General features: G+C 43.6%; 1 protein-coding gene across 2 annotated transcripts; it reads left to right on the top strand.

Annotated features, from left to right (window-relative positions):
- The first annotated feature begins 57,809 nt into the window (after positions 1 to 57,809).
- FAT4 (FAT atypical cadherin 4) lies at positions 57,810 to 210,277 on the top strand. 2 transcript variants are annotated; one of them, XM_036240897.1, is made up of 17 exons: positions 57,810 to 62,984; positions 128,247 to 128,378; positions 141,477 to 141,738; positions 143,115 to 143,465; positions 149,540 to 150,462; positions 151,601 to 151,775; positions 167,907 to 168,087; positions 175,065 to 175,309; positions 177,601 to 181,950; positions 187,069 to 187,173; positions 190,577 to 190,884; positions 193,792 to 193,877; positions 195,224 to 195,403; positions 199,298 to 199,422; positions 201,299 to 201,516; positions 205,928 to 206,189; positions 208,331 to 210,277. In XM_036240897.1, exons 1-17 carry the CDS (start codon positions 57,810 to 57,812, stop codon positions 210,184 to 210,186), a joined length of 14,934 nt encoding a protein of 4,977 aa, XP_036096790.1. In that variant the 3' UTR covers positions 210,187 to 210,277. The 2 variants fall into 2 exon arrangements, with proteins under 2 accessions (XP_036096790.1, XP_036096789.1); XM_036240896.1 differs by having other exon boundaries at positions 175,059 to 175,309.
- Positions 210,278 to 288,358: the final 78,081 nt, after the last annotated feature.

Below are 288,358 nucleotides of genomic sequence, written 5' to 3'. Positions count from 1 at the left end.
GAACAGGGTCTACCTCCTTCAGGGGTGAACCCCGGTGTCCCAGGTAGACATGCATCTACGCCGAAGGAAGCCCTGGAAATCAAACACAGTGGATCAAGACAGACACACACAACCCCAACCAAGCTTGTGTTTCTCAAAATGTTGTTGCTTTTACTCTCACTGGGTTCCTAACAGAGCAAGCGTGGGTCTCTGAGTTTGCGTGAAGGCCCCCCTCGATCAAATGAAACTACAAATTAAATGCAACCTTGACTGCAAACCCACGTCTGGGTGGTCTCAGTCTCAGAAACCTTTCCCCTGCTTGCCTTACACTTCAAACTATTTCATTTTCTGTGGTTTAAAAGTGCAGATTTACCAGCATTGATCTTTAATTCTTATAATTATTAGTTACACAAAAACATATTTACATGTTTCTCGATCTTTTAATCCTCATTTCAAAACCAGTCGTCGCATGGAAAGCGATTTTCTTTCCCTCGTTTCTCTGAGAGTGATCAGGTGACTCGCTGAGGATTTTACGAGAGGGTTTCATACCTGAGCATCTGTATTTTCAAATGTGTGGGAGTATTTGAAGTGACATTACTCAACTCTTTCCAGGGAAAGTTTTATAAATATTACAGGATTTTCTTGAGGCATCTACTATGCTAAAGAAAGGATTTGAATTTACGTTGATTTCAGTGACTGTAGGCAATCATTTTTTAAAAGTGTTTAATGAAGTTATTATCTCTTCCTCATGTTTGACAACTGGTTTCTTCCTTGAATGTCCCCTTCCCCTCACCTTTCCCAGTGCGGTGTGGATGACACGTCCCGGAGTGCACAGGGAGCCACCTCTGTGCCATCCGAGTTGGCCCGAGTTCCAACACGGTCACAGACGTCGTCTTCACTTATTTCCTGGTCAGTTGTCCTGACGATTGTGTGACGTTTTCTTGTCTTTCCTCAAGCATCACTTAGATTTCCAGGGCTAGTTTTCTACGCGTAGTCACTTCTCTCCTGTCTTTCATTTCTGCTTTGCTTAGAGTCCAGAAACGCTTCGTCAGTCTCTTCTGTGCATTGTTCCTTTGGATTTCTTCTGTTTACCTCTACCTTTGACTCTTTCCAGCGACCGTCTTATTGGGCAGTTAATTTCCGTTGGACGTCATGCGTTTCTCACGCGGCCTGTCCTTGTGACACAGGACCACAGCTTTCTGCGGTGCCGCTGAACCAGACGCACGTGTGCTCTGCATTTCTTCTGTGCCGTGAGCCACCTTCCCTTCAGGGAGGGTGTCCTCTGAGTCAGTGCCTGTTTGCTTCTCTCTTGCTTGCGTGTCACAGTGCCTTCCTACGCACGAGCTGAGATTTTCCTGACCTCCTGCTAGAACTCGACGTGCTCATGTGAATCCCTGTGGTGAGGATGACCCACGGATCTTACTTCCGAGCTCTTCCCTGGCCCTTCCTGCACAGAAGGGAGGTGGTCGGTGCCCACTGTCGGGGGAGGGCAAGGAGGTGGGTTTGCAAGTCCCGGTCCCTGGTAGTTTCCTGGGCGCTGCAGAAGCCCCTCCCTGACTTGAACCAGAGGAGAGAGGGCCCTGGGAAGCCGGTGGCACTACGGTGCCCTCCTGGTGGCATTAGCAAATGCTAGCTTCCTTTGTGACTGTGTGCCCCTTCCGCTGTTCAATAAATAGAGAGGTAAACAGACCGATGCCCACAGGCCTCCAGGCCTGGTTCAGAGAGCAACGGGAAGCCGGCTGGTGGCCAGACGCTGCCCCAGGACGTATCTTACAGCGCGAATGGTGCCACTGAACGCCAGGCGAACAGCAGAGGGGATACTCCCCGGGGGCTTCCTCCAGGGGAGCCGGGCAGTCAGGGTCACAGCTGGGGAGTCCCCTGCCAGACCTCCACGCCAGGGGCCGGCACACAGGTCGTCAGGGGAAGCGGTGATGCCTCTGCCGACAGAGGAATCGAGGGGTGATCTCGGCCTCCAGTTTAGCTGCATCAACACCCACACAGTCAGAAATGTGCTCCCCACTTATTTCCCACTGCAAAGATGTTAACCTTTCGTTCCCAAGATTAGCGGCTGCTTTATTTACAAACAAAAGGAAGAAGCACCCTCAGTGCCCATCCTTCCGTGCAGGGGACACGGGTCTCCGGGTCAGGACCGCGGCCCCCCTCCAGGTGCTGCATGGAAGCCGAGCGCGTGGGCTCCGGGAAAGGAGGGAGGAGCACGAGCCGACTGCTGAGTTTCGAGCCCGCGGCACCTGCTGGGGCAGGTGGGGTGCTAGATTTGGAGGGCGAGCCTAGGAGCTGAGTGGGGGTGGGTGTCGGATCCAGATCTGAGGGTGCAGCCAAGGACCAAGGACGACTCACCAGAGACTGGGGAGCATTCTGGAAGGGCAGGCGCATCCTCCCAGCGGGGAGCTGCCCCCGGAGCTCACGTTCTCTCTGCTCCTGTGTGGGCCCGTGGCGTCTCTGCGGTGACACACAACCGTTGACACGTAGGACATTGTCCTGACTTTCCATCTTTGATGGGATCACCGAAAGAACTTGAAGAGTTTCCGGTTACAGTTTTGTGAAACTTCTTCAGAGAAATGGAGACAATTCCCTCGAACATCGGAATCACCTTTCTGACGAGGTACGTGTGTGCACACGGGTGTGTGTCCAGAATTCGGCCGTGGAAGAGTGTGGGCGGGAGGCATGTCCCAGGCACCCGGGTTTGGTGCTAGAACCACAGCCTCCCAGGCCGGACGCTGGGGCTGGACCCGAGACGGCTCCTGAGCACAGTGGGACCAGGGAACAGCCACGGACGGACGGCAGCGCCTTGTCTATTGCACTCGGTCCCCCAGGCTGTGACCGGCATCCCCCAGGCCTCCTCACACCGGGTTTCGGGGACTGCTTTGGGGTAGTTCTTATTACCCCTGCTTCCCCCGAGGGGAGATGATCTTCGTGGACGAGATGTGACCAGGTGCTGGGCCGTGCAGCGCTGTGATGTCAGACAGGTGCTCCGGGGTCGAAGGCCGTGGTTTCTCCACGACAGGGCAGCGGCAGATCTGAGGTGAGCCGGGAAGTCTGTCCAGAGTGTTTTACATCTCGAGTATCCAGGGATACCCCGAACCACACGGAAACTCTGAGCTAGGATCAGCGTCTCCCTGGGGCTGGGAGAACCATAAACACCTCTCATTTCACACGTCCCCGCAATGCCAGTCGGAACATCTGGAAAATAGCTCCGCAGCTCCGCCAGGCCGGCTTGGCCCAGTCCCTTTAGGCCCGTTTCATGCCAGGTTCACTGGGGAGGGTCTCAGGAAACGGATGGGCCGTGGCGGTGACGTTCAGTTTAGCTGGAGCTGAGCAGGCCACACAGGTGACGGAGGAGACATGGGGGAGGGCAGGTGTCATCGGTGCAGGAGGCTGCACTGCGGCTGCAGCGAAGGTCGCTGGTCAGTGTGCCACACGGAGGCACAGGAGCAAGAGCCTTTGCTTCTCAGGAAGGAGTCCCCTGCCGCACAGACTGGCTGGAGGCAGGACTGCAAGCAAGGAGGAGCCCAGGCCAGACCAGCCCAACGGAAGCGAACACAGACAGGGAGGGCAAAGCCCTCTTGTACCCGCCGGGGAAGGGCGATTCTCAGGAGGGCATCAGTGACCACCAGCATCACCTTCCCTGCTACCCCAGTGCCGTGGTCACCACCGGTGTCACCTCCGACTGCTACCCCTGTGCCGTGGTCACCACCAGCATCACCTCCCACTGCTACCCCTGTGCTGTGGTCACCACCAGCGTCACCTCCGACTGCTACCCCAGAGCTTTTGCTGCAGCTCAGTCTCAAGCCAGCCAAGAAACTCATTGAAACAGAAATGTCAAGAGCCACATTTTCTGTCCAGGTTTCTTTCAATTTAATTAATTCTATGAAATATGTCTTTCTTGGTATATATATATACATATATATATGTATATGTATATATATATATGTATATATATATATATAAAATAATTGCTAATTCACCAATTTAACAGTTTGCTGAACTCTTCCAGAAGAAATGTGTCAGTGAACTAGAATCTCATCAGATTCTTCCCTTTCCTCTCCTTCAACGTGCCGAGTCAACAAATGAACTTTGCTAAATTGTGGCATGAATTAACAGACACACCGACAGGTGTGTAACTTTAGGAGTGCAATGATACAACAACTTTTTGTTTCTTTCTGTTGGCCTGTTTGATTTTTTTCTGGTCTGTGGGTGAAAATTCAAGAATAACCTCTGACATTTCTGATCATTCATAGTCAGTATAATTCCCTTTTCTTAGTTCTGCTTATAAAATATCTATAGATTTAGTATATACATATATATATACACACACAAATTTGCACTCATACTGTCATTATTACTCTTATTAGATAGTTAACACTAAACTTCCCTTTTGTCATTTTCTGTCATTCAAATGTTATAAATTGAAGGCAGCCAAGCATTCAACCACTCAAACACACGTTCACAGCAATGACTTTGCAGTATTCACTTTCCTCCTCCCGCCGACAGCACAAGGGGCAGGTGTCTCTTCTGTCATTTATGTCTAGTGTGTTCAAGAAACAGACAGAGAGGGTCCCGGAGGCACCGTCAGCAATGAAGATTTTGACAGGTTTCATGTATCTGCTTCATTATTGTGTCAAGAGCATTATTCTTGAACAATGGGATCCTGGAGAAAGCATCTTGCCTCGTTAAAGGGAACAGATTCTGAGACAACAGCACACAGGAGGGATCCTAATGTCCGTCCATCCTCGGGAGCAGTTGTCTTCTTCTTACCTTAAACGGACACGTGTGAAGGGACGCATGTAAATATATATTTGGTCATTTTCCTTGAGGCTGATTTCCATATTGGCTCTACTTTTCTCTTCTTCCTGTTCTTATGAAAATTGCACAAGAAGGCAAGTAAAACAAAGGGGATTTTGCCTATTTGTATTTTCATTGTCTTTTTATTCTCCCTGCTTGCATTTCAAGGTAGACGTTCCCATGACTCCTTCTGGGAAGTACTTGCACGTTTCCTTTGGGCTGTGCATGGACCAGTAATCACCAGTTAGGAGGGGGAGGAAAAACGAGGGAAGGCAATTGTCAGTCTCTTCTGCTCCGGGGGAATTTGAGGTAGACAGAGAGGGGTGGGCTGGACAGAACACTCTAGATCTGATTAATAACAAATTGCTCTTCGAGGTTCTGTAGCAGTGATTTTCAGTCGGTGTGCCACAAAATAAATTTTGAAAAGGCAATACCTGTGAGTGCAGTCCGGAACACTGACCTCTTTTTCCTTAGATGGTCAAATAAAAAATAAAAAAAAAATGACAACAGCCATCTGGTGTAAATACCCTGTCTGGAACCATAAATATGTGGGTCACATAACAGAGTTGCATCTTATCAGTTATGTCACATAATAAGGTTGCCTCTGATTGGTTAATTCTTGGTACCAGAAATCTTTATATACAGGTATAGGCACCTGATTGTTTAAAAAGTCACTTTGGAGCTAAAAGGGTAGGTAATTACTGCTACTGTTATTCTTATTCGTCTTATTATTATTATTTTGTAAATAAAATTATACCTAATTTTTTGTCAGATTGGCATGCCACAGAATCTTGGTAATTAGCGCATGTGTGCCATGAGATGAAATAGGTTGAAAATTGCTGTTTTATAGAAATAAAAAATAAGAAGAAGTGAAATAGAGTAGGTTTAGAGGTTCACATGCTCACCTCCAGTTGGTAGGAAATTGCTTTTTCTAAGCGATGCTGAGACTTTATTATAAGGTTGTAGCAGGCTCATTAGGAAAGAAATTTCTGTAATCTCGTTCTGGTTTCTAGCAATTAGCTGTTTGAATGCAGCCTTACTTTGTGCAGCAATTAACTTTGTGGGAAAATCCCCTGCTAAATTATCTTTGGATAATATTCACAAAACTATCAGCAATTGTTTTTCCTATAACTAAGTCTTTGTTATTTCTTTGGCCCCATGTAGTGTTACAAGTTAGTTTTTTCCACGTGAGAAGGCCAATTTCGAACTGTTGTGGAGGTGGAAGTCTGGAAGGGACTGTAAGGATTGTGCGGTGTAGGCACGTCCCCCTCTGGGGTGGCCGTGAAGGGCAAGGTGTTCTGACCACAGACTGTCCTGTGACTCCTCGCAAGTGTCATTTCCTGTGAATGCTGTGTTTCTTAGACCAGGGAAATCAAACATCATTCTTTTTTGTTTTAACTGATTTTTTAGAGAGAGAGGAAGGGATAGAGAGATAGAAACATCAATGAGGGAGAAACACCGACTGGCCGCCTCCTGCACGCCCCCCACTGGGGATCGATCCCACAACCCGGGCATGTGCCCTGACCAGGAATCTAACCGGGACCTCTCAGTCTACGGGACATGCTCAATCCACTGAGCCCCACCAGCTGGATCGAACAACATTCTTTTGACCACTGACAATGTAATTCATATTCACGAGTCCTCAAAAATAATTTCCAGGTTATTAAGATAGAGTGAGCCTGATTCTTTTAAAGAGAGGGCGTGCCTCCTAATTATTGAGATATTCAGGCACAGAGGAGTGTCTTACCTCTCCACACCCATGTCTTTATCAGTCTGCAGCATCTACTCGGACCTACCAAGGAGGACTCCGGGATATCGCACCACTTTTCTTCCTTTTCCTTCTACTTTTTTATTTTTGCCATTCTGCCGGAGGAAGGGCAGGGCTCGAGAAAGCCTTGGTGCGAGGGAACTCCTTCCGCTGGGGGCAGGGAAGCTTGGCGGTCTGCTGCTAGTGGGCTTAGCGAAGGGAGGAGGGTGCACGGTGCTTTTCTACTTTCTCATTCAGCCTTTGATGGACGTTGGAAGCTTTTCTGAATGTACAATGCTCACTTTCCTGAATGCAGGAGAAAATGTCCCTGCGTTCAAAAGGCACGTCCTACAGGCAACCCTTGGCCCTTCAGGTGGCTGCATTGCTCCCCTTCAGGGTGTGTGTGTTTGCACAGACATCGATCAAGTTACGACTGAACCTTTTCGGGGACGTCTGTCACTTTAAGAACTTGATGTTTCGAACAAAGTTTAAGAAATCATTTTTAGTGAAATTTCTGCCAGTGGAAGGACTCGAGATTTACGAAGCACACAGAATGTTCCGATACATCTGGCTCTAAGCACATTTAAAATGATGGAAAAGCTTCGTCTCTTAACATATCAACACAAACATTAATTTTTAGAGGGAAAACAACATTTTTGACTAATGTAATTATACACTAATTATTGTAGGCCATCCATTTTTTTTTAGGATCTGAGAACCACACGGATGATTTTTAGGACTCGTTCTATATATTTACTTCTGAATTATGATTTTAGTATATTGAAATTATCTGTGACGCTCTGGGTGAAAAACATTCATCGTTTTTCAATTTCTTTCAGAAAATGGACTCAGAGAACAAGGTTAAAATCACTGCTGGACTGACGTGAGCCGTCGTTTACCCAGCAGTGTCTCCGCGTCCCTTTGGGCTGCGGATCCCGTTATAGCTCGCGGTTCACCCGCGCGTGCGTGGTGAGTGGCCCGCCCCGCCCAGCGGGCTGATGGTGGCCAACCTGGCCGTCCGCGGCCCGTGCTCAGCAGCACCTCACACTGCTCGGTCCTGGGAGCCTCAGTAACGGGCCGACCCGAGCGCCCCGCTGCCATGCTGCACGGCACCCCGCAGGCTATGAAACGGGCCCTGCCCGGCCCTGTGTCTGCCTGCACTCTGACCGCAAGGACGGCAGCGTCCTTGAGGAGAAGACAGTGAAGAAGTAGACGAACAAGCCTACCACTAACGCGTGCAGCGAGGGGCATGGACAGGAAGAGAGAACCCCTGTAGAGATGACAGGGAAGGGATGCGGATCCGCTTTAGTCGTTTGGTCCGGGACTGCCTCTCTGAAGCAGTGGGTCTGACCTGCAACCCGCCACGTGCACGGGCTCCCGTCCCAGGGTAAGCGGGGAGTCCCTTCCACGCTCAGGGGTTACACTGAGCAAAGGGTCTGACACAGGACGGGCAGTGCCAGGGATGTCCTTTCAAGCCACTGCCCACCTGTTGGGCTGCTCCAACTGTCACCCCCTCAGGGTTCACCTGAGCCTCAGTGAGGCACCCCACCCGAATCCGCGCCCTTGCAGGATCCCTGAGCTTGCACATCAAACTCCATCTTCACATCTGCTCCTGGAGACCTCAGCCTGTGGCAGTTTGTACCAGGAGCGGCCCAAGAATTCGGGCTACAGATACTGCTCCAGCCTCTGCACTGGAAAACTGGGAAGCCAGCAGCTGTGAGTGGGACCCAGGGCAGGACCGGTCCAGTCGGTGCAAGGGTCTGGTGGCTTGTGCCTCAGATATGGAAGACCCCGGTGGTGGGAAGAGATACGTGTAATTGGTGGTATCCCCAGTGAGAGATTTGGAATGGCCATTGTGATTCTGGATCGAGACCAGGACTTCTGGAGCAGAGATGACCTCCTGGATCAGAGACGATCTCCTGACCTGCAGCTCCGACGTACCAGCGGGAGCCGTTAGTGATGGGCTCTCTGGCCACGGGGCACCGACTGACCATGGACCCTGCACTGTTCTCCAGGACTGGGCCCTGTCAGCCCCACCAGAACGTCTTCAGGAGGATCCAGCTGCCTCCCAGTGCCAGATGGAAGAAGCAGGCTGTCCAGCAAGACACCTGGGCCTGCACCCCTCACCGTTGCTGCATGGCCTCCCCTCGGCTCAGGCCTGCAGGTTGAGGTTCTCATGGGCCGGCTGGAAGGGAGGGAGCCCAGCCTGTGCATGGAGAGGGCCACTGCGCATACGCGGCCAGGCCACAGACGGACAGCGTGCACTACGCCTAGTCTTGAAAGACAGCGGCAAAGGACAGTCCCCCAGGAGGCCAAGCTTTGGGTGGTGCGCCTGGTCACGCACTCCGCACAGATAGAAAGCGAGCCCGAGGTTAGAATGTGTACGGCCTGCGTGGATGACTCTTGCCATAGTTCATATAATGTAACCAACTCCAAATGTGACCAAAAGAACATTGGTTGTCTCAGTTCCCAGGCTTATCTACTGTTTCATGTTGAGACAGAACTCCATTGACTATACATACTCCACTGCACATACATAATGTACACACTATATATACTAGTGTGATAATTACACAGTACACATACTGTACCGTACATACATATGTACTGTGTATGTTGAGAGTTACATTTGGGGTAAAAATAAATACATATGTTAAATGAGTTTGCACGATTTAAAAAGAATACTACTCGGCTGTAAAAAAAAGAAAATCTTTACCTTTTGCGACGGCATGGATGCGCCTGGAGAGTATGATGCTAAGTGAAACAAGCCACTCAGAGAAAGACCATATAATTTCACTTCCATGTGGAATCTAATGAACAAAATTAACAAACAAAATAGAAACAGAGACATAGACACAGAGAACAGACTGACAGCTATCAGAGGGGAGGGGGTGGGGGCTGAGTTTAAGCAAAACAAAACTCACAGACCCACGCAACAGTGTGGTGATTCCCAGAGGGAAGGGGGGGTAGGGGAGGTAGAAGCGGGTGTGGGGCGATGAATAGTGATAGAAGGAGACTTGACTTGGGGTGGTGAGCACACAATACAATATACAGATGATTTATTATAAAATTGTACACCTGGAACCTATATAATTTTATTAACCAAAGTCATGCCAATAAACTCAATAATAAAAAGACACTTACCAACATTAATACAGGTTTCACAATGCCTTGATAGCAAGTAATATTCATCACTAGTAAGAGATGATTCTGTGTTAGTTGTCAACGGTGATGCTGTATACAACCTGCTATACAAAATAAATCAGTAGAAAAAATATTTTTAAAGAAAGCAAATGATTAAAGCCCAGTCAGTGTGGCTTAGTGGTTGAGCATTGATCCATGCACCAAGAGGTCACCGGTTTGATTCCCAGTCAGGACACATGCCCAGGTTGTGGGCCCGATCCCCAGTGGGGGGCATGCAGGAGGCATCCTATCAATGTTCTCTCTCACTGATGTTTCTATCTCTCTCTCCCCCTCCTTTCCTCTCTCTCTCTAAAATCAATAAAAAAAAATTTTAAGATTACAAAATTTCCTTTAAAAAAAGTGAATGATTAAAAATGCTGACTTGATTCTCTCTTTGAATTGAGTCAGCTCTTTGAAAGTAACTGATTTGGCTGGTGGGACAATAGAGACAAAATCATACTTTGGTTGTTACTCCAGGATCTGTTAATATTATGTCTTTGTTCTTTTTCATTCATTTGAATAGAGTCTCTCTTTCCATCTTGAATGTTGCTAACAAGTTATTAAAAAATAATGCAAATCTCCAAACCCACTGGCCACAGAGTAAAATGATAAAATCTCTTAGAATAAAAACATAGTAACTCCAAGATGGAAAAAACTTTGAATAATAATGGATTTCAACCCGATTTATAAAGAAAACTTTCACAACCTTTAGCATAGGTACTATGATCACCTTCCTCATTCTACAAATGAAGAAGCTGATGCCTCTCTTAAGAGACTAAATAGGGCCCAGCTGGTGTGGCTCAGTGGTTGAGTGTCCACATGTGCACCAAGAGGTCACTGGTTTGATTCCCTGTCAGGGCACATGCCCAGGTTTTGGGCCAAATCCCCAGTGAGGGGCATGCAGGAGGCGGCCACGGGATCTCTCTCTCCCTCTCCCTTCCCCTCTCTCTAAAGTCAAAAAAGAAAAACATGTCTTTTTAAAAAGAGAATAGGTAGGTGTTTGCTTAAACTTTTAAGTAGCAGAATGGGGACTCGAATTCAGATCTATCTGGTTTCAAAGCCAATGTTGTATTCCCTCTAGACCACAATATTTTTCACATCCTTCCCAATATTGACAATGGGTCACGAAAAATCAGACCAGTACACATTCCCCCCTCCATTGTCCGGCAACTTTTACTCTAAAGATATAACTGGGAAATCTGAGTCTTCCTTTCTTCCTCCCTCCCTCATTCCTTCTTTTCTTTCTCTTTTTTCTTCCTTTCTTCCCTGCTTCCTTATTTTTCTTTCTACCTCCAACCACATTCGAGCATCTGTTTAGTGCTTGGTACTGTGTTATCCCAGATAAATTATTTTTCCGCATAGGTCCCATTAGGAGCTGGAAGTGAAACAAAGCACTATGCGTTAAGCCACAGTTCATCACACACGGTTCCCTCGCGTAAGGTCAGGTTGTCATCTTCGGCCATCCGAATGTCAAGTTAACTGTAACAGCAGAATTGCTTTTATTTGTGTACCTACTGTCCACAAGATTTTCTTGGAGTAATTGTTGGAAAATGTTATTAATCTTTAAGTGATCTCATGAGGGGAAATGAGCGCCGATGATGCGGCTCGGAGTTAGTGTGGAGTAAGACTCATCCGCTGCCCCCCCTGCACCAGGTGGCTGGGACTGTGTCATCGCTGTTGCCCAAGCGAGGAAACAGACCTGCACAAGGTCAGCCCTTTCCCGAGAGTACACAGCCTACAAAACGGTGGACCTGTCTGCACGCGTAGTCCTGGCAGATCCCAGGGCCTCACCCACTCTCCTGTTCCGTCCTCGTGAAGGGAGTTGGAATGGATTTAAGCTTATGTCGTTTTTAGAACAATAAAGTATATTCTCATCAAAGACCTACTTATCTAATTCCAAAAATTGCAATGTTGAAACAGATGGTATAACTCTGTAATAGAATTAATGTCCTCTTATACTTGTAAATTTGTAATTAGGACAAAGACTAAATATATTGTTCATAAATGCATCTTCAGCAGGGCCCATGATATAATGAGATTTTTCCAGTCCTAATGAAATTGGGGCTTTACTGCAGCACATTTGTGAGTTTTTTAATGTGTCCTAGATTGTTTCATATTTCTCTTCAGGGTCTTCATTGTATTTGTTTCAGGAGAGAAGAGAGTTTTTTTCACACTGACCCAAAGAATACTGTGCTTAATTGCCCTGAAGAACCAAGTATCCTGTGTCCCCTAGTCATTGACAGAGAAACTGGTAAGCACACCAAATGGCTGTGTCACTGTGGCTTCACTCTGGTGTAGGGCTGATTCTCCACTGGATGCTGGAAGTTCTTGAGGCGCTAATGGCTCACTTCATAGAAACAATGTCACCTGGAACATTGAGCTACATCAAAGCTAAATTCCTTGACATTTTCATGGGAGTCAAGGGGGTTCTTAGCAATCTTCAGAGCCATCCCTGACTTACTTTTTTGTAACTTTTTCCTAAAGTTGGTAACATTACCATTTCCACATACACAACATCAGATTCTTAAGGATTGAGTGTGCCCACACCCAGGCTTGGCCGGTGGTAGTAAGGAGTCCTGATTCCTTGGGCCACGTAGGACAACAAGACTAGGGTGCACCACCTCTTTTGGCAATTCTGGGGTCCAAAACTATCTTGACTCAGGTTTTTTGGTAGAATATTCTAAGGGGAGAGTATTCTTGATAATAATAGCCTTTTCAGTATGACTCATAAAACTTCTACAATCTATAAGAAGCATGTATTGGTAGCGGTTATTTCACATATATTGCAGTGTCTTAAAATGGATCTTTATCTGCCTCCACTGAGCTTGAGGAATTTGTGAGTATGCGTCTTAACCCAACCTTCAAAGGGAGCACAGTCCTCTGCAGGAACTAGGGTGTCTGTGAAGGGCGTGGTCTACATGGAGCAGCCAGTCTGCATGGCCGGATAGGCCTCTTGTCCTTCCACAACCAGAGAGATTGCTTCTGTCTCACTGTTCACATCACACAGTTATACAGGTTCCTATTTACACCGAGTCAAGAACATCTAGAAAACAGAAAAAGACTCACTGAGGGCATGGCTCCGCATCAAATCATTTCTTGCCATTGTTACTGCCCGAGCACCTTTTCCTGAAATCGTGCATCGCATAGAGAGGGATTCTTGCAGCTCTAATTGGGGGCACAAAACATTCATAATAGCAGACAAGAGTAAATTCAAGTCAGTGACTATGTAATGGGGTATTTTCAGGATGATTGGATACATACAAAACCCTTAGAAACCTATCTGAGGACACCAGCAGTGCTTTGGATCATGCATGCTGTAGCGTTTACAAAAGGACTGTTTTTCCTCGTATAACTCCGGGGCAAATTCTGAAAAAGTAGCTCCTTGATTTCTAGCATCTCCTATTTATAACAAAGAAATGGCTTGCAAATATCGAAGGAGTCTGCTTAGCTAAGCGGAAACATAAACTGACTGTGCTCTTCCAGGGATTTGCAGCTGCAGATCCTTTTGTTTTTTTTGGTCATGTTTAGTTGTTTGTTATTTGGTTCCCTTTGTTTGGCTTGTGGGTTATTTCCTAAGCTGCAGCGTAGGAAGCGTGGTTAGTCCAGAGTATTCGCTGCAACAGTAAGGCATTGTTTTTTCCAAGGCCAGCCTGGCTCTGAAGATAATTCCCAGCAGTGTCTGCAAAGAAACATTGTCCTTTCAAGAGTGCTGTTTTGTGAGTATCTTAAGGTTAAAGAGCCTGAACATATCCTTTAAAAATTAATTTATGAAACTTTCATTTGTGAAAGAAAATGATTTTGTGTCCACATCATCTGTTCTTGTGTTAGATGCAGAAAGCCAAGTTGAGTAAAAAAACAAACAAACAAACAAACAAAAAAACCCAACAGTCAATAATCACCAAAGCATACTTGATTTCAGAATCAGAATTTTCTCAGCCCTCAGTCAAAACTCTAAGACAATATTTGTTACATATTGAAATACTCTCTGGAATTTGGAATATGCCTTCAATATTAAGCCAGGCCACCACTTACAATATTCATATTTGAAAAGATGCTGTAAATCTAACAATATAGACCCTGAGAGATTTGGAAACATTTTTTTTTTTTTTACTTTATATTTTGTTAAACCTCACCCAAGGGTATTTTCCATTGATTTTTAGATAGAGTGGAGGGGGGTGGGGGAGAAGAGAGAGAGAGATAGGGACAGAGACAGAGACAGAAACATCATCCTGAAAGAGACACATAGATTGTTTGCTTCCTGAAGGACCCGACGGGGCCAGGGATAGAACCTGCAGCCCAGGTACATGCCCTGGACCAGGAATCGAGCCAGAGACCCTTCGGTCTGAGGGTCACCGCTCTAACCACTGAGCCAAATTGGCCAGGCCTGGAAATAATTTTATAGAGTTAAAAGTCATATTGATAAGATGGAAATTACATATTTCCGGGCAACAAATATATTTAAGTATAAAAGTAGATTTACTTTCTTTAAGATGTTTTTAAAACTGAAGTCAATGAAATTGGTCTTAAAACTTATCATATATACTTAATTTCTTCTTTATGCTGAAATCTTTTTTTCTCACCCAAGGACATTTTTCCTTTTTTTGTTCAGATAGAGTGGGCGGGGGGGGGGGGAGAGAGAGAGAGAGAGAAACATCGATGTGAAAGGGACACACCAAGTGGCTGCCACCTGCATGACCACCCAGGGCCGGGGACAAACTGCAACCAAGGTACGCGCCCTTAGTGGGAACCGAACCCGGGTCTCTCTGGACCCCAGGTCGATGCTCTAACCGCTGAGCCAAACCGGCCAGGGCAATGCTGAAATCTTTATGGATATTCATATGTCACCAGGAGAAATGTAACATTGTATTTTGGGCTGTGAATTCTGATCCATTGTCTGTTACTTTGTATAAAAACATGTCTCCTGAGAAGAGACTTGTCCCATTGAGACGGTGCATCGCTGTCTTAGCTTCCTGCGGGCCTCGCTCGGTCCTCCTCCGCAGGTAGTGTACGTGAATGTACCTCCCGGCTGCATAGCGTGGGACCCCCACAGACTCTTCATGGGGAAAAGGAGGCACAAGAAAACATTTCTTCCTCTGGCAGCCAAGCAGAGTGAAAAATTCCATAGCTTTTCTATTATAACTCCCGTATCTTAGTAATTTTGTTGCTTTTTTTAAAATTTTTTTTTTTTAAATTTTTTTCCTTTATTGATTTTAGAGAGAGAGGAAGGGAGAGGGAGAGAGAGATACAAACATTGATGAGAGAGAACATCGACTGGCCGCCTCCTGCACGCCCCCCACTGGGGATCGGGCCCACAGCCGGGGCATGTGCCCTGACCGGGAATCGAACCAGAAACCTCCTGGTGCGTGGGTGGATGCTCAACCACTGAACCACACCGGCCGGACTTCCTTTCAATTATTTACAAAATCACTTAATTTTGTCTTTGTTCCTCCCCAAATTATGTGTGTATATTCCATCTGGGTGTCAAGAAACCAAAAATGTGTGCAGTTTCAGAGATGGGATGACATCCATTTCCAACCACTGTGGATTTACTTATGTCTGTTTATAACGAGGTTCCTAAGAAACAATGATCACCTTCACATTCAGTATCAAGGGGCTTGTATAAGGAACCATCCCAAACTTTCCTATTTGGAGTATGGAGCTCAGCTGGGTAGTTATCACTGGAGGTCTCTCACGGACTCTCACCCAAGTGGCAGGTGTGGCTGGAAACATTGGAGGGTTGTACTGCATTCAGCATCCAAGTTGTCTTCTTCACTCAAAAGTCGGGAGCAGATCCGGGAGAGCCAGAAGGGTTGGAGGCTGGCCAGGCGACTCTCTTTCGAAGTGGCCTCTCCAGGTGGCCAGCCTGACCTTCTCCACAGCACGACAGCTTCAGGGTAGTAAGAATTATTACCCGCTGTCAGCTCAGTTCTCCCGAAGGGACTGTTCTGAGAGAGCTCGGCAGAAGATTCAAAAGCTTAAGTGGAGTAAAAATTGGAACTCGAGTTTTGACAACCAGAGTAAATGGTAGAATTGGTTCCTGAAAAACATCTCCCCTCCAGGAAATCAGAGGTTATCAAAGACACTTACATGATAAAGAGTGAGCCTCAATTTTTACACATGTTATGAAGGATGGACAAATTTGGAGACAGGAGACTGTTTCTACATCCTCTTGCTCCTTGAACTGGACTCCTACAGAAGGGAGTGATGAGCTCTACAGTTGAACACTGTGGGCTTGGCCCAGAGAAAGAAGGAACTCGATCACCATGACCCCAGGGGAAGAGCTGCGACACGAGAGGGGCACTGTGAGACTTCACGGTGTCGTGAAACTCCCCTCCCCCTCTCACTGCAGAAGGCGATGAGCTTGACCTTGCCAGCTGCCTGTTTCCTCCCCTGGAGGCAGACCTAGCTCGGTAGTTGATGGCATCGAGGATGTGAGGGGCTTCCTGCAGTGGCTGGAAGGGAGTTTCCGCAGCATAAGTGGTTGCGGTCATCACGGGAGTGATTAATCCGTTATTGGAAAAAGGCTGTGCTCCTAAAGACGTATCTATTTTAAAAAGCTGTGTGTGTCTTAGACACCCATCCAATACCCCAGTGCAGACCCAAGAAAAGAAATTTATGTTTTAAAAGCTGTTCATTCATCTAATACTCAAAGTCCCTTCCCTCCTTCCCTCCTGGAGCCGGTCACTCCGTGAGGAAGGAGATGTCAGCACCCGGTAAAGCGGTCCTCGGGGCCCAAGTACGGTGAGGGCCACCGCTTCCCCTGGGACAGGGGTGGGAGGAGCTTGTTTATGCTCAGTGTGACCAGGGACAGCCTCGGAGGAGGTGCTATTTCACCACGTCTAGTAATTATCTAACAATAGGTAATTGAAATAAAAGCTTTAATGAGAGCCAAAACTACATGTTCAAAGGCTCTACGAAGAGAAACCACTAGCACATTTTAAGAGGCCAGTGAGGTCCATTTAGCTGGAACGTGGAGAGAGGGAACATGATATGAAATTGTATGAAAAAGATGGGTTAGGTCTTTCAGGGTCCTGTATGACAATATGAGAAATATTGTTATATATTTTATTTATTTATTTATTATTTATTTAAAGAAACTAAAAAGCTTTTGGAAAATTTCACTAGGAAACTATGTGGTCCAGTTTGTGTTTTTCAAAAAATAATATTCCAGCCCGGCTGGTGTGGCTCACTGGTTGAGCATCATTGACCCACGCACCAAGAGGTCGCCTGTTCGATTCCCAGTCAGGGCATGTGCCCGGGTTTTGGGCCCGATCCCCAGGGAGGGGGCGTGCAGGAGGCGGCCAGTTGATGTTCTCTCTCATCGATCTTTCTATCTCTCTTTCTCCCTCTCCCTTCCTCTCTAAACATCAATAAGGAAAAAAATTATTAAATAATATTTCATAATTGTTTGGAGAACGAGTCGAACAGGAGTAACAGGGGAAGAATGCCAAGACGTGAAGAGGTGGCCCCGGTTCAGGTGGGGAGTGGAGAGAAGTGTGGGGATGGGAGACACGTTTCTGGGAAGAACTGGCAGGATGTGAGGGTGACAAGAAAGGAAGAAAGGAGCACAATTCCCAGGCACGCTGATTTCGGAGCTGGAGGGAGGCTGTGCCACTTGCTAACACAGCAGGTGAGCCTTCAGCGGAAATGCAGAGACTCAGTTTTAGAATTTTCATTTTGAACCTCTCGTCTGATACCCCGTGAAAATTTCAAGTATATAATGATCTGGACTGCAGAGATCAATTTGGGGATCACTAAACTGCAGGTGGTGTCTGAAACCGCAGGAGGAGCGGAGCTCAGTACAGGAGAGGGTGACCGAGCGGAGGAGAGAGCCTGGCCTGAGCCCTCGGGGGGCCAGATGAGGGAGAGGAGACACCTCAAGGTGAGGGCTGGCCAGCGAGTCGAAGGACAACTAGAAGGAAAGGGTGCGATCGGGTCTGAGAGAGGCCGGTGCTCCGCGAGGGAGGAAGGTGGATCTGCCCGCCTCTCTCGGAGACCACGAAACAGCAGAATAGAAAGAGCTCCACTCCCACTGACTCGGCAACTGGCAAGCAGGGGTGACGTGTTCACGTCACAGAGGGCTCCTGCGGGCGCCCATGTGACTCAGGCTCATTTTCGTGACCCAATTAAAGGCGTGATCAAGTTGCCAACAATAATTAATTAAAACTCTTGAAGTGCATGCTTCTAAGAATATTAAAGGGTGTCCAATTCATAACCCAAAATGAAAGTTTTTCAAATCCCATTTTCTCGTTCCCCTCTCCCACACACCTGAACCTCCCAACACCCTCCAAATCCTCACATCTGCTACTCACTTTCTCCAACCCTCTGTCTCCGTTCTATTTTTGTTTTAATAGAAACATTAAAAATCTCTGTATCTTTGTAGTTTTTTGTTTTTTTTTTCTGGTGGTTGCTTTAGTTCAGTTTATTTTCTCTATTCTTTGTTTTGAGAACAACAATAACAGAACTTCACTTTCTCTTAGTCTCTGTTCTATGCTCACAGGTTCTGCAGTAAAGGGAGGCTCGGGAATTATCCCAACAAACAACCCTACTGTAGTCTTTCCAGCCATGTCTTTGATCGTATCTTTCCATGCTTGCATTTTTTTACTTTTTGTCACCGAAAGGTTGGCAGGAATAAGCCTTCCCTCCAGTGGAATGAAGAACAGAAGGCACAAAAACGAAATTCACGTTCGTGTGTCTGAGCTCGTAAATGTGATTCCTTGTCACGTGACCCTAATGAAGATTTAGAGTCTCTGGCAACCCAGCGAACCAGAGGCATCCAAGTCAAACTTCCTTCAAAGAGTCAACTTGTTTCCAAACTCCAGGAGAAAGGAGAGATGATCGTTGCTCATAACTCATCCCAACTGCGTGCAAATAGTGGCTTCTTGCAAGAACACTTGTAGTTAGTGGCCCGCAGGCCGTGTGCAGGCTTAAGCTACTTAAGAAACAAAATAGCAGCGTGGAAACAGTTTCTTCTCGGCACAGTACAGCCTAAAACTGAGAGGAGTCTATTTAGAGAGCGCCACATTGACTCGAGAGCTAGAAATACGGCATTTGAAATACATTCAAAGCCTAAAAGTACTTTGGGATCCCGTTTTTTGCTTTTAGGTATGTGCCCGAAATTGTTGAAATCCTCAGAGGCGATGAAAAGCCACACTCACTTAGAATATGATCCGCCAAGACTTACCCACAGGATTGCAAACCACTAGCCTCTGGACACCAACTAATCATCAAAAATGGAATGATGTTGAAGGTTATCAACCAAACCAGAATCTGGAGCACCTGACCTCGTGGCCGTGTGGTGCCTGACATTTGCACAGGGCAGCACCGTGGCGGGTGGATGCGAGGGCTGCTCAGAGCTCAGCAGCAAACAGGACTGAGCCCTGTGCTGTCTGAAGGTGCTGTTCGCTGTCACACCACTGGCCTGGAGTGGGAGTGACCAGCTTCACGGGGGCGGGTCAAAATAACTTTACCTTAACGGTTAACCATGCTGCGTAATCACCCTCTCCTGCCAAAAATATCTGTGTACTCTATAAAATCCATAAACTTAATTCACTAACTAAAAATGTCTTTCTTTAGTTCATTTTCCCCTAAACAAACCCAGGTTTCATTTACCGAGAGTGTCTTTGAAGTCATATATAAAAATATGTCAGCTGTAAAATGTATTAAGTATATGGTATGATTCTGTAAATGCAAGATTTTATTCAAAATATATTTTAAATGATGAGAAATGATTTCTTCTCAGAATGAATAGCATACGGTCATTATAAGCTAAGGGGATGGCTCCTACAATACGGTAGCGGTTTTCCTAGAACAGTATAAACTCCATTTTAAAATACGGGGCCTAAGATGTAAATTAGCTACATAATTTATGAAAGACCAGAAACTAAATAAACTGAAATCTACATATTCCAAGTCCCAAAGCTATGCTTTAAAAAAAAAATACTGTGATAACGTGCAAATTGCCATTTATATGTGATGTCAGAATGTACCCTAAGTCCCTGGGGAATTCCTGGGGCTCTTCCTCATGGCCCTTGACCCCTGACAGTTCCTCCTGAACGTGAGGCTCCGGCTGCCCCCTAGTATCTCTCAGTGGCCTTTTCTAACCCTCCGGACTGACTTCATCCCCTTGCTTATACTAATTCTTCCTTCCCCCAGATCTGGATTCTAAACGCTGAATGTATTTGGTCTCTAATCCCGCTCCACACTCTCTTCTCCTTCATTTGGGATTTCATCCGTTGGCATTTGGGATTTCATCATTGGTCTTCTTCGTTTGGACCCCAGGTTCAGCCCAGTCAGCTCCTATGGGGCCTGGATAAGCCACCAAATCTGTGGAGTAAGAAGGCTCATGGCAGCCGCACGCGACCGTTCAGCGGCACTGTGCTGCTGCAGCCACGCAGGAGTTTCTTCTCGATAGCGTCTCTCGTCCTCTTCAAAGGGAGCTCCGTTAGGGCACGGCCCTCGTGTACGCTCAGTTTTTAGGACAGGGCGGACACAGAGTGAGCATTCAATAAGTAGTCGTTGATGCAAATCTTCAGCTGTTTCAGTCTCTACTCTGTGCTCACTGGTGGGAGAGAAGTTGAGTAGCTTGCTGGAGTTCACGGAACCGAGTTCGGGCTGGAGGCCACGTTCCCCAGGTCGTTTGTGGGCCACACCCTCTGCAGACGTGCTTCGGTTTAGGAGACAAAGCACTCAGTGGGGAGTGAGGCCGAGTCCTTTTCTGTGGGGCTTGCACAAGCAGTAGGGAGATACATATGTAACAAACAAAACGGCCCGCAGTGACAGGTTAAACCAGATCCAGGCAATAACAAAGAAGAGTATGCCATTGTACAGGGGCGCAGGGATGCTATGGGATGTGCTATTGTGTGTTTGTTCCTAAATCGCCCAATCAGCCGCGCCTGGAACTCATGGCCGCCAGTTAATCATTTTTCGTTTCTTTTGTAACTGAGTCCAAAATATAAGGATTCCGTGGAAGAGCTTCACTGGACTTTAAGGCAAATGCCAGAAAAGCTTGGTTTAGGTTGACCTCATGGATAAAAATCCAAATTCACATGAATGAAAGTTAAAAGTGTTGATTATGAAACTTTGCCCGAAGTATTTATTCATGTTTGCAAAGGACTGATTTATAAAGCATTTTTAAAATGGGTTGATTTTAGAGAGAGAGGAAGGGAAGGGAGAGCAGGAGAGAGAGGGGACTGATTTGCTGTCCCACTTACGCATTCACTGCTCGATTCTCGTGCGCCCCAGATGGAGACTGAACACCACCTTGGCGGATCAGGATGGCGTCTGACTGAGCTACCCAGCCAGGGCGATAAAACATTTTTGAATAAAATGAGTAGTGAATTGATTTTTTATTTATTTATTTAATCCTCACCCGAGGACATTTTTTGATATTTTGTTCAGATGGAGTGGGGGGGGGGGGAGAGAGAAACATCGTCGTGAAAGCGACACATCGAGTGGCTGCCACCCACACAGCCCCAACCAGGGCCGGGGACAAACTGCAACCGAGGTACATGCCCTTAGCGGGAACCGAACCCAGGTCTCTCCAGACCGCAGGCCGACGCTCTAACCGCTGAGCCAAACCGGCCAGGGCGTGAATTGATTTTAGATCTGCAAAAATCATATGCATGTCAGAACCACGCCCTTGTGGAAAGACAGCTGTGACTCCACATACCATTCGGTTTGCAGTACAAAACAATGACCCACTCAGCCCTGGCCGGTTTGGCTCAGCGGTTAGAGCATCAGCCTGCGGTCCAGAGAGACTCGGGTTCGATTCCCGCTAAGGGCGCGCACCTCGGTTGCAGTTTGTCCCTGGCCCTGGTTGGTCGTGCGGGTGGCAGCCACTCGATGTGTCCCTTTCAAGTTGATGTTTCTCTTTCTCTCCCTTCCACTCTGTATGAACAAAAAAATGAAAAAATGTCCTTGGGTGAGGATAAAAAAAACACACAAAAACAATGACCCACTCAAAGCATGTTTTACAAAATTATGGGTAATTGGCATAAAATCATTGATCCTAAAGTTTAAAAGGACTGCAAAAGATCAACTAGATAGACCTTTTATGTGCAGGTTGAAAGACTGAGTTGGAGATCATTGAAGAGAAAGGGACATAGAATGGAGGCTCCTCATTTTTTTTTTTTTAATTCTCACCAGAAGTTATTTTTCTATTTATCTTCAGATAGAGTGGGAAGGAGAGAGAGGGAGAGAAAAGAAGAGAAAGAGAAACATGGACATGAGAGCGACACATCGACTGGTTGCCTCCCACCCAACCCCGACCAGGGCTGGGGACAAACTACAACCAAGGCACGTGCCCTTGACGGGAATCAAACCCGTGACTCATTGGTCCGAGGGCCAACACTCAACCACTGAGCCAAACCGGCCGGAGCAGAGTCTTCTCATTTTTAATGTGGGATTTTAGAAGGTGGGTAATCCGATTCCCGCCGTATCAGTTGGCAGGACGTTTTAGTGTGAGATACAGTGAAAATTACTGCGGAAGGCTGGGGGAGGTAGATGCGCCCCAAAGCCTTTTGTTTTGTTGTGCCGCGTTTTGCACTGTTTTGTTTCTTGGTTGCATGATTATAAGCGATCGTATTTCCTCTTCAAGGACACAGCGTTCAGGGGGGCCTGCTTGAGAGTCACGTCCTTTCTTCCTCTTTGCTCAAGTTGCGCAAATTCAGTTCAGTGTGTTTGCACGCTAACGCAGCTTACACACTGGCAGAGCTCAGCGCCACACGGAACAAACCTTAGTGCACCCCGCGCGGAGATATAGTCCCGCACTGCTTTTAGGAATCAAACTGATCGTTTAAAAATAGCATTCTAGTTTTTACTAAAAAAGAAAAATTTTAGGAGTTACAATGAAGTCGTTAGACTATAACCTCTTGGGTGTTATGATGTTTCCATGGACATTTCGTTGTGTTACTATGTGAACTTTCTTTAAATAGAAATAATTCAGTATGTAGCACATTCTGTGAAATTAGAATATACAATTGCAAAAATCCCATCCATTGTTTAACATGCTAGAAAGCATCGTTGATACAAGTTTACAGAATCCTCTAAGGTGGCTGCTAAGTGAATAGAAGAATACCCCCTTGTGGCTTTGGCGGGGTGTTTGCCCACGCCGTGGGACAGTTCCTTTCCAGCCACTTTTCCTGAAAACCGGGCTTCATCTCTGTCTCTGAATGGAGACAGCTCTGTGCCGGATGGGGAGGCGGGATTTCAGACGAAATGGCTGAGCAGGCAGCAGCTGCTCCGTCCACTGGCTCCGTCTCCCCGTGTCACATGTCAGGGTCTTGAACAGATAATGTACCTTTGTCCGCACTTGCAGAGCTGGGGTCTGGCCCCTGTGAAGCGGCAGGCGTGGCAGCTTAAGGAACCGGCTCACACACACCAGCACTCCGCTCGGTGCCTGGCCAATGACCTTCAGGAAGGGCAAGGGCAAAGCAGGGCGAAGGAGCCCCTTCTGAAGGTCCGCTCTTGAGTTTATGTGGTTACCCTCTTTGTTACTTCTCATACTAATAACAACAATTCTTTAATATCATGGATGGTAACAAATAAACATCTTTGTTTGCCACCACCCCCCCAATATTTTTAGACAGTCATAATCTCTAAGTGAGTCCAGCCGACTCGTGTTCATTCTCCTTTTCTGTATGGCTCAACGTTTCACACACGGGTCACCGACAAATGGGGTAGCTGGACCATGTGCCTTCTGGCCCTTTAAGAGTGGAATGTTCGCTGCTGATAATTTAGCACACAGACCTTATCCATCTGACCTAAGATTATCTGTAACTATATGACAGGAACTCCTGCTGACTGGCTGCTTGGTTTTAGGAGCATGTGCTACAATTATTTCTTTTGTTTTCAGAAGCTCATGCAAAATTCGATATTCACAGCTGCTAGGCATCAATTTGGTTGAGAAACCATCTCACCACAAAAAAACAAAAGTGACTGATTCCAGATTATTGCCAGCTCACGCATCTGTAGTGCTGGAGAGGATTCAAGCTTACAAAGTAGCCATGACCCAGGTGGGCTATAGGGTTTCACCGAGCCAGGCTCCTGTCTGCCGACCCTGCCCGATAGCATCTGGGAATTCCGAGGAGTGCAGCAAGTAGGGCAGCCACAGTCTTTCCCTCCTCCTGATGACTGTCCCGACGCAGACAACCGGCGAGAAATGACAGGACTGAAACTAATACGTGTTTGCTGGCTGAGAAGCTCAATCAAAACTCCCCTTTACGATCTAAATAAACCGAGACGGCGCATTGCTGCGTGTACAGCAGGGTTTGGGTGATGGGGTCTGCACTGTCCGGAAGCCCTGGGACGGAGCCCGGGTCCCAGGGAGACACCACTAAGAAAGCAATTTCTTCTTCTTTGAATAACGTCTCTTTAAATGCCATCCTTTGAGCAGTCGTTCAAACTTTAAGAGGTACAAGTACATGAGAAAATCATTTCAGCCTCTTAACGAGGTGGGAAGTCATAATGACAAAGGACAGAGAGCGGCGGGCGTGTTTGCAGTCCTCCTCAGTGTCACAGCGAGAATTCTTGTCAACAACGCCAGGAACTGGGTCAGTCGAGATGACTCATCTCCGTCCGACTGCATGTGTGGCGTGTTTTTCCATCGAAAGACTTATTGCTGGAACATAGATGGGACATGCTGACGATGATCAATATAATCTAAAACAGCCCATCCTTAAAACTTGAAACAAGCATAGATGCGCATAAAAGCATTAACCAAACGGTCTCCGCGTACACGTGGTTTTGCTTCTGTGCCCGTAGGAGAGACCAGCTTCCCCACTTTCGGTCATTCTGTTGTTCCCCAGACATGTCCACGCTCTGTCGTGGCCGTTCCCACATGTGAGCATGTCACTCACATGTGCTTCCTGTGCTCTCGCTGTCCCCATTCCAGACGTGTGTGATGACAGTTCTGTGTCAGGGTCCACTTAGACCCGTGTGCGTTCACCCCTGCCTCGCAAGTTTTCTATTTCAGTAAAATGAGCTTTTTCTAATTCCTTTTTTAAATTTATTTTTTTTAAATACAGTGATACCTCAGTTCTCGAACGCCTCGGTTTTCGACCAAATCAGGATTCGAGAAACTTTTGTCTCGGATTCCGAACAAATATTTGGAACTCGAACTTCCGAGTTGAGCCGAATGGCGTTCATTCGGCCCAGCGCGCCTTGCTTGTGTCATCAGTGTGAGTGCAGAGAGAGAGTCACACTTTGTGGAGAGAGTCACGATTTCCTATTGGGTTTCATTGCTTCGGTTCTCGAACAATTCGGTTCTCGACCGTCCTCCTGGAACGAATTATGTTCGAGAACCGAGGTATCACTGTACTTTTTTATTGATTTTTTTAGAGAGAAAGGAAGGGAGAGAGAGAAACATCCATTGGCTGCCTCCTGCACGCCCCCTGCTGGGGATCGAGCCCACAACCTGGGCACGTGCCCTGACTGGGAATCGAACTGGGACCTCAGTCCATGGGACCATGCTCCATCCGCTGAGCCACACCGGCTGGGCTCTCTTTATAGAGTCTCTCTTCAGCTAACAGCATACTACATATGCATGTGGTAAGAATATTCAGAATATGAACTATCCAGACACCTCACTGAATCTAGACTGCCAAACTCGACTTGCTTTAAAGGCAGAGTAACAGTAAGACAAAGACGAACAGAAGAGCACACGGCTGGGCTTGGAAGAACCGGAAGACTGAGTCGCTGTATGTTGTGAGCAACTCAGTTTCCTTAGATGAATTTTACACGACTCCCTCAACACGAGGAAAAGATGCTCTCCTAAGAATTTCCCAAATCTAAGAGATTAGACATTATCAATTTAACAATTATCTGTATGTACAGATCATTATTATGAATCAAAGATGAATAAGATATGAGCCTGCCTTCACCAGGTTCCACACATAGCTCGATAGTAAGATAACACATACAGGTATGGGCATTTTATAAATATATAGATTTACCTTGGTTTGCCTTTTCCCTGCTAGATTTATACTAAATAGCCATTCTCTCTTTTTTCTTTATGAACAATTGACATGATTGTGTTGTATCCTGTTAAAATTTCTTCTTCTTCTTCTTTTTTTTTAACCTGTATAGTTGGGATACTTTTATTTATTTTTAATTTAATTAATTAATTTTTGTTACAGATGTTTCTCCTTTTCCCCCCATTGACACCTTCCTCCTGTCCCTGCCCCCACCCACTGCCCAGCATTGTTGTCTATGCCCATTTTCTATGCTTATATGCATAAGTTTTTGGTTTCTCTCCCCCACCCCAAGTTTGTCAGACTGAGCCCTACTTCTATGTCTCTGGGTCTATTCATCACCTTATTTTGTTCATTTTATTCTACAAATAAGTGATATTATGTGATACTGTCTTTCTCTGACTGGCTTACTGGCTTATTTTGCTCAGCATTATACTCTCCAGATCTTAATTTCCAGAGCCTCTTTGCTCCTAAATATAGCTGTATGCCATAATTGGACCAATAAGATCTAAGATGAAGTCTACCAGATGGATTTTTTAAAAATTATTACTCTTTTTTATGTTAAAAAGTGACTGGTCCAGCTAACAAATATCACCATTTGAAATCCACTCTCAGTCTGGGATACAGACTCGATGTATGGAGATAAAGCAGCCGTCTTGCACCCATGAGCAGGGAGTTATGTGAAGTCTGTCTATCAACAACAGTGACTGCTTGGACAGGCAATCTGCCATGGGCCCTGCATGTTCTTGCTGGGTATTCCAGGAATGCAAAATCCCAACCACTCTTCACCTGAGCCATCACCCAAGCTTGCAATTGCCTTGAGCAACCTTGAGAGATGAGATAGCGTGTCCCTGGACAGAGAGCAGGCTTGTTCTTACTTGCTATACAAGTGGTAAATCCCCGAGCTCAGTGTCCCTCTGCTACCTGCAATCCACTGCAAGCATCCTGGGATTCGGGGGGCAAGGGCGAGCGGGCACAGACATGAGGCCCTGGCTGCTGCTTTGCTGGGAGTGACACAGTCCTTTGTCTCTGACGCAGGGGTTTCGTGTTTTGTGTCAGCCTAGAGGCAACAGTAACAAGCTCATGTTTCTAGCCTGAAGGTCACAGCTCTGGACAATGACACCACTACTCAAGTGTGTGTGTGTATGATTTTATACACATAGTTTTATATACACACATCATATATATATATAATCTCACATTTTGCTTTAAAAGAATTTAAAAACAATTTTTATTTCAAGTAAACTGACTGTACAGAAGACACAATTCACAGTTGCTCTCCTATTTTTAAAAGTGATCCCTCGAGGTTATTCGGACAGTACTTAAAGGTGGGATAGTTGTGAACTGTATATATGGTATATATATATATATATATATATATATATATATCATAGCTACATTTTGGGGAAGCTCTTGTAACGTTGTGTTAGTGGTATACAGTCTCGGGCCATTTGTTTAAATTCTGTGTCCCTTAGTTTCCTCACCTACACGTTTAAAATACCATTGGTACGTAACTCACAGAACTGTTACGGGATCATATGGTGTACCACATGCAACGTTCTAGAACAATCTTGGGCATTTCATCATTTTAACTATCCTATTTTATCTTTGATTTCTATTAGTTGCTTCTAGAGTCCATCCTTTTGCAAAGATATTGCATTGAAAGTAGGTTTATGATCTTTCTATGGAACCATTGAGGAACATAGGTTTTGGGGAAAATAAATGCTGCCTGGGGAGTAACACCTGTATCACCTGTATCTGTATATAAATATGACTCCGTTTTTGAAGGAAAAAAATCTCACATTTTGCTTTAAAAGAATTTAAAAACAATTTTTATTTCAAGTAAGCTGACTGTACAGAAGACACAATTCACAGTTGCTCTTCTATTTTTAAAAGTGATCCCTCGAGGTTATTCGGATAGTACTTAAAGGTGGGATAGTTGTGAACTGTATCTAAAAGACAACAGTGGCCTCTAGTGATGTGAAAACTGAAATAACAGACTGGAAATTTCTAAACCAATAACAGGAAAACGTGTTTCAATACTTGGCTGAAATGTCTGCCCCAGCCAGTGAAGGGTTAACCCAGTCTCTCCCGGGGGGCAGCTTCCCTCAAGAGTGACCCCAGCTTCGTTTTCAAACACAGTTGATTGGCAATAGTTTGAAACTTTCTTGTAAGTGCTGGTGCTGAACTAGGATTCGAAAACTCACCTAACTTTCAATCCATTAATACTTGTCCTGGAGAGAAACCTCTGGCCGATTGCCTGCCCTCCCTCCACTATGACAGCCCTCAGTGTTGGGACAACCTGGCTGGGGACCATCCAGACCAATCTCTCCACTCACCTTTCTCCTGTTGCTCTGGAAAACCTCCTGTTTTGCAGGCCCATGCCCCGTGGAATTCTGACTGCAGCGATTTGTTAACCCCTCTGGGACGTTGGCACTGTCCTCTCAACAGTCATTATCTGGCTGTACCCCAAATTCAGTGCTCCCTTTACTCCATGCCTGCCTCCATAAAGCACGGGTTAAAGGAAACACACCACACACACACACGTGCACACACACATGTGCACACACACGTGCACACACACACACACACACACACAGGAACATGCTGACTTTTCCACTTCAAATATATGGTCACTATTTCAGTAATGTGGTGAGCAATTACGTTTTTCCAATCCACTCACCCTCCTTTTCCCCTTTACAAACATTTCGTACTCACTCCCAGTTCTCACTTCCCCCTAATGATCTGTTTTCCCGTTTGTTGAGCTCCCTGAAGTGACACAGGCTCACCAAGGCAGGCAGGTCTCAGGTGCTCAATTCCACAAGCATCACCTGTACGTCCTATTGCGTGTTCCCCACTGAATGAGCTGGCTTCCTAAACTTCCCGAGGCCTCAGAGGACAATTACCGTCCTCATGTCTCTCCGCCTTCCTACACCTCGCCACCTACACCCCGTCGCCCTGTGGCTCCGTATGCGTCACTGATGTTGCGACTCCCAGCAGCATCTCACGTGTGCTCTGCTCCACTCACCGTTCAAGGGCACTTCTGCATTCCCCTTTATCCTGCACCCTAAATGTTTTCTTCTCTCCTGACTGTCCCCATAATATACCATCACTTCTTCTACCTTTAAAAGAAGAAAATCAACAAGACAAAAACAAATCCCTCCATTTCCTCTGTCCCTCCAACCACCACTTCGACTCTCTCCCTCCTCCAGACAGCATTCTCGGGAAGCAGCGTCTGTTCAGTCCCAGCCCCCCACATCCCGTCCTTTCGTGAAACACCCGGCTCAGGCTGTGACCATTGCCCTTCTCCCGAAACCGCGCCTGTGAAAGCCCAGGGTGACGTCCACGTGGCCCAGCCAGTGGTCACTTTCAGAGCCCATCGTGCTTGACAGGTCAGCAGGATTTGACATGGTCGGTCAGTCCTTTGTCCCTTGAAACACCTGCTTCTCTTGGACACAGCCCACTTGGGAATGTTTGTTTTATTTCTCGGGCTGCGTTTGTTCTCTTCTGCAGGAATAACGTGTCTCCTTAGCCTGTTAATGTGAAAGTTAGGCCACTAGCAGCATGGAGAAGAGGAGCGAGGTGGGGGACAGGTGCTATGGATGGAGTTTGACAGGTTAAATGGTGTGCCATGGAAGGTCGCCAAGAAGGCTGGGACTTAGCCTCAGGCTGTTCTCTTCTGTCTACACGTATCCCTTGGCATCTCATGTCTCTACATACCGATGGCCCCCACTCTGGTTCTTTTGTGTGAACCTGCCCCCTGACCTCCAGACCCACGTGTCACCTGCTCATCACATCTCACTTGGACTGACTTGCCACACCCAGTCCCCGAAAGGTGAGCTCCGGGTCCCTCCCGCCCCCAGGAGCGGCCCCCTGGCAGCCTCCCTGTCCCTTCCCTCCCCAGCCAGCCACTCCTGCACGGCTCAGTCAAATGTAACGTCACGTTCAAGTCCTCTCCTTGCATTTCTTTCATGCGATGAAAGTTCGCCCCGTGGGCCTAGGAGGGGCTATCTGTGCATTTGTCTATGTGCGGGAGCAACGGGGACCGCATTCGGCAAAACCCCCGGTCTCATGGACGTGCAGACTAGGGCAAAGTCAGACAACGAGCACAATTAAAATCAGACTCTGGACTACTTTGTAGTCTCACTACGGGATGGAGAGAAATGAACCAGGGTCGGGGATAGAGATGCTCAGGTGTAGTTTGGAAGTGTAAATAGGGTCCCCTGGATGGCTGCGCCCAGCAGGTAACAACTGAAGAGACGGAAGATGTGAAGCACTGAGCTACATGGATGCTTAGGGAAGAGCATTCCCGTCGGAAGAATACTAAGGGCAAAGCCTGGGAGTCAGAGTGTGTCATACACGTCCCGGGACAGCGAGGAGGCCAGGATGCTGGCAGCAGTGGGAGCCGGAGGGAGAGAGCCCGGGGCGGTGGGAGCCGGAGGGACGGAGCCCGGAGAGGTGGGAGCCGGAGGGACGGAGCCCGGAGCGGTGGGAGCCGGAGAGAGGGAGCCCGGGGCGGTGGGAGCCGGAGGGAGAGAGCCCGGGGCGGTGGGAGCCGGAGGGAGAGAGCCCGGGGCGGTGGGAGCCGGAGGGAGAGAGCCCGGGGCGGTGGGAGCCGGAGGGAGAGAGCCCGGGGCGGTGGGAGCCGGAGGGACGGAGCCCGGGGCGGTGGGAGCCGGAGGGAGGGAGCCCGGGGCGGTGGGAGCAGCAGGTAGCAAGCCGGCAGCAGTGGGGAGAGCAGGTGGGAACAAGCCCACAGTGGTGGGAGAAGGAGGGAGCAAGCCTGCAGCAGTGGGGGGAGCACCGGGGGGGGGCGAGCCTACACAGTTGGGGGAGCACCGGGGGGTGAGCCTGCAGCTGTGGGGGAGCACCGGGGGGCGCGGGTAATACATTAGCTCAGAGCCAGGCCAGGCAGGGGCTGGCGGTCATTGCGAAGACTACTTTGTACAGAGCGAGATGGGCAACCGCGGAAGGATTCTGGGCAGAAGGGCAGAAGGTGGCTTCTCTTCCCACAGAATAATCCACAGGCCCTTTGGGAAGAGCTCGTAGAAGGGCAACAGGACAGTCAGATGAGTCTGAGGGCTGCACCGAGCCTCCGAACTTGATACAGTTCACTTTCGTTCTTCCAATCATTTTTTAGAAGAGATGTTATTTTTCAAGATTCTTGGTGAAGAAATACTCAAAACACGTAATCGAGAGCAAGTCACAGGCCCTGACCAACTGGAGGGGTCACAGTCTCCGTCACCGGAGAGAGCCAAGCCCACGCTGATGATGCGCTGACCAGCACGTGGCTGAAAGGGACAAGTGGCAGGCCTGGCCCCCAACACGAGGCTGGAGCTCCCGCTCTGGAAACCTTCTTAAAGACGTTTTCTTGCAGGGCCTTAAAGGATGGCGTTCACCTCGGTCCACGGCGTAACACTGAACTTCCAAAGTAACTTTTAAATTTCTGGAAGTTTAAATGTCCATATATGTATTTAAAAATCATAACAGAGGCAGGGCATATAACAAATCACTAATTCTTAAAATTCATCAGCCACGTGCTGACCTTGTAGCTCAGGTGGTTAGAGCATCGTCATCGTCGGGAGACGCGAAGGTTGTGTATCCAGGGTCAGGGTGCACAGGAGAGTCCGCCATGAACGCATAAGTGAGTGGATCAACAGAGCGCTGTTTCTTTCTCTCTCTAAAATGTAGCTTAAGCACACTGTAAAAAAATGTGTGTGTGTATATATATATGACAATGCTGGAATACTAAATGGCCTGGGAAACACTTGAAACTATTACTTAAAGTGTATGAACGGATATCTGGGAATGTGCATGCTAAAATCCATCCTTCTTGACTTGCATGCATTTTCCCGGGAAATCGCAAGCAATGACAGCCCTCTGAGCCAGGGGGGTGCCGTTGGTGGCAGTCTGACCAGGTACTTTCCCGTGTGCAGCGTGAGACTGCTTTATTTTCACGCCTGGGCCCTATGAATTACAAGCAGTTCTTTGCATTCTTTCAGAGTTCAAAATCAATCCAAGGATACAACCTTTTCTTATTTCACAATATTCCGCAAGTGTGGGACCGGCACACCCCCGTGCCTGTTTCTGCATGTGGGAGCACGTTCAGAAGCGTCGGTTCCTTCCGACTCCTTCCCTGTGTGGGCAGCACAGTTTCCCACGCCGCTCTCTTCAGATGACTCAGTATGTCTTTCAGCTCTTCAGTCAAGCTCTCCCCGCACCAGCCCCTTCCCAGAGCGCTGCAGGTCTGTGGTGCAGACGTGTCGGGATTCGACCGAGAATCTGAAGATGGCTCGGTGCCTGCTCCGCAGTTTGGACTCACCAAAGACACAGGGCAAAGCCACCAGGCTGCGGACTGCGTACCAGCTGGAGGGGCGCCCTCTGAGCCCCCCAGGTTCCAGAGAGCTCTCTGGCCTTCGGAACTGACGTCCTTTCTGCTTCACCCACACCACCCTGTGTCAGGGCAGTTAGGTGCAGTGCTTGGGAACAGCCTTTTAAAAATCCGCAGTATCATAAATACTCACAATCTCTTCTGCAAATCTAACATGAACTTCTTTGGAGAAAAAACCTATCCTGACTAGACATGAGGTTATTCATAGTCCTCATCCTGTTTCCTGTGACTGCGCATTCAGGTCCCTGTAGAAATATTAATGTGTTTGATTATGGGGTACCACCCAAGACATAATTGGGAATGCTATAATCATATACAATATATGTATTATATTACCTTTACCAAATTAAAAAAAATATGGATTTCAAAATCCATCTAGTCCCAAGGTTTTAAGTAGAGAAGTATGGATCTATAAATTTATACTGAGTTGCATCTATGTACTAGCCTAGAAAGATTGCAATGATATATTGGGTTTTCAAAAGTTTTTAAAAGTATGGCATAAACCCATTAAATATAAATAGAAATATGTGTTTGTGGGCATAGGCTGCGTGTTTAAATATAAACATGAACAGAAAGATGACTAGAAATATGTTATTCTATTGAATATTCTATTGTATATTGTTTGTTACAAATCAGTGTCTCCATATAAAAGCACATAAAGTTTCCTTGAGCAGTTGCTCAGGTGTGTGTGTGGTGGGGGGTAGATTTTGGGGGAGGAGACAGTTACATAATATTATTTGACTACAAATATAATTATTTCTAATTATGTTACTGTTAGCAAAAACATTTAAGAAGCACTTACTATAAGGCAGACACTAAAATAAGCATTTGCATTGATTATTTAATATGCAATACAACTTTTTAGAATAGATGCCGTTATGACTTACATTTAATTTGATGTACTTTTTATTCTCTGAATCTTTTGAAGATGACCAAAAAGCATAGGACCTAAGAAGTGGCAGAAATTTCTATTTGACAGCATAAAATTTTGAAAGTGGTTAATTAATTTAAGCTACTTTATAAAGAGATTTGGTATTTAAAATGCAGTAAATTTCTCTTAGTACATATCTTACAAAATGTCCATAAATCCAAGTAATAAGTAGCAATGTTTAACCACCAGTGTGCAGGGAGAAGGGGAGGGAAGCCCCATATGTTGCATGTGTCGGTGTATGCAGCACAGACAACCGGATCACGGGTGATTTCAAGCTGTCCCCACACCACCCAACGTCCTTGCCCTGAGCTGTGGGTAAACGCCCGGCAGCCGGCTCGGGTTGGCCCCAGTGCCTGTCGGAAAGACCCCTCGGTCACCCCAGAAACAAAAACGTTCATTTTAAAGCAGAAACATAAATGCCACTGCTGAAATGTTTAAGATGTGTTCATTAAACAGGGAAAAAATACAAAGAAACCAAACAACACTACTTTAATTAGTTTATTACATTTTAATATACAAATACAGTTTTTAGACCAGAAGTTATTTTTTTTTATATAAAAACATATCAGTAACTATAATTATTGAATATAATTGCATCTATCTAAAAAGTCAGGGTAATTAACTATGTTCAGGAGTTTGAAAAAGTGGGTTCCCGCCCGGCTGGTTGGCTCAGTGGGTGAGCGTCGACCCCTGCACCAGGAGGTTGCCGGTTCGATTCCCGGTCAGGGCCTGTGCCGGGTTGTGGGCCCGATCCCCAGCGGGGGGCGTGCAGGAGGCAGCCCTTTGGTGTTCTCTCTCATCCATGTTTCTGTCTCTCTCTCCCTCTCCCTTCCTCTCTCTCTAAAATCAATAAAGAAAAAAAATTGAAACACATGAGTTTTAATTATAAAGCAAATGGGCCCCTTTGAGGTAACCACGCTCCGGTCATGGGGTTCAGGGCTGGGCGCAGAGAACCTGTCGTTCAGCAGCTCGCTCGGGCTCTGCTTCCTGAGGCCGCTGCCCTCGAAGCTCTGAAGGTCGAGCGGCCCCCGCAGTGCACATCCGGGGCTCTTACATCAGCAGCTTCAGGTGCGGGGGGCTTGCTTAGCTCTCGGAAGTGGTGCAGGGCAACGTCTCGAGAGAAGGGCCCCCAATTCCTAATCAGGTACACGGGGAACAGACTACCTTGTCCAGACATTACGAGATGGCGATATCCGTACGTGCTCGTTTCTCCTAGATGACCCTGTAGATACAGAAATGTCTATAAGGTGTCATTCTTGGGGCAGTTAATTTTATGTGTCACCTTGACTGGGCCACGGGGAGCCCAGACATTTGGTCACACTTGACTCCGGTGTGTCCGTGAAGTGACTTCGGAATGAGAAGGACATTGGAATCGGAAGCATGAATGGAGCAGAGGGCCCCCTCCCTAATGGACTGTCCTCATCCATGACCTGGAGATCGGAAGGGAGAAAAGGCCGAGGGGGAGAGAACACCTCATGCCTGACCGTCTTAGAGCTGGGCATGGCTTCCTTCCGCCTTCAGACTCGACCTGAAACCTCCGCATCCGGGGTCTGGAGCCGGCAGCCTTTGGGCTTGAACTCCACCCTCCGCCCCCCTGTGTCTCCAGCTTGCCGAGAGCAGTTTTCTGGATGCTTTGGAGATATCCCATAATAACATGTCCATGAATATGACATGTTGGCTATTTCCGATATAGATGATATATCCATAGATATGATATGTTGAATATCATCATATATATGTATATATATACACATGCCTAAATTTTCTAGATTTCATTCTAAAATTCAGCATCACCAACTCCAAGATTGCATTACATGATTTTGAAGACACCACTAATTCTATGATGATATAATCGTGTGATACTAGAGCACTTCACATTCATTTCATTTTAATCGAGCCTCTGAGAAAGAATGTTTTACCGTGCGGGGCGCTGGGCCCAGCTCCGGATCCGTGAATATTTAGACCCTTCTCCCACAGTTGCTGTATGGTTCTAGTTCATCGTTTTCCTTTTCTCTGCTGTAGATCCCCCTGTGTGGGTGGGAATGGGGTGTTTCTTAGGTTTCCCCCGATGTTAATTACTCCGGTAAAAGAGACTTGACATTTCTAGGTAGGATGTGCAGACTGTGTCCGAATACCGTTTACCCGACGTGATAGTGGGTATTCACGAGGTTTCACATCCCCAAGTTTTTACAGAAGTCATTGTCTTTTCTTTTATAACACTCCAGAGAGGTTTCAACATCCCCAAGTTTTTACAGAAGTCATTGTCTTTTCTTTTATAACGCTCCAGAGCTTACAGAGTTGGCCCACAGCAGTGTGAAAGCAAGGCCCGAAGAATTTCTGCTGTATCATCGAGCCATTTTCCTTCCAGGCTTTTCTCTATTGGTCTTGCCCGGAGCCTTATTTTCATGTTTTCTAATAGAGAAATCCTAAACCCTGTATTCCATGTTCCTGCTTTATTATCATTACTTGATAAATGTTGCTTTTTAAAAATTTTGCTGGTTCATTTTGGGATCCTAGAGTAAGTAAGAATTAGAGAACTACAAAGTGTCTTTTCAATAAAGATGTTTGCCGTTGTCTTTAAGAATATTTGAGCTTTAAAATTTTGTATGAGTCGTGGGTCTATAGACAAAGAGAAAGAAATCCTTTTCAGTGCAGTAAAATTTTTATTTAAAAATATATTTATAATAGAAAAAAAAAAAACTAGTGTAACTGGTTTAACTGAATGGATGTAAATGGCATCCATTCTTACATTTTGTAGTCAAAATATCCAGCGAGATTCTTTCTTGGGCACAAAGTTACTTGACAATGCACTAAGAGAGGAAAATAATTTGAGCTCTACCTGTAAAGAAGACATAATCTGGCTTGTTGCTGGAGGCATTGAAAGAAAAAAAAGAAAAAAGACATAGATAACAATGCATACAAGATCCAGAAGAAAAAATGGATATTAAGTGCTGCCTGAGTATTGTAGAGAGTATATATTATCAGGACAGGGAAGGTTCCCACAGCTGCCTTGTCCTAGGTGCCTTAGAAAGTCGACCCCGAGGTTTCGATGAAGTGCTGCCCATGCATTTGGGAGTTGTAAGCCCGGATAAATGAGGATGATGGAAAAAGAAAAAAAAAACAAAAACACAAGGCACAGACAGATGAAATGCTATGCAGTGTGATGTGAAGCCTTGTCATACTGGTCCCTCCTCTAGGACAGTGTCAGACGCAGCGGCTGCTGACAGGTGTGTCCTTGCAGCACAGGTAACATTGCTAGACAGGTTGGGAGGTGGAACTACTCCTCAGAGGGGTCCCAGGAGAAAGGGAATGAAATGAATCTACTTCCCTACTTCCCACTGGTCAAGGTCACCCCGTGGAGAGCCAAGTCGTCGAATTTCTGCGCTCAGCTTCCAGCATCCCGAGCTCTATGGTGTCTTCCACCCACGCGTGGAGAAAGGGTGATTCAGCTCGGACGATGTGCCAACTATGAGAAAAAGGACGTCGTTAGGAAACAAGTCTGAGAACACAACAGGTTTGAAAGGTCAGAGAAAATTGATGGGCTTAAGTTTTGACTTTGGGGGTGGGTAAAATTTGGATAATTAAGGAAAAGAGGGAAGTTCTTGCCAGGGAAACCTCTATACGCAAAGTAGAAGAAAAAGGAATGCACATGAGATATTGTAAGCACACTGAGCAGAGTAGGGAGCATTTTAGATAGAAACACAACCGGACAGAGGGTTTCGTGGAGTCTGAACAGTACTGAGTGCCCAGCAAAAACGGTTGCGTTTGACTCTGGCCACGAGGCATTGCTAAGTCCTGAGCAGGCTAGGCATTCGGTGAATGGGAGATATTCATATATTCCATTTGCCAGTAGCTCCAGGACCTCTTTGGGGGAGTAAGAGAAAGTTTCAGAAGAACAATAAAATGGAGATATTTTAAAAATGAACGTTTATTAGTATTGTGATAGATACTGTGGTATGTAAGAACTTTTATACATTGTCTCATTTGATTCTAAAAAATAAACATGTGAGACAATTTGTTTATTATTCCCTCTTAAAGATGAGGAAAGTAAGGCTCAGAAGAGTTGAGTAACTTGCTTAAGGTCACACAGCTAATAATAATCCCATCCTGCATTCAAACCTAGACCAACTACAAAGTTTATATTTTAACCATCACATCACTGATCTAAATATTTTTTATTGCACATCATTTTTAGTTTAATAAAATCCAAATATGTATGACATAAAGTTTAAATAGTTCTAGGTTACCAGACTATAAAGATGAGTAAGATACGATGCCTGTTCTGGGTGTAATTTTGTAAACTTTGTGCTTTTGCAAATTATCCAAAGAAAAAGAAAATGTTGCAAAGGATTTTTTTGGAAACTTTGTCGCTTTCTGGTTAAAGTCTGCCACCATGTGGCTACGTTGAAAACAACATTTTATTATTTATTTATTTATTATTTTAAATTTTTATATATTTATTTATATTTATTGTTGACAGTATATGAGATGTCTCCCATTCCCCCTCCTTTAATACCCTCTGCCCAGCACCTAACTCCCCCGGCCACAGACCTTCATCACCCAGACAGAAAACAACATTTTAGAAGTTATTTTTCTTAAGCATTTAGATCTATGAGAGAAGACAGCAGGGTAAACAATAACTGTGAGAGTTTCCACCATTGGTAACCTAATCTAACCAACACGGAGAGCCTATTTCTGGTGACGGTTGTATTATGCAAAACATTTTGTATGAATTATTTATTTTTCCTCACTACCGGCCTCTGAGGTGGATACAACGGACATCTCTATGGTCTGCAAGTTCTACCTCTTACCACCCTCTGGACAGATGTCCTCAGATTCTCGACTGGTTTCTAACCTCAATGAGCTGAGTCACTACAGCGTCCCATGACTGCCATGTGGCAGTAGGATTTTAACTCACTTCATCTGAAACTGGATATATCCAGGTCTCAGCTTTTATTCCCCGTGCCTTCAAGTCTCTAGCTATTTTTTAATATATGAACTATATTTGTCAAGTGATCAAAATAGCTCACTTCACTTGGTGCAAATTGGACATAACAACAGTGGTACTAATATTAGTAGAATATAGTATTAACAGTATCAGGACAAATACATGCCATCTTATTAGGAATTAGTACTTAAAGATTTCAAAGTTGTTGTTTTTTCACATTATGCCAAATAAGCCAGAAAACATTTAAAAAATTAAAATAAAGACAACACCTACTATCAATGTGGTATCAATAAGTGCATATAGTATGCGTGTTTCATGAACCTCCTACTGTAATGAGATAAGAAGTTATTATCTGTGTAAAGAAGTATTACTGATATTATGTGATAGCAACCTACAGCAATACATTTGGATTAAGGATTATTATTAATTGTTAAAATCTTTGTTTTGGACCCCAAAACAAATTTCATAAGGTAAGGTGGTCATTTCTTATTCTCAGAATTATTCATACGATGGACCACAATGGCTCCTTTCATAAAATTGTATAATGCATCATGTGAAAGGATCTCTTTCTACAAGAGCTAATCATATATGCTTTACTTTTCATTGTAAAATTATTTCAATTTCATAATTTAGGTAAAGTATCACTCAAGAAAAAGATAATTTACTATTCCTAATGTCTTTTTCCTTCTTCTTTATAATGTTATGCCAGAAAGAAAAGAGAAAACAGCTAACCACCCTCTTTCATTCCCTCCTAAAAATGATAGGTCTGAAATGTCTTAAATAAGAGTTGAATCTTTTTGTTAATCCTGCCCTCCCCACCCCCCTCCCAATTTATTGGCAAGAACTGTGGACTAGATCTCCAGGAAAAATCTGGAAAATTTGAATACATTTTTTTTTTTTCACAAGTCACAACAACAACGACCAAAAAAAAAAAATCACCAATTTGAGACTTACTGCTCTGATTTGGTCTTTCTCCAATTCTTTCAGGCCTAAAATACGTCCTCAACCCGCTAAGGCGCTGGGTGTTTGCCGTGCTCGGGATGGCACTGGAGCGGTACCCACCCTCACTTTTCACATGAAAGGGATCGTTGCAGCTCTGCTCATGTTCAGCACAGTCTATGGTCTGTCCCGTCTGCAGCTGTCACGGGACAGCGATCCGGCAGGTGCCACAGCTGCAGGGGGGAGCTCTCGGGAATTCAGACGGGAGGATGCACCGGTCAGGATATGCCTCCTATCTCCTCGCGCCACATCTTTGTTAAATATTTGCTGTCTGATAGGCTTTGTTGTAAGTACCAGGGATAGGACTTCGGTAAGTCAACGCCCCCACACCCATAAATCTTGTGTTTTACTGGAGCAGACAGATCATCAACAAGTGAACAACTAGTAACATGCCTTTGGGCAGTGACGAGTGCATCCAGAAAGTGACAAAACGCTGCAAGAGTGAGCGCTGTTGGGAGGCGGCGTTGACCGTGGGCATTCGTAAGTGCTTCCGAGTGGGACGCCGCCAGCGAGGCTTAGATGAGGGACAAAGACGAGCCTCGAACGCCTGGGAGGAGAGCTAGAGCTAGAAAGAAGGAGGTTAAAAGGCCAGAGGCAGATGGCAGATGGCGGCGGGCAGGACCGAGGGAGGGTGAGTGTGTGAGAGCGAGTGGACGTGAAGGTGGACGACCAAGCCCGAGCAGTGCGGAGGCGCAGAGCTGCCGGCTACCTCTGTGAGCGGCCACCAGGGCACCTCTCCCTGCCCGCCGGGAGGGCCCAGCGTTCTGGAAGATCCTGGGTCTTCCCTGGGAGGAGGAAATAAACGAACAGAGGAGCTGAATAGACACCTCTCCAAACAGGACCTACAAATGGCCAAGAGACATCTGAAGAAATGCTCAACATCACTAATCATCAGAGAGATGCAAATTAAAACAACAATGAGGTATCACCTCACACCTGTCAGAATGGCCGCCATCAACAAATCATCAAACAACAAGTGTTGGCGAGGGTGTGGAGAAAAGGGGACTCGAGTACACTGCTGGTGGGAATGCAGACTGGTGCAGCCGCTATGGAAAACAATATGGTGTTACCTCAAAAAATGAAATATTTAACTTCCATTTGACCCAATGATCCCGCTTCTAGGAATATACCCTAAGAAGCCTGAAACACCAATCAGAAAGAATATATGTACCCCCATGTTCATAGAAGCACTATTTACAATAGCTAAGATCTGAAAACAGCCCAAGTGTCCATCAGTAGATGAATGGATAAAAATTACACGATGGAGTACTATGCAGCTGTAAGAAAGAAAGATCTCTTATCCTTTGAGACAACATGGAGAGACCTGGAAAGTGTTATCCTAAGTGAAACAATCCAAGCAGAGAAAGACAAGTATCATATGATCTCACTTATTTGTGGAATATAATGAATGTAACAGTCTGAGGAATGGGGTAGTCCCAGAGACGTGGAAGTGGGGTACAGACTGACAATCCCCAAAGAGGGGGTGGTGGGAGAGAGGTAAACCACAGAACTTATATGCGTGTATGCATGAACAATGGACATGGACAACAAAGCTGGGGGCAGGGCGGGGAGGGAGAGGGAGGGGAAATCAGTGGGGGGAAAAGGAGAAACATCTGTAACAAAAATTAATTAATTAATTAATTAATAAAAATAAACAAACAAACAAAAAAGGCTAGAGGCAGGAGCTGATTTGGAGAGGGGAAAAAAAATGAAGGAACAAACAAAAACAAACAGCAGGGTAATTGGATCAAAGGGGGAATTGCACCAGATTGGCTATTCTGCAATTTTGTTTGTTTGTCAGCTTTTTTTTTGTTTCACTGGCCATTCTACAAATGTTTTAAGAAGTTTGATGCAGAAAGATGGACTGTCACTTATTAACGTTGATGTAGATTTGTATATTTCACAGTGCTTCTCCAAGTTCTTCTCCAACATGAATGTACGCAGCGTTGTGTAGAACTGCAGTTCTGATTCCGTAAATCGGACACTCAAGGGGCGGGGCCAGGATGCCGGTTTCCTAGCAAACCCTTTTTGTTGCTGCTGCTCTGGGACCCCCTTCGATGTGCAAGGGTATAGACTTCTGTGGTCCTCATTCCGTCTTCTACCTGCCCCTGCTCGAGGCGAAGACGCGGGTTTCTGCTTCCTAGAACCTCATTCTGTAAGGTGCAGAAGGAAGGATTTTGGCAAAGAATTCCAGGAATTCGGATGAAGACGGTCCATATACTGTGCTGTGGAGGGTACAGAATTGACTACATAAATTCTAATTTTCATTCTATCTGATACTCATGCGCAGAGACATTTGCCAGTTAACATGAAGAACCCCATTGGTCCCTGCCTGTACCAATGAATATTCACCAAATCACTATTTTTTAAATATCCACTTAAATATTGTGAGGTGGTTCTTGCCTCCAAGGACCTCACAATCTGGAGACAAGTAGCCCAATAGGACAGCAGAATTGACCGAAAAATGGGTTTTAGAAGCAGACAAACACATGCGCTTTAAGTGTATGAAGGCTAAACTTGCTGACGCGTTCTCTTGATACTCTCGACAATGAGATGACCGTATTGGCCTCCAAAGACGTCAGGTGCGGATACATGAGGCGATCGAAGTCCAGAGGTCAGTTTGATGTCTGCATAAAGTAAGTACATGAATAGCACTGGGCCACTGGGTACCGGGTAGCTGAGGACATGAAAGAGTTCCTTTAATGTTGTTAAGTGCGGTAATAGCTCACTGGATACGTAAACATAAATAGCCCTTAAGAGTTTGAGATGTGTGTTGAATTCTTAGAATGAAATAACATAATACCTGGCCTTTGTTGTACCTGACAAAACCTCAAACAACAATTATTTTTGAAGAGATAGATGAAATAAGATTAGCAAAATGTTGATATTTTGAAGATGGGTGATGAGCTGATAGGTACTATTATTTTTACTTTCATGCATGTTTTTAAATGTTCATTAAAATTACGATAAATATATTCAAAAAGCTAAAATTGAGCACAATAATTCTGTATTCATTCACTTTAATGAGGGCAATAGAAGAATTGCAATCTCTGTAAGATGAGTTAATGTTCAAAATGAACTATCTCACATTAGCTTAAATTTACTAAAAATGTTATTAAAAATTTGATAATATGTATATGGTTCTCTCTTTTTGCTAACAACAAAACTCTTTATGTTTGAGAAAAAATGTAATTGATGATTTTATTTTTGTTAAATTTTTTTTTTCTTTATTGATTTTAGAGCGATAGAAACATCGATTGGCCGCCTCCTGCATGCCCCCCCTCCCCCAGGGGATCAGACCCACAACCTGGGCATGTGCCCTGACTAGGAATTAACTGGCGACCTCATGGTGCATGGGTGGACACTCAACCACTGAGCCACACTGGCCAGGTGTTGATTTTATTTTTAAAACACTGATCCTGACCCTGGGTCATGTCTCTCGATTGATTGGGCCACATCCTGTGTACCGAAAGGTTGCCGGTGCATTCCCAGTCAGGGCGCATGCCTGGGTTTGCAGGGCTTGACCAGTAGGGGGCGTGCAGGAGGCAGCCAATTGATGTTGCTCTCACATTGATGTTTCTTTCTCTGTCCCTCTCTCTCTCAAAATCAATAATAAAAAAATCTTTACAAAAATAAGGAAATACAGATCCTGAGGCAACTCCCCGAGGCAGTGAGCACATCTACGCTCAGATCTTAGATTCAAATACAACTGCACATTAAGGGAGCCAGAGAGCCATGAGCAGCGGCTAAGTGGGGCTTCAGCAAAGAAGGGGCAGGTGAGTCCCGACGTCTCAATGTGCCAGAGCCTACGGGAGGATTAAGGAGCAGTGTCCAAAGGACAAAGACACAGTTAAACGGGGCTCCCGCTGCTCGATCATAAGTATGCGTGGTTGCAAAATACTAATGGAATGTTTATGTCCCTAATGAAGACAGTCAGCGGTTTGTCAGTCTCACACCAGTCCACACTCCACCCAGCACTTCATCCACGTTATCAGGGAAGTGTCCCTACCTGTTCATGGCTCAGCTGTCTGGTCCAGATAAGCCCATCTCAGTGGTGACCCTGCATTCGCCTGTCTCTCCTGACTTCAGGGTAACACGTTTCCTTGGAAACTCAGTCCAAAACAAAACAAAACGAAAAAATCAGGAGTTTCAGTTTGTTATTTGTTGTTGTTGTTGTTGGCGCAGGAATGATGACTTTCCAGCCCCTTGCACATTGGCACTTAACCAGAACCCTGACCCATGAACACGCTTCCGGTTGCGTCCGTCAGCCTCTTAATGAGACGGCATCTTCTCCACGAGTTCACCGTGCAGAGATGAACGCCCTGGAGGAAAGCTCAGCATCGTGTCGGCTAATTCAGGTTGGTCGCACAAACAAGCAGGGCACGTCCTACCACTGCCACGGATCTTGCTCTCAAAAGGCCGATACCTTTTCACACAGCACCGCAGCCTTTGGGTTTAGGGGACGGCTGTGTCAGCTCTCCGTGGACATATACAGTCTTAACAACTATTTACAGATCCACCTGCTTTTTACAGATGCTCTCTGAATATCTAGTTGACTTGAGTTGCAATCAACCAGTGGGTGAAAGACATATCAAGTCTTATCAGGAAGGTGCAATCTAGGTAGTTAGTGATATATGCTGTAAACTCAAATACGTCTTCTTGATTGAGTCCAGGCCATATGGATGTTACTCAGAACCCTGTGGAAGAAGGGCTCTAGAGACGGCTACAGAGGGACACCAGGTAGCTTCTGCTTCACAGCCAAGGTAAGTACTGCAAGTAGATAGTATTCCAGATGAAAGGGTCTGTCAAAAGCATGTGTGCTACTTGCTTACTGCTGGGGCCGGAGAGACCGTCTTTGTACTGAGCAAAGCGATTCTGAGAATAGAAGGGAGCTGTGTTTTTGGAACTATGCATGTTCTGGTTGTTGGGTCCCTTGTGAAAATATTCCCTTGACTACCAGATTGTGTGCACTCAGTGCTTGGAAATGCTCTCTGGAAAATGGTCCAAAACATGCATTTCAAACAAAGAAATGAAATGATCTGTGTCATCAATGTCATTTTCCTTAGCTTACATTTCCCCAGTTGACCAGCGGCGCACGCCATCTTGGTGTCTTCTATATGGTGCTCTGGGTACTTGACCGTCCTGGCCCAACACTGATCTGGCCACAGAGCAAGTCCCCTACTCACCATCCATCCAATGGGAATCATTTTTCACTCAGTTATTTAAAAGAATGGTCAAATTTAGGGGGGTGGGGGTTATAGCGAATTCATCAAGAAATATACAGCAGGATGCTAAAGTGCATCTTCACTTGGAGCCTACATCTTGAAATTGATCTTATTTCTGCCCTCCATTGTCTAGTCTGAAATAAGGGTGTTCATAAATATTAATACACGGAGAGCTCTAAAGTGACTTGCAAACCCAAGATATTGTCTCCAGCCAGTGGTTCAGTACTTTAAAAAATTACAGCAGAGCCCAGCTAGGTGGCTTAGTGGACTGAACATCGACCCTGCACCAAGAGGTCACTGGTTCAGTTCCTGCTCAGGGCACATGCCTGGGTTGTGGGCTGGATCCCCAGTGTAGGGGCTGCAGGAGACAGCTGATTGGTGTTTCTCTCTCATAGATGTTTCTCTCTCTCTCCCTGTCCCTTCCTCTCTCTCTAAAAAGTCAATTTAATATATTTAAACAATATTACAGCAGAGCTTTTATTCCTCAAGTGTTTTGTTTATAAAATATTATCTTTCTTTATGCAAGGGCACCTAGAAAGATATTTAAAAATTTGAACAATAAAATACAATTTCTACTTTATGAGTTTTGTTCTTATGGATTGTGGTCAGCAGACTCTAGGGTGGCCACCTTCACCCATGGCCCTTGAGAGTCAAGCTTTTTTTTTTTTAAATTTTTTTTTCTTTATTGACTTTTAGAGCGAGAGGAAGGGAGAGAGAGAGGGATACAGAAACATCGATAAGAGAGAACATTCATTAGCCGCCTCCTGCATGCCCCCCACTGGGGATCAGGCCCACAACCTGGGCATGTGCCCGGACCAGGAATCAAACCCGTGACCTCCTGGTGCATGGGTCGATGCCCAACCACTGAGCCACACCAGCCGGGCAGTCACCTTTGTCTAACACTCTCTCCTCAAGCCTGGGTGGGACTTATGAACTGCTTCTAAGCAACAGAATATGGCACAGGTGACGTGATGTACTAGATTTCATGTATATACATTACAAAAGATGGTGACCCATCTTGCTCGGAGACTCTCGCGTGCTGGGTTTGAGGAGCAAGCTGCCATGTTGGGAGCTGTCCTGTAGAAAAGGTTGGTGGCAGGGACTCAGGTGGTTTCTGACTCAGCATGACCAGGACACTGGAGCCTTGTCTGGCAGACGGAAGGGGCCTGAGCTCGGCCAGAACATGGTGAGTTAGGAAGCTTATTTCTCCCCAGTCGAGTCTCAGGTGAGGTACCGCTTGGCCGACACCTTGCCTGTAGCTTTGTGGGACCACAAAGCAGAGGACTCAACTAAGCTGTGCTCAGACTCCTGACCCGGAGGAAATGACCAGGAGCAGATGTGTGCTCTTTTAAGCCTCTAAGTGTGTAGTCTATTGTTTAGCAGCAATAGATAACTAATACACTGATGTGTACAGTATCCTTTTTTTTAAAAATTAATTAATTAATTTATTTTGTTACAGATGTTTCTCCTTTTCCCCCACTGATTCCCCCCTCCTCCCTCCCTGCCCTGCCCCCAGCTTTGTTGTCCATGTCCATTGTTCATGCATACATGCATATAAATTCAGTGGTTTATCTCTCCCCCACCACCCCCTCTTCTGGGGATTGTCAGTCTGTACCCCACTTCCACGTCTCTGGGACTACCCCATTCCTCAGACTGTTACATTCATTATAATCCACAAATAAGTGAGATCATAAGATACTTGTCTTTCTCTGCTCGGATTGTTTCACTTAGGATGACACTTTCCAGGTCCCTCCATGTTGTCTCAAAGGATAAGAGATCTTTCTTTCTTACAGCTGCGTAGTACTCCATTGTGTACATGTACCACTGCTTTTTTATCCATTCGTCTACTGATGGACATTTGGGCTATTTCCAGAGCTTAGCTGTTGTAAATAGTGCTGTTATGAACATGGGGGTACATATATTCTTTCTGATGGGTGTTTCAGGCTCCTTAGGGTGTATTCCTATAGCATCCTTTTAAAAGACTGAACCTAGCTCAGTCATTTCAGTCATTTGCTCTCAATGAGCATCCCTGTTGAATTATGCCACACGAACGGGGAAAATAACTAACATTTATTGAACTCTTCCTTTTATCTTATTGACTCTGTAGCCCTGAAGATACACTTCTCCACCATGATCCATTAAATCAATAAATCAATCAGTCTGAAAACCACAACGTACTTCCAGTCCAGGTAGGAAAGAAAGCACTTAATTCTCAGAGAAATCTGATGGACAGTAATGATTAGCATTTGCTGAGCACAAAGCTGTGTTATTAATAATACGTAACACAGAGAACAAGCAAAATTTTCACAAGTTTGGCAAACTTATTAAAGACATAAACAATTGGCTTGAGTTGGTATGACATTTATATCATCTCGTTCAACCTTTTGATAGCATCAAATGTCTTGAGTTGTGTAATTGTATGATAAATGTAGTCATCAAAAGTGATGAAAAAGAGACAGATTTACCACTTTCAATCAGTAGTCTGCAATAAGGCAATAATCATCATTCTTCCTCCAAGAGGCAAAGAGGAAACACAACTTATCAAAGCAAAGATGTTTATTTTAAATCATAGTGTTATTGTAAAGAAAATACTTTAAAAAAGAAAAAATAACATGTCTCAGACCCACTGGAAATCAGGAAGAGTTTAGACAACTCCTTTAACATGTTTAATATAAACGGATTACTACCAATCTCCTGAATCAAAAGTAACACAACATTTTTTATAAAATAGTGCTTAAATTTAATATATAGATTTTCAAAAGAACCTGGTGATAGGACTATAGAATAGTATTTTGGTTAGTTGCAATAATAGTAATTTTCAGTGACATATTAGCATGACATTAGAATTTCTTCAAACTTTTTTTTTTATTTGGAGCCAATAAAAGTTTTAGCTTTTATGAAATGTTAGTCTATGACTATCTACATAGGCTTTAGTTCAACTTTATATGGCTTCTTGTTTTCTTCGAACTAAATTTTATTGATACATTGTCCTGTCTAAACCTACTCCATTGGAATTTATTCAAATTTATTAGTATTTCTTTTCACACAATCACATTATGGTATTTGACTTTATTTACCCATAGATATTTCAATATGTTATTTTTCTTGTTTTGCTCTAAGGTCTGTGGAAATTTACTATAAATCTTGAAATTCTATGTATGTAACTATGTAGTGCTATTTTTAAATAAATAAAACTGTTTCCCTTCTATAAAGATTGAAATTATATTTTCAGTTTTTCCCCAATATAGGTACAGGGATGAGTATTTAATTTATATCTAGAACTTTTTCATAATTTGAAGTGTACCTCATACTCCGACAGGTGGTCACCGGATTACAGGTAACATGTGATCTGATTTCTCTCATTTGTACGAATGAAGCTCTCAGTCCCGGGACATGGAATGACTTTCCCTTGGCCCTGTAGGGAACAGAAAGTAGAATCAAGAGCAGATTCAATGATTGTCAGATTCTAAAACTGATCTTTATTTAAGAGCAAAAATTAAGAATCTTAACCACAACGATAGCCTATCCGTGATTGCCTATATTATTTTAGATTAACATTGTCTTTAACTATTAAACTTTCACTTTTCATTAATTTATTTCTCCAGGAACATCTCTTTAATACAACCGAATACAAACACTTGCACTAAACGCCGTTCGTTTTTCTAGGCTTGGTTTGCTTGTTTGGTGCTTCTTGTGTCCGGTGAGTTCGCGAGTAGGGTGGAAAGGAAGGGGTTAATATATTCTGCCACTTCAAAATTACTACCCACAACCAAAATCATAGCTTAGTTTCTTCTGAAAACACATGTTTGCCATTTTTAATCACAGACTCCGTGATTAAGAGTGGAATGAAAAAGAAACATGACTGAGGAGCCATTCAAATAAACAAAGAATTAAGATGTTGTGATATGTTTATAAATACAAGAGGCGTCTGGAATATTCCAACACAATAGTACAGATAATACACTCTTTCTTTTAATGAGGGCTTTGAGCACCATCAAATATCAAAATGCTAAGTGCTACTGAGGGCCTCTGTCATGTGTCTTTCGGCTTTTAACATATGCCAAGTCCTGAGTTTCCTCCTTATTCCACTGGGCATTGTGTTCACATTAGATTTCCATCTTCTTTATTAAAGAAAATCTATGTGTGTTCAAACAGTATTCTATTAATCAAATCTTGATGGATTATGATTGTCATATATGACTATTCACTTAGACCACTCTCTATTCAGAAGGAAGATACATTGCCCGGCTGGTGTGGCTCAGTGGTTGGACGTCGAGCCATGCACCAAGAGGCTGCCGGTTCAATTCCCGGTCAGGGCACATGCCCAGGCTGTGAGCTGGATCCCTAGTGGGGGGTACGCAGGAGGCAGCGAATAGATGTTCTCTCTCATGGATGTTTCTGTCTCTCTCTCCTTCTCCTTTCTTCTCTCTCTAGAGTTAATAAAGAAAAATAATTTTAAAAACAACAACAAAAAACAAAAGGAAGATATGTGATGTTAAGTAAGAGGTAAATGTTCTGATACCAACCATAAAATTCTCCTTTATTTGAAAGATATATGCAAATGGAATACATTTTTATCTCCTGTGATTGTATCAGTCAAGGCCCAGTTGCAGGAACTATTAGGCATCAGCTGGATTCAGAGAAGACCAATTCTTTTTTCTCTGACTCATGGCATCATGCTAATTGATACCAGACAATTAACACACAGAAGTAGAGGGAAGAACAGCAAAAAGAAACTAGAATTAAAGTTTTATGAATGCATATTTACTCGCTGGATACAAGAAAGAAATTGCACACTTATAAGATAGGTATTTATAGAGGAAAACAAATAGATTTAGCCATAATAACAGGAACAACCAAAAAATCGTCTGAGAACCCCAATTGATTAAATTGCATCAAACATGAATACTTCTTTGTAAAAAGCAAAACAAATAGCTAGTATATGCAAAATATAATAAAAATGCATGCAAAAAGAAGACACCTTTCTTATCCTGTTTAAATGGGCCAGGATTTAAGGCATGCTCATTTCAGATATTTGTGTTTCTTTGCTTTGCTGGAAGGAGGTATTTTGGTTTGGATTATTAATTGGGATATCATTTCTGGAAAGCAACATGGCAATAATCAATAAGGATCATTAAAAGTTAAAATTCGGTTTTAAAATTTCTGTAATTTGACTCAACATGACAGAAGTTATATTCGTTTTGTTCACTATGTCCTCAGAAGTATGTACAGTCTCTGACACATAGTTACTTTCCAATAAATTTTCTCGGATGAATGAATAATAATAATCGAAGCATGAATTTTCATAGCAGTATAACCTAGAAAAATCCTGAATGTCAACATTAAAGGGACAATTAAAAATGTTTGGCCAATTCATGTGACAAAATATTCAGCCAATAAAATATTGAAATAAAAGTATTTAATGGCAAAAGAATGCTCATTAAACAATAATACAATATCAAGTAGTCTTACATTAGTCTATACTTCATGATCTCATACGAATTTACAATAGGAAATAGGATAAAATATTAGCTGCGGGACAAGGTTATTTGTGTTTTTAGAACCAACCCTCTGGTAGGATTCTCTTAATTCTCCACTCACTATAGATAACAATTACAGTTCAAATTGTTCTGTACTTTCAAAAACTTTTGTGGGTCAAAAGTAGTAAACCTAGACTGAATATTAGATCATTCTTCTTAATACTTCTCTGACATGACCTACATCTATATTACATGTAAATTAAAGACATCTATTTTCTTTATTCTTTTTCTGTTGTAGCATGAAATTCAATGTCCGTTTCATTCTACTGTTAATGCAGTTTTTTACTAGTATCCATATTAATATAGTTTTAGTTTGCTTATACCCGATAAAGATTAAAATATGACCAACTATTCACATATTATATATTTCAACAAAAGAGCAGATTGTCACAAACAGTTGTTGGATTGGGCAGTTTCTCCAAATTATGGTAGGTAATTGCTAGTTTGTGGCAAATGCCACAATACCCAGAAACCTGGCCTCGCATTTAGGATAAGCAATTTCCATTCCAGTGGGTTTGCTCACATACTCACATGTACTATATTATGAAGGAGTGTAACTCTAACCCTTTATTTTGTTTCTCCCATAAGTGTGATGTTAAAAAATATGATTTGAGTTTCCATCTTGTAGTTTCAGATTTATTTACATACACTGGTGTTTCCTCGTACCCTTTGAAAAGTGAACACTGGCCAGAAAAAAAAAAGTTAAACATATATATTCTATATATCCAGGAAATATGCACATGGAAGGAGGAAGCTAAGTACCAAATAATAAAGGCCAGAACGTTTTTATGAAAGACCAGGAAAGATGAGTGTTTAGGAAAAAATAGCTTCTGCCTCTTCCTCCCCTGTGTCGCCTTGAGGCAATTATCCCCTGCTTCTCTGCAGAGAGTGACAGTAGCAGCCAAGACACCAGGATCCTCACGAAATAAGCGACCACTTGCCCTTAGGCGTTGTATGTCCCATAAAACTCCCTGAGGCTGAGGGTTACAATTTAGGGAGAGTGTCACTCCTCATCATACTACGCTGCACAGTTCAAAATTCAAGACAACAAAAGGTCAAAAGGCAAAAAACAGACATAGATATTTTGAATCATACTCAAAATATTGACGATATATACATATACACATCTAGGTAAAACAAATAGATTACAAAGGGAAATGATCCACAGTGGCTCTCGGGCAGAGTCCTCAGTTCGGAACTTACATCTTTTATGCTCTAAAACAGAAGTCAGCGAATGACAGCTTGTAGGCCAAATTGGATCTGCTTCCTGCTTGTGTAAATAAAGTTTTATTGGAACACAGTCATACGTACCCAATAATTTCTACATTGTCTATAGCTGCTTCCACATTCCAAGGGCAAGTTTAAGTAGCAGTGTGACAGAGACTGTCTGGGCCTCAAAACCTAAAGTATTTACTATCTTGCTTTTTATAGAAAAATGTTGCCAACCCTGTTCTAAACTCCCATCGGAGGCCTGGCCTTCACAGACCCCCCCTCGGCACAGGTACCAGTGGACCCCGGGGCCAGAACAAGGGCTCATGAGCCAGAATAACCAACAGAAGGAAACCAGTGCCTCAGAGTACGACAAACTGGACAGCATAGGTGACTGGAATAAGGAGAGAATTTTAACAGAACAAGAATCTCAAACGTGTGTTACAAATACATGATTGATGGATAGATATCAATAGAAAGCAGAATTAAAATTTTTTTTTATCAACTAGAAATATTGAGGATGAAAAAATGAGTTGGCATGAGGAGAAGAAAAGATTGATCAGCGGTAGATTAGATATACCTGGAAAACGAATGAGTGAATTAGAATATCAGACTGAGGAATTTTCCAGAAGAGAGCAAGGAAAACAACGAAAATGACCTGGCTCGTGGATAAGTACCAGATAACAAGATTTCCCAAAAAGAAAAGAAAAAATAATGGCAAGCGGATACTATTTGAAGAAATAATGGAGATAGGTGTCCGATTCTGGTAATATGCCAGGCTATTATTACCAATAAAAGCCACTAAAGTTACTGAATTTTAAAATATTTTCTTAAAAGATTAAGAGCTGGCATAATATGGTAGTTCAGAATTCCCACAGAAAGTCTAGAAGATGGGAACCTACTCATCCAGACGTCTGCTCTGGGCGGGCGGGGGAGGGTGGCTGTATGCAGTGAACAATGACAATGTCAGGTGTCACGGGAGGCAGAACCAAGTGAGCATGATTAGTCTAAGCTTCTTTACTGGGATCTAAAACATGAAAAAAAAAAATAATTTTGGACATTTAATGAAGTAACGAGGACAAATGGGTACAGATCAGGATAACAAATTGTTATAAGAGCTATTTGTTTTGATGTGTGCCCTAAAGTTCAAGTGAGCTATGTGCTTTAGTTTCTTTCATGGCTGGACATAAAAAAATAATAATAATTTTCCCTGCAGTCTATTTAAAATTGCTGAATATCTTCTCTCTTAGAAGCATCTTATTTCATCTTTAGTGGAAGCTTTCACTAAGTGAACCTTTTAAAATAATTAAGCTTTTACACAAGAATAAACTCAAAATGGATAAAAGACTTAAATATAACTAGTGAAACCATAAAAATCCTAGAAGAAAATGTAGGCAGAAAAATCTCAGACATCATACATAGCGGAATTTTCACTGATACATTGCCTAGGGCAAGAGAAACAAAGGGAAAAAAAAGATAAATGGGACTACATCAAACTAAAAAGTTTCTGCATGGCAAAAGAAACCAGCATCAAAATAAAAAGGGAACCCACTCTTTAGGAGAATATATTTGCCAATGATACATCGGATAAGGGGTTAATATCCAAAATATATAGAGTACTCATACAATTCAACAAAAGGAAGACAAACAATCCAATTAAAAGGTGGGCAGAGGACCTGAATAGGTCCTCTAAACAGGACATAAAAACGGCCAGGAGACGTATTAAAAAATGTTCAACATCTCTAACCATCAGAGAGATGCAAATTAAAATGACTATGGGGTATCACCTCACACCTGTCGAAATGGCCACCATCAACAAATCATCAAACAACAAGTGTTGGCGAGGGTGTGGAGAAAAGGGGACTCTAGTACACTGCTGGTGGGAATGCAGACTGGTGCAGCCACTAAGGAAAACAATATGGTGTTTCCTCAAAAAATTAAAAATGGAACTTCCATTTGACCCAGTGATCCCACTTTGAGAAATGTATCCTAATAAGCCTGAAACACCAATCAGAAAGAATATATGTATCCCTATGTTCATAGCAGCACTATTTACAATAGCTAAGATTTGGAAACAGCCCAATTGTCTGCCAGTAAATGAGTGGATGAAAAAGCTGTGGTACATATACACAATGGAATACTATGCAGCTGCAAAAAAGAAGGATGTGTTACCCTTTGAGACAACATGGAGGGACCTGGAGAGTAGTAAGCCAATCAGAGAAAGACAAGTATCACATGATCTCACTTATTTATGGAATATCATGAACAAAATAAGCTATCAACCAAAATAGGTCCAGAGTCATGAAAGTAGGGAACAGACTGACAAATCTCAGAGGGATGGAGGTGGGTGGGAAGAGATATACCAAAGAACTTATAAGCATATATGCACAACCAGTGGATGCAGACATTAGGTTGGAGAAGGCAGCGGGGAGGGAGTAGGGAGGAGGGGATCAATGGGGAAAAAGAGGTTATCTGTAATACTTCTAACAATAAAAAATATATATACATATTAAAAAAATAATTAAGCCTTTATTGGAAGGGCAAAAATAACATAATCCTTGTTTATTCATGCATACAATCTCTATATGTCTTTATTTTCTTTCATTTTACCTATTGGGGGGGCTTAATTTTACTTACTTTTGTTTTATTAAGAGGAGCATCTTTACTTTTTAGCATGGGCTATGTTACCACAACTTTTGAAACCAAGGGAGAAAAATAAAATAAAATAAAGGCCTCATTCCTTGTCGTTCACTAAAATCATTATCTATATCATACTTTAAATCATGTACCTACTACACATAAATTATAACTTTATGTGCAGGTTTTATCTATAAATCAATGTGTTACTTTAAAGTAGTTATCATGGAAAGCTTCCATTCAAATAACTACCATTATCTAAGTTATTTTTTATAATCCTCTTTCAGAATTGTTCAAAAGGTATTTTATGTACTGAATATACACATTGTCTGTGTTGCTTAATTTTGCCATATCTTTTTTTTTTTTTTTTTTATCCTCACCCGAGGACATTTCTCCACTTTTTATTCAGGTAGAGTGGGAGGGAGAGAGAGGAACAGAGAGAGAGAGAGAGAGAGAGAGAGAGAGAGAAACATCGATGTGAAAGGGACACACCGAGTGGCCACCACCCGCAAGACCGACCAGGGCCGGGGACAAACTGCAACCGAGGTATGTGCCCTTAGCGGGAACCGAACCCGGGTCTCTCAGGACCGCAGGCCGATGCTCTAACCGCTGAGCCAAACCAGCCAGGGCTGCCATATCTTGTTTTTTTAAATGAATATATATAATATAAAATATAGATTACACAGAAGGAACACTTCCCACGCAACAAAACCAATGATTTTCACCTGTTCCCCCAAATTAAATCCACTCATGAATGATGCGAATATAACGGTATTGATACTAAATACAAAGGTATCCCACCCACAAGCTCTCCAAACGACCTCATCTCCTACAGCAAGAACCTAAATGTGTTCTTTCTACCTCTTCATACCTGAATTACCGAATTGTGAAGCATTACTACACAACAACAAAAGAAAAAGCCCTAATATTCTCTTAAAATCACACATCATAGCCATGGCTTGTAAAAATTTTGGTTCTACTTTAACCTACAAATATTTGTTGGCTAAATTACTCCAAAATAGTGGTATTTTGGCAGAGGATGTTTTGAGAACAGGCTTAAAGATGTCTCTCTTTTAAAAGAACAGCTTCCAATGCTTTCAAAAGTTTTCGAGTTCTAAAAATACAGAAATGATAGAATTTAACTTTCTTGTCTGTTTCCAATTCAGTCAATATATATACTGTATATATACTGCCACATGTACATAGCGTATGTACGTAATGGCACATACGGTAGAGGAATATGCAGAAGTGACCGTTCTAACCTAAACAAAGAACCGGCGATCACATTTTTAGTAGTCAGGTTTCCATAGATGCTTTGGGTTACAGGCTGTCTGCATCCGAGGATTTGAATTTGCTCTCTGCTCTATTGCTCTTAAAACATTTTTTTTTTACCTTAAATAAAGAAAGGCAGTAGGAGATTCCTCAAGATCTTTTTCCTTTGCCACTATCCCCAGGCAAGAAGGAGGAATTAGCCTTGCAATCGGATCCTTCTAGTCTCTGCATTTAATTTTAAGCAAGAAACCAGGCGCCCCAAGACGTTAAGATTCACAGAACAGCAGAGGGCAGCATGTACTCGCGGCTGAATCTACCCTGGGCTCAGCAAAGTTTTACATCTGAAGGGAGTCACTGTAGCAGAAATGCCTGACATATACCCTCTATTGTATTTGCATTGTTTGGTTTAAATTCTTATTTTCAAACTGGTTTCTCTTAAAGGGAAATGAATACTGACCTGATTCCTAGTCACCCCCCCCCCCCTTTTTTTTTTCCTTTTAAAGAAGCGATGTGCGCGACTACACAAATTAGCCGCAGTCAATGGCAGGGGAGTTCATCTATGCAGTACGCGGCACGTGAGCATTTTGTCAAATTTCAAGTTCATTCTATTTATTTATATATTTTTTCATATCTATCCTTTCCCCAGGCCCCCCTCCCCCCCAAATCCAGCAAAAACAAAACTTCCTTAGGACTCCTCTGGCAACAGAATGTCAAGGGGGAAATATTCCAACAGAGATCAAAATTCCAAACTTTGCAACAGGAAAAGGGCTCCGTCTTTCCCAAGGGCTACCATTGTTATTGTTGAAACTCGAAGGTTTGGCTACTGGCACCTGGGATCCATTTGGGAAGGGAAACAAAACAAACATCGAGTTCCCCTGGCTTTTCCTATAGGAAGTCCAAAGTGCGGTGGGTGCCGAGGCCCCGGTGCCCCTGGTCACCGGGGAGGTGGGTGGGCCGGGAGATGGGCGCAGGGTTAGGGTCGAGGCAGCCCGAGCGCGCGGAGCACGCTCCGAGACCGCGGCGGCATGGGGAGGAGCCGGTTTGCCCTCTGTCAGGTCCGTCGGAAGAGAAGGGGCAGGAAACGGTTAAAGCCCGTGTGCGCTGTGCATTCCCAGACAGGCTTTGCTTAATCCTTCCTCCCCGCCCCAGCAGACCCTCGCCCCCCGCCTCTCTTTTCTTTCTCTCGACCCCTTTACCCCTGAGTTATTACTAACATAACAACAGAACGGTCTTCCCCCAGACCCCGCCACTAAAGTTATTTATCTGCAAACCTGACCTCACCCCCATCTATTCTGCGGCAGCTTTTTGCTGTTATTGCTCTGACGCCGGCCAAGATTTGACCAAAAAGGAAAAAAAAAAAAAAAGGAAAGAAAGAAAGAAAAGAAAAAATCGCCCCCTTCTCCGCGCCTCCGACTTGCGGGCGTCCCACCCCCGACCGCCCACAGTCCCCCCCGGAGCCGCGGGAGTGATTAGCGTCGGGAGCAGCCAGTCGGCGGCCGAGGCCGCGGGCGCGCGGGCGGGGGCAGCGCCGGGCCCAATGGGCTGGGCGGGGGCGGGGCGTGGGTGACAGGCCGGCGCGAGGGGCAGGCCGCCGGAGCCCACGGCGGATCAATGGGTGGCGAGCAAAGTTTCGGAGTTGGGCTCGGCCCGCGGTCCGCCCGCCCCTCTGTTTGTGTTTCGGCGGCGCGCGGTGCGTGTGCGCGCGCGCGTGCGGCGGGGAAGGGGCGGGGAGAGTGAGGACTCGCGGGCGCGGAGAGGGGCTCCCGAGCTCCGGCTGCTCCGCCGCACAACCTCCAGCCCGGCGGGCGAGCAGCAGAGCGCTGACAGGCGCCGTCCCGAGCTGCCGCGGGCGCCGCCACTGCCCGGCGCCGCGTCCCAGCCTCCCCGCCGACGGCGCAGGAGACAGGGGCCCGACCGCCCCGAACCTAAAGCCTGTGGATTACAAAGTGAAACTGACCCGGGACCGTCGAAGCAAAGAGCACGGGGCAGAGGCGAGGCGCTCCAGAGCGGGCTCCGCCGGGGCCGCCCGCGACGGTCCCCCCGGCATGCTGGGAGGAGGGGACGCGGGGACCGCGCGCCGCAGCCGCCCGACCCCCGCGAGGCCGAGAAGAACGGGGGACCTGCGCTCACTGTGGATGTACAAATAACGGGGTGGTAGGCGCCCCGGCTGAAGTAAAATAAAACATGCCGAGGAGCGCTGGACGCTGCCTGCGCCCGCAGCAGGGGCGGCGGCGGCGGCTGCCGGAGGAGGACACGGCGCAGCGCTCGCGGGCACCGAAGCCCTAGCGCCCGCGCCGGGAGCGCTGTTCGCCAGCCGCCCGCGCGCCGCCGCCGCCGCCTGGGCCTCGCAGCCGCTCGTGCAGCCCGTGGAGGGGCGGCGCAGCCTGTTCTTGACGGCTGGGGACCCGAGGAGACCCCCGGTTTCCAGCCTTTAGGGAAGGAATTCGCTCACCTCCCGGCTCCCCACCGCCCCTCCCCGTGCGCAGCCATCCTCTGCCCGCAGCGCCACCCGCGTCCGTCCTGCCCTCCAGCTTCTTGGCCGCGGGCAAGTCCCAAAGTTTCTGAAGAGTGTTTGCAACGATTGCTCCTACACCTTAAACGCGAGCCACCTCTTCTCCCAGCTCTCGGCGACCGGGGCGAAAACGCTCAGACTCTCCGGATTCAGAACCAGCGTGGAGGGGGCACAGACTGGAGGTTTGAGAAACTTTTCTGGAACTAGCCCGCACCCAGGAGCGCCGGCGGGCTGCCTGGCCACCTCTCGTCCCCCTTGTCTCTGGCACGGCGCGTCCAAATGGCTGTGTGGATGGAGCCTTCCGCTGAGGCGACTTGCTTTTGCCGGGCTGGAGGCTCGTTGCAATAGCAGAGCCCTCGGGGCCATCGGCTGCATTTGCCGGGATTCTTCATCCCGGCCATCGCATTCTTTTTGCCTCACCGATTCCTTCTGTTGACCACGCCATTCCAGGGAGCCGGGACCATGAACTTGGCCGCACGCCGGGCTCCTGGCCGCGCGTGGCTCCCGCTGCCTCCCCGTTCGGTACTCCAGCTCCTGCGCGTCTTTGGGCTGCTGTCCCTGCTCCCGGGGCCCGCCCGGGTCGGCGGGGCGGAGCAGCGCCAGGTGTTCCAAGTGCTGGAGGAACAGCCCCCTGGCACGCTGGTGGGCACCATCCAGACGCGGCCCGGCTTCACCTACCGGCTCAGCGAAAGCCACGCCCTGTTTGCAATAAACAGCAGCACGGGGACCCTGTACACCACGGCCACCATCGACCGCGAGAGCCTGCCCAGCGACGTGATAAACCTGGTGGTCCTTTCCAGCTCGCCCACCTACCCCACGGAGGTGCGAGTGCTGGTGTGGGACCTAAACGACAACGCCCCGGTCTTCCCGGACCCCTCCATCGTAGTCACTTTCAAGGAGGACAGCAGTAGCGGGCGCCAAGTCATCTTGGATACAGCCACCGATGCGGACATCGGCTCCAATGGCGTGGACCACCACTCCTACCGCATCATCCAGGGCAACGAGGAGGGTCGCTTCCGCCTGGACATCACCCTGAACCCGAGCGGCGAGGGCGCCTTCCTGCATCTGGTGTCCGAAGGCGGGCTGGACCGAGAGGTCACGCCGCAGTACCAGCTGCTGGTAGAAGTGAAGGACAAGGGCGAGCCCAAGAGGCGGGGCTACCTTCAGGTAAATGTGACTGTGCAGGACATTAATGACAACCCCCCGGTGTTTGGCAGTTCCCACTACCAGGCGGGGGTGCCTGAAGACGCAGCGGTGGGCTCCAGCGTCCTCCAGGTGGCGGCGGCGGACGCGGACGAGGGCACCAACGCGGACATCCGCTATCGGCTGCAGGACGAGGGGACCCCCTTCCAGATGGACCCCGAAACGGGGCTTATTACGGTGCGGGAGCCCCTGGACTTCGAGGCCCGGCGCCAGTACTCGCTGACGGTGCAGGCTCTGGACCGAGGCGTGCCTTCCCTCACCGGGCGCGCCGAGGCGCTGATTCAGCTCCTGGATGTCAACGACAATGACCCCGTGGTGAAATTCCGCTACTTCCCTGCCACCTCGCGCTACGCCTCGGTGGATGAGAACGCCCAGGTGGGCACGGTGGTGGCTCTGCTCACTGTGACGGACGCAGACTCCCCCGCGGCCAATGGGAACATATCGGTGCAAATCCTTGCTGGCAACGAGCAGCGCCACTTTGAGGTGCAGAGCAGCAAAGTGCCCAACCTGAGCCTCATCAAAGTGGCCAGCGCCCTGGACCGCGAGCGCATCCCTTCCTACAACCTAACCGTCTCCGTCTCGGATAACTACGGGGCGCCCCCTGCCGCAGCGGTCCAGGCGCGCTCTTCTGTGGCAAGCCTGGTGATTTTTGTCAATGACATCAATGACCACCCTCCTGTCTTTGCACAGCCAGTGTACAGGGTGAACCTGAGCGAGGACGCGCCCCCAGGAAGCTATGTGAGTGGCGTGTCTGCCACAGATGGCGACTCTGGTCTCAATGCTAACCTGCGCTACAGCATCGTCTCTGGCAATGGACTAGGTTGGTTCCATATCAGTGAGCATAGCGGCCTGGTAACTACAGGGGCTGCTGGGGGCTTGGACCGAGAACTTGCTTCTCAAATTGTACTGAATATCAGTGCTCGGGACCAGGGCGTTCACCCCAAGGTCTCCTACGCCCAGCTTGTAGTAACTCTCTTGGATGTGAATGATGAAAAGCCAGTCTTTAGACAGCCAGAAGGGTATGCTGTGTCTGTGGTTGAGAACTCCCCATCAGGGACAGAACTGCTAGTGCTGGGGGCAACTGACGGGGACCTGGGGGACAATGGGACAGTGCGCTTCTCCCTCCAAGAGGCTGAGACTGACCAGAGGGCTTTTCGTCTGGACCCTGTGTCTGGGAGGTTGAGTACTATCGCCTCCTTGGACAGAGAGGAGCAAGCTTTCTACTCCCTGCTGGTTCTGGCCACAGATCTGGGCTCCCCTCCCCAGTCCTCAGTGGCTCGCATAAATGTGAGTCTCCTGGATATGAATGACAACAGTCCTGTGTTCTACCCAGTCCAATACTTTGCTCATATTCAGGAGAATGAGCCTGGGGGTAGCTACATCACCACAGTGTCTGCCACTGACCCCGACTTGGGTCTCAATGGAACTGTCAAATACAGCATATCAGCTGGGGACAGGTCTCGGTTTCAGGTCAATGCTCAGAGTGGGGTTATTTCTACAAGAATGGCCCTAGACAGGGAAGAAAAAACAGCTTATCAGTTGCAAATAGTGGCTACTGATGGTGGCAATTTACAGTCTCCCAACCAGGCAGTAGTAACCATCACTGTATTGGACACTCAAGACAACCCACCTGTATTCAGCCAGGCTGCCTACAGCTTCGTGGTCTTTGAGAATGTGGCTCTGGGATATCATGTGGGCAGTGTGTCTGCATCCACCATGGATCTCAATTCCAACATCAGTTATGTCATTACTACTGGGGATCAGAAAGGTATGTTTGCTATCAACCAGGTCACTGGACAGCTTACCACAGCGAGTGTGATTGACAGAGAAGAGCAGTCCTTTTATCAGCTGGTGGTAGTGGCTAGTGGAGGCACGGTGACTGGAGATACTACGGTTAACATAACAGTTAAGGATTTGAATGACAACTCTCCCCATTTCCTTCAGGCAGTAGAGAGTGTGAATGTGGTGGAGAATTGGCAGGCAGGTCACAGCATTTTCCAGGCCAAAGCTGTGGACCCCGACGAAGGGGTCAATGGCATGGTACTCTATAGCCTGAAGCAGAACCCCAAGAACCTGTTTACTATCAATGAAAAGAATGGTCACGTTAGTCTGCTAGGGCCCCTGGATGTCCATGCTGGTTCCTACCAGATGGAGGTCTTGGCATCTGATATGGGTGTTCCACAGCGTTCCTCTAGTGTTATCTTAACAGTGTATGTCCACGATGTTAATGACAACCCGCCGGTATTTGACCAGCTCTCTTATGAGGTCACCCTTTCTGAGTCAGAACCTGTGAATTCTCGATTCTTTAAAGTGCAAGCTTTTGATAAGGATTCAGGAGCAAATGGTGAAATTGCATACAGCATTGCTGCAGGAAATACAGGGGATGCTTTTGGCATATTCCCAGATGGGCAATTGTATATAAAAAGTGAACTGGACCGTGAACTTCAAGACAGATATATTTTACTGGTTGTTGCTTCTGACAGAGCGGTGGAACCCCTTAGTGCTACTGTGAATGTTACTGTAATTTTAGAAGATGTAAATGATAACAGACCTCTTTTTAACAGTACCAATTATTCATTTTATTTTGAAGAGGAGCAGAAAGCTGGATCATTTGTAGGCAAAGTCAGTGCTGTCGATAAAGACTTTGGGCCAAATGGAGAAGTAAGATATTCTTTTGAGATGGTGCAGCCAGACTTTGAGTTGCATGCTCTCAGTGGGATAATTACCAGCACTCATCAGTTTGACAGGGAGTCTCTTATGAGACGCAGAGGGACAGCAGTGTTTAGCTTTACAGTCGTTGCAACAGACCAGGGGCTCCCGCAGCCCCTCAAGGATCAGGCCACCGTGCATGTTTACATGAAGGATATAAACGATAATGCCCCCAAGTTTGTAAAAGACTTTTACCAAGCCTCCATCTCAGAATCAGCAGCCAACCTGACACAGGTGTTAAGAGTATCTGCCTCAGATGTTGATGAAGGTAATAATGGACTTATTCATTATTCCGTAATTAAAGGAAATGAAGAAAGACAGTTTGCTATAGATAGTACCTCTGGCCAGGTGACACTAATTGGAAAATTAGACTATGAAGCAACACCTGCTTATTCCCTGGTAATTCAGGCAGTGGATTCAGGGGTAGTCTCCCTCAATTCCACCTGTACCTTAAATATTGATATTTTAGATGAAAACGACAATACCCCTTCTTTCCCTAAATCAACACTCTTTGTGGATGTTTTGGAAAACATGAGAATTGGTGAACTCGTGTCCTCTGTTACTGCGACCGACTCGGATTCCGGCGACAACGCTGATTTACACTACAGCATCACCGGGACTAACAACCACGGGACTTTTAGCATCAGCCCAAACACTGGGAGTATTTTTCTTGCCAAGAAACTGGACTTTGAAACACAGTCTTTGTACAAACTAAATATCACAGCAAAAGACCAAGGAAGGCCTCCTCGTTCATCTACAATGTCGGTGGTTATACATGTGAGGGACTTTAATGACAACCCTCCTAGCTTTCCTCCTGGGGACATTTTCAAGTCTATTGTTGAGAACATTCCCATCGGAACGTCTGTCATTTCAGTGACTGCCCATGACCCTGACGCAGACATCAACGGGCAACTAGCCTACACGATCATCCAGCAGATGCCAAGGGGCAACCACTTTGGCATAGATGAAGTCAAAGGCACTATATATACCAGTGCGGAAATCGATCGGGAATTCGCTAATCTCTTCGAGTTAACGGTGAAAGCCAACGATCAAGCGGTGCCTATAGAAACCAGGCGGTATGCTTTGAAAAACGTGACCATTCTGGTCACAGACCTCAACGACAATGTTCCGGTGTTCATATCACAAAATGCCCTTGCCGCAGACCCTTCCGCTGTGATTGGCTCTGTGCTGACCACAGTCATGGCCGCGGACCCGGATGAGGGTGCCAACGGAGAGGTGGAATACGAGATCATCAACGGGGACACGGACACCTTTGTCGTGGACCGTTTCAGTGGAGACTTGAGAGTGGCATCAGCGCTGGTCCCTTCACAGCTGATCTATAATCTCATTGTTTCAGCAACAGACCTTGGCCCCGAAAGGAGGAAATCCACCACGGAATTGACCGTCATCCTTCAGGGCCTCGATGGGCCTGTTTTCACTCAACCCAAATACATAACTATTTTGAAGGAAGGGGAGCCCATTGGTACCAACGTCATCTCAATAGAGGCAGCCAGCCCTCGAGGATCTGAGGCCTCCGTGGAGTACTACATTGTTTCGGTGCGTTGTGAAGAGAAAACCGTCGGGCGTCTCTTTACCATCGGAAGACAGACTGGAATGATCCAGACGGCAGCCATCCTGGACCGGGAGCAGGGAGCTTGCCTTTACCTGGTGGAGGTTTATGCCATAGAAAAGTCGACTGCTTTCCCCAGAACACAGAGAGCAGAGGTAATGATTTTTGTCGTCCTTGATGCCTTATTTGTTGCTATACATTTCGGAAAGATCATTCTCTTAATGTTGCTTTCTATAAGTACTGGCCTGTGTTGTTGATGATTTTTTTTTCTGACAGGAGTGTATGAAAATGTTCGGGCACAAAGACTAACGCGCGTTACGTAAAATGTAGCTTAAATCCTGGTCAAGACTCGACAGTAAACAGTTGATACTTTGTAGGTGGCCTCGTAGCAGCCATATGTATAAGGCTAGGGAGAAATCTTCAGCCGTTTCTGAAGTGCCCCCCTTCCCCTGACAGACGCCCCCCCATCCAGTTATATAAGTTGAATCCCAGCACGAAACTAAACACCTCTCAGGTGGGAAGTCTACTGGAGAATGGGTGATTTCAGACTTAAGACATTTCTGTTCCAAAATGAAGAACTTTGGTAGAAATCAGCATTACAGCTCAGCTCTCTCGAGGGTGTGGCCATGGGGGACAGAATGACAGTTGACTCCCCGCTGGTATTAACTTTCACATCCTCAGCAGCCTTGGGCATTTTCTTCAGAGACAGTGACTAATTTCAGTGTGCGGAGCCAGGTGTAGGGAGGGTCCTGACTCCATCTGCCTCCACGTTTTAGGCACTATCTTCTGATGCAGAGTCATCCTCTCTCCTCCCTCCTGACCTAAAGCGCATACTGTGCGGAGAGTGGTCGGCAATGAGCAGCCGTTGGTGGAGACCAGGCTGCGTTGTTCAATGCGTGGTACAGGTACAGGTTGTTCCGTCTGCTGAGAAGCTGGTGTTTCACAGTCCAAGCCAAGAGAATTCCAAGTTTGGCCTTCCCTGGCTTATATTTTAGGGTGCTACCTCCGTGTACCATTGATTTGTTTTTTAATTGAACTACTGCCAATGTTGTCTTGATATCAAGCAGAAATGATATAGCTATGCTCTGGAAAACGCTTGTTTGCCATTTTCTAAGTTCTTTCTGTCCCTCCCTGCTCCCCTCAAAGTCATTCTGGTGTCACTTGACCAAAAACACAAAAAAATCAAATGTGGTTTGTGAGACTTGGCAGTAACCCAGACATAACATGCTTGAGAGACTGAGGCTCATGGATTTGTTTTCTTGCTTTCTTTTCTACTTGGGGGAGGTGAGGGGTTTTCTTCAATTAAAATGCTCATTTATTATTATTGTCTGTTTCAATCCCCTGTGATTTTTTTTTTTTTTTTTTCATAATAGCTCGCTATGTCTGTTCAATGGATGGAGCAGCAAATTCACAGCCTAGAGGATATTAAAGAGATAATTAGAGATATAATTCTTAATAGAGATATACTTCTCAGAGATTTAATCCTAAGTGGAATTTAGTTTTCTCTTTCATACATAGCCCCGAAGGGACTTCTAACCCAAATGTCCTCTTTTACCTAATTAGTTTTTTAAAGATCTTAACATAGGTCTTATATGTTGAGCTGTCTGGTTTAACTCAGGCCTTGATTTACATAATTTTGTTTGGATTTGGTATATCCCCTCCCCTAAACCCAGTTCTTATCTCTACCTTCCTTCCCTGGAATCACTTCTGGATGAAGAGATTTCATTAGTTTGAAGACTGAAATAGTGATTAAAGACAGGCAATTAAGTCATTCCAGACTTTACATGAATTTGTTAAACTGTAAGGCAAATTATATTGTTGGTTGTGGTTGGGTGGTTCAGTATTTTAGATTTATTAGAGAATATGGAGAATGAGAATAAATTGTCCATTGTTATCCTTAGAAGATTTACTTTGTCTTGTTATTTACTCATTGGGTATGAAAGATGGATTTAGATTAAATCTGTTAAGTAGTGCTGTCTTTGCAATAGGCCTGTAGATTAAAAAAATATTAATTATAAATCATTGTGTTAGTAATAGGGGATACTATGTTTGTCACTTTTATTAACCTCAAATAACAACTCAAATGAAAACTTATTCATATTTAGTGTACCCTATTTAAAAATCTGAGAGAAGTCATTATGATGATTGTTTTAAAAGAAAAAAAATTGTTTGTCAGAGTGTCTTCTGTGAACTAAAGCCCTGAAATTGTAAACCAAGTTGGAGTTCCCAAGGTCCAACCACTCCTGAAATTAAAAGCAAATGTGCTTCCCCAAAGAATATTGAAAGCAGTAGTTGGAAGCTAGAATTTCATATTATTATTGGTTGTATCTTTTAAGTATATACAATAAAGTACTTTTTTCCTTCTGCTGAAACAATTAATTTACCATGATTCTGCAAAAAGAAGTCATAAATTACTTCTGGTTGTCAGAGGTGATTTTTCAGTTGTTTGTTTCCAAGTGCAAACTTTGCTCTGTTGCATTTTAAAAAATGTGTTCATGGACACTGATAGGCGTTTGGGTTGCTTACTCAGGTTTCTGGCTGGAGTCGTGGCTGACCACATTCCATGGGCAACAGAGGGTCAGTGGGTAAAAGAGAAATGATTTCATCTGCACTCTCTGTTCAGCTCTGACTCTGGTGGAGCGGAGCCGGGCCCCGGGACCTGGATAGTGCTCCATCCAGAGGTCTGCCCAGCTGTGCGCCCTCATGACCCCACCTTCACATCAAAAGTTTTGGCCTGAATAGGAGAGTCTTTGAAGGATGGCTTTGGATTGCACTCATAAGGTTTATTATTCTTTGATTTTGTATCTTTATATTCTCTGAAGAGTCTTGATTAGGTTAAAATAGCTGATGTAAGTTTTGGACTATTTTTCTAGGTTTGTCAAAACAATGGAGATGTAGTCCTTCAATAAGCATTTCTCTTTTAATGTGTGTGGTATGGGGACATGCAGCGGAGGGGCTGGGTTGGACCTCATCGGGGTCGGGGCTCTGTTTCATTGATCTTTGTGGTCTCAGAGCGTGGTGTGTAGTAGGTGCTCCTACATGTTTGCTGAATGAAGTGGTAGACGAGTTGAGACCGGAACGTGTGTTCTTGTGCCTCAGAAATAGAACAACTGAGATGAGCTGGAATGGAGGAAGTTCATAAATTTGATCTTGATCATTAATTGAACTAAGGGCATAAGGATGTCCCATTATCTCTGTACTACAGATGAATTGGGAATTGTCAGGAAACTCAAAAAAGAAGAAAAACGTAGGCAGTGGTCTCACTAGGAGCGTAGGGTTTGAACGGAAGGAAATACGTACATGTGTCCAGGCCCCACTCCTCAATTTGTGGGTCTCAGGACCCCCTCTTAGAAAGTGTCAAGGATCCCAAAGAGCGTTTGCTTAGATGTGTCTTGTTTATTGATAGTTACCATTTTGAACATTCAAATTGAGAACAAGTTAAAATAGTAATTCACTTAAAAATCCCATTAAACATATGCCATTTTAATTTTTTTAAACATTTTTTTTCTTTATTGATTTTAGAGAGAAAGGAAGGGAGAGGGAGAGAGAGGTAGAAACATCGATGAGAGAGAACATCAATCGTCCGCCTCCTGCATGCCCCTGGGGCATGTGTCCTGACTAGGAATTGCACCTGCGACCTCTTGGTGCATGGGTCAACAATCAACCACTGAGCCACACTGGGCCATTTTAATTTAATTGTAGTAAATACAACTTTATTTTGCCAAACTGAAAAATAATGAAAAAAAAGAGAGATATTATTTTACATTGTCCTAAATCTCTTTAATATCTGCTTACGAGAAGACAGCTGGGTTCTCAGATCTCCTTCAGCATGTTGCAGAAATGTTTCGCTTCAAGTATATGAAAAGAATCCATCCTCACTCAGAGATATGGAGTTGGATAAGGAAGAGATACTTTGTTACCCTCTCTGTATAACTGTCGATTTTCTTTTGATACTACACCAGAACTCCACAAGGGGCAGGGTTTTTGAAACGTACTCAAAGTGCAGAAACCCTCTTAGTGAACTATTCATACTTTACCAAACAATATGTGGACCTGCCTTGTATTGTGAACGGACATTCACCTGTGGTGACTTGGAAATATCAGGCATTGGTCATTTGTGAAATATTGGCATACACGATAAGGATCTTAATGTAAAAGTCTTTAAGTATATTGGCTCTTAACCTCATGGTGATCGTGAGAAGTTTTTCAAAAATTGAATTTTTGCTTGAGAGCTCAGATTGTCTCATTAGTAACATGTATTTTTAGTTGCTTTCCTTGAAGTGTCAGGTTCCCTTTGCTCATTTTCAAACAACAAAAAAACAGCCGGCCAGACACTGAAGTCTCAAAAAGCACAGTTTTGCACAGGCCGGTTTGGCTTGGCAGTTAGAGCATTGGCCTAGGACCCCGCAGTCGAGGGTTTGATTCTGGTCAAGGACAAGGGCAGGTACCTGGGTTGCAGGTTCCATGTCGGGGTCAAGTGGGAGGCAACCAATAGATGTGTCTCTCTCACATCGATGTCTCTCTCTCTCTCTCTCTCCCCCTCTCTCCCTCCCTCTCTCCGTTCTGCTCTCTAAAAATCAATGGAAAAATATCCTTGGGTGAGGATTAACAAAATAAAAAAACAAAACAAAATAAAACAACAGAGTTTCTCTGTCAGTTGCCCTTTCAAGTAAAAGCCGTATTCCCCAAATCAAGCAGCTAGTTCAGCCTGCAGCTCAGCCCGCAGCTCAGCCCGCAGTTCAACCTGCAGCTCAGCTCTGCAGCTCAGCCCCGCAGCTCAGCCCGCAGTTCAACCTGCAGCTCAGCTCTGCAGCTCAGCCCCGCAGCTCAGCCCTGCAACTCAGCCCCGCAGCTCAGCCCTGCAGCTCAGCCCATAGTTCAGCCCTGCAGCTCAGCCCACAGCTCAGCCCGCAGTTCAACCTGCAGCTCAGCCCTGCAGCTCAGACCCTCAGCTCAGCCCTGCAGCTCAGCCCTGCAGCTCAGTCCCACAGCTCAGCCCTGCAGCTCAGTCCACAGCTCAGCCTGGAGTTCAACCCATAGTTCAACCTGCAGCTCAGCCCGCAGCTCAGCCCTGCAGCTCAGTCCCGCAGCTCAGCCCTGCAGCTCAGTCCCTCAGCTCAGTCCCACAGCTCAGCCCTGCAGCTCAGCCCGCAGCTCAGTCCCACAGCTCAGCCCCGCAGCTCAGTCCCACAGCTCAGCCCGCAGCTCAGTCCCACAGCTCAGCCCTGCAGCTCAGCCCGCAGCTCAGTCCCACAGCTCAGCCCTGCAGCTCAGTCCCACCAGCTCAGCCCGCAGCTCAGTCCCACAGCTCAGCCTGCAGCTCAGCCCGCAGCTCAGTCCCACAGCTCAGTCCCGCAGCTCAGCCCTGCAGCTCAGTCTCACAGCTCAGCCCACAGCTCAGCCCTGCAGCTCAGCCCACAGCTCAGCCCACAGCTCAGCCCGCAGCTCAGCCCTGCAGCTCAGTCTCACAGCTCAGCCCACAGCTCAGCCCTTCAGCTCAGTCTCACAGCTCAGCCCACAGCTCAGCCCTGCAGCTCAGCCCACAGCTCAGTCCCTCAGCTCAGCCCGCAGCTCAGCCCGCAGCTCAGCCCTGCAGCTCAGCCCGCAGCTCAGTCCCACAGCTCAGCCCCGCAGCTCAGTCCCACAGCTCAGCCCGCAGCTCAGTCCCACAGCTCAGCCCTGCAGCTCAGCCCGCAGCTCAGCCCTGCAGCTCAGCCCTGCAGCTCAGCCCGCAGCTCAGCCCGCAGCTCAGCCCGCAGCTCAGCCCTGCATGCTCCTTTGCTCTGACACAGCCACGGGGCGTGAGGACAGGTCACTGATCTCCGTGCACGCTTCAGTGTGTGTCACCCAAATAGAAAAGACCTTGTGATTTAAGGGTCTAGAATTCACACAATTAATACTTCTACTGTTTCTTCACGGAGATTCCTCCCGTGTGTAAGTGAATGTGGCATTTTATTTTTACTGGGAGTGCCTAGTGGTGACGAACACAGTTCTTGCTGGAGTACTTGTGTTTCGGTTTGTGCTTAAGTCACAGCCTTACCCGCCACCCAAGGGGACCTCAAGTAAATGTCAACACAGTGACGACAACAAGCAATGCGTCTCGTTATTGCGAGGACAGTTGTGATTTCCCGGGCCCTCTAAGGCACTCCGTCTGCCTGGAGCCTGTGGATACAGTGCGGGAACTGTGGGTCTAGGTAATGAGAACTTTGCAATTCAATAATAATAATAATAATAATAATAATAATAAACAATGCCACTAGAAACATTCTATTAAAAGTGTGTTTAGAATTCTTGGTGAGCAGAATGTGGTTCATTAAAGATCAGAAATGAGTTTTAGCAATTGGATAATAATTTATTTTCACAATGAAACCAGCAAGATGCCCAATGGAAGTGATGGAGACCTTTCTAAGCTCAGTGCTGACTACCAAGTTTGGAAATGATTTTCTCCCGGGGGGTTTAGAATCAGGGTTAGTGCATCTTGGATGACATGTCTGTGCATCTTGTGTATCATCCCTCACAGGCAAAATATAAGCAAAAGAACTGGGTATATAGTAATATAATAATAATAATTATTATTATAATGGTAATGATAATAAATACTATGTATGGAGTACTGCTAAATGCTTTTTAAAGGGATTTTATCATTCAAGCCTCACAACAATGCTAGTACTATTATTTCCATTTCATAGCTGTGGAAATAGTCTCAGAGAAGTTAGAGGGTAAAGGTGGTCAAGTATATGGTGACAGAAGACCTGACTTGGGTGGTGAGCACACAATGCATTATACAGATGACGTATCACAGAGTTGTATGCTTGAAACCTATATGATTTTGGTAACCAATGTCACCGTCATAAATTTAATAAAATTAAAAAAATAAATGATTTGTTAAGTTTGGATGGATAGAAAGGAAAGCCGCACACGGACATGCAGAAGTCCGTCCGTCATCTGTCTTCACAGCCAGTGCTCCACAAACCTAGCGCCACCTGTGGTTTCATAACCAGCAGGACTCCAGTCTGTAGATGCGAGCATGTGTATATGCTTTTACCAAATTGGTTTTCACACCTTCATTGGTTGTTGAGAAGTCCTTGAAAAGTAGTGTTATGTATTGTCCGAACCAAGGGACACATGCTTGTTGTCTGCCTCAGGCAAGGTCATTGGCAGATGCTGTGCAGGCCTGCGGGTCAGTTAGTGGTGGCGGCACCCAGCCCCGTGGGTGGTTCTGGGGCAGGGAAGAGGGAGAGGCCGCCAGGCCAGGGGCTGGAGACAGGTGAAGAACACAGGTTTGCTCAGGCCGCCTTTGCTCCATGATGCTGTGCAGTTTGGAAGCTGTAATTTATGAAGAAGGAGAATCCATTTTTCAATTTTCAAACGATAAATCTTACTCTTCTAAGAAATAATGGTGAGGTTGGAGTGGATGGAGCGTGATGATTATATTCAAAGGAGAAAACATATTATCTGCTTCCTCTCCTTTGATCTCCAGAGTATTTTTTTAGAAAACAATTTCTGATTTCTTTTTCCCCTTACTATTGGTATGTTTTTAAATGTATTAAACAAAAGACCTAAATGACATAAAGGGCTCTGTAAGTTTTCAGGACGTCTGTGAATGTGTACTACACGCAGGGATGTTGATGGCCAGTTGGGCTCATGCTGCAGACTTGGTAAATGGCTCAGGACGCTGGGTCTGGTCTCTCAGTTTGGTAATAGAGTCCATAGACATAAACTGTCTTCCGATGAATTTATTGGGGTGTTTTTGCCTTCATTAAAGCCCTCATCATTTTAATCCTGCATTGTTCCATGAGATGTTGAGGCAACTACTCTGGGAATAGTTTTGAAAAATATGTACGTACTTAGCATTTTGTGGAATCCATTTTTCATCGTATTGCCTGTGTCTTGCACTTCGTCATCATTACAGTGAAAAACTGCCTGAGAACCTCATTAGCTGTGAGGACTGTTGAGTTAGCAACTATGCAGGATTCCACACACCTTGAGGTGGGTCCTCTGGTCCAAGAATTAATAAAGCCAGGGCTCAGCTCTTTATAATACCCAGGAAAGTTGTAGTATTCTGAGTTAGACCTTCTGAATGGAAATAAGAAAAGAATAATTGGCCAATTATATGGGCCAAAATGAACCAAAAAGTTCCTTAAAGTGTCCTAAATACAGAACAGGGCCAATATTTTCTAACACTTTAGGTTTTAAGTAATCTGTGACAACAGTGACCAAGTTCAGTCACACATTAAATAAGGAGGAGAGAGTATGAGGAATTCAGACCAGTGGGAAAAAATCCTATAGACAAGTATCCCTTATAAAATGCACGCGATGTGTTATAAACTATTATACAAATCATAGATTAACATGTATGCAAACATTGTATAAAGACTGAATTATGATGTTAATATTCAGAGGCAAAATTGGACGATCAAGTTATAAACAGAAACATAACCTGATTGACACTTAATGTCTATGTATGAATCAAGATTTGACGCTAGAGACAAATCTTTTCGAGTTTGTGGACATCTACTGAAGAACCACCCAGGGAGTAAACACCAGCTCCGTAGCTACTGAAGGAATGCTGGCCCCATTTACCTGCCACACGGACACCTGGCCGTGGAAAGCCAAAGGCATTGTTACTGATTATTTGTTTCAGATTATTGGACATGTTCCTGCAATGTTTTCTCACTTATGGATTCTAACACACTGAATGTGCTTACATCATGTCAGACACTGGTGAGCCCCTGGCATTGACTTGCTTTCACGATAATCCTGGAGGCCTTACAACCTTGCATCCCTTGACAAATGAGACTGTCGAGGCTACTGGAGGTCGAGTTTGTGGAGCTGGTCTGGCTGGCGTGGCTCAGTGGTTGAGCAGCGATCCATGCACCACCAAGAGGTCGCTGGTCCAATTTCTGGTCAGGACACATACCCAGGTCGTGGGCCTGCTCCCCACTGAGGGGCATGCAGGAGGCAGCCAATCAGTGTTCTCTCTCATCAGTGTTGCTATCTCTCTCTCCCTCTCCCTTCCTCTCTCTGTCTCTCTAAAATCAATAAAGAAAGAAAAAAGGAAAAAAAAAAGAAGTTTGCGGAGCTGGTTTCTGGTGGGCACAGCATCTGAACCCAGTAGTCTAACTCCGGAGCATGTGTCTTTAATCCTGACACCGCACTGAGCAACACTACGCATTATCAGAATAGCTGATACGTTCTGTACTCTCCTAGGCGTACAGTCTTACTGGGTAAAATGTTGTTTTTGTATTTCTGTGTTTCTTCAGATTGGTGACTAAAGAAAGGTAGGGTCAAGTAAAACTTAGGGAATGCCCCCGTGGCAGGAGTACGTCGGACCCTATCAGCCTTCAGTTGGAGGAGGCTTTCCCAAGTAGGCTGTAATCAGTCACTTCTTCATTTTAATGTCTTCAGCTCGAAGTGGAAACATATTTCCATCTTTCTAGTTACTGCCTCGTTTATATCCTTCCTTTTCAGCAACATGTCTTAAAAGAGTTGCCCAGACCTGCCTCTTTCTTCCCCTTGTCTCTTCAATCCGCCCCCATCAGGCGTGGCTTCTGTGGCACCAATGCAATTGCTCCTGCCAAGACCACCTGACAGGGCCAGCTCTTTGTGCCCACTGGACGGACACACACTGCCGAGTCATCACTCCGAGATGCTTTGAAGTCTCATGCCCGGGGCTGTCACCTTATTTCTTGACCCAATTCCTTCCCAGTATCTTTCACCAGCTTCGGTGCATCTCAGATTCTAAGGGTTGGGCTGTCCCCGGAGTCCGTTCTCGAAGCTCTGCTCTTTTTTAACCTGTACTTATTCCCTTGCGGATGTCAGTCAACCTCGTGGTTTTAAAGAACATGTACACCGATGATGAACATTTTGTCTCCGGCCCATATAGCTCTTCTATGTTCCATATTCATATAACGGCTTATTCATTACGTTGAATTAGCTTCTTCACAGATGTTTTGCATCAACCTTTCCAAATCTGGGCTTCGGATATCTTCCAAAATAAAGGCCTCCTCCACCCTCAGCCACCTCGTCTGCCTTCAGGGCGGTTCCAGTCTTCAAACTGCACCGGCCAGAGAGTCCTCTTCGACTCCTCACTTCCACACCTTTGTACAGTCCGGCAGTCGATCCTGGCTCTGTCTTAAAAATGTGTCCCGAAAATGATCATTTCTCACCCCGTCCACTGCTCCTGCCGTAGCCTGAGACACCGTCATCCTTGCCCGGACACTGAAGACATCTGCATTCGCCTCCAGCACCCTCTCCTGCCCTTTGTGGCTGGCGCATTGCTCTGCCACACTGGCCTCTTGCTCGTCCCAGGACTGGCTGGCACACACCTGCCCGAGACCTTGCTGCTGGCATCAAGTGCTCTTCCCTCCAGACGTCTCCTGGGAGGGCTTCGCCCTGTGCGCCAGGTCTGTTTGATGTCTCACATTCTAAGTGAGAAGCACTCTCCCTTTACCGACACTGCTGTACCCGCACCCTCATCCTGCCCGAGCTCCAGGTCCTTGTTACAGTTGTTCCTGTCCCCCCGATAATGTCGACCAGCCTCGTTCGGGTTCTTCTCATCTCCCCAAATGCTGCGCGTTGGGATGCCCCTGAAGTTCCTTCTCGAAATTCTGGTCTAATTTACGTTATTGCACTGAGGAGCTCAACCAGTCTCCTCACTTTAAATAATACGTACCTATGTCCGGCCGGGTGGCTCAGTGGTTGAGCATCGACCCCTGCACCAAGAGGTCACCGGTTCGATTCTCGGTCAGGGCACGTGCCCAGGTTGTGGGCCCGATCCCCAGTGGGGGGCGTGCAGGAGGCAGCCAGTTGATGTCCTTTCTCATCGATGGTTCTATCTCTCTCTCCAAAATCAATAAAAATAAAAACAATTTAAATAATATATACACATTGTGCATATATCAGTGTGGTGATACCATGTACCGACCTGTAATTCTGATGATGTTTTCTCTTCCTTCCACTAGAGTGAAATTCAGCAGGGCAGGTAGATTTGCTTCTTTGTTCCCTGATGTACCTCAAGGCCTAGAAGCTCACTTGGAGCCTCGTTAGCACAGAGTGAACTGTTGGGGCGTGATGGGTTGCGGGCACGGATGAGAGAAATGACTTCCCTGCCTGTCTCCGGGCCCCTTCCGTCCAGTCCAGCAGCTGGAGTCAGGTCCTTCCACTCACTGTGTGGCTGTCCCTTCCTCTCATGGCCCTGCGGGCTCTCTCCAGTGACCCGGAAGGCCCACCGTGACCTCCCTTGTCAGTTACTTTTCTGACTTCCTGCCTCCGGACTGTCACTTACCTGCTCAGAGCACAGGGAGGGCTCCTGCCTCGGGGTGTCTGTGCTGGCTGTGCCCTGGGCCTGGCCCGCTCTGTCCCTGCTCCCCTCCCCTGTCCTCAGAGTCACCTTGCAAAGCCACCTCCCTCAACCTGCCTTTTGCTCTTTCTTTTCGTTTCTCCTTACTCTCTGTCATTCCCGACGTAACACATAGGTTACCCCTTTATGTTGTTTATGGTCCGTCTTCCCTCTAAAATCGAGTTTCATTACTGCTGTGTTCCCAGGACACAGGGTAGGGCTGCTCTGTGCGTGCTCAGCAGGCTATGTTTGACGCGCTGCGGGACCCTGGGCCACCTGGGCACACTGCTGACACCAGGGCCCGGGACCCCGGCAGGGATGCCGCGGAGAAAAGGCTCCGTCGTTGCTCAGGCCGAGCTGCGGGGCTGGTCTGAAATGAGCGAGGCCAGTGCATTGGCCGAGAGGACTTTCCTGGACGACGTGGCGGGGGCGGTGTGGCTTCCCGGCGTCTCCAGAAGTCCATGCGGCTATTTTGGCGAAGTGGACCATTCGGAGGGTACATCGGAAGGCTCCACGGTGACCCTGTCTTGTCCTTGGATCAGAACCTACCTCGTTCTGCCTCAGAGAGCACATCTCAGCCCCTGGCAACCCTGTCCTCGCCAGCAGAAGGGGGACACTGGACACTTCCTACAAGCGGCTCCTTTCAGGACTGATAAGTTCAAGTCCTGTCGTTCCTGTCTTCGCATTTACCATCTTTGCTCAGTACTGCACATCAGAAAGACCAGGAAACTCGATTAATACAGCGCAGCACAGGAAATACTGCTTGCGAACGCATCCCGACTGAGGTGTGGTGGAAGAGCGTTTGCTTTTGGTGTGGAGAAAGCTTGATGCAAACATGTCGCTACTCTCAGTCTCGGTTTCCTCATCTGTGAAATGGGAGTGACAGTTCCTATGTCATAACCACCGGAGAGGGAAAGAGAAGGAAAGAGAAGGCACTCAGTGAAGGTTGTTAGTTCCCTTCCCTTTTCTCCACCGTGCAGACTTGGGCAGAATGGTCAGCATTGAATACACTCCCTACTTCCAGAGGAGCTCTCTGCTCTTCCTTTTCCTGGGGCTCCCCGAGTCTGTCAGGCGTTTGACCTCTTTTAGAAAAGAGCACAGAGAATCTCGTGATGTGTATATGGTCACAGGTCTAGGCTAACATCCAGGTTTTTCTGACTTGGGTCAATACACTTGACATTAAACCCTACTGCCCAATCTATGATTAAGTGAATGCTATTTACCCATGATTTTGCACCATATTATTGTTGAGATAATTCAATAATACTTTAAAAAATATATACTTTTATAATGCCCTGGCCAGTTTTGCTCAGTGGTTAGAGCGTGGGCCCGTGGACCAATGAGTCGCGGGTTTGATTCTGGTCAAGGGCATGTACCTCGGTTGTGATTCATCCCGGCCCTGGTTGGGGTTGTGAGGGAGGCAGCCACTCGATGTGTCTCTTTCACGTCGATGTTTCTCTCTCTCTCTCTCTCTCTCCCCCACTCTGTCTGAACAAAAAATGGAGAAATGTCCTCAGGTGAGGATAAAAAATATATATATATGTTTTATTGACTTTCTAGAGAGAGAAAGGGAGAGGGAGGGAGTGAGCGAGCGAGAAACATCAATGGCTGTCTCCCAGCGCACCCCCTACTGGGATTGAGCCCCAAACCCAGGGACGTGCCCTGACCGTGGGCCCTGAACTACTTTGCTGAAGGGCTTAGTTGCTTATGAAATAAGCAAATTCAGATACTAGGTTTTTCAGTGTTTCATCTTATGTGAAGAATATCCATCTCTCAGTTTCCAGTGATGACAATGAAATATTGACTGTTGTGAAGTTGAGTGTTTATCTGTGAACCTATTTTGAAAATATATGTATTTTTCTGTATTTTTCAACTACTTAATGCACTTCTCATAGTTGAGGTCGAATTGGCTGGGTCATACAAAGGTAGCACTATCTTTTCCTCCGAATGACTCTGTTCTTTACAAAGCATATAAATTCTGGTAACCTCTTTAGTGAGAACGTTATAATTCATAATGAACACATTTCCCGGAAAAATGTTTCATTACTTATTGAAAATATCATAATAAGCAAATATGCAAAGAAGATGGGCTTCCCAGGGTGTTCTGTCGTATGCAACAAGTCATTCTTTAGTGGAAATGCTTACTAATTATATTATATAAATATATATCTCCACTTCATTGTACAGTGGGTTTGAAACAGGTAACAAAAGCATATATGCCATGAAAGGCTAAAACAGTTAAATGACTCGTTGGGAAGTAAAAATAAGTGTAACAAAATATATTCCTGGGATATATAAGATTAGTGTATAGAAATGTAGTCTTAAACTGCTCTCTGAGTTACTATTTGTCTTTCTAAAGACCAGAATCAAACAGAGAAAATCAGAGCAGGTGTATAAGCCATGGTTTCTTACGACTGAACAAACGCATACATGCGTGAGAGCGTTAACAAAAGAAAAACAGATTTTCTAAACCCAGGACCTACGAGGGATTTGTCTCACAGATGCTCAGAAAGAGATGTATTCTCCAGCGATGTTCTTTTCTGGGGTACCGTCCCTCGTACAGTGGCAGAGTTTCGACTTCTCTTTCCTGTGATGTCTTTCAGCATGGGTTTATGGCAAATTGTAAACGTGCTGTTCTAGCAAGTAATTTATTTACAGATCAAAAGAGACTCCCCATGGTAAAACGCTTACTCTTGCCTTTCTTTCCTCGAGTGGGTTAATATTTTATAACCACACAAAGAACATTCCTGTTGAGGTTCCCGCATTTAGCATGTCCACAGCATGTTACGGGGAAAACCAGGCTGTGGGGATTTTCATGAACATTTATCTGAAGCCATGAAGACACTTGGATTGTTAGAGGCAAAATTGGTTCATGGAAGGCAATTGGCTAAACATTTGGCCCAAATCCAGCAATGTGTGTCTTCGATTGTGACCATTTCTCAGAAACATGATCTGGAGTTCCTGTGTGTTAGCTGAGCTGGTGATATTGCTCTATGTGGCCTTTTCCTTCCCAGTAGCTATATGGAAGTCCTTCAATTGCTACCAAAATTTGACTCATAATCTTTTTTTTTTCAAGATGGTAAATTCTTTGCTACAAAGGTTGAAATACTAACCCATGGGTGTGGCTGAGTGGGCAGAGCGACCCGTGACGCAAGCCCACTTACTAATTATGACTTTGCATAAGACAATAGGGAAAGTTATTTGTTCACTGGGGTTGTGATTAGTTTCAAGTTAGTACTGAATCCTTGGTATTTCAAGTCCAGAACCTGGCAGATTTAGAGCATCACAGGACCCCTGATTTGTTGGAAAATGAAGGAAGTGGGAGTAGACATTTTCTTTATAGGACAAGATAGTTTGTGACGGGAGGGAGGATATACATTTGCCAAACTTTGGGGTCAGACTGATCACAGGTGGACGTAGCTCGTTGAGAAATGCTCAGCAACCAAGATAAAATATATTCAGAGAATCAATTTTTGTTAATAATAATAATAATAATTGGTCATTGTAGATACTCCAGTGTGGAAGATGGGTCAGGGTTGCTATTAGGCAGAGGTCATTTTCTAGGAGAAAGGTGTTAGTTATTCGTGTTTGAAATTGAACAAATCTCATTGGACATTTACTTTTTAGCTTGCCTCGACCTTCTATCTCAAACACTATTTGGGAAAAAATGGTCTAAGTAAATGCATTATAGTAGTTAATAATATATTATAACGCACAGGGGTAAACATTTGAAGAAGTGAAACTATAATTTAAATTTTATTTTCATCAACTTAATGATCTGAAATTCCATTTTTCTCAGACCTTGATGAAAGTGTTTAATATGTATTTCACTTTCTCAAGTAGTTCTCTTATTCATGATACTGAGTGCAGTTGTACATGGCATAGTTAAATACTAATAAACAGAAATTCAGAAGTCAGAATAACACTGTGTTCAACTCCTGGCTTTACCCTTTGACACTGTGTGACCTTGAAGCGTGTGCTGAGCCTCTCTGAGCGACGGCGCCTCCGTCTGTTCCGAGGAGAGCGTGCTGACCACGCAGCAGGGCTCTGACGAAAGTGAGCGGTCCCCACAGTGGTCCACATTTCCCTAACGGCTGTCTGGTTTACTGTTACTGATGCTGCACTCGGTGACTCCGTGTGTGGTCCAGAAGGCAGCAATTAAAAAAAAATGTAAACAGTCACTGGGCATGTAAATAGCTACTGTTCATGCAGAAATTGTGATGACATTTCTAATAAAACCATGTAGATGGGAAACAAAACCACTTAAGATTCTGTTTCCTGGTTTCAGGGAAATACCGAGGAAGCACGTGAACAAAAGACTGTGGTGATTTTCCTCGTTACCCTATACTAGGGGCAAAGATAATTTTTAAATGACAGTCACTAGTGAAGCAAAAGACATAACTAAGGAAAGACAGGTTATTCGCTAAGACTGGAAGATGGATGTCGTTTTCAACATATTGATTTTGTATATGATTTAAGTAAATTGCAGGATTTTGTTTAAAGTTTTTAAGCCAGATAAGTATTATACAATTTATAGACTGTGTCCTGATGAGAATATCGAACACTGAAGTCATTTAATTTTTTTTTCTTTATTGATTTGTTTAGAGAGAGAAGAAGGGAGAGGGAGAGAGATAGAAACATTGATGAGAGAGAACATTTATTGGCCGCCTTCTGCATGCCCCCCACTGGGGATTTGGCCCACAACCTGGGAATATGTCCTGACTAGGAATTGAACTGGCGACCTCCTGGTGCAGGGGTCGATGCTCAACCACTGAGCCACACCAGCCGGGCAAACACTGACGTCATTTAACACATAGGCAACTTACCTAGAGAAAACAATAAAAAGAAAAAACTTTACTGAAAGATAGGGTGAGCAATTTGTTAATAAATATGCCATGAATTAGACTTCAGAACATATATCTGGGCTCTAAAAGATCTTTATTTCAATTCAACTACTATTAGTAAAATTTAATACAGATAGACCTTTCCATATTCCAACTAATGTCTGCTCATTGGCAGCATCGCAAATTGATGCAGAGTAAGTGTTAGTTCACTTTTCTCTCACCGTTTTCAGTGGCATGGATACTCATGGTGTCTGATCAGACAGGACAGCAGGGACACAACGTTGAGAGCTGCACAAATGACACCTGATCTTTGCAGACCTGCCTTTACATGAGAACAAGTTTGAGTGCTTTCCTGTAGTGTTTCCCAGTAGAGAATTCAACCTACATAGGATTTCCAGTTTTCTTCAGAGATGGAAGATGGATGTAGACGCAGGAGAGATGTTAATCTTCCTTGTGGCCATTTGCCCGGATACGTACGTTCCCCTTGCTAAAATCTTGTTTCTGCACATTGTCACTTAGGCAGTAGCCAAGGACTTCTAAATTAGGAGGGACAAGTTCTAGGACCCTGTTCTTATTTTCATCGTGGTCAATTTAATTGCCTTTGTATTGACTTCCCATCCTCCGCTTTCATCCTGTAGTCATCATTCCGGATTCAACATGCCAGACTCGTGTTCATTCGGAGGGGTTCAAATGTACATTTTTCCTATTCATGCCTTCAGGAGATGGTCTGGTAGGAAGACGAATGTCACATAAATCATTTATCAGAAAATGTAGACGATTGCTATGATGATAAGAAACTTTACCAGTTGGTTATAGCAACCGGTTTCACCCAGCTGAGATTATTTATCCTATGGAAGCACTCTGCTTTGTACTTCCCAAGGGGTTGTCTGAGTATTTTCAATGATTTGAAGTGAAATACTTTTCTTGGTCTATATTCTGAAAAAGCATTTGTGAAACAATACCTACCTTTATTGTCTCCTGACTTTAGAATATTGGATAGGAGATATCTCTGTGTGACTTTATGGAATTGGGTTAAAGCATGCCCACCTTGGGCTCGTCCCAATGTGAGCTAGTGCCCCCTCTCTGAGGCTGGGTCCCGGTCCCACTTGGCATTCCCCCCTGAAAGCTACCTTTGCCCTCCATGGATGTTTCCATCTGATGATGTATTTGTCCACCTTGGTCAGGAAATAGATTTATTCATCTGTCTTCAATACTATCTCCATCTCTGGTAATAGTTACCAAACAATAACAGCATGGTAATTAAATAATTAAAAAAAAATTTTTCTTTATTAATTTTTAGGGAGAGAGGAAGGGAGAGGGATAGAGAGAAACACCGATGAGAGAGAACATCGATTGGCTGCCTCTAACACAATCCCTTCTATTTATTAAGAACTGATGGCTATTTGTGCTCTTTAACTCAAATCTCAAAATAATGCTGTGAAATAGAAGTTTCTACCATTTTATAGGTGAGAAAACTCAGGCTTAGGGAGGAAACATTTGCTCCCCTTGAGTCATACAGTTAGCAAGGCATAGAACCAGGAGTGGAGCCCAGGTCTTAACTCCAAAGCTCGTGCCCACCAAGAGTACATTCTGGCTAAAGTTTCTAAGATGTCAGTTTGGGAACTTAAAAAAATTTTTTTTTTCTTTATTGATTTTTAGAGAGAGAGGGAAGGAGAGTGAGAGAGAGATAGAAACATTAAAGAGAGAGAAAGAACATTAATTGGCTGCCTCCTGCATGCCCCCCACTGGGGATCGGGCCCACAACCTGAGCATGTGCCCTGACCCTGAATCAAATCAGCAACCTCTTGGTGCAGGGGCTGATGTTCAACCACTGAGCCGCATCGGCCGGGCAGTTTGGGAACTTTTTTTTTTTATCCTCACCCGAGGACATTTTTCCACTTTTTGTTCAGGTAGAGTGGGAGGGAGAGAGAGGAACAGAGAGAGAGAGAGAAACATCGACGTGAAAGGAACACATCGAGTGGCTGCCACCCACACAACCGACCAGGGCTGGGGACAAACTGCAACCGAGGTACGTGCCCTTAGCGGGAACCGAACTCGGGTCTCTCAGGACCGCAGGCCGATGCTCTAACCGCTGAGCCAAACCGGCCAGGGCCGGTTTGGGAACTTTTAATAAAGTAATTAATATTTTTACTGTGCATGATATAGTATTGGTATAATTTTATACATGTGTATAGCATAGATGGTTTTAAAGATATCAATTTAAGTCTTTTGGGGGTTTATAAAAATAGTTGAATTAAAAAGCAGGATTTTAATCAAATGAATCTAGAAAAATATTTTTTTCACTATCATTGACTTATACAAAATATGAAAATGTATGAAAACATCACTTGTTAAACGTATTTTTTCCAAGGGATTTCATTATTCCCATTTTGTAGATATTTAAGCAAAATTTAACCTTTAAAAATACTCATTTTTCATATGGCGACATATTATAGTTTGATTAGCTCTCAAAATGTAATGTACAGGAGAATTCCTTGTGTTGATGCTGACTTAAAATGCAGATTCTTTTTCAGAAGATTCAGGAAGGTCCTTGGAACCTGTCATTTTAACCAGGCCCTCAAGGGTTCTCATGCAAATGAGCCTCAGACAGCACTGCAGGAAACTGTTCTCTGCTAAGCTAGGTTTCACTGGGAGGTTAATCCCACTCCTGCAGTCCTGAAACCCCTTCTCCGAGGTGGTCGCTGTGGCAGCCACGGCAGCCGGATCAATGGGATCAACGCGTGGAGCCCGAGTGGGTTCTTACCTTTCCTCATTCGATAGCCACTCAGAAATACTGGGGTACTTGGCAGTAGTTGCCCAGCAATGGCAATTATCTGTAGTTACTAGTGAAGGAATGAAACAGAAATCGAAATAAATAAAAATGTACCCTGCCCTATTTATTGATCATTTAAGCTCGGGTAGGGGTGTTACACATCGCCACGTAGGTCTCAGAACCCCTCACTGCCTTTCCCAGGATACGTTTATTTTTGCATTGATTATATATTTAGAAAGAAGAGGAGAACAATGGGTATTTTTGTTCATATACGTCAAATCTTAAGTGTTTAAATCTTCTTAAGAAAAGCAGTGTTTCTGAGACACACAGAAAAGAGGTCGGTTTGAAAGCAATGTGTAGTATTCCAAGTACAAGGAGGGGCTCTGTGAACATACTGAAAAGGATACAATAAGGATCTTTTGCTTAGAACAGAATGTATGGTTTTTTTTTAAAGAGTACATGAGGTGATCCGAGGCAGTAGATAGAGGAATTTATGCTGATATTAGAGATTTGTGTTTCATAGTATGTGATACATCATGGACTTCCTTGATTTGAGTACGGCCTCTTAGCTTTCGTACTCTCGTCCTGTAACTGTGGAATGACTATTAGTGTAGAGTCCCAAAGTGCTTATTTCCGAAGTCTTCCGAGAAGTAAAATCTTGGGAGGAATCCTAATATTCACCTATGAGATAATTGATCAACAATTAATAGAACTTAAAAAAAAAATTCTGGATCCTTCAGGTGTTCAGTGTCGTTTTAAAGTTCTGACTTAGTGTGATGTGCAGTGTCTTTGGTTCATGTATATTCGCCTTTACCTGCAAAGCGATTCCGTGTCTGAAGCAGAGAGTCTTACCTGCAGCACTTAGGAGACAGTCCTGTGGATGTAAGTGTGTCTCAGGGTGAGAGAACCTTCAGGAAAGTTATGATTCAGCTCAGCTGGAACATGTGCCCCGCCATCTGGAGCACTTCTCATAATATAAAGACATTTGGCATTTTAAATAAAGGATTTTGAATTAAGCCAGACATCTTTTGTGTCTTCCAAAGACATTGATTTATTGAGACTTTGTGTGGCTTTTCCTCATATGTGGAAGATGAATGGTTTCCTAAATGTCCGTCATTCCTTCATTTTGTAAAATGAATGCACACAATGAAACAAAATGAAATCTTTGAGGTTCTGTGAACAAAGGTGATAGGAAATATTGCAAAGTGTGTTTCACTAATTCACCAAATGATACAAAATACAAATTTTCCTAAAGTAAGAAGGGATCTCGACGTTATTGGACGTTGTTAATGAATGATGAATGAGGAAATATAGGGTTGTCTTAATTACAGAGTGCTGTGGGATGATTCTGGCTGTCGATCTATAGGCTTAGGGAATTTCAGCATGGGGAGTGGTGTTGATACATTTGAAATGTCAAGCAGATCCGGTCTTACCAATATGAAGCAGTTTATGTAAAGGTATTTTTGAGAGAAAATTTTTATTAAGCACAAATAATTCTAAATCTTACCATTCAACTGATTAAAAAATAGCTTTTATGTTATGAAATATGAAATTCTTATTTATAACTAAAATATAAATTTATTGTTTATAGTAAAAAAAACAGTAGTCACCAAAGAGGCAGATTTTTGTTATTTCTTATTCAGGACAAATGCAAATTTCCACAGTCAAATGAATGAGATGGTTTTATATACAGAGCTTTGGGCAAAATGTTTCCACCACCAAAACCAGGAAAAAGCAATTTTAGGATCACAGACAAAACCCTGAAAACCCACTTGAAAGTGAATGAATTTAATTAATTAGTACTTTATTGGCTTATCAGAGCTCCCTTTTACTGACCGACACATATATTCTGAATAAACAAGTAAAACCATATATTTTAAAAATGCCATGTTATGTGTTTGTAAAACTTATTGTATGGTGTCTTCAATAATTAATAGGTAGTTTATCTTACAAAGGGCATCCACTAAGTCCCCCAATAATTATAATCGTAGTGAGATTTTATAGTTAGTTGGTTTATCATTCCAAAACAAAGTGATATGAGCATTTCTGAGTTACTTTAATTATGTTAGCATGAGAAACAGATTGCTTTGGTAGAAAAATAAAGATAATTAAAAAAACTAAATAATTAAATATACTTCTATATTTCATTGGTTTTTACCTACAGTAAATGCTTTGACTAAAAGTAGGCTTCTAATGAATATATATATAAGTAATTTATTAAATAGGTACACAATATATTTTATGTAAGTTCATAATGTGCTTTGGGTTTTAATATAAATATATCTAAATTTAAAAAAACAAACTACAACTGTATTATTAAAATTGGAAGCATGAGGTATGTTATATGCATTTAGAAGGCCGTTTTTGTTTGGTATATACCACTTTTAATCTGAGAAAAGTTTCTCTTAGTTTTTTTTATGCTAAAAATTTAGGTTTTTGCATTTTTACGGCTTAAGGCTGCTATTATGTTTTAGGTTGCTGAGGTTCATTTGTGCCCGTTCGATTGTTATTACTGAGTGATGGCCATAGTCTCATTTTTCGGTTTCTGCTTCTTGCATCAGGCAATACATTTTGGTCTGTATTCTAAATCATCTCATTACACTTGCAAAATATTGCCTTTCTTAGGAAGTTTATTTAGGCTGCCACTACCAGTAACAAGGGCAGCGTCCAAGATTTGTTAGTCAAATTGTTCTCTCTCTCTCTCATACACATACACACAAATACATATGCATGTATATATATCCAATGATTTTTAAAATGTGGTGAGTCCTTTGTTAATAGTTCATATTCAAAACCAAGTAATTATGTTTGGCATTGCATTTTATTTTAGCTTAGGCTCTTGCATTGGAAAATTTACTTTTTAAAAAAGATTTTTATTTTATTTACTTATTTACTCTGAATATTCCTTTAAATTAAAAAACAAAAAAACAAACAAAAAAAAAACCTTCCTGAAATGGAGTTATTTGTCTACATTTAATGGTTAGCACTTACACCTTTTGTGGAAGTCATCAACTATATATAATTTTATGCTTTATAGCCAAGACCAGTTGGCTGAAGAGAGAAACACAATTGTATATGACTCCAAAGCTAAAAGTATTAAAATAAGATCGAAAATGTCATTGTGCACAGCTTTGCTCCTACATTTTCACGGCTGTTTTTTATTTCTCAATCATTATACTGTTTTAAACAGAGAAATCTTCCATCTATGTACAATTCTTTTGGGTAAATATTCTAAAGCAGATAAGTCATTGCTACAGAATTTTGAAGCGATACGTTGGGTTTCAGGAAACCGTACTGGCCAATGTTAGTTGTGTGAGTGTTTTCTGTAGTTACTAGATAGCAACAGCTCTGCCCGGTTCGCACGCGGTTCTGTGTAGAAGCTACGTGAGCCTCAAGCAATCAGTCGTCTGCCTGCAGCTCTGCCCACCGGTAGCTGGTCTCCGGCGGGGCAGACGTGTTCGGAAGCAAGTCCGCGTCTCTTCCCGGTGTAGTCGGACCTTTCCTCCACTGGTTTAAAAACAACGAGGAATTCAGCAGCCTCGGTTCCTGGGGGCCCCCTTCCAGCCCGGGGCAGGAGTCCCCGTCCCCCCGTGTGTGCTCCGGCACGGCCTCTTGCACCCTGACCTCGGAACCAGTCAAGGATTTGGAGTTCATTGATATTCCAATCAGTTCAAAAACTTGACCGAGTTTTAATTTTAGTTCTTAATCTAATATTAATGGCGATTCTTCATTTTATTTATCTCTGACCTTTGAACATATTTTTAAAAATCTGAGCCTAATATGTGAAGAACTGCACTGCTCAGGAAAATAAGTAAATATTGGCCCTGCTCTGCTAGAAAACTTGAGGTGCCACACCATGAAAAACCAAACCGAAAGAAAGGCAGCCAGAAGGTGTGAGACCATACAAAGTGATCAGTGAACTGTCAGTAGGGAGGTTCACTGGAAAGGGCTCCCTGAAGAGGAGTTTGGTCTTGGACTTACATGCGTTGCTACACATCGTGGGCAGGAAAAAACACCGACTCTGTGCACGGGTGACTGCAACCCGGGGCCGTGTCCAGCGAGGACCAGGAACGGTAGCTGAGCTGCTCAGCGGGCCACGCGGTGTAAGGAGGTGACTGGAGTCGGACTTGGTGTGGAGAGGAGTCAGGTGGTGAGCAGGAGGACAGCCTTAGGGGACAGAGTGTGACTTCATTTGCATTTTAAAGCTCTGGGGACCCCTCCTAACTGGGCCCACGATACAGAAGGTTCCCCATGGGCCCAGACAGGTGCTGCCAACTTTGCCAAGCACATCCAAGACACCTTGCGCTTGGATTCTGAGTAGGATCATCTGCTTTAGAAATGTATTAGTTTAATATATCGTACTCTCGATTCCCTCTTGACCAATCAGAAGACAACGTATTTGGTGAATTAATTTATTTCTGTTGCATTTGAGCAAACAGTGAACACAGGGAGAGACCTGGTGCCGTTGAGTTCATGTCTCCACGAGATGGAGATATGCCATGTGAGTTTTCATCGCCAGAAACTTCTAGAGCATACCCCAAGCACCCGTCCCCGTTTGGGCTACCTAATGGCAGCTGTTGCTCTTCGGGTGCTCAAGCCGATGGACCAGCTCACCAATAGGTTAAGAGCAGCCCCGTGGGGAAAAGGTCTCGGTTGCCCTCCAGGGAGACTCGTTGTTCCCTGCCCCTCAACTCCTTAACATTTCTTCACGCCACAAATGCAACGCTCAGCACAGTGACGTGCTCACTTGCATATCTGACTGTCGGTCACCTGCTGCTTGCTCTGCGTGGTGCCTGGTCCATGTCCCACCCGTGCCCGTGTCTTCAGTGTCGGTCCTGGTGCCTGGCACCGGGCAGAGATCAGCAAATGCCGAGAGAATGAATTCGCTGAGGGAATTGTTGGACTCACTGGGCTTAGCTTATGGGGCCGTTGTGACCTGTTTTCAGATTATTTCCCTCTTACTTTGGGAAGGTGCATTTTGAATCTGGCCATAGTCTGCATTGCTGAGAGAAGAATCCCATCCTCACTCGCCGGCCTGTAGTCGCTGCGGGCTCTTGGACACATGAAACGAGAGCAACCCGTGTTTGTGAAATTGGGGGGCTGGGGGATCCCCTGGTGCCTCCCGGGGGAAACTGAACAGAGCAGGTCCTGTCCTGCTTCCGTAATCACCACAGTGCATCTTTTACGTTGGGAAGGAGCACAGTGAACAAAAAAAATGTGTTAAAAGAAGAAAATCGGGCAGTGAAGGTGCTAAGTTTGCCTTTTCTGTGTTTTGACTTGGGGACCTGAAATGGTGCTCATTCACTTTAGGCTTGTTTCTGGGTCACCCTCTGCCTGAGACCAAGAGAAATGTCTAAGGGACACTTAGAAGCATGGGGGTGGGGGTTGATCGAATGCATGTTGCTTTCATTTCAGTACATTATTATTGTCCTTTCATTTCTCTGGTATTTTGTTAATGTTGTTATTATAACCATTGAAATATGGCTAATCTTAAAGATTACTTTTGATACCACAAAAAGAAAACTAATGCATAATGTATGTGTTATTTTTTTTTTTCTTCACTTTCCTATTAGTAGGAGAAAGCATAACTTAAAAAAAAATCTTATCTCTCAAGCCTCTAGCTAGGGTGCTGACTTTCAGGAGCACTCAATGATTTTCCTGCCTCCCCAATATTGTTCTGTCATGCATTATTAATGAGCCTTGATTTGCATTTGCATGTCGGAATTTCTTTTTGGCTTATAATCAAATTAGAGTGCACTCAGCGGTTTAGAAGGTTTGTAGTTGATATAACTTACATTTTAGCTACAAGTGGCGTTACAGATGTATCCTTAAAGAATTCCTGACATCTATATTTTAAGGAACTCTATACTCAGCGTTTTAAATGTTAACCAGGCCCGTTTCCCAGCGGGCCAGCCAGAGAGAGCCCCAGTCAGTGTCAGAGGTCAGCAGAGCGTGTTATCTGGGTGACATCAATCTTTGGGAGAAGGCAGTGAAGGTTTTCTTATTTAATTTGCTTTCAACCAGACTTCTTCTTTTTTAAAATTTTAAGTAGTGCTCTTAGTAGGTCATTAGACTTTGAGAGTTATTCACTCTCTTCGCCCAAACACTAAAACCTTGTGTCTTTTAACTCTGATTAGTGACACTTTAATAAAGTCATTTGAAGTCCAGTGGACTGAATTTTCCAACTTTTCTGATGTTTCTATGGCCACGGAAAAGCAACCTGTATTGAAGCTTGTATACAATCTTTTAAATGCAAATCTTGGAAAACTGTGTAATTTTGTAAATCTGACTTAATGCTGACGGCGAATGTGAGGGATTAAGAAAAAAGTGGTCGCTGTGTTTCCCTTCTTTTTTGTTTCTCGAGTTGGGGTACAGTGAGTGATGGGAAACGGAGAAGTCACTTGACCGAACTTGGGTCTTTGAGGATAAGTTTGTGGATGAAATCTCTTTGGCTATACTTTTTTTTTTTTTTTTTTTTAACAAACCAGTAGGACAAAACCTCATTTTCTTCCATATGATTAGATAATAAGGGTAGTGCAAAACTATTGAGTGAAAAATTCCTTAGAGCTATATTGTTGTTGTTTTTAAACTAAAGGAAAAGTATGTCCAATCGGCTATAATTAGATCATGCACGGTGAGCTCCCTTTGGAGGAATTAATGCATCTCGCATGAGATTGTGGACTTGAGTGAACATTCACAACACGTGAGAACGGAAAGGATGAAAAATTAGGGTTGTCTCTCGGTGCACAAGAAGCCAAGGAGGCAGGTCACTGACTTGATTTTCATGGGAAGCCAGAGCCGGGCCTGCTCACATATTCAGGGGCCCGCGGCCTGGTGTTGACGGGCATCTGGGGGGAGCCGCACCGTGCCACGGTTTGTTGGGGAAAAACAAGGGAAGATTTAAAACAAAGCTGTGAATAGGAACAGTGGTCCTTGTGTGCTGAGGCTGACTGACTTCTCCTCTGTCGCGCTCCGTGGACGTGTGACCCTTCCTCTAAACCACGCCTGTGCTGGGCTAAGGGAAATCTTTACGTTAGGATTCAGAAACTCTCACGAGCAGGAGCCCTTAGCCTGATGAAAATAAGGTGAGAGCCATTAGCAAAGGCCCTGAGAAAGCATGAGCCCGAGGGGGCCTCACTGTGAGTCATGGCGTGTAAAAAATACCAGCTAACGAAATGGACTTGAAGCCGTTTTAATCTCAATATCAATACATTTGTATGTTCGTATTACATATTCAATTATGTAAGAAAATATGACTCAGCATTTCGATATTGCTTGGTGAATTTTAGAAGCTGTTATTTTCTTTTATATAATCCATGGGTTGTTTTTTTTTTTAAATCATTTTAAGGAAACCCAAGAGAAATGTTACTATGTTGGCAGGATCTAACTCCAATAATATCAGTATATTCACTGGCAATAACAAGTGCTCGTGTTTAACAAGTGAGAACATCAATAAATTAAGACAAGGTAATGGAGAAACTAGGCGCTGACAGTGAATATAGAGATTTATTGCATTTTTAGTGAGTAATAATGTATATTGTGCCATGATGAAAATTAATACTGATTTTTAATGAAGCAGTCTTTCAAAAACTGATAAAAGAATAAAGGTTTTTTCTGAATTGATATTTTGTGAGAATAGCTGATAAAGAATGCTTTACTTTTGGTTCCTATAGTTTTAATTAATGAACATTAACCACATATTTATATTATCAATTAGATATAGTTTACATCACATACATACATAATATATATAATATCTATTTTCTCTCTCTCTCTCTCTCTCTCTCTCTATATATATATATATATATATATATTCAATCATGTGACCTAACTACTTTTTATGTAAAGACATAGACATATAGATTGAAAGACTAGGCAATTAACGGTACTAATTAAAAATAATACAAAAAAAGGTAAAAGAAGAAAGATAAAAGCAAAGTATAGTAACATATACAGATAGTTCTAGAAGTAAAAGTAAATATCAGTTATACTTCCAATGGAAAAATTGTCTCTATTTTACCAATAACTTTTCATTTTTTGATATTTAAAGACATAGCTGCTAACACTGAACCAAAAACATTTATTTTGGAAAAGAGAATTTAATTTGTATGTTTGAGAATGTATTTGATATATAATTTGAACATTATATAGGAAATATATAGGATTAATATAAATCAAGAATAAGTGCTATTAATAAATTCAATTTGTAAGCATTTTTACTTTGTTATATTTCCATTGGAGTTGAAATCCATTGTTTACCAGACTAAAATAATAATCACATTTCTTTTTCTCAAATCAGCCTAGCTTACTTAAAATGCTGAGTTAATTTCAATACTTCCTAAAACTTTGTAAAAGACCCCAAACTTTATCACCATTGAACCTGTGGGACATATGACTGAAAATTTATTGACTCTTGAATTATAACCAATTCATTAGCCATTTTAAGTGGGTTTAGCAGCTGTTAAGTGTTAGCAATTTTATCATAATTATATACTGTTGCCTAATAACCTTTGCATCTACCATTTAGGAACTTTATTTTTTAAATATATTTTTATTGATTTTTTTTAGAGAGAGAGGAAGGGAGAGAGAGATAGAAGCTGATGTGAGAGAGGTACATTGACCGGCTGCCTCCTGCACGCCCCGCACTGGGATCGAGCTGCAGCCTGGGCACGTGCCCTGAGCAGGAGTCAGGCCAGGACCTCTCAGTCCATGGATGACACTCAAGACACTGAGCCACCCGGCCGAGCCGTTTGGGAATTTTAGAGTTGAGAAGAATTACAACACAACCATGTTCCATGATGTAGAAAGACCAGAAATTTTGGAGTCAGTGGAATCAGCACACTGCGCATCGCTCAGATCCTGAGCTGCTCTATGACTTCAACAAGGTTGTTAACTATTTCTGACCCTCCTTTTCTTTATCCATAATTAATTATGTGAAAACCTACCTTCCTCCTCATCAGTTAGTATAGCAGGACGTCTAATATAGTGGTTTCTATATTGTACCCAGTGCACTCGGAAGTAATTGTTTATCACATACATTGGAACATAACCTTTGCTATTATAAAATAGCCCAATAAATACATAACTTCAAAGGCCAGAGAACATCACAACAAAGTATTAATTACCCACATCTGCCATAGGACGAAGCTCTCTGTCTAGGGTGCACACTTCAGAAACATGAGCGTCCTTTCTGTCCTTATCTGTCCTGCAATTCACTGTAACCCCTGAGCTGAGACCACTGCCTGGCAGCCAGAGAGAAGCTATCGTGATTTATTGAAGTAAATAAACATCACAGGACTAGAGTGGGAGAAAGTTAATGAGAACATTATAATGTGAAAATTATATTCTAAGCTAGTTGCACACGAGACTGCTTTTCTGTCGTATGGGTACATAATGTAATCACCCCACAGAACAGGAACCGACGATCTACGTAAATACACAGAATTGGGACCATAGAATGCTGTCTACCCAGATAAACTCAGCCCAAATTGTGTTGATAATGCTATATTTTACTCGTGATTGAAATAAAGCATTTAAAAAAAAGACTATGCTAAATTTATTATAAAAGTGAGGATACTTTATATCAAAATGATCGCAGCTAAGAAAACTGCAGACATATTTTATGATGCTAAAGAATATGGTAGAATCTGGGAGTTCTATATAGGTAATTTTCTGAAAATAGTTATTTTTCAAAATTCTAACCAAATTCAAGAAGATTAGAAACGGAATAAATCATTAAATGAGTGCCCTGGCCGGTTTGGCTCAGCGGTTAGAGCGTCGGCCTGCGGTCCAGAGAGACCCGGGTTCGGTTCCCGCTAAGGGCACGTACCTCGGTTGCAGTTTGTCCCCGGCCCTGGTTGGTCGTGCGGGTGGCAACCACTCGATGTGTCCCTTTCACGTCGATGTTTCTCTCTCTCTCTCTTCCTCTCTCTCCCTCCCGCTCTGTCTGAACAAAGAATGCAAAAATGTCCTCGGGTGAGGATTAAAAAAAAAAAAAAAATCATTACATGAGTAATAATGAATCTCTATATTAGGAATAATGAATCTCTATATTAGGAATTTGTATATAGTTTTGGTTGCTTTAATTGAGAAAGCTACAGTGATACTGAGAAAGGAACGTAAATTATCCAGAGGGGTTTAGAAGAATATAATGAAAATATAAAATTTAGGCATTTTAAATTTAGGGGGGGAAATGGCATTTTTGGTGAAGTTTATAAAATGATGTAAAATATTACATATACTGGCATTTTTTTTTTTTTTTTTTTTTTTTTACAATTCCCCAGATATTAAAGGTAATGGCTAGCACTTGTACCTTGGAAGAGATGTATCTAGAAAAAGTAATATTCTATAATATTCTATTATATGTGAGCACATGTTACGGATTGTATTGCAGCAGTAGCACAAGAGGTAAAAAGTGTGGGAAGATGACCTAAAAGAGGGTTAAATCAGTCTGGCAGTGGCTTGCACACCCGTCCACACATGGTCCTGTGCTCCCGCAGTCAGCAATGGTGTGCTGGGCCTGGGGCCCCGACGTTCTCACGTTCTAGGTCAAGTTCACACCCAGAGAATCGGCAGGGACTTCAGCCAGTGACACACACAGGAATGTCTGTCCTAGACGCCATGGCATGACTGGGCGTGCATGTCCTCTCTTACACTGTCCACTATGCCAGCAGTGCCCTTGGGAACATAACAGAAAATTCATTTAGAACGTTGTCATTTTGTTTGACATGAGATGTCACATAAACTAGATTCCAATTCTGTAAAGAAGCACAGAGGCTCAGTTCAGAAAAAAACAGCAAATACGCGTTCTTAATTTTTACACAGATGAAAGACAACAAAAACTGATTGAAATCTGGCTTATTACAATTCAGAGTGTTTTCTGAGGGCCCGAAACTCAACACGAAATTTCAGACACGCATATTGAGTTGACAATTACTGACTACGTTGAGTCTATTCTGTAACTGTGCTCGCGTTTGTATGTGTGAATCCAGTACCTTCCATTTCTACCTGGTGGAGCCTGGTTATCTGCACATTGCACACTCTGTTCGGATTTCTCCCGGCCGGACAGCACACGAGCAGCACAGAGCTACATTCTGATTCCAGCCGTACGCGTGCTTTGCACCTGTGGGAGGCTGGAGTACGTTGGTGGTGTTATCTCTGGTCATCCAGCATTCTCTGTTTTTCTCCCCAACACCGTGAGAGATTCGAAGTCTTTTCTGAATGTGAGTCATGAAAATTCAAAGACAATGAGAAAACCAAAGCCCCATGATCACTATAATTTTATTTTGATTTTCCAAGGACGAAAATCAGCCCTTTCTCCTTCTTCATTTGGATGTTCTTTCAAAGTTCTGTTCCTTAATGCTGATTTTTAAACAAAAACTCAGCTCCAGTGACTTTGTCCCTGTGCACCACGGAGCGTCCAGTCGGTCTTTGTGAGGAGAGAAAGACGAGGACTTGCTCTGCAGCCAGTGTTTCGGGCTGGTGGCTTCTACTTTTGTGAACTCTGTTTCTCATTCAGTCCAAACGTCCCTATCTGCAACAGCTTTGGAGGAGCACCTTTGTCCCCAGATCTGGCTTCCAGGAAGGCTTGGAGCCTTAGGAGTTTGGAGAAATGGGCGCTGGCTGGCATCCACAGGGAAAGAGGGCTCCCGCTGAGTCCCTTGCAAGTCCCCTCCCCCGCAGGGAGCCCTGCAGTGGCGCCAGGGACAGGCACCGAGCAGGAGCGATTCTGAGGCATCTGCTCATCTGTGCCCATTGCCTGCGGAGAACAGCCCGACCCGCACGGCAGGCTGGTTATCATACTCCCCATTCTGAGAAGCTGGAAAGCAAGGACCCTCACATTGTTGCTGTTCTTATCAGATGACGACCACAGGATGGTGACAGGTTTCTCAGTAGAAGGTTCTGACTCTAGTCCCCGAGTCACCTAGGAGCCAACCAGAGCCAGCCCTTTGCGGACTTGGTTGTATTCGGTCAGACTGGGGTAAACCTTGGTTTCAAAATTCTGTTTGACTCCATCTTTATTTAGTGAACTTGTTTCAAGGACAATGGATCATATGAGTGGGTAATTGAAAGGTTAGGTATTTTATGAGCATCAGCTTGGTGTCACCGATTTGGAATTAAAATGTCCAGATGGGACACAAGAACCATTGCTCATATCGTGCCTACTGGAAAATGTTTCATAAACTTCACATCCATGTTGATTTTGGTCAGCGTGCCTTTTTAACATTTGCTTTTACAACTTCCATTTTCAAAAGCATAGGAAATAGGTAAATGAGCAAAACAGACTCTCCACTTTTAGAGAAACCAGGAATAATGTCATGCATTTTCTTTTGTATCCTCTGCGCTCTCCTTAGAAACTATTCTTGTCCACTTGTATTATTTGTACCAGCCTGTCTGTAACCCTGTCAGTTTTCACATTTCTCTTTTTTCTCAGAATGAGTTCGTATCACAATGAGTTTCATTGCGTGTCCGGAAGCTTCGGTTCACACCACAGCACACCTGTTCAGGTGGAATTATGCTAATCTAGAGAACCGAAGTGTCCATGAAGTCAGGAAGCAAGTGCATCGTGAGCGAGGGGGCAGAACTTTGTGACGGTTTCCACAGCTTGTCAGGGACCAGCAGAGATCTCTGTGCAAGTTTCCTCCTGACCTTGACCCATAACAAGCTTCCGTGTTCACAGTCCTTCCAGCCCTGAGACAGTCTCCATTCTGAGCCAGGTGGAGTCTTCAGAATTCTACAGAATTCTAGACTGTTCCCCACATTGGACACACTTGATTTCGAGGGGTTCCTCACTTTAGAAACAGGATTTCGTGCAGGAATCATCACTTCGGAATGATAAATACGTCTTATTGACACATTTTGTATTGAAATTTCAACAGTCTGTATATGAAGCCTTTAGCTTTGTTATAATAGAAGTGTTTATTTCCACCAATACTTATTTTACAATGGAATTGAGATCATTGCCCCCGATAATGTTCATCGTCCATATGACATTGCATTCGTAATTATGAACATGATCATCCATTAATTGGTGTGCTCATTTGTAGCATAACTCTTAGTGGTTACATGACGGCAGTTAAAATATTCCGGGAGGATCTTTGATCACCCAATGCAGTGCTTTCTAAACTAGAGTTAAAGAGGCCTCAGGGCCAGGGGAACCCTCATCGGGACTTCTCCCTCCCTCTTCACTGTTTCAACCAAAGCAGTTCCAAGTTGAAATGTTTCAAATATTTTCTTCCACCTAACATTTATTTTTAAGGTAATAATTCATTTTTCATGACTTAAAGAAAAAGAAGTTTGAGCAGAAGAGGTAATCCCCGAGTGTTTGGTTTGGAAAGGTACCAGCCTGCAGGTTGCCGACAGATTTGGGAAATGCATCTGGGATGCTTGACTGGTCCTCCTAAGAAAGAGCTCTCTTTCAGCTGTTGCTTTTCTAAGCCTGTCCGTCAGTATGTGCAAGTACTCCATCTGTGCATGTTACAGGGCAGATATTTTCTTCTTCTTTTTTTATTGTTGAAAGTACTACAGATGTCCCCTTTTTTTCTCCTTTGACCCCCTCCTTCCTGCTCCCACTCCCCAGCCTCGTGTCCCCGTGTGGATTGCTTGTGCATATATGCATATAACTTCTTTGGTTTATTTCTTCCCACCCCTCCCATCCCTCCTCCCTCTGAGGTTTGTCAGTCTGTTCCCTACTTCATGATTCTAGATCTCTTTTGCTCGACAGCTTATTTTGTTCATTATGTTCCACAAATACGTGAGATCATGTGATACTTGTTTTTCTCTGACTGGCTTATTTTGCTCAGCATAATACTCTCCAGGTCCCTCCATGTCGTCTCAAAGGGTAAGACATCCTTCTTTCTTACAGCTGCATAGTATTCCATTGTGTACTTCAAGTGGGATTTTTGAAAAGTCTCTGACTTCAAAGAGTAGGTTTTTGGGACACTTTCCCAGATAGGTGACCAGCGATGGAGTCACTTTCCCGGTGCATGTGGCCCGTCTCCTTTGCACGTTCAGTAGCTTCAGGTGTCCTCTGTGCAGTGACATGGGGGCTTTCCTGTGCTTTGCCAACACACTGCAGCCTCTGCATGAGAGGGGAACAGCTGGCATCAACGGTACAGGCCATCAGACCATACTCCATTCTGTCGATGCAGTGGCGGTGTTAGAAAAATGAATCATTTCCGTATTGTCCTGTCCCTCCCAGAGGGCTTTGCACACAAGAGGCCCTTGAGGATTGGGTTACAAATTCATCATTAGCCCTCTTTAGTGTTGTAATGTTAAAAGATGATTCCACTCTAATTTGAAGATGTTTTTAAATCCCTCAGAAACTCTAGCAGTTGGCAAAGTTTAGAAGGATGCAAAAGGTGCATTCTTAACAACCAATAAAGATTTTCAATGACCCCAAACCAGATCTCATTTTTCAAGAAATGTCCACTTCTATAGAAAGTTTGGCATTCGGCTAGAATGACTTCTTTATTCAAGCCGTTCTACAATAATTTGAAAATGAAAAGCAGCCAGCATTTAGTGATGATAGGCTACAGAAGTTTCACGAAAGCATTACTTCATCACAAACAAAGAAACTATTCATTGCCTGCTAGGCATCATCTCAACATCTGTCCACTATTGACTTGTCCACTTTCATATTGTTTGAGAATGTGATGTAAATTAAAAATTATATTGTTTTCTTTCTAGTTTAAAATAGTATTTTGCCCATTGGATTTGGCCCAGAAGTGAGATAAATATTTTTTAAAATAAACCCTTTTCATAATATATTTATACTATATTATATTATGTCGATATATATATATATATATATATATATATATATATATATAGTCGATCTGTCAGTTAGTCTAAGATTGGATGATGGTTTTAAAAACAGAATGTAATAGTTGTCTTTAGAATAAAATAATACTCTAGCAGAGGTTATAGTCACACATATTTGGAAGGACCAAGGATCAAGTGATGTGTGTGTGTATGTGTGTGTCTGTGTATCCCTGATTTTAATGAGTGGTTCTTCAGATCACTTCCCCAGTTCATTGGTAACTAGTAATGGGGTCATTTTACTTAGTTATGTACATTAAAAAGTCTCAGTGATGGTTTTGTATTATAAAAGAGGTCTGTTATTTCTGTAATGTGACTTACATGCATCTTTACTTATAAATGACCATTTGTTACATGTTAGTCTTTAGGGTAAAATATTTAATAACTGAGAAGTTTCAGACAAATACTAAATAAATTATGCTTTGGTTGAACTGTGACATTTGAGAATTTGCAAAGCCATCATTGTAAATTTGACCCAAAGGTCTCAGAAATGTTAGATAATCAATCATCCTTTTATTCAGACTGAATTCAGTTTTAATCATCATAGGCAAATAGATGTCCATGCTGTTATTCAGAAAATCTTTCCAAATTATAACTTATAAGTTGATAAGTAAATACTGAAAACATGCTATTAAAAATAAAAAGAAGCTGATGTTTATGTTTCAAAGACAGAAGTGGGGGATCATATTGCATTTTACAGTATTTTAGAAAAATCCTATACACCTCTATTACTAATGTTTTTAAAAGATTTTGCCCTGTATTTCCATGGGGAATGAGTGAAAAAATAATCATTTTATCTGATAAAGCTGAAGTTAAAATTAATAGAATATCTTATTGATAAGGGATTTGTTATTAATGAACGTTTTCTATTTGTAGCATTCAACATATATTTTATCTTCTTTTGGATACAGTTCATGATCCAAATGCACAAAGGAATAACTAAGAAAGGTTGATGTTACATGTAGACAAAGTCAACTTTCAAAATTAAACATGTAGGCTCTTTTATTCCGGTTGCCAAAAGTGAATTGTGATTAGGTCTTTGTTGATGGATACTGAGTAAATTATCACTGTCTTTTCTTAGCCAATGGGTAGGAATCGGGTGTGCCAGGTGAGAACAGAGCATGTCAGGGCCATCGACACAGGGAAAGACTGTCTCTTCTCAGCCCCCTGCCAGGTCAAGGAGAGAAATTTATCACCGTGTAGAGGGTCAGAGGCTGCAGCTGAGAAATTAGCGTCAAGCCTCCAATCCCACGGGAAATGTGCGTGGACTTCAGAGTGGAGGAAAGATGGGTGGATGGGAGAACAATGAGAGAACTCATTGGAACAACTAGGTAGGAGGGAAAACAAATCTAAAGTTTAGGTTTTAACTGGATCGGAGGCCCGGATCGCACGTGGCATCGTGAAGGAGCTGTTCGAAGCCGTCTCCTTCGAATGGTGTCTGCGCTCCAACTGGACGTTGATATCACGCTGCCTTTCCGAAGTCCCACATGTTTTTCCATTTAGATCTGCGTAGAGAGAAATTTAGTACAGCCTCTGCTCATTATTAGTTTCAATAATTCACTTTTCCCAAATAATTCCCTGCACATCATCAACTATTTATGTTTTTATCCTATTTCGTTTTGGAGGACCTTCCCGTGGTGTATCTCGATACTGATAAGAGAGTTAAAGTCCTTTTTAAAGAAATATTGATTTCCAAGCAAATGATTTATGAATGCATGTATTACTTTTCTCTAATCCTAAAACATATGTACTTCTCAGGAAACTTAAATAGATTCTATGATGTCTATTAGAGTTGATTGGCTCTAACAGAATATTTGGAGAGGACTCTCAGTAAATCAATAGGCTCCCCATATTTTCTCATAACAAAAGATAATGACAATAGAAATTCTTCAGAACCATGTCAGCGCAGAATGCATTACAGATCTGACTCCAAAGGCCTTTCTGTCCGCGGAAAGAAAGCCGACCCTGGTGGTGTGGGGAGAGGATGGGCAAGTTGCACAGGTTTGAGCCTCAGCTCTCTACCAGCGCCGTGCTCCTGGTCAAGTGCTCTCAGGTTTGCGAACATCGGTGCTCTTATCTGTGAAATGAGGAGAACACATTTCTGTAAAGATGGAAGGATGTAATTTATGTATTTCATTGTCCCTCTACGAATCCGTGGACTGGGGTGAATTGGACTGGTGGTGCTTGGTGGGAGAGAAAAAAAATATGATGATGATGGTGGTGATGAGGAAGGCGATTTGCAGATCCTCGGGCTGCAGGGCCCTTGACAATTTGCCTAACACGTATAGAAGCCCAGAGAGTCTCCCCCCACCCCCACCCCACGTGTTTGTGTTGGAGGCTTTTCTCCATCCCAGCTGCAGCCCGTGATTGACACACTAATATCCTCCGAGTCGCAGCCCGCTGTTCGGAGTGTGTTTTGTTTGCTGTCAGCAGTGTATCACAAGTATTTTCCTCAGTGGGCTGAGCGGACCCCGAGTGGGAGGCTGATAGAAGCGGCCTCCTCCCCATGCATCACTCTGAGTGATTTTAAAGAGAAAAGTAGCAGCTGTGACTGGCCCACGCGAGCCACTCGGGTGGTCTCATCTGTGTAGTCTCACAATAACAGTGCACCCTGGCTTGCATTCCTCAGCTCGAGAAGCACAGAGTCGCCTCAGTGTCACGCATGTTTATTCCTTGACATGTCTTAATGTTGGATCTGTGATAAAGGGAAGGACGTGGTTGCCTCTCTGGGCAATTTGTCTTCAAAGTCAACCTACAGAAGTGCTGTTTATGGGTTTATTGCACGTCTGGGTCAATATTTATTTTATACAGATCCTTGAACTAATAGGTAACAGATTGGTACATAAGCAATCAGATGTTTATTTTTCAAAATCTAATTAAAGGGATAGGAAAAAAGTCTTCTACATAGATAGAAGATCACTATAATAATACTATTCTGTTCTAAAATTGTGGACCTAATATTTTTGGCCATTTATAAGTCATGAGCCATATTTGAAAATGTCCTATGTGAGAGTTATTTTCCAAAGTGACTGTATAATACAAGGGACAAGACCAGATACTATAAATAGGATATAGTTGAACTACAGACTCTTTTATATAATTTGACCTAATACAGTGCCTGTAACAAACAAGAGTCATTCACAATAGACAGAGGGTGGGACACTGACTCTCTAGTACATCTGTGTTGAAGAATCATGAACCTGAAAATAAGAAAATCAAGTTCTTCGCTGAGCATGTGACTATGTCTTTGCCTTTGTTCTCCTGTTAGATCTCACCATCCCCCGCAACCTCTCTGTTGCCCATTATCAGACACAGCACATGGCAATAATGATGAGTGAATAAAATCAAAAGTGATTACACCACATGGTGTGCTAGCAAAATGCAACGTAAAGCATTTTCAACGGTTGGGACCCTGGGTCATCAGTGCTCAGGTGGAAGCATCTGTGATCTGAGCATCCGTCCTGACCAAGAAGCATTACAACCTCTCAGGTATCACAGGCAGTTGTAGAGTAAAATGCTAGATTTGTTTCTAGTGATAAATATGTCTGAATAAGATATTCTTGATTCCAGTTTTTCTGATGAATGGTGGCAGACCTACAGTCCCTTGATCTGTAATACAAATTGTCATTTGTTTATTTAAATTGATGCAAATTCCCACAGCATCCCAAAGACCTACAAAACAAGAGCTGGGATACATTTATATTGTAACCCAGACTACGTTGGACCTTTAAGTAATACTCACAAAACAAAGGAATCACATGGAATCTTAATAGAAATTATTTTGCTAATATGCCCACTAGCGTTTAACTAAATGAAATACATATACTATTCCAGCTCTGTTTGATAACATTAGGTTTTGGCACAGAGACACAGGAGATGCCATTTTTACTGCGCATTCTTGTGGATTTTACTCCTTTCACTAAAGCGAAACAAAATATTTTATCTCCTCGTTCCCTCTCCGATTTAAAGTGTAACCACTGGAACGTAAGTTGTCAGACAGGGCTGGCATGCGCTCTGCGGATGTTTGGATCAAAGACCTTGACCAAGAGCTCAGACCTTCCTGCTGGGGGCTGTCGCTGACCACAGCGCTGGTGTTCATTGTGGGACATGTCCTCAGAGTGCCTGTCAACACTGTCAGGTCCTATGGATTAAAGAACTGGCCATGTCTCCTTCCCCTTCACTGTGGAAGGACCAGCTAACCACTGCACAGCGCTGAAAGGTTTTCTCCTTTTACCTTCGGTATCCGTTTCTTTGATAGTTATTTAATCTTGAAATACATAAATCCAACTAGGGTTCTTTGAAGTCAGTCAGCCAGGCGGACAAAGCCCACTGTGATTATGAGCATGCAGGTGCAGTTAGGAAAAAAGCAAATGGAATGTCACGCTTTTCTTTTCTTTAAAAGAAAAATTTTATTTTAAGTCTCTATATTTTGAAATAATTGGGACTTATAGACAAATCACCTGTTATTCTGAGATATATGATTTTGCTATTATCATTTACATGCACACATTGTCTTTTGTGAGGATCCGGTGTGGGGCTATGGGTTGAGGAACCCAAAATGGTATGTTAGGTGGAAGGAGACAACTGGAAATGGATAGTATGACCACATACATAGCACTTTTGTTAGAATCCACGTTCTAGGTGTTAGAAATCATACACACTTGTTCTCTAGACAGAACACAGTTGAGTTTTTTACCATTGTTCTAAGGAAGAAGTTCATTGTGCATGAGTAATAATCGCCATTGCTGACTTATGATTGGACTTGGGAGCTGAATGTTGAACAAATAATAGAAAAGCAGTAGGAACGTCTGTGTAGCACGGACAGGTTCTGCTCTGGCACCTGACACATGGTAGCACCTTTCATGCCCCAACAGTCCTGGGAGGCAGGTCCGGCTGCTGTCTCCATTTTCCTGATGAGGAAAGTCAGACAGGTGGAGGTCAGCCCCCCATATCAATAAGGCCAAATGAAAAAAATCTTATTGTGGTAGATTGGGTTTTTTGTTAAGGCTCCTTGGTTTTAGGGATATCATTATTTTCCTAGTAAGTGAGTTATCTGTATTAGAAAGCTAAGATGGGCATACACGCTGAAGCCAATATATTCCGAAAATATGCTGTGTTCGTACATCTTTGCTAAGTGGGACATTTTTGGACAATACACCACCTACACATTCAAATGCAAATCATCTTTCTCACCGTGGCTTGTCTCAATAAATCGACTAAGGAGCAGTAGCAGATGTAACAGTCTTAAAAACATAACTACGCGATCATTATTTGTAATTCTTTGGTTGTCTCATTTTCCTTTTTAGATAAAAAGCGTGCACCTTCTTGTGGGTATTGGTACAGTAACCCAGAAGAAAACTAGACACTTTCAAAGGGAATCTGAACTAGTGGAGTGTGACCGTCAGAGTGGAATCGCAGTTGCGTGTGAATTAATGTTGAATGTGACTGTGATAGGAGCATCCAGGGAATGAATGTCCTGAGTTTCCTGGGTCTGTGTGTGTGTGTGTGTATTGTTCCCTTACTTGTTTATCTTCCTCTGACCCACAGGCCCTAGCCTGGATCTCTGGGGAGAAACAATTCCAAAACTTACACTCCTGAACCTTACTCTCAAAACCTCATGACACTGCTGACTGACCTGGAGTCCACACGCCCAGTTCCCTAGTGGGCTTCCGCGCGCTATCCCGCAGGGTCCTGGGGTCAGGTGTCCGGAGGCCTGTCTGTCTGTCCCTTCTGCCATCGCCTTTTCATTAGTTCTCCACCCGAATTTAGCTTCTATTTTATGCTTGTCGGTGAAGCTCGGACAGTGTAGAAGCTCCTGTCCCCCGCAGTGTCTCAGGGACACGGTACAGCGCCAGCCCCTCCATCACCGGCACTGTCACCTCCTTCCCCTGCCTCCGCGGAGGGAGGGCTGGAGCCCTAACCCAGTGTCCACATCCCACATTCCCCATGGCCCCTAACGTTCATTAAGCTTCAGTTATCCACCTTGAGAACTCGGGGGACAGCACTGTCCCGCGTGGGCGTCTGAGGATGGGATTATGTCGTAAACACAGAGTTCTGAGAGAGAGCCGGACACACTGACACCACGTTAGCTGCTCCCGGGCCCTCAGTACAAGCCCACTGTTAGGTCTTGTTCTCACTCGGTTAACTAGTTCCAGAACTGTTCAAATCCAGCCTCTCATGTCCAAGGACCTGAGGACACAGCTCTTGTCCTCCAGGAGCTCAGCCTGGTCAGAGGGGTTGAACAGCTGAGGGACAATTTAATGCAATCGTACCATTTGCATTGAAAAAACCAATACATATGCACTCAATTGCGGTCACCCCCCTGACGATACAAAACTCAACGTGCCTTCGGGGCCAGGGGGTGGACTTCAGATATTGTGTGAGAGATACTGTCTTTCTTTCATTAAAACTTCAGGTGACTGAAATAAAGATTATAAACACGTCCAATATAGTTTGGCTCTATTGTGGGGTAAGTATTGATGGACATGAGCACACTGATGTGTATGGTTTCACATGTCTGTATTGAAGTCAGCGTCAAGTTGCTGGGTACTGGGCATGCCAAACGCTGGGTCCCCCACGGGCACCGTCCCAGCCAGTTAGCCGCAGTGAGCACGCATCGGACCTCGAGCCTGTGGGGGAGGTGCTGTCGGAGGTGTTGGGGTGAACGCTAAGATAAGGGAGCGTCTGTGTTCTCCGGGTATAGTCCGTTGTTAGCCAAGCGTACGGAGCTGTTCCGCGTGCAGGCCGTTCGGGACAGCGTACAGAAGGAGAGACAACGGGGTGCAGCGGGGGGAAGGGAATGAGATCCGTCCGATCGCGGCGGCAGGAAGCTGTTCCGCGTGCAGGCCGTTCGGGACAGCGTACAGAAGGAGAGACAACGGGGTGCAGCGGGGGGAAGGGAATGAGATCCGTCCGATCGCGGCGGCAGGAAGCTGTTCCGCGTGCAGGCCGTTCGGGACAGCGTACAGAAGGAGAGACAACGGGGTGCAGCGGGGGGAAGGGAATGAGATCCGTCCCATCGCGGCGGCAGGAAGGCTCTGGGAGGGAGGCAGTGCTTGACAGTAAGCAAAGGAGGGTGAGGTCCCCCGCCAGCGATCCGGGGCTGCATGCCCGCGAGGAGTTTGGGAGGCAGGAGGCCACGGACTTGGCTTCAAAGCTGGGACAGTGTGCAGGCAGCCGTGGTGCCGGGAGGCGACCTAACACGTGTTCCCTGGAAACCTGCTGCCACGGACAAGGACAGGGCTGGTCGAGGGTAGAAAAAGACATGAACTTTGCCCTAATAAGGAGGACAGGCTACTAAATGGTTGACTTTTTTAAAAAATTAATTAATTTATTTTTGTTACAGATGTTTCTCCTTTTCCACCCACTGATTCCCCCCTCTCCCATCCCCCCCACCCCATCCCCAGCTTTGTTGTCCATGTCCATTGTTCATGCACACATGCATATAAGTTCTGTGGTTTATCTCTCCCCCACCTACCCCTCTTCTGGGGATTGTCAGTCTGTACCCCACTTCCACGTCTCTTGGACTACCCCATTCCTCCGACTGTTATGTTCATTATATTCCACAAATAAGTGAGATCATGTGGTATTTGTCTTTCTCTGTTTGGCTTGTTTCACTTAGGATAATACTTTCCAGGTCCCTCCATGTCGTCTCAAAGGATAAGAGATCTTTCTTTCTTACAGCTGCATAGTACTCCATTGTGCATATGTACCACAGCTTTTTTATCCATTCTAAACGGTCGATTTTAAAATTGTAATGTTTGCAAACTTTGGGATAGTCTGAGCCACAGGCACGACCTAGAGAAGGGGTTGTTCTCCCACTGGTGGAACGGGGTCGGACAGGGGAGGCACTGGTGCACCGAGTTCTGCTATAAGAGAACAGGGAAGTGAAATGGGACGTGGGCGATGGAGGACATCACATAGGAAGACCATTTTCTCCCCCGATGGTTGCCGAGCCTTCCCTTCTGTGTCCTCCTGCATCAGTCATGAGCTCCCCTCGTTCATCCTCACCTGCAAGTCCCGACTCGCTGGTGGCCCTGGCACCTGTGAGCACAGGACTCGTGAGCCACGGGAGGGAAGGACCTCCAGGGCCTGGGTGGGAGGGCGTTGCCCTGTTCACTGAGTTTCACATTCTGTTCTTTTCCCAGTGGGCTTGGGACCAGACCTTCTCGCCGAAGGACCTCTGTGGGTTTCCCTCTGTCGCTGTCGTCTTGGTTGTTGCATGACTCTGGAGTCGTGACCTCTTGACAGTACCGCGGAGACGTATTTTCTCGTCCTCACTCCCTTCAGTACCAGGGTGACTTCTCTGCATGTTCTTATTCACATTCCCCCTCTCCCCCTGATGGCCTCCGTCCTGCCGCAGAGCAAGTGGGGTTCCCTTGGAGCCTTTTTCTGGCTTTCCTCTCTCTCCAGTGTCCCTTAGCGTTGTCACGGTGTCCACGGTCACATTGACGTGGAGCACTTTTTCCCTTTCTTTCTTTCCTCCTCCATCACTTTCCAACTGTGTCCTGGAAATGTCTAACTGCTTATTTAGCCCCCAAACTAGTTCAAGTCCATCCTATCCACTGAAAGAAAAAAAAGTCGTTAACTAGATATTTCAATGAATTATGATGAGCGTCCGAGAGGGGAAGCAGCAGGGCTTTAAGGGTGTACTGGGAGGGAACTGGAACCAGACCATGGGTCACCAAAGCTGTCACTATGGCAGTGATATTTAAACTCTAGTTGAAGGATTGGTTGAAGTGAATTGGGCGGGGTCCAGGGGTCAGGAGACAGCGCGCCAGCAGAGAGTCGCTTACACGAGTGCCCGGCGCCCGGCGTGGGGAGTGTGTCTCTGGGCACCAGAAACAGCAGTTCAGCTGAGTCAGCCCTTGACGGCTGAAAGGAAGGAGGGGCGCCAGGACTCTGGGGGCAGAGCCTGGGTGCGTGCGTGGGGGACCCCAGAGTGAGCCTCAGTGTTTGCTCTTTCTCATACCCAGAGGATTAGTCAGGGAAGAGTTTTCATCACATGATTGATTCGATCATCTCTGTGTTTCTATAAAATGCCTTCCAGCGGAATAGAGCCAAGAGGGGGTGCAGAGAGCCCAGTTAGAAGTCGGAGGCATTGTGGTCGGAGGACTTCACACAGAGAATGCGGAGCCCGGGATGAGATGGGGGCAGCTAGGTGGGCCACCAGACATGGCAAGATGCTGGCTAGGTTTCTGGCTTGAACGGCCCAGTGGGTGGTGAGTTAGGAAGCACTGAAGGTGGGGATGTCACAGGGAGGTGGTGAGTGTGGTTGGGTCCTGTGACATGTAAGGATGCGCCGAGGCACTCAGTGAACACATCGGACTGGTGGATATTTGCGTCCGGCGCACAGCAGCGTAGGTCACACTTAGACCTGAGGTTCAGCATCGTGGAAGTAGGCAGGAGAGCAGATGTGTTTGCAAAGCGGGCTCACTTTAGATAGGAAATGCCACCTCTGTAGCTTAAACCTCACCTGTACCTTTGACCCCTCTCCCTCTCTCTTTCCTGCTCGCTGTGTGTAAACCAGTCATCAACGCTTACCTGTTTTGCTCTCTCTTTTGTTTCTTGTTTCTACTACCTTTCTATTTCCAGGGGCCTAATTAGGTTCTTTTTCTTTCTCACCAGAACATTTCGGATTTGAAGGCAGCAGAGGGGTTTCCAGGAGATTCATAGACTGTTGCCCAAAGCCGGGAGATTTATGACTCACTTGCACAAGGGTAGTAGCTGTGAGGACAGAAGAAAATGGATCGAGGTCAACAAAGCTATGGGAAGTCGGAGTGGGAAAGGAATAGTTGGTTAAAACGAGTCGGAGAGAATTTAGAAATTCAGAGCGAGGCGAGTTCAATGAGAGATGGTAGAAACGAGAACCACGGAACCACTGCTAGCTGGGACGTGCACGGACCAGGGCGGTGCCTCCGTGGGTGCGTGGGGAATCCCACCCTGTCTCGGGGGGGGGGTGGATATCACCAACAAAAGGGAAAAGGTTTCCTACCTGGTAGTGTGGGGCTCTCTAACTCTGCCAGCCTGACTTTTCCCCTTTCTGTTTTACGTTTTATACGACCTAAAGAGTCAATTTACTATTTGTTCCTAGTTTGGAGATTATTTTTTCTGAAGCCAGTATGAAGTGTTGAGTATTTATAGACAGAAACTTTGGCCAAGACTACAGAGAGTCTTGAAATGGCCTTTTACCCTGGCAGAGGAGCCTGAGCAAATCCAAGTGCAAATCCAGATTTGTAGAGAAAGTGTGCGTTCGTGCAAGCGAAGTGCGGGGTGAAAAAAAGGCGTTTTCTTCAGGATGACCTAGTCATCAGCAACTAGTCTGTGTGGTGTTGTTTTGTGTTTCTCCATCTGAATCTCCTGGCGGGAAGGGCCGCAGCTTTAGTAGTAAACAATTTATGCAGTTAAAATATGAAAAAGACAAAGAAAAGCAAACTAAAAAGAGTTTTAGAGTAGATTGGGCATTGAGCCAACAAGGCCGACTGGTAGAGTCTTTGGAGGGGAGCCAGGATGTCTGCGATATTTCTCTGGTTAGGATATATACATGTGGTGTTGGATTAAAAAATGTTAACTCTTTCCATGGACTCGGAGACGCTCCTTATTCTGAAACTCCGACTGAGTGCAAATTAAGATTTTTTGAAAGTATGATTGAAAAAGCAACCGGGCGCACACACGACATTTGGCAACGCCTTAGATCTCTCTAAAATGTCAAGATAGGAAAATAGCCAAAACTCTTTTTTTTTTTTTGGAGAGAAAGGGAAAGTTGAAAGCTAGCCAAATGCCTGCTGAGGAATTCTTCTGAGAATTTCTGGAGACTGTATTTTTGAAGGTAATCGCGTTCTCCATGCTTCCAAATGGTCCGCGAGTTAAATTCACTCATCTGCTTGTGCCTTGTACATCCTGAAGACTTCGGCGGTCGGGTTTCACTTTGGCAGGACGACAGGAAAATAGATTGCGTTTGGCACTGCACAATCCTAGAATACTTGAAGGGCAGATATGCCAAGGGAGAGAGTTACATTGTGTAGCTTGAATTATAGTTTTCATATATGACATGTATGTCTCCTGTTAGACAAACTTGTAACAGTTCTTTGCTTTTGCATTAAAATAAATGCACATTGGATACTTGATACACACACACACACACACACACACGCTGTGGTTGGAGGGCGTGAGCAAGTTTATCAGGTAAAGAATGTAAAATCAGCAAATCCTTCATCTAACCGAATGTCTTAAACCTCAGCAGTGTAGTTTTCTCATGGAGAGGGAACAGTTGTCTACAGTCGGAAAGGACCAAGAAGAAAAAGCCAAACTTTCCTGCAATGATTGGGAGATTACTATCCCTTCTATTAATAAATTCGTTCTGTTGTTTAACATAAATAGTTTAAATGTAGCATCGCTTTGAGGTGTTTTGTTTTGGTTCTAAGTATACAGTTCTATCACCACCATCCATCTCGAGAACTGACACTCTGTATCCATTAAACACGAACTCTCCGTGTCCACCTAGCCCCTAGCCCGGGACAGCACGATTCTGCTCTGTCTCTCCTCTGTTTGTCTACTTTAGACACAGAATATCAGCTGAACCATACAATAGTTTTTTTGGGTTTTTTTGTGTGACTAGCTTCTTTCACTTAGCATAATGTTTTCAGTGTTTATCCGAGTTGTAATGTGTCAGAATTTCCTTCCTTTTTAAAGGCTGAATAATATTTCATTGTATGGATTACCACATCTTATTTATCTGTTCAGCCCTTGATGGACACTTAGGCTGCTTGCATCTGTTTGCAGTGAGTGTTAATATTCAGTGAGCCTTCCAAAAGGGGCTGGGGACGGAGACGTGAGGAAGAGGAGCAGCATCTTTCTTTGGGAGGATCAGTTGTGGGGGAAGATGGAAGATAATTAGACAAACGTATTCATTGGATCGTTATGGAGAGTGAAATATTTTTATGAATAAAATGAACCATGGTGCTATAATGGACAATGAGGGAGATATATGGAGACTCCCCTTTACATAGGGTCACTTAGGAAATGCCTCCCCGAGAAGGGGACTTTGTGGATGTCAATCTTTCCACTAGTCTACTTAGGGTCGGAATCCTGTGTTCCTTGTGGGTTTGTATATGGATGATGTCTTGTATGGAGACATTCACCGAGTGTTGGTGGCCTGTGAGGACAGACAATGGAGCAATGGCGAATGGGTCTTCCCCATGAGAAGGGGCCATCTCCTCCTCTCTTCCTCCTTCCTCCTGACTCGCCTGCTCGTTCTCCCCTCCCTGCAGCTCCCCAAGCAGCTGGGGAAAGTGTTGGGCTCAGGGTTTGACCGCGGGCAGACACATCAATGCCGTGTTCGTAGGCAAACAGAATAATGATGGGTGAGCAAAACGGATGTCAATAGTGATGACACTGATAACAAAGGACTGTATGCCAAGGTTTTATTTTTATTTTCTATTTTTGTGATTTTTTTTTCCTTTCATTGTATTTATTGGGGCGACACTGGTTAATAACATTCCACAGGTTTCAGGCGCACAATTTCACAAACCATCCTCTGTACATGAATTGTGTGTTCACCACCCAAGTCCAGCCTCTGTCCATCACCATTTATCCCCCTGTGCCCTCCTCTGCCCACCCCCTGGCAGAAGTCACCACATTGTTGTCTGTGTCAGTGAAGTTTTTGAGTTTTTTGCTCAGTCCCTGCCCACCCCCCCCCCAAAGCTGTCAGTCTGCTCTCTGTCTGTGAGTCTGTCACTATTTTGCTCATTCATTTTGTTCATTAGAGGAGTGAAATCATACCGCACTTGTCTTTCTCTGCCTGGCTCATTTATACAATGGACTACTACTCAGCTGTGAAAAAGGAAATCTTACCCTTTTTGACCACGTGAACGGACCTGGAGAGTGTTATGCTAAGTGACAATGCTTTATAAGTGTAAATCACTATTAGTGCTTCATTAGATATATTACCCAGTGTTTAGAACTGCCGGAGATTGTGTGACAGGAACTGTTCACTACTTGGATGGGTTTGCGACACTGGGGTCCCAGGGGTGAATGGCAGAGCGGCTGTAAAAGGAGTGGGGCTTCTCACACAGTCCCCTCCTAACCTGTGTATCAGCGGGATTCACGACCAATGTTGTTCATGCTGCGTGTGGAGTTTTTATAAAATATGCAGATCATGTCCCTTCATTTACCTAATGGTGGTGACTGATTTCAGAGTTTTGATATAGGCTAGTACCCTTCCAGCAAGAGAGACACTGTTATACTCATGTTCACAGACATGGAACTAGACGGTGAGAAGAGTTATCTTGATCAATATCCTCTACAATAGCAAGTGGGACATCTATCCTTTTAATCTAAGAGAATGCTAGGAATCTATGTTCTTTTCTATTTTATTTTATAACTGATTTTAGAGAGAGAGAAGGGAGAGGGAGAGAGAGATAGAAACATCAATGAGAGAGAACATCGATTGGCTGCCTCCTGCATGCCCCCCACTGGGGATCGGGCCAACAACCTGGGCATGTGTCCTGACCAGGAATTGAATTGGAGACGTCTTGGTGCGTGGGTCAGTTCTCAACCAGTGAGCCACACCAACAAGGCAGGAATCTATGTTTTAGTGGATTATTTACGTAGTCACAATATTTAAAAAAAAAATTATATACTTACCTTTTTAAAAGAATATATATATATATATATATATATATTTTTTTCTTTACAAAATACTAGCTTTTTTTATTGTATTGGTTTTAGAAAATACACTAAAAACAAAATAGGCATGACCCCCCCATTAACAATCTGGTATGAATAATTGAATTTTTTTTTTCCCTAAAAAATTACAGATTTGAAATGTTTCTAAATATGTATAACAACCACAGATATGATATGATCTGTTATTTAAATTTATTTTAGTGAAGTAGCAATAATTCGGTGAATAGTTCGCATCTGAATTACTATGATGAAGCTTCCCAAGTATACGTGAGTTAACAGGAGGACTCTTTCCCTCCACTTATTATCTTGATTTTATCTTGTTTTAACAAAAGTATATTTTATCCAAAAAGAGGCATAGAAATCAGAATAAGGGTCAGATCTCTAAAAAAGGTTGACATTTATTTTTGTTTGCTTGCTTTTTTTTCTTTTTTTTCTTTTTCTTTTAATTAATTTATTTATTTTTGTTACAGATGTTTCTCCTTTTTCCCCCACTGATTCCCCCTCCCCCCCGCACCCTGTTCCCAGCTTTGTTGTCCATGTCCACTGTTCATGCACACATGCATATAAGTTCTGTGGTTTATCTCTCCCCCACCACCCCCTCTTCTGGGGATTGTCAGTCTGTACCCCACTTCCACGTCTCTGGGACTACCCCATTCCTCCGACTGTCATGTTCATTATATTCCACAAATAAGTGAGATCACATGATATTTGTCTTTTCCTGCTTGGCTTGTTTCGCTTAGGATGACACTTTCCAGGTCCCTCCATGTAGTCTCAAAAGATAAGAGATCTTTCATTCTTACAGCTGCATAGTACTCCATTGTGTATATATACCACCGCTTTTTTATCCATTCGTCTACTGATGGACACTTGGGCTGTTTCCAGATCTTAGCTATTGTAAATAGTGCTGCTATGAACATGGGGGTACATATTTTCTTTCTGATTGGTGTTTCAGGCTTCTTAGGGTATATTCCTAGAAGTGGTATCTCTGGGTCAAATGGCAGTTCAATTTTTAATTTTTTGAGGTAACACCATATTGTTTTCCATACTGGCTGCACCAGTCTACATTCCCACCAGCAGTGCACTAGAGTCCCCTTTTCTCCACACCCTCGCCAACACTTGTTGTTTGATGATTTGTTGATGGCGGCCATTCTGACAGGTGTGAGGTGATCCTCATTGTTGTTTAAATTTGCATCTCTCTGATGATTAGTGATGTTGAGCATGTCTTCATATGTTTCTTAGCCATTTGTATGTCCTGTTTGGAGAGGTGTCTGTTTAGTTCCTCTGCCCATTTCTTAATTGGGTTCTTTGTCTTCCTTTTGTTGAGTTGTATGAGCACTCTATATATATTGGAAATTAATCCTTTATCTGATATATCATTGGCAATTATGCTCTCCCATACAGTGGGTAGCCTTTCTGTTTTGGTGATTGTATCTTTTGTTGTGCAGAATCAATAAACGTGATACACCACATAAATAAAATGAAGAATAAAAACCACATGATCATATCAATAGATGCTGAAAAAGCCTTTGATAAAATCCAGCATCCATTTCTGATAAAAACACTCAGCAATGTGGGAATAGAGGGATCATATCTTGACATAATAAAGGCCATATATGAAAGACCTACAGCCAACATCATACTCAATGGGCAAAAATTAAAAGCATTTTTCTTAAGAACAGGAACAAGGCAAGGATCCCCACTTTCGTCACTCTTATTTAACATAGTATTGGAAGTCTATATTAATCAGACAGGAAGAAAAAATAAAAGGGATCCAAATTGGAAAGGAGGAAGTGAAACTGTCATTATTCGCAGATGACATGATACTATACGTAGAAAACCCCAAAGACTCCATCAAAAATCTACTAGACTTAATAAATGAATTTGGAAAAGTAGCAGGATACAAAATTAACATCAAGAAATTGATGGCATTCTTATACACCGATGATGAACTCACAGAAAGAGAAACTAAGAAAACAATCTCATTTACCATTGCAGCAAAAAAATTAAGATACCTAGGAATAAACTTAACCAAAGAAATAAAGGACCTATTTGCAGAAAACTACAGGTCATTGAAAAAAGAAATAGAGGAAGATATAAAAAAGTGGAAGCACATACCCTGTTCTTGGATTGGAAGAATTAACATCATTAAAATGTCCATACTACCCAAAGCAATCTATAGATTCAATGCAATCCCCATCAAAATACCAACAGCATACTTCACAGAATTAGAACAAGTACTTCAAAAGGTCATATGGAACCAAAAAAGACCTCGAATAGCCACAGCAATCTTGAAAAAGAAGAACAAAGTTGGAGGGATCACATGACCAGATTTTAGGTTATACTACAAAGCCACTGTAATCAAAACAGCCTGGTACTGGCAGAAGAACAGGCATATAGACCAGTGGAACAGAACAGAGAACCCAGAAATGGACCCAAGGCAATATGCTCAATTAATATTTGACAAAGGTGGCAAGAGCATACAGTGGAGTAAGGACAGCCTCTTTAATAAATGGTGCTGGGAAAATTGGACAGCTATATCAAAAAAATGAAACTAGACCAGTAACTTATATCCTACACAAGAATAAACTCAAAATGGATAAAAGAATTAAATGTGACTCATGAATCCATAAAAATCCTAGAAGAAACTGTAGGCAACAAAATTTCAGACATCATACGCAGCAGAATTTTCACTGATACATCACCTAAGGCAATAGAAACAAAGGAGGACATTTATTTTTTTTAATTTTGTTTTTGTTACAGATGTTTCTCCTCTTTTTCCTCATTGACACCCTCCTCCTCGTTGCCCCCACCCCGTCCCCGGCTTTGTTGTCTGTGTCCATTGGTTATGCACACATGCATATAAGTTCTGTGGTTTATCACTCCCCTCACCCCCACCCCTTCTACTAAGGGTTGTCAATCTGTACCCTACTTCCACGTTCCTGTGTCTACCCTATTCCTCAGACTGTTATGTTCATTATATTCCACAAATAAATGAGATCATGTGGTATTTGTCTTTTCTGCTTGACTTGTTCGCTTAGGGTAATACTTTCCAGGTCCATCCATGTCGTCTCAAAGGATAAGAGATCTTTCTTTCTTACCGCTGCATAGTACTCCATTGTGTATATGTACCACAGCTTTTTTATCCATTCGTCTACTGATGGATACTTGGGCTGTTTCCAGATCTTAGTTATTGTAAATAGTGCTGCTATGAACATGGGGGTACATATATTCTTTCTGATTGGTGTTTCAGGCTTCTTAGGGTATATTCCCAGCAGTGGGATCACTGGGTCCACAGACTTACCGATTGCAGAAGGCCTCGCACCTGTTAGCAGAGAGCTTTAGCAGGATATAACTTACATACACTCAAGATCACCAGTTCACATGGAACAATTCAGTGCTTCTCAGTATATTTTCAGAACTGTCCAGATTGGCCTTTGTTTTCATTTCGCTTGCTCAGGAGTGTCTGTCTCCATAAAGTGTCAGTCAGCATGCCATCCGCGCTGGCTAAATAAACCTCTTCCAAGGGTACAGAAGAGGCCCCCAGGCAATCCTAGCTAAATGCACATCAAATCACTTGGAAATACATGAGGGATGATGAAATATTCAGATGTAGATTCCCAAGAGCAGGCCCCTAGGTGGTTGAAGGAACACAGTTATTTGTAGTATTAGCACCTAGGGACACAGAGTAGGCTGGTTGGCACCAGAGAATTTGTCAGTTATGACAGTTGTCCTGTCCTGAGTAACTTTATGTGGGACTTCAAATCAGAGACATCTTGGCATCTTCAAACAAAATGAATGCACATGTAGGAGTTTTTTTGTTTGTTTGTTTTTAATAGATTATCGCTTGAGAAAAGGCAGGATCATAACAGTTAGGGGCAAAGTTTGAAATTTTTCTATGGGCCTTAGTAATTTAACAACTAATAATACTGGTGAAAAGAAAGTTTGATCAAATTATATGTTTGGTATTGTATGTCTGGCTCATTTCTTTCAAGTTTTTTTTTTTTTTTTTTTTTTAGAAATAGTCAACATACAGCATTATGTAGATGTATGGCATAGTGATTTTGAGTATACATACAAAAGCATACATGTAATCTGAAAATAAAATGGTATATTAGCCATAGGCGGAAAAAAAAAGAAAGTTTAATCATTATTCTAAGTTCCTTCTTGGTGATTCTCTGTTGAAAATATAGTGAGAATGTTTTCACGGGCAATCAGTCCTCTTTGTCTTAAAATTCAAGGACACAGCACATTTGGCAAAGCAGCTAATGCGTGTATTCCTCATGCATATATTTGATTGAGGCAGTATTTACTACGGAAAAGACAAAAATAATGAAAATTTCATTTCCTACTCTGTTTTGCCTGGAGCTCCAATGAGCTCTTTCTTGAGTGTTGATCTCACTGAAAGACCTTTTTATGTAGCTCTCAGGCCTGGGCAGCCCCCTGGGGTGCCCCGAGCGAGGTCGCCCTCCGATGTGTGGCTCTAGATTGCAGCCCTCGTACAACCACGGCCCTGGGAGTAGGGACGCCCTTGGATCTCTGCCCTGGGTTAGTGCTTTCATTTTCCAAGAGGTGTCTTTGTAACTTGGCTCAAAGGTTTTCCTGACTTTTGATGCCATTCAGGAAAGCATTTTAAGAAACGACTTAATTACTATTTTTAACCAATTATAAGATTATATGAACAAACATTTCAATGTGTGATCGTTAGTAAGTGTTTCATTTTGGAAGTAATTATTTAGTCTTATAGCCATTTTCACATTTATCCGAGACCTATGTTCATGTGTAGCCTGACGTTATGCACAACTGCATCCTTTTGCCTTTGGGAGCCCCATTTTATAAATGAATGGGTTGGTGCTTAGCAAAGGTGATTGGTAGAACTTATATGCATGATGTGTAACCAGTGGACATAGACAACAGTGCTTGGGGAGGGGCGGGATAGGGAGGAGGGTGTCTGGGGGGAAAAACATCTGTAACAAAAATAAATTAAAAAAATAAAAGAAAAGGTAATGGGTGACCATCAGGACTCGAACACAGGTCACGTAGAGGTAGGCAGGTACCTGTGTGCTAACACAGAACTGATTTGCAGCAAAACCACCTCTGTCATATCCAGTTATTGCTATTAATTTGAATTGTATTTGGCATGCATTGAATTTGCAGATTTTTATTGCTTTATCATTGGTATAAGTACTTACACTTACAAAATGTTTACCAAGTTTACATTTTTGCATAATTAAGCATATATTGTTTCAACTGCAGAGCACACTGCTTCTCCTAACCCTTATGTTTTCTTGCTTTACCATTAATGTCATTTCTGAAACTAGACCCAAAACAAGTGAATTTTGGCTTTTATCAGATTTTCATAAATATAAGCTCTAGAAACTCTTAACATTATTTTATGAATATTAACAAACACATATCTGAGTGGCTATTTATTCCTTTGTTACATATGTTCTGAGTGATCATCCACATCTTAAAAGATAAGTTCTTAACCCAATCAAACTTCAAACGTCTTATAGGAAACATTTGCTTTTCCAGAGCACTGAACTTCTAAGAATTAAAATCTCCTCCAATCATGAATGAACAGATTGGAAAATATTAACAAACTCTCACACACCAAAGCAAAATGAGGACATTGTAATTGATTTTGATATTACCTGAACAGATAGAAAATAAGAACTGAAATGTTTTAAAAATATTAATTTAAAATAGAGAAAACTTTGCCCATTTACTCATCCAACTATTCTTTGTAGTAGGCGCCCGAGCGTAAATTACATGCGGCTGGTTCTTCTAATAAACAGGCTGCTCCAGCTGAAAACCTGAGAGGATGTTGCAGGTGTCCACGGGGTTGTGACAGCTCGTTGAGACCTGCAGAACCAGACATGGTCACCCCTACTCCAACTCTTCCAGTTTGAGAAGTTGATAGACATAAGCAGAGGTGTTACCCAACGGGAAGTACGCCAGCTCTGCCCCCACAGATTTGTAACTAAAGCTGGGTGCATTACCGTTTGCATGTATCGGATTGAGTTGGACATGCAAAGCAATGCATTTTGGACTATAGTCTTTTAAACTATAGATGCTTGCCTCCAAGAATTTTATACACATCTTCTAGTCTTTGGTTTTATAAACTTATTTTTTCATATGACTAAATATTTATTGTCATTCCTGTTACCCAAAACATGTAATGCGATTTCTCAAATAGATATGAGCACATCCCCTAAATGTAACAACATTCAAAACATTCTGCAATAAACTAAGAGACAAAGATTGTGTTCCATATTCACCACTGTGATATAACTCAGACAGCTTTCTCAGTTGCTACCATGAAAATGTTACATGTAGGAAGTAAACTGAACTAAGCTGATTACATTCTTCTTAAGGAGAATGCCATTGATTATGGAGCAACTACAGGACTTGTGTCCTCTACTGTAAAATGTTTATGAAAGTTGCTTGATTTGCAACCTCATTGGTTCTATTGAAAGTTCATTCTGTACCAAAAAATGATGCATCTTGTGAACAAGAAATGTATTTACACAATGGCCAACAGAAAACCCTTGATTAAATGAAGGGTAAAAGTTGGTTAGAGGCTCGTTTGCAGTGCTGTGGAAACCTGAAGCTGTAGTTTTGTCAAAGGATACGCTTAAAAAAAATAGAACAAATTTTCTTTTATTGACTTGATTAAAACCATGTTGTTAAAGAGAATGGAAAATACTAACGTGTGAAGCTAACTTTGAAGAGTGAAAGTAATAGATTGTTGAACTCTAAAAGAAACTCATTGACCTTTTCTAATAAATGAATTGCACGTATTTAATCTTTCTCTTCACAGTTTGAACTTATTTCATAGTTGCTGTTTTTTAGAGAACCACATTTCTAACATGTACTTCCCATGCTTTTATGAAGTTTATTCTTAAAGAAATTAGGTGGGTGAAGATGGTTATGTACTAAAAATGACATAAAATGAAAGAGCTAAACTTAAGCTGGTTTGAAATTTATTAATATAGTGAAATAATAATATTTATCTGCCAAAGTCGTCTTTTGTGTCACAATGACCAGTCTATGTTGAGGTGTTTGTTTGTTTGTTTGTTTGTTTTTTAGAAAAAGCTTTAAAAAATAAGGACCAATACAAAATAATGCACAAACTTTTGGTACCTTAAGAGGAATTTCATGTGAAAACTTACATAGTGCTTTTTCATATTATATGCAGAATATTAAACACTGCCAATAAAAACAGGTCGATAATGCTTACTCACTCTTTCATTTTAGTACAAATGTTAGTGAAGACTATTAAAACTGTAGTTTATTCTCTTATTTAAAACTTTTCTCTGATTAACCCAACAAAAGTAACGGGCTCTAATATCTAACATAACCACTAGAGGAAAGGGATAGATTTCCTGCAGCCGTTGTTAACATATGCAGCCTGTGAGAATTCTAGGAGTCCAGGCAGGACCGCGACGTTTCTTTTGTCTTCCTTATTGATTCTGACAGATTCCGAGTGCCTGCAGTTGTGGTTTCCACGAAGCCCCTACTCAGCAGCAGTTTAATTTTTGCATACTTATTAGATTTTTAAACATGTGATCCTTTTAAAAATAGGAGTGAAGAAAAAGCTAATTAATAATAGGTTCCACAAAACACTTTTCTTTCTTTTTTATTTCATGAAGAGAATATACCTTTGAGAAATAAAATCAAGTGTCTGTTGATATCATCCTACTCATAGTTACATAGTCACAGATGGTGGAGTACGAGCATATTGGACAAAATAATCAAACCATGCTGGTTTATGGAGATGCTTAGTTGTAGTAAGTTGTATTTGGTTTGTCTTTCTCAGTACTCTGGAGTCTTAGCTCCTACATTTCACAAGTATGCAGATGTTTTCTCATATTTTGCACAATTTTTTCTTTCTATTGGGAGAATACCTTTTCCACAGCAGCTCAGTGGTTTGCTGAAAGTAAATTATTATTATTTTTTAAAATTGTTTAAACTTCTTTGATGCTGTAGTTTCACCAAAACTTTGGTACTTTGGTTTTGACAATGAGAAAGATAAATTGCCTTCTGTACTGAAACATCATTATAAAGAAAATTAATTTTGTCATTTCATTCTTTACTTTTTAAAAAATTCTCCTATTTATTAGTTTTACTTTGATACTCCTCAAGGCGTCATTCTTAGGACCCTTACTACTCATTATTGTAATACTTATGGTTTGTTCCAGTTGTGTCCTCTGCTCTTAATTTTGCATATAAAACACCATTCCCTTCATTTGTGGGTAAGTAACAGAATGTGCTACTACAATGAGCACATTAGCTTTTATGTCATTGGATAAACATGTATCAAGTGCCTCCTGTATGCTAGACACTAAATGTTCCATTGAGCTTAGAAGAGAGGCAGTCTTTCTGAGTTCATTGACATAGGATTTTAAAATAATGACTAAATAACTATTAGAGCACCGTGCTTTATTTTATTTTGAGAGTGAGTTCAAGATTTTCAGAAAAAAAAATTTTACATTCTTTTATCAGATAAAAACTATATTTTTATTTATTGAGCTAATGCAATTTCATAGAAACAAAAATTATTAGAGTTTTGACGTTTTAAAAAAATCTACAATGTGGCACAGGTAGCCAACACACTGTGAATAAAACATGGTTTTCTCTTAAGAGAACCTCACAAAATTCTAAAATGGGGTTGACCTTATAGTTAGAGATAGTTGTTTAAAATATATAAGGAAATACAAGTATTATACTAATAAGCAACTAAAACAGAATAAGTCAAAACTTTGTGTTTTTTGTTTTTTTTAAATCAAGTACTAAAAATTTCTTCCAAGATGAAGACTAATGTGCAAAGCTGAGATGGGACAAGGGATCCTTCTGGCATTGCAGTAATTACGTGAGAAGTCTCGGCAAACCTCACCCGGGTACTGGGGTACTGAGAAGCTGCTAGAGAGGAAGTCTACAGTTCAGGGGCTGCATGGTCTCTTATGGCTGAGCCATTATTACTCTCTTGTACTGTTCCCCATTTTTCATAGTTTTCTACTCATAAGAAAGACAGTCTGATTGACTCAACCCAGCATGAGCTGCTTCTCTTGGGTCAGGTCCTCCTACCCCCTTCCCCTAATCTTTGGCTTGTGGGAGGGACAAGGGGAACTTGAAGGTCATGTTTTCTCTTAAGTTGCTCCTCTAAAAAATGCGAAGTGAGAATGGGAACTTAGACAAGGTAGGAAAATTTATTAATAGGTTCATAGTAATAAAACATATCTCACAGTACAAGGCATATCATAGACATCAGTATACATTAACTCTTTTTTTTTTGCCTCATATCAATCAGAACAGTATTCTATTATTTAGAACATGAAAATTAAGTAAAATATTTAATTGATGAATCTGTTGTTTTAAGTGGTGTATCTGTTAATTATTGCCACAATATTGTTGCTTAGTAAAGAGCTGCAAAATCTCAAACACTTGGAGCAATGCACATTTATTCTCATGCATCGGTGAGTAGGTTAGCGTTAGGCTGATCTAGGCTGGGCTCAACCAGGGAAGTCGGCTTCAGGCCATAGGTCTCCAAGTTAGCTGGGGATCCTCTACTCAATACCTGTTGTCTTCCTTCTGGTACTAGTGGACTGGTTGGGACGTTGTTCTACCGTGACAGAGACCAGAGACCAAGCAAATACATTCAGGTCTCTACTTGTGTTAGATTTGTAAATATCCCTCTGACCAAAATAATTATCTAATTATCCAACTTATTAGATGACCTAAAGTAATGAGGCAGAGAAAGAAACTCTGTCTTTAGTGGGAAGGACTCTGTGTGTGTGTGTGTGTGTGTGTATGTGTGTGTGTGTGTGTGTGTGAAGAATTGAGGTCAGTGATTCAAAGGACCACAGCTTGTATCCTTAATGAAAATCAAACCACTTTTCTATTTGCAGCAGTCTGAATGGAAGCCTTACCTATTTCATCAAATTCAGTATCTATCGCGCAAACACCACAATGAAGAGAAAGGTGGTAGAATAGTTCTGCTTGTTTTGTACGACACTGTCCCTCGATATGTGTCTACCCGTCCAGATTCACACCTACTGAAAAGTACACTCAGGCCGCTTTTGCTGGCTGTTTGTTTTGAAGAACAGTATAAAACTTTCCCTGAGTTTCATATGCAACCACACATATTTTAACTTGATCTTTTATTCTACATTTACTTTTGGGAGTCCTTAAGAATCTGTTAAAATGCAGAAATTATGCAGTATTGATTTCAGGAAAAGTTGAAGTGGTCACACATGATTGCCTTTGCCTTAGAAGAGATCCTTATTTGGTCTAATTTGAACAATATTGAAAGCACAACAAAACTAGCTTTTTATTATGTCACCACACATTTAGCGAGTTATGGAAAACATTTTGTCTCAAGAATGGAGTTAACTATGTCTTGTCCGCACCTCTGGCCACCTCTGGCTGCTCTCCAAGCCTGCCTGTTACTCATGCACATTTGTTTCCCAGTAAGAAGTGCATTCAAACCCTAAGAACACAGTCTGCTCACTATTAGGAGAGTTTGAGTTGTGAGAGATTCACGAGCTTGCTTCTGTCGGAGAAATGTAACCGGCCACAGCTGCATACGTGCAGTTTGCAGGACGAGTATGTGCTGTTTGAAAACTCATCGTGTTTATTTTTACTTTGTTTTTAAGAATTAGAAAGTCTTTAAAATGTGTATGCTTTTCTTCTTACCTTGTATTCCAGAATACTTGGAATAAAAACAGTACACATGTCTGATACATGCACAGATATCTAAATGTACACATTTCATACTTTAAAGTTAAGGTATGAAGTTTGACATGGCAAAATACTTATTAGCCTAAAACTCCTAAAAGAATACATTCCTGTCCCAAAGATAGATGTTGCTTCCTCAAATATTATCGTTGCATCGTGTCCCCTTCACAACGTGTTTTCCAACAACCGATGTAGTAAAAGAGTGTTGAGTGTACACATGCTATTTTCATGCGGATCTTCGAGTAAAATGCAATGCTTTTTCACTGTTTTCCTTGTTATCCTGGAGAATTGAGATTTAAATGCACAGGTTTCCTTTGGACCTGCAACAGGCCCATGTTCTCGAGCTGGCTTCCCCTTACGTGCCGGGGTGGCCGTTGCTTTTCCCTGGGAGGTCACATGTAGCCCCTGCCAGGCTGTCACTGCATAGGATCCGAGGCCTTTGCCCCACAGTTTGATTCCTCCCATTTTCTTCAAGATTTCCGTTTCCAAGTTCAGAGAGACCGGCAAGAGGAGCCGGCTACCCCAGACGCCTTTGGATCGGTCGGTTGCACACCAGAGATGATGACATCCCTAGCGGCATGTTCACGGCGGACGGGGGGACCGCGCACGCCTGTGTAGTCCAAACATCACATTCCTGACATTTAGGACTTTGAAACGTAGACTGCTGTGTGCTAGGGCCTTCTCATAACTGAACTATGAGTCACTGTGGACCATAATAGATTCTGGCTCTCTGGCCTGATGAAGTGTTCTAGATGGAGTGAAACGCTTCACCCAGACTCAGGGCAGCAGAGTATCCCCAGTGGTCACCCCAAATAGGGAAAGACGATGCCAGGAGGGCTGAGCGGTCCCTGGCGACCTCCTTTCCTGCCAGTGGGCTGCGTCCTGCTGCGGCTCAGGAGCGGGAGCGCCGGGCTGTGAGCCCTCAGTGGCTGCACCCTGCACCGGGAGCTGTTGAGATGCCTTTTCCCTCAGGGCTAAATTGAACGCGGGACTTGCCCTGTCCATAGGCTCAGGTATGTGTTCTACCAAGTGAAAGGGTGAGGTTAGTTCTTCTACCAAAAAACCAAGCAAACAAAAACCACAAAAACGAATGTCGATGGTCAGACTTTCTGCTGGAACTTAGAATTTAACGAGACCTCCTGCTACGCAGTCACAGTGTGTGCGGGCTTTGACATAAATTTGCTAAATCAAGGTCTGTTCTTGGAAGGCTGGAAGCATGGGAAATGTGTCAGTCCCCTTGAATTGAGCGAGTCCCGGGGAAGCTGGCTTCATTGGAAGAGTGGGCGTGGCAAGCTATTGCCAAACATTTTAAAGAGGAACTTGATGATTTGCTTGGGCCGTGGTTGGGATATTTGTATCCTGCTGCCTTTGCCTAGTGAGTGTTGCTTTCGATGCCCAAGTGCAACGTCGAGGCGCAGAAAGTTCCCCAGCACACTCTGCCCCGAGAGTCCCCACTGTCCCTGGGCGCACAGTCACACTCCACGGGGACCCCTCTGGGCAGGCAGGAAAGGTGGAGCTTCCCTTGCAGGGTCAAAGGAAGTGACCGCGGCCACGCTGGCTGGACCGATCTCGGTGTGGATTTCGGTCTGATCCATTTCCTTTCAGCTGCAACTCCTCACTTGCGCTCCATACAGACATTGCAGGGTCGGTCTCAGCATCTTGTTTCACTCTGACGGAGTAGAAATTGCTTTGAGTGTAAGATTAGATGTTTTTCCTCACCGACTTTCAGTAGCACCTACAGCATATAAACCAGGGCATCATTTAGCAAAGCCTGTCGGAGTGACAGCATGGTGACCTATTAAAGGTAACGCATGCTTGAATGAACTCAGTTATTCTTCCAGGCTTATTCACCACTCCCAGGGTGTTTGGTGTGCCTGGCTCTGAGGCAGTGATAGGCATTGCTTAGCATCCTCTACTCCAGTCTCCCAAGTGGGACATTTGTCACAACAAAGCATACCTCATATATTCTTCTGAAGCTCTTTTAATTTGAAGTCATCATTCTGCATATAAAGTTATTGTATTAGCATCAGCTATGACTTCATATCATAAAGCTATTACATGCTAGCATGATGGGCACACTGGGCTAGGAAATCAATAGGATAGAATTGTTTCTAAATATCATTATAATACAGGACAGCTTTAATGCAATTCTTACATTGCCAGAAACTTACCTATCTTATTTGCTGAACATGTGACTCTAATGAAAAGGTACAGATAACCTGGATTTGCTTTTTTTCCTACTCATTTTTACCTATGCTTTATTTTTGTTTCCTATAGTTTCCTTTGCTACAAAGGTTTTTTTAATGGGAAATTTTATTCACTGTCTAGTTTTGTTTTTGCTTTTAATCCTCACCCAAGAATATTTTTCTATTGATTTTTTAAAGAGAATGGAAGGGAGGGAGGGAGAGAGAGAGAGAGAGAGAAACATCAATGTGAGAGAGACACATCAGTTGGTTGCCTCCCACAAGATCCAGACGAGGACTGGGGATTGAACCTGCAACCCAGGTATGTGCCCTTGACAGGAATCAAACCCAAGACCCTTTGGTCTGAGGGCTGATGCTCTTAACAGCTGAGCCAAATTACTTACTACTTTTTTTTTTGTGGTACGTGCCCCTAGCGGGAACCTAACCCAGGACTCTCTGGTCTGTAGGCTGATGCTCAACTGCTGAGCCAAACTGGCCGGGACTATTTAACTACTTTTTAAGTAGAAAACTGTATCTGTTGGAAACATTCTTTTTTTTTTTTGCTTCACAACCTAACTTGGGAGAGGAGTTCCCGTATCCATTTTACTGTATTGAATTTTTCTTTCAATGACATATAATTGACTTACACTGTTATGTTAGTTTCAGTTTAAGTGTACAACATGGTGATTCTATATTTATATACGTTATGAGTGATCACCATGATTAGCTCCTTTCTGTCACCGTACAAAGTTATTGCAGTATTATTGATTATATTATCTATGCCTTTGTCGCTTTCTCATGACTTACTCTATAACTGGAAGTTTATGCCCTTAATCACCTTGACTTAGTTTTCCCTCTGAGTCCATTTCTGTTTTGTGTTGTTTGTTTGTTTGTTTTTTTTTTAGATTCCACATATATGCAAAATTATACAGTATTTCTCTCTTTCTCTATTTTCACTTAGCATAATACCCTCCAGGTTCATCCATGTTGTCATAAATAGAAAGATTTCATTCTTTTTTAAAGCTAATATTTTATTGTGTATGGTATATCGCATCATCTTTGTCCATTTATGCATCAATGGACTTCCATCGATGAACTTAGGTTGCTTCTATATCTTGGCTATTTTATAACGCTGCAAAGAACATAAGGGGGTGTGTATCTTTTTGAAGGGGTGTTGTTTCCTTCAGATAAATGCCCCGGAGTGGAATTGCTGGGTCGTGTAGTAGTTCTAGTGTTCGTGTTTTGATGGACCTTAATACTGTCCCCACAGTGGCTGCACCAGGGTACCTTCCACCAGCGGTGCCCGAGGAGACCGTACCGTTGTTTTTCTTAAATAAATTATTTGATATTTTGATGCCTTACTTTTGACTCTCTGCAAAGGAGTCGGACTTGGTATTTAAAATTCCTTCTAAGAATTTTAATACATCTATTTGCAAAGAAATGGATTTATGAACCTTTGGTGTACTATGAGTTCTACAGTTTTCCAAAAGGAAAAAAAAAGTAGATTGTTTTTTATTCTTATTTATTAGGAACCATTATGTAGGTTGCAGGAAGGTTGTGAATTAAAAGTATGTTTAGATTTTTTTTTTTTTTTTTTTTTTATCCTCACCCGAGGACATTTTTCCATTTTTTGTTCAGGTAGAGTGGGAGGGAGAGAGAGGAACAGAGAGAGAGAGAGAAACATCGATGTGAAAGGAACACATCGAGTGGCTGCCACCCACACAACCGACCAGGGCTGGGGACAAACTGCAACCGAGGTACGCGCCCTTAGCGGGAACCGAACCCGGGTCTCTGAGGATCGCAGGCCGACGCTCTAACCACTGAACCAAACCGGCCAGGGCTGTTTAGATTTTTTTATCCTGATTTACTAAGAACCATTTAGCTTGCAGAGAGGTTATGAATTTAAGAATGTGCTTTTCACTGTGGTTGAGATGGTTACCGCAGTGCAATGATCAGTTAGTTATTGACTTAAGAATGGGTTCTTAATGGACTTTGCTATTTTAGTCAATTCCTTAGCTTTGACTATAATATGGTGCTTTCATAATATCAATTTAAGTCAGTGAAATGACATATTTTATGGTTATATCTACATGTATGTAATGGTTTGACCATTGCTGTTGCTAATTAACAATTGTTCATTGATTATGTAGTTGTATACTGATTTATTCACTTTAAATGTTAAAAATAAATCCCCAAGATGTGAAGCTGTTCTTGATGCACATGTGATACTGTTCTTTCTGAAAGCACAGACCTCATATTACAGAACAGTATTGGAAAGAGGAAAACATTGTGTTCATTTCATAGCAGCATTTTGCACAGTATTATTGGGGGTTTCAACTATCTGTTTAACTCTTCAGCCAGCTGAAAGTCAAGGACTCTGTTCCTTCAGAATATAGAATTGTGGTAAAATACTTAATGCCATAGTTTTAATTTAACTTTTACCTTTATTAATACCAACAGACATATCATTTTTAAATTAATTATTCATTAGTTCCCTTAATCTCAACCCTGTGTTTGTCTCTAAGTATGAGCCTTCATTTACCAGGGTTTCAGTTTTTAGGGAGCGGGTATCTCATCCAAGAAAGATATTATTCTGAAGATCCCCAAATGGTGATAGAGGTGGTGGCCCTGAGCAATACCTGTGGTTCCAACATTAGCTACAATTGGCGTTTTCGTTATGAATAAGACAACCACCAAGCTACCGACTGCCACGGAATGGTAGCAGGTGACCCTGAAGGCAGGAAGTCAACATTTGATAGGCAGGCATCAAATATGCAAGTGCTTTATCTTCCTGGTGTAACCTTCTTCCATCCCTGAGGGTTGGTTTTCACAAACTCTCAGAATTGATACCTTGAAAATACGTCTTAAATTATAGACGCTGTTGGCAGTTTTTATTTGTTTTGTCTTTATTTAAAATACAGCATTTGTGAATGGGAGCTTCTGGATTCACCATGTGATTTTTTTCTTTTTATAAAATGAATATTTAAATCCAATTATATTACTTATTTCAGGTCTAAACAAATGTAAAGATAAATATCTCACACTACGGGGGCAATACCAGCACTGAAAGTTAGCTCTGCAGTGATTTCTGGTTTATTTTTAAAATAATGGAATGTGTTTTTCAACATATACATTTTTCTTTTAGTGTAGGAAAAACATTGGACTATTTTAAAATTGCAGAGTTTTAAAATCAACTGCTAGTAGCCATTGTCTGTATTATTTAAAATTGTCTAATCTATACAGAAAGGAAGGAGTCTCTAAAAATGATAAAGTCTTAAATTTTGTTGCTCGATACCTTCTTCAAACTTTTAGTGTTTGATTCCTGTGTTTTACAGATAACATTTCAAAACACATCATGCCAGTCTTGGTCCAGAGAGGGAGTAGTGATGGACTAAGACTCCCGGGTTGGCGGCAGATCGGAGAGCGATCTAAGCATACGTTAGGATGTGGAATTACCAGGATGCCAAGGGCAAGGTGTAAGGCAGGTCAAAGAACGATCCGATGTGTGGGGCACCCTATACACATGCAGAATCCTTACACACGTCCCTCTGTGCTAAGCATGTTTCTGACATCATCAGAGTCTAGTCTTCCTAAAATCTCTAAGACGCTTCTCATCCCAAAGTCAAGAAGCAGAGAAAGAGGTTAAGGAAGGAAGTGCTCAGTGTGCCCAGCTAATACGCTGCAGAGCCAGCGTCTAAGTTCCGGTCTCTCTGATCCGAACCCCCGCTATTTACACCAGGAGGAGGCTGGACACGCTCGTTAGAAGGCTGCAGGGGTGGCATCGTGGGCCTTTTCCTAAAGGAGGTCGTGGAGAGGATGGTGCCAGCCAAAGCCGGACTGGCAGGTGTCTACCTGTGAAGACGGCCTGGATGACCATCCCCTGCACTGATCTGAGTCCTTGGCTGTGATCCAAACCCTCCTCTTAAAGGTGGACCTAAAGGTTATCATACTGGTTTCGTACTGAATTCTGTATACTGTTTACTTCTTTTCGTCCATGCTCATCCGTTTATGTGGCTTGCTGTCCTGTGTTTCCCCTTACTCCTTGACACAGAATAATAGCAGTCTTAGCTGTTGCTCCTTCCTTCACCCACCCCTACACTCTCCCTCCTCCTGGGAAAGAGACATCAGAATCCCTTTGCTTTCTGCGCTCTGCTCATATTTGTCCTCATCACTCTTGGATCTGATGGAGTTTTTACACTATAACCATAAAAGATGACATTTCATCCTCTGAGAAAAATGTCTTGGTTATATCCTAGCTAAACGCAAGGGTGGATTTTTCTCCATGACTTAATTTTGTGACCCAACTGGGGAAACTTGCAGTTTTATTAGCAGCTGTCTTCCCTTTTCTTATCAGATATGCAGCTTTTAGCACCTAGCTCAAAAGAGAAAACACATGGCCTGCAGTTATTATTTAGACTTCACAGATATTTCCAAACAATTTTTCTTAGATAGGGAAACAAGCAAGTAACCCTGCCTTGGATCTTTCAAACAAAGCTGTAGTATTCGCAGTCTATATAAACACGACATGTGCAAGGATGCTTGGTTAGCTGTGGTCCCAGGGAGCAGTGCTGATAGGCTTGAACATAGAAAAGAAGGTGCGTGTGTTTTTCTTCCCCCACAGGTTGAAGGTTGACTTTAAAAGGGAAAATGCTGAGTGTTTCTTGAAACAAAATGGGAACTTCTTTATTTCCTCCAGACATTCATTGCCAACCTGCAAACATTTCAAGAGCAACTCGTACACCACCTCACCGGTGTGTGGTGACATTTAGTGGTTGAGTGACGCACTGGTACACAGATCTGGGGACTAAAATGGGAGTTGATCAGTGGATCTTTTCTACTGTAAACACCAAGGCGACCATTTGAAATTGGTTACTATCAACAGGTCAAGCAGTTTTTACTTGGATTTGTATGTATAAAGATTTCACAACTTTCTCCAGGGTATTTTCCCGTTTGCAATGGGTGGACTCTTGTGTACATTTGAGTGTGTATCGGCAGACACAGAGGTAATTCACATGCTGTTTCTCTCCTTGTAGGTAGAAATAACGCTTCAGGACATCAATGACAATCCCCCGGTGTTCCCGACGGACATGCTGGATCTCACCGTGGAGGAGAACATTGGAGACGGCTCCAAGATCACACAGCTCACGGCCTTGGATGCCGACGAGGTAGCTCAGAGCCTGAGTGAATTTTTGAAACAAAGTATCCCAGTGATCTAGCGCATTTCTATATGCTGACAACTTTTATTACCCAATGAGTAAGGTCAAAGAGTGTGTGCTCTTATCCAAAGAGAACATCGGTTGTTGAAATGTGTCATAAAAATGCTGATATAGACTATCAAGGGGCACTTTTCCTTGGACCAGCAATTCACAACTCCATTTCTGGTTGCATTTCAGATTCCTTAGCCAAATACAAATATTCCTGTTTTATGCTTTTATTATTTCATTGTGCTGTCTTACAGCAGCTAAGGATTTTTATTTGTAATTTTAAAAAGTGAATTCTTTAAAATTCAAAAAATGTTAAGGCATTTTATATTTTTTACTGAATTTGCATATTTATAAAATAGCATATAATTTAATAATAGCCTTATGTATTAAGGAAATTATCTAGTCAAGCTAATGACTTTTTCAACTTAGTTAATAAACAGAAATTTCTTGCCTAGTGGTGAATGTGAGATTTGGGGCTATAACCTAGATTACTATCTTCTATATTTACATTTTAAGTTTAGCTATATAATCATCATGCTCCAAGTGTCATAACAACTTATATAATTTGTAATTTATATTTTTCCCGTGAGAAAAGTCCATTACCTATTTTCTCCTTGCTTAATAAAGGGATTAATTACCATTCTGGAGTTTCAGAAAAGGAATCACCTTCCCAGACACTAATGTCCCCTTTCCGCTTAAACTAAGCCCAACACAGATCAAAGAATTTAACTTTCTTTCCTTAAATTATGCTCCAGAAGTATTTGGAAACTTGATTTTTGGCCTATGAGTAAGATCTTTAACTTTAAAAAGGTAAATAAATTTTATTTCTTGTATTTATTTATTTATTATTTTTTTATTTTTGGTACATGCCCCTAGTGGGAACCGAACCCAGGACTGCCGACGCTCCAACCGCTGAGCCAAAACGGCCAGGGCTATTTTTTTTTTTTAAAGACTACTTTTAACAGGCAGTACAGAAATGCAGTGACTTAGTCACTTACACATTTTGCTACGATCTAACTAATGAAAAGGAAACAAAATAAAGCATCGACATTTAGGTAATTGTAGCTTTGTATTTAAAAAGATTTGGTGTTCTAAATTCAGTACCTTCTACTCAGTTTTATATAGTGACTGAATGTTTCTATTATTATTGATAGGTCTGAGACAATATCAGCAATAATTTAGTAGACACTGAATTTGTAAAGCTCATCATTGATAAAATATTTTGGATAGCTTAATCCATAAAATTGTATTAACTCTCATTTAGCAAAATAGAAAATAAAAAACTCATGTAGTTGCTATGAGGTTTACATCAAATTATTGTCATAGTGATGACCGTTTGTTTTGGCTGTGCTCTGTAGGAACAGGACAGAGAAACCTTATTTATTTCAAGTGATTTATTCAAAGAGTGAAGCAGTTATGTTAATTATAATATATATATTCTAATGGGATATACTACTCGCTTAAGAACTGATTATTTGAAAGAGATGATAACATTCAACCCTTTTAGTACTATTATTTTTCACTGTTATAATTTTATTTCCCTCTCTTTCTTTTCAAGATATATGACAAAAGTTTAATACAAATGCAATGCTGACTGCATGCTTACTTTTATCCACCTGACTCTTCTGTGTGTGCATGTGTGTATGTGTGCATCTGTGCATGTGTGTATGTGTGCATGTGTGTATGTGTGCGTGTTTGTGCATGTGTGTTTATGGGTGTATGTGTGCATGTGTGTATGTGTGTGCACGTGTGTGTGCGCTCATGCACTTGTGTTGCCTTCAAGTTCATCTTTTGAGATATGTTTATATTTATGATGAAATTTGAGGATTGGTTGGCGCAGGTCCTTATGTCTCTAAGTATTTACATCCACACAGTTTTAGTGCATTTTTTTTTATTTCTCTCAAGCTTTGTTTTTTAAGTTAAAAAAGTGTAAGAAACCATGCAGGTGTTATCACTTAGATGTCCTAGTTTAAAAAAATACCAACTGTAAGGTGTTGATATCCGGGACACCCAGAGGTGCATTTGGGGTGAGACAGGGGCAAGAAAGTGACCGGCTGGGAACAGGCGGGCCCTGGAGGGGAGGCTGTTTGCAGCTCAGGGGGCGGTGGGGGTGCGGACAGTCCTGCAGGGTGTGACTGCCCGAAGGCACAGAGATCACCCAGTCCCTGGGGGTGGGATCTGAGTGTGTGTGTGTGGGGGGGGGCTGGAGGAGGTAGGAGGGGGTGAGGGGAGGTAGCAGGTTCACCTCCAACTTTAATGGAAAGGAGGACTGTCTCTAAAATTGCTCTGGACTATTGTTTTCCTTAAAGATCAAGCTCACGAGGGTGCTTTTCTTCTTGAATACATTTTCTCTTAAAATTTTAGTAGCATTTTAATGACTACTATTTCTACTCCTAACATAAGGAACTAACTTTTCTTTGTCCCAGGACCAAGCAGAATGGATAACTAGGCATTTGGAATGATGTGTGTATGTGTGCATGTGTGTGTGTTTATTGGTTTACAATAAATTAATAGCAGTGCTTTTAGATAAACCTTTATTCTACTTTTCACTGTACTCTCAGCTCTTTACTTTTTAATAGAATTTGAATATATATATATATATATTTGAAATGTTTTCTCTCACTAAATCGTGGGTCTTTTTTTTTTTAAAGAATGTTTTTATTGACTTTTAGAGAGAGAGAGGGAGAGAGAGAGAGAGAGACATCGATTGGTTGCCTCCTGTACCCACCACTACTGTGGATCAAACCCACAACCTGGGTATGTGCCCTGACTGGGAATCAAACTGGCAACGTTTTGGTGTCTGGACAACACTCAACCAGCTGAGTCACAGTGCCCGGGGCAGTGGGTCTGTTTTCTTTCTTCATCTAGTTTGGGTAACAAGATAACAAGGATGGGCTCTGTGGGCTGGGGCTCTGGTCCGTGGGTATGCCCAGGGAGGTCTGGAAAAGAAGGTTACTCTGACATTTCAGAGGTATGTTATCTTAGAAGCAAAAAGACAACAGACAGACTCACTTAGGTAAAGACTGACCTTTGTCAAGGAAGCTGAAGGCCTAGGTCGGTTCATATGTCCCTTCATCCAGATGTGCAGAGTGACCAGTAACTAACGAGGAGAAAGGCTATGTTTACTAAAGGGAGCAGATCTCAGGTTGAGGAAAACTCTAGGGAGACCTTTGGCACAGGGTGTGTAAAAGCTTCTAAAATTTTACCTAGAGTTTTTATTGTACCCTTTGTATGTTCCAATGACAATACTGCAGAATAGGTCAAATGTTACAGATAGACTGCACTATTTGCTCAGTGAAATGAGTCCCTTGGTCACTATGTAACTCACAGGGAATTTACCAATAAAGGTTTTTTTCCAGTAATAACTTACCAACTGTTAAGGCTATTGCTCTTTTGCAAGGTAATACCTCAACCCAGTGAGAAAGCATAAAAATTATAACTAACACACACACACACATATATATATCCTAGAGATGGTGATATTTAGACAAAATTCAATTATTGTATTTCAAATGAACCTAAAGGAAGTGAGACATGTCCTTGGGCCCCATGGGGTGATTTTCCAGGGCTATATTTTGGACTGATAGAGCATTTGTTATACACTTTAGGAGCTACAGTAGGAGAAGGTTTCTAGTAATATTGTTTACTCCATGAAATCATAAATGTACTAGTTCGTATACATGTTGAAGTATAGATAATTGGGTCCCTATACATAAGATTGAAAATGAATCATTCACATATTGGTTAGGCCCAAATCATATCTGTTCGTCTGAGTCAAAGGTTCCCCCTTTCTGTTGCCATATCCTCTTTTCTTCTTCTGTGGGTTGGAATTGTAAAAGAGAGTCCTTTATTGACTTAATAGGAAGCAAGGAGTATTCCCGGATTTGGATCATGCTGCCCATCTAGCTGCATCAGCAGCTAAATGGTTTTCTTTTGTTTCCATGGTGGCAGTGTTAGAATGTCCTGGGGTTTTGATAATTGCCAATTGTTTCAGTTACTGTATGCCATCTAATAATCCCGCAGCCTGTTTTCCACTCTTTATGGGCTGCCCTGAGGAGGTTAAGAAGCCTCGCTACTTCCCCAACATTACAAAGTCATGAACTACACCAAAAGCATAGCTACCATCAGTGTATATGTTGGCTATTTGGTCTTTGGCCAACTGACATGCTCACATTAGAGCAATTAATTTAGCTTATTGGGCAGATCTTACCCAGGTAAATAAGAACCATCAATTGTGTCACCATAGAAATTATTGCATATCCAGCCCGGTGGTGTCCCTATTCATTGTTTAGATAAGCTCCATCTAGAAACTAAACTAAGTCAGCATGATCAATAGGAGTTTCCAATAAATCATTCCTAGATTTATTTGACTGGCATCAAGAAGGTGGTCAGTTAGCGAAACCCAATTGTGGATGTCTTTTTTGTTTGTTTTTTTTGTTAATCCTCACCTGTGGATATTTTGCCATTGATATGTAGATAGAATGGAAAGGAGAGAGGGAGGGAGACAAAAACGTCCATGTGGGGCCAGATTGGCTGCCTTCCACATGAGCCAGGGATCGAACCTGCAACCCAGGTAGATACCCATGACTGGGAATTGAACCCGTGACCCTTCAGCCTGTGGGCCCACACTCTAACCGCCGAGCTAAATCAGCTAGGTCCAATTGTGGATGTCTTTATCCTGCAAAGATGTTAGGAAACTTGCTGGGTTAAGACTGTTAACATCCAGCTAAGGTAATATTAGGCGCAGAAAGCAAAAGTACTTAATAAGAAACCAGTCCACTAACAGGAGTGTTGAGGGTGATGAGAGGTCAGTGGAGAGTCAACAGAATGAGGACCATAAATAAAGGAGAGCCCATAACTATCTCTTAGTTTGTTTGCATCGCACGCAGTAGCAGAGATGGCCATCGTGGGGGCCCTTTGGCTAGTGCCTCTAATTACCGACTATAATATCCTATAGGTCTCTCTTTTTTCTTTTTTCTTGAATTTATTGGGGTGACATTGGTTAATAAAATTATGTCGGTTTCAGGTGTACAGTTCTATAACACATCATCTGTATGATGTATTGTGTGCTCACCACCCCAAGGCAAGTCTTCTTCCATCATCATTTATCCCCCCTTCACCTCCTCTACCTCCCACCCCATTTCCCTCTGGTAATCACCATACTGTTGTTTGTGTCTATGAGGTTTTGTTCTGTTTTGTTTGCTTAATCCCTTCACCTTTTTCACACAACCCCCCTCCACTCTGAAAGATGATGTCTAGGTTTTTGAATTAAAACTACTAAAGCATTTCTTTTATTTTCATGATTTAAAAGTTATTATAAGCAAGGTGTCCCAGAGTGGGCTCTTAAGATAATTCTTTCTTTGGAGCTTTTACAACTTGTTTTATTTCAGGGTTGCATTATTTGGATCAGGTTGATCTGATTTTAATCAGACACATAGAGGTTGAGCCATTAATGAAAAATGTGGAATCCAATTATGACACTATCCAGTCAGATCCAGAATAAACTGTTTTGTTTTTATTTGTTTGTGTATTTTAGAAGAGAAAGGATATTACTCCTCTGAGTCTTGCTGGGTTGATCGGTAGCCCATCTTTCGAAGTTAGATCACCAAGGTCATGTACTTGGGGTAACCAGAACGGAAGCGCGACCTTTGAGACCCTAATTCCCTGATGGCCAGCTATTGTAAAAGGGAAATTGCCTCCTCTTGGGTGTCTAATACGTCCTAGAGCATAAAAGGAAATCATTCACATAGTGCATTAGAGTGGAATTCCTGGGAAATTCAGTATCATTCGAATCAACCTTTAATATCTAAGAGACATAGGTGAGAACCTCCTATGTCTCTGGGGCATCACGGTTCAAGTCAACGCCCTTCTTCCCAGGTGGAAACAAAGAGGTATTGACTGCCTTTAAAACAAAACAACACAGGAATACTGAAAAAGGCACCGCAGAAATCTGTCACTGAAAAGTATTGCAGGCACGGGATGGCTGGTGACGGGATGCGGATGTGCAGCCACGGGTTTCTCTGAAGGGCTATTTTGTTGGCAGCTGTCAGAGCCCGTGCAAATGTCCATCCTTCCCATCGGGCTTCTTGGCTGGGGGGATGGGAGGGTTCCACGCGCCGCGCATGGAATTAGAAGGCCCCTTGAAAGTGATCTTACAGAAGGGGCTAACTCCAGCGTGCGCAGCAGGTCTCACAGGATATTGGTGAATGTTAGGTGGGCGCAAACCAGTGTCAGTAGTTATTTGCATAGGGGTGGCTGAACCACTCTGGCTAGTCTCTGTTCTAGAAAAGGCCCCAAGTTGCATGGGAACAGCCTGTAACAAACGTACAGTCTGTCTCAAGATCAGTTTCCTCTCGTGGAGGTTCCTCAAAATCCTTCTTTTCCCAACTGGGCCCAGCATCTAATTCATTTCGTTCTAAACACATTTCACCGCTCTGTGAAAAGGATGTGTGGGTGTCAGTGATTTCAAGACGGGCTCACCCTGTCAGGTGAGTTGGGGCAGATGTGACCAGTAAGAGAATCTGTCGCCCGCATCATCCCCGAGTTGGACCGGAACAGGTTCTGATGGAAAAACAGACATTGGCTGGTTCGACGGCCCTGCCATTTGCACAGAAGCCTTACTCGGAGGGGCAGGGGCGCGTGGTGGGGTGTGGGTAGGAGCAGAAGCAGCAGCCCCGTCTGTCCTGGGGCCTTAGTGTCCCCGTCAAGGTCCCTGCAGTCTCCCTTCGAGGCGAGTAAGGAGAAGCGCGGACCGCGCACCCTGGAGCAGATGTCTGCTTGCGCCTGCTTCTCTCCGCTCTCCAACCCACGTCATGTCCTACAGTCCCCCCTAAGGTGACTTTTTAACCAAGAGACTCCTCTCCCCATGTCTGAGACCTTTGGGGAGGTCTGACCTGGTTCTTACTTCTTCCGTCCGCCAGCACTGCCCGGTCATGAGCGTGCGGGGTTGTGGTCGGCCAACTTCATGCGTGTTGTTTAATCCGAGTTCTAAGCCCTTCATTTGGTCCTTCCCCAAATGCCAAAGTTAATAAGGGGGCCATGGGACCACCCTGTCTCCGTCTGGAGACAGACCCGTGTCTTGTTGAAAGTTCTGTTGGAGCCGTCAAAGAAATCGAGCCCTGGCTCACCAGACTTGCTCGTCCAGTGCTGGGTCTTGGGCCAGTCCGTGTCCTGGGGGCGAGCTCAGGATGGCGTGGTCAGCTGGCGGCCACGTCTCTGCATTTTCCTGCTCTTTCTCGCTCTGATTGAAAAGGCCCGCACAGGAGTTTCCCGGTGAAATGAGAAACTTCTCAGAGTCCTAACAGTTAAATTCCTTTGTGAAGCCATCAGGGTGCCGCTGAGGGTCAGGGAAGTCTTGAGGCAGATTCCTTAACTCTGTCCTTGTCTGAGGGACTCACATCGCTGGGCCCCCTCGGCCCGAGACTGGCTTTTCTCCAGAGGCCGCCACCAGAATTAGGGTTTGTTTTTCCCAGTCCATTTGGTCTGGCTTTCTATTCTGAGTGGCCCCTCGGCCGTAGGGAGGTGTGGTGCAGGAGGGAGAGAAGGAGAAGGAAGAAAGAATAAGTCTGGACAACAAAGTAAAGGGCATAGCGGGCAGTTGGAGAAGGGGTAAAGTGGGGTACGGCCCTTGAGCATCTTTGGAAACCTTCTTGAGTTCAGAGACAGTCTAACATTTTCTTAACTGTCCTGGGCAGAAGAGAGTCTCTCTGTGCTGCGTTTCAGAGGCTTCTGTGTGGCTGGATATATTTCCCCTGTGGTGCTTGCAAAGAAAAAAATAATGTAGGTGCCAGAAGAGCTCCATTTTTGCCACCCTGCATCGAGACCACTTCCTGTTCAATCTCCCCACTCCTGTAAGTACATCAAGCAAAGGCTCCCCGGAATTGCACCTCTGCAGGAGTATCACTGGGGCGGGAGTCTGGGGTTCGTGTTGACCTAAAAATGAAAAGCCAGTCAGAGGAAACAAGCCTTTGAGAGTTAAAAAAAAAAAATGCAATCCAGGGTCATAGCTCCAGGCAGAGACCTAAATTATGTTCTGATCATGGGGTGAAGGCATGGAGTTTTTATTTCTTTCTTTATTTTTTGTGCCCCTCGCCGCTAGGGCCTAGCGGGAACCGAACCCGGGTCTCTCTAGTCCACAGGCCGACGCTCCAACCGCTGAGCCAAACTGGCCAGGGTGAGGCATGGAGGTTTTAATGAGAAAAGAAAGGGGAATAATTACATGACCAGAAGGGAGGAATTTCTGTGGGTGCTAACAAGCTAGGCTACCCTTCAGCTCTGCCTGGCTGGCGATGGAGTCCAGAGAATGTCCAGAACACCAGTCCCTGTGGGCAGGGGGTCCGTGTCCTGTTAGCCGTACATCAGTTTGTAAGACCGGGTTGGTCTGGCCCGTCCAGAGGTTACTTTGCCCAGTTCAAACATTCCAGATGTCCAGGGAGTGGACGCGCGAGGCCGTTGCTCTGGGAGGGCGGCTCCCACCCCCTTTGGACATGGGTCCATTTACAGCATTTTTCACATCAGCATTATGTTGTCACGGTGGCTTGATGTGGGGAGACTAATAGAATTCTTTACAACACCAGGATTATGTAGGTCATCAGCAACTTGTGTGCGTGAGTGTTTGTGTGTATGTTTTTCGTTGTACGCTTTTCCTTAATGATTAATCAAACATCAAAGTACTAGTATGTTAGAGAAACTAGTCGGCACTGAAGAATAACGCCGGGTCGGGGTGGGTCTGAGAAAGCAGCGTGTGCTGCTCAGCTGCATCTAAATGTCACTGGGAAGGTGCTGCCTCGGACACCAGCTCTCAGAAACCCGGGACTCAGGGGTCTTGTTTCTGCCCATAAACGGGTCATCATGCCCGTCCTGGGCCAGGGTACACAAGCTCTGTCTCATGTACCACACCTGTCTCTGTCAACGCTGCTGAGGGTTGTAAGATGCATTTGAAACTTACGGCTGTTCATGCTCAGAATCCCTTTTGTGTGCTGTCGTCTGGGGTCCCTCGGGAGAGCTAAGTATTTCCAAACAGCCCCTTCCCACTGCGCTGCGCCGAAACCCAAGACCGGTCCCCGTGGCATGGCCGATGCCGCGTATTGGATATTAAATCCATAAACAGACTCACAGGAGACCTAATAGGTCATTACTGTCCGCCAGACATTTTCAGACATTCAGTAGAACTCTTACTTCAGCACAGCAGCTGGTTTTGTGTACGGCAAAGACGGTGTCATCCACGGGGTCTGACACCTTGGCTTCTGTTCAGAAGAAGTATCATCTAGAACAGGGCATTTCTCAATTCTAGACCATCTGAGTAATAGCTTCATTATTATTTTTCTTTACTGTTGATAGTAGGACAAATGCCTCCCCTTTCTTCTCCTCCTTACCCCCAACACCCAGTTCCCGCCCCGCCCCAGGCCGTCACCACCCTTTCGATGTGTCCCTGTTTCTTTGCTCTCCCCTGACTTCCAAATGCCACTTTCAGAGGTCGGAATGGAAAAGAGCGCTTTTCAGACCAGGACTGCTGGGCTAGACTAACGAAATCCCCTGTGATACGGAGCAAATGGCACAGAATGTGGTCAGATTAGAAGCCGCAAATTCTCATCGGATGTTTTTGTTAGACCGTCCAGTACGATACATATGTTAGATACTCCGCGTACACCTGGGTATACAAGATAAAGGTGGGCAGTGTTCAGTTCAGCCGTTTCGTTTCTGAATTAGAGCGTGCTCTAGGCGTTCACTGCACATGATGCTAAGACTGGCTTGGGGAATGTGGTCCTAACCATCGCAAAGGCCCCTTCACACATTTTTGAGAGTGATTGGGCCTCCACCTGTTAGAAATCACCTCCTGTGTGTTTGACTGTGAAGGACAGAGCATCTAGTCCTGACGGGACAAGCGGATAGAAGCTGTGATCGCTGTCGTCTCATGCCTTATATCCTACACGCCCTGGATGTGTGTTCTTCCTAACAACCTTCTCCAGGGTTCGTAGCCTGCGTATTTAACAAATAAATGTCTAGAGGTTTAAAACACAGCAAAAGATATCTGTGTTTCATATGAGTATATTGAAATCAAAATGTAATTTTTAAAGTCAACAACTCCAACGTTACTTAGACCTCAGTGTCGAGACCCAACACTTATACAGAATAGGAAATCACTAGGGATATATAGCAATTCCAATTGCAGTTTGATTTATTCAGTTGCAACATCTTAGTCATCAGCTATCCTTGATGCATTGTATCTCTCTTAGGAAAAAAATAATAAAAATAGGAATGCAAATAACCAACATTGTTGTATACGTAACTGTTTCTCAAAGATTGGTCACCGCTCTTCACACGTGTTAGCTCATTTAATCCTCACGACCGCCCTCCGTGGTGCAGTGGGTGATATTATCCCCTAGTTCAGGTGAAGAAGCAGGGGCTCATAAAAGCTGAGTAGTGGCCCAGTGACACACAGTGGGAAGTGGCGGAGAAGAGATGCCACGCCAAAGCACAGTCCAGAGCATCAGACCAACTAGTACAGCAGAGGACACTGAACTCAGTATTTCAGCTACAATATACATAATCTGAAGTGTCTAAGTCAAACTGGCTACACTTTCAACAATATACAGACAAGTTTATCATAGATTTTAAAATACTGTGGAGTTAGCATCTCCCGTCATCAAATCTAGATGGGTTCTTTCATTTTAATTCTCCCTCATTTCTTTATTTGGACTTCGTTAAAACCTGCTCCTTCTCGAAATCTTCCTTTAACCTCGTGGCAGGCTCCTCAGGGTCTCCACCTGGGTCCCTCCCTCCTCAACCCGTACCTCTGCTTCTTCTTCCCGCTCTTGTTTTTCATTGAGTTTATTGGGGTGACTGGTTAACAAAGCCATACAGGTTTCAGGTGTACAGCTCAATGAAACGTCGTCTGCACATGGCGTCATGCGCCCATTGCCCAAAGTCAAGTCCCTTTCCATCCCTATTGATCCTCCTCTGCCCCCTTCTCCCTCCCCCACCCCCTTTCTCCCTGGCCATCACCACGCCCTTGTCTGGGTCTAATGTTTCATATATATATTCCTTCTTTCCACTCGTAAAATGTCCTTACACTGGCGTTTATATTTAGCCCTCACACTGCTGTTTCTTCATCTAGTCTAATTTAAATTCTCAACAGATCTGTGGCTCCCACTATCCTGTACATACATTGACCTTCAGATAGTTCTTCAGGGCTCTTCTCAGTTCTCCGGGTGCCACACGACCATGTCTGTGCCGCCTTCCTCCAGGCTGTTGACATGCCATGTGTCACTGCGTAGTGTCTCCTGCGTCAAAGCAGGTCCTCTCCCGCAGGCTCTTCGGCAAGAGCAGTCTCTTCGTTGCTAGTTCAGTAATTTAATGTTAAAACTTTCTTTTCTTTTCTTTCACTTTGACCCATCACATAGCCTTGTTAAAAGAAGGACGTGAGGGTATATGGAAATGCTGAGCAAGTGAGTGTTGTTACTGTTGTTTTTATATCCAGTAACCTCTCAGATATGACCGATTTGTCCCGAGTATTATGCCATGTGATGATTTAGAGCCTAAATTCTGGAGCAAGACAGCCAGGATTTAAATTCCTCTGTCTCAGTCTCTTTACCATCGAAATGGGAATAATAATAGTCCTTACCCAAGGGGATTGCCTTTAAGGATTAAGTCATTTAGTGCCCATGAAGTGATATGCTCAGAGCAGTGCTTAGCACATAATAAACACTTAATGAATGTGCTCTTTTTCTCAACTTCCCGTTCCTTCTGCCAACTTCTTAGTTCATACTTTAAAGTCTTTGAGGGCCACAGCTCAAGGACTTGAGAGAACACAAGAAATCATCCCTGCTTTCGTTGTGCAGAACAGGGACTTGGAACCTGCAAAGAACACACATGGCTAACGGTTCCCCTTGAGGGAATGAAGCATCCAGGCTTCGGGGCTCAACCTCCTCACTCTGTCCCTTCCCTGGCATCCCCCCGTTGTCCATTCTACTCTACCGATAGTCTCAGAAGATTGTTTCCCACTGAGACGAGCTCCGTGGTTTCTTGGCCGTAGCATCCCAGCCAGTGTGTGTTCCAGTCTTCATTCCCCAACGTAGACCCAAAACCTAATATTTCAGCCTGACTATCTTCTTTCGTTCTCCACGAAAGTTTCCGTCCAACCAACCTGTTCACCAGCGAGTGATCCAAGCACATCCTTCCTCCCCCTTTGCCCTTCTGCTTGTTCTCAAATACTTTCCCTTCGTTCTTGCTTTAAAGCGAATCCCTTTCTTCAAAACCCAGTCCAACTCTACACATTCTCCATGATGTCTTGAAGAAATCGACTCCAAAGATTCCTCTTTGTCGTTGGTTCTTTTTTTTTTTCTTTATTGATTTTAGAGAGAGAGGAAGAGGGAGAGAGCTAGAAACATCGATGAGAGAGAACATGGATTGGCTGCCTTCTGCACGCCCCCCACTGGGGATCGTGCCCACAACGTGGGCATGTGCCCTGACCGGGAATTGAACCTGCGACCTCTTGGTGCATGGGTTGATGCTCAACCACTGAGCCACACCAGCTGTGCTCTCTTTGGTTCTTATGCTGCTTTTCAGAAGCCTCTTCCACTTGCCCTGGCCTCGCTGAGTTAGCTTTTCCTGCTGCATGAGCAGGAGCACAGCTCAGAAATCCACACTGACCCTTGCTGCGTGACCGTGTGTAAGTTACCAGCTCACAGAACCCCGTGCCTTCCCTTGGGAACGTGGACCTCATGGCGTCGTGACACAAAGAGTAAGCATACCGTCTAGTACTATGATCAGTCGTGACGTCACAGCAACAGCGTTACTCCTTCCCATGCGTGTATTTTATCAGTGAAGACAAATATAGAGCTAATCTTGAAGGTCGAGATTTCTCGTGGTGTTCAGCGGAGGGAATGCTGAAAGGCTGGCTGTGTGTCATACAACACGGGCCGGTTACCTTTGGAAATCATGCGGTGTCCTGTGAAACGAAGCCCCGAGCCTCACTGTGTCAAACAGGTGCTCAGCATAAGGAGCGGTGCTCTTACTGTTCCCCTTCTAACAGTTCAGATGTTGGTCTTTCATTCGTAGGGTGCGAACGCTCTCGTCACCTACACCATCATTAGTGGAGCTGATGACAGTTTTCGCATTGACCCTGAGTCTGGAGACCTGATAGCGACCAAGAGGCTGGACAGAGAACGACGTTCCAAGTACTCCCTGCTGGTTCGAGCCGACGACGGGCTCCAGTCCTCGGACATGAGAATCAACATCACCATCAGCGACGTGAACGACCACTCGCCCAAGTTCTCCAGACCTGTGTACTCTTTCGATATCCCAGAAGACACGACCCCAGGTAGGGGCGCGTCCTTAGCTGTATTTTGCAAGGAAGTCCTTGGATGCCAGTTATGGACTGTGTTTTGACTGCTCTTAATTAGTGACTGGTTTTTCCCATGTTTACTATGTATTATATTTATTTATATATATATATGTGTGTGTGTGTGTGTGTGTGTGTATGTGTGTGTGTGTGTGTGTGTGTGTGTGTGTGTATGTATATGCGAGATTTTCAAAATCTTTTAATTAGCCATCTTTGTTGTAATTCCCAAGCAAATTGCTAGACGTTGGAGAGCAGATGAGATTAGTCCTTCATCTCCTTACTGGTTCCAGACAGTTCTGCTTCTGAATGTATGTGGGACATGGGTTGTTGATTTTTTCTGGCTACCCCAGCTTTGATTTTACTTCTCCACTTTAGAAATGTTGATTGTGGTGCTGTTGCCATGCAGAGAAAGAGCAAAGAAGAGGCGCAAGGAAACCTGGGAAAAGGGGTTCTAACCCTTACGGGCTGTGTGACAAAGGACAAGTTAATTCACTGGTCTTCCTTTCAGTTCCTCTTGCTGTTAAACGGAAACAGTTCCCGTTGGAATGAGGGCTCAGGTTAAGTTAGACTGTGTCTGCGAGTTTGCTGACGTGGGGCTGGAGAATGAGCTGGTGTCCGATGAACATTGGAGCACATGACCCTGAGGACGGACCAGGCTGTGGTGGCTGATCTGAGTGTGCAGGGTCTGTTTCTGCTGTGTGCGCTTCATCCTCGTTACTGGAAATTCTTATCTAACATGGAAATGTTATTCTGAATCACATGTGGAATGTGTCTGCATAATAAGGCGTATGTTTGGGAAACTCTTCTGACAGGGAAGGAGACGTTTACAGAAGAGTCCTTATTCCTCACCGCCGATCTCTTTCACACCCTAAGATGAGCTGTGCGTGTCCTTTGTGCGTTTCCACCATGTGCGTTTCTTGTTAATTACAGCAGCAGCGCTCTGGGCTGTCAAGTGATGTCTCCTGGGCATTTGTCTGTTTATTACTTGCAATCCCCAGTTCCTGACACTAGCAATTACCCCCATATATATAGTCCCTGAATTCATCCATCTGTGGTTATGAATCGGTAATGCCAGGTAGAAAAATAATGTCAGTAGTTGTATCAATTCTCAGAATTTGTGCACTGCAACAGAAGACGTACTGGGTGTCGAATATGCGGTCCGTTGTGTTCATATCTGGGAATTGGTGTCAGTGTGAATGTAGGGATCAGGCGAATGTTGTATTCACTGTACTTTCATCGTGATTCTTTAGTTGAGAGATTTCATTGTACAGATAATTTTTGGGTGTCGTGTGTACATTCTTTTCGTAATATCCGTGTCCCATTAATTTGACTGTTCATTTGTTCTTTTTTGATAGGGTCTTTGGTAGCAGCTATTTTAGCTACAGATGATGACTCTGGTGTGAATGGAGAAATTACATACAGTGTGAATGAAGATGATGAAGATGGCATCTTCTTCTTGAATCCAGTTACCGGAGTCTTTAATCTGACGCGAGTGTTAGATTACGAAGCCCAGCAGTATTACATCCTCACCGTTCGCGCTGAAGACGGTGGGGGACAGTTTACGACCATCAGGGTGTACTTCAATATTCTTGATGTGAATGACAACCCACCTGTTTTCCTCTTGAGTTCATACAGCACATCTTTAATGGAGAATCTGCCTCTAGGATCTACGGTTCTTGTGTTCAATGTTACCGATGCAGATGACGGTATGTACTTTGCTTTATTACACTTTTAAAAACTTTATTTAAAATGTTATTAGATTTTGACAATCCCCTGAAGATGGAGGGGCAAAAATAAACCACAGAACTTACATGCATGTGTGCATGAACAATGGGCATGGACAACAAAGGTGGGGACAGGGTGGGGAGGGAGAGGAAGGGGGGAATCAGTGGGAAAAAAAGGAGAAACATCTGTAACAAAAATTAATTAATTAATTAAAAATTATAAAATAAATAAATAAATAAAATTGATGGAGAAGAAAAAGATAAATAAAATGTTATCAGATTTATATTATATTTATTTACATAGGTCCACAGTTGAGAAATAGATCTAGGTTTTAGCTATAGAGGATCAAACAAACTAAGTAATATATCAGCTAAGTTCTTACTTATAACAGTCAGGCAGGTGTGCACTGTTTTTGTTTTATAAGTTTTATTACCTTTCTCTTTCTACCCCCCCACCCCCAAATATGTGGCAGCATGGCAGTTTGGCAACATAGAAGTCATAAAACAGCGTGTTGGTAGGTTTTTGTCAGATAAATAAAAATATTGACTTACATACATTTACTTTAATATACAATGGATAAAATTTGGAAGCAAAAGTCAAACCACAGTCGTCAAAAAAATACTTAGGCTCCGGCAGTTTGGCTCAGCAGTTAGAGCGTCGGCCTGTGGACCAGCGGTGGGTCATGGGTTTGATTCCGGTCAAGGGCACGTCCCTCAGTTGCCATTCATCCCTGGCCCTGGTTGGGGTCCTGTCGTGCAGGAGGCAGCCCGTCGATATGTCCCTTTCACATCAGTGTTTCTCTCTCTCTCTTCCTCTCTCCCTCCCACTCTATCTGAACAACAACAACAACAACAACAACAAAACAAAAAAATGGAAAAAATGTCCTTGGGTGAGGATAAAAAAAAATACTCCAGAATGTATAATTAGTTTTATTTCTAACTGAAAACTGCTGGTAATATTTTGGCCAGCTTCACACTCTGACTCAAAGGACGATCCCAGAGCTCTTTAACTGAGGCTATAAAATCAAGTTGACATTTTTCATTAAATCTAGACTTTCCATGTGTTTGATTTTTATTTGTTGCAGAAGCATTTGTAAACTTAAAAAAGAAATGACCTCCCTCCGCTCCCTTCTACGACTTGTTATGTAAGGACACATATCAGCTAATATACTGTCAGTGATAACATCATGCAGATTGTCAGTCTGCAACTGAACTGTCTGGAAAGGTAATACCTTGTTTCCCTTCCTTTGGAGGCAGCTCAATGTCCTGTCATAGAGAACACAAGGGACAGTACTTCGAAGAGGAAATAGGTCCCTAGCCCGAGGATACGCCTAGTGACACGGGCATGTCACCCTTCCCGTAGAATTCCCTGGCCCACCCTGCCTTCCATGATTTATGTGATCGCAGAAGACCATCCTGTTTCCACACTCTACCCTTGATTTCCTTTCGGGAGTGTCTAGAAAGGCCCTTTCCAGAGACATGGGAGGCAAAAAGCATGGTCTCTCACCTGTTTCCATTCACAACGTTGGAAACGCTTCCTTTAGAACTTCCCCAGCCCATTCGACACGTTCTCCTCTTCGCCAAGCACGGTTAGTACTGGGCACGTGAACACGTCTAAGACAGAAAAGGAACTACGTGGAGTGAGCCAAGCCACGTGGGCGCGGCTGCCCTGCGCGGCCCATGCCTGCTGTCGGTGAACCAGCACGGCGTTCACGGACCTTCATTTAGCACGTCCCTGCCCCCAGACACGCGTGCTGGTCCCTGCGCACCGCTGCTCTGTGGCGTGGCTCCAAGTAGACGTGTATGAGCAACTGATTGGTCTCCATCTCGGGAGCTGACGTCACTGTGGTCACCTTTAGTTTACCTGCTCCCTGGAGATGAATGTTCCCTTAGAGGGCCCTGCGACTAGCCCAGACTGTTCCGAAGTGAAGAACATTCCACCGTGCTTCTTTGTGATTTATTTCTTATGGGTGGGAGAGGGCCCCCCATTGTTTCCTGGGACTGGCTGCTCTCCTGAAATACAGTTCGTGTATCCTCATGCCTTAGCATGTAGGCAACTGGGAGGGTGACAAAGAAGAAACTTTATTGTAAAAATACCCCGGGCTACGCCATGCACAAGTACACACAGACATACACTCACTGTTGATTTCAAGTTGCTTTTCATAGATTATTTTTTCCCTCTTTAATTGTGTTGGGTTAAAAAAAAAATGCAAGTTACATTTCCCCATTGTTTTAGTTTTGAATACTTTTATCAGTGGAGTTTCCTGTGCCTTGACCTAAAGTGCAGGACACAGTTCCTATTCTCTCTGAATTTCAAGGATAATGATAAGACTGTACAAGGGTTACCTTGTTTGTTTAAAATTGCCAACTCAGTTACATTAAATCGTTCTCAAGATATTTTGCAAACAGCAGTTCTTAGTCTTTCTAAAATTAACAAATTTGTCTTACTCTCTGATCAAAATGTTCTTGAGGAGGTAATATTGTCATCTTCTTAGATGAAGAAATTTTATATGATAACAGATTCAAGATTTTGTTATCTATAACTAAATTCTCCAAGAGGGTAACCTAAAATTTTAGGTTACATGATCATTTAATAAAAATAAAGCAAATAGTTTACTGTTTTCACAAGATAAATAGTATATGTATTAATCTCAAGACTCTCATGCACACAAGTAAAAAAGTACTATATTGAGGCAAACTATTATAAATTGAAGCTTTATGGAAATACTCTGGCTTTGATCATTATTTCATTACTTTAGGAATAAATCTTATATTCTTCAAAATCTTGGGGAGTCATAGGGTATTTTGAGAATAAAATGATTGTAATGATTCCTGAATAAATTCATCTGTATGTTCATGGTACACAATACAGATCATTTAAGCTATGAATGGTTTTCAGATTGTGAATAGGTGTACACATTTAATAACAGAACTGTATGCCTATAGTTACCTGCTGTGTTTCCTGACACTAAATTGTGCATGAGGCTGAAATAAAAAACAGCACCCCCCACAACACAATACCATCACCCACACACAGTAAAACTGCCCGAAAGGATCACGTAACTAAACCACTTTCGGAACATTGAACACACATGAAAGAATACGGACTGGTTTAAGTTTGGGGATCTGGTGGGCTAGGAAGCCCACTTGATTCAAGTCTCAACACTCTGGATAAATTATAGGATTTTAAAGTAATGTATTTACGGTTTCACAAATCTAATATTTGATGCAGAAAGAGAAAAATGGCCCAAGCTCTTTCTCAGGACGCTTCAAATGTTCAGGGAGAGTTTTGAGTTTCAATGTGTCCACACGAGTTTTCTAGATGGAGAGCACATGCCCAGGGTCACTCAGACTTCTCAGGAGTGGAAAGTCCTCTCTCTCCCGGGAACTAAACACAGAAGCCTCCCTGGCCTGTAATAGCTGCAGTAGGGTTTCAGTCTCAGAGTTGAGAGCTGGTTTTTAGATGGTGTTGCAATATTTTGTGCAGAAGTACTTTCTTTAGAATTACTTTCTCCAAGACAGTAACAGTTACCATCAGTTTATTTTTAATGTTATTACCTAATAGTTTTGGCATTATGAATTTGACTATGTAATCAAATTTTTCTTTTTTTATAATTCTATTTAGAGTTAAACTTACCCCACCAACCTCCCCCACCAAACTCTTTCCCTAAAAAAAGAGGCTGTTCTGCTGTTGTTACAGCGTGAACATACAGTCTTGGGATCAGGTTCTCTTGTTGCCTCTGCAGGTTGGTTGTTTGCTCAAGGGAGCATCGTACGTGGTGGCGTCCACTAGATTCATGCGGAAACCTAGCCCGTCACTCACTTCGTGGCTGTGTGCAATTCTGTCGGGCTTTTTAATTTTTGATCTCGGCATGAACGATTTTGTAGGTTCCCATAGAATGACATTTTATCTCTCTGCTTGTCGGTATTATTTTTATCCAGATGTTTTCACAACTTTTTCTTGATAATAATTGTGTCTCAATTTGTGCCTCAGAGACTAAGAATTTGGTATTCACTGATGGACTGAGCTATAGGAAATGCAGGAATTTTCCGTAGAGAGTAATTTGATTTAAAGATCCATATTAAATATATACATAATATATTATATGTAAAATATACATATTAATATATATTAAATCAAATTACTTTCATTTTAATTATCTATATCTCTATATCTCTATATAGAGGTGTGTGTGTGTGTGTGTGTGTGTGTTTGTGTGTATAGGTATATTTCTCCTTAGAAAGTAATTTTTGGGGGACCATATATCATGGTGCTTTTCTTCCCCCAAACCTGTGGAATCTTCGTCGAGGAGTTGAAGTAGCTGTTGACCTTGTTCTACTCAGATCTTAAAAGCATATTTATCTCCAGCTGTTGAATTGACTGTGGCCTCCATTAACGTTATTTATTCGTATTTCCCCCGATCCTCAGAGTGGTAAGTATTCTGACCGTTATAACCTCTGCTTTGTTCACTTGTGAATGGTCATAAACTGTAAAGATTAAAAGCCACAAGTCATAATGAGGAAGAAAACCTACCTTTTCAAAGATCCACTCAACCCTTGTTTATCTTAGACATTTTTGTGAATAAGCCAGTGCCTGAACGTTTCTTCATAAATACTTTTTTTCTCTGCATCAGTCTGTGGATAAAGGACATTAGACAGAGGCCATAAAAGTACCAGAAAGAATAATTCTAGCATTAAAAAAAAAAAAGAACAGGCAGGCCCTACCGGGTGGGAAAACAAATCCCATTACTCAGCTCAAACTCGCCTTTGCAGGGAACTTGAGGAGTTTCAAGGAAAAGCAAACGGTGACTCAAATGTTCAAGAATCCTGAGAAAGTTTTTTTCAAGGAAAAAAAGAGAAAAAGGGTAAACAAATTGTTCTAGAAGACTCTTGGCAAACAGTGAACATCATTTCTGACACCTAAATAGTTGGAATTAATTTCAGAAACATAGGAGCTATGTGTAAGCAGTATGTTAACTCAATGAATTTCTCCTGGTACAAAACGCAGAATATAAAATCTTTAGTAAGGATGGGTTATCTAGGGACACAAATATTCTTACCAAGTCTTATACTATCCTACTGTATCCCAGTATCATTAGGCTAACATAGGAAAATGTACATGTGATTATGGATTAGTGTAGAAAACACGACTCTGGGTCAGGAAACCTTATTTTCCTTTGTTTTCACTGCCTACCTGTTATTTGCCTGTACATTATTTACTAACACCGTAGGGATCATTCTCCACATCATCTTTTTTAGAAGAATGTCTGCGGTCAATTGCTGAAATGAGGATTTTTGTATCACTTTTTTAATGAAAAAGTAACACGTGTTTCTAGGAAAAATAGATAAAATGCTATCTAAGTACAGCCCAATAATAGTGTGAGCATTTGTATTTGGAGCCTTCCATGTACAATTTTACTGCTAACATTTCCTTTAAATAATATTTTAAAACACATTAAATGTACCTAATAAAATTCGAGAGAGAATGATTTTCACAAAGGCCATGAGCCAGGTGCCTAATAGGAATTAAAAAGTATTTATTGGTCTGACAAGAAGTCTAAAAGTAGACTTAAGTATCTATGACTAGTGCCATACATTAGAAAATTTTATTGCCCTCCTCTGAAAACCAGTGTCGGCCTCAATAAATTACTGAAGTTATAAATTTGGGGCCAATCGTATAGCGTGTGGCCCTGTTCATGTTCAGCCGGCAGGAATTATGTGATAGAAATAAGGGGACGTACAGAAAAAGTGACGCCCCGTGGAACATGTTTTCCTCTTTACTCGCGTCGTTGAACATGTCAACGCCGCAGTAAATAGCAAACAGCGTGTATACTATCACTTGCTCACCAGGCCGTGAGCATCTGGGGACCGGACGCTCGCAGGGCGCGTTGCGCGTGTGCGCTGCTGACAAGGAGACCTCACCGCAGCCTCACCAGCCCCGAGGCCGGCGGGGAGGCGGCAGCGGTCCCCTGCGAGGGTCCCCGCACACCTGTGGCTGCGCTCCGCGGGCCATCAGCGCCCGGCGGGCAGAGTGACACGTGTCCCTTCCCTTGCAGGCCTCAACGCGCAGCTGGCCTACAGCATCGCGGCGGGGGACGGCCTGGGGCAGTTCGCGGTGGACGGCCACGGCGTGCTGACCGTGCGGAAGGCCCTGGACCGGGAGACGCAGTCCTTTTACAACCTGGCGCTGCAGGTGCACGACCTGCCACGCCCCCCGGCCTCCAGGCTCACCAGCACGGCCCAGGTGTCCATCATCCTGCTGGACGTCAACGACAACCCGCCCGCCTTCCTTTCCCCGAAACTGACCTACGTGCCCGAAAACACGCCCATCGATACCGTTGTCTTCAAAGCTCAAGCGACTGACCCGGACAGCGGCCCCAACAGCTATATCGAGTACACCCTGCTGCACCCCCTGGGGAACAAGTTCAGCATCGGGACCATCGACGGCGAAGTGAGGCTCACTGGAGAACTGGACAGGGAAGAGGTTTCCAATTACACGCTAACCGTGGTGGCGACGGACAAAGGCCACCCGCCTCTCTCCTCGTCCACAGAGGTCATGGTGATGGTCCTCGACATCAATGACAACAGCCCTGCGTTCGCGCAGGCTTCCTATCAAGTGGAGATCGATGAGAACACGCTCACAGGCACGGACATAACACAGGTGTCCGCCACCGACGGGGACGAAGGCACCAACGGACAGGTTCGCTACGGCATCGTGGACGGGAACGCACACCAGGAATTCCGGATTGACTCGGTGACAGGCGCCATCACTGTGGCCAAGCCATTGGATCGAGAAAGGACCCCTTCTTACCTTTTAACTGTTCAGGCTGCAGACCGGGGCAGCACCCCCAGAACGGATACCTGCACGGTCAGCGTTGTTCTGCTGGATAGCAATGACTTTGTCCCCGTGTTCGAGCTGTCTCCATATTCCGTACATGTCCCTGAGAATTTAGGGACCCTACCCAGAACAGTCCTCCAGGTCAGTATACTTAAACAGACACTGGGTTCTCTGTAAGACATCTAACGTAATTGCAATGTCCACGCAAACCCTCCCTCTTTCTTATTCTCATCCGTAAGTGCATGATTGCAGATGTAGCAAATCTTCATGAATAGATATATTTTCTTCTTTTTTGATTTTAGAGAGCGAGGAAGGGAGAGGGAGAGAGAGGGAGAAATGCCGATGAGAGAGAACATTGATCGGCTGCCTCCTGCACGCCCCCCACTGGGGATTTAGCCCATAAACTGGGCATGTGCCCTGACCAGGAATCGAACCGGCGACCTCTTGGTGCATGGGTCAACGCTCGGCCACTGAGCCACACTGGCCAGGCGATATAGCAAATCTTGAAAGGTTTAGTGAAAATTGCACCTTTTGACCTCCTTGTAGATTGACCATGACATGTTAATTTCATTCTTTCGTGCGTACTCATGTTGTACACATTTAGGTATTCGTGTATTTTTTAAACTTTGTTTCACTATAGCTGGGTTGTCTGCACGTAGTAAGAACGCACATGATGTAAAGTTTTGAAAACTTGCTTGTAAACATGGTTCTCCCTTCCCTTTTTACGAATCCCACTCCTGAGCTGAAACTGCTGTTAGGACTTTCTGAAAAGCCTTTCTAAAAATGCTAGGAATTGATTTTGTGCCTATTTTTACACCAAGCATGCATACTACTCTATACTATTTGAATTTTTTACTTGAAACTGAGAACTGTGTCTTTGAAACTGTAATAACTTTAATTATTGGTATATATCAGCAGTTTCCAACCGGCTTCCACAGCAAGACTGTTTAAAACATGCCGTACTTGACTGTTTAGCCAGAGGCGCTGACCTTCTCTCCTTCGGTTGTCCAATAAAAAAATGACAGCAGCCAACACAACAGTAGCCGTCCGGGGTGAATGAATCAAAATTATACCCACATTTTTTTGTGGGATCAGCAAAAAATGTAGTTTTGGTGTGCCGCAGAATTTTAGTGACGAGTTTGTGTGTGCCCCGAGGTGGAAATGGTGAGAAGTTGCTGGTGTACACGCTTCTGTCTCATTGTTTTTAATGCTACGTGTTACTCTGTGGTGTGCGTTGTTAGCTGGACGCATTCATGGCTGGTACTCTGCTCGCTTACAGGTGGTGGCAAGAGACGATGACCAAGGTTCAAACAGCAAACTGTCTTACCTCCTGCTCGGTGGTAACGAAGATGGTGCTTTTACTCTCTCGGACAGTGGGGAACTTCGAGTGACACAGAGCTTGGACCGAGAGACCAAGGAGCACTTTGTCCTGATGGTCACAGCTACAGATTCAGGCAAGTGTGTTTTAACCTCCCTCAGTGGCAGAGAACGTCTTCGAAACAGGAGTAAAAGGAAATGTTTGTGCCTGCCATCATTATGGTGCGTGCTTGTTGAAATTCACGCATGCTTGGCCCTCCTATTGTGGCTGTATCAGTTAGAGCCCATGTAGCCGGGCGGAGATTTTGAGATTATGAGTAAGGATGGACACGTGTTATGTGTTGAGACGATAATGCCCGTGATCATTAACGGAGGCAGCTGTTTATATTATTCTCGTTGACTTCGGGGAGTGCGGTTTTCTGAGACTATTGCTTTATGAAAGAAAGCAACATTGTCTGTACTTCTTTAATGCGGTGAATGACCGTGTTATGTTTTAGGCAAACAATAAAAAATCCGGAGGAGAAATGAATAGAATGTAGTCTGGTAACCGCATAAAACTTAAACTAAGTTGACGTGACACGGGGTTCATTGTGCGCGTAGTCAGCATGTGCTTGGAGGTCAGCAGGTGCGAAGGGTCCCCCGTCTCGTGGAAAATGCAGTCATTGGCCCGTGGCTCAGATCGACCCAGTGTTTCAGCAGTCACCTGGAGAGAAGAGAGGTGGCAAGGAGTAGGAACTGGTAGACATTCAGATATTGAAAACCAAGGTTTTATAACTAAAATGCCTTCGTCCGAGCTTCCCTCTCCAGTTACAACTGGAGACATGTGGTTAATACTGGGCACCCACAAGTGCAGAACCTTTGTGGAGGTGACATGGGGAGGAGAAACCAGGACCAGGAATCGAGCTAAGACATCAGCGACAATCACACTTGCTGCCCAGAGGGTGTCCCGCGTGGGTCATTCCAGGGTGGCAGCGGGATGTGATTCGGGAAGTCGGTGCAGTGTGGGGTGACCAGGACAGGCAGAGCGCAGCCCACGGATGTTCTCAATTCCAGGCCTTGAACTCTGGGACAGTCTACATCAAAGCTGTGGCCGAGAAAGGCTGTAACCAGGTAGGCAAAAGTGCCTGTTTTCAACCAGACAGTTCTGAGAGTTTGAAAACCTTTTGTGTGTCTTTGCCGCCAAGAGGAGGCTACTGGGAAACAGAGAGAAGGGGGGTTTTCTGCTCATGGCCACGTGTCACACAGTGCCCCAGGTTTACACACACGGACCGTTTCACACACTACTCTTCCTCATCGTCTCAAAGACGTGGGTGTTTCTAATTCCACTTCACTTACAGTAAACCCGGGTTCAGAGAAGTCAAATAATTTGCCCAGGATTGCACAGCTAGTATGTAACAGAGTAGAATTCAGACCCTAGCACATCTAACTTCCAAGTTCAGGGTCTACGGAAGGTTTTAGTGTGTAGGGAAAGTAAGACTTGAAAATACTCATTTCTAAAATTATCTTATTTGGAAAGCAAACACAATTATAGGTTGTATAATATGATGAAAGATTTGGATTGGAATTTTCCTTGATTTAAATTCTGGTTCCGCCGTAATTTTCTTTGTGATTCAGATAAGATGTATTATCTCTGTCAACCTCAGTATCTTCCTCAGTAAAAGGGGATGATAGTAATTACAAAGCAGTTTATTGTAAGGTTAACTATGCCTATCACATAGCATATACAATGATTGTAATAAGAATTGTGATTTATGCACTTTAAATATTTTATTTTATTTTATTTTTTTTCTTTATTGATTTTAGAAAGAAGAAGGGAGAGGGAGAGAGAGATGGAAACATTGATGAGAGAGAATGTTGATTGGCCACCTCCTGCATGTCCCCCACTGGAGATTGGGTCCACAACCTGACTGGGAATTGAACCGGCGACCTCTTAGTGCATGGGGTCAATGCTCAACCACTGAGCCACACCAGCTGGAAAGATTTTAAATACTTTAATTCTTAGAAAAATTTTCCCTGTTCCTTACTATACAAGTATTCTTGTTAAAAGACTACAGATTGATTTAAAAAAAAAAAACATGTTTTAAAAATGCAGCTTAAGTTTCATTTTATATATTATTAAATTAGGAATTTATTTTATGTATCAGATGTTTCTTTTCAAACTTCCAAAGACAACATTGCGTGGTAAGTGGTTAACGATTTAAAACAACCGCAGATTTCGAAGATTGTAGTTCAGCCAACGTGTGACGGAGGAGGGTGTTGCAGGTTAGCCGGCTGATGTAGCCAGCACGTCCGGTTCCGTTCCTCCATCAGAATGACACCACCAAAGGGACAAGTCCCTGGGAAAGAGAAAGGAGAGGAAGCAAACGTGACCTCGTCGAGCTAAAAGTATTCTCCCGTGATGGACAGGGGTGGTAAGCCTGTTAGGAGGGACTTCCCCCTGAAGTCCAAGGGGACCCCGTGAAGAACCCGTCTCAGTGTGCAGACCGCGCGAGAACCAAGTCCCGCTTCAGGGAGCAGGCGAGTTCCTGGAGCCGTCAGCCTTGGTCCCGGGCAGAACCGGCTCTGGAATTCTTCATGAAAGGACAGCTAATAGAAGTACAACTCACTCCCGTGAAGGACCGTTGCCATCACCTGAGACATGTGAAGACCCGGTTTGTGTGGGTTCTGCCCCACATTATCAGTAAAATGAGGGTGTTTGCAGTTTGTCGCTCACTGAGATGTGATGCCAAGGAGCATGAGCCAGATTCAGGGTCGCTGGTGCCGTAGGCGCCAGTATTTTGGCAGTCCTCGAAATCAGAGGATTGTCCCAAAGCACACACTTTTATGAGTGCTTCTGTTTTTCGAGTTGCCCTAACATGGACTGGTGTTTCTGAGGCCACTGGGGTGAAGTGTTCAGTTAAGTATCCGAAGATCCTTGACTATGGATCATGTAGAAAGCAATCAGAAATTGGGAGGGAAGTTGGACTAGATGATCTCAAAGTAATGAGAAGCCTGTGTTGACCACGAGTTTGCATTCAATTCCGGGGCGGACTTTTGGGGGCGTAAACCAGCCCTTCGTGGGAGACGGAGAGAATTTCAGAAGCGGGCTCCGGAATCTGCAGTTCAGTGTCACATTCCGGAATGAAGTCTGTGACGCGGGCTGTGACATACACGTCCACCGCTCTGATTCAAAAGTCACGGTGGTCGATGACAAGAGGAAATGCAGAAGAAAACACGGCCACTCTTAGATCCCAGATGCCACGTCGTTCCCGAATTCGCAGTGTTCTAAGACCCAGGAAAATGTCCAAGTGTTCTAAACAGAAAGGTTTGCCGGTTTTATGGCTTAGCCCACAGGTCACTGTCCCTTTGCTCTTTTCAAACCCTTACCTGGTGTCAGGCCAAGACAGGCAGCGTTGCTCAGACAGAGACGCTGAAGCAGGAGTTGCTGTTTTTTTTTTTATCAGCAAACGTCTAAATCTTTGGATCCTTTTTGGAGAAAATGCTAGCGTTGCCCTTTCTTCGTATTGTTATTTACTGGCTGCCTGGCTCCAGAGGCGCACATCTGGAAGCTCTCTACTGACTCCGGACTCCGGTTCACAGGGCGCTGGGACCCCACTCTCCTGTGTGCCTGGGCCGCAGGCTGCGTGCGCAATCGCCACGCCCCACAGAGCGTCTCCATTCTACTCGCTTTGCTTTTTTTTTTTCTGTAGGATTAAATTACTAATCAGCAACTTAATGAGTTGAGACGTTAACTCAATTAAAGCTATTTTGTTTAACTATAATTTAAAGCATGGATAGTCTGCCTTTATTCAAGGTGGTTTTTATTGTTGTTGTTGTTAATCTTCACCTGAAGATATTTTTCCTTTTTTTTTAGATAGAGTGGAAAGGAGGGAGGGGGAGAGAGAGAGAGGAACATCTGTGTAAGAGAGATACAGCAATGGGCAGCCTCTTGCATGACCCCGACCAGGGCTGGGGATCAAACCTGCAATCCAGGAATGTGCCCTTGAACAGGAATCGAACCTGCAACCCCTTCGGTCTGGGGGCCAGTGCTCGCTTGCTGAGCCAAACCAGCCAGGGCCCTTTATTCTATATACTTACTGCTGTTTCTTCTAGAAATATGGGCTGTGCCAAGTAGAAAGTCCTCGGAGGCTCGAGCGCCCGCCTGGGCTGGTGAGGCAGGTGTTGCAGAGACCCCAGCTCTGCAGGTCCTGCCAGAGGGCAGCTGGCGGCCCTGGAGGTCTGCACTCGGGTCCCAAGAAGCCTCCCTCACAAGACTGTTTCTTACCATTTTCTCACATGTGCAATGAGTCAGGTCATGATTTTAAGATAGTCAGTTGTAGGGAATCATCACAGAACCCAGGGCAGTTCACATTATAAAAGGTTAATTCAGAGAATTAGTTTACAAACTGGAAGTATGTCCTAGAGGTAAAGACACAGCTTTACAGTTAGAAAAACAAAATAAGGTTCAAATCCCATCTCTGCCATTTCTAGCTACACGACCTTGGACGGGTCATCTATATGTTTATGTCTGTAGAACAGAAATACTACTTCCACTGGAAAAACTTATTGGCCGGGATAAATAAGACAATGACGTGTTGTAGTTATTAATATTAGTCAACGTGTTTGCTGGACAACTCAAGCTTAGTGAAGCCAAAGAAAACTTTTGACTCCTGTCCACCTCCCTAAGCACCATCAATAACCTGCCTACGATTTCACAATTGCTAAAGGGAAACCTTGGGGTCATGGTTCATGCCTCTTTCTTTGTACCCTGCATTCAGCAAGTCCATTTACAAGAAGTCGGTGCTTCTAATAATGTGGAAGAATGTCCTGAACGTGCCCTCTTCATTGCTACGCCTGCCGCCTGGGTCTCAGCCAGGGCTAATGTGGTAGCTTCCTAACTGCCCAGGCCTCTCCCCTGTGCCTTCTCCAGCAAGCAGCTTGGGAGCTTCAAACTGCAAATCAGATCGCCATGCCCCGTGGCTTGTTAGATACCCATCAGTGGCCCGGCCAGTGTGGCTCAGTGGTTGAGCGTCAACCCATGCACCAAGAGGTCGCCGGTTTGATTCTCGGTCAGGGCACATGCCCAGGTTGTGGGCCCGATCCCCAGTGGGGGCATGCAGGAGGCGGCCAGTTGATGTTCTCTCTCATCGATGTTTCTCTCTCTCTCTCCCTCTCCCTTCCTCTCTCTCTAAAATCAATAAAGAAAAAAAAAAAACAAACAAAAAAAGCCATCCATGGTTTCCAAAAATAAAACTTAAACTTCTTACCATCGACCACATGGCATTGAATTCCTTGGCCTCTGTCCACTTATCTGGCCTCTTCATAAATGCCAGTCTTTGCCTGCCCGTGGCCCTATGCACTTGTCATCGGGTTTTACTCTGTCGCGGCTGTTTTGTTGTTGTTTTCAGGGAAGGACACTCTTATGTTGGCTATTTGTCAATATATCTTGGTAAAATATCTTCTTCTCACCGAGGTCTTGTCTGACCACCAAGCTAATGGTCTGTTCTCTTCCTAGTATCACTGTACCCTGGGATTTCTTCCCAACACTAATGGCTACCTAAAAATGATAGGCTTGTATCTAATAGAATATACTATACATCTATATAATTTATTTACCCCATCAACATCGATCATCCTTCCGGGATAATGTAAACTTCCTGTCTTGTTCAAAACTGAATTTCTAGAAACACCCAAAGGAGAACCTGCACCTTAGCAAGTGCTCATAAACATTTGTTGAATGAATGAATGATTCAGTGAGTGAAAGATGATGATAATTACTTCTCAATTAATCACCATCTTGTTACTTCTATGGGCAACTGTTATTTACATTCATTTATCATACTTATATTTAGTTTATTGCTATAGAGTCATCACTTGCAGATTTTTCAAAGCACCCTCCAAAAGGAAAGACGCCAGTCTTTGTAAGCTCATGGCTGAAATGCCTTACGTTTTTGCACATTGGTTGTGTCATCCAAACTGTCCTCTGCTTGGAAAAGCAGCACGGGCATTTCAGGTCTGTGGAGTTTATATGACGTGATAAATTGCAGTCATATGTGAGGACCCACTGAAGCATTTTACGGCTTTGATTGAGTTTCAAGGGCTCAGAATACTGTTGGAGCTACATTCTCATGACTCCCCGAACCTTTTGGCTCTTACTCAATTCTGTTATCTGCTAGACGTTTCTAGGTAAATCTTGTCTCTGCTCTGTGCTGTGCTGCTGACCATCCATTTCTACCAAATACCTAAGCACCGTTTAGCTGCAAAAAATAGATGCTCTATGGCTCCTGGCTTCACACAGCTACCTGTAGGGTTTGCGACTCTACATAGCGTGATGTGAAAAGTTTTGCATGTTTAGATTTTTGTTATGCAAATTTGGGTGTTTAAGGAACTATTTCAATAAATAGACATCTATATAAGTAATTTTTCCTGGTCTCTTAGGGGGAAAAATGTGGGTATTTTTTTTTTATTTTTTAACTTAGATGTACTTACACCCTCACTAGTAAATCAAAAATCTGTGAACCATTAATAATGGCCACTCCCCTTTCGGGGGACAGAGAGAATGTGCTAGAAAACAGGACAACCAAGGCTGTTACAGGTATGATTCAGTACCATGCAGCCATTGTCAAAGAGAACTACATGTGAGAAAAGCTACAAGTTCGAGAAATCTGACTTAAAATGATAATTGTGTAGCCAGAAGACTTCTTGGAGGTAAGCCAGGTCATTTCCTTTATTCTGCAGATAAGGGAATTGAGGCCTGGAATAATTAGGCAGTTTGCCAGAGCTGCGCAGGCCAAGAGCACAGGGCAGGACGGGATCCAGGGTTTCTCCCTTCGGCGAGCCCTGCTCCCCTGGGCTGTTTGCGGGCGGGTCTGCGGACTCTGCAGAGTGAGGTTCCAAACGCACGGCTCCAAGGAACCTCTTCTCTGACTGCTGTTCATTGTGCTCCAGTCAATAAAACACTCAACAGTTATTTTTTCTTTCTGCAAATAAGTTTGTTTTTTTCCAAAATATTTTTAAGGAAAGCCAAATTAATTGGATCAGTAATTTCAATTTCGATGTTTTGCAAGTCAGCTTAAATTTAGGCATTGTTCAGAGGAAATGCTAACTAGGAAATCCGTTAGGCTTTACAGGTGGACGATGGTAATCGTGTCAGCAGTTGGCCAGTTGTTACTTTGCATTTATTAAAATCAAATTATGATGCTAACTGGATAGACCCTATAAGTGAACTCTGGTTATAGTCCATGCGGCTCTATGCTTCTGTGGGCTGTATTATGCATGACAAGTATCTTGATATTATTTTGTTAGAGGACATTTATGGAGCGGTCCCTTCCAGGTGATCCCCTAGAAACCAGAGGTAGAGTGGGGAAAAGCGCCCGTCTCTGTCCTCAGAGAGGTTATGTGCGAGGAACAAGATGGACGGGAAACAAAATATGACGCATAGACCAGGTGTGACTGATAGGAGGTGCCATGTGCCACATAAAGCAGGTTCGTGGCTAGAGGGTGAGGAATTGGGGGAGTTCCTCTCGGTAGTGCCAGGGTTCGGAAAGTGCATGGGAAGGTCAGGGTGACGAGTACTGCAGATGCAGTAGCCCTGAGGGGGGGTAGAGCTGGTCATAGGCAGAGACCCAGCAAGGGGCATGGGAGTAAATGGAGGAGGAGGAGGCTGGGAAGGGGGCAGACACAAGCTAGACCAGTGGCCTTGAGAGCCAGGGTCAGGAGCTTTAATTTTACTCAGAGTGAGGAGAAGCCTTGTTGGGGGTTTGAACGGGGGGGGCGGGGTGACAGGAGATTTTGGACAGATCTGTTTGGGGGCAGTTGTGGAGAACAAGGGGAGACAGACTGAAAGGCCATTCCAGCAGCCCCCAGTCAGATGCCAGTGTCTGGAATTAGGTGACCGCGGTGGTGGGAAGTCGTTATATATCTTGCCCATTTGAAGCCTGAGCCTACCAGTGGACTTGATGGTAGAACTAGGGGAATGGGAGTTAGGAGATGAGATGAATTCATTTGAGCCCCAGGTCATTGGCCTGAGAAAGCTGGAGATGGGGAGAGAAAGATTTTCGGGCAGACTATCAGTGATTATTTTTTGGTCCCGTTAGAGTTTAGATGTTGTGAGCTATGCAGAGGAGCGCTCAGGTAGGTAGGTAGGTAGGTATAAACATTGAGTTCCCAAGGAAGACACATGAGTAGAGCTACAGCTTGACAAGTCATGGCCGTTAGATGATATTTATTCTGTAAATACTGAGGGCTTCTGTGTGCCAGTATGTGTACTATGTTATCTAATTTAATGTCACAACAGCCCTGTGAATTAGATACTATTATTCTAGTTGTATAGATTCAAAGAAAAACAAAAACAAAGCTGAGAGTTAAGAAGGTGAGCCACCAGACAGGCATTCATCAGTGAAAACAGGGTGTTTCAGCCTGACCCGGGAGTCTCTTCCCCACGGCTCACCGTTCCCACCTATGAGCATGTCTACCGTGCCCTGGTTTATAGATCGTGTTTATAACACTTTCTTCTCTTTGGATTAAATGTTACTTTTATATTAAAAAGAGAATTGATTTATGAAGCAAAACCACCACCTTGTACTTTTCTGTCATTAAAATAGCTTTCATAAAATAAGAATATTCATAAACTTGAAATCAAAGGATTGCTCTCCTCATCAAAGTACATATCCAAGGGTCTTGGAAAGCACTGAGCGCAAAGCCAATGTTAGATACGACACTCAAATATGCAGTCAGTATGTACAATCTACTCACACGTGCATAGACAGTGAGTCAGCTGGGCTGAGTGTGTGTTTGCATTTAATTTGGGGATGGGATAATAATTTGTGCACATATTAAATACATCATTCTTTACCCGTTCTATACACTAAAGGAATATAGAGATATTCTGGCTATAGATTTGGCCCAAAGGTTTAGTTATGAAGGGCCTATGTGTCAGTATAATGAATTGGTCTGAGGGGAAAAGTTCAGTTATTAGCATTTCTAATTAAGGGCATTTATCATCTGACTGAAAGAGAGAATAAACTTCATTCTTATGCAGGGATTGGAAATTACTTTTTAATGGAGGGGAAACATGATGCTTTTGCAAAAGTTAGTTCTAAAAGCTACAAGGACTAACCATCATGCGGCATTGTTCTGGGTGAGGATATGATGACATTTTGAGTTAAATTACTGTCTGTCACATTGTTTAGCCAGGGGGTCATTGTGCTACAGATAATTCCAGAATCAAAAGAGAGGTCAGGAGTGAGGAATATGACATTTTACATCTAAAGACAGTTGGTGTTTGTCACTAAGATTGCATCTGTCACAATTATTTGTGGGAAGATATTGGCAAAGAGCTTGCCTTGTCTATTTTGATGAACATTCGTTTTAATAAGAAATATTGCTTGAAAACTTTTCATAGGCACCAATGATTCCATAAATCAAATAACGTTAGGGTTACCTTCAATGATTGAAAATGAAATGCATTTAACTTCCTTCTGTAGTTGAGTCGAAGGCAGTTTTGCTTATTTCCAGTGGAACTGTAAAAGAGAAATGTTCCACAATTAAATGATGTAGGAGGCTTTTTATTCAGTGACTCATGATGCAAGCAGTCTATCCAAGTTAGCAGATAGGAAGGAGCTTTGAAGAGCTGTACGCCGCAAGAGGTTTTCATTGACCACAGTGAGCAGGAGCAAGGAGGCTGTATTGAGCATTTGCTGATTGGTGAAAACAGGGCTACTTTCCTTAAGGCTTTTGCTGATTGGTGAAAACAGGGCTACTTTCCTTAAGGCTTTTGCTGATTGGTGAAAACAGGGCTACTTTCCTTAAGGCTTTTGCTGATTGGTGAAAACAGGGCTACTTTCCTTAAGGCTTTTGCTGATTGGTGAAAACAGGGCTACTTTCCTTAAGTGCAGCAAAGACAAGGCTGGGTGCAGGTCGGGTAACTTGTGCTGGGCAAGCAAGTGCTAATTGGCTGACCCAGGGCTGCTTTTCTGGGAGAGCTGAGCACAGACGCTGCTGGGTTCTGGTCTGCCGGGGAGTTCTGCAGGAGCACCTCCACTGCGGGCCCAGTTTGCTTTGTTTAATAGAGAAGATTTGTCTTCGATGAGAACTTCGTTTCTCTGGTTGATAACTGGTGATTATTTTACTTTCTCTTATTTCTAGTAAGACTTTGTACCATATCTATTAGTGATATAAGTATTATAATAAATCATTTATTTAAATTATTTTCTTTAAATCAGCTATTCTTTAGTAGGAAAAACATTTTCGACATAGACTTTTATTTGTATATTCAGATAAAAATACAATAAAAGATTTAACTTCCAAAATTCTATTAAATAAGACCTAGAATTGCCATTATGTTGCACAGACTTAAAAGTTGATAAAATAATTTCATTTTACTCTTTATATAAGCTATAACTCTGTGTATACCAAAGAAATCCAACTTTGAAATGGAAATGAATCATTTGCAATATTAAAAGTGTTTATATTACCTAAAAGGTAAATATTAAATATTATAGAAAATAACTTGATCTCATAGTGAAGAGTTTTTTCAAAAACCCACTAACTTTATCCTGTTAAAACTTTATCATTTTTGTAGCCTATTTTGATAAGGATTCCATAAATATATAATTTGATATTTTCACTAAGTAGGCAGGAGGCAGGTTATGCTTAGAACTTGGTGGTACCCGCTAACATTTCAGAGTTTCAATGTGTTAATTTTTTTGTTAATGTCTTCCAAAGAGTAGTTCCTTGTGACATTTATATATTTATTTTTTTTTGGTGGGGATAAAATATTTAGTTAACATTATATTTTAGTTTAGAAACTTTTTAATATTGTGGTAAAATGCACATCACATAAAATGCACCATTTAAAGCATTTTGAGCGCACAGATCACATTGCCGTGCAGCCCTTCACTGTCATTTTCATAACGTCACTAATTTATGTAACTTTACTTGTCACCTCTATTTTACATAAGAGTTTATATTAAGGACATACAGTATTGCGGTAAAGAGTCTTTCAGAAGTAATTAAACAGTCAAGTGTTACTTAAATGTGTATAATATCTAATGTATATAAAATATTTGTAGAACTAATTAGCAGTAATAAACTACTATATTATAAAATGGAATATTTAAAATAAAAACTGTTGGTTATATTTAAAATATTCCATACTTATTTGCTTTGTACATTTTCCAGATTCAAATGTAAAGATAACCACATACTCTTCAGTGTTAATATAGAATGGCTAAATTTCAGTACATTTTCAGTGGATGGCGTACGTACACGGAGAGAAAAACATGTTTATTTCATGGGGAAAAAAAGAAACTAATACTATTTTTAAAAATATGTTTTTATTGACATTTTTTTAGAGAGAGGAAGGGAGAGGGAGAGAGAGAGAAACATCAATGCGAGATTGAAACACTGATGTGGGAGTGGAATGTTGATTGGCTGCCTTCTGCACACCCGCCTACCAGGGATTGAGCCCACACCTGGGCATGTGCCTGCACCAGGAATCGAACTGGCAACCTTCTGGTGCCTGGAATAATGCCCAGCCAACTGAGCCACACCTGCCAGGACAAGGACCTAATACTTTATTACAACAATAAACTAAACTAAACTAAACTGAACAACCAGTCAGGGGGACCATCCACCAAACGCTTGATGTCTAGAATGACCTCGGCCTTGTTACAAAGCTACAGATTTCAGTTAAGCAAAAATCCTATTTCTGCGAATAGTTTTTCATGATTTAGGAAAGTATGTGTCACTTATGAGGGCTAACATAAAAACATGTAATTTGCCTGCAGTTTGAATTTGAGTCATTTAAACTCATTCGTTACATTTATTAAAGACGTGTTTTCTGTTAGAGCAGTTATGTGAAAATTTTTTGACCTCTATTCATTGATGTATTTGAGCTTATTAAGGCACTAATATTAAAAGGCAATACTAGTCCGGCTGGTGAGGCTCAGTGGTGCATTGACCCATACACCAAGAGGTCACCAGTTCGATTCCCAGTGAGGACACATATCAGGCTGTGGGCCCCATCCCCAGTGGGGGGCATGCAGGAGGCAGCCAGTTGATGTTCTCTCTCATCGATGTTTCTCTCTCTCTCTCCTTCTCCCTTCCTCTCTCTCTAACATCAATAATAAAGAAGAAGGAAAAAAAGGCAGTAATAGTTTGATTACTTGTCAAATTCATGAATATAAAATTGGACTCTGACAAAAGCCTGGAACTACCCCCAATATCATGGCCAGCTGGAAATTAGTCTGTGAACAGTCTTTCCCTGTGTGTATTTGTATATGTGTGATTTATTTTTGAACACTTAAAAAGTGCTCTTCAGAATCATATGTATTCTTTGCTATTTGTTCTAAACATTTTGGAAGGTTCCTATCCAGTTTATATTTATATATAGTGTATACATATATACATGCATATATAATTTTATAAACTAAAATTTAAAAGTTATTTTAGTTTCTGACTTTAATTGTATTTCCAATGTCCTCGGAGAGAGGAGGTGGGAAGTAGTTATTTCTTCTATTTCATTTGCATCTTCCACCCCTGTCGTTGGCTCACAGGAGTCTATTTGCATCCTGCCTCTTTTTCTTCTGACTGCATCTGGTTCTCATAAATAGTCCCAGATGAAATGGAACAATCTTGCCTGTTACGCCACTACCTATATAATTCATCATTATCAGCTCTATCCAAGCTCAGCATTGGACCCCGGTATTCAGATTCTTCTCATGGGATTCAGGATTAATTGGGACCCTCTGTTTATAAGTAGTCAACTATCTCCAAAATGTTGACCTTTGTCTGCAGTCTTGTTCTCTGACTCCAGGCTTAGGCTAAGGGCTGGATTCCCAGATGTGTATTTCCAGAAGTGTTCAGCTCTTTGAACTTTGAGCCATGTAGTTACGAGACCAGATTCCCATATATAGAATCAAAGGAAAAGTTAATATAGATTGAGGACAGGGCCTAATGGAATGCATTATGGGTTTATAGAGAGATGAGTTAAATAGAATTATTCCTGCTCCCAATTAGCTCACAATCTAGTAGAGGATACGGCAGAAGTACATTGGCAATAATAATAATAAGTAAAACACCTTCCATGAGTGGCATAGCATTATCGAAGTCTAATGAACAGAGAAGAGATTGTTTTTTTAGTTCAAAATTGGCTCTCTCTCTGTCCACTCTGGCCAAATGCAAATAAATTCCTTAAATTCTTTGTCTCAAGTTCCTATTTAAAAAATTAAATAATACTCTATGTGCTTTGTATATTAAATGAGTAACACATATATAAAATATATATATATTTAGTATGCTATATACAATGATATGTATCTATGAACATGTGTGTATACACGTATGGGTATATATAAATGTGTATGTATACATGTATATGTACATATATATTTCTATTTATATATACATATACGAGCTCAGTTTACAGAGAATGATTATGATTTCTGGTTTTGACATATGACTATTGGGTCCTTTGGTAACTTGCAAGAGGAGACGACAGTCACCGGATGGATCAGCCTGGAGCCACTGGGAAGTTCTGCAGTGAAGGTGGAGTCATAACAAATGTCATGCGGCACCGCACAGGGGATACACCCCCAACAGTAAATGTCGGGAACCAGGAACATGAGCACCTCAGCCCATTCCTTCGCCCAGTTAAGAAGATGGGTTCCAGAGAGACAAACAGTCGAAAACAGTAGTGGAAGTCCCCGCACAGCCGTCAGAGGAGGGGACATCCTTTATCGGTGGCGAGCCCTGCAGAAGGGCAACCTGCTCCCTAGAGATCAGGGGCTGCCCCACGTCCTGCCCTGACTTTGTCTTGTGCCTCACGCTGAGGGGCAGTGACGTCAAGTCCTCGCCGTCAGGACAAGCGGGAGGTGGAGGGGGTGCGCGGTTGGCCCTGTCCCCAGTACGGAAGTGACAAAGTCTTGCAGGCAGAGTTCAGATTTGAGATTAGCTAAATCTCAGTAAGACACTCAGATATTTAGAACCATGCCTTTGTTAGGTTTTCCTTGTCAGCTGAAAAAAATGAATGAATAAAAGACCAGCTCGCGCACAGGCGACAAGAAGGTGAGGCAGAGGTGGGGGGCTGTGCCTCGGGTCGACCCTCCTCCAAGTGGGAGGAAGAGAGGGAGAGAAACCCACATGCTTATTGCGTGGGTTGTGGCAGCTCCTGGGGGAGGAGGGGACGCGGGTCGTTCTGTGCTTGGGGGGGACGCCCCATGGATGTGGGATCCCCGTTGGGCAGCTTCTCCGGGCAGAATCCTCTCTTGTCACTGGTGTGCTTCTAGGATCTGGGAAAACAGAATGTCCTCTGGTATGAAGATGGCGAGATTGAACTGGCTGGATATTTTCCTGGGTAAACAATTGCCTTTTTGCTTACTAATTCAGAAAACACATCACCAACAATGTTTATGCCGTTCCTAGACAAAGAAAAAAATCACAAGTTCCCGACCAAGTGAGTCAGTCACCACTGAATGTGGTTTTCCATAGATGTGTCATCAGCCCCTTGAGGGTGGCAAGGTCACGTCTTCCACGGGCGGTCCCTGGGTCATCCCTGACAAGGGGCAGCGTCGTCGGCTAGAAAGCAGTGCATCTCGGACATGGTTGAGTCTTCTTCACACTCTCGCTGTAAATCGAAAGCGTGTGCACGCTTGGATTTCCAAGTCGTGTGTCTTCCACGGAGCCGTGAAGGTTCTAGAGCTGGATGTTCACCTCTTCTCCTGCGAGGGAACCGTTCGGGGAGAGGGTGGCTGCGGGCGTCTCCCTGAAAACTATTATTAGAGCATCAAGTCAAGAGTTTTGTGGGGCAGCCAACAGCAAGTTGTTAGACCAAAAAGGGACGTTTAGGGCAGTTTTCCATTTTTCTTGTTTTTACAGCAAGTCCAAGAACCATGACTCACGTAGGGTGGCACATGTTAACCATGCGGCAACAGTGTCCTAGGCATGTACGTCCCCCCGGGGCTTCTCTGGGGCAGGTTCTGTTCTCACTATTCCCGTTGGACAGATGAGGAGACTGAGACTCAGAGAGCAGAATGCAGGGTCAGCGCATGAGATGAAGGCGCGCAACACCCCCTCCCGTCCTTTGTGTCTGGGGCCTCGGTTGAGTGACCCCCTCTCTCAGTCCAGCACGCACCTCTCCTCCCCGGGACGTTCCCTTTGCCCACGCAGAGGCACAGATATCCTTCCGTTCAGTTTGTTTCTGATTCAACCAGTGGGAGAAATACTAACATAATTCAGATCATTAATCTCCAGTTGGCCATATTGTATATAATTAAACACACATTTAAGAGATTGAGGCCCAGCATTGGTCATCAATAATACCCCTGAAAATATTTATTTTAGCTCTAACCTGTCCCTGGTGAGAAATGAAAAATCTGTGAGGAGAGTGTTGTCTTCAGCTGGCCCACGAACTTCACTGGGGCACGGGGGGCTGAGGTCCCGGCTCACCGTCCAGAGCCCCGCAGAAATGAAGGTTTGCCAATGTTTTTGAAAACACGACTAAAGGCAGAGGACTTGCCTTTGAATTTGGGGACAAATCACAGAATCTCAGCAAATGGGACATCTGACCTTCACCATCAGAGTCGGCCAACTCTGTATGATGCAGACAGAGTCCAAGGTTCTGTTAAATGTCGGGTTTTCACTGTGTGTGGATATCAGAGCCGGGACAGGAAATAAACATGAATTGCTTCACATGCATGTTAAAAATTAAATCAGTGCAATGAAAGTGATTCCAAGTCAGCCCACTGACATAACGTATTTCCAGAAAGTGGGAGATGACCGTTTTGAAATATAACCGGAAGCCCCCCCCCCCCCCCAACAAATACCAGTCAGCACAGTAACGGGGATTTGAAGACCTCAGGCACCCGGCTGAAACGTTTGACAGTAACAGCGATAGTCACAGCTAGGAACAGAGTTCCTGACACTGCCTTTGTTTACAGTCCTGGGCCAGCTCGTCGGTGCCCAGGGGTGTTCTCCAAATCTGGTTTGGGTTATTCTGATGCGATGTCAGAGAAATGCGGGCTGCCTCTCTTGTGGTGTGCCCGTGGCATCCTGGTGCTCCGTGCCCGGGAACTTCTGTGCAGCATCACCAGGGACGAGCTGAAAAGCTAGTTCACGAGGGAACAGATTTCTTTGGTCAGAAAATGACAAACGAATCGCTTGTCTCTGTTCAGAAAGTAACTCGAGGCGGTTTCTAACTTCTCTTCCGTGGTGCGGTCTGCATCTCGTGTTCCAGCTGCCACGGCTCTGGTTATGCATGAACATTAAGACTTGGTATGTTTGCCCTCTAGGGTCCCCGGCCCTGACTGGGACTGGAACCATCAATGTCATAGTGGATGATGTCAATGACAACGTGCCCACTTTCGCCAGCAAACTGTATTTCACTGCGATTCCCGAAGACGCGCCCACGGGGACGGACGTCCTGCTGGTCAACGCCTCGGACGCGGACGCGTCCACCAACGCGGTCATCAGGTCAGCATTCCTGTGTACACTTCGGTTTTCTCGTTAAGCCCCGGTCTTCGGACTGTGTGAATGTGATGCTTCATGTCGCCAGAAATGTCACCCTATCCACATAGACCCTGTTGTGATCATCTCTTGTCCGGTAACCAGCCGAGCCCGGCGATGGCCCCGTGAATGATTTGTTTTGTTTGTTACTTATTTCCTATTTAAAATCTCACGTCAGAAACTGGCAGGAATCCGTCTCTTCCTGCTGGCAGAGGTGACCGAGCTGGGTAGGAGGCCTCAAGGTATTTCTGTTTAACAAACACTGACGGGGTCGCTAGTATAGCAATAGTGACCAACGAGACGGTCTCCTTTTACTTTGGGCCTGCGTTTGTCCAAGTCGATATACATGTAAATGTAAAATCAGTAAGATTACTCCGTACAGCGAGGACAGCTTTGACAACAAAGCAGGATGAGTACACCACAGAACGACAAGGGACTTTCTGCCTCCCTGAGGGGGTGGCCTGTAGGCTGGATGGAGGGGCTGTGGGCTGGCAGTCAGCCTGCTGTGTGTAGGGAGGTTTGTGAATCTTGACCAGAGTGAGGAAGGGGTCAGGCAGGTGGGCAGGGGACAGATAATGTGGGCCACATAAGGACCTTTAGGTCATAGTAAAGAATTCGGATTTTAAATGATATTTTTAGGTGATCAACTATTGATTCCAAACCGGGAACGGTGTACACTGATCTGTATTTGGGTTGGTTTGGAGGAGGCAGCGCTGAGTGCGAGAGAGGCTGCTGAGGGAAACCAGTGAGACCTTTGGGTGCTAATTGGCACAGAGATGGAAGCAAAAGGAGGGTCTACCCCACAGGCCGGCAGGCGCCCCGGCAGCCTCCTGGTGTCAGGGCGACGCCCAGCCAACTGAGCCACACCGGGCAGGGCTGCTCTGCTCTGAACACACTCTTCCTTGTACACTGTCTGCAACGGAGTCGTGCCTGGCACCCAAATGCATGCGTTAAATCCATGATTCTAGTATGTCTAATATTTTTCAGTACTTCTGCTGTTGCTCCCTTTTTCTCCCATGTTTTTGAGAGGGCAGGTCACCACTTCACATTTTCTCCAGCCATTTTTTTTTTCCTGAAAAATCTTTCCATCTGCTTTCTCTCCATTGCTTTACCCAAAAGAGACTCTCTCCGAAGAGCCTACTGAAATTTACCAAGCGCAGTGACTTTTTCTGAGTCTTCATTCTCCTTTAGCTTTTTTTGCATTGTTTTCCTCCTCAGCGTCTGTGAAATGTGATTCCTTATTTCTCATTCTGTGTCTCTGGCCATTTCTTCTCATCTGTCCTCTGAATCTCCTCCTTCTCTCTCTGCAGAGTAATCTAGACATGCCTCATAGCATTTTTCCTTAGTCCATTTTTTCTATTCCTCTCTCTCTCTCTCTCTCTCTCTCTCTCTCTCTCTCTCTCTCTTCCTGAGAGAGAGACTGAGAATCACCTATTTCCATCGCTGCAGCCTCATAGAACACTATGTGGAAATGTAGACAACTCTGTATTTGTACTGTCAACTCGGACCAGACCTCCCCACCCATATTTATAACTCTCTAGAACTCACCTCAACCTGGCGTTGGTTGCCATCATAAACACAACGTATCAGGAACCCTGAAACTGTTCTGTTTCTCATCTTGGCCTAATGCTCTCCCTGGATGGTGCGGCCTCGCCCTCATCCACGCGGGATGGCTCGGGTCACCCCTCCCCCTTAGTCAGTGGACAAGTTCTCATGTTTCTCCTTCTCTAGGGCCTCTGGCGCCCATTCTCCTCAGTGCGTCCCTCCTGCCAAGATCCCGGCGCAGCCCGTAATTACATCATGCCTGGACTATTACAATAAAAATTAACGTGCTTTCCTGACTCTGGTTGCTAATCCCTTCGATCTCCAGACTACACTGTACTGGCTAATTCTGGAGCTTACTATGCCCCAGGCACTTGGTTAAATTCGGAGGAATTAAGTACTCCAGATCCCAGGAGGAGAACAGTTCGAAGCAGGAGGAAATGTTTTAATCTGGTGATTACAGCACTTCAGAACAAGTGTCCTTGAAGCAGCAGAAGGGCGGACGAACAGCACCATTGGGGCAGCGGAGCGAATCAGGGGAAGCTCCAGGGAGCTGATGGCTGTGGGGAGACAGGGAAGCAGTGTATGGACACATCAGGGGTGCGAGGCCTTTTGGCAAGGCGGTCCCAGGGACCCAGGCAGAGTTGTGCAAAGGCAGCATCGGAGAAGCCCTTCATGGGCTGGGCTGGGTTGGGAATCGGCCTTCGTACCCAGGGAGCGTTCACATTTCTCTCTGCATCGAATGGGAGACACCGCTGACGCGCCTTCAGCCCGGCAACCCTACGGCTCGTTTCCCGCTACGAAGGCTCCTCTGTCCATGAAAGATGCGATTTGCAGGCAGCAAGGGCTGAACCCGGGAATGGTGGGGCAGTGGCAGCTGCAGGAACCGCTCGAGCATCCGGTGGCTCAGCGTGAACAAGGACCGAGCCCGTCTTCAACATCCGCGACCTCCAGTTTGCCGCAATGTCGTAGCGCTGTCTCCTGGTGCACTCGCTGCGTAAACAGCCTGAGCACCCTCCAAGCTCACTCTGCCCAGATCCCCGACATACAGCCAGACCGGCAGCCTCGCCGGATGGCCTTCTGCCCCTGGGAAAGGGGTCTGTGCTCCCCCCAGCCCTATGGCTTCGTTCAAGTCCTTCTGGATCCTAGACCCGGGCTCCGCAGCCCGCAGGCCGAATTCCGCTCCGTGTTTGCTGTTGTCAGTAACGTGGTCGTGCAGCAGGGTCAACCCAGCCACGCACGGGTTGTCTGAGGCAGCTTTTGTACGAAACTGTGTATTGCAACAGAGATCCAACAGCCTGTGAAGCTGAAAGTGTTTACTAACTAGACCTTTGTAGAAAAAAAACTCTGCTGAGTCCTTGCCTAAAACACCTTTTTCTCCCTCTTCAACATTATTGCAAGATGGGTAGCTCCCTCAAAACGGAGCTCGAATTTACCCTTCTCCAAGGCAGGTTTTATTTTATTCATTCCAGTCAAAGGTGGTCTGCACAGTTTCATAGCACTTAGACATACCACCTTGTTTTGTATTTACTTTCCTGCATATCTTTCTTCCCTTTGGGGTGTCAGCTTGAGGACAAATTTTACCTACTTACCCATGTCTCTGTTAGTCCGTCTATCCACTTAACTAAATATGCAGATGGATTGCAGTACATCACAGCAGGTCCTCAAGGAACATCGTTTTGTTCAGTGTCATTTCATTATAATATTACTAAGATGTTCTAGGAACCTAACTCTTGCTTACCTGTGGAAAACAGTTAAGCAAGTTACCTGTGGAAAATTGTTTTTTTATTTGTTGTTTTGCTTCAAGTCCCAGTTTCCAAGAACCTATCGATGAGGACTTATCTTATAGATAATAGATTATTATAATTATATATGTATATATACTCTGTCTATTTAAGCCAAGACTTTGAACTCTTGTCGTGTATCAATTATAACGACAAGTGCTTATTATATGAAATTACATTTAATACTCAAATGTACCAAATGAAAGGGATACATGTGTGATCAGCACTCTATAGATGGAGAGAAGGCTTAGAAAGCTTGAGAGATTTGATGGATGTTAGTGCTCTGAATAAGTTCTAAATTCATGCCCAACTGAGCTGTGGTTCAAAGCACAGTTCTTAACTATTCCCAAATCACTGTATTCCAGCACGGTGCCTTATGACCCCAGTAGATCTCAGGGAGAGGCAGAAATCTCAAATAAATCAAATGGGGATATTTTAGTTTTACAATCGCAGCAACGATTGTTTTAGACTTCAGGTAACCATGATCTCGGTTTATGCCAATAATTTGAAACAATATTTTCTTATTCCGGAACTGAAAACTAGATGACCACATTCATTGATTTGCCTTGGACGAAATCCTTGCACAGACAACTGTGCCTGGGCACAGCGTGAGCGAGAGGCGCTGGCGACCTCAGCAGGGCGGCACGGCCCTTCCTGTCGTCACTGCACCCCTCGGGCTCAGTGGGGTTTTCCTTACCTAGTGCAGTGGGAAGGTGCCTGCTGAAGGCAAAGACCAAGCGCAAACCCTAGACCCACCGTTGAGACGGCATGCTTCTTTGTGGGGCTCTGCTGTCTCCCTTAAATTCAGGATCCTCGTCTGTAGCCAAGTCACACAAGCGAACCGTTCGGGTTGTTCTGAGGGGAGGGGAGCCTTGTGTGGAGACCAGGCAGGTCAGGTGCTGCAGATCTTCAAGAACAGCGTAGACCTTCGGGTGTTAAGGCCACAGCACAATCCGGTAGAGTTTATGCTTTTTAAAGAAAGGAACTTGCAGCAGAGAAGCAGGAGAGATTTCCACGGAAGGATGAGAACCCGGGCACATCATCTCCGTGGTCCATCCACGTATTTCACCACCGGTGTTTCTTCTGTCTCTCTCTCTCTCTTTCTCTTCTTTTTAACTTCTAAGTATAAGTGTATTTGAAACTGGTATTATAGATATCATGCGATATTACAGAATGCTTCATATTTAAAATACACTTTTGATACACTTTGGAATCAAAAGTGTAGAAAAAAAATCACATGCTAACGACTTGAATTTTTTAAAGTAGTAAATATATCACCTACTTTTATACAGAAAGTCTTATGGACCATAGCATGTACAACAGTATAAAATAAAGAATAAGAATTTAGCCCTGGCTGGTTTGGCTCAGCGGTTAGAGAATTGGCCTTCGGTCCAGAGAGACCTGGGTTCGGTTCCCGCTAAGGGCATGTACCTCAGTTGCAGTTTGTCCCCGGCCCTGGTTGGGTCATGCGGGTGGCAGCCACTCGATGTGTCCCTTTCACATCGATGTTTTTTTCTCTCTCTCTCTCTTCCTCTCTCTCCCGCCCACTCTATCTGAACAAAAAATGAAAAAATGTCCTCAGGTGAGGATTAAAAAAAAAAAGAATAAGAATTTACAGGACAAGACTCCTTTATGGATAATGTACTTGAGCCTGGATGAGAGCTCACAACATTTGCTGTTCAACACATTGTTCTTTCGAATACTCCACAGCCTTGTTATATACAAAATATCCAAACCCAAATTTGCATGCGTTTTCCTCATCCTAGTTTTTATCTGTGAATGCCTAAAGGAACACATATCGATCGAACCTGGACTCTTGCCATCGTAAAGTTGTAAGAAAGTCTGCGGACTGTGAATTACTTCTTTTCCCTAGTAAGTTATTTGGTGGTTTCTACACCCACCGACAGAAACTAGGTTTCCCAGAATAAAGTTACACAGTTTTCATAATCCGGATTTCTGCAGACTTTCTACCAAAGGTGAGGCGATTTGAGTATTTTACGAGTGCTGAATTTCTGACTTTAAGAATTCATTTACAGCCCTGGCCAGTTTGGCTCAGCGATTGGAGGGTGGGCCCGAGGACCAATGAGAATTGGGTTTGATTCCAGCCAAGAGCACGTACCTTGGTTGCGGTTTGTCCCTGACCCTGGTTGGGGTCGTGCGGGAGGCAACCAGTCGATGTGTCCCTCTCACATCGATGTTTCTCTCTCTCCCTTTCTCTCCTTCTCTCTCCCTCCCACTCTATCTGAAGATAAATGAAGAAATGTCCTCAGGGGAGGATTCAAAACAGAAGAATGCATTTACAGACCCCTGATATTTTTAGTTTGACCAGGGGAATAGATAGCCTCTACTGTGGAAGGGCAGTGATTATACTTTATAGTCACTTCTGGCCCAGGAGATAGAGCCCATTTGGTTCACATTCGCTCCTGATCTAGGCACGGGGGTGTCAGGAGACCCTAAAACTCTGAGTGATGCCAGGTTCTTTATCAGCATTGAAATGATTTCTCAAACAAACACCCTCTCTATTCCTTTTTTATTTTGCTATCATTTTTGGCCTCCAGTTTTGCTTTTATTTTATTATTTTTTTAAATAGCGGCTCCCAAACAGTTTATTATTTCTCTAAAAAAGGATGAAAGTGCTGAAATGTGTCTTTTAAACTGTGAACTGAGCAGGAGGAGTGTGCCCTGTGCTGGCTGCTGGGGACGTGCCGCCCTGCGTGGCACCTGTGCTGTGGCTGTGTTTTGACGAGCGCGGAGCGAGCCTAAAGGAGCATGCCCATCGTCCCAGCCAGGGCATTGCGTTGTCGGTCTGCAGGAGAGAGCTTTCAAAGGCATCTCTTTCTTTGCTACCTCCACCTTTCAAAATGATGGACCCCAGCCAATTTCTGAACCTTCGAGCTTAGAAGCGTTTCCCCAGCTGCTCTCTGAGGAATAGATGCGGATAGCTTACCACTCCAGGGGGAAGAGCGAAGCTATTCTCCGTGGAAACTCCTGTCCGTTAACCAGTCTGGTTCGCATCAAACTATCCACGGAGATGTCCCACCTCTCCTGACAGCGAGCAGCATGGCCATGTAAGGAATGACAGACGAGAGCCTCGGAACCAGGAATGTCTCTGCAGAAACAGTCAGTTCTCTAGTTCTGGATAGTCAGCATGTACCAAGTACAGGGTTTTGTCTTGCAAGAGTAAGCTACTCAACTGCTGTTCTCTGGGCTCTTAGGGTACACAGCAGAAAAATAATTTTTAGATTCATTTAACAGATGTTCATCTGTGATCCTGGCCATTAACCACAATATTAGAGCAAAGGCTCTGATTTATGCTCTCTGGCTCGTCTGTTTGAAGCACAGCGGTCTTCTGGGTACACTTTGGGGTCTTGCGTGATTTAAGAAGCCCTGCAAGGCCCTGCTTGAGGTCATCGGATGTCTCGCGATAAAGATTGTCACTGCGATATTCACATAAGGTCTGAAATATCCATCTTTTAGCCGTATTCTTTCACGGTTGGATGGTCTTACGTGCAATGCCTTTCGTTACATTTCTGCCTCAGTTTTTAAATGATAGTAAATAGGTGCTACAGTATTATAACTAGAAGGAACCTGCCCCCTCTGCTCTCTGCTTTAGTTACAGGATCATCGGCGGAAACGCTCAGTTCACCATCAACCCGTCCACGGGACAGATCATCACCAGCGCGCTGCTAGACAGGGAAACAAGAGAGAACTACACGTTAGTGGTGGTTTCCAGTGATGCTGGGTCCCCGGGGCCTCTTTCCAGTTCCACCAGCGTGCTCGTCACTGTGACTGATGTCAACGACAACCCGCCAAGATTTCAGCATCACCCATATGTCACACACATCCCATCGCCTACTCCTCCAGGTAATCAAGCCAACTCCGAGGTCATGGGTAGACAGAAACGATGTCTTGGACACATTCGCTAAAACACATTTCTTTCATTTGTACATGTATAGTTTGGCTATAGCCTAAGTCCGCAAATCCTCTAAAATTCAACTTGTTTTTCCTAACAAGAGTAAAGGAACATTGAGTCCCATAAATGAAATTTTTCCCTCCTCGACCAGTTATGTTTGAGATTTTGTAAGTGCCACATCTTTCCTAGTAGTATTCCTTTTTACTTGCATGGTGTTGTGATTAAAATAGATCATCTCTAGACTCTGCCTAGAGATGTTTTGTGCATAAGTTCCCTGAGAGGAGGCACATTGTCTCTCTTCTTCAGGCCAAGTCGTGGCACCTGAAACGTTATCTGGAATTAATAGGAATTCCGCTATATTCATTGGCAGAACATGAATATTTTATGTCAGTGCTTCACAGATAGATTTTATGATTATTTTTAAAATTTATCTTTATTGTTGAAAGCGTTACAGATGTCCTTCCTTCCCCCCCATTGACACCCTCCTACCCGCTCCTTCCTCCTTCAGGGCACTGATGTCTGTGTCCATGGGTTGTGTGTATATGCAAATAAGTTCTTTGGTTCATCTCTTCCCGCCCCCCACCCCCTTCCCTCTGGGGTTTGTCAGTCTGTTCCCTAATTCCATTCTCTGGATCTATTTTGTTCATCAGTTTAATTTGTTCATTAGATTCCACCTATAAGTGAGGTCACATGGTACTTGTCTTTCTATGACTGGCTTATTTCACTCAGCATAATACTCTCCAGGTCCCTCCATGTCATCTCAAAGAATAGATTTTTAAAAAATGTTCAATGAATGAACAATTCTAATTAATTATCATTAGCATAATTTTATTCCAGTTTTCAGGGATGCAAGTTTATTTGTTAGTAAGTTTATGGAGCTGTTAATGAACCACCCTCATGTTGACAACATATATTTATCATTCTGCATCTCTTTTAAATTTAATTTGGTTGCATTCGCTTATTTGCAAAGAATGGCATACTCTCCTAAGAACTGCACACATCATCTGCCATCTGCAATTTTTGAGAAGGGTTTTCAAATGGGAATATGCACAAATAAAGAGCACGGTGCATTTATAATCTTCTTTGCTTCAAAATATTTTTAATGAGAAAGAAATAATAAATGGATCCAGGATTCCTCCTCTCAGTGATCTTTAATCTTCTCTGCACTCAAGAATGTCTCATTAATGCCAGTTGAAGGTATACTATCCATACATTTTGCCAACTTTCTATCAGAAGGAAACATCGATACCAAAGTCATAACTCCCCGATGAAGGCCCACAGCTGACGTGATGTTGGCAGGCAGGACTCCAGTCACATCCCGTCTGCGGAGATGCAACATTGTATCTCTGTGCAAAGTGAGGAAGGGCCGCACCTGCATCTTTTCCTCATTAGACATAACTAACGAGAATCACTTGCCTTTTTTTCTTCTCCTTCTTCAAATAGAAGAATTTTCAGTTTGTCACAAACTCTTCTGCAGGGCTGGGAGTGCAGGTTGGGGAAGGGTTTCTGAATGAGGATCTCAAGCACATGCCCTGCGGGCGGCCCTGGTCTGGCCCCACAGTCTGCTCTACTGGCCCCTCTTCCCAAGCCCTGGGTTTGGAATCCACGTGGTCCATTCTTTCTCAGTTCTTACTTCTTACTACTTTATAACTGTTCCAGTTGGTGTGTGTGTGTGCGCGCACGCGTGCTTATGTTTTGTCTCCATGGGATAATAGCTCACAGATAAAAGAACTTTGCTATGAACAGCGGGCATAAGGAATCCACAGTAATCTTCACACCCTGCTATTTTTGTTGACACGATCATATACATGGAAATTCAGAGATGTTTTAAGACATAAAAGAGCACTTACCTCTCCCATTGGGCAGCAGCATGGCTGTGAGCAGGACACACGGCACCATCCCTTGGGTTGGAAGCTGGTGAGGGCCGGATATGTCCCCAGGAACCACAGTGCGGGGATCAGCTGTTGCTTGTCTCTGCTCCCCCCAAAGGCAGACTGAAAGATATCCAGTCCGCAGACTGCGGAGCTTTGGTTAGAAAACGGCAGGTCAGTCCCTGGGGACTGTCGTTAAGTGGATGTGATGCTGCAGCTGCAGGGACAGCAGAGAGGGCGGGCTGTGCTCCCCTAGCCGTCGGGAGAAACCCGATTCGGGCCGGGGGAACAGCGTGTTTTGCACGCGCTCCCCGGCTGCAAGCCTCCTGCTGGGGTCCCTGTCATTCTGACGCCCGCTCCCTCTTCCGCAGGTTCCTTCGTCTTCGCGGTCACAGTCACGGATGCCGATGTCGGACCCAATTCCGAACTGCACTACTCTCTCTCGGGGAGAAACTCTGAGAAATTCCACATTGACCCGCTGCGGGGGGCCATCATGGCAGCCGGACCCTTAGACGGGGCTTCGGAAGTGACCTTCTCTGTGCACGTGAAGGACGGGGGCTCGTTCCCGAAGACAGACGCCACCACGGTGACCGTCAGGTTTGCGAACAGGGCGGATTTCCCCAGAGTCAGAGCCAAAGAACAGACGTTCATGTTTCCGGAGAACCAGGCGGTGGGCACCCCTGTCACCACGGTGACGGGGTCCTCCCTGCGCGGAGAGCCTTTGGCCTATTACATCGCCAGCGGGAATCTGGGCGGCACCTTCCAGATCGACCCCTTGACCGGGCAGGTGTCCATTAGCCAGCCTCTGGATTTTGAAAAGATGCAAAGCTACGTCGTGTGGATAGAGGCCAGAGACGGCGGCTTCCCTCCCTTCTCCTCCTACGAGAAACTCGACGTAGCCGTGCTAGATGTCAACGATAACGCCCCAGTCTTTAAGGAAGATCCCTTTGTAGCCGAAATACTGGAAAATCTTTCTCCTCGAAAAATACTGACTGTCTCAGCCACGGACGAGGACAGCGGACCCAATGGGCAGTTGGACTATGAAATCGTCCATGGCAACAAAGAACACGGTTTCAGCATCAATCACGCCACTGGGGAGATCAGAAGCATCCGGCCTCTGGACAGGGAGAAGGTAGCTCGGTACGTGCTCACCGTCAGGTCCTCGGACAAAGGTTCCCCGTCTCAGAGCTCCTCCGTGAAAGTGATCATTCACATTTTAGATGAGAATGACAACGCCCCGAGGTTTTCTCAGATCTTCAGTGCCCACGTTCCGGAGAACTCCCCACTGGGCTACACGGTCACCCGGGTCACCACCTCCGACGAAGACGTCGGTGCGAACGCAGTGAGTAGGTATTCCATAATGGACACAAGTCTTCCGTTCACCATCAACCCCAGCACGGGGGATATAGTCATCAGCAGACCTTTGAACAGAGAGGATACAGACCGTTACAGAATCCGAGTCTCCGCACATGATTCCGGGTGGACTGTCAGTACCGACGTCACCATATTCGTGACCGATGTCAACGACAACGCCCCGAGATTCCGGAGGCCCTCCTACTATTTAGACTGCCCCGAACTTGTTGAGATTGGCTCCAGAGTGACCCAGGTGTCCGCCACAGACCCCGATGAGGGTGCCAACGGACAAGTGGTTTATTTTATCAAGTCTCAGTCAGAGTACTTCCGGATTAACGCCACCACAGGAGAGATTTTCAATAAGCAGATCTTGAAATACCAGAACGTCAGTGGCTTCAGTAACGTGAACATCAACAGACAGAGCTTCATAGTGACATCGTCAGACCGGGGCACACCTCCCCTCCTCAGCGAGACAACCGTCACCATCCACATAGTGGACAGAAATGACAATGCACCGCAGTTTCTTCACACGAAATATTTCACCCCCGTCACCAAAAACGTGAAAGTCGGTACCAAGCTGATCAAAGTGACGGCGGTGGATGACAAAGATTTCGGGTTAAACTCCGAGGTGGAGTATTTCATCTCCGGCGAACAGCACGGGGGGAAATTCAAGCTGGACAACAGCACGGGGTGGATTTCCGTAGCCTCTTCCCTCCTGGCCAACTTGAACCAGAACTTTTTGATCACAGTCACTGCCAAGGATAAAGGGAACCCTCCCCTTTCATCCCAAGCGACTGTTCAGATCATCGTCACGGAGGAAAACTACCACACTCCAGAGTTCTCCCAAAGCCACATGACCGCCACCATCCCTGAGAGCCACGGGGTTGGGGCCGTGGTCAGGACGGTGTCCGCGAGAGACAGAGACGCGGCGATGAACGGCCTGGTCAGGTACAGCATCGCTTCAGGGAACGAAGACGGCACCTTTGCCATCAATTCCTCCACGGGAATACTGACCCTCGCCAAACCTCTTGACTACGAGCTGTGCCAGAAACACGAGATGACGCTTAGCGCCACCGACGGCGGGTGGGTCGCCAGAACCGGGTACTGCAGCCTGACCGTCAGCGTGCTCGATGTCAACGACAACTCCCCGGTGTTCCTCCCCGAGGAGTACTTCCCTGCCGTCTTGGAAAACGCCCCGAGCGGGACCACAGTCATCCACCTGAATGCGACCGACGCGGACTCCGGCCCCAATGCCGTGATCGCGTACACCGTGCAGTCCTCCGACAGTGACCTCTTCGTCATCGACCCCAACACGGGAGTCCTCACCACGCAAGGCTTCTTGGACTTTGAAACCAAGCAGAGCTACCACCTCACCGTGAAAGCCTTCAACGTCCCCGATGAGGAGAGGTGCAGCTTTGCCACGGTCACCATACAGCTGCAGGGGACGAACGAGTATGTACCCCGTTTTGTTTCCAAACTCTACTACTTTGAGATCTCAGAGGCAGCCCCTAGAGGTACGATTGTTGGAGAGGTGTTTGCCAGTGACCGGGATCTGGGCGCCGACGGGGAGGTGCACTACTTGATTTTCGGGAACAGTCGGAAGAAAGGTTTCCAGATCAACAAGAAGACTGGGCAGATCTCTGTCTCGGGACCGCTGGACAGAGAGAAAGAAGAGAGGGTGTCTTTGAAGGTGTTGGCCAAGAATTCCGGCAGCATCCGGGGTGCAGACATAGATGAGGTCACGGTAAACATCACCGTGCTCGATGCCAATGACCCACCCATTTTTAGTCTAAGCACCTACAGTGTTCAGATCAGCGAAGGGGTCCCGACGGGAACGCATGTGACCTTTGTCAGTGCCTTTGACTCTGACTCCGTCCCCAGCTGGAGCCGGTTCTCTTACTTCATCGGATCAGGGAATGAAAACGGAGCCTTTTCCATCAACCCACAGACGGGGCAGATCACCGTGACTGCAGAGTTAGATCGCGAGACCCTCCCTGTCTACAACCTCACGGTGCTGGCTGTTGACTCGGGGACACCCTCAGCCACAGGAAGCGCCTCGCTATTAGTCACCCTGGAAGACATCAACGACAACGGGCCGATGCTGACCGTCAGCGAGGGAGAAGTCATGGAAAACAAACGCCCGGGAACTCTGGTGATGACCCTCCAGTCCACCGACCCCGACCTCCCTCCCAACCAAGGCCCCTTTACCTACTACTTGCTGAGCACGGGTCCTGCCACCAATTATTTCAGTCTGAACACCGCCGGGGTTCTGAGCACCACCAGGGAGATCGACAGGGAACAGATCGCCAACTTCGACCTGTCGGTGGTCACCAGGGACTCTGGCGTCCCTCAGATGTCTTCCACAGGAACGGTGCACATCACCGTGATCGACCAAAACGACAACCCTTCCCAGTCTCGGACGGTGGAGATATTTGTTTATTATTATGGCAACCTGTTTCCTGGTGGGATTTTGGGCTCCGTGAAGCCACAGGATGCGGACGTGCTGGACACGTTCCACTGCTCCCTCACCTCGGGAGTGACGAGCCTCTTCAGCGTGCCCAGGGGCACTTGTGATCTGAGCTCCCAGCCGAGGTCCACAGACGGCACGTTCGATCTGACCGTGCTCAGCAGTGACGGAGTCCACAGCGCGGTCACCAGCAGCGTCCGCGTGTTCTTCTCGGGGTTCTCCAACGCCACCATAGACAGCAGCATCCTGCTGCGGCTCAGTGTCCCGACGGTGACGGACTTCCTGACCAACCACTACCTTCACTTCCTGCGCATCACAGGTGCCCAGCTCGCGGGCCTGGGGACGGCCGTGCAGCTCTACGGAGCCTACGAAGAGAGCAACCGGACCTTTCTCCTGGCAGCGGTGAGGCGGGGCGGTAACCAGTATGTGAATCCCAGCGGGGTGGCCACCTTCTTCGAAAGCATCAAGGAGATCCTCCTCCGGCAGAGTGGGGTGCAGGTGGAGTCCGTGGATCACGACGCGTGCGCCCGTGGCCCGTGTCAGAACGGAGGGAGCTGTATCAGGAGACTGGCTGTGAGCCCCGAGGTCAGGAGCCACGAGAGCCTTCCGGTCATCATCGTGGCCAACGAAGCCCTGCGGCCGTTCCTGTGCAGGTGTCTGCCGGGCTACGCTGGGAGCTGGTGCGAAGTGGACATCGACGAGTGCCTCCCGGCCCCCTGCCACAACGGCGGGACCTGCCACAACCTGGTGGGCGGGTTCTCCTGCAGCTGCCCGGATGGCTTCACGGGCAGGGCCTGTGAGAGAGACATCAACGAGTGCCTGCCCAGTCCTTGCAAGAACGGTGCCCTCTGCCAGAACTTCCCGGGAAGCTTCAGCTGCGTGTGCAAAACTGGATTCACAGGTATGGTGCTTGGCTCTTCTCACCACGACTTTGGCCGTGTCAGGCATGAGAGGGAGGGAGTAATGAATGTTGTCATTCGCAAGGGGTTTTTTAATTGAAAATAGCATTTATTATTGCCCTGGCTGCTGTGGCTCAGTGGTCAGAGTGTCAGCCCATGCCCCAGAGGGTTGTGGGTTTGATGCCTGGTCAGGGGCACTTACCTGTGTTTCAGGTGTGATCCCCGGCCCCAGTTGGGGCACACGTGGGAGCCAACTAATTGATGTGTCTCTCTCACATCAATGTTTCTCTCTCTCTCTTCCTCCCCCCTCTTGTTGCTTCCACTCTGCCTAAACATCAATGAAAAAAAAGTCCTTGGGTGAGGATTAACCAAAAAATAAAAATAAAAAATTGCATTTACTATTGGCCAGATACTATGCCAAGCCCTTTCTGCATTTATGTCTCATAAGAAACCTAGGTGGTGGGGATAATTATTTTTCAGTCTTTGTGGACAAAGAGCCTGAAGTAGAGACACGTTTAGTCGGTTTTCTAAGGGGACTCAGTGCATTTGTTAGAGAGTCAGGGTGTAAGTGAATTCCAGAGTGTACGCTTTTGGGAAGTCACCTAACCTTGCTGACCTTCAAGTTCCCCCTCTGTGAAATGGGAATAGTCACACTTACCTCTCTGGGTTGTTGTGATGAGTAAAATAATGTTTGTAAAACGCCTGGCACCGAACCCAGCAGTAAGTAGTGATGGCAACCAGTAGTGTTCCTAGTCGTGTTAGCGGAGCTGTGGTGGTAACAGAGGTGAGCCACAGAATTGCTCAGAAGACCAGAAACCTCAATGACACCAGGCAAGTGGGAGTCTTAGGATCATGAATAATAAAGCTATACACATGTCATGAGGTCAGGATTTCCAAAAATCTCCTCCCCCCACAAAAAAAGCTGCTGCTTCTGCTGGGAATGCAACAATGAAGATTGTTTCTTTGTCCCATTTCAGTATAATAGACTCATTCGCTTAGATTTGGAGAGCTCACGCCGAGCCCTGGCATGGAAGAGGCGTGAATGCAGTCGGCAGCAGACAGGGATCAGGGCACACGGGCCCCAGCCACGACGCCATGTGCAGATTTCAGCGTGAATGGTGCTCACTTCCTCTTACTGGGTCTTTCTCGTTTCCTCTCATACACTTAGCAGACTTTTCTAAATCAGTGGTCGAAAATTTCAGGAATGCCCCTTTCATTATGAAATATGAATGACATTTATCCAATGGCTCAGTACCACCCAAAGCTCCTTGCGTCATCGACCTTCAGTGAGTTCTTCTCACAACCCTGAGAAATGAATATTACGAGTATTGCCATTTCAAAGACAAAAATGAATGAGTCTCAGAGGGACTGAAAGAATGAAATGACTTGCCTCCAGGTGGCACAGAGACGGGCTAAAAACCCGTCTGGGTTGGCTGTAAGCTGGCTCCAGGCCCTTGGCTTCTCGTGTGCATGCACACCCCTCACACTTCCATGTGCACTGCTGCACAGTATACTGGCAAGTCCTTGATACCGTCTAAGAGTTTTCTGTGCAGTTTCCTATTTGGTCCTCACAGAAAGTCCACGAGATCGTGGATTAGTCGGAGACTGCTCAGGAACTGAAATCACCTTAGGATTTTCCGGTGGGAAGGTAGAGAGTACACGGGAATAGCTTACAAAGTCTTCACACTGGCTAAGAGTGGAGGTCAGGAAAGTCCACTGACGGGATCCAAAGGCGAGCCCCGGCTGGAAGGGAGTCTGGAGAAGTCAGTTTTCCAACTTCCAGCCCCTGCAACACAGAGAGAGATGGTGCTGAGTCGGCAGACAATATCTGGCGTAGAGAGACACGGCTCTTACTCTTATTTTATGTTGTAGAAACTGAGCCAACGCTGGCGACTCTAAGCTGCCAGGGACTAATCATTGCAATTCATGTAAAATACAGTTTCAATAAGTAACCAGTTTAAAAATGTATCTCTGTGGTACTTTATTTTTTATACTAAGTCTTCAGAACCTGGTATTTTATACTGCAGCGTGTCTCACATCAGACCAGCACATTTCAGTGCTAACGAGTCACGTGTGACTGGTAGCCGTGGTCCTAGACTGAAACAGACTTGGAGAAGGGGGACTAGAAGCCAAGAATCTCTCTATTCAGCAAAATACCCGATCTAGACTGTTCTGCCCACACGTCATTCTATAACCGAAACTGAATTTACATTTGGGTACATTGCCCCTTTAATTATGTCCATGCTAAGGACCCAGAAATCCCTGGTACTTTCAGTTCTATCAACTCAGATGGGTGTGCAGAGCTCCCTAAAAGTGGCCTCACTTACCCATCCAACCTGTTCTCCAGGTGGAAAATGTTTTGGCTTCTCCCATGAATTTCCTAGGCAAATATTCAAAGGCTCATTCATTCAACAGATATTTGTGGAGCACCCACTGAACGTCATCCTGGATCCTCCACCCAAACAGGGAAGATATTGCACAAGTCATCTCGTAGTTATAACAATGCAACTGTACCCTTGAAAGCAGTGCTGGAAACTTCACCAGGAGATGCTCTGAGAACCTGTAAGAACAGGACCTCGTAGTCTGAGGGGTCACAGAAAAGTTCTTCAATGCACTAACATTTAGGTTAAAAGAGTATGTATTTAAGCCCGGACAGTGTGGCTCACTGGTTGAGTGTTGACCCATGTACTGAGAGGTCGCCAGTTTGATTCCCAGTCAGGGCACATGCCCAGGTTGTGGGCCTGGTCCCCTGGGGGTGGGGGGCGTGCAGGAGGCAGCCAGTTGATCTTCTCTCTCATCGATGTTTCTATTTCTGTCTCTCCCTGTCCCTTCCTCTCTCTCAAAAAAAACCCAAAAAAAATCAATAAGGAAAAAATATTTAAAAGAAAAAGAGTATGTATTTAATACATGCTACACAAAGAATTTTCCAGAAAAGAATATGAAAGCTTACGTAGTCCAGTAACACCTGAGACAGTTACGTAAGCTCTTACACGGGGAAGAAAATGGTAGAAGTAGGTTGTGGCTTTCCTTGTGGCAAAAAGATAATTGAAAGTGTAGCCAATAGGTTGTATCTGCTTTCCATGGGGCAATTCTGATATTCCATTAAGAACACCGCGGGAGGGAGTCTCCTTTTCCACAGTGTCTGCCCCTGTGACACCTTGCACATACTCAGGGTGACATTGTCCTGCCTGTTTCTCCCAGAACACATGACTGCAATATTTACCTCCTCATTTCTGTGCTTCTCTCTTGGTAACTCGTTTATTTTCATTACTTCCCCTTAGAATACGAAGGTTTTCTGAAATTGTCACTGTTTTGCCTTTTAAGGAGATTCCCAGTTTTACTTATAAAGGGGGACGTGGTATGTTTATGACCCCATGATGTAGAGGGACATGTTCGTTAGCAATGTCGTGAGGTCTGACTCACACTTGTAATTTCAAACCAGAACTATTGTGGCTACATAATCAAGCCACAAGAACAGAATTGAATTACACAGAAACTTTGACTGTGTTTTAAGCAGTTATGATGATGAAATGGATGATCGGTGCTCGACGTTAAGTCTAAGCGTGCACATAAAACGTACATGTGTCACGAGACAGTGAGTGTGCGCATCAGCGCCGTCACACTGGGAAGGAGAAAATCACTCTACAGAAACAAACTCCACTTAATTAAGTAAATAATTAAACCCTCCTGTCCATGAGTGGAAATTAAGATTGTTTCTTAGAATCAGAACACTTGAAACTGTTCTAATAATTACGTGCAATGTACATCTAATAATAATATGTAATTTATCAAATCGTAATTTAGTGGTGTTAAAACACATTAAAGTTTACATGGGAAAAGAATACCACCCCACCACCACAGAAACAAGAGGGACTGGCCTTCTGCCTTACATGTTGCCTGTTCAGTGGTGACTGTAGACCTGGATATGAGTGCAGGCCTACGCTGGTCTGTGCTCAGTGTTATCATTGCTTCGGTGAGGTGTCAGCCTCCAAGGACCACTCCTCCTTCATCTGTGGATGGACATGTGTCCTCTTCAGTGAGCCCTTTCCCCCACTAACGTGGAAACACTGAAGAAACTCGTCCGCGTCCTTGACTGAAATGTCTCCCTCTTCTGCCTGCTTCATTCTGAGCGCTCAGGCAGAATTAGTTGATTCAACTTCACCAGATAATATCCCAGACAAGTCTGCATGAACTGGAAAATATGCTGGTCAGGTATCACTGATTTTGAGAAAAAGACGAAGTAGTCGCAAGCCGTCGTTGAGAATAAGTCTGGTCTGTGAAAGTGTATTGGATGTGTTTTCTTCTGTCTCATTTGGCTCTACGACAGGTAGGCAGCATGAAGTGAGGGGTATTGCTTCTTCTTTTATAACAGATCACTTTTTTTAATCCTCACCTGAGGAGGTTTTTCTGTTTTTGTTCAGATGGAGTGGGAAGGAGAGGGAGGAACAGAGGGAAAGAGAGAGAAACATCTATGTGAGAGAGACACATTGGCCGGCTGCCTCCCGCATTAGTCCTACAGGACCGCGACCAGGGCCGGGGTCGAACTGTAACCGAGGTACGTGCCCTTGACCAGAATCGAACCCACGACTCATTGGTCTGTGGGCCGATGCTCTAACCACTGAGCTAAATGGGCCAGGGCTGGGGGCAGGGGATATTTCTTGAGAGTGAAAGGTTGTAGTGTGACCCACAGGCTAAGTGAGATTGATTACTTTTAACAAAGCTGAGCCAAGGAAATCACAGTGAAAGTGATCCCATGAAAAGTTCACCTCTGCGATTATAACATGTACAAAAGGTAGAGACATCAAGGAGGAAAAAAAAAACTAGTGGAAACATCTAAACGTGTTCACCATTCGTGATTCCCCTGAACACAGCACTTCCTTCCACAATGTGCATGTACATTATTTCCTAAATATTCCATTAGGATGTGTGTCTTTGAATAACTCAGTAAGATTTTGAACTCGGAGCGAATAGTCCAGTTCCTCCTGTCAAGTGAGATGGTCTCATGTTTCTTTGCTTCAAGGAGAGAGTCTCTCAGGAGGGATGTCTGTGTATGGTTATGCAGTGGTGGTGTTGATGGACTCACGCGTAAGATTTTGTCTAATGAGTTTGATGCTTTCCAGGGAAAATGTGCGAGTCTCCGGTCAATTACTGTGAATGCAACCCCTGCTTCAACGGGGGTTCCTGCCAGAGTGGCGTGGAGTCCTACTACTGCCACTGTCCCTTCGGTGAGTTCGGCTCCGCCAGCCGGAGAAACCATCCGTCCCCTCTGACTCACAGCTTAGCAGTTTGGTTTCATCGTGGCCCCGAATGATTAAGAAAACGTGAACTGTTTTACACGGGGGGTTATGGCACAATAAAATCTCAAAGGTTTGATCTTCTTAGAAGTTAATTATGGAAATCCCATTGATTCTATTGCTTTGATCATTACTGGAACAATAATCAACTGAAGATAATTGAATTTGATGTCATGTTCTCTGGACATCTGCCCTCAAGTATTTATAGACGCCTTCTTTTCAGCCTAGAACCTATCAAGTAAAAAAATGTTTCAGGCACTATTTAACATCATTCTTTATTTTGAATCTTTAAAAAGAATCCGTCAAAATGATTTTTGTTTGGTTTTGCTTGTTGTTTTTTTTTTACATTAATTCATCCACTTGTGTTATACGGAGTTAGTAACGAGCCATGCAGTTTTCACGATGGACTTTTTGTAGAGAGTGTCAACCGAACTCATCCAAATTCAGGCTAATGTGTTCTTTTGAGGCAGAGAAGTGTTACAGTTTATCTGTACACTTACACTTACATTCTCCATAGTGAGATGAACTGAAGGGTTCCTTCCAGGTGTCACTCAAATGTTGCCCAGCACGGAGACAGCCAAGGACTATGCGAAAAGCTTGGGAGGAAACCTTCGTTTGAACGTGGTTTGCCTCCTAGGTCCGTGATCATTCCATTGATTTAAAGGCTGACTTTCCCCACACTGAGTGAACACTACAGTGACCTGCAGTAGTTAGAGACTCTATAAGCCAAAGAGGAGAAGGAGATTTTTCTGGTCTGTCCTTGACCATATCACTGTGGACCTGAAAAGTGAATCTTAGTGTATAGTAGAGAATAGAACTTAAAACTAATCTGAGGTTTCTAGTAACCAGTGAAATGTACTGATCCATTTTAAAATAAGTTGATGACTCTGTCGAGTTGTGTGTTTATAAAGCACATCAATAGAATGATAGTGAACATCGGTGCATCTAACTGCGAGCCACGCAGTAGTTCTGAGGCCCCGACATTGAGGTTTTTGTCTAGAATCAAAGATGAAAGCCACCCCAATGTTATGTAGCGACTAGAAAATTTTATTTTCAGTCCAGTATAACATTCACATTATCGCTCCTTTGTGACCTTTCTTTGAGATCCTCACCAACAGAGAAAGGTAGATTAGGGTAAAATAAGCACACTGTTACATCTACTACTTCTTTCTTTTAGCGATACCTTATAATCCCAAAGGGTGCTGCTTTTCACGCATAACCACAACCAGGTTTCATGGGCTAACTTAAGTTTTGGAATAAAAGATAAGGCTGTTGGAGTGGAAAGTGGGAAAATGATTTCAAGAGACTGAACAAAGGTTGTTAACATTTTTAGAGACTCCTTTGCATTCCAATTGCAAATATGAAGATTTAAGATAATTGATGCTAAATAGGAACAAATTATTGCTGCATTTAGCTGGTACAGCAGTCATGGCCTGTTGGATGGCGGTATTTTTAGATTATATTTATGAAAAAAAACAAAGTGCTTAAAACTTTTATAAAGACAGCCTGTATAATTAAAGCTTCATATATATGTATATATGTATAACTTCATATATATACACACATACACAATATCCCTTATTAGGTTAATTTTAATAATTGCCCGTGACTTTTATGTAGGTTTATTTTGTAGCATTTCAGCTGGAAGGCAGCTTTTAAATCCTCATTCAATGTTATTATATTTCAAGAACAAAAATGTAATTTTCTGTAGAAAAAATAACAAAACTCCTTAAAAGGAAAAAAGTACTCCACGAAGAAATATTTTTATGTTTGAATATACAGTATTGATTTCAGTTAAAATATAGAACATTTTTCTGGGATCTATATACTTTCTACATATATGAATATACAATTTAAGCACATTTTCATAGATTTATTAAAATTTAATCAGAAGAGACCTGAGGAAACAAATAGTAAAGGTTTTCTGCAATATCTATTTAATTTGTGTGTTTTATCTTTGCTTTTTCTGTAACTTTGGTTACTCCTTCTACATATATAAGGTATATATAATATAATAAAAGTTAATGTATATACATTTAAGAATCTTATTGTATATGAATATAAATCATAGATATAACATAAAGTATAAATGCTATATGATATAAATAAATGTATGCCATATATAATATATGATATATAATATATAATTCCAATAATTCCTCTGCCTTTTCTTTAACTTCAGTTAATGATTAAAAAGAAGTTATATGTATTTCTACTCTTTCACAATGAGTATTACTTCAGCCTTGACAGAAAAAGAAAGGATAACAGACACACACTTTTATAGCAACTACTAAGCTGTTTTAATTTAAACAACATTTGGATACAAAATATGTGGTACAGCTAAACAAGCAGACAATCAGTAGATCTGGCCTCAGATGTTGGCTCGGAATCCCATGGTCCTGTGGCCTTGGGCAAGTTTTAAATGTTCTGCAGAATGATGGCATTGGCTCCTCCTGGCTACAGTTCCCGGACTCTGACTGCAAGGCGTTTACAAGAGATGCGCAGCCCAAATTAAGGAATGGAACCTTTGTGAGCAAATAGGAGTCATGGTGTATTGGCATGGGCTAATTTTCCAATCATTTGCTACAGTCTACTAATATTTGTGGGAAAAGAATTTTGGCATAGCATTGTAACATCAATAAAACTCATTTTTCAAGTTTGAAAAGGAACCAGCACAAACAAATGGGAATGCTGGATTTGGGGGGAAAAAAAACAGAAAGCTATTTCTAAGTAGCCTGGTATAAATCATACCCAACGTGGGTATGAAACAAAGAAGAGATAAAACCTAAGACAATCACTCCCTAAAAGCAATATTCCTTTCCCTAATTTCGTGAATCTTGAAAATACCACAAATACAGGAACTGATTTTTTTAAGTCAAAACACGATATATCATGCTCAATTGAATTTAAGAATTTATTTAAGAATTTAAGAATTTTATATTTAAGAATTATATATTATGAAGGAAATGTCTTGTTTGAAAATTCCAGCATAGTAAAACTTAAAAAAGATTGACCCATTACTTTTGAAAGATTTCACGGAAAGAAATCTTTCGGACATACTTCATACCACTAATTCTAATTTTCAGAAATGGGGCATCCCTACTTCGATATGTTTCCTAATTGGCCAAAGAAAAGCAATTAAACCAGCTCATCATCTCTGAGATATGTTTTAAAGATCATCAATTCATTCTATTGCAATTTAATTTAGATAGTATTCTTTGGAGAGTAATAACAATGTTGTAAGTGTGACTAATTTTTGCATTTTAATCAAAGTCATTTACTAAGACGTCACTGGAAGTTGACGTGTCAATTTGTCAATTTTTTCCATCTCCAGGTGTCTTTGGAAAACACTGCGAGTTGAATAGTTACGGATTTGAGGAGTTATCATACATGGAATTTCCCAGCTTGGACCCCAACAACAACTATATTTATGTCAAATTTGCAACGATTAAAAGTCATGCTTTATTGCTTTACAACTACGACAATCAGACAGGGGACCGGGCTGAGTTTTTGGCCCTTGAAATTGCTGAAGAAAGACTAAGATTCTCTTACAACCTAGGCAGCGGCACCTACAAACTCACCACCATGAAGAAGGTGTCGGATGGACATTTTCACACTGTGATTGCCCGGAGAGCAGGAATGGTAAGGCACAGGTGATGTCCCGTTACGAACAGGTGACCCTAATAGGGGATGGTAGATCCCACTTCACCCCACTCATCAGAGCATATGTAACACAGGTCCCTGTAAAGTTCATGAACATTTGATCCTATCACACAAGGGCTCGGGAGCAAGAGGGAGAACCAAGAGCAGGGTGCCATGTGGTCTGCCCAAGGGGGAGAGTTTGGGCTAGGTGGCCAGTCATGAGGTTTGGAATGATACTAACTGCGGGAAAACAACCTTGTCCTTGTTACTTCGGTCCAAGGAAAAATTTCCCTATTTCAGAAAATATCCAAAATCAGGTCCCTACTGGATTTTGAATCTGTTTTCTGCAGTTCAAAAGGATTTCGCTGGAAACTGGCAAAATCATCATCTCAGCTTTGAATCATTTCATTGACAGGATAGAAACTTCTCAGTTTACAGCGGTACTGGTAGAAAAAGTCAACCAGAAAGAAGGTGCATTGAACTCTGAAGAGCAGATTGTGTGAGCTACTATTCAAATAAAACTTGCCTTCAGGTGTTTTTTCTTTGAGCTGTATCACCAAACAGAAAATGAGAAGAAAATATTTTAAATATTAAGTTTGACTAAAATATGATACCATTATCTAAGTTGTGTTTTCCTAGTTGAAACGTTTATAAATATCCACGTGACACACCTGAGTTTATTATTGCCTTAGGGATCTCTGAAATGATTGATAATTTGCATCGTATACACAAAGGGAGATGTGTTAATAGTGTGCTTTAGAAATCAAATAGTCTACATAAACTACATAAATTGTTTCATGAAACCCTAATTCTGCCTTTGAGATTAATATTACTCAATTTTATAGAGCACTGGAAAAAAATGTTAATTATTGAAAGAGGTAGCTAATTGGGACATTAAAAAAAAAAAAAGTCTGGACATAGAATTAGAAGTGTAAATGTTTCCTAAAAATGTTAGTCTTTATTATGATTTCCTTGAGAAGGTGGAAAGGAAAAAATTTATATGGCTCATGAGAGTTCATTTTATGGAGCTTATAATAAGTTAAAGTAGTTAACTGATAGAAATCATTTAAAATACTTTAGCCTGTAATATTTGATGCATAAGAACTCTACATTGGCCCCGTTCATTATTGCTGAAATGTAAGGTATTTAAGATATACCTTCACAAATCTCCCATCTAAGTTATATGGACAGTTCCTCAAAATCATGCAATATTAATAAAAATGGGATATTAAGGAAATGAAGCATTTCTATATATAACTAAAGGGACCTGATTCAGGAAGATAGATCGCAAACCAGGTAGACACGGCAGGTAGGTAGCAGGGAGTGTGGGTCATTGCATGACCTCCCTGTGCTGTTTCTTACACTTGCTCTGCTTTTATTAAAAGTAACCTCAAGCGATAACCATTCTTATAGATTAATACTTACGTGGCTTAGTTGGCCCTTGAACAACACAGGTTTGAACTGCATGGGTCCACTTATATGTGGATTTTTTTTTTTTTTTCAATAAATACCTGTACTGTTTGACCCAGGATCAAGAGGCCAAGTATGCAGAGAGCTGACGGCACTCATTGGTCTGTGCCATTTTATATAGGGCACATCCACTGATTTGGGTATTCACAAGGGTCCTGAATTAACCACCCCCACAGAGACCAAGGGGCAGTTTAAGTTTGGGGGAGTCAAAAGTTATATGTGGATTTTCAACTTCATGGGGGTCGGCACCCACTGCATTGTTCAGGGGTCGACTGTGTTTATATTTCTGCTGTGAAAAGGACGAGGTCGGATTAGTCCTGTGCTCCAGTACTCAAATACATTTAGGTAGAACCTTTGGTGTTGGCATTGGGAGAAACTCTCAGTCCGCCTAGAGTTGGGGTCTGGCTCTTCCTGTGACCTACTGACCCTGTTCTGAAATACCACACTCTCAATATTATACTTACACTTCCGCCAAATAAAACAGGCAAAGTCCTATCATTTGCAGAACTTACCGTAGCTTGGGGGGCAAAGGCGCCTGCACTGTGGAGCTGGAAAAACATGGATGTGCCCCAGCCTTGGGCTTAACCTGGACCGCCGGCAACCCTCATGGTCATTGCACAATGTAGAGAGCCAGACTCTGTCATATTCTTGGGCCTTGTGACCATGATTGGTGACTTTGTTTATTGACCAAGTGGAGTATTCTTGTGTGTTACTAGACAGAAGGCTTTGTCCCAGGGTAACTCATCCCTTAGGCTGCAATACAGGCGCTGTTTGCTGTGACTTAAATATTTTTGGGGAGTCCCGACTGTAGAGCAATCTATAATAATGCACTCTGATTATACATAGCTACACTGTACTATATTATTTATAAAGAATGATTCTTAAAAGTGTAAAGAGCACCTAATTTATTTCTTTACATTATCTCAAATTTTATCTTTAATACAAGTATCACAGTCTTCATAGATTGCTGTGTACTTTCAAATCCTTTTTGTATATGTGCCTGAAAAATTATTGGAAGACTTTTTTAAAAACAAATCTGTTTTTTATTTTTTTCATTTGTTAAACTAGCTAAATAGTAGACTAAACCGGCTTATGAAGATGGTAACCCCAGGGAGCTGCCTCACACCCTCCATGTAATACTCTAAGAGATTCAATGGCATTTTGATTCTTTGTCTATAAGACAAGGGGGCTGAAGAAGATTGTTCAGAACACCTTCCTACCCTTTACATGCAGTTCTTTCACGATTTCAGTTTTAGCAATATCAAAGAACTACGTGTCCATAATTTACGATTGCATTGCATTTATTGTACGGAATCAAAATGTTGTCGCAATTTCGAAATCATGGCCACATAGAAACCAGCCCCGGGCAGTGCTGGCTGCAAAGGACACTGTGGGCGGGAGGAACCCAGGTGAATGTTCTCTTCTCTTGCTGTACAGGCAGCTTCCTTAACTGTGGACTCTTGTTCGGAGAACCAGGAACCAGGATACTGCACGGTCAGCAACGTGGCCGTTTCGGATGACTGGTAGGTAAAAGTACTAGTTTGATCTCTATTATTACTTGACATTACCAAGGAAACGACACCGTTGAAAGTAATTTTATTAAGCTACATAGTACATAAACGTGTGAGATATTTCATCCTTTCCAAAGGGATTTTTGAACTGTAAAATAAAAAGTTAATAATTAGTATACAAACTGTGCTTTAAAAAGGTGTGAAATGAAGTGGTAGTGATAAGAAGACAGCTGCAGAGAGGGGAGGTGAACATAGCCTGTGCTCTCAGAAGCTTTGTGCAATAGCTGCATGTGATTTGGGTCCTCCAAGGTTAGGATGAGGACCCCACCCCTTTTGAACACATTCTCTGAACACTGTATGTGACAAGTACCAACAGATATTTTTCAATAGCACCTCAAACTAGAGTACAGCATTACCCATCTAAAATATAAGTGATTAAAAAAAAAAAAGAATTTAACATCTTTCATGAATATAAATGTAAAAAGTCCTTCACACAGTATTAGTAAATTTAATGCAGCAACATGTAAAAGACAGATAATGTCTTGTGATCAAGTGGGATTTATCCTGGGACTGTAAAGCTGGTTTAACATCCAAAATGTAGCCAACAGAATTCACCGTATCAGCAGACTAAAGGAAAACCACATGTTCAACTCAACAGATGCACAGAAAGCATTGCCAAAATTCAACATCCATTCATTATAAAAACTCAGCAAATTAAGAACACAGGAAACTAGCCTAATCTGATAAATAACATCTTATTGTTAACATGATATTTAATGGTAAAAGACTGAATGCTTCTCTCTACTATTTTGAATATGGTAAAGATGTCCTCTTTATTACTTCTTTTCAATGTCCTAGGCCAGTGCAATAAGGCAAGAAAAATAAAAAGTATATTTTTTGGGGGGAAAAAAAAAAACACATAAGGGGTTTTTATAGAAATATTAACAATTAGAAAAATAAACAGTGGCACATAATCCATTGCATTAATCAACTTACTGGCATTCCTTATCATCTCTATAGAGAAGGAAAAACATAATCTGGCATTACTATCAGAGTTGTTATTATTCCTAACGCATTTTATCTTCTTTCTGCTAGTGTGCTCCTTGCTAATTCAACATTGTTACGTACAGGCTATTTGACCCACTGAAAATACCATTTCCATACGTTGTATTATTATTCAGATTTTAAATAATCCTGTAGGTGTCTGTCTGGTGGACAGTCATTCACGGGTGGCATTTTCCACTAAGAGTTGCCATGCTGTAACGTGTGCCAGAAACGTTATCCACGCTCTTTTTTAAACGAAACATTCTACTGAAATCTGTCATGTCGGTACTAATGTACTTTTCTTTCTCATGGAGGACTCTTGACGTTCAGCCCAATCGAGTCACAGTCGGAGGTATCCGATCCCTGGAGCCAGTTCTCCAGAGGAGAGGGCACGTGGAAAGCCATGACTTTGTCGGGTGCGTCATGGAGTTTGCAGTGAATGGAAGGCCTCTGGAGCCCAGCCAGGCTTTGGCCACACAAGGCATCCTAGACCAGTACGGCAATTTTATTTCTTATTAATTTAAAGAAAATGCAGAAAGTATATGATAATTGGCCAGCAAATGGTGGAATTATGGTGTCCCAAGCCCTAAAAATACCAAGTATTTTATAATGTGTTGAATTGTAAATATTTATTTATAGCTGTGAAATTTTCTTTGATGTGACATGTAGCATTTAATTAGAAAATTAATTTTTATTTTCTGGATTCTAAAAATACAATATATGTATGCATGTATGTATGTATATACTCTACCTTAAGAGTTATGGTAAAGATTATATAAATTAAGTAGGTAAATAGAAAGGCACATCATGATGTGTAAGTGTTTGCAATAATGTATACAAAAGCCTACTTAAATTAGTTTTACATGTAAACATATATATTCCACAAAACTTGATACATCTTTAACAAGTAATAACTTGATTAATTGCACACTGTAAAAATTTTTTTCTATTCGATTATTGGTTAGGTTTTCAGCAATGATTTAGGAATTGTAAAAATAACATATTTTATTTTTAAAATTATTCTAATTTATATTAAAAATTTGGATAATTCAGAAAACCATAACCTAGCTAATAAACTAACTACCCACAGACACTCATGTTATTGTTGTATCCGTGGCATTTTTATAATATTGATGTGCTCTATTATAACAATGGTTGTACACCTCACTTTTTTCCAACTTTATCAATATATTAATGACCCTGTGATTAATATATATTCACAGAATTCTTTGCTCATGTTATTTTCTTGCTTGAGATTTCTAGAAAGGAAACTACAAAGTCAAAGCTATAAATACATCTTAATTTTTTTATATCTTAAGTATTTTCATGCAACTTGGCATTTGCCTTTATTTTTCCATATGTTGTTATTGTTTTATTATGAAATAGTACTGTTACATTATGATTAATTACACAGTACATAAAAACACAGAGTTCTCATTGCCATTGTAAATAGTTGGGTGAGCATAATTCTGTATCTTCATAATCATGCAAATATTTTCTGAAATACTGATGTTTCTACTTTTAAATATGTTCTGAACATCTGTTCAGGTCAAAACATAGAGATCTAAGTCCTATGTATTGCCAAATTACTTTCCAGAGAGGTTGCAGTGCTAGTATATGTACATAATTACTGCTTCTATATATGCCATTTTATAAGGAATATTCTTCTGGTAATTTTCCCTCTAATTATGCTTTATGTGAATCATATATTTCATGACTTCTCAGAAAATGTGTAAATTGGGCTATAATTCTCTTGAAATGAGAATTTGAATCTAATTTTTCATCACTCTTTGTCATAAAAGATTCAAATTTAAGACGGAAGCTTCACTAGAAACACTTTATCTTATTATACTTAGTAAGTTCGGTTTTATTTCTAAACATGTGTATTTTGTTATGATATATGCATTTTCTTTGGATGTGTTGGAGTATAGATTTAAAGATGAAATATTTCAAAGCTCCCAAATTTAAAGATTTACTTTTATTTTTTTAAATTTCAGATTTATCTAGTGTCTACAGGGACCAGACACTATTCTTAATATTTTACAGTCTTAGTATTTTTAACCGTTACAACCCTTTGGTGAGGTAAATATTATAGGTGAGGTAACTGAGTTACTCAGACTTTTAAATGATGCCTCAAGTCAGCTAGTGGTTAGCAAACTAAATCATGAGCTCGGTACCCAGCCTGGAACTAAGGCAAATGATGGACCAAGCAGATCCTTGTAAATGTATGATTACTAACCTCTAGTGTGGCCATACTATTGCCTGGCCATTTATTACATTCCCCTAATTATAATTTCCACACTCTCTTCAGCGACTAGACCAAGCCTCCTGTTTCCACAGACCTCAAATAGCTGCATCTTTTTCTCGGCTAATGAACGTGCTTCCTACGGTCAGAAAATTGAAGCAATCGAAAGAAAACTCCCCCGAGCTCCTTCCTCCACACTGCCCACGGGCCTGGTATACCTTGTAAACGAGTAAACTTCCCACTTGCACGAAGACCAAGCCCTTTTATGCCAGAGACTCTGTCCCCCAAACCTTCAAAACCAGCCCTCTAACTCCCAATGGTGTTTTTTCTCACCTCATTTCATGCTGTTATTTCACCCTTTTTATTTATAAAAAAACCTCATGAATTCCATTTCATTTCTTTCTACCACCCTAATTCTCTGTCTTTCCTTTGAGAAATTGTTCTGTGTCAAAGAGGTTAATCACCTCTTGCTGAAAGTCAGTGGCCAATTCCCGTCTTATTTGAACCTCAGCGGTATTAGGGACAGCCCACCACGGTCTCTCCCTAAAAATCCCCTGTAGTTTGTGCACGTGGTGGACTCCTGGTTTCCTCCTCTGAATCTTCTTCCCACCTCCTAACCTCTTCCAGTCACTGTTTAGTCCTTGGTTTTAATGACCAGCTCAAGGCTGGTGACCCCTTAAATTGTTATCAAGTTGGCCTCTCCTTGAACCTTAGACCCTCCTATCCAGTAGCCTACTCAACCTTCCATGTGTATTCCTAACAAATACCTCAAACCTACATTTAAAACTGAACTTCTGGCCTTCTTTTCTGACTCCTCCTTCCCCAGATTTCCTGTCTCCACCCACACACCTGCTCAGCCCAAACCTTTAGACTTACCTTTGGCTCCTCTCTTTCTCACACATGTCACATCTCATGGACCAGCAACCAGAATGACACTTAAAAAACAGAAGACAGCCCAGCCGGTGTGGCTCAGTGATTGAGCATCGACCCATGCACCAAGAGGTCGCCAGTTCGATTCCCAGTCAGGGCACATGCCCAGGTTGTGGGCCCCATCCCCAGTGGGGAGCATGCAGGAGGCGGCCAATTGCTGTTCTCTCTCACTGATGTTTCTATCTCTCTCTCCCTCTCCCTTCCTCTCTCTCTAAAATTAATAAAGAAAAATATTAAAAAATAAGTAAATAAATAAAAGCAGAAGACAGTTCTTACCCTGATTGACCAGGCCGTCAAGGTCAGGGCCCTGTTAACTCCCCAGCACATCGACCTCCACTTCTCCGTGTTCTCTGGGCTCTAACCACATCTGACCCCTTAGTGTTCCTCAGCATGACGGTGCTTTCTCGTTTGACGTTCCCTCTGCCTGGAATGATCTTCTACCAGGTTTACTTTGCTCTGTTACTTTGCTTAGGTCTTTACAGGAATCAGGGGTCCTTCCTTCACTGCCTCATCTAGAGATCCCGCCACCCCCAAACTCCCACAGAGCTTCCTTCTTTTGAACATACTACACGTCTATCTAAGTTTGCGTCTGTCAATTTCCCCCACAAGGAAAAAGAAATATTCCATGAACACATGAACTTTTTTCGCCACCTTATCTCCATGCTCGGAATAGGGCTTGCAATATAGTAGACATTTAATAAGCATTACTTGTATGAGTTGTCTGGTAGACGAAATGTGCTCTTAGATAAACACATAACCCAGAGATCACATTAACTAAAGTGACCATTGAGCCAAGATAGCTTGCTCAATTAAGAATTAATCTAAAGAAAACAATTATCACCTCTTTTTCTTTACTGGGTAAGATGCTATTCTCTTTAGTCTCTTTTATGAATGAGGCAGGTCCATGTGTCCCAGGTTCACTAGAGGCTACAAATGTAATTGTAGCCTGGCTGGTGCCGTTCCCCAGCAGGGGGCGTGCAGGAGGCAGCGAACCGTGTTTCTCTCTCCCATCAATGTTTCTCTCTCTCCCTCTCCCGTCCTCTCTCTCTAAAAAGTCCATAAGAACATATTTTACTAAAAATGTAGTCGTAACTTGAGGGTCAACGAATCGAGCGCACAAAACTAAGCAGGTTAAAGAACGTTCGTGTTTAATTTGAACACGTCGCCCCACTGGTTGTGCGTTGTCTGACTCTGTGTTGGGACTTGCTTTCAGATGCCCTCGGCTGGAAGGCGCGTGCTCCCGCACCCCCTGCCGACACGGCAGCACCTGCACGGACCACTGGTCATGGCAGCACTGTCACTGCAAGGACGGACTGACCGGCAAATACTGTGAAAAATGTACGCAGACCTTCCGCCTCCCCTAGAACTTAGCGTGACCGTGACCAGCACCAACGCGTTCTCCGACACACGTCCCTACGTGATGTTTCCTTTCCAGATATTGAAACTATCAAGTGGGCAGTCATTGGTGAAGTATAGTGACATTTTAAAATGTGTATTTCCAACTTGAGGAAGGGTGACATCCTTTTAGAATTATTCACGGAAGATGTCATTAGTTTCCGCTTTAAAACTGTCTCACTTAGTTTTGGTTCACCCATAGGCGTGCTAGGCACTTTACAAGGCCGTGGGCTTCGTAGTGTCTGCCGTTCCGTTATATTTCTCTGTTGGATATTTTGTATTTGGTAGAAAACTGTAAGCGATAAATCACTGGACACTCAGCTCAAAACATCACACCATGCATCATAATCTGTGACAACTAAAATGATGCATGCGTTTTAACTTCCCAGTATTAGAATTGCTTTTGAATATTACTTTTTAAATCCCTTTATGCGTGAGTTGTGTCTAAACCCTGATGCTACTGTTACTGAGACCTTCCCGATGCTCAAGCCATCACTAGACCGGGACGTTCTCTAATTCCAAGCTGTACGTCCCACTGACTATCCAACCCTAACGGGCTCTCTTTGATACAGAACGCTGCTTTTTCCAATAAGTGGTTAGTACTTAAATCTGCATTTAACTGGCAGCCTTTTAAAAGAATCAGTTGGTTCTATTACAATATGAGAACGAAGAGAAATGCATGATTAAATTAAGGATACTATAATGAAAAAGATGTTAGCAGCAGAGGTATGATTGTGTTTAATTATTTAGGATAAAATTAAAGCAGAAAAAGCACTTTGATATATGATATTTTTTAAAGTGATGAGTATTTAATAAGTAGGAACTGCCCTGGCCGGTTTGGCTCAGCGATTAGAGCGTTGGCCTGCAGACCAGGGTCGGGGGTTCAATTTCTGGTCAAGAGCGCATACCTGGGTTGCAGGTTCAATCCCTGGCCCCAGTCAGGGTCATGTGGGAGGCAACCAATGATATGTTTCTTCTCACATAGATGTTTCTCTCACCCTCTCCCTCCCTCCGTTTCCCTCTATCAAAAAATCAGTGGGAAAAAAGATTAAATAAGTAGGAACCCAAGTATATCTGGAATATGAAGTGAGTCTTTGGCTTTAGAAATGGCTTGTTTTTTAAAAAACAGCTATAATTTATACACTATAAAATTTGCCTTTTTAAAGCATACCATTTAATGCTGAAACCCTTTTTTGCTCATTTTATGTCCTTTCTTTAGCTATGGTGCTCCCATACTTCAGTAGGGTGACAATCTTGTCAGATCATCCTCATGTATAATTTGACATCATAATTTTACATGATGATAAATTCTACATGATGATTACTAGTAGTAAAGTTAGTTACAAATATAAATATTTATACATTTTTTTCTTCAAATTTCTCACATGCTAGAGATTTTAAAGTTTGTAAATCATTCTAACTATGAAAACATACATTCGTTTATGAATTTCGGACACACAGTGAACCATTATAAACAACGATCCTCTGCAGTTCCCCCGAGTTTTAACAGGTGGCTGGCTGGCTCCTCAGATATTCATAATGTATATCAAGTATCAAATATTTAATGAATATTTCCCAAATGATGAATGCCTGTCATGCGACGTTTTGCATTTCACGGTCCTGAAATGGAGTCGAGCATTTGAAATCCACCCTGACAATAATTCACACGTGGGCATTATTTTTTCAAGAGGAGGGTTGGGGGACATTAATTACAAACACTTAAAGGTGTCATGGTCCCTTTTGGGGCTGTTTTGTCGCCTGCAGACACTCTTTCAGGAATAACGGGCGCTTTCTCTCCCTGCTCTTTGCTGACCCGCAGCTGCCACCCCTGACACGGCCTTGTCGCTGGGAGGCAGGGGCCGGCTGGACTACCACATGAGCCAGAGGGAGAAGCGGGAGTATCTGCTCAGGCAGAGCATCCGCGGGGCCGCGCTGGAGCCGTTCGGGGTGAACAGTCTGGAAGTAAAGTTCAGGACAAGAAGTGAGAATGGCGTTTTAATCCACATCCAAGAAAGCAGCAATTACACTACTGTGAAGGTAAGATCAAAGCGGACGGGGGCTCCGTCGGATTAAACCGCCGGCTGCGTCGTCGTTGAAATCACTTCTCCCACAGTTTCTGTCCTTTGCTTTTTCAGCCCATTGGAGTTCCGACTAATGCCGGGCACCGTTCCAATGTCATCTATCTTAACTATTTCCCGGGCATTGGCCAGAGCAACAAAGGTCTGAATGGTTCGGTTTCTAAACGCTTTTGTCTTAGTTCAGAGGAGAGACCAGGCTAGGTAGGTCAGCAGGGAAGGGACTTGGGATCTGTTTTGTCTCATAAAAATTGAGGTTGCTTTCCCCCTACTTTAAAACAAAGTAAAACAAGAAGATAATGTGTTTTTGAAATGGAAAAAGCCTTTTTTTTCCAAGAATTATTTCAAATACTGATATGTTTACAAGCTGGGGCAAAAGGAGGTTTATAGTTGTTCGTATGGAAAATAATACCGTAAATAATAACACAAGAAGAAACTTTGTGTTGTGTGTACTGTCAACTGTAAACCTACTTTTTTTTTTTTGCTTTTATTAATTTTAGGCCACCAAAACTTTGGCTGCCTCCCACATGAAAAAAATGGGAGAGAGAGAGAATACTGTAAACCTACTTTTGCCCCACCCTGTATAACATTAAAGGGCGGGAATGGAATGGAATAAGGAAAAACATTTGAAATTATCTGGCTTTATTCTGGAGCATATATTCAATTTACTATCCCATTAAACCCTGTGGAGTTAAGTATCTTTGGAATTATTACAAGTAAAATTATAGCTAAAATCTCAAAATTAGTTCTAAGTAAATAATTTCTAGTCATCACATTTCATGAAAACAGTGGATTGATTTCTCATTAGGCTTTTACATAACTTGTTATTTTTTCTTGACTGTAAATGAGACACTAGACTGGTGGACAATTTCATTAGATATGCATTTTCCATCAGCTCTTAGCATTCTTAATTTCTGAAATCATTATTCTGCTTTTTTTCCTACAAATAAGATGTCTCATATATCATCATCATCTTTAGTTTTGTATTATTTCTTTTCTGTATTACTTTGAGTATTCTAATTCTACTCATAATTTTATATGAATTTTGGTAAATTATTTTTTAAAAAATGCAGGTTTCCTGATTTTTTTCCCACCTATAAAGCAATATTTTCAAAATTACTAAAAACTTAGTTAATAAAGCAAAATGCATAGAAAAATGCTAGGTTTAATTCACATGTAATACTAAAAATAAAAACAGATGTTCACCTTTAAACTTCTTTTTATTCTCAAAATGCCTCTTTATCCCAGCCAGCTCTTGTTGTTACGTTCCGTGTACATATCTTTAATAAGAAGTAAAAAATACCAATCTCTTAAAAATTCTGTTGTAATCCCCTTGTCTAGTCATTCCCAACTGGGGGTGATTTTACCCTGCAGGGACATTTGGCAAAGTCTGGAGACATTTTCCTTGTCGTGGTTTGGGGGAGATGGCATATCTGTAAACACCCCACAGTGCACGCCACAGCACCCCGCAAACAGAGCCCGTTCCTCTGGAAGTGTCCCTAGCGCCAGCCCTAGAGAATGTCAGCCTCTAGCTTCACCTCCACTATGGAAACAAAGAGCCGGTTGCCGAGTTAACCAAGCAACTGCTAAACAAAGCCCGCGAGTCACTGTCTAATGTCACTAGTTGGTGTTTATGATTTTCCTCGAACAGTGTATTAGAAGCCAGGAAAGTAAAGAGGCAGAGAGAGAGGTGGACCTGCACAGTCCCCAAGAAGCGTCTCCTCCGAGAGGCGCAGACACGACAGTCTGCATGTTGTCTGCGTCCAGGTCCCCATGCCATTGAAATGACATCGAAAAACTCTCTGTACCGGAGCTCTTTAAGCCAGTGTGGTTGGAGAAACCAGAGACAGAATTTTCCCTTCCTTGAGAAACAGGCTGAATGTCAGGGCTCATTTTGGTCACCAGCAAATCCTGCATTTGCCCCAGCGCAGCGGCCGGCCCCCGTGTCCAGATTGTGTGAGGAAGGGCACAGTCGATGCTTGTGAGTACAAACAATGGCTGATGAGACCAAAATGCACATTTCTTTTGTTTGAAATGTTGGAAAACATCTTTTCAGAGATTAAAGGGGCTTGGCAGGTGAAGTAAGTAGATTAAAAAAACAAACAAACCCAAAACCAGTGAATAAGGAGAACTCAATAGACAGGAAGAGGGGGCTGGAGTTGGGATGACAGGCAAGGCTGTGTCCACGCAGCCTGGGAAGCTGGTTCAGATGCGTGCTCCTTATCAGCTGGCTTATCAGTGACCAGGCCCCTGGTTTTCTTCTCTCATTCCTTTGGCTCTCTCTCTGACAGCTCCTTTCTTTTTTTCTGCATGGTCTAACTCAGCTCTCTCTCTCTCACACATACACACACACACACACACACTTTGTGTGCAATTGAAAATAAAAGGGTCAACGGCATTGTGCATGGTTGGAGGAGAGAGGAGAAATGAGGGCGAGAACGTGGCAGAGAGAAAAGCAGAAGAAAAGTTCGCCCGGGTGCTGTATGGACCCTGCAAAGTGGTCCCCAGCTCTCTTTCCTGTCCTGGCGTATCTGGTGTCTCCGCATCTGGAGTTCTGGAATAACGGATGATGGGCTTTCTACTCCAAATCAAGTCCGTGCTGTGGTGCATAGCTTTTTGGTTTGTTTGTATTTGTTTTTAGTTTGTTTTTTTCCTTTATTGATTTTATAGAGAGAGGAATGAGAGGGAGAGAGAGATGGAAACATCGATGAGAGAGAACATCGACTGGCCTCCTCCTGCATGCCCCACTGGGGATCAGGCCCACAACCTGGGCATGTGCACTGACTGGGAATCGAACCGGCTACCTCTTGGTTCATGGGTCGACACTCAACCCCTGAGTCACACTGGCCGGACGGTTTGTTTTGGTTTTCAAGTGAGGCTAGGTATATTGTACAAATTTGGGATGAGGCATTCAGAGCTCTGTAGATTGGAAAATAAATACATGAACAAAGCAGAACATCAGCATGATGTTTTAAAAGTTAGAAAGAATACAGGAGTTCGGTAGAGCATTAGTATGGCAAAGGAAGACATTAAGGATGTTACACAGTTCTTTTTAAGTTCACTCTGCGGTCTGTTCCAAAGACTCCCTCTGCAGGTAAGAGGATGAGGAGTTGCGATCCATCAGGCGAGAAACACAGAGCTGAGAGAAGGCTCTTCCCAAGGCGTGTTTCCAAAAAGGGCTCTGGCTATAACCAAAGACGCGTTGCTGTTTTTACCGCATGTCATGAGACGTTGCCCATTTGATGAAATGTTATTGTCATTTAACCACAACTCTCTTTTTTCCCTCTCTGAGTTTGGTACTGAAATATATTATTATCTGAGAGAGACTGCTTTAATAAAATATTACAATATGAATAACATATGTAAATGTGTTAGGCATATTTTCCGCAGTACAAAAGTACTGACTTTCAGCTCTACCAGATGTGTTTGTGCATGGAGACATGGCATTTGCTCTGAGTGACAACATAAACTGATTCCTCCTCCCATGCCCGTCATTTGAGACATGGTGTCACTTCATCCCCCTGCGGGCACCAGCTCTGTCTGGGAGTTTGATGCGAGGATGCTCTCTGAACCAAATGTTCATCTGTCTCATAAATTATTTTATTTTCCAAACTGTCTACTCAGAATACTGGAAACTTGGTCATTGGAAATGGGAGTAGGAGCGTCCTGTTACCCAGTGTTCTGCTGGGCGAAGGAACAGAAACCAAATATCCCTTAGATAAACTGGAAGAGAGAACCGAAGTGAAGACGTGCCCAGACGCCATGTGATTAAAAACTCACCCTTTACTCATCATCATTTTTTAAATTTCAGTAACTGATGTAACAATAATAGGCATGCTTTTTTCCCCTAAGATTCCAACGTGTTGTAGATCGATGATAGGTAAAACAATGCATTTTTGTCTTTATTTTTCCGACTATGCTTCATTTTTATCTAAGCATTGAATTATTTTTGCAAGTAGTTTTAATATTTTTTTTATCATTATGGGCCATTGACTACACTGACCAATTTTTTTTTTTTTTACATTCACCATTGCTATTAAATTATAGGAAATCACACGCAAAAATGTTGCGATATACTTATCTTAAAAGGGGTAGTCACCCCGTTATTATCTCAGTTGTGTTCTGGAATATGATTCTGTGCATCTTGAATAATGAGGTACAAATATGATCGCACCTTGAAAACTATTGTTAACGGTTGAATATGAAGATCTCTGTTACCTAAAATCACAGAGCTAGATAGTAAGTATGCTGTAACACAGCCAGCCTCTTGAGCTGTTCTGTCTGCTGTAAATTGAGCAATATTGTAAGGTTTTACTTCATTGTTATTCAAGTATATTATAGTTTAATTGTACATTATGTTCATGTGTTTCTAGATTAAGAATGGCAAAGTACATTTTACATCAGATGCAGGAATTGCGGGGAAGGTGGAGAGAAATATTCCTGAAGTGTATGTTGCCGATGGCCACTGGCACACTTTTCTAATGGGAAAAAACGGAACAGGCACAGTATTGTCCATCGACAGGATCTACAACAGAGATATTGTCCACCCCACCCAGGATTTTGGTGGCCTCGATGTGCTCACTATATCCCTTGGAGGAATCCCACCCAATCAAGCTCATCGAGATACCCAAACAGGTAAAGGCTTGTGTTGAGGACAGTCACAAAGGACAGGTAAAGTTGTTTCTCTAAAAGTAGTTGGGTTTCTGGTATTATCTCTTATGAATATTCTAAGGCTGTCATAACCCTCTTTTGAAAGTGTATGATGGATGGATGATTGGCCATCAGTTACTGTAGATGTTTGCGTCTGTTCTTCCAACTCCTAGTTCAGTCCCTGATGCTTTGATGGTTTCCTTGTCCACCAAGCATTCACTTATACATCGCTTCAGTTGCTCACTCATGTGTTCATTCACACAACACATATCACTGAGCCCTGTACTTGTCAATGGTGAACTTAATGAAAAGCCCATTATACATGTAAACATATTATTTTAAGTCATAACAAATGATGTGAAGGAGGAATACAGAATTCGAAGAGATTGCCCCAAAAAGGAGAAAGGGAAACTTTCCTGGAAAATTGACATTTGTACTTAAATCTGAACTCTGAAGATGAGGATGGGAGAATATGAGAGATTTACTTATATTGACAGGAACGTTAAAAAAAAAAAAAAATGTAAAAAAGTAGAGTAAGTCAAGATCCCAGAACCCAGCACCAAGGATGAAGGTGGGAAATGAAGTGGGGCCTTCTAGACCATGATAGAGTTTCGGTCTGATTCTCAGAACAATGGGAAGTTACTAACAAATTAGTGTTAGGAGGGTCCAGTGACGTTGAAGATCTTTCAGGCTGCACCATGGGGCATGATTGGAAGGCGACTCCCCTGAACTTACGTACATTAGCTGGGAAGACTCCAGCAGTGTAGGCACAGTATTGTGTGAGGTTGACTGGTGTGGTGGCAGAGGAGTGTAAAGAAGTGGGTAGGGAAGAACTATTTAAAAATTTGAATCAACTATACTGTTGGTGGTTTGGGTAAAATTCAGGAAGGTTTCTGACTTTTCAACTAGAAGGGTGGTTCCACTAAGAAAGGCAACTGCAGAACAGGACAAAGGAAAACAGGTCTATGGGAAATATCAGGGTTTGGGTTGGGGACATTTTGGGTGGAGAGCACCTTTGAGAAAGACCTTTCAGTACATGGGCTACCATCAGCACTCGGCTTTAGCTGGAAATACGTATTAGGCGTTATCAGTGTCCAGCAGCTCACGGAAGCTCTGGGCATGGATGTGATTGACAGAGAAAGGAGCCTATGCCATGGAAGGAAAACCCGGAGAGTAGGAGCGAATGCGAATATCACGGCTGATGGAAAAAGCATGGACCACTAGATGCAAAGGTCACTAGACTGGAAGGGTGCATTAGTAAGAGGAAACTTGAAGCATGCATGGGGGAGTAATGGAATTAGGGCAGCAATGTCCAAGTCCGGGTTATAAGTTGTTTATATTGGGCTTATTTGAGAATGTAGATGTTAATTCATTGGGACATTCATTTAGGAAATTCATTTAGGTTAATTCATTTAGGAAAACAAGTCAATGCAAATCATGCATTTTGTTAGTGACAAAATGGAGTCTTGGGCCCTGGGACAGGATTATTAGCAAAACTCTAGTCTACCAACATGTTTCTCAATATGTTAAAAAACTAATCATCACCCTCTAAGGAGCCATTTTAGACCTTTTTTTCTAACCCCCGCTATCCCTACTTGGGAAATATAGAATTCTACTCTGTATCTCCCTTTCAAGACCCACAAATCACTGTAATAGCTAAGATGTTTCTTTTGCTCCCCAAGAACCTATGCTCAACTCCGGGGGCGCAATATCCCCTCCATTGAGAGCGCATGATCCCATGAGGGAAGCCATTGGCCTCTTTTGTGTTCTTTATACATATTTGTTCAAATTAATTTTATTTCTATGAACACTGTTCTTGGTATGTAGACTATAAACATAAAAGAATAGATAATTAAAGAAACAAAGAGAGGGAGAGAGAGCACCCGCAGCCTGTCTGAGTCGTTGGCCAATGTTCCGCAGGGGGATCCCATCCTCCCCGCAGCGGGGTGGTGGGTGTCTTCCCGGCCTTGCTCAGAAGCTAGGCAGTCAGACGGACAGATATACAGCCCTGGAGCGGGACGCTGGCTGCCAGGCGGTGGTCTCTGGGCTCCCGTGATGTGATTCTGTGGCTCCCCTGGAGCGGGCTCCATCAGCCCTCCTTTGCTCTGACCGCCCTGTCCCCGCAGGTTTCGACGGCTGCATCGCGTCTATGCTGTATGGCGGGGAGAGTCTGCCTTTCAGCGGGAAGCACAGCTTGGCCTCCATCTCCAAGACGGACCCCTCGGTGAAGATCGGCTGTCGGGGGCCCAACATCTGCGCCAGCAACCCCTGCTGGGGCGACTTACTGTGCATCAACCAGTGGTACGCCTACAAGTGTGTGCCCCCCGGCGACTGCGCCTCCCACCCCTGCCAGAACGGGGGCAGCTGCGAGCCGGGCCTGCACTCGGGCTTCACCTGCAGCTGCCCGGAGTCGCACACGGGGAGGACCTGTGAGACGGTGGTGGCCTGCCTGGGCGTCGTCTGTCCTCAGGGCAGGGTGTGCAAAGCCAGCAGCCCCGGGGGGCACGTGTGCGTCCTGAGTCAGGGCCCTGAGGAGATCTCCCTGCCCCTGTGGGCCGTGCCCGCCATCGTGGGCAGCTGCGCCACCGTCCTGGCCCTCCTGGTCCTCAGCCTGATCCTCTGTAACCAGTGCAGAGGCAAGAAGACCAAAGACCCCAAGGAGGAGAAGAAACCGAAGGAGAAGAAGAAAAAGGGGAGCGAGAACGTGGCTTTTGACGACCCAGACAACATCCCTCCCTACGGGGATGACATGACGGTGCGGAAGCAGCCGGAGGGGAACCCCAAGCCCGATATCATTGAAAGGGAGAACCCCTACCTCATCTATGACGAGAGCGACCTCCCCCACAACTCGGAGACCATCCCCAGCGCGCCCCTGGCCTCCCCGGAGCAGGAGATAGAGCACTACGACATCGACAACGCCAGCAGCATCGCCCCGTCCGACGCCGACATCATCCAGCACTACAAGCAGTTCCGCAGCCACACCCCCAAGTTCTCCATCCAGAGGCACAGCCCCCTGGGCTTCGCCAGGCAGTCGCCCATGCCCCTGGGCGCCAGCAGCCTGACCTACCAGCCTTCCTACGGCCCAGGCGTGCGGACCGGCTCCCTCAGCCACTCGGCCTGCCCGACGCCCAACCCGCTGTCGCGCCACAGCCCCGCGCCCTTCGCCAAGTCCTCCACCTTCTACCGCAACAGCCCTGCGCGCGAGCTGCACCTGGCTGCGCGGGAGCCGGGCGCCGACGCGCACGGGGACGCCTGCCAGCCTGGCCTTTTCAACTACGCCACCAGGCTGGGGCGGAGGAGCAAGAGCCCGCAGGCCCTGGGCGCGCACGGCTCCCGCCCCGGCAGCCGCCTGAAGCAGCCGATCGGGCAGATCCCGCTGGAGTCCTCCCCGCCCGTGGGGCTCTCCATTGAAGAGGTGGAAAGGCTCAACACGCCGCGCCCCAGGAACCCCAGCATCTGCAGTGCGGACCACGGGAGGTCGTCCTCGGAGGAGGACTGCCGGAGGCCGCTGTCGCGAACCAGGAACCCCGCCGACGGCATCCCCGCCCCGGAATCCTCGTCCGACAGCGACTCGCACGAGTCCTTCACCTGTTCCGAGATGGAGTACGACAGGGAGAAGCCGACGGTGTACACCTCCAGGATGCCCAAGTTGTCCCAAGTCAACGAGTCGGATGCGGACGATGAAGATAACTACGGCGCCAGGCTGAAGCCCCGGAGGTACCACGGCCGCCGGGCGGAGGGGGCGCCCGGGGGCGCACAGACGCCGGGGCCGGCCGACAGCACCCTGCCCTTGAAGCTGGGGCAGCAAGCAGGGAATTTCAACTGGGACCACCTCTTGAACTGGGGCCCTGGCTTCGGACACTATGTGGATGTTTTTAAAGATCTGGCCTCTCTCCCAGAAAAAGCAGCAGCACATGAGGACGGCAAAAGCGGGGCGGCTCAGCCGGTCCCCAAGGATGGGGAAGCCGAACAGTACGTGTGAAGGCCGAGGGTGGGCAGGCTGCAGACAGACAAGGGCGTGGCGCTGTCCTCGTCCCGGCCAGCGAGGACTGGTGTTGGAGGGAAACAAAAATAATAACCACAGTGCTGCTGAAAGGGACTCTGAACAGCTCTTTCATTTAAAGGTGCTCCGTTGACGTGTCGGTCCTGCATGCATCGTGTTGGTGACTAGTGGTAGGTGCAGCTTTCGGAAAGGTGTTTCCTGTAACCATGAATCCCTTTGCCGTGCGGACGTGAACTTGTGGCTCTCACAGTGGGGTTGTGTACTGTTGCCGTTGTGTTACTGTTGTTCTGTCTTGCATCGCAAGGCCCCTGAGGTTTAACCCATCCTTGTAAAGTGTAGAGAAGACCCTCCCAGCCCCGAAGGGAAGACTAAGTGTTAACACCTCTCAGAACAACAGATTCCTGTCCGCTGTTGTTCGGGAAGGTCCGAAGGTCTGAATATGTGTTACGGGACCGTGGGTACTAAACGAAGTTCAGCACTTTAGAAATTTTTTTATGGAATTGTGTTAAGACTTCTGACTCTTTTTGGTGTAAACAGTGATGGTTTTATTTTCATCAGGCGTCCGCTAGGAACGAAACAAGTCCGTGTCCTCCCAGAACACTGTCACCTTCTGCTGTGGGACAGAGCCACCAGCCGCATCTCCCAGAGACACTTTGCAAAGTTATTTATTGAAAAATGTTCTATGCTTTTAAATTTTTTCTTTAAAAATCGACCTAAGCAAAGCCTGTGATTGGACTTACTTTTCAACCATTGAGCATTTACCCCAAGTACCCAGTTTTTATAATTTATATAACATCAAATTTCAACACTTCTTTACGTTCTGCCATTTTGTAGATCATTTTTTAATACTGTGTAAAAACTTTTTTTTTTTTTTTTTTATGCCTAAGCTGTGTTTTTGATACTGATATTTTCCTATGCTGAATAGTTTTCTTACTTTCCGGGAAGGTAAGAAAATACTTTTTTTACATTTGTTACTTATGTAACGTTCATATTTTTCACATTTTGATATTTGTAACATACTGTATGCTTTCTACTTGTAAATGCCAACAATAGAATTAAAATATTTATTTAAAATATGTTGCGTTTATAGTGTCATGTTAAATTTTCATCTGTCTTTATTGTCTTCCTCCGTTGAAAACAGCCCCCACTTGTCAATAGGGTCTGGCGAGTTGAACTATAAATGGGCAACCTCATTTTCTCTTAAAAAATGCAAGTATGGATCATCGTCAGAACAGAGATTTTAAATTTCTCTGGTGCATTCCTACCTGTCAGAGTTCTTGGGCTTCCCTGGAGCACAGTGAGTCCTGACTGGACGGGGCCTAGGGCCTGAGCTGGCTGGGGACTTGGTGCAAGGATCTGACAGGACGTATATGGAAATTCCCGGTAGAGTGTGTTCATCGAAGGCGAGCTGTGGACCAGGCTTATAGTTACAGGAACAGCAGCGAATTCAAGCTAATTGTGGGAACATTTCTGGGTCTCCTTTTCTCTCACATTTCCCTTCAGTCCAGGGGTACAGAGCTCACCTCCTCATACCTGTCCAAGTCCTGATCTCTCCGCTGCATAAATTCTAAACAGATTGTACACACCTTGGCCAAGACAGACTTCTGTTTGCAGGTGGTCACCCAGGAGCGAAACAATTCAGGAGAAGAGTCTAGCCCAGGACAAGGTCCGTCTGTGTCTAGTCACAGGTGCAAAACAGGACTTCTGCAAGTCACCTCGCAGACTCAGAACTTGTAATTAAACATCGGCCCAGCCCTAATCCTCACCGAGAATATTACGCTCCAGCTGCACCACTGACTGTCTCGTACTGAATACAGATTTTAGCAATATGTAAAAGTTTTAGGTAAATAAAATATTTTTAAAATAATGCCCACAAACTGATATAGAGGCCAGAATTATTTTGTCATTTAATAATGTTGGGACTGTACTTTTTGTCTCAGAATAGGGAATCAAAAGTTGATTTCATCTAAATTATAATATTCCTGTAACGTGGTTCAGACTGAGCATGAGACACTAATTTTTTTGCCACCTGTGATGAGCAAACATGTTTCAGTATTTCCCTATGAATTTTAGCATTATGAATTTATGAGCCAAATATGGGAACATGTTGATTGCTTCGTATAACTCAAAACAGAATATGTTTTGTTTTTTTTTTTCTCTAGAAACTCTGAAGCATCTCAATGTCTTCAAGGATATAAACTCTATAATTGAGAACAGAGCAAAAGTAAAATGATAAACATGATCACAGCTAAGGGTTAAGGGGAAAGGACCTCACGCCAAGATTCTGTGTTCTAATTCTCTAAGAATTCTTTGTGAGATGGAGAATCGCAATTTCCTTGATTAATCAATCCCAGTGTAGGAATAAGATAGGATATTTCTAGGACAATTTCTTGTCTTTGGTTTTTCTTGGAAATCTTTTTCGCTGAAGCAAAAACAATACTCAGAGCAAAACAAATCAAGCGGAGATCAATCCCCCACTTACTGACATAGTGAAGCGATGCGGCGTGTATTGCGGTTGCAGGAGATTATAGACAAATTGACACGGGACCAAATCCCTCAAATAGATGCTGAATCGTGACCTGCGTGTTGGCACACAAAATCATGACTTCAGAAATGTAATCCAGCCTCTGTAAGGGTTTATCCGGAACACAGTGCGTCTTTGGGGCTTCTCCTGCCTCTGTGTTGTGAAAACGTTACTTTCTTTCAGGTACACACCAAAAATACCTTAGTGGCCACGTGGCCAGGAGAAGAAGCAGGTTCTCACTCAGCCTCAAATCTGCAGGCTTAGGCCGGCAACATAGCAAGGACTCGGGTGGCTCACTTCTTAGGAAGCACATTGCTGCTGCTTTCAAGACCGTTCCTGGACTTTTCTAAATTACCTTTAGGTCTAGACATCGCACTAGGGCTAGGGCTAGGATTAGAGTTAGAGTTAGGGGCTGGGTTAGGGTTAGGGTTAGGGCTGGGTCTAAAGTAGGTCTGGTGCTAAAGTTAAGGGTTATGGTTAAGGCTATGAGTAAACGTAGTGTTATTGTTAGGGTTAGGGATAGGATTAGTGTTGGTCTAGAGTTGGGGTTCAGATTTTGGTTAGGGTTATGGCTATGTTTAGGGTTAGTGGTAAGTCTAGAGTTGGGGTTAGGTTTAGGGCAGGGGCTAGGGCTAGGTCGAGGGTTAAGGCTAGAATTAAGCCTAAAGCCTTGCTTAGGGTTTGGGTGGGGTTAGGGTTAGGTTTAGGGTAAAGGTTAGGGTTCAGGGTTCAGGGTTGGGTTAGGGTTAGGGTTATATTAGGGTTAGGGTTTGGTGTTGGGTTAGAGTTAGGGTTAGGGGTAGGGTTAGGGTTAGGGTTAGGGATTGGATTAGGGTTAGGGTTAGGGTTTGGGTTAGGTTTATGAGTAAATTTATTGTTAGGGTTAGGGATTGAGATAGGGTTATGCCTAGGTCTAGTGATAGGCTTATGGTTGGTGTTTGGTCTGAGTTTAGGGTTGAGATTTCAATTCGGCTCATGGCTATGTTTAGAAATAGTGTTAGATCAAGGGTGCGTAGGGTTTAGTCCAGGGGCAAGAGATAGGTATTAGACTAAGGCTAGTTTCATTCTAGAGCAGCAGTTCGCAACCTGTGTGTCCTGACCCCTTTGGGGTGCGAATTACCCTTTTATAGGGGTCGCCTAAGACATAACTGTAGCCAAATTACAGTTATGAAGTAGCAAGAAAAATAATTTTGTTGTTGGGAGTCACCAGAACATGAAGAACTGTATTATAGGGTCGTGGTTTAGGAAGGTTGAGAACCACTGTTGGAGCATTCTCTACCTCTAGCTGTTTCAAGCTTAGGTTAAGCTATGTTTATCAATTTAAATAGGGCTATATCTAGATTAGAAAGGGGATAGGGATGCCGATATGAGTAACTTTATAGCTAGGGATAGGGCAATTGTTAGGGTAAATTAGCCATATTATTGATAGCTTATTTAGATCGATTAAATTTATTTTAAGATATGGAGTCATCACAAGAATCTTGGAGCAATTCCCACTGACAGGCTGCTATGAAAATGTTTACCAACACCATGGTTGATGAGAAGTGTAACTGCCGCTTTTTTTTTAATAAGGGAAAATAAAATATATAAAATCATGTGACTTTATTATTTCCAGACACTCCATCTAAGAACAAATCACTATTTTCTTGAAAATGCATTTTCACTTATTTGAATTCAACATCATGGTAAAATGTAAAAATAAGTTTTACATTTTAAATCAATAATTCAGCAATGTTCTTTTTCTCCTCCCAATTTATGTTATAGATCTAATTTTTAAGGGACTAACATTTCTATATAACTAAATTTGTATTCCCCTAGGAAAAATAAGCCTAGAACTATAATGTGTTTTAGCTTACATTTTAGAGCTTTTAGTGTCAAATAAAATATTCAAGTCTATGATTAGTTTATATTTCTTAAAGGTATTTTGAGTGAAATGCCACATGATTAATATTTTATATGGTTAACACTACTGAGCCAGCTGGTAGGTAGTATTAATTGTTTATCAGTCCAAGAGTTATAGGCCAGTATTGTACAGGAATCCAACATTTTAATGTATTGTTACTGAGGAAAAAGGCACATGGTTGTAGTACATTTTGGTGCATACAAGTAAATATCAGTGAATCAATCCTCACATAACTTATGCATGTGTGATATCATTGCAAACAAATATATTCTGACTGAAGAACATATCGTACAATAAGATCCTTCAACAGAGAGATAAACTGAGATGTAAAGTTTATTGTCTTGGGTAAATCCATTTAATCACCAATAATTTATACACTTTTCATGCCAGGCAGTCATTTAGATCATGGGATAAAATAATGAAGGAAACTTACATTCCAATGGAGGAGATAGACAATCAGCCAATAAATACAGCAATAATTATGTACCAGTCCCAGCCAGTCAACTGAAGCAGGAGCCAGTGATTTAGGAGTCCATGTGCTGGTTTATGGGGGTAATCAAGGAAGACCTTTCTGGGGAGGTGACATTTGAGCTGACTGTGCAGTGAGGCAGGAGAGGGGCGGTGGGCACACAGGGTGACACTGGGGCAGAGGCACAGCGGGGCATGGAGGGGAACACTCCATGCTAGAGGAGTCGCCGGAGTCCAAGCCGGATCCTCGCCAGCACACCAGCAGACACGCACCACGAAAACCTTGGGATGAGTGCATACGAAGATCAAGACCGAGAATGATAATTCAGAACAGGCCCAGGAACAGAACCATTGTTGAAGCAAATCTTTATTTATGTGTATTATCGTGCAAAATGAGAGCTTTTCCAAATGCAAAATAAATCCTGAAAATAGAGATACGCACTCACTGTGCAAAAGATAAAAGGAGAGAGATGTCTGGCTAACACTCATACTGTTCCCTAGGACCAGCCGAACCTGCAGGCATAGTAACAGAAAGCGTGTTAAGATATGTGACCATAAGCCATCTGTTTCCTTACTGCCGAGGCATTTATACATCCAAAGTAGGAGATGCCTGCTGATGAGGAGTTTGCAAAATTTGCAAAATTTTCATTTAAAAAAATTGACTTGTTAAAAATCATTTGGGGCCCTGGCCGGTTTGGCTCAGCGGTTAGAGCGTCAGCCTGCGGTCCAGAGCGACCCGGGTTTAGTTCCTGCTAAGGGCATGTACCTTGGTTGCAGTTTGTCCCCGGCCCTGGTTGGTCATGTGGGTGGCAGCTACTCGATGAGTCCTTTTCACGTTGATGTTTCTCTCTCTCTCTCTCTCTCTCTCTCCCTCCCTCACTATCTGAACAAAAAACAGAAAAATGTTCTCAGATGAGGATAAAAATAAATAAATAAAAACCATAATAAAAGTTGGACTTTAAAAGAAAATCAAGTGGGTCATTTAAAAGGAAAATTTTTCAAATGGGGATACATTTATATTGGTGGGAGGGGGATGGCAAACACAGGGGTAAATCTATGCCTGAATTCATGGCAACGAAGACCTGTCCACATACATTTTAATGAGTGTTTGTTAGTTTGTTTATAATGAGTGCAGATAACCTTCACCTTCGCATCACAAACAACCCTTTGTCAAAGTATGCTCAAATTTCAGGAAGGATCCACCTCAAGTGTGATGAATTAAGGTTATAAAGACATACTCCTGGCTTTTACCGTGAAAACTCCTGGAGGAAGTCTTTTATGGGCTGTATAACATACAAACGTCAGATTCGTAACTGGCAGAACTCACGTAGGCGATTCGGATAAATGTGCAATCGACATCAGACAGGGAACCTAAGGACCCTTTGAACATATTAAAAGAACTTGCTGACGATTGACAGACGCATCAGAGCCTACGTGACCTGTGAGATAGTCCAGGTAGGTGAATGAAACCATTTGTGAGGGCGTCTCCATACCTGAAGATATATAATAAAAATGAAAAGACCCACAGAGTGTTTCACCCACGCTGCGTCAAGGCAGATAATTACCAGGTGACCCATTTTGATACTTCCAGTTGCATTAGTTTATGGATCAATTTGCCAAAGTCCCAAATCGGGCTAATTACGAAATGCAGAGTTCACGGTTTTCCGGTAGAAAGTCGGGACGTCACGCGCTCTAGGCACTAGACAGACGCGAGCAGAGCCAGGACAGTGGGCCGGGTGCAGAGGTCACCAGGGCGAAAGGCCTGGATGCCTAGCGAAGGACCTTTCCTCTCCCAGCATGTCCCTGGTCACGTGGTGTGGACGCCCTCGCCTTCCTGCCAGGAGATAACACCCAGGCCTCTTTCGGCTCCAGGCCCAGAACAGCAACGACGCGCCACAGCTGACTTCAGGACCAGCTGCGCGGGACACTGAGCCCTGCCCTGGCGCTGACCAGCCCATCCGCGCAGGGCAAAGCCTGGAAGCCACCTGGGAAACTGCGGATGTTCTACTGAGATCTTCCCTGGGACCCGCCCCTAGAATCTCACCCTTAAAACCCTGAGGGTGGAGGCCCAGTGTGCTCTCCGTCCGGGACCACGCCGCGGCTCCTCCCCCCACGCCCTCCCCAGGCGCATCACCATCACCGTCCTCACTCCCAAGCTCCCTGGGCCCTTCCTCTGCCTCTGTAACTTCCCTCCTAATCGCAAGTCCACGAGTTGCTTCCACCTCTGTCACTTCCCAGTGAGTGTTCTCCTGCCGTCTGGGTTGGGCTCTGGGTCCTTCCCCAGCCAGACCTCAAGTGCCCAGGATGCTGAACCCAGGTCCCGCCGGACCCCAGGGGGCTGACACCGGTGCGTTCTGGGAACCATTCCAGCCCCAGTAAGAGGCCCAACAACGCGCACCGTACTTCGGCCATTTCGGGCGCCCCCTGGGTCCCCGTTCCCAGGGAAAACCGCCTGTGGCTCAGAGGCCGATGGAAACAAGGCTCCCTTTCGCCGGACAGGCTCCCTCGCACTGTGCACGGTCCCGGCCTGAGGGCTGCCGCAAACAGTTATACTTGACTTCGAAGTCAAGCAGTGGAACATTCTAGAACTCTAGAGAAACGTTTCTTTAAAAAACAGCCTGGTTAAGACCACTGAGCTCAGCACAACCTACTCCAACATCAGGTCGATGGGTTCGGTTTCGGTCTGAGGGGGAGAGACCCGCACTGACGGCGGGCCCAGGGCTCAGCATGTCCACCGAGGGCGGCTCTAGGGCAACGTACATGTGAGGACACGGCTTAGGATCAACAGAAACGAGAAAGGGCTCCTCTCTGCCACTTTGCAGAACCGTCCTTGAGCAACTTGAGTTGGCAGTCGTCTACTATGCAACAGGAAACCGGTCATGTCCGTAAAATATTTCCCCTAACGCGTGCACAGAGCCCAGGGTGGCCCTTGTCGCACACACACTTACGCGAATCCGGGGGCAAACCCAAACCAGCATCTTCTTCTGTGCAGCTTTCTGGACACCGAGTGCAGGGGCATGTCCCCTGAATGGGGACGGCTGGGGCTGTCGGGTTATGAAACAGAATACAAGGACATCTGCCCTCGAGATGGTCTTACTTCACAAAGCTTCTCCTCCCGAACAGAACGGGTCCCAGAAACGCTCGGCGGCGGGGTTGAAGTGGCAAAGTCAAAGATCTCGAACTTACAGACAGCTCTCGGCCCAAACAAAGCACCATCTGGCTGCTCTGCACTGAACGGCCGTTAAACAGAGGTGTGCGGACATCAGATGGAGAGCATACCCGTGCCCGCACATCGGCCTGGAAGTGGGGCCTGGTCGTGCCTTCATTCATTTCTCATTTGCTCGGCACCGTGTGCCAACCACAGAAAGCTGACTCCTTCGAGGAGCTTGTATTTTTAAAATATATATATATTTTTATTGATTTTTAGAGAGCGAGGAAGGGAGAGGGGGAGAGGGAGAGAAAACCATGGACGTGAGAGATGGCTGTCTCCTGCACCCCCCGAAGCAGGGACCCACAGCCTGGGCACGTGTCCCAACCGGAAATGGAATCAGCAACCGCTGGGTGCCCCCGAAGATGCCCCACTAACTGAGCCACACCGGCCAGGGTGAGCTCGCAATTTTTAGCCACGAGACTCTTCTCCAAAATACTTCAAAATTTGCATAGCTCTGTTTTCAGATAATTCCTTCAATATTTCCAAAGAAAATTCGGTTTGTATTCGTGTGTGGCCACACGCAGTACCTGGACAAGGTGTCGTTCATGACTTCCTTGTGGGAGGCAGTTAGATGTGAGCAGGGCAGGCACCGTGGGCCAGGTTCCAAAGGTCGCCGGGGGGACAGCCCCAGGGGCCCAGCAAAGGACAATTGTAGGCGGGACCTCGCCCCTGGGTGACCTTTCCTCCCCTAGCACATTGACGGTCATGCAGTTTGGACCCGTGACCTTTCCTCCCGAGAGATAACATTTAGGCCTCAGTTGTGTTTTAGCTCCAGGCCCAGAAAAGCAATCAAACTAGACAAGTGACCCCATGGCTGACCTCAGGACCAGCTGCATTGGACAATGGATAATGGCCCCCTGCCCTGGTGCCAACCAGTCAATCAGTGGAGACCTAGACTCTGAAAGGACACACCTGGAAAGCTGCTGAAGATGCTGTTGAGATCTCCCCTGGGACCCCCCCTAAAATCTCCACCCCTAAATCCCGAGAATGGAGGACCCCGTGCGTTCTGTCCCAGGAGCAGGCCCTCCCCCTCCCCCCGGGCATGTTAGCACTACCTTCCTCACCTCTAAGCTCCAAGGCCCTCTATAACTTGTTTCCTAAGCCCACTTCTACAAATCACTTCTTCTACCTCTGATTTTCCAAATGCTTTATGGTTTGAGTCTTGGCTCTGAATTCTTTCCAAGCCAGAGCTCAGGTACCAAGGTCGCCGGACCCAGGTCCTGTCTGACCCCAACTGTCTACCACCGGTGCCTTTCCGGCACCCACAACACCCTCAGCCTTGGTCACCGACTGCAGTTTCAACATAACAATATAACAGGTTTCGTGAGTTTTGAGGGAAGTTTTAGGCAACTAACTAGCTGCACTGTTAAATTACGTAAGACTTAGTGACCATTCCCGTATACGAAAGCTGCTGCCCCCAGCTGTTCCCCGCTCTGCCCTGTCCTGTGTGACTCCTTTGGAAGCTGGTTCATTTGGTCTCAGGACTACATTTTCACAGAAGTCGGTGTCACCCCAGTAAAACGTACGGGAGGTCAACCTGATTCAAGTTCAGCCGAGTTTGTGGTAACATTATATCCGACCTGTGCGGTCCATCAGACAAAAACGATTATCACGTTTTACTGAGAGGAAAATATGGGCTTAAAGAAATTTGCTTGAGGTCGCAGTTAATTACTGGTGGATTAGTGCTTCTCTCTGGATTTACTAACCCAGTGGAAATGGCTTTTTCCCCAGTATATCATGATATAATAGTAAAGTATGATATAATATAACAAATGTGGAGAGAGTGAAATGCCAGTATGTCATCTTTGACATTAAAATGCAGACATCTGAGGAACACTGGGCCAGGAATTGTCATGCTGAAAATAATGATGTCAGAATATTAATCTGGTAACAGTTAATGCTTTTGAAAATTAGAAACCAATATTAAAGAAGCTATAAAAATATATGCCATCAAATAGTTAAAAATAAAGAGTAATGCATGGAAAAGAACATCAGAGCATGCTAAGCACTTATGAACATCATTCTAGTTTAATGAATTGATTATAGTTATCTCACCACTACCATAAGAAGTAATAATTTTTATACCATATAAGAATAACCTCAAAATGGATTAAAGACTTAAATGTAAGATTAGAAACCATACAACTCCTAGAAGGAAACATGGGCAGTAAAATCTCTGACATTTCTCTTAGCAATATTTTTTCTGATATATCTCCTTGGGCAAAGAAAACAAAAGAAAAATAAATAAATGGGATTAATCAAATTTACAAGTTTTTGCACAACAAAGAAGACCATCAGCCAAACACACACAACCTACTGACCAGCACAGCATATTCACTGATACTTCTGATAAGGGCTTAATATCCCAAATCTATAAAGAACTCATACAATTCAACACCAAAAAAAAAAAAGCCAAAGAACCCGATTAAAAAATGGGCATAGGATCTGAATAGACACTTCTCCAAAGAGGACATACAGATGTCCAAGAGACATATGGAAAGATGTCATTCATCAGAACAATGCAAATTAAAAGCACACTGAGCTACCCCCTCACACTTGTCAGAACTGCTACCATCAGTCCATCAACAGACACATGCTGGGGAGACATGGAGCGAAGGGAGCCCCCATGCGCTGCTGGGGGTGCAACCAGCATGCCGCCTCCTCGAACAATTAAAAACGAAACTGCCTTATGATCCAGCGATCCCGCTTCTGGGAATACACCCCAAGACACCCAAACGCTCATTTGAAAGAGGATGTGCAGCCCATGACCGCTGCAGCGCTGTTTACGACAGCTGAGCTATGGCAGCAACCCAAGTGGCCATCAGCTGATGAGTGGGTAGCAAAGCAGCGATGTAGCCTGGCCGCCGGCTCAGCTGGGGGGAGCGTCATGCCGTGCACCAAAAGGTGGCGGGTTCCATTCCCCGTTGGGTCATGTGTGGGAAGCAATGGGTCGATGTTTCTCCCACACTGATGTTTTTCTCTCTCTCTCTAAAAAATAAAAATTAAGCCCAGCCGGTGTGGCTCAGAGGTTGAGCGTCGACCCAGGCACCAAGAGGTTGCCAGTTGGATTCCCGGTCGGGGCACACGCCCAGGTTGTGGACCCGATCCCCAGTGGGAGGGTGTGCAGGAGGCGGCCAGTCGATGTTCTCTCTCATCAATGTTTCTCTCTCTCTCCTTCTCCCTTTCTCTCTCTCTCAAATCAATAACAATTTATTAATAAATAAATAAAAATAAAATAATAAAACATATCCTTGGATGAGGACTAAAAACTAAAAGCTGTGGCCCGGCCAGTGTGACTCAGTGGACAGAGTGTGGTCCCGTGGACTGAGCGGTCCCAGTTCGATTCCCGGTCAGGGCACTTGCTAGGTTGCAGGCTCCTTCCCCAGTAGGGGGCGTGCAGGAGGCAGCCGCTCAATGTTTCTCTCTCACATCTATGTATCTATCTCTCTCTCCCTTCCTCTCTCTCTAAAAATCAATGAAAAAAACAAAAGTTAAATAAAAATAAGTAAATAAAAGCTGTGGTACATATATACAATGACCTATTACTCAGCCATAAGAATGGAATCTTACCTTTCTGACAGCGCGGATGCATCCAGAGCATGTTACGCTCAGTGACATAATAAGTCAGTCAGAGAAAGACAAATGCCATGTGATCTCCCTTATATGTGGAATCTAAAGAATAAAGTAAATAAACAAACAGAATGGATACAGATTCATGGACACAGAGAACAGTCTAATGGTTACGGTGGGGAGAGGTCTGGGGGCTGGTGAAAAGGTGAAGGGATTGGAGAAGGACAGATTGGTGGGTACAACATCACCAAGGGGGTAGAAAGTACAGCATAGGGAACACAGTCAGTAACACCGTGATAACTTGTGACGGTGCCGGGTGGGTTCTGGCATATGGAGGGGAACACTCCGTGAAGTATGTGATGTCTGACCACTGTGCTGTACACCTGAACTAACACAGAATAACACTGAGTGCAAACAGTAATTAAAAGTACAATTTAGCCCTGGCCAGTTCGGCTCAGCAGTTAGAGCATTGGCCTTCCGACCAAGGAGTCTTGGGTTTGATTCCCAGTCAAAGGCTGGTATCTGGGCTGCAGGTTCGGTCCCCCACCAAGGTCAGGGTCGTACAGGAGGCAACCAATTGATGTGTCTCTCTCACATCAATGTTTCTCTCCCTCCCTTTTAGTCTCTCTAAAATCAGTGGAAAATATCCTCAGGTGAGGATTAACAAAAAACTAATAGTAAAATACAATGAAAAAGAAGTAGTCATTGCCCTGGCCGGTTTGGCTCAGCAGTTGGAGCATCAGCCCAGGCAGACTAGAGAGTCTTGGGTTCAGTTCCAACTGGGGGCATGTACCTTGGTTGCAGTCTGTCCCCGGCCCGGTTGGGGTCGTGTGGGTGGCGACCACTCAATGTGTCTCTCACGCATTGATGTTTCTCTCTCTCTCTTCCTCCCGCTCTATCTGAGGTTGAATGCAAGGGTGTCCTCGGGTGAGGATAAAAAAAGTAGTAATTTTATCCTCTGATTTGCATATGAAGATTGAGGGTTAGGGCCTTGTTCAAAGTCCTATAACTGAATAGAGGGTAAGACTGGAATTTAAACCGAGGTCTCTGTGAGTTCAAAGCCAACGTTACCACCAAGTGTTCCAATAACTTTCACATTCGTCAGGGCCCCTCCTGGCCACCAGCCTGGCCCCGCCTGCGTTCCCCGCATGGCGCGCGTTTAGGTGACTTTCTCAACACCCTTTCCCGCTGCTCTTCCCGGCTGCTGTGCAGAGAGAGGCGGCCCTGCTGCGCTGTGCTCCTTCCCTTCTCCCTCTCTGCTGCTCCTCTGTGTGCATGATGGGGGTGGTGACAACTCCCGCTTGGGTGCGTGAGGGCCGAGTGGACTGATTTATGACAAGTGCTCAGGACGCGAGTCCCTCGCACGTCATCAGAAAGTCACAGGCGTGTGAAGGATGCAGTTCGCTTGCGGAGACTTTAATCCTGAGACCGGACTTTCTGTCGTCAGACCAGTAGAAACTGATCTGGCCTCTGGTCAAACGAGTGGAAGACACTGAGTGAACGCTCCGCTGTCCTGGGTTTGAAAGGAGCTTTGCGCTCAGCAGAAAAGGCAGGCGCACTTGAAAGGTCTTTCTGATGTCACCACAAGCCTCCAGGGCCCACGCGGACAAGGTTCTCAGACCAAGACCTTCAGGGTTTGTGTGGCGACCTGGTGTATCACGAAGGCAACCTCCTTTATTTGACTTGAGGTCATGAATTCACGTTTTAAAATATCTCTCGTCGAAAGCATATAGTTTTCAGAAAGCCATTTCTGGTTTGCCTTCCTAAGCGAGGGTTTCTCCTCTGTGGAGATGAGACTTTCCCTCCCGGTTCTCGGCCAGAAAAGCGCAGCCCAGGCTCGGAGGGAGCCGGTTCCGTTAGGTAAGGATTCTGAGAGCAGCTGGATCAGCATCTTTCTTAAGTATCAGCACCATAAATCCACCTGTGGTCTCGGGGAGAGTCATCGCTCTTGTGAAGGGAACCCGTGTATTTAATATTATTGCTCATCAATTTCTATTGTGAAATAATAGGACATTAAAAAAAAAAGCTTCAAAGGAAATAAGTCAGAGAAAGACAAATGCTGTATGCTCTCACTTATATGTGGAATCTAAAAGAAACAAACAAACTCAGAAACAGAGAACAGATTGGTAGCCGCCAGGGGGGGTGAAAAGGGGGGAGGAGGGGGATGGGCGAACAGGGTGAAAAGGCAGGAAGTCCTGGGGATAAGTCCTGGAGAGGTGATGTCCAGCACGGTGCGCAGTTAACAGTACTGTGCAGTATACTTGAAATGTGCTAGGAGAGATCTTAAATGGTCACCTCACAGGAAAAATTATCTGTAACTGTCTCAGGTGATGGATGCTAACTCAACATTGTGGTAATAATTTTGCAACATAAACATATATCAAATCCTTATGTTTGTGCGCCTTAAACAAAGACCGTGTGACGCATCAATTGTATCTCAATAAAACTGGAGAAAAAAGATAGTGTAAAACAAATTTGTTTTACCTAGGTAAAACAAATGCAAACCTACAAATGAATCTTGGCTATAGTCTCAAATGGTTTGTAAGCCCTTTCCTCGGTAAAAATTATTAAACAGTTACTCACAAGCGTATAAATAATTCATCTTTTCCTTAAAGTATTTTATGTAGACACAGTCGTCGACACAGTCATCACTCAAAAGTGTAGCTGTTCATTTAACCTTTACGACCTAAAAGTGCTGAGTTATAAACGTTGTAACAATGGGGTAGTGTCATGCTCAGGACCAGAGAGTGCCCCTGAGTTCTTTCCGATAATTAGGTAAATAACCTTAGAAAAGATGACTTCAATTTTCCAAAGTCGTTTTCTGGTTGTCTTCTTACGACATTTCATATTTAACAAATATTTTCTAAAGAACAGTAATATGCTGAACAAAGAGAAAGTACATTTTCAGGTAAGTCCCCAAAGAAAATTTAATAAGGATTAGACATTTTTCACACTTTGTCCAAAGGTGTATAGTTTGATTTAGTTCTCACTTAATTAATGCTAAATGATAGCATTGGTGCCCACATTAGTAACAACTTGTCAAGAGCCACATTATCCAGGATAATGGCATTAAAATACTAAATTAGCATTTGCTGACTGCTATTGCTTAGAAATTAATTTCCTGTTTCTGTGATTTCTCTGAATTACTTTGTATGATCTATTTTCTCATAAGTGTCATAGGATGTTACAGTGAAAATAACTGTGGCCTAGAAACAAACAGAAAGAGCTTTACTTATTATAGAGCATACTTAGCCAGCCAGTAAGGCTCAGTGGTTGTGCACCAAGAGGTTGCTGGTTCGATTCCCGGTCAGGGCACATGCCTGGGTTTCAGGCTCCATTCAGTAGCGGGCATGCAGGAGGCAGCCAAACGTTTCTCTCTTATTGATGTTTCTATCTATCTTTCCCTTTCCCTTCCTCTCTCCCTCTATCTCTAAAAATGAATTTTAAAAAATAATACTATAGAGCATACTTATTTAGGAGACTGTCTTGTTATAAATACCTGAGTTTTCTTGTGCCCAATATCTGCAAATTAAAAATGTCCCCATATACTACCATCAGTGGAAGCTGGGGTTTCCAGATACAAACCAGCATTTATCTTCTACGTGTTCTCATAATTCTATTAAAATGCCGTACCGGATTCTCTCCCCCTTGTTTAATTACGGGTGCACTCACGGCACTGATTTATCCTGTTCTATTTCCTCCTGAACAGATGATCACACCCACACCGCGAAGGCCTGGGAAGGAGGAGGAGGGCGCTGCAGGAAGCACACTAGACAAAGCACGTTGGCAAGGACGGGCCAGAGCGCCTCCTGCGGAGGCCTCCCTCCGGGGTGTCGCGCGCAGGAGGCCCACGGTGCTCCCTGGACGGGCTGCTGAGCACACCCTGGGCTGGACGTTCCCTCTCATCTCACATCTTCCTTTAAAAGTCACCTTGCCTAGCCCCGCGGTGTGGCTCAGCGGGTGGAGCGTCACCCCAATCCTAGGGCCTGAGAGGTCCCGGTTCCGTTCCCCGTCGGGGCGCAGGCCTGGGAGTCGGGCTCCATCCCAGCCGATCACGTTTCTCTCTCATATGGATGTTTCTCTCTCCCTTCCTCTCTAGAAAATCAGTAAAAACATATTAACAAATAAAAACCACACTGCCTCCGTCTCTAGTGTAATGTTCCGAATGCCAGTGTCTTCGGGCCTCCGATGTCGGAGAGACGGACGGAAACAGAACCTACGCAAACGCACGCGTGGAGCGCACCGCAAGCCGCGGGTGGGCTGAGAAACGCCGCCTAACGCCCGTTCTCGCTCCTGTGGGTTCTTCCTTCCGAAGCCTTCTGAAGGCCGGATGAATCATTTCCCAGTGGAAAAGAGAATAGTTTAAGACATCGCATCAGAATTTGCTTCCGAGTTTTCTATTTGGGATTCGTGTGTGTAAAGAGCGCAGATTTATATAGAACGTGTATGATACAATTCTGAGTTAATTCTACTTTTCAAATTACACACTATCTGATTCCTAAATACAAGAATAAGAAGATATTGGGAGGTGTAGTTACTGTCTTTTTTCTTTCTGTTTTTGGCTCAGGACCACAGAAGATTAGGGTCCTCAGACAAGAAATAAAGTGGACGGAGATATATAGTATGCAGACCAAGATTTACTGGGGCATTAAAATATCTTTGTTGCTCATGATGTGATATCAATTAAAACACTAATAAATTTTATTCTTCTTGTGAGTTTAAAGACAGGAGACATTTCTCTCAGGCCCCGGGAGTGAGCTCCTGGGGCCGCGTCCTGACTTCAGCAAGTTCGCTGCCAGCCTCGTTCCTGTGGCTCGGAGCTGCGCTCGATTGCTTTGGGTGATGAATCTGTAGGCTCTGCAGATGACTTCATAGTTGGAGCAGTATCTTTCTGCTCTGACATTGCTTTGGTATTTAGTAAACTGTGAGCTGTTCTTAAAATATTGCCAATGATTATAAAGGAGCCTACTCCTAGGATTAAAATGTGGCTTTAATAGAGAGATTTCCTATCACTACCTCTTTATTTGCAATAGGGTGTCCATATCACTGTTCTATTTCTAAAAGGGTTCACCCATTAATACGTGATACCTCCATTTATTTGGGTACCTATGCATGTGATACTGATGAAAAACTCAGAAGAGGAAGTGAACTGATTCTAATTACAGTCTTTTGATATGGTCATGTGACACTTGGACCAGACCTACAAGCCAAATGATCCTGTAACAAAGTATCTGTCCTTTTTGGGAAGATGTTCGAGTGATAATAAGAGCAGGTTCTTCCAACTGACAGCCAGTCTAGGAAACTTGAAAATACATGGCAACATATTTGATAGTCGGCATATTACTGCCTCACTTTTCTATCATGGCTAATCTAAGTCTTGGGGGTGACAGTTCTGAGCAGCTTAAAAGCAACCTCTTGAGGCCCACCACCATCCCTGTCCCTCGGCCATGAGAACAGCTTACAGGAGACACCAGCTCCCCCTCGGCTGGGACTGGAACCCTGGGCAGAGGGACCGGAGCTGCAAGAAGCTTCCGAAAGGGGGAAAGAAACCTTCTTGTCAGCCACGGGAAGATGGGTGATTTGTTACCGTAGCATAGCCTAACAAAAGCTCATGAAACACAGATTTGAATAGTTCTGAACTTCAAGTTGAATCATGTCAGATGTTCTTAGAACAAAACTGCAATGGAGAGAGGCGGTGGGGCATTCAGAACACCCCTGCGTGCTCTTGTATCACTTACATCAGGTTACTGCACAGACATTTCTTGGCATATAAATAATGCAAATACATCAAGACAGAAAGTCATCTTTCTACTTTTATCCTCCAGCTGCTGCGAGCAAACGAGAATTAATGTATCTGCGTTTTTCAGAGGTACACTTAGCCATCTGTTGATTGAATTATTAACACCCTCACCAAAGCCCTGGGTCGTTGTTACTTTTCCTTTGGTTACAATTAAGAAGCACCAGTTTGTAGAGTCTCATTCTTCCTGCAATGTAAGTTTAATTTTCTCGGTCATTAAAAATTGTATTACAGAGAAACACATTAAAATATTCAGCAGAGGGCAATTAGCTGTCTATGTTGCACATGTAGTAATAATGCTTGAAACATTTCTAAACTTAGTAAGTAAACTCAGGCTGGAGCAAAGCAAGCCCGTTGTCTGAAAGGAACAGTTCATTCAGACAAACCCAGCGACTTCCGTTTGCTCCCATCGCTCAGCCTTTATTCAATAACATCCAAACGACAGCACTCTTTGTTGAGATACAAATGTCCCCAGCGGTGCTCACCAAAGGGCAGCGAATCAGAGAAGCGCCAGAAATCTAACAGATATTATGGATTCAATAGAGTGGGCTATTTACAATTGCTAATTAATTTTGTTATTTGAAAAGCCTGGGACATTCAGGTAGCAAAACGAAAAGGTGCAAAAGAAAACCTCCCGAAAGAGTGACTTCAAAACATTTTGGTTACCTGGTGTCTGACTCACTTCATAAAAAGGGGTCTGGGCGGGGTGGGGGCACTTGGAACCAAAGGCAAATTTAACTCTGGGGCCAGCTGTTGTGTTTGATTTTCCCCCTCTAGTGGCAAATTAATCTCCTCTTTTATTTCCAAGGAATGGACATCATTTGAGTAGCTGAAGGTGTGTGGCTTGGTAGCAAAGTAGAGAGTTTTTAAGTGCATAGTTGTACATTTGATATGATCTCTGCAGGTTTCAGATTCTAGTCTCTTTAACTAAAGTGGGCTTCTTGTAGAAAGATGTAATCTTTTCTTCCTTTAAACAATTTACAAAGGCCAAGAGTTTCTAAGGAAAAAGGAAAGGGAGCTGAAAAATCCTGGCCTTTGCTCAAGCCGATGGAGCACAGGCCGAAGACGGAACTGAAGACCGGTACCCGCTCCGGAGCCCAGGGGCCCACCGCTCTGGTCGTCACTGCGCAGCATCTGTCTCCCCGGCACAGTGTTCGGGGCTGATACCTTGTTTTTACCAGTAAGAGGGTTCTCTGTGCCCCTGTGGCTCTCGCTAAGCTCTTCAAAGAAAACATTTGTCCATCCTTTCTCATGGCCCTGTTCCGGTAGGGAAGTTTGGATTTGAGCTTTGTGTGTGTGTGTGTGTTTATTGTATTTTTTGTTTGGTTGGTTTTTTTAGTCATTTGTCTTATCAAGAAGCCAACACAGCCCTGGCTGGGTAGCTTGGTTGGTTTGAGCGGTGCCCAGCTGAGGGTGCAGGGAGAGGACCATGTGTGGAGGTCAGAAGGACCTGGGTCAACCACCTGGGTGCTGGAGTTCTGGCTAGGAAGGAATTCCGAGCTAGGGTTCAAATGGTAAGAATCACAGAGGTAGAAAAAGTAACGTGTAGAAGACATGGGCTTAGGAAACGAGTTGTAGAGGCGAAGGAAGGGCCCTTGGAGCTTGGGAGTGAGGAAGGTCCAGGTGACCTGCCTGCGGAGATGAGGAGGGGGAGGGGAAAGCTTGGGCTGCTCCCAGGGGGGAGAGCAAGCTGGGCCCTCCACTCTCGGGGTTTTTAGGGTGGAGAGTTTAGGGGAGGCCCCTGGGGAAGATCTCAGTAGAATATTCATCAGCTTTCCAGGTGTGCCCTTTCAGGGTGGTGTCTCCGCTGGCTGATGGGTCAGCGCCTGGGCAGGGCGTCATCGTCCGGTGCAGCTGGTCCGGAGGTCGGCCCGGGCATTGCAAGTCTGCTTTGCTGCCCGCCTGGGCCTGGAGCTGGACTTCAAGTGAGGCCTGGTGTTATCTCTAGGGAGGGAAAGTCACGGGGTCCGGATAGGAAAGGTCAGGGGTTTGAGCCATATGACCAGCAATATGCTGGGGGTGAGTTCACCCTGGGGATGAGGTCCCATCCGACGTTTGTCTGTTGCTTGGCATCTGGGGATTTTCACCCCAGTGACCTACTGTACCTGGCCCATTGTCCTTGCTCTGCGCAAGTCTGTCTAACAGCCACAGTCCCGATATGGGAAGGTTTCAGGTTCAATTCCCGGTCAGGGCACATATAAGAATCAACCAATGAATGCATAAATAAGTGAAACACACATTAGTGAATGAAATGTAAGAAAATAGCCCTGGCCAGTTTGGCTCAGCGGTTAGAGCATCGGCCTATGGTCCTGAGAGACCCGGGTTTGGTTCCCGCTAAGGGCGCGTACCTCGGTTGCAGTTTGTCCCCGGCCCCGGTCAGTTGTGCGGGTGGCAGCCACTCGATGTGTCCCTTTCACATCGATGTTTCCCTCTCTCTCTCTCTGTTCCTCTCTCTCCCCCCCCCACTCTACCTGAACAAAAAATGGAAAAATGTCCTCGGGTGAGGATAAAAAAAAAAAAAAATGTAAGAAAATAAAAGTCACTATGAGTTCTGCTGGACTCTAAATAGAATATATCTAAGAGTATGCTCCCTTATTTTTAGGTAGAGAGTTTCTGAAAACTCTATTTTTGCAAACCTAGATGAAACAAAAAGAGATTCTAGAGTTTTATAATGATTTCACAACAGTTTTCATAAATTATCCTGAAGAAAATGATTTCTAACTTATAGTTCATTAGAAATACCATGTATGACTTCAATAAATATAAAAGATTTTAAAGCCAGATAATTTTTTTTTTTTGGTAAAAATTTAATTTAATGTAAGCATTCCTTTCCAAAGAGTACATAGTTTCATAAATCACTGCGGAAGAAAAACAATCCTACACTTTCAAGCCTGGCATAGTCTCACTCATCAAATAAAATAATGTGACTTCACCATGTTCGTGCATTGTTCAGATATGTATATAAGACTCTTTAACATCATAGTTTGAAAGACAACAGCAAATACAAGCTACATGTCAAGATATTTAATAAGAAATGCTCAAGACCCAAAAACTTGGCTTCTCCTAACAGCCCAGAAAAGAGCAGCGTATGCATTTCCGTATAGGTGCTCATACGTGCAGATGTTAAATGTGGTTTGGAAGACAAGCTCAGATCCGTCACCTTCTGACAGTGATACTATACGTTACAATGTCTCGACAAAGAACTTTGTGTAGAAAGGGAACAAAGAAGCCAATGTGTTGTCTGCTTGAACCAGTGGGACAATAGAAGCTATTGGATCAGATAGAAGAAGATTGTAGGAGCAGGTACAGGAGAAGACACTTGGCTCACGTTGGTCTGCAGGGGACAGACCAAATGGTATCAATTTGCAGCATTTCTGACACTGCCAAGGGACTCCCCTGCAAGGTTTTTCCTGATGGAGGGCGTGTCTGCCAGGAAGTGACCACTCTCAGTCTGAAAGCACAGCACTTGGGGATACCGTGGTCTGCAGGTGGGGGGGGGGTTGCTTGGGTTTGTGGTATTCATGGACTCAATTTGCCCTTTTGAAGGAGGATGAGCGATTTATATGCCATTGCTGTCATCGGTTCCTCTCTGGTGCTTTTGGTACAGGACATCCTGTATGCGCACAGAGAGGGCAGCATGAGAGACCAGAGAGCTTCCAGGGGTAAGACAGCCTGCATTCTCAGAAGTTTCCTTTTACACTTTCTCATGGGTCTTGTTGGAACAATCACAACAAAAAGTCACACCTCTGAAGCAGTTTTCTAGTAAACACATTTACTCTTTGGTGTTCTAATCCAATCGATCGCTCATTTATTTAATGGGTTTCTATTCAGGCCCCCCCTGTGAAGGCGCCAAGGATGAAGAAGACGTAGAGACTCTCGCCATCCATGTCCTCCAGCCCAGGGTCTAGAGACACTGCACATCTCTGAGTCAGGGGAGACTTCTGTGCACCTGAGAAGACGAAAGAAGGCCGTGCGGCCTTGCTGGCTTCCTACCAGCGCTGTGACAAACGCCCACAGATGTAGGGGCTTCGAACACCGTCAGTTCATCATCACATAGTTCTGGAGGTCAGACATCCAGAGTCAGTCTCACTGGGCTAACATCAAGGTCAGGAGACCAGCTTCCTTCGAGAGGACCCCAGGGAGAATTCACGTCCTTACCTTTCCCAGCTTCTGCAGGAAGCTGCATGCCTTGGCCTGTGGCCTCTTCCTGCGTATTCCCAGACAGCATCACAGGATCTCCCCTCTCTGACTTCCGCTTCCCTCCTTACCTTCCCTCGCTGGCTCGGGTCCTGCCTCTCTTCTAAGGGCACGTGATTATATTGGGCGCGACTGGATCATCCAGATAATCTTTTACCCCGAGATCCTTAACTCGATCACATTTGCAAAGTTCCTCTTACATGTAAGGTAACAGATAGGTTTCTGGGAACTACAATGTGGACATTTGGGGGGGGGGGATGCCTAACTTCCTGTAGTGACCAACCATCTGGGATTGAGGGGCAGACGGTGGTGCCCGCGAGGGTTGACGTGTGAGGCAGGGATCAGCTCTCCTCAGCTGTTTAGATTTGTTCAGATTTGATATTCCCACCAAGGCCAATCTGGGAAGGCTTGATTTTTTTCAAGCAAGAAAATCATACGGTCTAATTTACCTCACCCATTCTGTGAACAATGGTTAGAGTCGAGAGTGAAAATAAAGACTTATTTGTTTTCTCTATTTTCATATATTCCCTCGGAAAATAAAACAAGTAACAATCAGGTTGGTGCTTGTGAGATAATATACTTTGTTTTACTGACTTAGTTTGCTGTAAAAAGGAGCATTGATTTTTAGCCTCTATGTGAGAAAAGTCATTAACTGGGAAATTGGGAAATTCAAGTCGTACAACACATTGGATTTTACGTGAGTTTGGAGTTCAGCAGTAAACTCTCAGAAAACGCATGGTTTGTTGCACACAGTTAATTGAAAAAAAATAGTTTCAGCATTATGTCACCGAGAACAATTAGTCTCAGACACAATAATCACAGCAATAGTTGCACCAGCATTTAAATGTGAATCTCACGTAATGCCCGCCCAGCAATGCTCCACTTGCTTTGTGATGGGATGTATCACCGGTCGACAAGGCCATTCCTTTATTTGTGGGAAGTGTTTGGAAAACACTTTGCCTGAGATTCGGGGTTGCTCGGAATCCCTGACATTGTTCTGGATGGTTCTCAGACCCAGATCCTTCAGGCGGCAGCAACAGTGCCTGAAAGACTCGTTGGCTCGATGTGGTTCTGTCGTTTGAAAGAGGAATGCTCGTCCTGGCTCTGCCCCAGGCGATTTCCCGCAGGACACGTTATGGCCACCTCTAGGCGTGGGTCACCTCTGATCTAGGTTGACTCCTCTGAACCACAGGAAGGCTGATTCCTGACCTCCTCTCGAAAGAAAACGCAATGGTTTTAAAACTGCTTTACACAATTCACACTGAGGACGCCGAAGCAAGGGAAGGCACGTTCTGCCAAAACACTCGAGTGTGTCCTGAAGCTCGTGAGCGCCACTCCTCGGTCACCCAACAGTTCGCACCAAGTACCACGGCTGGCTGCGTGAGTGATGGAACACTGAGGATCGGCCACGACGGCCTTTTTCAACCATGTCAAGGTGACCAAGGCAGTAAACCTTAGCTACTTAATGCAGGTGACCTGATTAACGTGGCCAGTCAGTCTTGAAAGGATGTCCATCTGCATGTCCATCTATGTCAGAAGCCACATGCACAGGACATGATACCTTAGAAATAAATATAGCCCAGTTGGTGTGGCTCAGTGGTTGAACATCAACCCATGCACCAAGAGGTCGCTGGTTTGATTCCCAGTCAGGGCACACACCCAGGTTGTGGGCCCGATCCCCAGTGAGGGGCATGCAGGAGGCGGCCAATCGATGTTCTCTCTCATCGATGTTTCTATCTCTCTCCCTCTCCCACCCCTCTCTCTAAAATCAATACAGAAAAAAAATTTTTTAAAGAATAATTATATTTCTATAAGAAAGGCTGGGCCTGATAGAAGAAATGGTAAAGTCAGGACAATTTCCCTCTCATCTGCTTTTAAGAAAATCAGAACAATTAACAAAAAGGTCAACGGGCACACGTGTTTGGATACTTTTAAAATTCTGCAAGTACTGAGCCCATGAATGCAATTTCTTTTTCCCTCTCAACAGACGTGCAGGGGGCTGCAGAAGGAGGACCTTCAGAATAGGGCAGCTTCTCTCGGTTACGGTCTTTACCTCGTGATTAAACAGTCTGGCTCCAAACCACCCAGCTCATTGTTTTTTTTACCCACAGTGTGAAAGAAAAATCATCTTCGTGCCAACCCCACATCATATAAAACCCTAACAATGTGTTGAGTGTGACTTAAGAGACCATAATGCATTTTTCATGAAGGTAAGGAAAAGCCATTAAGGAGATTAATTTGTGTTTGGAGAGCTACCTCTCCACAGCCAAAAATATTTGTTCTCTTAACTGGGGTTTGCGATCCCCTACTTTAGCACCGGGCCTGGGGTGGTGCTGGGCTTCGTACCCGCTGCCTTTGCCGATGGTCCCTGTGTGCTCCCAACGATTGCTCTTACAGGGGGCTATCCACGTGGTGCTGAACTTTCTCTTTTCTTTTTGGTAATTCTTATAGTTAAAGGTTTTAAAAGGCTTTTCTAGGATGCTTTTCTTTAGGGATATTCATGGGGTGGAAGCTGCATTTTTATACCCAGGTAACGTTCATTTGCAGCTACTCCGCTAGACCTTTCTAGAAAGAAAATGATCAGTGCCTACGATAATACCTCGTTTAATTGATTGGCAATGTCGTGGATTTAGCCATTTTGATAATCTTGTTGAAGAAAGAGAATCACTTGACTTGGGTTGAATTCTGCGGTTAAGCATTTTGAAATAAACAGAGCGGAGCTTTTCTGTTGTAAGTAAAGTAAGGCACATGGACTCATTACAGTGAGGTTTGGTCTGAAGGGAGCAGATTGCATAGTTTTATCCTCATGCATAATTTTATCATTATACTTAGCTCTGATTCTCAACTTTGCCCATTAGAATCATGGGAGACACACACACACACACACACACACACACACACACACACACACACATGCCCGGGGCCTACCCTTCGCAGTGCTGGTCTAACTGGTTAGAAGCTGTGCCTGAGGGCGAACTGGTTCCCGGCCTCTCCCTGCAGGTGGCCCTCATCCCCAGCCAGAGAGGAGAACCATTCACCCCGAGGAAGCACGGAACACAAAGTGGAATGCCCTTGTTAGAAATGCGCACCAGGACCAGGAGGAAGCAAATTCTATTTCCCCAAATATTTCCGTGCACAAGCTGGTTTCCTACTTTCCGTGTAGCGTTCCTCTAACTGTGAGGTTTTACGGTTGAGCACTGCTGTGAAGCAGAGACATGCAGCCTCGGTGACAGGAGGGCCCTTCTGCAGCTGCTCGCGCCTGCGCACGAAGCGGCCCGTTTACGCAGCTGCTGACCGCACAGGGACACACCTGGCGATGCAGTCCGACCTGTGCTCGCCGCTTCGGGCTGCATCCCGATGAGACTTTCCCTCCCAGAGGCAGGATGACCCTGTTGCGAGCCACACGCAGGTGGAGCTCAGGACACTGGCAGACCTGGGAGAAAGGGAAGACCCAGTCTGTGATCAGATCATCGGTTCAGCCAGGAGAAGGTGCCCTCGCCGCAGCCTACATGCTGTGTCCCAGGGAAAGGAGATGCCTCCAAGCAAATGGCAGATCCAGCCTGGCCGTGGGCACCCAGACTTGGACATACACCCACTCAGCAGCCTTGCTCGACTGGGGACCAGGGGACGGGAAACCGTGCGGCTGCGGCAGGGAGAGGAAGGAGCCCCAAGACTCCCCACGTCCCGAGACAGTGCAGGCCACGACTTGCGGACTTCGTGGAAATCCTCTGTAGACCCATCCCACTACTTATTACGCTCATGGTGAGAGATGGGTGTTGGAGATGGTTAATTTGCTTTGGATAAACGCATGAAGTTCAGTGATCCTGCAGGGTCTCGACAGGAAGGATTAGGTTCGGTCCTCAGACCACTGTAGCACTGATGAGAACACACAAACACATAGCACACATGCATGAACTCACAGAGCGGCACACACCTCATGGATCCGAATTCCTGCCGTGCACCAGTGTAGGAGAGGGAGGTACACAGTGCAGCAAGACGGTTAAGGACATGGGGCCTCCAGTCAGATCAAGTATAGTGTTAATTCTGTATGACTGGGAGGAATGTATCTAACTTCTTACCCCTGGTTCCCTCAATTAGTCCAGAGGGTGGTAGGATAAGGGAACCTACGGGTCATTGTGGTTCCGATGGTTACATGAGATAATCCATGTAAAACGCTGAGCTCAGAGGATTTAATAAGAATTGGTTATTCTCCTTTTTAGCAATAGGTTCTAAGTCTAACCTTCACCGAAGAATAAATACCTTGACATTGATTCTTTGCCGACACATTACAAATGCGTTAGGACTGCCCCTGTGACAAAGTCGTCTTCCACTGAGGAAGCCTTTCCTTTTTACAAAAATTCAGTTAAATAATACCATAGGCTTGGAGAGGGGCAGGTTTCTAAAATATTGGCAAGGGGCCTGGAATTTTTAGAAATAATAATTCTTATCACCCCTTCAATCATCTGAACCCCTCCGGTCACTGCCAAAACACTTCTGTGTTACCATGGAGACCTACAGAGATAGCCACGTATCACATAACAAACACGGCTTAACAAGGACAGAAGGAAGAGGAGACACTCCTGTTTAAACTCCTGAATTCGATTTAATTTTGCCAGGAAATGATCATGGAGGTTTGAACGTATCAGGATTCTGCAAGTATAATTACAAAGCAAACCTCGGTCCTTGAAATCCAGTATAATCGTCACATTGACTAATTGGGACTCATTGGGTGGAATGCGACATGACCTTTCCTTCTCTAACCATTGCTCCTACGATAGCCATTTTCTCAGGGATAATTCTTGCCCACCTTTTTAAAAACAACTGAGAGATTCTTCTGGGTGCTCTCAGATAGTGAAATACCCTCTGGTGACTGTAGTTCCCCAACCAATCTCAATTTATAATACATTTTTATTATGTTAACAAGTTTACTACTGTACAGTGGTCAAAATTCTGCACGTTTTTAAAACAGGAATCGCTCCTGTTCTGTGCTGGCCTTGGGGTTGTGTCTAAACTGAACAATAACCTGACTACAAAGAAACACCCCAAATCCCCTTCACTCCTGCCCTGGGTTCTGCTCTCTGTAATACTCTCAGAGGCGAAGGCATTAAAACCAAAAGACGAAAAGGAGGTGCCCCTTCCCCTGCCTGTTCGGCACAAGGTGCCACTGAACCTCCTTTGGGAATGGGGGAGAAGTTGGTGTTTAACATTTGGGGGTCTCAGCAGAAAAACGTTCCTTTCCAGGACTCTGCCGTATAAACCGTAGCACATCTCCTTAGCACAAAGCAGGCTGCAGATACTTTGTTTCCCCCCCCTCCCGTTTTTGAAACACAGGAGTGTTCAGGTTAGCCACCCTCACTCCTGTTTCTGTTTCTAATTAGTCAAGTGTCGTTTTAACACAATGCAGCCAATTCTTCACTCTGCAATGTTACCAGAAAACGTGAGATGTTACCAGGAAAATCAATACCACTTCCCCAGGTCACCGGGCGACACAGTGTTTTAAATCATCTACGTTCTCCCTCTTTCTTTCCTCCTCTTTCTCCCTTTTTAACGAAAGTTCCAAAAACAACAACGAGTAAAGCGAGGCTTTCTGTGTGCAAGCGTCCAGGTACACAGAGCATCCTGTGAAATCTGGGTATGCCAGAGCTCAGCGCGCTGAACGTGCCCTTCTGATGCACACCCAGAGAGGCAGAGCCCCGATCCCACGCCCCACTTTTCAGCCAGTGCTTCCGAAAACCGGCCCCCTGCAGCCTGCTGTCCGCAGCGGCGTCTCTCACTTCCCGAGAGAGCTGGGCCCGGGCTGTGTAGTTGCCACGGCCAGTTCTTGTCACTTCGAGACGAGTGGACAGGCATTCTGTTCTCTTAGGAATCCGGGAAATGTTTCTGTTCAGCTGAAATATCCGATACTTTCTTTAGAAACCGCAGAAGCAACACCTCCCACCTGTCAGTGTTCTGTACACGCCAACAAGTGGAATCCTCCCGAGGTCGTGGGGCGGGCCAGGCCCCTCCACCCCTGCAAGGTGGCAGCAGGGACCTGCGTGAGGAAGACTCATCAGCTCAATGGCAAGTGTGTGGCTCACAGTAGCTCTTCTGTAGGGGGTCTTCCAAAGTTACGGAATTCTCATTTTCATCCACTTTCCCAGAATGTTGAAATCGACTTGTGGGGTTTTTTTGTTTGTTTTTTGAAAAGGACAGGAGGGAAAAATGGAGATAATTTCTCAAATAGTATCAAATACACTTCCAGGCAGACATTTGGGAATAAAAAATGTTATGTGCAGATTTTCAAGGGCTTAGAGCTTTTCAAATAAATGCATGCACCATTAGCATTCACTCAGTTACACAGCCTTTGATCTTCCTGAAGAAGAAACTAGGAGAAAAAAAGAAAGGAGTAAAAGAAAGAAGTGAGAAAGAGAAGCTGTCGGCAATTTGAATGCTGCCAATTATGACACCACTTACAAAGAGCTAATTAAACACAATTGCCTCCAAGAAGAATCACTTTTACTCTCTGTGTTCTCTTTCTGTTTGTACTGTAAGGAAACTTGATCGTTGATAAGACCCAGGTTGCACGCTGAATTGGAACCTTTCTACAATAACGGTACCGTTGCTTTAGTTTCGAGTTCAGGCTGTATGGTATTTCTGGTTGAGAAGTTCTATTCTCATGACTTCAGTTTTAAGTTGAAGTTCAGCAGTTTGCAAAGAAAATCTAGGGTTTCTCATGTTCTCTCTATCTCTAGTTGTCTCTCTGTAGTCGTACTAGGACATAAATATAACCTATTTATTAATGTTTCCAGTAGTGAAGAATCACTGTGCAATCACACACTCAAGACCGATGACTCATTCTACAGAAATTCTTTCCTCGGAGTCTTCTCATTTCCAATCGGTCATCAAGGCTTGTGTATAAGTCCCTCCTACACTTCTCTACAAGGGAGTCCTCCCTCTATGCTTCTATTTCCATTCTCTTTGTTCTGGCCCTCCTTCCTCGTCTGGTCATTAGTGACATTTGCTCTCTATTACTGGTTGCCTCCTCATTATTGAAGACCCTCCTCAACAATTGTTTCCCCACTGGAACCTCAATAATGTCTTAAATTGATTAGAGTAAGACCTTTCAGTTAAAATATAATTGGTTCATAGTGCTTTGCTGTATAGTTTAAGATCAGCATCTCAAGTTTTGATTGGGATTGAACGAATTATAAACCATGAGGAGAGTGACACTTTTTCTTGTTGAGTCTTTTGAATGATAATTATGTTGTATTTTTCCATTTTTTAGGTCTTTTTAAGTTTATATTAATAACATTTCATTCTTTTGCATAGAGGTGCTAGAAGTTTTTTATAACTTCTATTACATTAATGACTACTTATTTAAGATATTTAAAACCTATTGTAAAGGTATATATAAATAAATTGATGTTTAATTCTCGAAATATTCATGGATTGTATTTAGAAACAGAATAGATCATTTATATTGAGTCACATTTTGCAAATACGTTCATTCTAATAATTTAGTTGTAGGCTTTTGAATAGTCAAGGCATGCAATTATAAAATCTTCAAATAATGATCCCTTAATTTTTTCTTTCCATGATATGCATTTTCTTTCTCTATCTTCCTTGGCTGCACTGGCCGGACAGTTGCTGTCGCTGTGACTGCTGGCGGGGTGCGACGTGCTTGTATTCTTCCCGCGTTCCAAGCCGCGGTTTTTAACCAGTAAATGTGGCGCTTGCAAAACGCTCACGGCAAATAGGGAAGTTCGTCTGTTTTATAATTTTTCTTTGTCGTGAACAGTCATTGAACTTATCAAATGCTTTTTTTGTTGTTGTTGATTGCATGCATTTATTTTATGTTCTGTTAATGTAATCAATTTCAAGAACTGGTTTTTCAAAAAAAAAAAGTAAACCTGTTTTATTCTGGAATAAATCCCCCGAAGTAAAACAATAGTATCTGTTAAAATATTTACAGGATTTGATAATATACATATGTCTAAATTGTTTGCATCCAGTCGATGAATGAATTGCTGTGTTAGCGTTTTCTAAGTGATACTTTTCAGGTTTTGGTATGAAAGCCTGGCTTCATAAACATGGCTTGGGGATTGTTCTATTGTCTGGAGGAGTGTGCAGAAAATGGCATTATTTAATTTTTAAAGTTTTCGTAGCAAATTTGATGAAGTTATCTAAGCACATGGTTTCCTTTGTATAAAGTTCTGAATAATGTATTCAAATACTTTCATTTCAATGAAGTGTTCATGTTTTCATTTTGTTAATACTGGTTAGTTTTGTTCAATTTTATATAAATTTACAAGTTACTTTGCATCAGATTATCCATTATGTTACTATAATTATTGCACATTATATATAATGCATATATGAATGATATATTATTATGAAAATATATTATTATTTTATTTTCTGGATTATTTGTACTGCTCTCTCCCATTCATTACTGACTTTTGTTACTTGTGCCTTTCTCTTTTATTGTTTTAAAGTCTTTTCATAAACAACTTCACCTTTGTTAATTATGTTAATGATTGTTTTCTATTTCACTAACTCCTGATCTTATTTTCATTTTATTCTTTTCACTTTTCTTGTGAATTTAAATTGCTGTTAATTTATTTCTAAATTTCTACTTTATTTTTATGGTTCTTCTTCCTACTTATTGTATTTAAAGCAGTAATTCCTTATGATAAAAGTATTGATACGTAGCATTTTATGCACCATTATTATTTGTTTATGAATAATTTCCAATATTAGCTATGATTTCATATCTGATTTCTTAGTTATTTAGGAATGCATTGTCTTATTTAAGAACAGATGGTATTTCGTAGTAAACTTGTTTTGTTGATTTCTTGTTTTATATTGTTGTCAGATGAAATCTTCCGTATGATTCCAACTTTAAAATTTATTGAAACAAGCTTTAGCTATGGCATATGGTCATCATTTTGCTTATATTTTAGATGTGCTTGAAAATTATGTGCTTATTTCAGCTTGTGGGACTTGGTCCATTAGTTAGCAAGAACTGAATTCTGCAGTACTCCGTGCGAAGGAGATGCTGGCCCGACCGACCCCTTCCTGAAGGCTGCAGGAAGTGATCGGATTCTAGGACACTTTTTTGCTTGAAACTTGAATGCCTCAAACCGAACTTTTCATATATTTCCCACTCCCCTCCTTTCTAATGATTCCTGGAATGACCTTTCCCATCTCAGGAAGTGAGGACTCCATTCAACTGTTTCGTTCAAACCTCCGGAAAGCATCCTCAACTACTCTCTCTCCAGCACCTTGTCTGATACTCACGCGTGAGTCCCCTCGGTCCAGCCGTCCAGGGCCCTTCTACCCACTGCCCACTGCATTCGGGGCCTAACAGGCCACCATGTGTTTGCCGACCCATCGAGATAACAGCTGACGTGTCTCCCTTCTTTCATGCTCCCCCCTTGTGTATTTTCTCAATAGAAAAATATTGAGGGAGAGAGAGAGAGAGCCTATTCAGATGTATCCGATTGCATCGGGCCTTTCCTCAGAACCCTGCCTCAGCCTCCCATGTCACTGGGAGGGGACACCCAAGTCTCACTGACAGACTCCAGGCCCCCATGATCTCCACACTATCTGTGCCTGGCCTCGCCGCCTCTCGCTTTGCCTGCTCTGGCCTCTTACTGCTTCTTGAATAGTCTAGGGACGTACTATCTTAGTCTTCGGTATTTCTTTCTCCTCTATTTGAAATGTTCTGTCCAAAGCAATCCATGTGACTGGGTCTCTTGCATCCTTCGGGTCCTTACTCAGAGTTATCTTCCTGAGTCTCCCTAGCAACCTTATCTAAAATTCCACATCCTTGTACATCCACACACACTCCTTTCTCCCTTCTCTGTTTTCTTCTTGTGATTTAGCGCTACCATTACTTCATACAGTGTGCGTTTTGCTGGGCGGGTTGTTTACTGTCTGTGTGTTATGTTAGAATCTAAAATCCATCAGGCTAAGCCTGTATTTGTTGGTTTGTTTTGTTATCTGCTGTCTCCCCAGCATCTACAACAGTGTCTGGCATATAATAGATGTTCGATAAACATTTGTTAAATAATGAACAAGTTAATAATAATGGATCTTACTTCTTAGAATAGATATAGACAAATAATGATATATCTCTTATTAAAATAAATGGACTGTTTTTCAGTTTGAGGGAGAAAATTGAGACATTAAAAAGGAAAAAAATATGTATGTATGTATCTGTATATATGTATACAGCAGAACAATTATTCAAGTAAGCCAATATCTATTGAATACTTGCATATCCCACGTCTTTTGCTTTGAGGTGACAGGTATGTAAATTAATAAGTTGTGCTTCTTCGCACAAGTGGTTCAGAATTTGTACTTTTTAAGATACTGTTGTGTGAAGATGTCATGAACGTCAAGAGGAAGCTGTTTCAGTTATTCACGGAATCCCCTTTCACGTTCTCAAGTGTCCTATGTGACGAGAAGCATAGGTTTGGGGTGCATCTCCACCTCTCTCTAGTTTTGTGAATTTGGGCAGATTACTTACGTTCTTATATCTCATTGAAATAAAAAAGCAGTGTTGTTGAGTGCACTCAAAGCATTAATACATGAAACTGCTTAGCATAGTTGTTCTAAAATGGCAAGCTTTAATTATATTAATTATTTTTACATCTACTTTCTAGTACTTAATTTCATTATTAACTGTCTTGCAAACTAAGCAGTTTCTGAGGACAACTGCACCATGAAGACACAATTAGAAGATGCTATGATTGAGAACAAGCACAATAGTGCAATTTTGGCAACAGAGAATGGAGATACCTCTGTAGCTGGCAGAATATTATTTGCTACAACATGTCAGGAGACATTTGGCTGCAGGTACCAAGAGGCTTAACACTATGGAATATACAAATGGGGTCAGATAAAGTCTAAGAATGAAGGATTTGTTCAGGAAAGATTCAAAACAAATTTAGTAACATAAATGAAGACTGATTTGAGAGTTTTAATATGAGCCTGAAAGCTATGGACTTAATCTGCTGGAACATAGAGTTATTAAACACTTTTAAAAGGCGTATTCTCCTCAGACTACATAATTTGTGTCAGAATAGAAGGCCAGTGAACAAAGAAGTAGCCTATTAAGAACTTACAGCAACTGCACAAGTGTTTAGTGAAATGGCATTGAGCTAGTGATGACGAAAATGTTTAAAAGTGAAAAAAAAAAAATACCATAAAAGAATTGACAAAAAGTCAAGGTTTTAAGTATTTTTTACTTCTTAAATTTCAGTAACTCTGAGCTTAAAACATGAAGCATCTCTAATTTTACCCCTACTGAAATTTTGAGTCATCTTTAACTACAAGGGATTAGAAAGATCAATGTCTTTTTAATTAAGAGCTTATGATAAAAAAAAACCTAACGACAACAACAAAAACCCCATAGATTATTCGGGAAATTTCACTGAGCTTCAATGTAAATTTGAAGTAAAAAAATAAAATCAAATAATAAAAATCAAATAATGTTATATGAACTAGTCAGTTGAATCAAATGCATTAATTTGATTTTGAGATGCTAAATTGAATTATTGAGTTCACTAATTCAATCCAGAACTGGCTCCCCTTGTCCCAAAGACATTCTCCCATTTGAATAGCATGAATATGTCCTATAGATTTGTGTCCCCTTAACGTTGTGTGTGCAAAAATTTTATACTGTTCCAAATATTTTGAAATTTTACTTTTAATTGACATTTATACCAGTAGCAAACAATTAAGTGTAAAATAAACATTTGTTTGGGAGACTGATGATTCTTTATTACAAATGGAAAATTTTAACAGAAGCTTGTTCTTATAAGTTTCTCCACTCCAATTTTTCAGTTTAATCAACCACAGATGGTTTGTACAAGACTAAAATGTTTATCTATTTTCTTTGGTGTTTATTAGAATCTAAACCAATTGCTTATCAGTTCAGTTTATTTTTTTATAGTAAACATTTGAATAATAAACTCTTATAACGTAATAGGTAGATGTTTATACCTAATCTGAATGATGTATACTTTTCATGGTCATCGTTATTTGTTTTCAAAAGTCTATTTTGGCTTCTTTCCAGTTTCTATCCACTTCGTTAGTCCTCTATGAATTGTCCAACATGACAGTTATTTGATTTAAACCAATTCAAAGGCATCCTACTGTGTAAGTAATCAAGGCCTACTGATTCAACATTACCCTGTGGGGAGTAACTGTTTCAAACTAGATTATCTCTCAGTACATAATAAAGAACACTTGGATTTTAAAGTCGGATAAAACCAGACAATGTTTCAACTGAACCTTTCAACTAGGTAAAGATTTTTCTACTTACATTTAAAAATACTAAACCCTAATCATTTGCTTAGGAGACACATAAACGTCCTAGATTGATTTTATATTTAAAAATTTTATGCAGCTTTAATTTTCTTTCAGGCAAAAGCATCCTAGATAATTTATCAAACCATCCTAAGCCCTGAAACAATGTCAATATTTAACACCTGTCTTTATAATCAAATCAGGTTTTCTTTTGTTTTGCTTTCTCTCGAGGTCTGGGCACTGGTCCACAGTTCTACACAGTATTCGCAAGACGCAGAACTTGAGATGTTTCCAAAGCAACCACTGTATGCACATTATCTTCTTTTCTTTGAAACCACAGAGGACGTAGGAACAATCTGCACACGGATGTATCATCTTTCTACTCAAAGGACATTTTTATAAAACAGTTATGAAATGCCATGGCAATAGACTTTTCTTTTGTAGCAGTGGGTATCCAGCATGATACAGCACGTCCTTGTACACAGGCTTCCCCATCTTTATTAGAAAGAGGATCTGTGAGTGTTTCTGAAGGAGCACCAACCACTTCTTTTTAGAGTCTGGCTCGGTATGGAAACTGAGCCAGACTCTTGCGAATTGTAAACTTAATCCTAAATTGCATATAGAAAGTTGGAGGCTTAAATTATAAAAGACTTTCTAGGAGCTGCAAACGGAAGGTCTCCCTCTACTGCGGGTCACAGTGTTTGCTAGACCGACGTGGGTGGTGACCCAGCCTTGCTGCCGTGCCAGGTGGTAGACCCGTATAGAGAACAGGAACCAACCACTCATATTTGGATACTTGACTTTTTAAATATATATGTATATTTATCCTCACCCAAGGACATTTTTGCATTTATCTTCAGATAGAGCAGAAGAAAGAGAGAGGGGAAGAGAGAAAGAAACATCGATGTGAGAGAGACACATTGACTGGTTACCACCCAGATGACCCCAACCGGGGCGGGGGACAAACTTCAACTGAGGTATATGCCCTCCAAAACTCTCTGGTCCATGGGCCGATGCTCTAACTGCTGGGCCAAACCAGCCAGAGCTAAATATATATTTTTAAAATATGTTTTTATTGATTTTGTAGAGAGAGAAAAAAGGAGAGAGAGAGAGAAACATCAATGTGAGAGAGAAACATTGCTGGGCTGCCTCCCACACGCCCCCTACTGGGGATCGAGCCCACAACCCAGGCATGTGCCCTGACCGGGAATCGAACTGAAACCTCTCAGTCCATGGGACAATGCTCAGTCTACTGAGTCACACCAGCTGGGCTGGATACCTGATTTTTAACAGCACTTGTACTACAAAACACTAAGAAGTATTATATTTTCCTAAATACTCCCAGAGTGAAGGGTGTGGATATGAAAATAAGTAAAATTTCGTCACACTTTCCCCACTGTACTCAACAGCATTTTTGCTGCATTATAGAGATAAACAAAGATGGTATAGCAATTAGATCCTAAAAATTAATAAGAAATGAGAATATTTTCATGAACTCTGAGTAGGGAAAGATTTCTTAAACTGAATTTAAAATGCACTCATGACAATAAAGAAAAGGCTGATAAAAAAGGACTACATTAAAGACACAGGATTCTGTACATCAAAAAATGGCATTAATAAAATAAAAATGGAATAAAATTTGCAACACGTATAACACAAAGAATCTCATACAAATAAATCAATGGAAAAGAGAGAAAAAATCTAGTGATAAATGGGCATGGAACTTGAGTAGGTATTCATTAAAGTTATCTGCTTGAACAACTAACAGGAAAAAAATGTTTGGCTTCATTAATAATTAGGAAAATGAAACTTAGACTAAGGTGAGATACTCTTACATACTTAGAAGAATAGCTAAAATTAAAAGACTGTCATGACCAAATTTTGTCATTATTGTCAAAGGGAATGTAAGAATGTAAATAGGTACAACTACCTGGGACATTATTTGGGTTCATCGAGTTCATTTGGAGAGATATATATATATATATATCTTATGTCCCACAGGAAAAATATTACTCCTTTACTGTCAAAGGAATGAATATATATGTGTACATAAGTCATGCATAAAAACATTGCGAGTAGAATTGCGCATTAAGAACATGTGAAGACTTGAAGACTTATGCATGACTGGGACCTGAAGAGTATTATGCTGAGTGAAATAAGCCAACCAGAGAAAGACAAATACCACATGATCTCACTTATTTGTGGAATATAATGAACAGAAAAAGCTGTTGAACAAAATAGACTCGGAGACGTAGAAAGGAGTATGATTCAGACTGACAGACTTCAGAAGAGGGGGTGGGGAGGAGAGATGAGATAAACCAAAGAATTTCTATGCACGTATGCATAACCAATGGACACAGGCAACAATGCTTGGTCAGGGGTTGAGACAGGGAGAAGGGTGTATAGGGGGAATAAAGGAGAAACATCTGTAACAAAAATAAATTAATTAATAAAAAATATATATATATATATCCTAACTAAAAAAAAAAAGAAGAAGAACACATTGAAACTCATTGAGAAAAAAGAAAAGAAAGAAAAAAGTACAAGGAAGTGAGTTTAGGTTCTTCAGCTTTGCGGACAGTGAAGTGCCCAACAAGATGAGTAGAATTTCAAAGCAGAATCGGTTCTCTCTCCCCACAGTGTGAGGACATTAGAAATACAAAAATATCATCTCTACCTCTCAGCACAGTATCACGGAATCCCTTCATGTGCCTATGCATCTGACACGTTCTAGCAGAACAATCATTAGGTGTGTGCTCACGGACACCTCATCTTTGAGAGTACTCCATGCTTCTGTGAACACTGTGTTTTAAACAATGTCACTCTGTTGGTTGTCAAAGGGACATTTGACTCTCACAGGTCACAGAGCACATTGTTTTCCTCAAACACAAAAATGTGGGAATGCAAAGAAACTTTGGAACGAGAAAGAGCAGAAAGAGGTCTTTGAGACTGTTTTCCCTCATCTGACTTCAAGCTCACAGTGTTGACAAGATCTTCCTCCCTTGCTTTGGCCCCAAGTGTTTCCTTGAAATGATACAGGGTCACCATTCAAATGGAGAGGTGTGAGACTCTAGCAGACGACTTCCCCACAAAATAAAGATAATCCGAGCCCCTTAACTAGTGAAATAGTTAGCATCCTAAAGCACAGATGAGACTAAACACATTCTGTCTCTCATTTGAAGTGACTATCTTCACAACACTGAATTTTGTCCAAACATGTGCTATCCGTGCATGGCTTTAAGAAGAAACAGCGTTTTGAATTAGGGTATGTTTTCTGTTAGGAAAATGTTAAGGACACATGCCAGTGCAGATTGAACTGATGAATGTTCCTCGATAATAAATATAAAATAAATAATTTACTTCAAGCTTGGAATTTCCTTTCTCCATTTTCTCTCTGAAATCGTCCTGACATTCTCAAGGGACGTGAAAGAGAAGATCTGATTGGTTCTGAAGAAGTGAAGATCGATCAGCTGGAGGCTGTGATCAAAAGAGGGAGACACTCTGCTCAGAGTGGGGCTAAAACCTTAACAGCTACATCCTAAACCTTAGAGCAGTATGGCTGATACAATGGTAGAGTTCAAATGTAATGATTTATCAGTTTACTCGGTATAATTTTAAATGTTTTGCAACTTTGGTGAAAGTGTTTTTTGGACGCAGATAAGTGAAGTGAATTCATTTTCAAGTAAATTTCTCAAAACAATGTAAACATTTTTTTTTTTTTCAGAACTCATTTTATAGAAGAAATCACCAAGGAATTTCTTTCTTTTTTTTTTTTTTTTTTTGTTCAGAGAGAGAGAGAGAGAGAGAGAAACATCGATGTGAAGTGGCTGCCACCCGCACAACCAACCAGGGCCGGGGACAAACTGCAACCGAGGTACATGCCCTTAGTGGGAACCAAACCCGGGTCTCTTGGAACCACAGGCCGATGCTCTAACCGCTGAGCCAAACCAGCCAGGGCGCCAAGGAATTTCTTAAAAAGTATTACTTACTTGGGCTAAAAGGATATAAAATGTAATATCTAAGATTTGCCTTGTAAAGGTTAACTTACTAGCCTGGCCGGTGCGGCTCAGTGGTTGAGTGTTGACCCTGCACCAAGAGTTTGCTGGCTTGACTCCCCGTCAGGGCACATGCCCAGGTTGTGGGCCTGATCCCCAGTGGGGGGCATGCAGGAGGCAGCCAATTGATGTTCTCTCTTATCGATGTTTCCCTCTCCTCCCTTCCTCTCTCTCTAAAGTAAATGAAAAAAAATTTAACTTAATATATTCTAAAGATTTTAAATGAAGATGGTAATTAATTAATTAATTCATCTTCTACGCAACATGGTTAAAATACTTTCTATGTATCTGGCCTTGGATTCAGTAGTAATTTAAACTTAGTTTCTTGAGCTCAAGATGATTTTGTCCAACTGCCCCCCCCCCCCAAAAAAAATCATGTTGAAATCCTAACCCTCAAAGGCAATAGGATTAGTAGGTGGGGCTTTGAGAGGCTCCACCCCCATGGATGTATTAGAGTTCTGACGAAAGAGATCCCGTAGGGCTCCTTGGCCCACCGGCAATCTGAGGACACAAACTGGAAGCTTCATTCACCACGCTGACGCCCCGGTCTTGGGCTTCCAGCCTCCAGAATGGTAAGAAATGAATTTCTGTTATGTATACGCCACGTGGTCTGTGGTGTTTGATTATAGCAGCCCAAACAGATTAAAACAATCCAGACATCCACTCAAGGACTTACTGTGAGGTAAATGACAATAACAGCATTGAATTGTGATGGGAGAACAGAGAAAGAGGTACTCTTCCAATGGGACGGAAAGTGGTAAGTCTGCTTGTGTGGGAGAATGGGTCTTCTAGAAGAAGGTGAGATTTCAACTGATGCTGATAAAACAATGTTTTTCTACATTAGGGGAAGTAAGGAACTGTTCCAAGCAGAAATTAAATTTGGCGCAGAGACATGGTGGACCAGGTAAACATTCATTTCTGCTCAGCTTCAATTGGTTAACATCATCTCATGGTCACCCCTGAATATAAGAAGGTCTGCAAAATATAGCCCATGGCTACACATCTACTCCTAGCAAAAACAACACATCACTTTGGAGACATTGTGGAAATTGTTCAACAGCAACAAAATCAGAGTTCCATTTTCTATTTGCCCTCTGCTGTGGACTATACTTCCACAAATCACGGTGGCTTAAAACTAGAATTTATAATTATTTCCCATGGTACTGAGGTTGGTCTTAGAACAGAAGGGTCTTTCTTGCTTGGAATCTTCCATCGTCACAGTCAATGAGGGACTGGGGATGAAGTCATCGGAAATTCAACTGGACTGAGTACTGTGATGCTCACTCATGGAGTGGGCAGTGGTCCCGGCTGCCCTTTGGGAACTCAGGGCTGGTAGTGGGTACCTGCCTGTGGCATTGCATGTGGCTCTGGCTTCTCACAACATGGCAGCTGGAGTCTAAAAGCAAGTCTTTCAAAGTATAGGACGCATAGGCAGCTATTGTCCTAAGGACTGAGACAAAAATCTAGTTGTCTCCCTTTCATCTTATTCTGTTGGTCAAAGCAGTCAGAGTCCTCCCAGAGTTGAGAGAGGGACACAGACCCCATCTCCAGATGGGGCACATTTCAAAGAATGTTTGATCATCTTTAGTACACCATAGTTCTCCTTCTCGTCACATATTACTTAAATTCTGACATATGACCCCTAAAAATACATTCACTACCTTCCAAGACCTTTCGAGTTTCACCCCAACACAGCATTAGCTCCAAGTTCTGGGTCTCGTCATGTAAGTCAGACACAGGTGGTGGGATCATTTCTGGAAGCCGGTGCTGTGCGTCCTCAAAGTGTGTGAACTAGTCTAGTACGTTGTTTGCTGTACCCCGTCTCCTTGAAAACCCACTGCATCATGATAAGACCGAGATAGGATAACCACAACAGACATTCCTAATCAAAAAGAAGGAAATTCTGAGGCATATGGAAGTCACTGTTTCACAGCAACTCGGCAGTTCAGCCTGGAAGACGTCACCAGTTTCCTGGTCAGAGCCGAGTCCCGTGTTCTGGGAATATTTTCTCTGGCTCTCAGCTCTCTCCCCTGGGCCCTTGGTCCTCTCCTCTGAACTAGCTTTCTTGGCTCATGTTTGGGACCACATGGCCCTTCTACGTCTGATTAGAAGACAACTGTGCTGGGAGGTGTCTTCGTTTTATACAATCTCTGTCCCCTTTAGCCCAAGCTATTGTTGCTTCTGAGGATGGAATTCTCTTAAAAGTGTTGCAGGTTTTCCATGAGGTTTTCCATTGTTAGATCCTTGATTAGATGGACGGTCTCTAGCTTGTGACAGGCACTGCTGTGAGGCTTCTTCAAGCAATGTCTTTAGGATGCTTAGAAGCACTTGGCTTGCTGAAACAGTAAGTGTTGCGTCATCAAAGATCTTCAGGTCTTAACCAAGGGTCTTTCAGCTCTACCAGATTTCATAATTATCCTCATGCATTGCCCTACTTTGAGTATCTTTTGCTGGTAGAGAATACAGAGAGAAACAGATTGATTTTCGAACCCAGGAAGTCCTTGCTCGTTCAGATTGCCTGTATATTGTGCCCCAAAGCTAAGTAATTCCTGCTTAAGCTAATATCTGCCTTTCATAGTTTCTTGTGAGCATTTAAGAGAAATGAGTCAGCACCATCTCCCTTCTGCTTGGAAATCTTCAGAGCCAGACCCACAGGTTAACTGGTATCTTCCTATTTTCTACACCATCGCCAAGTTTTCTGCCACACATTACAAGGATGTCATTGTCTCTAACCACCAACTGCACTTTCCTCTCTGTCCTTCCAGCCCTCCTCACCAATAATTTCATCGGGAACCTTCCAGATTTCTGTTCTCCTCTAGGCTCTTACAACTTTGCTTGCCACATGGTCAAAAAGTCAGTGATATTTCCAGATTCCAGATGCCATCTTGTTGCATGACAAATTATTAGAGGTTTAAAGCAATAAGAATTTAATTTTATCTCATGATTTTGTGAGTCAGAAATTCAAGCAGGCCAACTCTTCTGCTCCATGTGGTATTGATTCCCAGTAGTATCCAGCTGGTGGATGGGTGTGTCTAGGGAGTAGAGCAGCTTCGCTCACGTGCCTGATACCTTGTCAAAGGTGGCAGAAATGGGAGACGTGGCTTGGACTGCTAATCATAGTGACAACTCTTGGCCTCCAAGCACGGTGGCCAGGATACTCATGTGGGGGAGGACTGCTGGAGAAGAAAGTGCCCAGAGGCTGCCCTGGCTGGTTTGGCTCAGTGGTTGGAGCATCGACCTGCAGACTGAAGGGTTATGGGTTCAATTCCTGGTCAAGAGCATGTACCTGGGTTGCAGGTTTGATCCCTGGTTGCAGTCCTGCGAGGGGCAACCAGTTGATGTGGTCTCTCACTTCAATGTTTCTCTCTCTCTCTTCCCTCCCTTCCACTCAGTCTAAAAAATCAATGGAAAAATATGCTCAGGTGAGGAATAACAAAAAAACAAACAAACAAAAAGAGAGTTCCCAGAGGCTGATATGGAAGCTGCCATCTGTTATGGCCTGAGCCCGGCCACAGTGTCATCTCATCTTTTTGCATCGATGGAAATAGTCACAAGGCCTAGCTAGATTACAGATGCGTGTGTGCGTGTGTGTGCGTGCGTGTGTGTGTATTTACAAAGGGATTCGCACTCCTATTTAATCCATCACATGGGTATTTGGGGAATGAGGTCACAGGAGTATAAGGTGAGCAGACAATGAGATTAGGGCAGCAGGTGAAAATCGGAAGCACAGCGATCTTGAATGTCATGGAAAAACATTTGAACCTAAGTACTTAAAGCAATGGGGGGATGGGTATCAGATATCTTATTGTCTGAGAATTGTAAATGCTGATATAATAAAGCAATTTGATGGTGAAGGGAAGAGAAGTGGGCAGAGTCTTGATGGAAACATAACATTTGCATGAAGGCTGACAGCTTGTCCTCTTTGGCTTGTTTTCAGCGGCAGGACAGGATTGCACACGATTTGGGGTGTTAGGGATCCACCTGTGGGGGAGATGAGGAGATGAGGGTAAGGGGCTAGCTGAGGGGATGGGTCCTGGGTGACACCAGAGGAAATGGGACCTCTAGAACAAGGTGATAGGGTTAGTTTCGCAAAGAAATAAGCTTGCTCTTTTCCTGGGATCCAGAAGAATGTGGCAATTCTGTCTAAACTATTAACAAATTTGAATTGGAATATAATGTAGGTTGAAAATGTATCCATTTCCCAATCCCTGGATCCTGTGAGTGTTACTTTATATGGCAGCTTTAATCAAATTAAGGGTTTTGAAGTGAGGAGCTGACTCTAGGTTACGCAGCTGGGCCCTCGATGCCCCCTAGAGGAGGCAGAGGGGGTTTCACTCTCCGGAGAAGAGCGGGCGATGGAGACACAGCGCTTGGAAGAGCGTCACCTTGAGGCCTGGAGTGAGAAGCCGAGGCAGCCCAGGCACCTGAAGCCGGAGATGTCAACGGGAAGGCTTCCAGCGCCGCAATGGGGGTGCAGCCCCACCCGCACCGGGGCTTTGGCCCCCTGACCTCCCAGACCGTGGGAGGATACATTTCTGTTGTTTGAAGACACAATGTTTACGATAATTTGTCACATCAGCCACAAGAAACTGGTATGAATTAAACAATTATACTTTGGCATACCAGATTTTGAAATCCCATTAGAGGAGTCTTGCATAGATTTTCATTTAAAAATATACAGAGATGGTCCAGCTGGTGTGGCTCAGTGGTTGAGCATCGACCCATGCGCCAGGAGGTGACCGGTTCAATTCCCGGTCAGGGCACATGCCCAAGTTGTGGGCCGGATCCCCAGTCGGGGCATGTAGGAGGTGGCCAATTGATGTTTTCTCTCATTGATGTTTCTATCTCTCTCTCTCCCTCTTCCTTCCTCTCTCTCTAAAATCAATAAAGAAAAAAAAAATTAAAAAAAACATCAACCCAGAGACGGCCTCAGAAGCTGGTCAGGAATGAGGCAGCCAGAAAACAGTGCTTGGCTCAGGCCCTGACTGTGTTCATTCACTTCGTGATTCTAGAAGAATTAATTACCCCCCCCCACACACACACATCTTAGTTTTCTCTGTTGTAAAATAGGAATGAAAATGCCTATCTTACAATATTATTGGAAAATAAAAATACAATGTATAAACAAGATATAGTAGCAAGTACAGTGGCAAACATCATGAAAAATAACTTTGTGAGTGTGTGTGTGTGCATGTGTGTGTGTGTTTGTTAGTGTGAATGTGTGTCTGCGTGTGTGAGTGTGTGTGAATGTGTGTGTCTGTGTATATGAGTGTGTGTTTGTGAATGTGTATGAGTGTGAGTGGGGGCGGGGTCTGTGGGACACACTCAGCCTGGAGACAGTATGCAGAACATCATGGTTGATTTTAGCCTTTGGAATCAAATTCTCCACGTTTAATTTCTGGGATTCTTGCTTCCCAGATTTTCAAACTCGGACAAGTTGTTTAACTTCTCTGTGCCTCAGTTTTGTTCTTTAAAAAAATGGTGATAATTACCAGATGGATTTCATGGGACTGTTTTGTTGATAAAGCAGTTACATAATTGTAGTGCATTTGTAATGTGCCTGGGGCTTCGCACAGACCCAGGGCGCACAGACTTCATTGCTCTCAAGAAAGGTAAAGGAGCCCTGGCCGGTTTGGCTCAGCGGTTAGAGCATTGGCCTGCGGTCCGGAGAGACCCAGGTTCGGTTCCCGCTAAGGGCACGTACCTTGGTTGCAGTTTGTCCCCGGCCCTGGTTGGGTCGTGTGGGTGGCAACCACTCGATGTGTCGCTTTCACGTCGATGTTTCTCTCTCTCTCTCTCTCCCTCTCACTCTATCTGAACAAAATATCGAAAAATGTCCTCGGGTGAGGATAAAAAAAAAAAAAACGAAAAAAAAAAAAAAAAAAGAAAGGTAAAGGATGCTTACTTTTTACAAAGATTTTCTTTCTCCAGTCCAGAATTTTCCATTTTAATTTGAATGATCCATCATCTGTATGTTAACTCTATTTATTCTGGCTTACAAACCAGTTTATAGATGTAGCACAAACCTGGGGATATAGGGTGTTTTACTATTCATATGAGCCGAGTAAAGCAATTGATAGAACTAACATGAAATATTAATTCATCATTTACCATTATATACTCTGAAAAATGGTCTTCATCAAGATTTAAGTTACCTTTATGGCTTCTGTGAGCTGAGAGGTAAGGAACGTATTGGAGAGTTAGGTCTCTGTGGTTAATTCTCTGAAACTCTCATCATTGAGGTTAATTGCTCTCATTTTAGCTTCAATTAAACTCACTATAATTGAGTGATCAGGAAATCTTTAAATAGCATATGGCTTTTCTTATATTTTTCCCTTAAATACCCAACCCATAAGGAGATCTCATTTGAAATCAACAAATGGATATATTGTGCTAATTTTATCACAACGATTATTACATAATTAAAAATACGCATGTTACATGTGATATGTATATATTTCTCCATAACGAAAACAGGGACACCTCAGATGTTGAAACAGAGCTGTAACCTTATGAAAAGTGCCACATCTGCAAAGTTCCAGCAAAGTTCCCTTTGCTGTCCCCTGCCCAGGAGGGTCGCTTTCCCCTTCGGAGCAGCTGGTGACGCCGCCCCGCTGCAGGAGCGATGTGGGCTCTTGAGAAAGTCTGAGAACATGACCCCTCATAGGACAGGCAGCGGGGAAAGGAATATTAAAAATAAGGGAGAGCCTTGCTCTGGCTGGTTTGGCTCAGCGGTTAGAGCATCGGCCTGCGGTCCGGAGAGACCTGGGTTTGGTTCCCGCTAAGGGCATGTTCTCCTCGGTTGTAGTTTGTCCCCGGCCCTGGTTGGGTCATGCGGGTGGCAGCCACTCGATGTGTCCCTTTCACGTCGATATTTCTCTCTCTCTCTCCCTCCCACTCTATCTGAACAAAAAAAGGAAAAAAATGTCCTCGAGTGAGGATAAAAAGAAAGAAAGAAAGAAAGAAAGAAAGAAAGAAAGAAAGAAAGAAAGAAAGAAAGAAAGAAAGAAAGAAAGAAAGAAAGAAAGAAAGAAAGGAGAGCCTGGACCGACGTGGCTCAGTGGTTGACCGTCAACCCTGCACCAGGAGGTCACCAGTTCGATTCCCAGTCAGGACACATGCCCAGGTTGTGGGCCCGATCCCCAGTGGGGGGCGTGCAGGAGGTGGCCACTCTCATCGATATTTCCATCTCTCTAGCCCTCTCCCTTCCTCTCTCTCTCTAAAATCAATAAAGGAAAAGAAGGGGGGGGGGAGAAGAGGTAGAGTTGAATTTTTGGTAGTCATACAGATAAAAATATACGAATAAGACAGAGCACACTACCCGCTACAGGCCCGGTCCTGATCAGCGTGTGCTCCTGATCCCGTTGGGCGGGAAGCCCAGTGGGCTGTCCCTGAGCTGCGGGCCTCCCACGGCCAGAGGGGAAGTTGTCTGAGAAGCAGCGGAGTCCCTGGAGCCACAGGACCCCTCAGGAGGGCAGGTCCGGGCTGGGACAGAGGAGCAGGCCACCCTCTGCCTTCTCAAATGTCCCGGGAACAGAACGCTCCGTGGAAGACCAGGGCTTCGGGGATCTGGGAGGAACCGCCAGGAGCAGGCGGGTCCTTCAGTCCCTGGCCGTTCAGTTACATGAAGATAAGATTTGCTAAATAAATGTGAAATTGCATAAAACAAAGCGAGCTCCAGTTCTCGCTGTGAAGGGCAGCAAATCACAAAGGCGCTATTCTCCAAAAAGGAAGGGCAAAGTGGTGCATGGGACACAGGCAAAGGCTGAACCCCTAATCCATCCAGTTCCTTGGCTAGAAGACCCCAAATGCACAGAGGGGCGCTTGCTCCCGACACCCCGCTCTGCGAAAGCAAAATGCTGGAAGGATTTTAAAAGAACAAGATTATGGGAGTGCGAAAATCCCAGCCTCTGGTTGAAAATGGAAATAATTTCGGGTCACCAGTTTTGAAAAATATGACTGCCTTCCCTAACCCCCTACTGGAGCCAGCAGTGATCAAATCCTCTCGCCAAGCAGACGGCGCCTCTGAGCATGCGTGAACAAAGCCATTACCGCGCGAGGCGGTTCATCCCGGGGACATGCACTGCTCAGAGCGTTTCTCTTTTTTACCTTATGATTATTATTATTTTTTGAAATGGTGTTTGTTTTTATAGTTAAAAATTAATGCAGAGTTTAATGAATGTGAGGTACAAGAAGGTGAAATCCAGTTCTGAGGATTTTACAATTCCGTTTATGTAAGGGTTTTCCATTGTCAGTAGCAACTGATTATTTTTCAGAGCATGAATTTCGTGTATAGCCAGAGGCTGGTATTCTTCACTCATTCAGTAAAGGATAATTCACTAGCACTCACTAGGTGCCCTGCACTCCGCTAGCCTTGGGGGTTACAACAAGCATAGAAGAGGCATAGCCGGGGAGGTCTACATTCTAGTGGGGGAGGAAGAACAATAAACAAGCCCATAAATCAGGGAAATACAGAGACTGGGATTTGTGTTATGCAGGAAACAAAAACTGTGGTGAGAATATGAAAGATGGGGTGGGGTGGCGACTTAGTGAAGGTGATCAAGGAACCCTCTCCAAGAACATGATCTTTTTCCAGGACTGGAAAGGAAGTGAAAGAACCTAACACACCAAGAGTTGGGGGACAGCTCAAGGAGATGTGACCATTGCAAAGAGCCCCTAGAAGGTTCTGTGTGACAAGCCTGCAGAAGGCAGAATTCTAAGATAGCTCATTGCCAAGATGCTGTCCCCTGTTTATCCAAATGGACAGTAGTCAAGGTACTGCCAGGAAGATGAAGTTCCAAGTCATTAGGTCTTAGAACACGGAAATCAGCCGGGTGGGCCCGAGGCCAGCAGTGAGCCTTTGAAAGCAGACTTGTCTCTTGCTGGTGGCAGATGTCACAGGATGGGCTCTTGCTGGCCGCGGGGAAGAATGCACAACAGGAAATGCTGAACTGAGAGTTCCCTGGCGTCTGCACCTGCAAGGGAAGGATTTCTGCCACCTCCCAGTGAGCTGGGGAAAGGACCACTAACCTCAGATGAGGGCCGCAGCCCCTGCGCCACCTTGATTCCCTGGGAGATCTGAGAGGGGACCCACTGAACGGCACAGTATTTTCTCACCACTGGAAACTGTGAGGCAGTAACGCGTGGGTTTCAGTCACTCAGTTTGTGGTAACTTGTGAGACAGAGCTGCAGCAGAAAAACCCTTCCCGACGCTCTGGAGACCGGCCGTGAGACGGCCGTGACCGCATCTCCCTGGGCAGAGAGGTGCAGCCTGAAACAGTATGGGAAAGTTAGCGGAGAGTAGTATACAAGTCACATTAGCATAGCGAATGCAATCACTATGTAGATGTTAAGCATTGGCTGACTACATAGTTGTGCTAAGCATTCATGGATATAACCCAGTTTTTTCATCCTAACAAATCAGGCCCCGTGGTATAGAATGTGAAGCATTGACGTGGAAGACACAAACGCGGGGAATGCATGGTCACTAAGGTGGACCAACTTGCAATCGAGGGCATCAGCACATGCACACACACAAATAGTGTTCGTTTTTGGTAGGAAGTACTATTATTGATAAAGGCCAAGTGTGTTCAGAGGAGTGGGAAGAGACTTCAGAAATGTGTCCTGGGGGAATAAATGAAGAGTGGGCCTCAAAGAGCGAGTTACAGTGACTCAAACAGACAGTATTTTTTTATTTTCCCCTTTGTTTCTGTTGCCTTAGGTGATGTATCAGTGAAAATTCTGCTGCGTATGATGTCTGAAATTTTGTTGCCTACAGTTTCTTCTAGGATTTTTATGGATTCATGAATCACATTTAAGTCTTTTATCCATTTTGAGTTTATTCTTGTGTATGGTGTAAGTTGATGGTCAGCCAAATAGAAATGTAGAATGTCAAAAATTCCCAGAACAAATAACATTACAATAAGAAAGAAACCTCCAAAAACCTTAAAATAAATTTTGGAGATTTACCATTCAATTGCAAAATAGAACTTTTTGAGATGGCAATAAAAATATTGCTGGACAAATGTGTTTTTGAGACAATTGTGGAAAAATAAAAACAGAAAACAGAATAGCTGTCTAATGATATTAAGAGATTATTTAAAATTTTGGTGGGTGAGATCATCTCTAAAGTATTATATCCATTAAATAGGTATTTATGATCAAAATGATGTAACAGCTATTCATTGATTAATCGTATATTTGGAAAGTAAGTTAAAAGGGAAAAAAAAGATGAAATGGAGACTATTTTGGGGTTGTTTTCAAGAGAGCTTTTAAAGACATGACGATGTGGAGTAAAGGTATTTCCCTGATAGGTTATTGGAAGAGAGTTTTAGGAATTTAAAGTAGTCATGCTTATGTAATACTTGAGAGTAATTGGAGATATGTATAGCTGTGTATTTTATGTCCAGAGAATGAGGCCCTAAACTGTTCAAGCAACTTGGCCTTCACAGAACACAGGCATTTCAGAATGCTTGGGAGAAGTGTATCATGGCTCCCACTGCCTTATAATGACTTTTCCCTCTGGCAAATGAACTTGCTCTTTCAAAAGTCAAAAACTCTTGGCTCTATTCAAAACACTCATCTGCTCTTCAGAACACTTGGCTTTCCTTTGTCTTAGACCATGAAGTTGGGCATTGGTCAAATTTTTCTTCTCCCTCACTCCCTGTCTACACCATCCCCTACATGGAGCCCTCTGCTGTGATGGCTGCAGGCATTATCGAGGGTTTAGTTTCCTAACGTGAATCCGAAGGAAGTATGCTCCCCCCAGAATCACCTCTACCCTGACTCCATCTCATCCACTTCTCAGGCAAGAAAACTCAGAGCAACCAAGGAATCTGGGCTTTGCTTACTGATGATGGCACCTAATTCACTGTCAGATGGTACAGATGTTAATTCCAGTGTTCCTCATGTCGATTACATCTGCTTTGTTGTGACTGTCAACAATCTCTTTCACGTACAGATGATTATGTATTGCAAGAAATTTCTCTAGACTCTCCAATTCTAATCTGTTACCCAACACTTTTAGCTTAATCTTTTCTTAAGTGAATGTCAGTTCTCGGTTCAAATCCCGTAAGATCTGGCCAAGTTAATTGATTTAAACATAAAGCCTACTAACCCTGACATTCAAGCAGCTCCTATTTATTTTCCTGCTATAATACAGTCAGCATTACTGAAGTATTTGGTCACACTTTCATTATGATGATTAGCAGTAGTATCATCTAGTACTACAGTCATCCCCTTTTATCCAGGGGGGATTGGTCCAGGACCCCCTGCGCATGCCAACATCCACGGATGCTGAAGTTCCTCACACAAGAGGGCATGGAACAAGGGGTTCAGTTGGCCTTCATCCACAGATTCCCAACTGTGCCTCACAGGTCCTGTTCGGGTCTGCAGTGGGAAATGCAAACGTGGGGGATACTGAGGGCCGGCTGTGGTCCTAGTGGTGGTGGACACGGTACTGGTAGCGGCTGGGGTAGCACTGTGCTCACTGAGCCCTCCTGGTTATGGTTTAGGATTCTAACAACACAAATAACTACAGGGTTCAACATCTACTTTCCAGTTGCAAGTCAACCTTCAAAGTATTCTACTATTTTTCATTTAACTACCCAATTATTTTGGGTTGAAATATGGGTAGTTTCCTTAGAGTATCTTCTCTTTCATATCTTCCTTCTTCTCCCAACTGCTCCTGAAGCATTTCCTCTGAAGTTTTAAAATTTTCAAGGTCCCTATCACAGTTTTAATACTACTCACTATAACATATGGCCCATCCTCTACTAGGATAACATTCTCTACTTAGGTCATATACTCCTTCAAGGTAAAGATTGTGTCTTAATTTTTTTTGTGATTTTTATCTTAATATAGAATTGCACATTGTACATAATAGTCTATAAATATTATGTAAAAATTTTATTAATAATATTGAATAAATATATATTATTTGTCATATTTTCATCACATTTATAGAAACTTTGCTAGTGAGACAGTATCGCTGGAGAAGTCACTCATTTCATCAAAGTCTATAATTTCCTTATATTAGCACATATTTAACTACCTGGAAATGAACTATCTAAGATTTTCTGGAGGGTTCTTTCTTCCAGATTACTTATAAATGTCTTAAATAAAACCAGTTCTAGTAGCCAAGTGTGGAAGATATTTGAGAAGTATTTATCAAGACAAGTTCTTATTTATGTTTATTCGTTGTTTCATATATTGTAGATAATTTTCCATCCATGAAAAAGATCTTTCTATTCATGAGTTCATATTAACTTGTTTATATGACAACTGGGCAATAACCTTTAGGTATTGTCATTGTTTTTTTTTCCCAAAGCCTTTTAAGAATAAAAATAGTGATTTAGAGCCCTGGTTGGTGGCTTAATTTGTTGGACATCATTAGTGCACCCAAAAGTTACCATTTTGTTTCCTGGTCAAGGCACATACACAGGTTGTGGTCTCAATCCCCCAAAACACAACCAGTCAGAACAGCAGAAAGAAAAGAAGAAGAAAAAAAAAGGGGATAGTGTAAGGAGCCTCTGGGACAACTTCCAGTCTACCAATATTTGCATCATGGGGGTGCCAGAAGGAGAAGAGAGAAAATAAGAAATTGAAAATCTATTTGAAAATATAATGACAGAAAACTTCCTTAACTTGGTGAAGGAAACAGTCATACCAGTCCAGGAAGCACAGAGAATCTCAAACAAGATGATCCAAAGAGGTCCACACCAAGACACATCAGTGTCAAAAAGGAAAAGGTTAAAGACAAAGAGAGAATCTTAAAAGCAGCAAGAGAAATCATTTAGTTACCTATAATGGAGCTCCCATAAGACTGTCAGCCGATTTCTCAAAAGAAACTTTGCAGGCCAGAAGGGACTGGGAAGACATATTTAAAGTGAAGAAAAGCAAGGATCTACAACCAAGATTACTCTAGCCTGCAAAGCTATCATTTAGAATTGATGATCATATAGTTTCCCAGACAAGAAAAAGCTAAAGGAGTTCATCACCAACAAACCAATATTATATGAAATGCTGATAGGTCTTCTTGAAGAAGAACAAAAATATGAACAATAAAATGGCAATAAATACATATCTATCAACAGTCGAATCTACAAACAAAATGAGCAAGTAGAACAGAAACAGACTCATAAATATACAGAACTTCTTGTTGGTTGCCAGATGGGAGGGCAGTTGGGGAGATAGGCAAAAAAGGTGAAGGGATTAAGAAGTACAAATTAGTTGTTAGACTGACAAACCTCAAAGGGAAGGGGGGAGAGGGGCAGGAAGAGATAAACCAAAGATCTTATATGCATATATGTATAACCAATGAACAAAGACAATAATGTGGGGAAGGTGGGGGAGGGGGGCAGAAGTGGGGAGAAGGAGGTTAATGAAGAAAAAGAGGGGGCATCTGTAATACATTCAACAATAAAGATAAGTATAAATATATACACACACACACACATATATATATATTTTTTTTATTGATTTTAATTTTTTTTTTTTTTTGATAGAGAGGAAGGGAGAGGGGAGAGAGATGGAAACATCTATGAGATAGAAACATCGACTGGCTGCCTCCTTCACGCTCCACACTGAGGATCAAGCCTGCAACCTGGGCATGTGCCCTGACCAGAATCAAACCAACAACCTCTCAGTGCATGGACGACACTCAATCCACTGAGCCACACCGGCCAGGCTTAAGTCATATTTTAAAATGATGTTTTTGTGTAGTATTTTATAGCAGTTAATTCCTCAGAAATAAACCTTTTCTCATAACATTATTTTTTAACTTAAATCTACTAAGATGAATCTGAAGGTTGGTAATCAGGTAATCATATACTATTAGTATTAGTACAAAAAACTAGTTTTCAGTTCTAAGAGAGTATACATTTAAACATTCAAATTTAGAATGCATAATTTTTGTTCTTCATTTAAAATTATATTTTATATACCTCATTGATTAGTCTAAATGGGAAGAGTTAACTATTTGCTAAATAAAATTTTGTTAATTTTTAATAGTCAAAAAATTGCCACTAGTGTTGAAGATTAGAGTTTTATTATTTTTTTAAATTTTATGATTTCTTTTTCCACAGATTAAATTGTACTTTGATGTACTGCATGTAAATGAACACAGCTGCTCTGTGACCCTGAACATTTCCACAGGAGATCTCCGCTCCTCAGCATCCTCCTCCATACTGTGTGACTAACGTTACCTCCCCACATTGTATCACTGTAAGGAGTAAACAAATGTGTGTACGTAAAATCCTCAGTATGATTTTTGGGGACCTAAACTTTTAATGAATATTAGCTGTTCTTATACATTTTAATATGAATGATAGAAAAAAAAATGTGTCTCAAAACATATAAAAAGATATTCTGAATGTCTGTCTTCTTGCAGACAGAAAATACTGAGAGAGAAGAGCTCATGTCTATGTAAGTCAACCCAGGACCCCTGACCCACACAGGGCCTGGCCCGGAGAACTGCAACGGCCACTCACTGGGTCAATGAAGGGTTACAGACCAAAGCGGTCAGAGCCTGAGAAGACCCATGACCATCAGGAGCGTCTGACCCGCTCGGAGATTCCACAGCCACTATTCTATGTTGTTCCATATGTAATTGGCATCGTATTGAATTAAATTCATATAAATGGAGGGTTAGTAATTTAATAGTCATTTTCTATGTTTGGATTTCAGATTTCATCTTGTTAAGACTGTAAAGAACCCAAAATGCAAATAACTGCGTTTCAGTGCTATTTTTTCTTATGCAATCTGATGGCAAATCTAGAGGACATCTAAAAACTCACACTCAATCAGTATTTCATATTTTGGGTAACTATTAATATTTTCACTATAAAATATCTATGCAACAGCAACAAAACATGATTTCTATTATTTATTTCAAATATGCATTATGATATATCAAGAATAATAATTTTAATAAGTTTACATTGAAGACTTCACATTTATTTTTCATTCCCCACATTTAAAATCTTTTCCTTACCCATATACCTAATTTTCTGTAAGATTATAAACCAAAAAGAAACTCTTTTTATGAGCAAAGAGATAGTTTATCTTGTGTTTACCAAATATTCTTCATTTACCATTTGCGACTATTAATTAATCTTCCAGCATTTGTTCTTTCTGTTGACATTAGAAATATGTTGTTAAACAAAATTCTGTCTTTTAAAGAGCAATCCTCTCTCGCGCTATGCTTTCCAAATTAATGCATGTCTCATGAGCAAAATATTTACATATAATGTACAGAACCAAGAACTTGCTTTCTCAGTATCATCCACGCTGCAGAAGCCTTTTAGACAACAGGACACAGCAATTGAATGTCTGCGAAGTGAAGATCTGCCAAATATTTATGTCACGTTGCAGGGTGATCTGATCGTGTAATGGAAAAACCCTGTCACCGCACAGACCATCTCTGCTGGCTTCCTGTTGCTGCGAGGAACCCAACTTCCGAATGTCTTGACTTATGTGGGCTTAACACTGATAAAACTTCATTACGTCGAGACCTACAGGCCTGGGATCTGTTCGTGGGAGTGCGTGCGTGTGCGAATACATAGGTGTGCACTCACATGTACAGGAGACTTTATATGTCCACACAGCCCTGCACAGCCGTGGAATCGCGCGTGGATTATCACCAGCATTTGCAGGGAAGATAGTCTTATGAGAGAGCTTGGATCCTAAGGTAGGAATTAAAGCTAAAATAACATGAGTTGAAGAGAAGAAGAATAGCCTCATAAGCTGTTTTTACATATGGAATAGATTAATTTTAGTAAGTTGGCAACCAACGTATTCTTGCAATCAAATGTCAATCTACTAAATTTTTATTAGCTTCATTAGAATTTGGCTTCAATTAGGATCCTCTGAGGGAACAGAGCCATAGGCCCCCAAAACTCAATTTTCTATCAAATATTTCAATATGTTCTGAAATTTAAACTCAAAACTGTGTTTCATTGGTTGAATGTGGCCGTGAATTAGAAACATAATTTGTGAATCAGAGCCACATGCTCTCCTCTTCGTCTATTCACCAGCGAAGCAGCCACAAACCATCACAAAATCACAGAAAATCCATTCTCCCTCAGCAGCTCTGCTGTCATTGAGCTTGTTGTTCCCAAATGCCAATATGAGCACAGCCTGGTAGGGAAAAGAGTTGTCGTATTAGTACCTGGCATCTTATTTTAAATGATTTGCCTGCGGAGCTGAAAAGCCAAGTCTGTGCTGTTATTCTGAAAAAGTAATAACCTTAGGCTAATTTCTAAAGGAAATTAAATTTGAGCTAGAGCAAAGCAGACTAAAGACCTGATTTTTCATAACAGCCCCGTGTATACAGTTCCTTTCAACAAATATTTCCTGAGAGTGTACTGGGGGGTACTGCCCAAGTGGAGTCAGGCCCAGGGGTGCCCTCTGTTAGAGAAATGAAGAGGAAGAGACAGTCCTGAGAGGGTAGAGTGGTAATAAAAAAGATCACCTACTTTTGGAGACCAAGAAGTTGTGATATTAAAATCACCAGAGTGACGGTTCTCAAGCTCTTGATGGGTCTTTGAGCCATCTGGGGGACTTCCACAAATACAGAGGCCCTAGTCCCGAACCCCTGGAGGAGCCTGGGCCTCTGTGATATTTACTAGTTCTCCACCTGGGCTGTGACACGCTGAAGGACCAGCTCATCAGCATGCTTGAGCCCATAGAGAAATCGAGCAGAAGCATCAGCACGGGTGTAAGAAGTGAATGGATGCATCAGCTGTCAGCAATCGGAGATCTTGGAGATTGTTTGATGTGGAGGCCAGTGAAAATTCAGAGAAAGAGGGAGTAATATCATGAAAGTGTAGTCCATTCAGGTGGAGAATGATGGGAATGATGTCATGGCTAAATAGTCCAGTCAAAGATGGGTGCACAATGTCAGGAAGAGACAGTAGAGAGAGAAGGAGAAAGCTGAGAGAGGGCCCCCTGCTGGGAGGCATGAGTGACGGACCCAGAGCCCCACTACAAGGGTCACTGGAGAAAGAAGGTCATTTTTGTCCCTTGACTAAACATGGAGAATATGAATAAAGACAGCAAGTTTAAGAAGGCAGGAGAGGTGTCCGGCCGGTGTAGCTCAGTGGTTGAGCATCGACCCATGCACTAAGAGGTCGTCTGTTTGATTCCTGGTCAGGGCACATGCCCAGGTTGTGGGCCCGATCCCCAGTTGGGGGCATGCAGGAGGCGGTTAATCAATGTTCTCTCTCATCGATGTTTCTGTCTCTCTCTCCATCTCCCTTCCTCTGTCTCTAAAAGTCAATAAAGAAAAAAATATTAAAAACAAAAAAAAAGGCAGGAGAGGGGAGAGAATATTCGGTAATTGTGTAAATGCGCCTTCATCTGATGAAGGGGAAGCCAATATGAATGTCAGCGGTTAAGAGACAGAAACAAAGATGATGGATTTACAAGAAGTCGCTCAGTGATACAGCAAGAAGAATCAAAATGATATCAAAGTCTGAGGGACCCCATTCTATCATGAGAACACTCATTAGGTGTTTTGTACCATGTCTAAAATGTACTGAAATAAAAGAGGCACCAAACAAATACTAGTTTATTTCTCAGTTTGCAAAAGATTGAAATTTTGATTACTGAATTCCAACTAGTCTGACAGTGAAGGTAAAGTCATTCAGTAAATATCTATTTGCTGCCTACTGTAGGGCACTCACTGTTCTACAAATTAGGGATATAGTGATAAACAAATCAGTCTTCCCGAACCATGGAGCTTCCATTCCTATGGTAGGAAACATAATTCACATGAGTTTGTGTGCATGTGTATGTGTGTGTATGTGTGTTTGTGTATGTGTGTGCACGCATGTGTGCGTGCATGTGTGCGTGTGTGCATGTGTGTATGGTGCATGTGTGTGCACGTGCATACGTGTGTGTGTGTGGAGTGATACTAAGTTTTTCATTTGTTTCTTTTTTTAAGTCAAGCTAGGAGTGGAACTTTCTATTACTGCAATAATAGTTCGTTTGCATGTAGACCTGCAGGAGGAAGCCACAAGGAGAGCTTGAGGAAAATCACTCCAAGTCGAGGACAAAGCTGAACCTCTTAAGAGAAAGGGTCCCCGTCCTGTTTGAGGACACTGCGGGGTAACGTGCAAAGAGACGGGGGAAGGGGCAAGCGAAGTCCAGGGGGAGACCTGAGGTCAGGATGCAGCAGGCACAGGCGGCCTGGCGTGGGGTGAGGCTCAGCAGGTGGCAGTCTGATGCCCACGGCCACACACCTGTCGGACTGCTCTGTGAGAGCGTGGTGACAGCGGGCAGAGACCGGCCATGGCGCAGTCCTGAGAAGAGGGTGATGGTGCTCGGACCACACTGGCAGGGGGACGGTTGGGGGTGGCTGTCAGAGTCTCGGTACATATAGTAGCGAGTCCAGCTGAATTTGCTGACGGATGGGATGGGACGTGTGAGAGGGAGACAGCGGTCCGGATGCCTCCGAGCGTTTGGCACAAGCACTCGGGGAAGACTGTGGACAGGAAGTGCTTCCCGGAGGGGCTGGGTGCGGTAGGAGGTCAGTGTGCGTTTCTCCTTTGCTATCAGTAACCACGTGCCCTGGGATACCAGGAAGGGACCAAGCCACGGCTACGTAAGAGATATTTCCATGAAGTTCAAAGGACCCAGAATACGCATAAAAACATTTTGCCATAGATCTCAGGACCCAATCCTTCTAGGTGGACAAGGTGAAGTGGACAGGTGCACCCGGTCCAGAGGGACACTGGAGGGGGAGGGGCAGATTTACAAGACAATGTTTATCTAAAAAAGAAATGATTTAAGGGTCTACATTAATGGTGGGAGTAGTCTGAGCTTACCTTCGGTGTCTCTGCATGAACTTGAATCAAAGCATTACATGCTGTTGTGCAAAAGAAAACTGAGCTTCTGTATTTCCTGTAACAAAACTCATCCTTATTTTGTGCTGCTATCCAATGGGTAGTGGGCTAAATTCCTCCCTATTTATCCAACGTTCCCATGTTATTTTAACTGCTTTCGGTTAGTAAGTTAATTGAGCCTCATAGTCAAGGCCAGTACTTTCATTTTGATTAGCACAGAAATATAAAATGCAGTCAAACCTGCTACTCCATAGAACAACACTTCCCTGCTGCTGGTGCATAAGCCTACACGGATGGTGACGACAGGACGGACAAGGAATGAGTAAAATGATATCGACATGTTCTTGGAAGGAGTTATTTTCCTCTTGCATTCGTGTAAAAATACTTACTGATTGATAAAGACTGAGAACGACCCATTTATACTGCAAACACTATCAGTGAGAGAGACCCTGAGTAACGAGGGAAATAAACAAGTAGGTAAGTAAACACCACAATGTCAGTGAGACCTGTGATGAGAATGCAGTCTAGTGAGGGTGGACAGAGGCTGGGGGGATGGATGCTTTCAGATGAAGTGCTTAGGAAAGGCTTTTCGTGGGTGATGGCATTAGTGACGGGAGATCAAACACAAGAAGAGAAAAGCCATATTCCCATGACTTTATTTCTATTATAGGTATATGGAGGCTAGAGACAGATAGGCCATACATATAAAACAGTAGTGGCATTTGTTTGCCATAACTTTTACTGTCTTTCAAAGCCACAAGGATCTTTCAAAGCTGTATCATGATGTCTGGTTTGGTTCCGCATGTAAAGAGCTTTGAAGTCACCATGCATCCCGAAATCAAGCATGTAGTAGCCAGAAGGAGTGTGTCACTCACATAAATGGAATGAGTGACCATGACACCAGGGGTGGGAGAGAGAATAAAGATGATTTTGTCATTAAAAGGTACTCGCACTGCTAGTGAAGTGTTAATAGTGTTATTTGAAAGTGAACTTGGATTAGTTGTCAATGCATATTGCAAACTCTAGGGTAAACTCTAAAAAGGTAAAAAAAAAAAAAAAGAAATACGGTAGTCCTTCCTTATCCATGAGGGGTACAGTCCAAGATCCCCTGTTGATGCCTGAACTGAGGATAGGACCAGGCCCTACATGTGAGGCACATGGTAACCAATAGATCCAACGGAATAATCCTGTCGATACCCTGTGTGATAGTTCTGTGAACGTGGTCTCTCTCTCAGCGTACCCCGTTATGCTGTCCTCACCCCCTTCCTTCCTGTGATGATGTAAGTTGATAGAGTCATGCCTACATGGTGAGATGAAGCGAGGTGCTCAGACCACTGCACAATTTTAAACTTACAAGTTGTTTATTTTGGGAATTTTTCATTTAATATTTTTAGACCTCAGTTGACCCAGGTTGAGTGAAGCCATAGGAAGTAAAACTGCAGATAAGAGAGGACGACTGTATGACTGATATGCTAAGAAAGGAGAGGAAACATAATCATATAAAGTACTTGGTTGAAACCACCAGATGCAGAAAAAAGTGGAAGACAAAAAGAGGAACCAAGAACAAAGGCAACAAAGGGAAAAGGGATGAATATGATATACATTGATCCAGTGATATAAATAATCAGTGTAATTATTAATAATCTAAATTTACCGACTCAAAGACAGGTATTGTCACAGTAGATTAAAAAAATGACCAAATTATATGTTGCCTAGAAGAAACCCACTTTAAATATAAAGACACATGCATAGTGAAAGTAAATGTATAGGGAAAAACATATCATCTCAACAGTAATCAGAAGAAACCAAGAACAGCAGTCATTTCAGACAGAACAGACTTCAAACAAGGACACGTATCAGGGATGAAGCAGAGCATTGCATCTGATAAAGGGGTCAGTGCCCCAAGAAGACATAATGATTCTTACTGTGTATGCACCTAACCACGGCATCCAGCTGCATGAGGCCAAACCGATACAGTTGCAGAGAACAGATGAGTAAGTACACTGTCATAGTTGGCGCCTTCCACACCACCGTCTCAGAAATGGACAGAGTCAGTGGGCAGAAAATCACTGCGGAAATAGTTAAACATTACAGCCCTGTCAATCAACTAGATGTGATTGACACCACTTCCTCCAACAACAGCAGATACTCATTTTTCTCAAGCTCAAACGAACATTCATAAGAGGGACCACATTCTGCTCTGTGAAAGACAGTGTCAAGAGATTTAGAAGAGAAGCCACAGACTTAAAAAAAAAAAAAACTTACTAAGGATAAAGGACTACTTTCTCCAAAATATACAGAAAACTTTTACAGTTCTACAATCAGAAAACAACCAACCCAATTATACATGGGCCAAAGGCTTTAACGGGTATGTTATCAAAGAATATATACAGATGGTAAGTGAGCATAGGGAAAGATGCTAAGCATCAGATGTCATTAGAGAGATACAGATGAGAACAGAGAGACACCACCACACGCTCAGAATGGCCCAGATCGGCACCAAACGCTGGCGGGGACGTGGAGTGGCCGGAGCCCCTGTTCACCTCCAGTGGGCACGGCAGCAGGGGACTGACGTTTCGGAAGACAGTTTCATGTTGCTGACAAAACTAAGCATATTATTACCATACAGTCCAGAAACTGCACTCCTTTCTATTAACCCAAATGAGGCACAAACTTACGTCTGCGCACAAATCTGCGCACAAATCTTCACAGCAGCTTTATTCGTAAATGCCACCAAAATGTCCTTCGGTCAGTGACTGGATGAATAGACTATGCTGCATCCAGAGGATGGAATACTCTACCTCCCTAAGAAGAAATGAACTGTGAAGCCATGAAAAGACATGAAGGAACCTAAAATGCACGTTACTAAGTAACAGAAGCCAACCTACAAGGGCTACAAACCGTAAGAGTCCAGGGACATGACATTCTGGAAAACGAAACCCACGGAGACGGAAAACAGCTCAGTGGTTTCTGGGGTGGAGGGAGGAAGGGTGAACGCGCAGAGCAGGGAAGATTTCTAAGGCAGTGAAAACACGCTGTTTGAAGTCACCGTGATGGACTCATGTCTATTACACATTTGTCCAAACGCACAGAAGGTACAATGCAAAGCCTGAACCCTACGGTTCAGGGGACTCCTGGAGATGATGATACATTGTTGTAGGTTCATTGCTGGTGACAACTGTGCCATTCTGGTGAGCGATGCTGATCACAAGGAAGCTACGCGTGTGTTGGTCAGGACTTGTGTGGGAAATCTCTGCACTTTCCTTTCACTTTTGTTGTCAAGTTAAACCTACTTTAAAAAATAGTTTTTTTTTTTGTTTTTTTTTGAGAAAAAACAACAACAAATCGCAGAAAGAACAAAAAAAATGTCCTCAATGGCCCTCGTCCATTTGGCCCAGCAGCTGAAGCATCAGCTCAAGGACCAAAGGGTCTTGGGTTTGATTCCTAGACAGGAGCACGTACCTGGGTTTCAGGTTTGATCCCTGGCCCTGGTCAACCACTAGATGTCTCTTCCCCCTTTCCACTCTCTCTAAAAACCAATGCAAAAACTATCCCTGGGTGAAGATTAACCAAAAAAAAGAAAATCCCCCAAAATGCCCTCAATGGCCATAAATGAAATAAAGTCATTTTATTAGTGATATTTGTGAAATGACTATTTATTTCTTTGATCATTGGAAGAAATGCCAGTTGTTTGAATTCCATACAAATCAATGTCGGTCATTAATAGAGGTTTATTTTTATTTTAAGTAATTTTGTATTATTACCTATTAATCTAGTTGAAAACACTGAAAATTACTGAATTAATGAAATCCAGGTTTTATTCATGAACTTATGTCTATAATTGAGTTGTTCTGGGCCATGTTCCGGGAACACAAGGACAGTAATTGCTACAGGTAAAGTGATTATGTAATTCACTGTGGTAACTGATTCTTCTACTACTCAGACAAGGTACTGCTATTACAGTGTAGGCCCGACAGGTGTAACCGGACGTCCCACAGTCCACAAGGGTCCACCCAGCTACGAGGATGCTCAGGCTGAATAGGTTATAAAACGTGTTCTGTACCTGAGCACCATCCATATTTTGTGTCAGGCATTCAATCACTATAATGTAAATCTTTCTGATTCTGCAAAACACTGTATTATTGAAAGTTCTCTACAAGAATATTAATTGTTGTGAATACATGGATAAAATGAGAGCTACTTGTCCTCATAAAAAGGATATACCCTTGTCTCTAAAACCTAAAAGACATAAGTTTACTGATAGTATAGTGGCTGTTGAGTTTTTACGATTTCTATGCTTAATCGATATATATGTTTTTTACATTATCACTGACCTCACGTCCATTCTAAAGCTCTAAAAGACGATTTGTCTTATGCAGAGACTTGGCTTCGGAAAGAGTCACCTCAAGGAAAGAGTCACTCTTACGTGCTTTCCGCGTGAACGGCAAGATGGAGACGCAACAGATGCTCGGGAACCTAGTTTTATGGGTAGCATCAGCAGTTGTGTTTCTGGCTTACTAGAAAGGAAGGCTATTACAGATGGAGGAGCAATATTTGTTAATCAAGCCAGATTGGGGAAAGTGAAATTTGGCTGATGATCAGAACGAGCGGGAGAAATGCTATTATTAATTAGACCAGATGGTGACCAATGATAGCAAACTGGAGAACAGAGTTCAATTAAATCGATAGCTGTTAATTAGCATTAGCTAAATATTTCTGAGATTCAAGCATTTTTTCCTAAAGTTTACTTTCTCAATGTTGTGCCTAGATTCTTTTCTTTAGTGTAAGTGGTACCAAGCCCATGAAGTTTGCTCCAAGTATGTGGCAGCCAGAATAGAACTATTCATTTAAAATGATATTCAAATGTATTCATTAAGCATCTATTGGGTGCCTGTTGACCACTGGGGACAACATTAACTTAGATGTCTCACAGGAGATTAGGGTCCTGGGTCACAGGAGGCAGAGAATTCGGAATATTTAAATAAATCATTAATATACATGTTATTTTTAATATATGACAAAACTATCTACACAAAATATGCATATTATATACTTAATTTACCCAAGGTATGGCTTAGTCTACATAACAGATGCACCTTTACAATTCTAATTTGTCGTTCAGTAAGTTTTACGTTTCTTTCCCTTCCTTCTCTCCTACCCCCGCCTTTCTCTCTCTTCTCTCTCTCTCTCTCTCTCTCCCTTTCTCTCTCTCTTTTTTCTTCTTCTCTTTAGTTTTCTGAAGGTCTCTGAGTGCCTACGAAATGAGGCAGTGATTTCTCGAAGTCAGTACGCTCACAGCCAGGGTCGTTGGGAAACATAACATAACGAGACTGGACGGCAGGATCTTGCTGGCGTGACAGCTCGAGATAAACCGTGGGAGGAATTCTGATGGTAATTTCCAGTCATCTGATACCAGCAATAAGATGTGTACACCAGAGAGAAGGGCCAATGACTGTCACCCTCGTCCCGAGGAGGTTTTTGCTCAGGGAGGGGGGCTGAAAGGGATCCCTTGCTCTCAAAGACAGGCTCAGGAGCTGCGAGGGACACTCGGCGACGCCACCCTAACGGGGGGACAGTAGCATAAACTAACTTCTGCGGGCCACAGAGACATGATATTTCAGAGCCCATGCAGTCAGCGATTAGCAGAAATACTGGCTGACAAAGCCGAGTTGCTGTCACTGGTGAAAGCATCCATCGTGGCTTCGCGTTCAGTCGCTAAGCAGAGCACCGACTGTAGGGAGTGCCGTGATACACATTTCCCCCGGTTTTATAACAGAAAACTCAGGGTTTTTCATAAACACACATAGATAAAGAATAAACGACAGAGATGTTATTTTTGACCCTCAGAATCAATAAGCAAAAAAGGAAATTTAAAAGCAGGTAAGCCATCCGGCTGGTGTGGCTCAGTGGTTGAGCCCCGACCCCTGCCCCAAGAGGTCGCAGGTTCGATTTCGGTCAGGGCACATACCCAGGTTGTGGGCCTGATCCCCAGTGGGGGCCATGCAGGAGGCGGCCAATCGATGTTCTTTCTCATCGATGTTTCTATCTGTCTCTCCCTCTTACTTCTTCTTTCTCTAAAACCAATAAAGGAAAAATAAATAAATACATAAATATAAAATAAAGTAAGGCAAATATATGAAAAACGGCAACAAAGACAAAGGTAAAAGGAAAATTGAAAGAAGTAAAATACAAAAGAAAATAGTAACTTCCTTTTATTTTTGGGTTTTTAACAAGTCATTAGAGAAAGGTTAATCCCTATGTGAAAACCAAGGATATGAACACCTGTTCAGCAAGTTGTCTGTTTCAGCGCTGACTACAATGTTTCCATTTCGAATGAGGAGCTAGGAGACTGGCCTCCAGCAAGGCAACCTGGGACCCGCCCTGACCCACTCCCCAGAGAAAGCCCCAACCACTCAGAGCCTATAGAAATGGTCTTTTGTTTATAATCCTCACCCGAGGATGTTTTTCCATTTTTTGTTTAGGTAGAGTGGGAGGGAGAGAAAGGAAGAGAGAGAGAAAAAAACATCGACGTGAAAGGGACACATTGAGTGGCTGCCACCTGCACAACCAACCAGGGCTGGGGACAAACTGCACCCGAGGTACATGCCCTTAGCGGGAACCGAACCCGGGCCTCTCTGGACCGCAGGCCGATGCTCTAACCGCTGAGCCAAACTGGCCAGGGCTAGAAATGGTTTTAGGAGCCAACAGCAAATGAAGAAAAATCTCTTCAAGAAAACCTATGAAAATTGGGTAAGGCAAGAACTTGTGATGTTTGAGCCCAGACCCCTCTGCCTCTCCTCCCCAGCTCCCTAGCTCAGCAGGGAGGCCCTACGGCAGAGGCTGCAGCCAAGAACGCCAGCTTCCTGGCCCCCCCCCCCCCCCCATCAAAGGCCTTTTGTCCTGGGCAGAGAATGACTCAGCAGTTCTCCCCCTCTCCTCCCCCTTCCCCAGCTACCTGTTGCTGGGGCTCAGTCCTGGAAAGAGAAGAGGCTGGGAGGGAATGGTACCCCTCTTTTGTCTAGATCCTACTCATGAAATGGGGACTCCACCTTGGGCATGGCACATTAAGAACACTGGGGTCCCCACTGCTACTTCATTTCTTTTCCCCAAGATGTAGCAGAGTGCCCCACACATAGCTGGTGCTCAGTAGACACTCCTAGAAGGAAAGGGGCTGGAGAAGAAGGAGCAAGTGGAGACCGAGGAGAAGGGGCCGACAGTGAGCATCTGAGCAGCAGTTTATAAGCCAGATGTCAGCATCAGTAACATATTATATATAAATTATGTTTGAATCCAATTTAAAATTTGTTCTGGAAGAAAGGGCCAATTGGATAGTGAACCACAGTTTTCTTTTTTCAATATTGTGACAGAATTGATGGTCTAGTAAGCCTTTAAAACACCCTTTTCACAATAAAACTGGTTCTTGGCTTTTCTTTTATTGTATACAATTTTGATTTACTGAGTTGAATTTTGCAGTTCTAAGAAGAAAACTTTATGAACAGAACTACTCCCTTTGGCATTTATGTTCTCTTCTGGTAACAGGTGCTTCTATTTCATTACAAAAGAACAGACTTTCCCCTATAAATCATTAGAGCGTTTCTTCTTCTTTGTCACGATGTCAACTTCTGGTTTTACTGCGTCTGCTGCATTACGCTCGGCGCGGGTGCCAAGCGCGTTTTCGTATTGGTGCATCAGTCTGCAGCATTGTTTATTCTTCCCCTTAACGAGACAAATACAGCGCACAGTCTTTTTAAAAACTGACAGTCAAAGTAATTTCAAGTGATGTCTCAAAGGGTTCACATCTTTCACAAGTTTCCAATTGTATCTAAGAGAACCAGAGTCCTTTAATATGTAACTTCTGCATCTACTTAACTTCCTACATGTCTTTGTGAGGCTAATTTGCCATCTTTATGGAAAATGAGAGAGAGAGATATTGGGTATGACATAGCTGACTTAATTGCTTTGGAGACAGTCTATTCTAGATTAATTAAATCCTGCTTAACATGTTGCAGTAGTAACTGTGAAGTTCTTGAAAAATGCCCTTCCTCTTAGAAACATTAACGCGGTGTGCTTTAATCGGAGGAAACTTAATATCAAGTGATGGGACTGGGAAATAAAACTTCCAGCCTCATAAATTAGATCACTGTGCTCTTTCATTTCATAATAATGAAAATCTGAGATTTATTGATAGTAATATAATATATGCCTCTGGGCTTTGGAAGGCACAAAGATACTTCATATAACTTATTACAAAGTCTTGTTCTAATTTCTCATTTGCAAATGATGCTTTGTTTGGAGATTCCAGTTTGCAGAGAGGAGAATGGGTATTGGGCAAAGCCACGCTGCTGCGATGTTGAGAGCGGAGTGGGTGGGAGACTTCTGCAGTGCCCCGGGAGCTCTGTTCTCGTCATGGCCTACCAGCCATGACAAGGGTGTCACAGGGCACCTGTGCTGAGCTGTCGGAGGTGCTGGTGGCCGAGGAACCCTGCCCAGCCCAGGTGGGATGCTCTGCACTCTAAAATATATGCTCCAGGGAGCAGATCTTAGACAATTCTCCAATTTGTTTCTAGGCAAAGACTCTGCTACACATATGCAAACAATAGATGATACGGACTTATACTTTCCACAGGCTCTTTGATGTCATTTAGACTTTCTCCTATAATGATGTCTTGTCCTTGTTCTCTTAGAATTCACAATCACCCCCGAGTTCTAATGCTCATTATTTTCCGTGCTACTCAGTGTCCCCAGCACCCTTTGATCTCTGTACTCAGGTGCAGCATCGTGTGAAGCTTGGAAACGTGTTCTCCACCTCCTTCGGGGTCGTGTCCTACAGCCCCCGGGTGCGGCTGGATGAGAACCGGGGACAGAGAGTGGGCAGGTTGCTGCCTGTCGCTTCCTTTTAGTGGAGTCATGCTCACAGCCCACGGCTTCAAGGGCAGCCCCCCCAACACTGAATAGTGGGGGCCTCAGCCTCCGAACCAGGGCCCCTGTCACAGCAGCAGCTGCACAGATGACCTGATTCTGAAGGGAGGGCTAATGAGTGACAGATGCCGGCTCGACTCCGCGTGTTAGGCTGTGATGGGCCCGTGCTTTGGTGACAGCCCTGAGTGAATTAGTGGGTGAGTAAAGGCTTATTTGAAAAGGTCAGACAGACAGAGACCAGAGATTCATGCCGGGAATTGCAGTTACCTGCCTGGGGATTTAGGGTTGGGGGTGGGGGCGGGGGGCGGTGATCTGGGCTGGCCCGAAACCCCAGGAAAGACACTGTTGTTCTTCCCTTGTTTTCTCCCTGCTGTCGCTACCTGTTAAAATACACCATCCTGGTTTTCGGATCAGAATATTTTGCACATTTGTGCATGAGAAATCAAGATTATTTCAAATTTTAACGTAAACTACATAGAGAAAGGAGACCAAAAGCTTTTCTTCTTTCCATTTGTAGACTATAAATAATGTATTTAATGTCAGTAGCTGAAAATGTACAATTAGAGAGCATAGTGAGTAGTTTTCAAGCATATGAGCCATGACCTATAAATGTTCCCATTTGTATTTTATCCTCTACCTATCTGTGCAACTGCACGTGTACACCCTGAGACATTTCCAATCACTGAAATGCACACTTTTTAGACAGATTAAATGAACACAGTGGAGAATATGAGAAAAAGAAGCTTGCCAAGATTTTAGAGTATTTCAAAAGCTCTTTTTGTGTATGTAAAAAAAATTAGACAAATTTATGTGTATAAAACACACTAAAAAACTTCAATCATTTGTGCAGGATATTTTTGAAACCTAGTAACTAAATATTAGTTAATTGAGTAAGGTTTAGCATGTAAGAAATTCACTCTCAAGAAAAATCACCCAACAATTTTCCAAGCATAAAAAAATTGCTTTTGATATTGAGCCCTAATGACTATTATAAGCTGCCTTAGTAAGTTTTTATATTATTACCTCCCTCTCCTACCCTCTGCCTTTGTCTTGGTCTGTGTCTCTTTGTGTATGTGTGTGTGTGTACGCGCGCATACGTGCGTGTGTTCTCTCCCACCCCCATTTTTATTTGTTGACTTTTTGGAGCTGTACATTAAATAAAAATACAATTACTTGTTACTCCAGTGAGGGCATATATAATTTTAATGATTTCCAAGGGAGGATGTGCAATTAAAAATATATATATTTTTAGAGTAAAAATAATTTAAATTGAGCAGATATAAAATCATTTTCCCAATGTTTCATCTCCTTAAAACAGATCTATATTAGTTTATTTTTACTCCAACAATAGATTAATAGTGAAATAAATAACTGCCACAATGTGAATATTTTTGTGAATAAGTATTTTGTGCAAAATACTCATTTCATACGTGCAAGTGTGTTTTTTGTTTGTGCTACTTGAAAAACCTAGAGATGGCAGATAATGAATGTTACAGTTTTATTTTTCCCTGAAAGCACATTTTACTTATATTTTGTTTTCATAATTTTAAAGGTATTAATGTAGGATTTTAATATGTCGGCAAGCATGCAGCACGGCATAGTAGTATAAAGGGGAATAGTTGCTTCTGACGTGGAGTGGTGGCCAGAGAAGAAAGCAGGAGCAGCCACAGGACGGTCAAGGAGATGGAGTAGGGGCCGGGGAGAGGGTCAGGATCATTCATGGGGTGTAACAGGTTCCCCTCTGCTTTTACAGGCACACGATTACATCCTGGAAGAGGTGTAGTGCCTATACCTTTCGAATACAAAGTCTTGTGTCTAGATCCATTGGGTTTGAAACAGGCAGACCTGGCTGGACTCTGGAAATTGAGGACAAACTGAGAAAAAGCAAAAAAGGATGAGATTGGGAGTGGAGAGGAGGTCAAAGGTCTTGGAGCTGTTGGCACCTAGAAGGGAGGAGGTGGCACTGCACGGACCACCTGTGCACTGAGGTCAAGACGGGCAGGTGCATGGTGGTATCCTGCAATCAGGCACTAGTGCGGGGACCCAGCCCCAGCCAAGGAGGAGAAGATGAAAAAACCGAGTCAGAGCCACAAGGAGTTGGACATTCCTGCTGAAAACACAAGCCCAAATCTGTCAGCCTGGACCAAACGGCAAGCCCAGGCTCCCAGTAATAAACAGTAAGGGGATTTTGCCAGTCTGCCCCAGAAACTCACTCCCTCAGCCTCTCACACATTTCTTACCTACTCTTCCTAGCCAGCCCTGCGAATACTTTAGAATCCCACATGGACCTGGAAGACAGACAGACCTGGCAGTTTCCAGTCCTCCCCACTGTCCTCGATCCCCGTCCTCCGAGAACCCCGGGGACCTGAGAGGGACAAGAAACCCGAGCTGTGCTTCAGTGGATTGGTGGTTTCCAAGACTTAGGGTAATGGAAAAATATTGATGATGATGTTGACAAATAAGAAAAGAACAAACAGGATGGAATCTGCGTTTTGGAAGGCTATTCGAAGTTAAAATTGTTTATACGACTTCTCACTTCATGTATTACATCCTTAGTGACAAGATTTGGCAGGACACGTTGTAGGAAATATGTTCGCTAAGTAGTATACTATGGGAATTTGTTTGCTTTCTGAAGGGTTCTACCAGGATGTGGCTTCTATTTCAGTTAGAATTTATGGCCTTAGATTTCACTCCAGAGCATCCTAAAAGGATCTGTGGGTTTTGATATAAAGCAGAGATGACATATACAACAATCCTAAAGAGGTTATCAAAAAGCTGCCAAAATTCAACTCATTTCAATTTCGTAGAGATGAAATTTCTTTGTTTTATGGAGGCCAAACCCATTTACTTCCAGCCTTTATCCACCAGTTCTAGGTCTCTCTTCTGCAGTTAGACAGAAAAAGTCCAAATTACAGCCCTTGAAATATTTTAAACTTGCTTTTTATCACACCTGAAGTAGGATATTATAAGTTCAAATCTAACCCCGCGTAACTCCCTGCTACACACACATACACACGCGCGCACACGCACAAGTGCATCCTTCAAAGTACGCATGGCAGTCTCCAAATTCATCATCACATTGGATTGCCTTTAAATTTTCTCAAAGTCCTGAATATTTAAATCAATATTTACATCAAAGTTCTCCCAACCATGTACAACCTCTCTTTATGGACTTGCCTAAACATGTATTATAAACCTTGCCTTAGTTCTCTTTCTTTTCTCTCTTTTTTTTTTTTTATCGTTGACTCTATGACAGATGTCCCCCATTTCCCCCACCTTTGTCTCCGTCCCCCATGCCCTGCCCCCAGGCCTTCCACAGTGCTGTCTGTGTCCACGGGTTGCACATGTATGTGCACATATTCTTGGGTTGATTTCTTCCCGTCCTCCCCACCCCCCTCCCCTCTGAGGTCCTTCGGTCCGCTCCATGTGTCCACGCCTCTGGTTCTATTTTGTTCATCAGTTTCTTTTGTTCCTTAGATTCCACATGTAAGTGAGGTCATGTGATATTTCTCTTCATGACATTCTTGGTTCATTTAACTATGTATCTTGTGGTTCCATCTCCTTTTATAGTACTACCTTACAAATACATATATGTTTTTGCCTATGGTTTTTATTTCTTCCACACTTGACTTTGTGTCTTGTTGTGTTTTTCCTGACAAAAGTGACTTACTTGGCTTAAAAAAACACCACCACAGAAAACACTAAAGCTGAACTCAGTCTCTGACTACTGAAGCTCGGATGTTGGATTCCCAAATTACGGCAAAAGACTTCTGTAGGCAAGAACAGAATCCAAGTAGCTAAGACTGGCCTTTAAGTTCAATATATTCTGAGGCTGGACTGGCACATTTAATGCTATGCTGTGCCTCCAGATAGAAGAATATGGCATCATGCTGAACTAGTCTTATGAGGAAAAACAATCCCACCTAATTCCGATCCAGCTGGTAGACCCAAAGACCAATACAAAGGAGAAGAAATGTGTATCATTACAGCAATATCCAGAGACTGAGACACTCTCAAGGACAAATAGATTGCAAAATAAAGAGACATGAGTAAGTAATTAATACACTGTAAGTTGAAAACATTTTCTTCTTTTATTTTTACATTGGAAATTTGAACACTATTGAATGTTTGATGACATCAAAAATTATTCTTTTTACTTGTGATAATGGTCACCTTTTGAAAAGGGTTCTTATCTTTTAGAGATCATAAGGAAATATTTAGAGCTGAAAAAATACAACTTCTGGGATTGGCTTCGAATAGTCCATGCGGGGAGAAGGGTGTGAGCAGCGATGGGGCAGGTTGGAAGTGAACTGACCATGGTCCAAGCCGGTTGATGTTTCTGCAGGAGGCCATGGTAGTACTCTGTGTATTTCTGTACGTGTATGTGTTTGGTATAATGTGTTTTTTTTTTAATCTGTATGTTTTCTAATATAGCTTCTTGGCTAAATGGCTGCATTAGAAGCACACACACAATTATACATAAGAGATTATATAAGAAACTTTTTTTAGGGTTCTAAAGGGCTGTTCCTACCTCTAAAAAGTTCAGGTAATATTTAGAAAGAGTAACTTTGAATGGATATGCAACACTAAACTGCTGGAATAAACGCTGGAGAGTATAATGTAAATTATATGAGGTCCCTGCTGTGACAGAGTATGATGGAGGCCGATAAGCAAGTACCCACAAAATGGTATGATTAATGTTCTAATATGTGCAAATCCATTGTGCTGTGGAAACAAAAGGAAAATCATGGCTAATTCTGCCCACTTGGCTAATATATTCTGAGGCTGGACTGAGATGCCCAGGGAAAGACAGAGCAAGAGGATAAAACAGTGAGTTGGCACCCAGTTTTGAAAATTTCCAAATATGCGCCAGAAAATTGGAAGTTAATCACACAGGGAAGTCATAGAGTTTCATATTAGAGCAAATTACCTTGAATAATAATGACAAAAGTTAAAGTAGTCTGATGATTTTGTGGAACACGAATAGGAAAAAGGAAGAATTTTTTTGGAAGAAACTTGGAACTTCATTTTTCAATCATAGTTTACATCGAATATTATTTTGTATGGAAAAGAAAGACTTTGAATACAGGAGTTTTGGTTGGAAGGCTATTCTGAAAACACGCATGCACACACAACGTGTATGAATTACTGGATTTATTGTTTGGGCCTCGGTATAGGGCTTTACATAATAACAGCTGCGTGATCCACGTCTGACAGGCATGGTGAGGAGGATACGCACGGCCCTGTTATCGCTGTCCCGTGAGGCAATGGATTTGAAGTTGAGAACCTTTCTACATAAGTGCCAGTGTAATCAAAACTACTCAGATTTGACTAATAGATCATGTCTCGGGACGTTTTGTAGTCTGTTATAAAGGAATATATATATAAAATACTTCATAGTTTGCAAAATTGTGCTTAATAATTTTGCCATGTTTGATTTTAGAAGTAATCACCAGCTTCATTTTTCTAAGAAAAATCTCTGAAAGAAGAATATGAGTAATCCGTACTCGTTGGATATTCTAAATTTCAGTGGACATTCGAGATGGAAGTTTACTTCGCCCTCTTATACCAGTTCGGGGGTAGGCAGGTGGGGGGGCGGGTACTCTCTTCCATGGCCCGTGGGGCCTCATGGCTGCTTCGGTTCTGGCATCTCCAAGTTGGAGAAAAAGGGTAAGGACTTGGGGAATGATGCCTATTTGTTTTAGAGCAAGACCTGGAGATGGTGTCGCCTTTTAAACACACTTTCTCCCTCTCCTTAAAATATAAATAGTGCTTATCATGTACTAGGTATAGTTTTAAGACTTTACAAGACTTGATACATGAGAACAAGAGACACACAGCATCCAGGTGTCATAACTGGTCACCGAGGAAGCTGGGAAATACCACCTTTGGCTCGACAACTATGTACCCAGCTCAGACGTCATTACTGTGGAAAAGGGGAGCGAACACACTGAGGGAGCACTAGGAGTTTGCTGCATAGGCTAGAAAATTACCTAAAAAAGAAAAAAGTGAAGAGTGAGACTGAAAAAATATCTTAAAAAATAGAGTACCTGATATATGCAGTGATAATTTATAAAAGCTTTTTTTTATGTTATTTTAAAATTTAAGCCTGGAGTGTTTTATTTCATCAATAGCATATTGTTCAGCTGACACAAATAAGGGGGAAAGGAAAATGGAGACAGGTCTTTTTTCCTATCACGCTTATTTTTCTCCTTTAAGGTAGAAGAAAAAATTCGAAATAATTCAATTCTATTCCTTCAAAAATATTCATGCAGGTTAATTGTTCAATTTTTTTTAAATTGTTTTGATAGCATTAAGGCATGCATTTCCCTCACTCTAGAAATAGTCAAAGTCGGTGTCCTTGAGTTACTCCGAAAAAGACTCTAAAGAAAATTGCTCAAACGGTCTTGTCAAAGTGTGCAGTATAAAGGAAATTGGACCAAAAAGAACAGACATGTACATATACTTGAACACGAAAAAGCATCTTAGTGTTTGCCTGCAGCATTCGGCCTATGAGACCAAACTGCAAAGAGCATCTCACTGGTGGTGCTTGTGGCCAGAGGCAGGGAGGGGACCAGGGACCCCAGCGAGCAGGGTGCAAATCATTGCCAACTCCAGGGTGGTGTCTGGTGAGGGGCTCAACCCCCATGCCCGACCTGAGCCTGCACAGGGCTCGGATCCTCACCCAGGCCTGCCCTCCAGCGCAACAGACGTGAAACACAGAGATGGAAGCAGACATACTTTGAACTCTTGCTACTTCCTGTGAACCTGCATTTTAAATATACATTTCTTAGCTGTTGGTTCTCACTTCACTCTCAGAACAATGTTTTTGACCTTACCTCCCTACCAAATTCTGTTACATGAAGCCAGTAAGTGTATTCGCCCCCAGGGATCCTTGAAAAATGACCTAATTTGACAAAGAAATAATCTCCCTCTCTCTCTTTTTTGACCACGAGCCAATGTTAAACCTGAAAAATGATACTCTACCCTTGTATCAGCAGACTTCCCAAAGCTAAATAACTAGGAAAATCTTGCTAAATAAACTTCTCAGAAACACACTCGCACCCCTTTGCAGGACTTCTGGCTGTCTTATTAGGCAGCTACGGTAAACCCTGGTGCCCGTAACGGCAGCTACAGTAACACACGTCTATTATTTGGCTCATAAAATTAAGGGGGGAAAAGCCCTACATTGTTTTTAATGCAGCAAAAGTTGAATTTAAGACTTTATATAAATCTCAAATCAGTCTGACATGTCATGGCATGAAGTAAAATGCCAGTTTTCAGTTTTCTTTTGCCTATAAAAGAAAACAAAAGCAGGAATAACTAGTATGTTTGGTATCGGGTTATTCTTTTCCTTCACTTTTGTCTGTTACCAGAAATTTAATGGCAGATGATTATTTGTTCTTAAATTGAAAGTGGAAAGAACAAATGTTTGGAAAACCTTTCATGAGTCTACAGATTCAGAGGCCTCGAGAAAGTTTGTCAGTGAATATATCAAACCTTGTTTTAGTGTAACTTTCTTCTTTCAGATTCTAGTTTATGGGTCAGTTGCAGAAAATAAATACAAGTAACACTTCCAAATATTTTGATTAAGGCTTATTTACTTTTTAGATTTAATCATTTTACTTTGTTTCTCTTGGTAAGAAATATGTCTCACGATTTTTTATTATTTTCTTTGTTTTCTAAATCCTCGCCTGAGGGTATTTTTCTACTTTTTATTTATTTATTTTAGATAGGATGGAAGGGAGGGACAGAGAGAGAGAGAGAGAGACATTGATGTGAGAAAGACACATCACTTAGGTGCCTCCTGCACAACCCTGACCAGGGCCGGGGATCGAACCCTCAACCAAGGTCATCGAACCCATGGCTGTTTGGTCCATGGGCTGATACTCTCACTGTTGAGCCAAAGCAGCCAGGGCCAGTTTTTCATTTTTTATTACTCTGTAAAGCTTGAGTGTGGAAGATAATGGTTGAGTGGAAAGACGTTTCTCAGTTGGTCAGTTTTCTGTTTGTGTATTATGACATCTGAGTCAATCTCCTCTGTCATTTATACATCTCACCTGTGATTATTTTCGATAGGGACTAAGAAGAATCAATATGAAAGGGGCGAGTTCTGAGAACCTAGAGCTCTAATCTAATGATTTTTAAATCCCTCTTTCTAAGTGATGCCACAAATCTGAACAGGCAATCAACTCGGTTTAATGGTTTGTGAATGACATCATTTGGTCAAATAGAATCAAATACTAAAAAAAAAAAACAAAAAAAAACAAGTACATTGTGTGATCAAATTAAATAAGGTTTTAGAAAAATTATTTTGTTTCAGTTTATGTGTGTGTACTAGATGCAGTATATCTCTTTCTAGCAGGGGTGGGAAACCTTTTTTCTGCCAAGGGCCTTTTGGATGTTGATAATATCATTCGAGGGCCGTAGAAAACTATTGACTTAAAACTTAGCCTGTGATATTTGGTCAGGCTAATTTGGTGAGGTGTGTGAGGTCAACTGGTCCTGATTTCTCAGGCCCAGGGGTGGATGGTCCCCGCCCCTGCTAGAACCACACTCTGTGAACTCAGCGTGCCCCTGACCCTGGTCAGTCCACTCCTAGTCCACCAGGAAGTCCTGAAAGTCTCCCGCCTAAAATTACTGCTTCTGCTAACCTGGCAAAAATACAGGTTCCAGTTCCCTCCCAGGAGCATGACCCACCAGCCTCCAACAGCCCAGGGGAACTGTTAGGGGCTCCCACTTGGATAAAGAAATCATGAAAAATCATCCACAGGCTGGGTTTATTTCACGGTTCAAAAAGAACACTTTCTACCAACTTCCCCTCAAAATATCTATGAATAAAATCGAAAAGTCAAAAACAACATCAATATCAGAGTCTTAAAGTAATGTCAGAATCTTGGAGAGTTCTCCATTAACTTATAAAAAAGATGGAGTTAGACTGGGAAAAATTGCCTTAGGTTTCAGTCCAAAGAAAGGTAGAAATTCTCTTTATAATTTGCCCCATTTCTATTTTTATTTTTTAAATTAATTAATTAATTAATTTTTTAAATTCTCACCCCAGGACATTTTTGCATTTATCTTCAGACAGAGCAGGAGGGAAAAAGGGAGAAAAAGAGAGAGAAACATCAATGTGAGAGAGACACATCGAGTAGTTGCCACCCACATGACCCCAATAGGGACCCAGGACAAACTGCAACCAAGGTATGTGCCCTTAGCAGGAACCGAACCCGGGACTCTCTGGTCCGCGGGCCAATGCTCCAACGGCTGAGCCAAACCGGCCAGGGCAATTTGCTCCATTTTTAAAGAAATTCAGTCTTAAACAAGAAATTTGGCATCCATCTTTTTTTAATTGAATTTGACATTTTTAGAAAGCTAGAGTAATTAACTATGTTAATAGCTAATATGTAATGAACAGTTAATATGTGTAGTGACTTGCAATTTATATGAATTAGTGTCATCTCCACTTTTCAGTAAGGAAAGTGGGTATAAGTAACCTGCCCAAAGTCACATTGCTACTATGTCAGGGAAACAGAATCTGACCCTTGACCTCTCACCTCCGACCACGACAGGGCATGCCATTGAATACAATTTGTTTTAGCACCAAAGGGTTCAGTATTTTCAATGGACTTCCAGAACTCTATGACATATCATCGGTTGTCTAAAATCAGTTTCCAGTCTTCAGAAAAATAAGAGTTTTATATAAAATATCTTCAATAAGCTAACAATGATGGAATTTTAAAAATTTGCAAGGGGAGACTATCTGAGACAAACGTCAATGGGATTACATGAAAAGAAAATGAATGAGCCAAAGAAGTATTCGTAAGAATCTAAAACAAAGACAATAGACTAAACACACAGACTGCTGCCTGTGAAAGACAGACGGAGAGACCTAAACCGCAGGACAAATGTCAAGGACGCGAAACAATAAGAGGCGAGGGGATAGACATGGAGGGAAAGAAATGGGGCTCCCTGAGGATCTTGAAGCACTGACAATACGGGATCTTTCCAGACCTACAGCAGTGAGTCAACCAGAAAGGTCTGCCCTATTTTAAGGAAGGTTAAGATGTAAAGACCCTTAACACGATGAATGCCGGTGGACTGTTGTTACTGACAGGGACAGGGAGACTATTCTTCAGGCGTGGAAACAAAGTGTTTAAGTGCTAGAATAAGTTTGTATTAGACTGTGCCATTTTAAAAACAGAATACAATATGCCAGCATCTAGATACTGTTGTAGAAAAAAGAATTTTGTGCACTGAAAATTTCATATCAAGCATTTAATGTACGTATGACTGCAAATCCATGTGTCCTTGGTTATGTAAAACTGAGAAAATACTACTTGTGTGCTTTCAAAATAACTTTTTTAAAATTTTGCTATTTTTCAAGAAGAATTAGAAGTTCTGAGCCAGTGAATATCTGGTGTTATTTCTTTAATCAGAGAAAAAAGTTGTATAAAGATATAAATGCAGACATATAGACATAGATATGTTATATCTATAAAGGCTAAATTTATATGAAATATATATATATATATGTATATATATATATTTTTAATCCTCACCTGAGGACATTTTTCCATTTTTTGTTCAGATAGAGCGGGAGGAGGAGAGAGGAAGAGAGAGAGAGAGAAACATCGATATGTGAAGGGACACATCGAGTGGCTGCCACCCGCACGACCAACCAGGGCCGGGGACAAACTGCAACCGAGGCACATGCCCATAGCGGTAACCGAACCCGGGTCTCTCCGGACCGCAGGCCGACGCTCCAACCGCTGAGCCAAACCGGCCAGGGCAAAATATATTATTTTTTTAAATGTGCACTGGGTAATGTGGATATAGGTCAGCAAATTGCATTTGTATGGAGTTTCAGTCAGTATTAATGTTGATTACATTACATAAACACAACTGCACTTTAAGAGAACACAGGAGAAATGCCCCAAGTACAGAGTACACGTCTGTGCAAAAGTACATTTGTAATTTGTAATTTTTCTCTTTCCTTTTTTTTGGATATTATAAATATTCTGTTTGGGAGTCAGTTATTATTTCCAATAATGGGGAATTGAATATATTGATAAACAATTAGCAAGGAAGCCCTTCTTGTCCCAGCCTCCTCCTAATCGCCCAACGGCTAGGAACTTGAACTAAACTGTTCGCTGCAGCGAGTTTCCCGGTCCTGACGGTATCGGAGAACAGGCAACACTGACATCACCGAACCCAAGTCCCAAAAGTTGAATGATTGCACTTCCTCTGACCCTTGAACATGTGAAACGTACAGAGCACCTGAAGGACCCTTCTCTGCCATGAGGCAGAAAAAGATTTAAAAGACCTTTTTTTTTTTTAAGTTAACCTTTCTCCTAGAACTTGTTTACAAAAATCCCTAGTTTTACAGAAAACACATTACCTCACATCCAAGGCGTTCAGTCAACCTTTCAATTAGCCACCTGCCATACAACTTTAGTAGCAAAATGTGAGCCACAAGTGATACCCAAAGAAATGAGAACATTTCTGAGTTACAAAGCTCGTGTGTGTGTATTAATATGTGGAAATTTGATCAGAAGAAACTGTGACTCCTGCTAAGAACACCATCCTCGGAAATGCATTGAAGACCTCAGATTGGAGGGTCTACCTGGATAGTTTTAAAAAATGTTGTGTAATCACTCCTTAACAAATAATTTACGGGAGCCTGAATGAGTTGAACTGTTTGATTGACAAAAGATATCCCTGAATCACATGAGAAACAATTGGCTACACTAATTTATATCCAAAACTTTATATTGTTAAACTTCATTTTTGGGAAATATTGCAACGTAGTTATACGCAATTGTTAACAATTGAGGAGCATCTATAGAGTATTTAATTAGAAAGTTATAGTTTTTCTTATTTAAATGTTTAGATTATGTGCCTTCAACTTCATTAAAAGTAATCAGCTGCCTTTTCTTCATACCCTGTCCATCTGTCCATCCATGACCTTGTGACAGAAAGTAATAAACCAGAAAAGAAGCTGGGCGCCCTGTTCCCATGGAGAAGAGATGTGGCCAAGGGTGGGGTGGAGTTAGAAGTGAATAATTTCTAATAACAAGAACAAAGAACATTTGCCTTTTTTTTTTCTATTTTGTTTGGTTGTTGCTGTTTGGATGAAAGTTTACATCAGCTCAAGGGAAAAACTGGGAAAAGTGTGAGAATGTATGTTGGTAAAAAGAAATGGTGATACAGTAAGAAAGGAATGAAGAAAAATAATTTTTCCCCAAACCTTCGTCAATCACTGGGCATTCTTAAATGACAGTGACTGACTTGGGAGAATTGTGTAACATGTGTATGTAATTGAGAACCTGCTGGGGTTTGGCCCTGAAATCTGCAATAGTGAGAAT

The sequence above is a fragment of the Molossus molossus genome, unplaced genomic scaffold, assembly GCF_014108415.1.
Source record: "Molossus molossus isolate mMolMol1 unplaced genomic scaffold, mMolMol1.p scaffold_m16_p_4, whole genome shotgun sequence".
Lineage (NCBI taxonomy): Eukaryota > Metazoa > Chordata > Mammalia > Chiroptera > Molossidae > Molossus > Molossus molossus.
This window is presented reverse-complemented; position numbering and strand designations above follow the sequence as displayed.

Coding starts and splice junctions, on each gene's coding strand:
- FAT4 (XM_036240896.1), top strand. CDS start 57,810: ATGAACTTGGCCGCACGCCGGGCTCCTGGCCGCGCGTGGCTCCCGCTG. Junction 193,878..195,223: donor GTGGCCGTTTCGGATGACTG/GTAGGTAAAAGT, acceptor TTTCTCATGGAG/GACTCTTGACGTTCAGCCCA. Junction 199,423..201,298: donor CGGCAAATACTGTGAAAAAT/GTACGCAGACCT, acceptor GCTGACCCGCAG/CTGCCACCCCTGACACGGCC.